Source organism: Mercenaria mercenaria, chromosome 11 (assembly GCF_021730395.1).
Source record: "Mercenaria mercenaria strain notata chromosome 11, MADL_Memer_1, whole genome shotgun sequence".
Taxonomy (NCBI): Eukaryota; Metazoa; Mollusca; class Bivalvia; order Venerida; family Veneridae; genus Mercenaria; species Mercenaria mercenaria.
Genome location: NC_069371.1, coordinates 68479231 through 68763663, shown reverse-complemented (window position 1 = coordinate 68763663; position 284433 = coordinate 68479231). Strand labels below are relative to the sequence as shown.

At 33.2% G+C, this 284433-nt stretch overlaps 5 protein-coding genes, 2 long non-coding RNA genes and 1 other non-coding gene across 8 annotated transcripts; 4 read left to right on the top strand and 4 right to left on the bottom strand.

Annotated features, from left to right (window-relative positions):
- Window positions 1–36101: 36101 nt before the first annotated feature.
- Window positions 36102–37376, bottom strand: LOC123531080 (neuronal acetylcholine receptor subunit beta-3-like). The gene has a single exon (XM_045311862.2). The coding sequence runs from the start codon at window positions 37374–37376 to the stop codon at window positions 36102–36104; it is 1275 nt and encodes a 424-aa protein (XP_045167797.2).
- A 4916-nt stretch (window positions 37377–42292) lies between these two features.
- On the bottom strand, window positions 42293–43606 carry LOC123531079 (neuronal acetylcholine receptor subunit alpha-6-like). Its single transcript, XM_045311861.2, has one exon. The coding sequence runs from the start codon at window positions 43604–43606 to the stop codon at window positions 42293–42295; it is 1314 nt and encodes a 437-aa protein (XP_045167796.2).
- Window positions 43607–80453: 36847 nt separating this feature from the next.
- Window positions 80454–90702, top strand: LOC123532190 (uncharacterized). Its single transcript, XM_045313557.2, has 3 exons — window positions 80454–80640; window positions 87594–87977; window positions 88321–90702. The coding sequence occupies exons 1-3, from the start codon at window positions 80478–80480 to the stop codon at window positions 89136–89138; spliced, it is 1365 nt and encodes a 454-aa protein (XP_045169492.2). The 5' UTR covers window positions 80454–80477; the 3' UTR covers window positions 89139–90702.
- Window positions 90703–97426: 6724 nt separating this feature from the next.
- On the bottom strand, window positions 97427–108428 carry LOC128546646 (uncharacterized). The gene is made up of 5 exons (XM_053517657.1): window positions 107848–108428; window positions 106188–106349; window positions 102535–102682; window positions 102038–102223; window positions 97427–98682 (listed from the first exon to the last, which is right to left on the bottom strand). Exons 1-5 carry the CDS (start codon window positions 108244–108246, stop codon window positions 98642–98644), a joined length of 936 nt encoding a protein of 311 aa, XP_053373632.1. The 5' UTR covers window positions 108247–108428; the 3' UTR covers window positions 97427–98641.
- A 30397-nt stretch (window positions 108429–138825) lies between these two features.
- LOC123531676 (uncharacterized) lies at window positions 138826–140368 on the top strand. The gene is made up of 2 exons (XR_006682467.2): window positions 138826–139181; window positions 140097–140368. It is a non-coding gene; the product is annotated as an uncharacterized LOC123531676 (long non-coding RNA).
- A 12250-nt stretch (window positions 140369–152618) lies between these two features.
- On the top strand, window positions 152619–155845 carry LOC123533025 (uncharacterized). Its single transcript, XR_006682797.2, has 2 exons — window positions 152619–152705; window positions 155225–155845. It is a non-coding gene; the product is annotated as an uncharacterized LOC123533025 (long non-coding RNA).
- A 26669-nt stretch (window positions 155846–182514) lies between these two features.
- LOC123532347 (uncharacterized) lies at window positions 182515–266639 on the bottom strand. Its single transcript, XM_045313758.2, has 9 exons — window positions 266152–266639; window positions 196963–197179; window positions 195195–195268; window positions 194763–194813; window positions 192867–192903; window positions 192199–192337; window positions 190814–190942; window positions 187340–187463; window positions 182515–184866 (listed from the first exon to the last, which is right to left on the bottom strand). Exons 1-9 carry the CDS (start codon window positions 266420–266422, stop codon window positions 184703–184705), a joined length of 1206 nt encoding a protein of 401 aa, XP_045169693.2. The 5' UTR covers window positions 266423–266639; the 3' UTR covers window positions 182515–184702.
- On the top strand, window positions 186981–187053 carry Trnat-agu (transfer RNA threonine (anticodon AGU)). The gene has a single exon. It is a non-coding gene; the product is annotated as a tRNA-Thr (tRNA).
- Window positions 266640–284433: the final 17794 nt, after the last annotated feature.

Genomic DNA, 284433 nt, shown 5'->3' with positions numbered 1-284433 from the left:
CCAAACATTAGGTTGTCTACTTTTTTCTGTTTTAGTAACAACAACGCTGAATACAATCTAATACTACTTTTTAGCTTGCTATATCTGGGCTAACTAAATTTATAAACCGGAAACCACCTTTTTAGATGATCCGAGCGGAAAACTATTTTTAGTAATTGTTAATTTGTGCTACGGTATCTAATTGGCTCTATTGTATCAGCAGTTACGAAAACAAACATTAAACGCCTTCAATCAATCCATCTGTCCACTTAGAAACAGGAATATTTGAAGGAAAACACAAATTTAATGTATAGTTTAACACCCCTTATAATACTCCAAAGATGAAGTTTACCTAATAGCTTAAGATATATTAAAGTGTGCACTATGCAAATAAATGCACTGCAGGGCTGGTATTAATCAAGTTCAAAGATTTGAATGGCAAATATTCACCTTGCAAATACTGTAATTTATAAAATCTGCTGAGCTAGCTATAGCTTTATAGCATACTCATGAAAATAAATTTGTCCGTAAACTGTAAACTTGGAATGTTGATAAATATGAGCTCAGGAGATGAAATAGCTGTATCTTATTTATATCGAAAGGTGACCCTGGTAAAGAAATTAGCATATTCTTATCCTTACACTTATTGAAGATGAATGCTTTGGTCTGTATTTATCAATATGCTGACTCACTGAGCATAGAGAGAGACACGAACTGAAGATAGAAGGCAGTTTAATAAAAAGAAATAGGTAAGGGTAGATTTCTCGGAAGCACAGAGCACCAAAAACACAGCCCCAGAGCCACACATGTAGGCCCACAACAAAAAGAAGCTGTAATGGAAAAATATTTTGGACGGGTTGCTTCAAACATCCAACAAGTACATACTAATTTAGCTAAATATTGATAAAAGGGAAGGAAATGGTCAGGGGCGAAATAGGGTCGGGGTGGGGGAGGAATCCGAAGGGGAAAGTTGAACAAGGACGAATATACAAGGGTATGCCATGTTTTTTAAAAACAGCCGCACTACAACGTAAACCACAATAGCACAGACACTCGTGTACCAAAGATAAACACAAAACGACGATCAACTGAATAACATAGAAAAACGAACAAGCAACACATAAGAAAACATTAGGGCACCGTTATAGACCCACAAGCATACAAACGCACCCACACAAGTAGGAAAAAACAATCAAGTACCGTCTTGGGATTCACCTGCCAAAACAAAGGGGAGCCACGAAAACTTACTTAAAGTAAAGGGGGAGTGCTGCAAAAAGTAGCGTAAATGCAAGGGAAAGGAGAGGTCAAAAGGGGAGTGGGGAGGGGTAAAAAAACGCTTACAACAAACAAGAAAACATACGCAACACACAATACAAGACAGACAAAACAACCATTTGAAAATAGGGGCACCGCCTTGGAACGGTCAGTAACCTAAATAAAGGAAACTGGGGGTTTAAACGCGTTTAGGGCATGCCAACCTCGCACTTACCCTATTTCAATAAGTTTAAACAACACAATGTAAATAAAATCCCCGCTGAAAAAGGCTCTAACATTTGTGCAAAAGTAACAGATAAATAAAGCAAACATAAAATTAAGGTAAATTTAAGGTACAATTACACCAATGTACTGAACAACTTGTCTGAAACATGATTTTAAAGCATGATTTATTTATATGTTAAGCTTTGAAGTGTGAGGGTTTACAAATCCCAAATAAGATACCTATGATGTATGACAGCCTTTGATCTTTTTGGAATGTTGTGAAAGAGTCCAAGCACTATAACAACTTTTAACTTTTGGTTTTGATGCTGTTTCGCCCTGCATCATAGAGATTATTTGGCGGTTTGACAAGTACAAGTTTAATGTAGTAAAATAGAAAATAAGTAAATTACATATCAACAGTTCGAATTATGTTTGTCCGTTACTACACGTTTAGTCTTCGTGATAAAGCTAGCAGTTTGTTTGATTGATTAACTTGGTGGTCATTAAGTATCTTTAACAGATGAAGAAATACATTATTTATTTAATCACATCTACGTTTTTGACATGCTAGAAATACTATACATGTATAGGGTCACGTTTCTCTGTAAATGGAATGTTCGATGTTCAGTAACAGCAAGAGGTTAATGGGAATTCTTGTTTTCTTGTTTTCAGTTTCTTTTTCAAAAGACAAATGTGATTTTATCAAACACTCAATCATGCAGTATCCTTCAAAATTTTGAATCTGTTTGCTCAAAACTGAATGTTTGTGTTATGGAGAAAAACATCGATAAATGATAATGAACTATCTTAGTGTATGTTTGTTTAATAGAATTAAGAAACAATCAAAACAACGAAGGGACATAAAAATCACACAAGACTTTCATTTGCTATATTGGAATACATTTGCTGAAATGCCGAGTTCTGGTAACGTATAAATAAACATGAATGACAATAAACTTGACTTATCAGCATGACTTGGTATTTCTATTCAGGAGACATAAGTGTGTATGAAATGTATTTGTATGACATTTATAATGCAGTGTCGCAGATATGTAGAAGAAACGCTTCAAGTAAAATTAATGTTTGTCCTGGGTGACGTATATAACAGGGACATAATACAGTCAAATATGCAATTTTATAGTACAAAACGTGAAGATAAATGTATTGAGTAATAAACATGAATAAATAACATTCCGAAGTAACCAATAAAGATAAGTACCGATAAGATATATTACACTTTTTCAATTTCCGCTGACTGATTTGATTATATTGCTATAAGACAGTTTGATAACATAAACCACGTTATAGGGCAACAAGGGATATTGGAAAAGATAATGCCATCTTTTTCATACGGACCGCTGCTTGTCGTCTATGACATAAACGTATGCTTTAAACTGTCATGCAAAAAACCATACCAATTTTCATAATTCTTCAATTATGTTACCATTATGTAGGTAACATTTTCACTTAAAATGTAGGTAACATATTAACTTAAAATGTAATGATAAAGACCTTAAGTCATCTCTGTTGAATGTTTTTGCATAAAACTTCATACATGTCAAATAATGCTAAATGAATCTACGTCTATACATTTGATTAAAAAATATTGTAAACGATTACTTGCATCCCTTATTCTTCAATTAACAACAGAAATGTGATTAAAATGCCTTGTTTTTGAGCAAAGATTATGAATGTACGCATTCATTAATTGCATACGAGAGTCATCTTACACCTCTGGGTATGATACGAGTTTTTCTAGGAAAACAAACAACAAAACAAAAAAAAAACGCAGGAAATTATGTTTGGCATGCAACAAGTTGTCAACATAAGTTAATCTACGATTTCCAAGTCGAAAATATCTCAGCCAGAGTGCACTGTTCGTAACTTTTAAAGTGTATGTTCTCCGCCATAGACCACCATGTCGCGATTTTATCGAAATTTGCGCTTCGGCTGATGGTAGACTGATTGAACTGGATGGATATTGTTGATGAAGGTAAATGTCTAGTACGAATCTGTGACGATATGTCATGATAAATGGTTGTAATTGTTATTTCCACTCCTAAAACCTGTATCAAAATAAAAAAGATTCATTTATATTATCAAAACGTACTTTTTGAAATCACTTATGCGGGTTACGATGGTTTAGATCGATCACCTGACTTTCACAGCTCAAAGTAGACGTGAAACAAGACCAAAGTACCAGTGGCCATGTTGCTCTAATGAATATGTATATTAAGCAGTCATGGTAAATGCTGCCATGTCATATTTTTTTGACATGACAAATCCAAAAAGTAAACCATTTTCATCGCGACAGTGCTTTTTAATATTATACCATGGCATTAACAAATTTTACCCATTTATCGAATGCAGTGAATAATTTATTCTGCATTTAAGACAAATAGATTGTGTCCAATTAAAAAATAAGCCCAAAGGTAGTTACTGTAGAGATTCATCAAATCAAACAGTATCGACAGAAAGACATTCAAGAATAAATGCTGTAAACAAATTCACTTACACACGATTTTAACAAAATTCCGGTTATAAAGAAATTTCATATGTCACGATTTTCCTCTTCTATATTCTACGTAAAATAAAATGGTTACAGTAAACACGCTTATATCGAATAATAGGGCGTTTTAATTGACCTGGCGGGGAGGAGTTTCGCGACGGTCCGCTGCATTATTGTGCAGGATATGTAGTTCTGATTTCTTATTCAGTTGACACCTACCTTACATTGTAACCAATGTAGCGTTGAATCTTAGTCGTTGGTTTGGTCTACCTATTTTGATCGTTTTTTTGAGATTACCATTATTTGCATAAGTCAGAGATTAACTCCGCCCCGCCAGGTCGAATAAAATGCACTATATCAGATACAAAGAACACATTTTCATTTCCCATATTCAGAAAATTGCATTACGATTTTACGTAACCGCTGTGTTTCTTATATATGTTTATTAATGTTCAATATTATTTGGTCGAATAATTTTTAATTATAACAATATCACGAGAAAATAGCACCATTGCATGAGAAAAATCACGTTTTCGGTGTAATTCATGTCGTTTCAAAGTGTGAACTGACAATTTTAAAATCCGCTATACCTCGTGTCAGAATAATTTGTATGTTTGATATATTGATAACGTAACACATTAAGCACAGATAGTGCTTGACTCCCTTTCAATGCTATCATTGCTATAATTATTGTTGAATTGATGTTTATAATAGAATTTGGGTCATTTGTGGCTGATTTGGGTTCATTATGTGGATGACTGGGTCCCACCTTCGCACATTATGTCATATACAAAAGTTAAAGGGAACCAGATATTTGATAGAGCAAGTACTCGTTGTAAAACGTTATGTTTAAATTTTGACCAATCGGAAACAAGTTCTAAAAATAGCACGTCTGCTGGGGTATAAATAGGTAGATGGATGACAGAGAGCTCATTCGGTATCCAACGGTCGAAGAAGACACATCGAGGATTCAAGTAATAATTTATCCCAGTACCTTGATAAGGAGACTATTGCAGTTACCCTGTCAGGGCGGATAAATTATTAAAAAGAAGACTTTGGAAGTTCGTAGACTAAAGAAGAGTTGCAGAATTTCAACCAGGTTTCGAGCTATAGGGCCAGCGCATAGGAGTTTTACCTTAAGGGTAGTTGAATGCTATACACGATAGCGTATATAGGCTGGGCATCTATGCGATAGAACTCGTATGTTGTTGATTCAAAGACAGTGTCTGACGGGAACTTCAACAAAAAGACCAGTCAAGTATAGAGTCTCCAGCCTATAGGAGTTTGAGCTAATCATTTTTAATTGAAGATTGTTAGTTTGAAACAGTGATTTGCCTGATCCCTGAAATTGTCTCGCTCATAATAGAAATCATTTACGAATCATTGGTACACGAATCATTTAGGCAAGGTAGCCAGAGAAAAATTCTATATATGAAATATTTGGTCTCACCAGCTCTACGTTTTAACAAAGGACATTCTACATCGTTTGTCAGCTAGTCTAAGACATAGTCACCTTAGCGATTGGACCCAAACCACTGTTCAAGATACTAAAGGCGTAGGCACTTCCCTGGGTCATATAACTCGTATCCTGACACCTAGAAAGTTCAGAATTAGCAGAAAAATAAATTGTGTTGATAAAATCTGCATTGCCTGTCTTTTCATAGCGAGAAAGTGTAAATCGTTTTCTTCTCTTAAAGGGTCGAAAAAGCGGTTGTGATTAAATTACAAAAAATGATTTATTGTTCACTATAATCAAGTCGTAGGTGAGTCAAGTAAATTCAGTCTGTCAGTACACTACTATTAGCAACAAGACGAATTTAAGTGTTCGTGTACAAGTATTATTTGTAAGAAACTCAGAATAAAACGAACATACTTTTCTGTTTCCGAGGAGTTCGCAATAACTAGAGATTACTGTACACGCAATAATTGTTGGTTTTGTATCCCACTACCAAACCTGTTCATGGCATGTGCTATGTTAAAAAGCATGGTCGCACTGATCGTGGCTTATTCTCATTATAGGTATTGTCAAAACAATGTATCGCAAATGATTCTTCATAGAGTTTATATTTAGACTTTCACATGATCAAATTTGTGAAAAGACAAGGCTGTTAGTGGCAATGCTTGCTACAACATGTGTATTTATTCTTGTCATTACTGTGAAAAGCAAATGGTCGACCTAGAACTATCATGACCCTTTTGTTTAAAGAAAAAGTTCTATAGCGCTCGACTTTTTATCTCTATCACAAGACACGTTGTTTCGAGCGGGACATCTTATATTTAGTGCAAGACACCTTATCTCGTTCTCCAGACATCTTATTTTGAGTTGACGACATCTTATCTCGAGCCTACGAAATATTATGTCGTGCGCTCGAGATAATTTAATGTCTCAAAAATTATTGCGTGTACTAAACGTACCACCAACCCGATTTACAATGCAGGAAAAATACAGCGAGTTTTTCAAGTAACTATTTAAATATTTAAAATAAAAAAGACATTATTTAAAAAAAATGTAACATCAATATATCTGCACGACCGGTTTGCCATGCTAATTCCCAAATGTTAAACGCCAGGGAGCTAAACCAACTGTTATTTACCAAATGCTTTTAAGTCTGATTTCCAGGGGAGGCATTGTTCTCATTGAATATCAATCAGCAATTGTCAAATGATAAATTGTTAATTGTAACATGTGAAACAATTAATGCAAAATGTTTATTGCTAAAACGAGCTGAATATAGAGTTCTATTACGGGAAGAATACATCCTTTAAATAGTCGTTAGCCTTCGTTATTACTTTGTTTTGTTAAAACTTTTTCATTTCCACCTGATCAATATAACATGGTATAGCTTTAAATCAGCCTGATAGAACATTATATTATCGACAAATTTAAATTTGTTCATCTGATTTCCAGGGGAGGCAATTCTGTCTGTGACAAATTTCATTTCTAGGGGATGATAAGTTTGACCTCCGGTGGAGGCAATACTCTCTGTGGGAAGTTTGACATCCAGCAAAGGCAATACTGTCTGTGAGAAGTTTGACCTCTAGGGGACACAATGCTCTCTGTGACAAGTTTGATCTCGAGGGGAGGAAATGTTCTTCATGACAAGTTTGACCTCAAGAGGAGACGATGAAAGTCTGATTTCCAGGGGAGGCATTGCTCTCAATGACAAGATTGATCTAGAGAGGAAGCATTGCTTTCTATGTGACAAGATTTAACTCCAGGGTAGCAATAATCTCTTAAAGAACTCGACAGTAAGGATTTACCATTTGACAATAAGCATTGGCTATTTGATATTTAGCATTTGGAATTGAAAATTAAATATATGGGAAATAGCATTTGATACGTAGTATAAGCATTAAGTATATTTGGCATTAAGCATTAAGTAACTGGTATTTAGTTTTAGATTTTCGTCATTTGGCATTTTGGTCCGAGAGCTCATGGACTTTTATTGCAACAATTGAGGCCAAAAGAAGTTTATACATTTTTGGAAACAATATTTCATATCCTCCATGAAAACCCATTTCTTAAGTGTCAAAGCCGTGCCTATCTATATTTTGTTCACTTATGTCTGTGATAGGGGAGGTAAAACTCACTTGTAAAAATTTAGGGGGTAGGGTAAAGTTAACGACTACTAGTTTTTTCACTGATTAATTACAGTAACTATCTGATTGTCAGCAAATGTATATATGTCAACCAACGTCAGCAAAAAGAAATTCATCAAAAAGGAATGAAGGGCAAACTTGATATTTAAGGTCAAGGGTCAAAATGTACAAATCACAAAAATTGGCATATTTGGAATTTATTTTTATTCTTAAAAAAAATTAGTTTGTTACCATAAGTCACTCAGTTTTACTTATGTAATGTGTAGATAACAGCCAAAGTCAGAAATACAAATCTTATTGCAAAACGTCAAAGTCAACCCTGATAATTGAAGGTCAAAGTTCATTTACTTGCAAAAATGTGAAAAATGTTACATTTACTTTTTCAATCTGTTTAATAAGTATTCACATTATTAGTTACTGAAGTTAATTTGTTTTAATGTCTGTATGCCAGGCAAAGTCAGCAGTGCAGATGTAACACCAAAACTGCCAAGGGTAAAGCTTATATCAAAGGTCAAAGGTCAAATTTGTTTGAAAAATTGCATGAACTGCTTCCTGTTTGACATATAACAGCTATTTCTAATCATTATTAGTAATTGCTCGTGATTTATTTTAATGTATATATGTCCCACAATGTCAGTAATAAAGATATCGTCTGAAATCAGACAAGTTCAAATGTGATATTAAGGGTCAAATGTCATTTTCAAGTAAAAGAATGAAAAAATAGCTCTTTAACTTTTCTTCTTGTTGATAATATTTCGTCGATATTAGTCAACGATATCAGTTCATTTTAATGTATAAATGTTAGACGTAGTCAAGTATGCACATATAATTTAAAAACATTCAAGATCAACCATACTATCAAAGGTCAAAGGTAAAAAAGTGAGTAAAATGTTGTAATAATATCACCTGTTTGTAATAATTTTTATTGTTTAAAAGTATTTGTTTTGTCATTTTAGTAACTGATTGTTGTTCATTTTACTGTATATATGTCAGACGATGTCATGGAAGAGAAAATAAGTCAAGGTCAAACCTGGTATTGGAGGTCAGGGGTCATTGTTTTTATAAAATTCACAGAATTTACCATACTTACTCATTACTTTGATCAAAAATAGCTTGTTGTTATAATTCACTGTTAGCAATTTACTTAATGTATATACGTCAAGCAAGGTCAGCAATGTAGGTCTTGTTCTTATAAGTCAAAGGCAAACCTATTATAAAAGGCCAAAGGTCAAATTTGGGTAAGAATTCGCAAAATAACAACAATTTTGCAATGATTTTTCTTTATTGTGTAGGTTATTTTTGTCACTACTAGTAAAACTGATCAGTATTCATTTTAAAGTATATACAACTGACAATATTACTGATGAAATAATAATGAAAAATAAGTCAAGGTCAAACCTGACATTAAAGGTAAAAAGTCATTTTCATGTAAAAATTCAAAATACAGCATTTTTAATTTCTTCTTCGTTACAAATTATCTTGTCTTTTTGTTCATTGAAAATAATTTTGTCTTATGTTTATTTGTAAATCAATGTCAGCAACGCAGATCTAATTTCAAAAACAGTGATTGGTAAAGGATATCAAAGGTAAAAGGTGAAATTTGCGTGAAAGATCGCAGAAAAAGCATTTTTGCATTACTTTTCATTGTTTAAAGGTATTTTGTCATTATTTATATCTTATGGTTATTCCTTGAAGTTTCATACATGTATATATATATGGGTCAATGTCAACAATGAAGATATCATAAATCATGAGTCTAGATCAGCCGTGATGTTAAAGTTTAAAATTCAGTTTTGGGTAATAAATTCAAAAGATAGCTCTGTTATTTTATTTCTTTATTCAAACATATCTTGTTATAACTTGATGTTAATTCATTTTAATGTTAGCCTTTACTCACTTACTTCCTTACTGCCTTCCATCTTCTTATGGCCGTTTTATATCTTATGATTAGATGCGGCAATGGACTGCACCGTATTCTGCAGGTCGCTGGCATCTCTCCACGGCTTGGTCTCAAATGGGATGTCTGTTGGCCAAACTTTCTGGCGTGCTTCTTCCAGACAGGAACAGCTTTGCAGAATGTGAAACGGTGTTTGTTCTTCTGATCCGCGCTAACATTTAGCTTTCTCTGCAACCCCCAGCTTCTTAATATGTTTTCTCAGGCCACAGTCTTCAGTGCGCAGACGGAAGACAGTTAATTGGCTGTTTAGTTTGTGTAGACGGTCCTGACGCAAAGCTGTTCTTTTATAGAGTCTGAGCTTCTCTGTATGAAGTTGGAGGTTGGGGCTGTATTTGCCTGGTTGCTGTCTTTGCAAGTTTGTGCGCAGCTTCATTTCTAGCTATGCCGACATATGCAGGAATCCATCGAAATGCTACATTGTTGCTCTCAGGCAGGAGATTGACGTTTTTCAACAGCTGTCTGATTAAGTTGTCTGATGGACCTGCTGAGAGAGCCTGAAAAGCTGACTTGGGGTCTGTTAGGAATATATTGTCCCTTTTCTCCTCGCTCATACAGTTTGAGTGTCGCCGATATGAGGGCTTCCATCTGGATCTGTTGTTGGAGCATCTCTTGCCGACTGGATAAGAGAGTATGAAGGAGGAGCTGTCTGAAAATTTGATGTAGACACCACTCCCAGCTTTCTGAACTGCCTTTTCCACTGATCCATCGGTATATGCTTGGATCCAAGAGTGTGCTGGATAGCGGTTATTGATCATTTCTAGTGTAAGAGATTATTGGTAAGCCTGATGTTGCTTTCCCTTTTCTTCTACTACTTGCACCTCCAATCTGATCTTGGGAGCGCATTGTCTGGGAACCCATTCATTGGGTTCGAGCGGCTCTGCCTCTGTGTCCAGTGCTGCTGCTTTCCCTTTTTGCGGTTCTTTGACGATATGGTTAAGACTCTGACTTTTCAGTCTGTTCTTGGTTCTGCTTTTTAGTTTTGAGTGGAGTGGTAGTCTCTTTGCCTTCTCTGCATGCGCAAAAGCTTTGTACTCTCGTCTTGTCTCTTACGGCTCAGGGTTGGCTGTCTTTTCCATTTATTTTATTGAAGTTGTCTCATTGCCCCGGGATTATCCTCAGACCTGAAATTTAACCTTGTCCAGTTTATCTTTACTGGTTTTGGAAGCAGTTACCCATGGGGTTGATGCCTACTCTGCTATGGACCGTACGTTGCCTGTGTAGACTTGCAGAGGATCTTTGCATTTACTCCCCAACTTGTTCCAGCCATTTTTTTTCATAATGGCGAATTTTTTCAAGGCCCTCTCCTTTGACCTTTAATGTCAGATTTGACCTTGACTAATTTTTCATTATTATTTCAAGAATGATATCATCTGTTATATATACTTTAAAATGAATAATAATTAGTTAATAGTTTTGAAATACCACCAAAAAATAATGAAAAATCATTGCAAAAATACTGTTTTGTTCTGGCTAATTTTCACGCAAATTTGACCTTTGACCTTTGATAATAGGTTTGGCTTTGCCTTATTTGGATAAGACCTACATTCTTGACATTCATTAAAATAAATTGCTAACAGAAAATTCTAACAAGCGCTATTATTTTTTAACAAAGTAATGAGTAAGTATGCTACAATTTGATCTTTTACACAAAAATGACCCCTGACCTTTAATACCAGGTTCGACCTTGACTTATTTTCTCTTTTATGGCATCGTCTGATATATATACAGTAAAATGAACAACGATCAGTTATTAAAATGACAAAAGAAATACATTCAAACAATAAAAATTATTACAAACGGGTGATATTATTGCAACATTTTACTCACTTTTTTGACCTTTGACCTTTGAAATTATGGTTGACCTTGAATGTTTTGAAATAATATGTGCATACCAGACATCGCCTACATTTTATACATTAAAATGAACTGATATTGTTGATTAATATCGACAAAATATCATTAACAAGAAGAAAAGTTAAAGAGCTATTTTTTTCATTCTTTTACTTGAAAATGACCTTTGACCCTTAATATCACATTTGAACTTGTCTGATTTTAGACGATATCTTTATTATTGACATTGTTGGACATATATACGTTAAAATAAATCACGAGCAATTACAAATAATGATTAGAAATAGCTGTTATATTTCAAACAGGAAACTATTCATGCAATTTTTCAAACAAATTTGACCTTTTACCTTTGATATAAACTTTACCCTTTGCAGTTTTGGGGTTACCTTTGCACTGCTGACTTTTCCTGACATACAAACATTAAAATGAATTAACTTCAGTGACTAGCAATGTGAATACATATTAAAAACGTTAGAAAAAGTAAATGTAATATTTTTCATATTTTTGCATGAAAATGAACTTTGACCTTCAATTATCAGGGTTGACTTTGACGTTTTGCAATAAGATTTGCATTTCTGACTTTGACTGATATATACACATTACATATATAAAGCTGAGTGACTTATGGTAACAAATTAATTTTTAAGAATAAAAATAAATTCCAAATATGTCAATTTTTGTGATTTGTACATAAATTTGACCTTTGACCTTAAATATCAAGTTTGCCCTTCATTCCTTTTTGTTGAATTTCGTTTTGCTGACATTGGTTGACATATATATATTTACTGACAATCATATAGCTACTTTAATTAAACAGTGAAAATACTAATAGACGTAAACTTTACCCTACCCCCTAAATTTTTACAAGTGAGTTTTACCTCCCCTATCACATACATAAGTGATCAAAATATAGATAGGCACGGCTTTGACACTTAAGAAATGGGTTTTCATGGAGGATATGAAATATTGTTTCCAAAAATGTATAAACTTCTTTTGGCCTCAATTGTTGCAATAAAAGTCCGTGAGCTCTCGGACCATTTGGCAATTAGCGTTGGGCACCGGCCTTGCAGATATTGCAAATGTATTGAAGGCCGGTGCGCTATGTTAATTGCCAAATATGCTAAATGACAAAAAGTTAGTGCAAAATGTTATTTGCCAAACGCCTAATGTTAAATAGATATACTGTCAAACGGCAATAATTATTGTCAAACGATAAACGGTAACTGTCAATTGCAAACTATGAATTAAAATATTTTAAATGCTTATTGCCAAGTACTTATTCAATATATCAGTGGAAAATGAATCCTTGGACTTCTTAACGTAACTTGTCCTGTTAAAAACATTTTCTTTTCAACATTTAAGAGTGTCTTATGTTACCATCACTTGTAGAATATGTTATTGCTTCAATTCAGACTGGTATAACAATATATGTTTTAAAATGATAAAAAATTGCGGAGAGATACAGGCCATTCACTCAAGTTGAAGAATTTGACGATCAGTAGCATTTATCATTAATAATAAGCATTAGCTATTTGACATTTACCATTTGACATTTAGCAATAAATATATGCCATGTTACATTTAGACTGTAGATTTTAGCGTTGTGTATTTGGCATTTATCAGAAGTAATAGACATTAAGCATAATATAATTGCCATTTAACGTTTGACAATTAGCATGCCGCACGATCTTTCATACCAATTAAGTAAAATTTGAACCATACCCTTATTTTTTTCTTTTAAGTTTGTTGTTTCCACAGCTAGCAGTGTAATCTGATCATTCGTCTTCTCTATCTGCACCTTTAGAATTTCTATCTGCTTCTCATGCAACGCCAAAGTTTTTTTCAAACCCTCTACCTCCGACAAAATACTTGATTCGGCTTTAAAATCTTGCTCTGTTGATCTATACTTGGCTACAGTAGCTGCTGAATAAAAGAATTGAAAATGATTTAAGAACAGCATGATTAGCGTCAACGTTGGTGAACTGCCATTAACCTTATCTGATTTATTCAGACTATCGTTTTATGGGGATAATTGAGTATCACATAAAATAGAATACCCTCTAATAGTGTACTTGAATTAATATCAAATTTACTAGTATAACTATTTAATGGAACGTTTGTAAACTTGTTTTGTTGCGCTGCAAATACAACTTACCTTCTGGTCTGAATATCAGAGTTAAGCTAAAGCTGCCTACAACACCCACACTGACAACAATAAGTAATACAAGCCTGATAATACTGGCAAGACTGTTATGTGATTGTGTCTGCTTTCTCTTCTCTTTTTGCGACATATCTGTCTCTGCCTGTCCCAACGAATGAATATAATAATGTAAGAAAAGTTTCTTTCCGCAGAAATATACCTACTGGCCGCTCTTTTTTTATTTTAGAGGTTATTATTATATTTTGTGAGCTCAATATATTTTGCTATTATCATATTTACTAACACAAAATTTGACATACCAGTGTACGGAATAAAACATGGATTTTTAGTGAATGGCAATTAGTGTCGGTGATATTTCTTTTTTTTTATTTCTATTTACGAACTCATTTTGAAAGGAATTCAAAGATACTTTTAAGACGATAAAGTTTTGAGAGTAAAACTGAACTTATTTCTATGTTTTTCTTAAAAGGCTTTGTGGTAAAGATTCCGTATATACATCTAAAATTTAATGATATAACTAAACAAATGTCTGGAAAATAGCTTTTGAATTTAATGTGTTGCAATGGAAAATTTGAGCAGATGTAAGATGTCGTGTTTTCGTATCACTTTCGCCTGTATTACTTTACAGACTTTCTAATATTTTACGTGTACTAGCGATTCAGTACAAATACAAATGTGATTCAGAGGTAATTCAATGATTGCATATCACTGTCCCTTACTTGCATAGTATCGTCGGTCTCAAACACATCCTCGGAACTGCCCTCTGAGAAACCTTGTTTGGAAGCAGAACTTGATGTTGACCAAAGTCGATTTTTCTTTTCCCGGTCTACATTCCATCTCTTAATTTGTTCCTTGCGTTTTTTGATTTGACCATCTTCAGTCTGAAAAAAAGAAAATCTTCATATTTTGTATATTTCGTGGGGATTTCGATGGTTATATTCAACTTTGATTGTTTCAGATATAAGCATCCGTATGTTTTGATTTTCCTTTGGAGTCAATTTTGGGTCATGACAAATGTCACAAGGAATTTAAACTGACCAATCAGGAAGCTGCATTTCAAGTACCTGCCCATTTCCAAGTTGGTAAAACGAAGCATATTTCAATGAACATGTAGCGTATAAATGTCACACTATTTTTTTTTGTTTTGAAAATACAAACCCTAGAATGTGCCTATACATACACAAATTCACGGTTTTATTTAAAAACATTAATTAAATACTTTGATATTTTACACAAGAGAAATAATGTATCATTCCACAATGTTTCGGAAGACTTTCGATCTATACCTTTACAAAATTATAGCGAAATGTATCTGTTAGAAAATATGTAAACAATAATAATAGCAACGTTTTAAGAACTTAACCACCTTTGAACGCAACCATAGTCAATACATACATATCGGTATGCACATAATTGACATGCGCAAAGAAATACATAGACAAATTAAAAATATTTAGACAACAAAGATAAAACAAAGGAAAAGAACAAAGTGGGGTATTGTCCGTAAGTATTGACCTGGCACTCATGAATATTCCGTATGTCTCCGTAAATTAATTTTTGGTGTCTGAACGTAAATAACGACATAACTATTGAAAAAAAAACACACAATAATATAGATTTCTTAATTAACATCCTCATGTCGCATATGCAAATATAGCTGTGCGTACAAAGCGTTCTGCTACCAAACTCGGGGTTGCGTGTTAGAGTCGTTTGTCTGGCCATAACATTGTCTTCTGTTTCATCTGTAAACTAAACAGTCGGGACAATTGTCACATGATCATGATTTATCGTTCATTTATTCAAAGAAATACCCTGTATACTATTCAACATTTTCTATGTACATGTCAGTAAACCGTTCTACAAAATGTCGACAAAAATCTTAAGGGCCGGACAAGTGTTCATTCATTAAACGAACGATACAAGGAATTAGCGTCAGTACATGAGGAAAATGATACGTTTCATAAAATAATGTAAGAATAAAAGTACTATCGATACAAATTAAAAAGCAAAATATAATGGTCTGAACTAAATTTTAAACCATGGTAATGTCCGTAGGAATCGGAGAGCTTACCACTATGCCACTGTGCCATTGATTTACTGTATAGGTTATTTTAATTAATGTAGATATTTCAGGATACAAAATATCGCGTAAAATAACGAAGACGCCCAAAAATATTGGCGAAGATTAATGAGTACCAGCTCAATACGAGTAGTTACGGACAATAATACCGGGTTAACTGGTTAACAGTGCACAAAATCGCACTCTTTATCGTAAGTTACAAGTCAGTGTAAAGTAATGCCGCCGTGTGAATCACTTGCATCAAAGTGCGATGCAAACGCGTTAACCACAGAAATTTCAAGTAGATAATCTATCAAACCCTATACTCACGTATCCGATGGGGGTAGACAAAAATGTAAACCTAATTATACAAAACAAATAACAGACCGTGCAAACAGGATGTAGGTAGATCTCCTCTAAGCAGTCTTTGTGCTTTACTGGAGAGCTGTGATTACACTTCGGAGGCATTAAATTTGTGTCGTTTTCGCAAATGGTTGAATATATATTTTCGACGGAATTTCCTTCCGTTTCACTCTGGTTTTCGTCGGTTTCTGCTGCTGTATTCATACTCGTTTCTTCGGGGTTTACTTGATCAGTGGAAGGTACGTTTTTTCTGTAGTGTACTGTTTTTCGTTTCTGCACACCAAGATCACGCGCGTTAGTCTCACAATTGTTTTGTTTTTTACGACCTCCATTCTGTGTTGTTCCGCACGAAACGCTAAGGTAAGTGGATGAGCCATCTTCGTTTCGCTTCTGTTTGCGTAGATCTGCCGGACTTGTCGACATAATTTTCAAATTCTATTTATATCACAAAGTCACATATTGCCTATAGTAGGAACAGACATTTGATACATACACAATTTTACTATAATTCCACTAATAAACACAAATGTTTGAAGAAAATCGCAAACCGAAAGTATAATATATATCTCATTGCAATGCGCCCAAAATAATGCTTATCTAACTTATGTTTGTTCAATATTAAAAAAAATATACATGGCAAATTATAGGGTTAAAGATATCTACAAGTGTGCACTATGTAAATAAACTGAACGGCCGGTTTTTATTTACTTTCTATTGAAGGCCAGTGAGCCATGATAATTGCCAAATATTAGATAACAAATACGTAATTATTACTAAATGCCGATTTCTTTAATGTTAAATGCTATGTAAAATGTTGTATGCCTTATGCTTAGTATAAAATAGCGAATGCTTATTGCCAAATGATAAATGTTTAACGTCAAAATTTAATGACCTTTATCTCTTAAACTAATGGATGTAGCTTTTACTTAATTCAAACTACCAGTCTGATTTCAAGCACTAACATGTGTCAATGATGGACCTAAACTCTTTACTTTAAAATGTTATTTTTTTAACAGAAACAATGTTAAGTTACGAACGCCAATAACTTTTAAAGGATGCATTCATCCACTGGTATATTTAGTTCTTTATTTGAACAAGAACTTAACAATAAGCATTTTGCACATATTGCTTCGCATTTCGCAATAAACTATTAGCATTTATCATTTGACAATTGCTGTTAGACAGTGACTATTAAATATTAAGCATTTGGCAAGTAGCATTTTACTCTAACTTCTTGGCATTTAGCATTTTGCAATTAGCATGACGCACTGGTCTTCAATAATTTTCTTCATCATGAATTTATACATTCAAATTAAATTTTGCTGAACTGGCTTGATCTATTACAGCGCACTTTTAGACTCAAAATGTAGATGAATATAGGTCCATTATGGAAGGCCGGTGCGCCGTACTAATTGCAAATGCTAAAAAAAGTGCAAAATGCGTTTTGCCAAATGCTTAATGTAAAATATTGACTTTATAACGGCAATTGTCAAATGATAAATGCTGACGTAAACCATTGACGTAAAACAGTCATAAATTAAGTCGGTTTTATTTATTTTACCGCATTTAATAACAGTTGTTACTATAAATAACTTATAGACCGCTTAAGAGGTCTATAATGATTACCAGACCTGTCCTACTTATATTGTTTACAAAACAATAGAAGCATGAGAAGTTCGTGCATATCATGTAAAAGCAATACCTAATGTAAATGTACACGCATGTGTGACTAGGTAAATAAGATCACCTGTTTACCAAAAGTCTGTTTTAAATATAAATTTTCGATAAGTTTTACATGAAAACATCTTGAAATTTGTTCTAAAACCGACTTTGCGGTAAAATTTAAACATTTAAATTAAATATTTAACAGATCCTGGAATTTATCTGAATGCTAAAAACAGGCCTACTTACTAACTTAGAATAACATTGAATTTCATGATATATCTTCAGATGCTTCGTGAGCGCAGGTCGTGCCTTAGAAATTCTCATTGCTAGATTTAAAAGTAATGGCGGCTTTCCGTATGATATTTATACAAATTTATACAATAACAGGCTCGGAGTATTTGTAATGCAATGTTAATGGATGTCGTAAATGACGATTTGGTCCTTTCGATTTGCAGTACTTCAGTTTTTTATTATTAATGTCCGGCCTGGCCCATAATAATTTGAAAATACAAACGAGAAAAATAAGTTTCATTACAAGAAAAGAAGCAGGACAGAAATCAAAGAGCAGAAAAGAAAGCATTTGTTGTCAGACATCAAGTGGAAAATTCCTTTCCTTTTACTACGAGCTAAGAATGGAACAGTTTAACAGTTATTTAAAGCGAGCAAAATCAGGAGTGTATGTATTGATTTAATATAGTGTGATTCATAAATATTCGTAAATATTCTGGATTTAACATTGTGCTGGATTTATACCAATGTCCTTATTGTAGTGCCTCGATACGGATGGGGGAGTTACAAGAACAGAACAGAACAGAACTGAACAGAATGCGCCAAAAAATAAATAGATTTGATGAGGTTTTTTTTTTTTCCATAAACGCTAAAACATGTGAATGTGCATTTCTCAAGCACATATTGATGGCTTACCACTATAATGTAAGCATGTTATATCACCTCCTGTTCTATCAGTACTACATACACTGTCTTGTTTGGTGCGGAATTTCCTTTTGCTGCATCTTGCAGCAACTTTCGTACTTGTTTATTCTTTGGTTGTCCCTGTTATTTCATACGGAGCTGCAGTTTGGGACATAAGTCTTTTTCTTGTATAAATGCAATACACAACAGAGCAATGAAATTTTATCTTGGCATAGGAAAATAAACATCTTCCGCTGCAGCTGCTGACGAAACGGGGTGGCAGCCAATCATGATAGAGCAATGTAAAAGTGTCTGCAACGACTGGAGCCGTTGTCAAAACCAGCCTAATTACAAACAAATGTTTCAATGGGCTTTCTCATGGATGTGCAGAAAGATAAATGGTCTGCTGACTTGAACCAAGTTGATGGTGTCAGCAGAGTAGGAAATAATAAGTTGAGATTGTACAGACAATTTAAAACAGAGTATATGGTAAAACCATATTGTAAAATTAGTAAGCCCAAGTCTCACAGATCTGCACTTTCAAAGTTTAGATATGGGGTTGCTCCAATAAGCATAGAAACAGGCAAATATGAAAATGTGTCCATAAAAGAAAGAATCTGTCCATTCGTAAAGATTGTGTGGGAAATGAGTTGCGTGTCTTAATTTATTGCCCTATTTACACAAATGTAGCAATGGAATTATTCAACCTAGCTCTACTAAAAATGTAGATGGAAAAGCTGAGATATAGCTTTTCTCAAATGAGAATCTTACAAGAACATTTGCCAAATCCTGAATACAGAAATAGCCTTTTATATAACAATGATAATAATAATAATGTAAATAATGTAGTGTTTAATCCTTTCACTTTTTATCTAAAGATAGTGAATATTTTATTCTATAATACTTCTCAAATTTAAACAATATATTTTAATTGGAGCTATATCTTTTAACTTCTACCATGACTTACTGGTTGGCGACCCAGAATTTCGGACGACCCAGGAAATCGGACAGTCGCGTAAACGCTTATTTGTGTGTTATTTTTTATCATTTGTTGACAAGTACAAAGACGCTTGCATTATGTGCAACATCATCTGCAGTTATAATTGCAAATCGTAAAACTTACAAAATTTGAATATTTACATTTGTTCACGAAATGTTGTGACAGCTCTCGCTGGGGGAACCTTCTTGTGCTTTCAGTGCGCATGCGCATACTTGTTTTGAGGCCCCATCATTATTCAAGGGGTACTCATCTACAATCTGCTAAATGCAGACGAGAAAACTGTGTGTTTTAAAACAAGTGTCAAGGTTTTCCCGATAATAACACGAGTTCAATGCGTTTAAACCAAATTGTTTTACCTTAAATTTTGTGTTGTATATAGGCCAGCTGGATTTTTTTTTTAACTTTTGACAGCCTTATATCAAACATTAATAGTTGAATGTAAACAAGGTAAACATGTTTTTTTTTATCATTAACACCGACCTAAACGTTATTCTGCGAGACAAAAATGATGATAATTAGCGTTTCCGATTTCTGGGTCCTGCAACACGCTAAAAGAGTTAGATTTACGTACCCTCTCGGGCCTCAGTGACGTGTTCAGATTATTTTTATATACAAACAAATTGGCGTTTTGCGTCACCGAAGAACTGAACTTGATTCAGGTAACATTTCATGGATCTTGCATTAAAAATGAAAATATGACAGCTGAAAAGGTTGTAAAATTGTCCGAATCTGGGTCGCCAACCAGTATTCCGACTGGCATTATTTTAGTACAAGATAATTGTACATCTGAATCTTGCATTTTGGTTTGCAACAAAAAAATAGTATGAAGACACACCACCACATTTCACAATACTTTATTTGAAATCAGTTATTATTTTATACTAATCGGCAAATTTTACAACACATAAAGGACACTGACTCAATGAACTAAGCTGTCCACTAAACTACGATGATATCACTTACGATGATATCACTTGGTAGTCAGTGTACCCCTCTCCTGTAATACCAAAACCAAAAAATATATAACATGATATTAAAAAGTGTCGTATGGCGGCCGTAAAATGTCTACATGTACATGGATTCAGTGTTGTTAAATGTTATAGTCCTTTGGTGTCATGGAGTCTATTCAATATCTATGTAATAGATTTCCGCTTAAGCCTGTGCTAGGGGGCGTGAGAGGTGTTGCGCTTGCCGTTATCTTTCATGAACAGACTCAATCACACCGAGTCTACTCTTTTTTTCGCTTTGTTGCATTTCAGGCTTCCAAAAGATCTTTTACAGAATCTATTAGTTTCTTCCACATAGGTCGGAAGAGACATAACCCTGACATTCGTTTTCATGGTAAAGTTCGTTCGAGTTATCTTGAATATTACATGCTCATTACAACAAACGTATTATATTTAGTAATTTTAATGTCTATTTTATGACTAAAATAAAAAAAGTGTCCATGCTTACAGTGAATCGCGGCTTGGTAGATCAGAAATCAGTTGTCTTTACAGGTCGTTTTAGTGTCCTATTGTTATAATACGTATTCAAATGTATATGGGAACATTTCAAGGACATGTTTTTCTGCATCGATCTTAAGTGTTTTAAGGTGGTGCTCCACTGTGTTCCAGTTTGTTTTGTCTTGGTAGTCTATATCTACCTTCATGTTTTTATTTTTTATTGGACATTTTCTATTGGATCTTTGTTTACACTATTATTGTATACACTGGTCAAAACTTCTAAGTGCACAAATAGTTAGAAACCGGCTGAAACTATCGAAACAAAATCGAAATGTAAATTTGGCAAGTATACGGTATGAAATCAATTAAGATAATACCAAATGAGTACGGTGTTACTGGGGTGCCCTTGGCGCATCAAATTACCAATTCCCTCGTGTATACTTCGGTAATGTACATACACGTACAAGTTGATTTAGAATGTGTAGGCGAACGAGGTACAAATAGGAAAACATAAAACATTGAACAAAAATGGCACGAATCACAATAGAAGAACGCGACCGAGCCACCGGAACGCTACTAGCCGGTGTAATGAAGTATTTCGACCCCCATAGAATAACAACCCCCCGGTCATTATTCTATAGAAAATGTGACTCCTTTCCTGTAAAATATTGACTCCCCTTATAAAAAACTGACTCCCTTTAAAACCTCTATAGAATAACGACCCCCCCGGTAAAATACTGACTCCCTAAAGATGACTCCCTTCGAATCTCATAGAATAACGACCCCGGTTATTATTCTATAGAAAAAGTGACTCCTTCCATGTAAAATACTCACTGCCGAAATTACTACATTCGAACTCTCATACAATATCGATTCCCGGACATTATTCTATTTAAAAAAGTTAATCGAATCTCATAGAATAACGACCCCGGTTATTATTCTATAGACAAAGTGACTCCTTCCATGTAAAATACTCACTGCCGAAATTACTACATTCGAACTCTCATACAATATAGATTCCCGGACATTATTCTATTTAAAAAAGTTACTCTTTCCGTGTAAAACACCGGCTCCTAAAAATACTTTCGACGATAATATCTATTAAAAAGTGATCCCCACCAAACCTAACGGACAATTTTATTAGATCTACAACTCTAATACCCTCCATTGCCAATAGTTAACATTTTGATTGTACTGGTGCCGCTACTTCTATTGCTATTACTACATGTACTTCTTCTTCTTCTACTACTACTACTACTACTACTTCTTCTACTACTACTACAACTGCTACTACTGATACTACTATATCTGCTTCCACTAATACGTCTTATACATCTACCTCTTCTTCTCCTGCTGATGTTGTTGCTGTCACTTATTCCTCTGCTGCTGCTGCTGCTGCTGCTGCTACTGCAACTGCCACTACCACTGCCACTACTACTACTACTTCTACTACTACTACTACTACTACTACTACTTTCTATTGTTGCCGCTACCGTACTTTACTGCCACTGCTAAGTATTGCAACTTCTATTAATACTAAGTTCTATGCTAGCAGTTTCTTGTGCAGTTTTCTTCTGAAGAATTACTTCATACCGAAGTTTGCAGGGATTATTGACACTGGTGTGTTTTGTGAACGTATTGTGAATTGTTATTTTCCTGAAAAAAAAAATATATACACCAAGATACAGCGTCTAGAAATAGAATCCCTTTTCCCGTTGCGGAATGCTCTGATTTCTGTGTCAAGTGATGGTATCTGGGGCTAATGGTCAAACGGAAGGACGGACGGACGGACGGACAAGGGCAAATCTATATGCCCCCCTCCCCCGAGTGGGGGCATAAAATGCAGCAATTAGGCCTTAGATACATGAGTTATCACTAAATTTGACCAAATGACCGGGGGTCGTTTTTTTATGGGAGTCAATATTCTTCGTGAGGTTCAGTTTACTTCACGTGGGGGAGTCATAGTACTATGATCTGGAGGTCATAATACTATGGCCGGGGGGTCACTTTTTCTATAGAATAATGACCGGGGGTCATTATTCTATGGGGGTCGAAATACTTCATTACACCGGCACTTCTTTTCACTAGGTTAGTTCATTTAGACATAGTTAAAGAAAAGTGAATTATTTCCGTAAGTTACAATAATATGAAACAAATTTGTGTCCTAAATATTTACAGAATATTGTAAGTTCGTTAAAATGAATGCCAATAAGGACGCCAGCCGTAAACAACAACAACAACAAAAAGCATTAATAAATTAAACGTTTTGCATTGTGAATTACGGCTTTCTTAGATAAAGCATCAGTGTGTGTGAAAACAAGTTTATTTGGGTTAAAAATTGCCACGATCCCAAACAGAACGATTACGTTTGGTGTATTTCTGATGAATTCATCCGAATAACTAAGGAAGTTTTAAAATAGTCCACATATTTCGAACACGATCGTTCACGTATTTTTTAAGGAATGATTATACTCAAACGCTATAAAATAATAATCCATCTAACCTTTTTCACTTTGAAAATAACACAAAAAGGCTGGCCGTGTACTTAGAAGTTTTGAGTAGTGTATATTAAATATGTCTAGCACCTCGATGCGTCAGGTACGCTACGCTTTGCTTGCCCTATATGGCATTTCGTTTTATTAACCAGGTTTTCAACGAAAACCTGAGTTATTAGATTGGGGTATGTCGTTGGATGGGCGGGCGGGCGGCGGCGTCAAACTGGTGTTTCCGGTCAATAACTTTTGTTTCGGTAAAGATATTTGAATAAAACTTGGTATGTATGTAGCTTATATCAAGACAAAGGCTGGGATTGATTTTGGGGTTTCTGGGGTCAAGGTCAAGGTCACTGTTACTTAAAATAGAAGAAGGGTTTCCGGTCAATAATTTAACTTAGGAATGAGCTATCATGATGAAACTTGGTGTATAGAAAACTTATATAAAGTTGTAGCTTGGGATTGATTTTGGGGTTTCTGGGATCAAGGTCAAGGTCATTGTTACTAAAAATAAGGTTAGGGTTAGGGTTAGGTTAGGGTTAGGGTTGTGCTTTAAAGTGGTGCACTGTGATTCAGTATTTTTTTTTATTCTTATGAAAAGTGTTGAAAACCTGGTTTCGTGGCATTGCCGCATTTCTTGTATATTATTTTAAATTTCTTTACCTCTAAGGTAGCGAAACTCACATTTAACCATTACCTGTTCCTTCCAAGATTCATATATAAATTCGTCTTAAAGGTAATTTGGGTTAACTAGTAATCAAAATTTTCGTGCTAAGCATTTATTTTAATCATTTAGTTTTGTATGACTTAAGTATAATTTGGTTGTCAAATCGTAATAATACGCTTTAGGTACAAAGAACAAAAACAAACAAAGAAATATCAACAAATTAATTTCTACGGTCGCCTAAACTGCTTTAAGGGTTAACAAATCAACTGAAAGCGTATAACGCAAACAAGTGAAACACAAATAGTAGCCTCGGTTTGATTGCGTCTGTCGTGAAGACAGGGAATACAGTGTGCAGCAATCACCAGCCTAGCATTTCATACAACGTAATGGGTAGCATTTTTTTTGCTATGTGAAATATCAGACTCATATTCGTCAAATTCTGTTACTGTTCTAAAACGACTTTCAAATAATTGAATTGTTTTATATTTAAGCCGAAGTGAGTAGTAACGCAAGGAAAAGGTACATTAAGTATTTCTTAGATATAAATTTCCACAATAAAATTCAAACATTTAAAATATCACTAGACTTAATTCAGCCCAATTTATACATGATGGCAGTATCTACTGTACCTATAAATGGAAGTAACGCTTTGTTCAAGTTTTGTAAGGATTAAATTAAATTTAAAAAAGCTTAACAACGCGACTGTTATGTCACTCTGATATATTTTATCAAAACTGTACAAAAAATTTGTTGTGCATTTTGAATAAGTTCTAACACGGAGGATTGCGTAATGGAGGACAGGTTAAGGAACACTAATTTAGCATAGTTTACATTAACGCTAGCGTTGGTTTAAATTATACCGTGGCTGTAGTTTTGACATTTTGGTAGGAATAAAATGGTGAAGTGTTATTTAGATCCCATTACCGCACTTTATGTGCTTTTGAAGTTTTGTGACAGGTAAAATCTCTCTTGAAAAAAGTCTCTCCCGTACTTATGTTATTACTGTATGTCAGTTTGAAGACAATCCATCAAAATGAGGTGAGGATTGGCCGGACAACGTGTGACGGCACTATGAACACCGCGCATTTTATATTAAATATAATTTGGGAGATAGATTTTAACGTAATATAACCATAAAATGCAAATAAAACACTGTAGATAACTCGTATTAAATATCAACAGGCACATTTAATGATATCTAATTTCTTTTCGCGACGAAATGCGTTCTGACACTTAAATGATGTCGTCATCCCTGCCCACATGTCATTTTATTCGTCATAATAATCACATCATTTAATAGATATAATTATCAGTATCCATGAATTGCAAGAGACCAGTTTTATAACTTTTAATGCGTGCATTTTTTTTATTCCAGGTTGACACAAGAGTTGTTTACTGGAATCAGAAAACGGGACGACTATTTATTTTCACGATAGAGAATATGCTGTGTCTACTAGTGTGATCAACAGATGCAGACAGACAGCCCGGATGAGCCAGTCGTTCTCAGTGACATTCGTAACAACAGATAAAAGCTTATACTTATTGAGATCAGGAAACTGAATATTTCCATGGGATTCATCATTTGTAACCTGCTTACATATCGTGTTCCATCACAGAACCAACATGCGTCTTTTTAAAGCGCTCGTTTTGAATACATCTTCGGACGTTAGAAGGGGTGTACTGCTCTTCTTAGCAGACGGCAAATCGAAAAGCCTATAAAGGTAATCAACATTCATGGGAATAACGAAAACATGTACAGACAGTAGTAAAATAAGTGATACTCAATTGATTTGTTGAGTCAACGGCGCAGAATTAAATGTGCGAATTGCTAGTTTTTCAATTAGAAATGAACATATGAGCCGTGCCATGAGATAACCAACATAGTGGGTTTGCGACCAGCATGGATCCAGACCAGCCTGCGCATCCGTGCAGTCTGGTCAGGATCTATGCTGTTCGCTTTCAAAGTCTATTGCAATTACAGAAACTTTTAGCGAACAGCATGAATCCTGATCAGACTGCGCGAATGCGCAGGCTGGTCTGGATCCATGCTGGTCGCAAACCCACTATGTTGGTTTTCTCATGGCGCGGCTCATATTAGGAAATGCTTGATGTTATTGATTACTCACATTTTAATTCTGCTTATTTCATTTGGACAAGAAATGAAAATGATTCATAATCGTTTGAAAAACTGATTTAAAAAGTATTTAAGTTGAATAAAATGTTAATTTAATCTGATATGTCTCCAATTAATAACAATATGATTTTTTTCTCATACCCTGTCTTTGTCTTGCTTTTTTCTAACATACCGTATTCTGCTGTAGGTATGACTGACATTCATTTTGTCATCTTTCAGTGTGTGCCCATATACGAAATCAGTTCACATAAAAGAAAAATACGGGATTTGTATACTACACATAGTGCATATACGGGAAAAGTCTGGTAAATGTATCTTTTAGAAATACTGGTCCGTGAATTCCCCGAATACGAAAACCAAATTCAGTCTAATTGTGACACAAATATGGAATCTGTATACTCTGCATATCTTGCATAAACGGGGAAAAACCTGGCCCGTATATCAAAAACTCCAGGTTCGTATATGCCCCGTATATCAGATGCAAATACATTCCGTATATGACACAAGTACGGGATCCGTATATTGCGTATACCATGCATATACGGGACTAGTCCGTAGCCCGTATAGTAAAAAATACAGTTTCGTATATTCCCCGTATATGACACAAGTACGGGATCCGTATATTGCGTATACCATGCATATACGGGACTAGTCCGTAGCCCGTATATCAAAAAGTACAGTTTCGTATATGCCCCGTATATGACAAAAGTACGGGATCCGTATACTTAGTATATCATGCGTATACGGAAAAATACGAAGCCCGTATATTAGAAAATACAAGTCCGTATATGCCCAGTATATTAGATGCCATCACAGTCCGTATATGACAAAAATACGGGATCCGTATACTACGTATTTTCGGAATATACAGGCTCGTATACTAAAATACGGAAAGTATACGGGAAAAAAGTCCCAAGACCCTTCGAATACATGAAAATGAGACTTATGTTAAAGCAGGACACGAATAAACACCATTTCTAGGGATTTTTTTTAAAAGTTCGTATATTGCATATATACGGGAAATATACATTTATGTATATTCGGCGTATACGGGATCCCGTATATGCATGACAAATATACGGACTTCCCGTATACTAGATGTTCCGAATACGGGATCGTATATTAGGTCCGTATATTTGTAATATACATCCCGTATACTCCCGTATTTTCGAAATATACGGGACCGTACACTCCCGTATGTTGACCCTTTTTTCGCAGTGGGAGTGTATGACGTACAAAATCCGAAAACGATAAAAATGATTGGTTTCTATTTTGCATTAGATGCGTCCTTTCATCAACAGAAAATGAGACATTTTTGCATTACTCATATTCGTCAAATTCTTTCACTTTTCTAAAACGACTTTCAGATAATTACATTGTTTACATTTTATATCTCAGAAAATTAATACTAAATTTACATTTTCCTTGCGTTACTTCTCACTGCGGCTAAAATGTATAAAACTTCATAATCGTATAGGTCCTACGAATAATTTAGATCTAATCTTACTCAAGTATCTCATATTTGCTGGGGTTTTAATTGTTAACATTTAAGAAATATTGTATGTTAACTGAAGAAGCCTTTTAAATCGAAACATATTTTGACACTACGATGTTTGTTTTTGAATTTCCATACTCATATCTTGGATATGTACATGCTCTCCTAATTGGCATCCAATTACTTTCCGTATCCATTTTGAGATTCTCATTTTTTCGTAATGTGTTCATACTAATAACACTCAGCAGCTATATGGTGCTGCTAATGTGTTGATAAACACTTTCTATAAGAAAACTTATTTGCAGTTATATTACAGTCCCTTCTTTTTACATCAAATATAACAAGTTAGCACTTAAGAGCTAATGACAGTTATTGACTGTCTGCAATAAGATGTTTCAGTCTATTAGAAGTGTAAGTAAAAACTCATTTACTGCGGAAAACTGTCAGTAATGTCCGAGTTCAAGGCGTCTGATGTTGGAATTAACGTTTAATTGGTTACATTCTTATACTGTATGACTCATAGTTTGAGTTTTGTCTTTCAACTAGCTAAGTCGGTCCCAGAAAATTGCTGATTAGTCGGATTGACTTGAAAATCAGGAATTTTGTCACTTATGCTAGAGGTTATCTTACCAGGAAATTGATAAGTAAACTGTCTCGTTTAAAACGTTTTTTGCTGATAATATGAATCAATCTGTCTGCTACTTCTTTTCAATGTAGGTTCTATATGTTGGTAGCCTGTTTTGCGCCGTGTGGCTCTGGCTTTGCTCTGCAGCGCTCAAATCTTGCAGGGACTATACTCGTCCTTTTTATTTTTGTGCTTAAATTGTCGCCTATCGCGAAATAGCATACTGACGCGTTGCGATTTTAGTATCTTGCACAATATAATAAAACAAAAGAATGAAGTACATGTTTCAAGTTGGAGGTGCATAACAGATTAGCCTTTCGGCTTGAAAAAGCACACGAACAAATTTCAAAATCTAACTTGCAACTCTGCATACTCTGGTGATAGTGGCGTGAGAGATGTTGTACATTTCATTATCGCCCATGGATGTACTAAATCTAATAAAATCTACTAAATATAACTTTGCCTGAAATCATTATCTGTTCCCAAGGACCTTCTTACATATTTTATTCGCATTAGACACAAGAGATGCCGTCCTTATTTTCAGTCCAATCACGTTTGATTAATCTATTTTCTATAAATATTATCACTTGTAGAGTTGTTAATATACCAGCAAACATTTCTTCTACGAAAATGGACCAGTCTTTCTACCTTTTAGTTTGCAAACCAGGTCACATTTTGCTACTGCATTAGTAAACATAAACAGTAGCCATATGAACTGGAGGTAACTATTGATTTCTGGAAGCTTCTAATAAATGTAAGTAAGAATTCATTTACTACTGGTGATAACCAGGCTATCGCCTACAGACGTTGGAACTAACGATCAATTTGTCCTGTAATGTCGACGTAATACCCATTTTAGAATAGCTAGAATAATACAAATTGATGCAATTAGCATTATTTTAACCGTTGTTATAGAATGAGAAGGAAAATTCTTTCTTGTTTGAGATATCACTTGCCCCACCGCCCACTTTACTCTTCGTAGGCTCAAATTTCTCATTTTAAAGAGGTCAATCATTTACATGAGGTTTGCTTAATTCATTTATGCGGTAAAATTGCTTTAGAGCAATAGATTTCGATACCTAATACTCAACAAAAGCGAAAAATATATTGAGCCATTTATTGCTACAATGACATGTAAAGAATAATTTAAGTGTTGATAATGTGCCCGATAACATTTATTGTAAGCGTCTTATTCTTGCCTACCAAGTAATACTAACAATACGTCTATGATCAGAAACAATTGACTTTTGGCAAGAAGCCAAATTCTGCACGTTGCTCAGAAGGGTAGATTTCCCGGAAGCACAGAGCGCCCCAAACATAGCCATGGAGAAAAAAATCATTTAAATGTTTGTGACATTTTACAAATGGGTAGAGATAGTAAAATAATTAAATGCTATCTTTGCACTGATCGATTCAATGGACAACAAGTAAAAGCCAGGGTTAAAAAGTGAGGTTTGCGAAAATGAAGATGTTTAACTGTCGTATTTTTGCCACCGATTGTAGCAGGCCGTTGCCTTGCTGTGTTTCTTTCTAATGTCTCAATTTTACATATATTATATTATTCCATTCATCGTTTAGGTTGGTATACCCGTATTAAATAGTCCATGTGCACTTGTGGAGTGCTAAATGAGTGACTACGTTCTTTACACGTGTTTCTTTTCTGTTGGACTTTTGTCATTGCTGTTTAACAGGACACACTAGGCATTATTATGTATTGGACCAAGATTCATGCATGAAGCATAGAGAATCTAAAGCCATTGTTTTCTATATTTGAATTTGTGTTTTTCTTGCATTCATGTTTTGTATAATAATAAGGTATAGAAATTGAATGTAATTACTATTCTTGCTTCTAAGCAGTACTCTTAATGAGTTTTTGCCTGTCTGCTTACCGCAATAGGGAGAGCGCAAATCTACGGATCGCGGGGTTATGATTTCTATCCCAGGGTTAGACACATGTTTTCCGTAACGATTTGATAAAAGATATTGTGTCGGAAATCATTCTTCCTCCACATCCGATTCATGCGGGGAAGTTGGCAGATACATGCGGAGAACAGGTTTGATCTGGTGCAGAATCCAGGAACACTGGTTAGATTAACTGCTCACCGTTACATTACTGAAATGCTGTTGAAAAAGGCGTTAAACCCAAAGCAAACAAAAGCAAACCAAATGAGTTTTGGTAATTGTCTCATTCAATTAAGATACAATATTTACTGACAATTATCCTTAAGTACAGGTTCAATTGGAAACAAAAATTGTCCATTATGATAACAGTGTCATCTAATGGCCTATTGTTGTCATGGACAAAAAGCCGTTTTTTAAATAATTAATGGTACAGGTCATAAAATAATATTAAGACTTTTTATCGTATTTGAAAATGCATTTTTGTCATGTTCGGTAGGTTTGTAAAGCATCTTTCTAGAACAGTGTCATTTCGTTAACGGTGTGTGCACAGATGTACTGACGTAAGCAAAAAAAAAAAAAGAATTATGTGACATATTGGAGACTTATGAACCTATGTTTCAGTTTTCGCTATATACATTTGTATTTTGAGCGGAAACCTTATCATTCAATATTGGTCGGTATGTGTTCACAATTTCCCTAGTTGTAAACCACTAAAATTAGATATACATGTCATTGAATAAAAGAACGATTGAAATAACCTCAATTCGTGGAGTTATTTTCTTTGTAGACAAATTGTTATTTTTAGCTTTGAATGGAATACAAAGTTTATCCGCTAGTATGTGTTTTGCGTGTTTTTATTCACTATATGTTATTAATAAACGGCTTATTCAGTATAATCAAGATGGTGTTTGCTTGTGAAAATAATCTGTGATTGAAGCTTGACATTTGGTAGACTTTTCCTTATCAGTATAAAAGTATATGCTGTGACGTTTAAGTGACGTCAATCACATTAAGGCAGCATTTCATGACATTATTCATTTTTTGTTATATTCTGTGAGATATTTATTTAATGAAAGAAATTATCAGCTGAAAAGAGTTTAATCCGTAATAGAAATTTATGTTTTATTGTTTTATTTTTATTTTGTTATTACTCCCCTTTAATATGAAAATATACTAAAAGCGGACTATTTCTTTTGACTTCAATATAACTTCTAGTTTTACATAAATATTGCATTTTGTAGATATTGGGATATTTCAATAATACAAACTAAAACGCACAGTAACTTCCAAATTCTTTTTGCTGCAGGCTATCCTGGTTGTGCAACCTAGATAGGTAAAGGGAGATAATAATACTTTGCAAACTTGAATGTCTAATGACTCTCGGCTAATTAAATATTTGTCAATGTAAAACTTAATAGTTTTTATATTCATATTAATCCTTAGTCAAAACGGTTGATTACATTTATACCAAGATTAAACAACCCAATCTTGGATTGGCAACCAGGACAGGTAAGACACCTTTTAAAAATCCCTCCAGTAAAAATCGAACATGTTTTGAACACTTAAAGAACACAAAAAGTAGTCATGTTCATTTGTTAGACTTTAAAAAAAATCCAATAATGGTTTACCGCCTTTATTTAATAGTTTTGACAATTGTCTGAAAAGCCATTTAATAATTGTATTGTTACTTGGCATCAAAGTAGCAACTTTGTGTTTGTGTTGAACTATAGACTGGTCAACAGCACAAACTATCGACTGCACAGATTAGGATATATGGAGTCATATAATAAATGTAAATGTCTGGCTACGTACTTATTACGCTGGATTTATATGCTAAAAGTAAGTTCAAATTCAACTTTAAAACACTTGAATGAATACATAATGCTTTAATTGCTGGTTAACACTTTCTTTAGAAATGTTAAGTATTGTCCTTACTATATACGAGCTTGTTAATTGTTTCGCCTTTATATGGCCCACTTATATCAAATGACTGACCTTATAATCGTCTGTAATACCTCTTTGAACTCCAGCCTATTTGTTTGAGTGAACAAAACAGGCCAGGTGAAGAAACTCGTATTCCCCTGAATATTTCTGTGCAGTGATAGAATATTTATGTTTTGATTAATGTTTTAATATTCCTATTAGCAGTGATAGAATATTTATTAAAGCATTTTATAGTTAAACACAGATTAATATTGGTTTAAGTTCATACGTGTATCATATTTAAAATACAATTAGAGTGGGCGATTGTCAATATCTTAAAACCGATAATTAATTTCAGTTTTCATAGTTAACCGATACATTAGTAGATGTCGATGATTCTAACTATTATAGCTTTCAACGAATCTCCAAACCGTTTACTAACCCAGCTAAATTTCTATAATGAACTTGTCCAGGTTTCAATTCGGACAGTACCATTAACTGTTTAAAGGGGTACTTACCAAAAAGATATTGACCGAATGGCGAACAGATGTGCAGGCTGATCGTGATCTACACTGGTCGCAAAGGCAGAATCAATCGTGTTCAGCATGGCAAGGGTTAAATGTCCCTTTGTTTGTTAAGCTGTAGTTATACTTAATTCTATTATCCATGTGGTATTGCTATTTCAATTGAAGAAATCAAAACATCAGCCGTTACATATTTGCTGACAAATACTTCATACGCATGTTAAGTTATTCTTTAAAATATTACAATAAAATCTATCTTAAAATGGACATTACTATAATAGTAGATAAAACACATTGTGCGACATGGTATAGAAATAAGAAGTTATAATGGCCAGTCATGACAAATGTTGTTCAAAATACTGATTTGGCTTTGTTATATTAGTATAGCATTTTTGTTATGATTAAAATCTGAATGGTATACTCATTTCATCATCTGTTTCTCAACTTGTTTTGTAATTGTAATTTGGTGCATGAGAACATGGAACATAACGATTGTGGAGTATACCCCAACAATTTCAGGAATATGATAACAAAATCAATTGTATTGATCTTTCCGTCTGTTTGGAGCATGTCCTTTTTAATTATTCATATGAATTATCTATTTTAAACGTTCGTAATACCTTTTTGAAATTTGTATAAAATAGCCTGTTCTCAATCTTTATCATGTTTGCGATTTGCATACTGTTTAAACACTTGCATGCCCTATTGTTACAGGGTGCATTGCATAAGAAAGAAATGTGCTAATCTTAACAGTTTACAAATCCGTACATTTAATCTTGACCATATACCTTAAGCTGCGTGAAACTGTGCGGTAACCATTATTAATTGACACAATAAGTCGAGTTTGACCTAAAGTCTAACTAACTATATATAATATTATGAAATATAAATATATAGGCTAATACCATAATAAGGTTAAAATTAAAATTAATTTAATACGAATTATTCGCCTTGATTCGTGTCATACACCATTTTTGACAATGCATTTGTCAAAATAAGTTCAATGTATTACATGTTTGAAACGTATATATTATATCATTTGTATATAATTATCTTTTTTTTTTTAAATGTTGTCTATGGTTAGAAAGAGATGTAAGTAAAACAGTGCGCGGAAAAATGCCATTTTTAATACATTACATGTAAAAAATCTTTATTGTGAAAACCGTGATTCTTTTGCTAGTAAAAATATAGCTTTGGCTGGTTTTGGTTATTAAACTAATGTGTTATGTAACCGTTAGTAACGAGTTTGACACACCATTAGATAGTTTAAACACCAAAGCGGCGTTTTTGTCAGTAAATATTTAAAGGTGTTGCCTACGGTATGTTCCTTATATCGTGGTCTGTTTTCTTCTGTGTCTATTTGTGTTAGTTTATCATCCATTACGTGTACAACAATACCGTTGCAGTGGAACTGCTTTTCGTGGATATTAGTATCTTTTCAATCTTTGTCCTGTGGTTTGGTTGTCGTAAATGAAACTTTTTATTGTAGCTTTTATGTAGCTTTTTTTCTCCCATTTAATTAATGCATTACAAAACACCCTCCCTTCATCAACATGGTTTATAAACTATATTTTGATTTTGAAAAGAGCTGTTTTTACACTGCAACAAACAGCAAAATACAACATAGTGCATTGAATTATTGATTTACTTAATGAAAAAGAATTGTGCACTTCTGTCTAGACATTCCTTGTGCAATAATTCTCGAAAATTTGCGCGTGATTACGTTTTCTCATTAAGAGATTCAGCATTCTTGAGTTGCGCAATTGGCTTTCCGTCAACACCAAAGAATGCCGAAACCGTATATTATGGAAACGATGATTATTGCTCATTGCAGAGTTGGAACGGTCTTCTGCGCATGTCCGGAAGTAATTATCAATTGGAGCGCACGGCAAAAACACGCAAATTATTGATAATATGTATAATATACTGAACAAAGGTTAGGGTTAATATAACCATGGTTACAAAATATATACATTAAAGATACGTTTCATTCAAATCCTTTGAATCCTGTATATTAACGGAGTCTGCAATTTATACAGCGCTTCATGTCTGTAGTTAGTCACAATCTTATGGAAATACGTAATTCGCCGATTGTCATTACGGATCCACCATCATATATAGAAAACAGTTTTTTTGTTACATAATTGCATTTTTATGCCCTTGAAAAAAGGGAATACCCAACTTACCATACATGTAGGGTCAACGCATTAATTTGAAGACTTAGCTCTAAAATCTGTGACACGGTACAAATGTACTTGCAAACAGGAATAATGTATAAATTGCAGTAAATTGATTGGTTGTCGGAAGTCATCCCTAGCTGTAAGCCCTAGTAAAAGATTGATAATTGGTAGGATACACCTTTTAAGATAAATGGATCAAATAAAAAGTCATTTCCAAGTCAAGTCAAATCAAAAACCTTTTATTTTACTCATTTCATGAAAACATGAATCAATGAGGTTATTTTTAACAATATATTCCAAAACTGCACAAGTTTAAATACTTGTTTTGGATATAATAAAAAGATATAAACCTTTAACGATTTTTGTGAAACTTTTATAAAGCGTTATACTTCACCTATATTTGGCACGTAAATTTCATGAACAGGTAGGTGGTTACAATTAGGAAATATGCAATCTATCGATTAGTGTTAAAAGACCCATTTTAACGGAATCAACAGAAAATGTACATGACAGTTGTAAGAGATGACCGCAACACATGCTGGCAGATTTACATTATGTGTTTCCAAAAGATATTCTTCTAGATGTATTGCAGAATGCACTTACGTAATATAACACACAATAATAAATGATTTCTAAAGTGTTCCAGTAGTAGAAACATGAAAGAATAATAGCAATAAACAACGTAACCAAAGAATTACAGTAACATACCCGAGCAAAATATTATAAATTGTTTCCCTAAAAATGAATAATTATTTTATAGTTCATACATTCATCACTTTCTTTAAAAAAAGAGAACTGTTACAATAAACGAATAAATCATCAACTGTTTTATATTAGTAACTTATAGGTGGAAACAGATATCATCTTCAAAAATAATCATTATGAAAATATTATCTATTCTTTAACAAATAAAATTGATATTGCTTTTGACATAAAATATTTAATAAGACATATGCATATTCCAATTTTCTTATAACTGTACTTTTTAAAATAAGTGTAAAATGCCATTTAAAATCACGAACTTGCTTATCCCAAAACTCCGGCTATTTCGAGAACAATTTCATGTTCCGTCCCGAAAACATGTGCTCAAAATGTCATTTTAAATCAAGTTTTGGTTATCTCAAATTAAAACACTCGATACCTTGGACACTGAGATACCGAGTTTCACATGTAGTACTCTTACGATTCTACAATATATTCGGACGCAGCAGCCGTGTATACCAGAATTATAATGGAAGGGACGAAGGTCACAATAACCATCGCATAGAACATTAATTTGTCTATCGCCTCACTTACTTCTTTCCATTCTATATCCTCATCTTCTTTTGCACCAGAACCTTCTAAGTCAGATACGAATATTTTTCTGCTTTTCATCATGTCCTTCGAATTAGAGATAGAGTTTTTTCGTTCATCAGTTTCATCTTGTACTTTACGTCGACACCAACTTCTCCTCGAAAATCTTACAATTGATTTATAGAAGTTTGCCATCGGGACCTTCTCAGTTCTATGGTAGATCATTAAATTCAAGATGACAAACAGAAGCGCACCGATACAGACAATCAAATTGAAGAGGATATACACAAATATGACTGGAATTGGTGCACCATTTTTCGGAAGGTCCTCAGAAGTTATGGTCATGAATACAGCCAGCGTCAACATAATTGTTATGGCATAGCCCACCCGTTCTCCGGACTCACTGGGCAATAAGAAAACCAAACAGGTTAGAGCTCCGACCCCAAAAATTGGCAGAATTACTGTCAGCACGTAGAATGACGAAAGTCTAGCAATTTTAAAGCTGTACACAACACGGGTCATGCCAAAAATACTGTTAAGTTTGTACTCGAATGAGTCTTCATCTAAAAACCATTCACCATTTTCTGTATAAATTCCTGTGTCAACCACAGTTCCGGGCACGGCAAAAGTCACTTTACTAGCAGGATATCCGTATGGAAAAAGATGTATGGAGCAAATATGCTTATCGAAAGGCCAAAACTTCATGTAGAAAGTACAAGAGAATTCAATTATGCCACCTACAGTGTATGACATCTTTCCATCGGCCATTATCATAACCTGCATCCATGAAGTATCGAGGAGAGTAAACGTTACAGGGTTTGCTACAGTCAGTGGTGGAGTCCATACATCTTCGCTTTTAATTGAGATACCCATAGTTCCGTTGTGGTCAGCAGGTGTCCATGTTAATCTTTCGTCGTACCATTCTTGTGTAACCATTATACCCATTGAAATAGCTCCGCGGACAGGGTCTACTTCCGGCATCTTAAATATGACCATAGTCAGATTTATGTTTAAAGAATCACTCTGATCGTCTAAAGGGAGTATGTCAGCGTCGTACGACGTCAGTAACGTTGTTCGGAGATTGAGAACGTCATCATAAGTCTGACATTGTGTGGTTCCCACTGTAATTCCAAAGATGAATATTCCTACCAACGTAAACATTTTAGTGCTTAGATTTGATTTTAAGCCTTCCTGTTTTTATCGTTATTTAAATGTTATATATTACTCTATCTCCAATTCCTGTCATTAGTTTAGTAACAAGATCAGTCTAATGCGATTTCAGTCTTTTTGATTGTTGTGTTAGATTTAATCATAAGCACTGAATATTTTATTGTCCATTTATCAATTTTTATACAATTTAACACAGGCTTAATAGCTTTTACGTCAAAACGTGTATCTCATTGCACTCCTTTAAAATCCAGTTAAAGTTGTTTATTGTTAATATGTTTTACTGAATATGTCTAGTTTAATAATTCATTTACCCAATAAAGCTGAGGATGTTAATATAGCTTTCAAAAAATCTTCAAAGCGTTTATTGAAAATCTATCCGCTCATTTGTCCAACAATGCCTTGTGTTATTATTATAATAACTGCATTTACCCTCAGTTCTATAATCCACGTATTGGGATTTCTATTGAGGGAACTAAGTCAAACGTTTACTACCATTATCGTTTTTTAAAATCAAATAAAAGGATTTGACCGCTAATTACTATGTGCGTGTTTTGTATTGAGGCCCGGTCTGACTGAAATCGAATCGCACAATTACACATAGACATCTATAAAATCAAAACGGGCCAGTATGTAAAATGCCAGGCTTACTATCCTCATCATATGAAATTACAAAATGTTAAATTAAATATAAGCATGACAAAACCATTAAAAAGCGCAATAAAATTTAAAAACGTAAAAGAAAAAAGAGTCTTATTTAAAACAGTCAAATTTACTTGCACGAAACTTAAGAGACCGTATAAAACTAACAACACGGTCAGAACAAGCAAATGTATTTATATTTATTGAGTTAAAACATGTTAGTAAATATTATGCTTATATTTCATTGTTTTGTTGTTTATCATGTTATTTGATTCGGTGCACGTGGACATGAAACATGTTTATTGTCACGTGACTTACGCTTCCTGTAATTTTCAGTAGGGCAATTTCGTCTTCTCAATTATAATGTTTCCCTCATTGCTTTACCTCCTGCGTATATTCAATTTGATCTTTAGGTTTGCATTTAATCTTCCGCCTAAGGTGGAGTGGTATAGATTTGGCGTTGTCCTTGCGGCTGTTCGCTGACCGTCCATGCGGGAATGCTTATAATTATAAAAAAAGTGTTTATCTAGAATCACCAAATCGCACATAATTATTATATAGATCTTTGTTGGCATACAGTAATTTCCCCTCTTGACCCAGTAAAACAGAGTTTTTCCTTGATTAGGTAGCAAAAACTTCAGGCTTTTAACTGTTTATAAGTAACCTGTTGATGGATTTTCATTAAACTGTATACAAATGTAGGGGGTGGTGTATTTGCATCTTTCATCAGGATCACTTCAGTAACTATAGATTTATTGATTAGTGATAGTTTTAAAATTCATGAATCCTCACAAACCAAAGTAACCAATTGGTGAGTCTTCATGACACTTTAAACAAATATAAATCCCTATACGGCAATTATGGTACATGCGCAACTTTTAACAGGATCGCTTCAGTAACTGCAGAGCTATTGCCCTTAAATTGTAATTTGTCTTTCAGAATATAGTCCCCTCAATTACAAAACAACCTATTCGGTGTGGGTTATAAATTCACTGAATTTGCTTGTTATCTTTCATTCTGAGGCAGGGAGTTCATTTAATGATATGTATTTCACATTTTCATAATTACAATTTAGAATCCAATCTGATCTCGATATAACCATTTTAGCAATTGCATATACAGTGTGTTTTGAGATGCCTCTACAGCAGGACTAATAAGATTAACCTTTCAAGTTCCAGGGCAGAAAAGAAAAAACCGGGTAATCCTAGAGTTTGAAAATCCGTACAATTTTTAAACGTATTCCTGTTTAATCTCCGTAAAGCATGTGATTTTGTACTTGGTTCTACTTCTGCTAATATTTGCGTATCTACAATGTCTAAATAAGGTAATATCCAGAGGTTATTATTTCTTAAAATACAAATGATTAAACTTGATTCGTACGGTATATCACTTTTGTAAATGAACTTCTCGAATAGCATTCGATCTTTTTATATAATTGAATTATGTACTCATCTCTGCTTTTTATTAAAAGAAATGACCACAGTTTCTATATCAGTTATTTTTAATTATGATTAAAATTCCCAACAAGCTTTTTGCGCTATCACGTTCTTGTCAAATATTCATGTTTTTTTTTTTCGTTTTTTTTTTCTAATTTCTGCTCAAACATTAAATTATTTATTATATTGTTCAACATAATCTCATTATGGGTTGGGTGTTTACTGGAAATGAATCTTACCGTGAATATTTTTTCCATATATGATATAACTATCATTATCGAATCGAAAGCTTTCAAAATAAAAAAAAAAAAGAAACAAATAAATAAAATGCCGGTAAGTGGCAATGTATATCCCCGGTAGAATATCATTTTAGGAAATAATTTGATTAATTAAAGAATCTCCTGGTTAAATAATGGAGTAGATCTAACAGTAATTATTTTTATTACATAGGAATTGCCTACACTATCTGTACTTTTTAATACTTAGTAATTCAAACCCATGATAAGGATGTACCGGTATATCAAATGGAAGGAGTGATAAAGTAGAAAAGGAAGTGTGACGGACGAACGGGCAGTTATGACAAAACATGCCTCCGGGTGTCATCGATACCGGGGCATAAAAGGGAGTTGGCCTACAATACAAAGTAAGGGTCTTAAACGAACTTGACTGATGAGGTCAAGGTGTCTCATCAATGATGAGCATCGAAGAATAATTGGTGTAAGTTCGATGTCAGTGTACTTTGTTATAAACGAACAAATAAAAGAACATTTATTTAAACCATTCTGCTTTCTATAGAATGCATTTTTATTTTCATATACAACATTATGTTATACTAGGAAAACAACAGCTATTCAACATTTTCATAACAGTGACAGTTTTTCCGTACAATAATTGTTTCAGATTTACGGCTAAAATCAAAATTACTTGCGTAGGTAACATAGAAATAACGCAAGTAACATAGAAATAAGACTTCGTCTGAAATCGTCTCGCCATTTTGCTCCTTACGTTTACCATTCCTATCCTGTCACGGAAAGGCTGCATGCTAAGCGAAAACTGATGGGAGCATCACCACTTCGATCACTTCTTAAATGCTTCAACAGAAAAAAGATTGAAATATACTAAATAGAAACAGCAAATATAGTTCATAAAACTAGTTGTACGAACATGTGTATAATAACCTATATTAAAATCACTCTTTAGTTTATTGTTTACAATTCATAAAGAATTCGATTTATAAACAGTTTAATGCTAAAATGATTATGTACACAATCCATTAAGGTACGACCAATAGATTAGTCTTGACAATATTTATCATTATCAATGAAACTAACGTGTTGGTAACTCCTTCTGTACTTAGCTCCTACTCGGACATTCAAATCACCTGTCAAACATATATGTTATTAAATGATTCGATCATACATACAAGATATCAAAAAATATCATTGCTACAATGAAAAGCCCGTGATCCGTCGACCCACATATAAACACTTGCAATGTATATATCCTCGGAATTACGAGTAAAAACTGTCCAGTTGTAATCTAATAACTGTGTCGAAAAGATTTTTATAATTAAAACACATCACACATTACGGTTTGTAATGAGTACCACAACAACGCCACTACAAAGCTTCGCTATGCGATATTGAAATTAATCTGCAATAAAACTTTTAACTTTTTAAAGTCTGGGTTTTTAGTACCCCCATGATTTAAACAAAAATATATGATACTCCTGTTTTGAAAGTTTATTTACGGAGTCACTGTCACTAATTAGGATTTGTTAAGACAATGAACATTCCGTTATAGAACAGACAGTCCAGGGTAATAGCATCGGACCCAAAAGGGCTGCTAGATGATCAGTCTGTAAGCTTGCCTTCATGTATTGGAGCTCTGTCAACTTAGAGGGTGTTGTAAGCTATCCACTACTTCCGGCGCTGCTTCTTAGCCTCTTTTTATTTAAAATGAGAGATCGCTATTTTGAGGCTGTCAGTAAAGTGATTAGCAACATTTGCCATTTAAGGTAGTTCTGTACGTTCTGATCAAATTTTTTTCTGCAACGAAGAACTTGAGTTAACCTTTATTTTCAAAACTTCAGAATATACTTAGAAAATTCGGCAATTAAAAAAAAATAACATTTTCGAGAACCTATTTTTGTTCTATAATGTAGATTATAATGAAACTTCTCACAGTCGTAAATAAACATAACATGTCCATGTCTTATTTTCGGGTTATTTGCCCATTTTTAGAAGTTGTCCGCACATTTCAAGCTAATTCTAATACATGTTTTTGGTATTATTTTATACGTGAGATGTTTTAATATCATATAATTACTTTAGAAAGATAGTAACGTTGCTGTTGCAATACATTTACTTACCGATTGTCATTAATTCATAAAAAAGATTTTCGTTTCCGTACGCCGAACCCAGCCTTTATCCTACGTTTTCCGGATAAATGACGTTACGCCGTTTATCAAACGTGCAGAACTACCTTAAGTTCAAACATATGAAGGCTTCATAAAAACAATATCGAAGATTATCTATAACTCATACTTGTTTGACATGTCACTTTATATAACCATTCTCATGCGAATAAGTATTTAACATAAATGAAATAAAATACTAGTAGTTCGCCGAGAAAACTGGTTTGCGAAAGATATATATTCATCTAAAAGTAAATACAACAATAATATCATCTTTGTCAGTCAAAGTAAAGTTAAACACATCTCTGATACTTTAATAGAACTATACAATTAGTCTAAAATCATTTTCCTTGCTAGATCCATTCATATATAGTGGCCAATATGCATTTCAAACGATTCGCTTGAAATAGGATAGTTCATTGAATAGTATGGCCAGTTACTACACTTATATAGATTAGTAACACAAGGGAAGGTATCTGTGTCAAGGGGAACATTGCATAAAATAGCAATTTGTCAATTGCCTTGCTGACATCCTCCCATCTCAAATTCTCTTCTGTGCCCAAAGCTTCATCGGAATTATCTAACTCCATATCTTGAGAGAACTTTTCCCTGACATTTATTTGTCCATTTGATTTAGAAATTGAATTAATCTCATTCTCGGAGTTGACCGGATCTACATGTGTGTGGATTTTCCCAGTAAGTACTTTTCTCCGGCAACACGTGCAACGAGAAAGTCTTACAAGTGATCTATAAAAGTTCGATATTGGGATATTTTCATTTCTATGGTATAATGCTAAGTTCAAGATCACCAGGATAACACCTAAGATACACATTAACATCTTGAAGAGTATATATACACACATTACTGGGATTGGTTCCGAATTCTTTGGCAGGTCGGCAGCGATAACAGACAGAAATACGGCCAACGACAACATGATTGTTATAGAGTAGCCCACTCGTTCTCCACACTCACTTGGAAGGAGAAATACTAAACTGATCAAAGCTCCAATGCCATTCATAGGAACAATTACTGTTACCATGTAAAATGCCGACTGTCTAGCAATTCTGAAACTGTATACGGCTCTTGATTCACCACCAGACATATCTGTTTCGTATTTGAACGAGGTTTTGTCCAAATGCCATTCACCATTCTTTTCATACATATCAGTATTAACCACGTTTCCTGATGCGGTCAAAATCACTTTAGTTCCAGGGTATCCATATGGAAAAAGGCCCAAAGAACACATGTGTTCATCAAAAGGCCAGAACTTCATATAGAATGCACAAGAAAACTCAATAATACCTCCGACCTCGTATGATGCCTTTCCGTCAGACGTAAACATAACCTGCATCCATGGTTGACCTAATAACGTAAACTTTACAGGATTCGCAACCGCCAAGGGAGGTGTCCATACTTCCTTGCTCTTAATGGAGATATTTTTTATTCCGTTGTGACTAGCAGGATTCCATGTTAATCTTTCATCATACCATCGAAGTTTCACCATTATAGCCATGGAAAGTGCACCATGTACTGGGTTGACTTCAGGCATCTTGATAATACTCGTCGTTATGTTTATGTTCAAGACGTCTGAGAAGTCGTTTAATGGCAGGACATCAGGATTGTAAGACGTCAGTAATGTTGTACGAAGATCTGTTACGTTTTTATACGACTGACTTCCAGTACTTTCCACCAGACTTCCGAATATGAGTATCCATACCAGTGAAATCATTTTCAGAAGCTATTATGTTTGAATCCTTCTCGCTCTATCTAATAAAACTAAGCAATTATTTATTTTCCATAGTTTTATTACACAGTATGCAGATGCACATAATTGATCTCTCTGGAATAATTCGTTGGATAAATTGTATTCTTCACAACAATTAAGCTTGAAAACGTAATTTAGGTAATAAGTAATTGTCTTTAATTATCATACAAACGTAATAGCTTTTAACTTATAAAACAAACGAACGTAATTTATTTGATAAGTAACTGTATTTAACTTATCAAATTTTGTATTTACTTAGCAGCAGACACGTGTCCTATCTTGTAGAGTTTAACGCATGCTATTGTCGGGTTATCGCATTTATTCAGAATATTCGGAAACCTTTGAACAATTCTAATGCTACTGATGAATAATACATTTGTTCAGATATTCAGGTAAGATCAATTTGATAAACGATTGCGCCTGTAGGTTAATAAATCGTAGCTGATGTTAACAATGATTGCTTTTAACATAGGATAATTGATAGTTAAAACAATGGAAGAGTTAGCGATTCTATAAATGATAGAATTTAATGATTTTAATCATTTGAATGTTCTTGATCGATTATTATTGTTATACATTGTTCACAAGTATGACATTGAATTAGATTTCATAATCCACTGAATTTTGATGGAAACTAACATTAATCTAATATTTGACATTTGAGGACGACGTCCTCTTGGGACAGTGTTTAATTGTCGATACTTCAGTGCAACAAAACGAGGAAATTGATTGCGTATCTTGGACGTTTTGAATACCCATATGGAATATAGATCTATATGGATGTTAAGATTAGTAGCAAAATATTATTGAGTTGCTTCGTTACGTGACCTAAATTAACATGTTTCACTGTAGGGGCTAAGATCTACTTAAGGTTTATACGATACGGCTAACTTTTGTGGATAACTGGTAATGAAGTTAAGTCAAACATTTAAAGCTGGGATTCTGTGAAGTCTCCCATTAAAACAGAAAAGGGGAAACTCCACAGGTCGTTCAACACGACAAAAAACGAAAATGTTGCAGGCTCGGTTTGATTGAGCTTGTTCATGGACGGTAGTGGAAATGCATGCTACCGTCCCCGCCCTCTAGCCCCGGGTTGAGCAGAACTGAACATTTACACATGCTAAAAGTACAAAAAGCAACTTAGAGACATCCGCAGATGTATTCATACGGCGGTGCACAAGGAAAATTCAATGATACACGTGTTGTGGCGTGTAATTGCATGAAAGTGGCATATGGTCCCCAGATAAAATAATGGGTTTGCCCCAAACGAGAAAACAATGGACAGAACTACACATACTGGAATTTAGAAGGGGGATCTGAGGTTATGCAGCCTGCATATCAAAGTGTGTTTATAAAGCCCTTTGTCGTATTATTAATATGTAATATATACCAATTTATACTTCTATTGGCAGTATGAGCGTTAGACTTTATAGACCACGAAAATTTATAAGGCCTGTTTGATCACAATATCTGTGGGAGAGAAGTTGAACTGTATTTTGGTTTCCTCTACCAAATTGTCACGTGGATGTAATGCAGTATGATTAAACTGAATTCCGATAAAACAATCAAAGCCCTGAAAAGACTGATAACCAGTGCTTATTAAGTGATATTTCAACCGATACACCTGAAGAATGAACATTTCATTGTGCATAGACCGAATGTTGGTAGAGGTCCACTAGATAATGCTACATGTTAAATATCTAAACTCTGTGCATTGTGGTTCAAGACAAGAATATTTTAAAGGTTTCCCTATACAACTCTATGTAAAACCCAGGGTGGGGCCAATTTCAACACCAAACCTTCTGAGCGCGAGAAGCGAAAATAAGCTGTTTTGAATTTCTTTTTTATGCTAAATTTTTGGCGAGAAGTTGAAACTTGACAATTTTCACGTCAAAAACTTTTCGACATTTCACGGTAAATACAGTACAACATGAAATTTAATGCTAAATTTTCAAGTTGTCGCTTGTCTATCTGGTGGAGAACAGTATTGACCTGCTCCTAAAATAAACAGACAAAAAATGAAATGGTTATTTTAGTTTTCTTGAACATTCTTGAGACGTGTATTCATGTATCAGTAAGTACAAATGAGAAACATTGACATACATAGAAAACCTTTGTGTAGAAGACAAGCATTTAACATTAATTGTTTCACATTTTGCAATTAATAGTTAGCGTTTATCTTTTGACATTTGTCATTTGATAGTCAATATTTGACATTAAACAGCAGTTGGAAAGAAACTTGCACTAACTAATTACCGTTTAGCATTTGGCAACCGGTCTTCCATGTGCGCACTATTAATTGCAAATTGCTTATTGCCAAATACAGAATGCCAAATGCCATTTGTCTAGTACGATAAATGCCAATTGTTAAATGCAAAATTCTGCACATGAATGGCAAATTCTTACTTCATGTATAATTAAAGAAAAGAACCATTGTGTCTGGTGATTTATTGAATCCGATGTAAAATTAAAATTAACTTCAGATTAGAGAATCTTACTAACAAAGATTTTTTCGACTTTTTTTTTGATTTACCGTCGCACCGACGCATGATATGTCATATGGCGATTTTCCAGCTTAATGACGAAGGAAGACCCCAGGTGCCCCTCCGTGCATTATTTCATCACGAGCGGACACCTGGGTAGAACCAACGACCTTCCGTAAGACAGCTGGATGGCTTCCTCACATAAAGATTTCAACGCCCCAAGTGAGGCTCGAACCGCCATCGACGAGGGGCAAGTGATTTGAAGTCAACGACCTTAACCACTCGGCCACGGAGGCCCCTAGTCAAATATTTCCTTAAATTGTGTTTCACACTTTATAGGTAATTTTCCATTTTTTCAGTAAGGCACATGATTATTTTTCGGTTAATTATAATGATTACGTATCGTATCAGGGGTTGGCTTACATTAACCCCGTACGTATTTACCTATATGTTTCCAGTTTTTATTGCTTCCTTAACATTCTTTCCAGAACTAAATAGTTTGAAAAAATAGTTCGCAGTTGTAAACTGATTAATAATGTTCTTTCTTCTATGTAGGACATGTAACACCCAATGTCAGACACTAAATGTTTCCTTTTATGCAACGATCATTGCGTACAAATTAAATTTTGAAACATTGGTGTCTGTAGGAGAGAAGCATGTATTAGAAATTTACGCGGTTTAAAATAACTTCACACTTGGCGCTGTCAATCTGTATTTAATTCTTACTTTAATAAAACTCTCGGTGTGTTAAGGCTGATACAGGAACATATTACAAAGATGAATCATTTAAGAAAACAAACCACAAAAAAAGAAAAACCCTAACAATGCGGTGTGACGGCCATAATAAGTCTTCCCGTACTTACACTGAGTGTTGTTATGCTTTTGATCCTTTAGGATCATAGAGTACATTTAGATAGACTTCTGCTCAAGTCAGTGCTGGGGGCGTGAGGAATTGCGAACATTCCGTTATGTCACATGAACACATTCAATCAAACTGAGTGTGCTATTCTGTTGTTTGGTTGCGTTCCTCGCTTCCAAAGGATCTTTTCACAGATTTTATTTCATAAAAATATCTTCATTGGATGAATAACAAGGACAAAAAAATGATGTTATAGTTACTTTTAGTCCTATCACTCTGTAAGTCAATTATACAATAAAGAAATAATCAGATAAGCTCTATTTTGATTTGATTAAACCTCTTATAAAAGGTAAATCATTTTTCTTCAGTACGATTTAGAACGGAGGCCATGCAATGTTATCACATGTTTGGCGTCGCGTGAGTGAAATAAAGGCCTTAAATAATTGTTGTGTTACACTAGAGCAATAAAGCTTTGACGTTGAGGAGAACTTTGGATGTTCCAGCAATTTAACATGTGACTAGAATATAACACTTGTGTCCACATACTTTCCACATTGAATGTATAAAACACGTCAGGTGTTTCTGTGCTTTAGACAGTAAACACATATAATAACATTTCCATGCTAATTAATAAACATTGTTACACATTAACGAGACAGACAATTTCACTAAGAGCACAAGAACGTTATATACCCAAGATAAAAAGGTGTTGTGCAGTACACGATCCTGTATATAGAGGATTGCAAAAGAATGCTGAATATACATGTGATAGTCCTCATTTCAAATGAATAAGACAAACCCTAAAATGCAGAATTCCGGTACATTAACTAAGGCTGCCACTTTGCACGGACCAACTATTATGCTTTAAATAGTTTCCGTATTTTCAAGACTTAATGACAACAAATTAGATATTATAGTTCGTTGAGCATGCATGATGGATGGCTTTCCTCCTGGTGACGAGGGAAAGTATTCATTATTTTGGTTATGAAAGAAACTGCAGACACTGGGCGTTACTAAATCAATTCTGCTTGCAATTCTTTAAGCGAATTAGAAACCGAAATCGAAGGTTGGCGTTGTAAAAAGACATCAAGTGAGATGAATTTTATTTATATGTTCTTGGCTTTGTTTCGAGAAAAATGCATGTGTTCTGTGCGACATTAGGAGCCCAATATTTTTCCGCTAACAAGCGAGTACATATTTCCCGACGCAAAGATAATAATCTTTTTATTACATACGTATTGACTGTACCAACTTAATTAAAAGAAATTGATGCAAAGACACGTTAAAAAATTTAAGATGTAAATATGCCCAGTCGTATATAGTGTGACACATTTACAACGAGTGTGAAAGAAAACAGAGGTACTTGAAGTTGTTCGCATTACACATTACACTAATACTTAATAGTGGTAAACAATGTGATTGTTGTTATTCAACCGAGAAAAAACTTGTAACAGAAAAAGTGGAAACCTCACAGGTCGCTCAAATCGACAAAAACGAAAATGTTTCAGAGTCGGTTTGATTGAGCCCTGTTCATGGACGGTAGTGGAAATGCATTCTACCGTCCACGCCCTCTAGCCCCGGGTTGAGCAGAACTCAACATTTACACATGTTACAAGTACACAAAGAAATTTAGAGACATCAGCGGTGCAGATGGAATCTTTAATGATACATTAGCCTGTAATTCCATAAAAAACAGTGTATTGTCCCCAGTTAAAATAATGAGGTTGCCTTATACGAAAAAACAATGGCCAGAACTAACCAAATTGGAATTTAGAAAGGGGAATTTAGAAAGGGAATCTGAGGTTCTAAGTCGATACACTTTCCTAAATTAAAACGTTTCTGTTGTATGATATTTGCCTTACCTTTACATTCAAGCAATTAAACAGGACACATTATATAGTTCTGTTATCACAGAATACTTCTAAGGTAATATACAAATATGTAGTGCATTAGTTTATATATCACTTAACGCTCAATTAAGTTAAGGTAGTGCTGCACGTTCGGATTTTTTTTTCTACAATGTAGAATTTTATAGAACCCTGACTTTTCATAATTTCAGAATATATGTAGACAATTCGGCAAATAAAAATGATAGGGTTATGTGCTTGAAATTTTACTAGACTGGTTTAAAAATTAGGACCTCACACGAGTGTTCATAATGGGCGATTTTGGGAAAATACCAATTTTGATAAAATGTTTGCGAATTCATTTCTATTCATTGTAGATTTTAATGAAATTTCTCACAGTCATAAATCAAGATATGGTCTATATGGTCTATGAAATGGTGACATGAAATTTATAGGTCCTTGTGCTTATTTTTTGTTTTCGATATTTGATCATTATTAAAGAGATTTGCACATTCAATGATAAATTTAACATACTTTTTGGAAATATTTAACGTAAGAAACTTTGAAATATCATATTTTGTCTTAAGAAAGATAGTAACGATGTCGTTTTAATAAATCTACTCACGGGTTGTCATTAATTTATACAACGAGTTTAAGTTCTGTATACCAAGTCCAGGATTTATTCTACGTTATCCGGATAAACGACGTTAAGCAATTACTTCCAGTATGTCAAACGTGTGCAGAACTACCTTAAATTAAATGCCAATAACTATATACATGTATATAGTTTTGGGCGGTTCATTATTATTATAATTATCATGATAATGCAGCAATTCATCAAAATGATCGCATATATACAGTAGCAATTCATAAGATTTATTCGCTCGTTATTTCAATACCCGATGAGTAAGCAGCTCCTAATTGCTATGAGCATTTTGCCTTTGTGCGTAACAATGGAACATAAAACACAGACAAGTCCATAACGATATATCTTTCTACATTGGAATGTATATGAGTACCATTTTCTCTGAATGTAAAGAAAAACTTGCACTGTCGAGAAAATGATAGTTTTATTTGTGGGCGGATAACTTTATAGTATGCCATTAGCTGTACACAGAAAACTTATTTTCTAACCCTTACCGTGCTAAATTTCTATAATGAACTTGTCCATCTTTCAGTTTAGATAGACATTAACTCTTAAAAGGGGTGAATACCAAAAAGATACTGACTGAATGGCGAATAGAGCAGATTATGACCAGACTGCACGGATGTGCAAGCTGATCGTGATCTACACTGTCCGCAAAGGCAGAATCAATCTCCCCAGAATGATAAGTCCTAAGAAAAAATTTTACAAAAATTTTTACACCTGACTATTTATAAATTGATTTTTTAAAAAAAATATGTATACAGTTTTATCTTGGGGCCTCTAGTTTTTTTATAGGAATGTTTTTTTAGTTTTACAGTTTTTTCAGTATTAAGTCCCCCCTTTTTGGGGTGAACAAACGTACTTCCTGTATATGAAAATTTTTGGGAGTCCTCATGTCAAATAAAGGTTTGGGTTTTTTTCATTTTTCAGCATACTTCATGTACGAGTCGATAATGGAACGAAAATTCTTTTACCTTTGAACAAAGGAACCCGAACTCATGAAATTTCGTCTACGTAAGAACTTTTTTGTCTTTTTTAAAATTTTGCAAATTTAGTCCTCTAGATTACGAGTCGACAAGGGAAAACGGGGCTTTCTGAAATAGGGTTTTCCAAGCCCTTCGGGTTGACCAGGGAAGGGGACTTTTGTTTAAAATAGATTTTGAGTCTTCACGTCGGCGATAGAACTTTAGTTTGTAAAAACAGTTTTTTTTTAAAAGTCCTTTTGTCGATTTCCCCGTATCTTGTTTCGAAGGCCCCTTTTTCTTTTTCAGTATCAATAATATTTCAAGTCCTTTTCTCGATAAAGGCACGTTCTCTCTGTAAAAAAATTTTAATTTTAAATGTCCTCTTATCAAAAATCCTTTTATCTCGATTTTTTTAAATTTAAATTTTCCTATTGGGGGGCCGATTCCAAAATTTAAAAAACACTTTATTTAAAGGAGATAAAAAATTAACAAAATTTGAAATTGGGGAGATTTTTGGTGAAAAAACAAGGGGAATAAAAAAAGGTAAATTTTAAACCCTTTCCCTTTTTGGGTTTTTTTTAAATGTTTTAAAAAAAAACTAACGGGTACAGTATTGGGGTTTTTTTTTAAATGAATTTGAAAAGGAAATTTTTTTAAAATTTCCGCAAAAACGATTTTCGTTTCTTTTTGTTTTTTAAAACCGGGAATTTTTTTAAGTCGTTTATATGCAGGGTCGTTTTTTTCGACCCCCCGGGCTGGGCGTTTGTAGGGACGATTTGATTAAAAAAAATTGTGCCTGAATCATTGTCCCCCAACCATGTTCATTTTGGGAACCCAGCATTTTATTACGGAGGAAAGGCCCAAATTTCTAAAAAATTTTAAGTAATATTTGGGCGAGTCTTTTAAAATTCCAAAAATGTTGTTTTTTTGGCCCTTTATCTCTTAAATAATGATTTTTTCATTTTTTTTTCTAAACCCGAAAAAGGGACTTTATAATAGATAAAAAACACAAAAAATTTAAATTTTTTACATAAACAAAGTATGGGAATAAAAACAATATTTTAAGCAAATACTTTCGTTCGTTTATGGGTTGCTTAAAAAACCTTATTTCCCTTAATCAATTTAATACTTTTAAACCCTATTTTAATTTGTTTTTAAGTTTTTTGTTTATATAGAAAAAATCAATTTAAAAGTAAAAATAATTTAAAGGGCAATAGAAAATACTTAACTAAGTGGTTATTTATTTTTTTTTTAGTAAAACGGGGCCGATTTGAAATATGGTACGGGAACCCAAAAAAACATTGGCGGGGATAACTACCCGGCAGTTTCTAACTGAAATACTTTTGAAAACGATTTAAATCAAAACCCAAACTAAAAAAAGGGTCTTTTTTTGTGAAAACAAACAAAAGTTTTATTTTGGGAAGAGAAAATTTTATTCTCATATACTTTTTTTTACATTGTTTTTTCCCTTTTTTAATTCTTTTGGTTTTAAATTTTTTATCTTTTTTTTTTATTGCGCCAAAGAAGTCATAAAACCGTGCATATTATATCCCCTTGCTTGATACCCCACTTCTCCCTTTTGGAAAACCTTGCACTTGCGGGGTCAAAGGGGCCCATTATGTCGCCCCAAATCACCTCACGTAAGGGGACATTTTTGTTGGTTTCGTGAAAACCAGGAAAATAAAAAAATGGACGGGGAAGGTGGGAAGAAGCGGAAAAAAAGGGAAAATCTTGGGGAAATTGATCAGAAGGTCGTGCAGATGTAAAGGGTAATATTTTTGCACCGGGAAAGAAACGAATGATACCTATTTTTTAAACTTAATTGTGTTTTGGGAAAAATTTCAAAAAAGAGTTTTATTTTGTTGAGAAAAAAGTAATGCAGTGTTGTTTAAAATTTTTTTAGATAAAGAAACTTTTTTTTACCCTATGTTTTTTGACAATGGACAGGTAATGCCCCGGTTTTTCAAGGGAAATTTCCCCATTTCCCAAGTCTGGAAATTAAAATTAAAAAAACTTTTTTTTAAATAAAAAAACCCTTGGGTAAAATAAAGTTTGCGAGGTGAAAGTTTTGGTGAAGCCCAAAAGTTTTTTTGTTGATTTATTCTTTGCTTGTTGGTTTGGTTAATGATTTCCAATTCTTTTTAATTTACATTTTTGCATAAAACTGTTTTTTTGGGTGTTTTCGGGGGGAGTTTTTTTTTGGGGTATAAAAAAAAAAAGATTCATGCACTCATGGCTGTTAACATACCTTTTTATATCTTTCCGGCTTTGGTGTAAATTTTTTAAAGGGTTTCACATAGCAAAAATTTTAAAAGGAAAACCAACTAAACACCCCTGTGAAATTTTTTTTGGCCATTTTATAATGTTGATGGAAACATTTTTTTTACAGTTTTAAATGCTAGAAATTTTAGCGCATGTACATTTCGTGTTATAACAGTACAGAATATTTTTTGGTATTCTGAAAATTGTTTTTAAAAACAAAAAAAAAAAAACATGACTTGGTGCACATGAATTTTTCATGATTAAGTAAAAATAAAGAACCCTATTTTAAAACCCCAAACTTTTTTCCCAGGGGGCAATAAAAAAAAAAAGATTTTGCAAAAACGTTAATATATGCGCCTCTTGAAAATTAAATAAAAAGGGAAACTGTAAATATAGTAAACTGTTTCATGGAATAAATGAAAAATAAAATTGTTTTGTTGACATTAAAGGGAAAAGCCCCATTCCCCCAAAGAAAACCGACGCCAATTTACACTCCCGCGCTTCGGGATTTTAAATTTTTTTTAAAAAGTAAAAAAATATTTAATTTTAAAACTGAAAAACAAACATCCCCCTGCATATTTGTGTTTTTGCAAATTGGGAACGTTTTGTCAGAAAAAATTAAAAAAAATGAAAGTTTTTTTAGTTATACTAAAACAAATATCCCTGTATAGGATGTATTTTTAAACGTTGCCAGAAAAATTAAAAATTTAAAAACCTATTATTAAAAACGGGATTTGACCCACCCTTTGGCCGAACTAAACCCTTTTCCCAAAGACATAAAGCTATTTTTTTAAAGCCCCCAAAAACATTTACTTGAAAAAAAGCCATACGGGGGTAATCTTTTTCGTAAAATAGTTTTTCTTCACAATTTCGGGAAATTGGAAATGGTGGAATGATTGGGTTAAGAACACTCTTCCAGACCCCAAAATAAATTTTTCAAAAATTTTTGCCCTAAACAACCAAAAAACCAAAATTTTGTGAGATTTTAAACAAAAGGTTCGAAAACGGGGGCAAGAACGTAAAACACTTAGTCAAACTTTTTTAGTATTAAGTTTTTATTATTAATTTTTGGGACATTACTTTGAGGGTATTTTTGTATGTATAAAAATAAATGCTTTTATCTGGACGAAGAATGCAATTATGGAAATACCCCGAAGGAAAAATTGCATATCGTTTTGTGACCCCACGCAACCCCAATTTGGGGAAAATTTAACGTCAACATTTTGAAAACCGGAAAATGCATTTTCATTCTCCGATGTACTTATACTATTTTGATAAAATTTTTTGTTCCTTCGGATTAGTCAATGATACTTTAGGTTTTTTTCTCGGCCATGTGCACATTCGACAATTGCTTATGGTAAACTTATATCTTTTTCACTTTCATGCATTTTTCCCCCCGAATCTTTTTCCCGATGAGGGGAAATAAAAATTTTTTTCCGGCCGGGTTTAATTTTGTGCCTTGTACGCATAATTTTGACAAAAAATTTTAACCCCAAAGTTTAAGACATGCAAGCCCCAACACTCCCCCTGTAATAATAAAGAATGCATCATAGAACTAAACCCAAAAATGGTTCAATAAAAATACCCCTTCATATCAGGGAAAATTAGAGTTCTTTGCTCGAAACATTCCCAAATTAGGGAAAAAAATACGAAAACAAACGTTTTTGGGCTATTTTCCCGGGTGCCCGGGCCCCCCCCGGTTTGATTTGTTTCAGGCGTTTTGAACCTTTCAATAAAACCCGAGCCTGCTATATTTTCTTTCATGTCTTGTTAGGCGCCCTTTTTTTTTTTGTTTTATTACCACAACAGTTTTTTATTTTGCCGTGTTTGGGCGGCCGTAAAAAGTCTCCCCGTACCTTCAATCAGAGCTAAAAAAATTTCGACCCTCTTCGACCCCTTCAGCATGACATTTATGCTGGGGTTATTGTACTTTTTTAATTTTTCAGCGGGGAATTTTTTTGGCCTGGGGGGTTCCCAATTTAACCCCCGTTTTAAAAGCTTTGGGGTTTTTTAAATTCCCCTTTTGGGATATGGTCCCTGCTTTTTAATATTGTCTTTTGAATTTTCTTTGATATGGGGCCCCGTAACCACATTTCCCCTCTTTAAATTAAAGTTTGTTTATTCTGTCCTTTGGGTTTTTAGGTTAAAACCCGCGAAGGGTTAAACCCTTTTTAAAACCCAATTTTCCCTGGAGACGCAAGAATATTAAAAAGGACAGTTTTCACCAAACTGTTCTATTTCCGCACTACTTTTCAAATGGGTTTTAACAATCTTTTTAAAATGCACTTTTTAAAAAAAAAATTTTTTTAAATGATATTTTTTTTAAAAATTTTAAAAATCGAAAAGTTTTCCCAAAACGGGTATATCTTTAAAAAATCGAAAAAAAAATATGACAAACTGGGTTTTTAAAATTTTAAAAAATTTTCTATGGTTTTTTAAACCTTTAAAGTAACGTTTATTTTTTTCTTTTAACTTTTAACTTTTTAAATAAGGGGAAACCCCTAAACTGATTTAAATTTAAAATATTTTCAGAAACCATGTGTAAATGAATAATAAATTTCAAAAGGAAAAAAATAAAAGAAAAACATTAAACCATCACCCAACCCATTATTTAAAGAACACAACACTTATGGCCCCGCAGAAGAAAAAGCAAAATTCGCCTGCGAAAAAAAATTTCTTTTTTAACCCTTCTTGTTTCCCTTTCTTGATTATTTTACACGCCCTGTATTTTTTCCCTAAGACAACATAAAATTTCAAAAAATTTCAGCTAAACTTTTCCGCAAAAAATAAGTGAAATTTCGTTTTACTTTTTTTTTAAATTTTTTGTTGTTGTAAAATTTTTGGTGGATGGGGGTTTTATTATACTATTAGACAGACTTATATGGTGATTTTTTTCCCCAAAACGGAATATTTCGGAAATAATATTTAATATGTTCTTCTTAAAAATGTGAAAAAAAGGGATCTTCTTGTACGTAAAATGTTAACCCTGCTAGATGTAGGGTATCCCCTCTTTAAATTTTGGGAAATAAAAAAGACAGGGGATTTAATATTGTTTTATCTGTATTTTCTTTGTGTTAGTTTTTTTTTTTAATAAAACGGGACATATATTTTCTTTGGTATCATTATGGTTTTTTTTGATTAACCGATGAAGGGGTTTCCCTTTTCCTAGCTCGGCAGTGAGTTTCAAGCACTTGATGGTTTTAGTCAGAGCAAAATTTTTTGGTTATAATGAAACCCTTGAGCAAATTGTTCGAATGTTATACGTTTCAGGGAAAAGTGACTTGAGGGGTTTATTTTCCACTTTAAAAATGTTCGTTTTAAAACCTTTTTTTTTTTGTTTTCAGCGCTTTAATTTTTCGATTGCGCACGGGCCTTAACTTAATCTGGGGACCATCCCGCCGCTTTTCATGGAATTGCACTCTGTGAAATCATTGAAGGTTCATGGAAACCACCGTATAAAATCTTCTGGGGGATGTCTCTAAAAAAACATTCGGGTTTCTTATAACAGGGTTGTAAATTTTTGAGTTCGGCTCAACTGGGGGGCAAAGGGGGTGCGGGGACGTTAGTTTTGCATTCAATTCGCCCCATAAAAGAGGCCAATAAAAAACGAGCCTGCAGCTTTTTTCAAATTTATTTCGTTTTGGGCGCCCTTTTGGGGTTTTCCATTTTTTTTATTTTTGAAATAAAACATTAAAAAAGAAAAATGTGTAAATCAAACCTGACGCATTGGTTTTTTGCAAAAGTCTTGAGGGAATGCAATTTTTTTCCGCTGGGGATTTTTTTTAAATCACCCTTTTTTAAAGTTGTTAAGGACTTTTTTAAACTTGGAGAACATTTATCTGTGCCTTAAGGGAAAAAGAAAAATATTTATTCCCTGTGATTTTTTTAAAAAGATTTCAAAAAGAGTGGGCACACCATAAATACACAAGTGGCAAATTATCTTTTTTTTTAAAAACTAAATAGATATTTTGATCACCTCTTTACGTTGCAAAAAAACAATGATTATTTTCAGTTTAAAGTGAAAAACTTGAAGAATTTTTCTTTTGTCCCTTTTTTTTGGGAAAAAGATATATTTTTACCCTGTGATTTCGGTCAAAACAAAGGGGATTTAGTCATCCATAAATACAAGTGGTGAATTATCATTTTTTTTCCATTCAAAAGATATTTTAAATACTTTTTTAATTTTACTAAAGAAAAGGGATTATTTCAGTTTAAATTTTTAAACCCTGAAGAAATTTTCTCGGGGCTTTAATTGGAAAGATATTTTTTATTACCTTTTTTTTCTGTCAAGATATCAAAGGGGAGTAGTCATGCCTTTAAATCCCAAGTGGTGAATTATTTTCTTTGATTTCTTTTCCAAGTATCTAGACATCAAAAATTATAATCCTGAAAGTTTTGGGAACTGAAAAAAAATTTTTACATATAAAAGTTGATGTAAGGCTATTTTTTGTAATAGTTAACACGGGGTTAAAGGTTTTTGTTTTTCTCTTTTAAACAAAAATTTTACAGTATATCTTCAAACTTCTAATTTAAAAAAAAAGGTAGATTTTTTGTAACAACATATTAAAGGGGTACAAAGAAAAATTCTAAGTTAGTATCTTTTTCTAGTCTTTTTTGTCACAAACTTGCTTTTTTGTTCAGCAAATATTAAATAAATTTTGATAAAAACTAAAAATTTAAAAAAAAAATTTATTTTCTTTAAAAATTTTTTTTCCTTTCCCCCCCAAACCCCTTTAAAGTGACATGGGACGCGGAAGGGGAAGCAAAGAAAATTTTCAGGAAAGGGTTTTTTTTTGTCATGAAGTTTATTTATTTTGGGGTTATAAACACTCAAGGGAAATCAAACAGCTTATACGTTATCTCAAAAAACACAAGTGGGTGGGTTTCCCTCTTGTAAGTAATTTTTTTTAAAACATTAATCGCGTAGCTGCTAAGAAAACCGGACGTAAAGTACTTAAAGAACCAAAAAGGAAGTTGTAAATTTTTAAGTTTTCCCAACAAAAAAAAAACAGGGGGGAAAAGAAGGGGAAAACATTTATACTACAATTGGCAAATTATACTGTTTATTTTGGGAAAGTATAGTTTTGTAAAAATTTTTCAACGTCAACCCAACAATAACTCAGTATTATAGCGTATAAATTGGAAACTTGAAATAAACAACTTTTGTCTAACATTCTTTTGTTATGATGTCTGCTCGTTTTCTCATTGTAATTTAGTTTTAAATTTTTAAAAAAAACATTATCTTCTATGCCAAAAAAAACAAATTAAAAATTCTTTTTAACTAAATTAGTAGTAATTTCTTAATTCGTACCTTTCCCAGTCCACACTTTAATAAAGTAGGTAATTTTACGTTTGGGGAAAAGGAGTGTAAAATGTACCCGGACTTTTACAGAATAATAAAGTTTTTTAAATGTCAAAATTTTTTACCCCGGATTACCATCTTAAAAAAAAATTTTACATTTTCCCGAGTCTTTTTTCCCCTAATATTGTGAAACATTGGTATTTTTTTGGCAATAAGAGCTTTCAAAAGAATTTAAAACCAAACAATTTTTTTCACAGTCTTGTCACAATTTCTGAGTCGGGGATGAATATTGTCACATCTAAATGACTCTGCCTAACTGAAAAACATTGAAGCGAGTTATGAACGACTGTTCTGGCGAAATACAGTGTGACCCAAAAAAAATCGTTTTTTTTTTCCGTCTCAAAAGCTTTAAAAAAAATACTTTCCCAATGAACACATTGAAAAGCGATTTTTGAACTAACCCGTTCCCGGGGAAATTTTCCTGTTGGGCCAAAGAAAACGTTTTTCCGTTTTCAAGGGCTAAGGGTACGCAAAAGTACTTGATTCTATAAAGTGACATATGCAGACGACTTAAACCCTTTCCCCGGCAAAAAAAAAATTTCACTTTTACATTATTTTAATTCAAAAAATTGAAACTGAGACTTTGAAAATGGGGGGGCCTCGCCCTTTAAATCTCCCCAAAAAGGGGAAAAAGAGTTTAGAGCCGGGAAAGGGTTTTTAACAAAATTTTATCTATTGAAGTTTACTTATATTACTTAAAAAAAGAATGTTGGATAAATTTTAGGGAAATCTGAATTAATATTAATATTAAGCACAGGTAAGGAAAACCATTTTAAATGTTAATTTCAGTGTGATTGTGTGGGAAATATTTTTTCAATAAAAAACTATAAATAATACACTTTATGGGAACCGCGGTTTGGGGTTTGGTTTGTATTGTCACAATTTTGTAAACCGGGAAAAATGTTTTTTGAAAAAATTAAAAATTTTTATATGATTTTACATTCGTTTGGGTATAATTTTTAAAATCGCACGTTTTCAACATTTTCATGATTTTGGGGAAAAATGTGTTTATTTTCATTAAATTTTTTCTTTAAAATCTCCAAAAGTGTAAAAAAATTTAATCTTTGATGACAGTTTTGGGTTTCCTTTAGACAAAAAAAAGGCCTTTTAGCAGATTTTGTCGAGTGGCCCTTGTTTGTGTCCGTCTTTGGAAAATGAATGCATGTGACTTCTTTATCTGTTGCAGAGAAAAATGGAGCTTTCTCAATAAAATATGGGAAAAATGGGGGGGAAATTTATTTTCGTTTTTTTAGATAACAATTTGGGCAAATTTTTTTTAAAAATTTTGTATTTCCTTTTTTTTTTTTCACTTGGGAGAAAATTTTTTCAATTGTTCACGTTAAAAATTAAAAAAACACTGTTTTAAAAAAAAAAAAGTTAAATAATGAAAAAGGAAAACAAAAAAAAAATTTTGTAATAGTCACATTTTTTTTGATTTTTTAGTCGACGCCAAAATTTTTAGGTCATATTTTGTTCCCCGCCCTTAAATTTTGTTGTAAGAACCCCTCTCACTTTGTGTTCAGGCAAGGGCCGGGTTTTGGGGAGAAAAGGAAACCGGGCCGTCAATCTTCCATAACCAAAAGTGAGGTTCGAACCCAAAATCGGCGAGAGGGGAAAAAGGGCCTTTTAATTAACTTTCTAAAAATTAACTCCTTTCTCCCATCATCATGTTCTATTTGGGTTTAGATCGATTTAAATGATGGATATAGAAATTTTTTTAAAAGAATGCCGAATTTAAGAGGGGCGTTCAAAAATGTTTAAAGTTTTATCCGAAATTTTTTGTAAAACCTTGTTTTTTTTTAGGGTGCGGTTTTTTGGCACTTTTTAGAGCAATTTAAAATTTGGGAAAACAATGAAAATATAAATTAAAAAAAAATTCGTAGTTTTCAAAGTAAAAAATAATTTATTTGGGGTGAGGTGTCCCCGGGTTTTTACTAGACAAATTTTTTTATTATTGAATTGTATAAAGTAATTCCCTTTATTATACTATTCAACAACTAAAATATTGTTAAATTTTTTAGTTTTTAAAAAAAGATAAAACAAATCAAAGATCTTTACAAAAACATTAAAGAAAAATAAAAAAAAGAAGTTTATAACAGTTTTAAATTTTGGTGGGGTATTTTTTTTTCTCGAAAAAAAAGATTTGGTTAGTAAATATGCCTGTGCAATTTTTTTTAGGCGCGATAATCAAACGTTTAAAAAATTCTTGTAAATTTTTAAATTTTATTAAATAGTTTCTTTAAATTTCCCATTGCGAAACTATTTTACAACTTTAATTAAACCCCTCTCAACACCCATTCCAGATGGAAACAAACCCCGAGTTTAGATTTTAGTTGTGTTGTAAAAAATTTTAAAAATGAAAAATTGGGTTTTTAAAAAAACGCAAACACATCCAAATTGCTTTTACCTCGTAGAAAAAAGATAGAAAATTTGTGATTTTTTAAAAATAATTTTATTTTCCTGAACTCTGGATGCCCGGACAAACCCAAATTTTTAAAAAAAAGGGCTAGAAACCGGGGTAAAACCTCACTTAAAATTATATTTTTTAAATTTGAAACCCGTCGATTTTTATAATTTAATATCTTTTGTTTTCAATGAATTTTTTCTCAAAAATGTGCCAAAACCCCATCTAAAAAACCCCCCGCGGTTACGGAACTACATACAAAAACATTACATTTTTGAACGCCCCCCCTAATGCCCATTTTTCCCCCAATTCAATTTTTGTTTGTTTTTTTTGTTTTGGGTTTAATGCCGTTTTTTTTAACAGTATTTCCCGCCATGTAACGGCGGGGAGTTAACCAAAACCCGTTTTTCCCGGGGTTCTGTTTCCAGTACAAAACCTGTTCTCCGCCCAAATAACTGGGCCCAAATATCCCCCCATGAATTTTCCAGAGGTGGAGGGGAAAGATTTAGAACACGATGCCCTTTTTCCAAATCGTTTACGGAGAACATCCCCCGCCCGGGGGGTCGGGAAATCGCGACCCTGCGAAACCATAGACCAACCCCTCTCCCCTTGAGATAAAAAGGGGTGGGTCCCCCAAATTAAACCCAAAAAGCAAAATTCCGGGACATTTAAAAAAGGTTTCCAAAAAGCATAGAAAGGATAATTTTCTAAACTTACTGTAATAAAATTTCCCTTTTTTTTTAAAACTTTGTTCAAAAAAGTTCCCAAAAGCATTCCATACGTTTTCAATTTAGAAATGTGGGTTTGTTTAGTAAAAAGCACGATTTTATGATTATGGGAACGAACGGGAAACCCAAAATACGAATTTGGGCAAATTTTAGTGTTTCCCCTGTTTTTTCCCCTCCAACCACAAAACACACCCACACGCCCACGCACACCCCAGGGCACACGCACACACACACAACTCCAAAAATTTAATATTTTTTTTAGGGCACAAGGGGTAATTTAGATTTACTGTAAAGGAAACAAAAAAACCCAAAATTTTAAATGTGAGAAACCAAAAAACCACCCAAAGCCTTTTCAATTATAAATGTGTTTTTTGTACACTAAATAATTGGTTTTTTAAAAGATGAGGTTTTATTGTTTGCAAAAATTTTCAAAAATAAAATTTTCCTTTTTTTTCTTGAATATCATATTAAAAGAAATTTTTTTGCAGTATGCATTTTAAAGTTGCAATTTTTAAACAAGGGGAAATGTATATCATTTCTAAATATACCTGCTCAAATTGACTGTCATTTCCCGTTAGGGTTATGTGTCACAGCTACTTTGGTGCTTGAAAAGTTGTACAATCGAGTCTAAATTTGGGTTTCTTTTAAACACTCAATGTCTTGCACTCTTTAAGTACATTTTTCAGGGGTGTCCCACTTTCCCCCTTTGATGCCAAAAATTTCAAAATGGTTTCAAAAAAAAACACAAATTAATGAGTTATTTAAACTAATTTCATGTTTTAAACTACGCTTTTAAATTTGCTTATACTTATATATTTTTGCTCCCAATTTTTTTACGAAAGCCTTTTTAAACTTTTTTGAAAACTCCCAATTTTGTTTCCTTGAAAAATTTTAGTATCAGGCCATATGAAAAGGGGTGGTAGTAAAAAACCCAAAGACCCCTGGTTTTATCGGCCCAAAACCTTAACCCCAAAATTTTACCGCTCCCCCTTTCCAGCTTTTTTTCCATAAAAAATTTTTTTTTTTTTTAACTTTCTTTCTAAAAACAAAATGACAAAGTCCGATGCTAAGTTAAAAATTATTTTCCAAACACGAAAATGACTTTTTGGGACTACTTTAAAAACAAAATTATCATGTCCCGTGTTTCCCTATTAAAAAAGACGAATCGTATATTTGTATCAATTAAGGTTTTTCGACAAATGATTGGGAAAATTTTGAAAGTAGCAAAAACAAAGAATTTTATTTAGTTTAAATATAAATTCATCTGATTAGGACTTTTAAATTTAAAGAAACTGTTTTATTGAAAAAAAACGTATTGGATACCTTTAAAACGTTTCCATTTGAAACAAAAATTAAAGGCACTAATTTTCCCCTTTTTTATTTTGTAGGAATTTTCATTTTCTGTTTGTGGTTTTTTCCCAAATTTTTTTAAAACCACAGTCACAAAATACGGGTTTGGGTAGCTAGTCTAGCCACGGGTAGATACGTAGTAATCCGTACCCAAACCGTACCTGAGTGTACGGACCCAGTACAGATTGATTTGGGTTTTCACTTTTTTGGTTTCGACTCAGGTACGGATCGATAAAGGATTACTACGTTTATCCGTGGCTAGACCCTAGCTATCCGCGCCGTATGTGTGACTGGGTATTTCTGTGGGGTATTTCAGGTTTTTTATGCAGTTTTGGGAATTTGAGTAAATAGTAATTTTTGGGGAAAAAAGCTCTTGCCTTCTTAAAGCCCTACATAATGTAAAAAGGAACTTTTGCAAACAAGGTGATACTAAGACCCTAGTGATACCCGGGAAATGGTGAAATTGGGGCAACTGATACAAACTAGTAATACAGTTGACAATTACCGGGCCAAAAAGCAAGTTTTTTAAAATTTTAACATTGGGTCGAACTATTTGAACAGAAATTAAAATAAATCAATTTTTTTTAGGCTAATTTTCTTTATTAGAAAAAAGATTTAAAATTTTTCCATTTCCAGAAAAAAAGGGTTAGTTTTTTTTAAAACCAAAAGGCGTTTTGTTGTTTAATTTTGATTTAAACCCCTTTTTTCCCAAAGTTTCATTTTAAATTTGAAATTAAAACCGTGATGGGGTTTTTTACCAGGACTTTGGGATCGGGTTGCACGACGGTCCTGTCTTCCATTGTTTAAAAAAACCTTTTTTTTTATAAAACAATTTACAGTAAACTTAGGGAAAAAATCGATGTGTATTCCCAAACGTAAGTAAAGTTTTTTTAAATTGTATGTCGCAAACATGTCATTTAATTTTGTAGAAAATTATCAAGGGAACCTCCAGTCATTTTTAAAAAATTTCCAAGATGGTAAAATTTTTCATGATTTTTTAAAGGAAAAAAAGGTTAATATAAAAGTAAAATTTCTTACAAATTGACAGTGGGCATATATTGGGCCCAAAAACAAAGTATTTTTAAAGTCAAAAAATTTTATTCAAAGAATGGAGCAGTATTTGAAAATATTAAAGACCTGCTCCGTCCCCACATTTTTTAAACCCTTTAAATTGGGCACTCAAAAAACATGAACATCCTGCAATGAAATCGAAAAAAAAGTGTTGCGCGTGGCCGTTTAAAATGTTAAACCCTTTTTAAAAGATAGGATTTCAACAACATTTGAATTTGAATTAAACCGCGGGGCAAGGGGTTTTTTTTGAGTTTGACGACACTTTTAAATTTTTTACTTTTTAGGGGTAGTTTTCCTTAAAGTTTTTTAAAAAAATCTGAAAAAAGATTGACTGAATATAATTGCAAAATGAAGTTTTCGACGAAATTGGGGAAAAACATTCGTTCAGGGTTTGGGGGTAAATTGTCCCAAACCCGACATCTTTAATAAAGCGTATTATCATTTTTAGCAAAAAGATTTTCACGAATTCATTGGGGGAGGAGAAAAGGTTTGGTTGCGGTGGTCACAGGTTTTATCTCTTAATTTTTTTCTTTTTTCAAAGGGCCCTTTTAAAAAAGATTCAAATTTTAAAAAATTTAAAATATAAAACAAAAACCCCCTACCCGCTGCAGTAGTATCTAAATGTCTTTGGAAAATCACCTGAAAAAATTTTTGATGAAGGGAAATTTTACAGATGTAGGCCCAAAACATAAAGTAAAAACACATGGGCCCTTTCCTTCAAATTTAAGTGTATACAAATTTGACCTTTTTTAAAAATCAAAAAAATTTAGTGATAAACATGGGAAAAAGGGAATAAACAAACCCGAACAAACGGGTTTTGTCAACCCCACAATGAAATCGAAAAAAAGTCTTACGAAAATTAAAAGGGGAAAAATTTTAACAACAATGTTCAACTAAAAGAGGCGTAAATTTTAAAAGTCCATTTTAAAATGAAAAAGGAATTGAATTTTTTGAAAAAAAAGTATTGATTCACAATATTTTATTAGGGGAAAAATTTAATTTTGTTTAAAATTATTGAGGGGGTTTTTAGCAAAATTTAAAAACCCGTCTTCAGAATAAAACCCTTTTAAACCCTTAAAATTAAATCCCAAAAATGGTTCTTTTGGGGTTTTGGGAAATTTTTTGCTCTTTAACCCTGGCATCCTTGATGAAAAAGGTAGTAAATTTCCTTAAATTTTTCATCCTTGGGGGAGTATTATAAACATTACCTTTTTATGTCCCTCCTAGATGGGATTTTAAATAAAAAAAAAACCCTTATTTTTATAAACTCTATGGGGTTTTTGTACAAATTATCCTTTATTTTCCTTGGGGTGGATAAATTTGTAAAATTTTTCTTTAAGGTCATCTTTGATGCGTTTTCGGTTTAAAATCTTCCGGGCATGTACTTTCCCTTTATGGAAAAAACGGGGGACATTTCCCCTTTTTCATGTCATCCTACAAATTTACTCTAACATGCCACCCTTGAAATTCTTAAAAGGAATTTCAAATATTTTCATTTTGGCATTTGGCGTAAATAGTTGGCCCCCTTTTTGCATCCTTTTTAATATGATACGAGGCCCTTAAAATTTTGAAAGTTTCCCATCCCAACTCGGGGCACAAAACTCTAATTTTTCCTAATTAAAATTTTATTACCCGGAGTGCTTTTGTTGAAAACTATTGTTTTTGTAGTTTTACACCCCAAATTCTGTGTAGTGGGGCAATATTTCCCTGGGTTCTGGGTTTAAATGTTTCCCTATTTTAAAGGGGAGGTTTTTTAAAAAAAGGTTTGGGCCCAAAAACCTGGGGGAAAAAAGGAAAAAGGCAAAAATTTTTTAATCTTGGGTCATGTTTGAAAACGTTCCCAAAAATTTTTTAAAAATTAAAGCGTGTGTGGGGTGTTTTATTCGCTAAAAATTGAAAACTTTGGGGACCAATTTATTTTATTTAGGGAAATATATAAAAATAAACAGTTTCCAAGGAATTTTTTAAAACCTAAAAAAGAAAAAAAAATTGGGGTTATGAAGCTTGTGACTTTAAATACAAATAGGTTACCAAAGGAACAAAGCTTTCCATCTAAGTGCGATTCATACTGCATTTTAAACACTATTCCTTGCTAAACGAAATCGTGTTTAACTTCCTGGTTAAGGGGAAAAATTTCTTTAAAGAAATCGGTTTTTAAATTTCCGTTTAACGGAGGGCGTGTTCAATGTCTTTTCAAAGCATTCTTAACAGTCTGACAAAAACACATAATTAAGTACATTTCGTCTAATCAGTTTGGCCCGACAAGTTAAAAATTTATATTTTCCCTTTACGAAAAAAACGATTTTAAAAAAAATTTAAAAGTGCTTGTAGTCAAAAAGACTGGGATAAAATGGAACGATATCACTTATTTCCTTATGCTTAAATAGTTAAAGTGCGGGATTACACTCAACATTCAGATAGCGGCCTCATAGATTTTGCTATTGTTAAACACTGCATAGAACAAAGGCACTGAAATTTATAAAATCAGTAATCTAAGATGTTATGGTTTAACAACCGAAACTAGTTCCAAACAAACACATCCATTACTGTAAACAGTTGAATTCATAATCAAGAATATGACTGATTGTGTTTTCTTCAACCGAGCAAACTAATATTGTCAATATATCAGGAAAGGGTTGTTCGTAATGAAACAATAAGCGTAAATGAAATGATAAACGGAAGTACAGTCACAGGAGGCAATTACTGTTTTGATTCCTGTCCAAATACCACAGTAGTTTTCCAACGGATAACCAATAAAGCCAAACAGCATTAATCATACGTACGTTTTGATGGTCAATGATTGGAATCATCAAAACCGACAGGCAGCTGCATGGAACAAATAGCACCTCATCATACCTTTCTAAATCTAATTATGCAATATCTTAAGCAAAATAGCTTCAGTGCACAGACGCAATCTAATTCATCAAAGTATGACAAGTGATAGACAGAAATATACTGAGATATTTGGAAATCAAATCATCTACCACAGTTACCACCAATATAGCGAGCTGTAACTATGATAAATTATCTTTTTCCTTCCTTATAAACATTTCATTCAGCTGCCAACATTTCCATTACGAACATGCCAAATCCGGAAGTAGTATATTACCGCATTTCTTCCATTCTGATGTTACAAGCAACATATATATTTGTAGCACTTAGCTGTCTAGACAAAAGAACTTTTTTTCTGACATGTCAAGGTTTCAACATAATGTTCCAAAATATAAAATAAGATAACTTTTATACGTTACTTTGCAGTTTCGCTTTCTGTTACATTGTGTAATGGTACGGTGTGGTGTTACGAAGCTTTTGTCATGATTGGCGGCTTCTTTCATTGAATATAGTTTTTTCCTGTCTTACTGTAATTCTGTTAAAGTAGGTGTATACCAGTCGAAAGAAAAAACCCAAAAATCATGTGTATGCGGGTGTCATATTCAGTTATTTCTTTATATTTATTCAGTTCACTTTCTGAACATTGCGCAGTATTCCAGGTCATTGTCCTTCCATCCTCTCCATTTAGTCGGTAACTATCTGTTGTGCTATTCAGTTTGAAAGATCTATCCGCTTATATCTCTAACTGCTTTTTATCAATTAGTTCTGTAGATTTTCTTTGTAAATAATGTAAGTAATAAAGAATATATACTGTTTTCTTTCCGACATTATCTGACAGAAAGTGATACTTATTAAGTAAGCAGGCTTTCTGCAAGTCTCAGTTTCAATAATATAATACCAGTAACGTAACTGCGTAAAAAAACATCAAGTTTTAGGTTTTGTGGCATTTTCAGTAACCGTCAATTTTGATTAAAGAGAATTGACACTGCTGAACATTTAACAAGTTTTCCTAGTTAGAGTATACCTTTGCCATATTTTATCGCTTTCTAGAAATCAACCCATTATCATTGTTAAATATATCCCAACTTTAATAACAAATGGGCAAAATTTAAGCTATGATTTAGCTTTACTTTGGGGAAAATATAATTAAAATCAAAATCTGTCGAAGTGTTTTTAATTTTTTTCTTTTTTTTTAAATTCCTGTAAAATTGTAATTAAATGTTTATTTTCTCTTTCAATCTGACCAAAACAGCTCATTTATACCAACATATATTCTGAGCTCTATTTTTGTCAATGTATTATCATAGGTAGGATGGGTAGCGTCTCTTTGTTTAACTCGATATCAAGTTGTTTTTGTTTAGAGGTAGGCGTTTTTTAACAATTTTCGTTGAAGCACCATAACGTGGCAAGTTCAAACAAGATATGTGAGTGGCCGAAATTATACAACACGGGTAACGCTTAAGAGCTCCGTCTTTAACGGCATTACACCCACGTTTTTAATTACGTTGATGTCACTTTAACGCATATTAAAGAAATTGTAAAGGAATAGCGCAGTCAAGCTTCATGTAACAAGGAAAACAAAATTCTTTGTCACCCTTATCTATTATGCATATAAAATGATAATATACATAATTTAAAAAACCCTGAAATATGTTTGCAATACATGTATATTAATGAAGCATTTTTTGAATTCCTTTAATATTACTTGGTACAAATGTTTCCCATGACGAGACGACGTGTCATGCGCTAAACCTGCACCCCTGGCTAAAACGTCAAGGTCACACTTGAAGGTGAAAGTACAACAAGGCATTTTTCCTGTCCGGTCCATAACTCTACCATCCATGAAGGGATTTTTATATTACTTAGCAGAAATGTTCCCCATGATGAATCGACGTGTCATGTGTGAAATTCGAACTCCTGGCTGAAAGGTCAAGGACACAATTGGAGGTCAAATGTCAATAGGGCTTTTTCCTGTTTGGTACAGAACTCTGTCATCGATCAAGAGGTTACAATATTATCTGGCAGAAATGTTCCCCTAGATAAGACGATGTGTTACGTGCAACACCCAGAATACTAGCTTAAAGGTCAAGGTCACACTTGGAGATCAATGATCAATAGAATTTTTTTTCCTGTCCAGTCTATAACTTTGTCATGAAAGACAGGATTTAAATATCAGTTGGCATAAATATTCCCCTGGATAAAACAACGTGTCATGTGCAAAACCCTGGCCATTAGGTGAAAGGTCAAGGTCACACATGGAAGTCAAAGGCCAATAGGGATTTTTTTCCTTTCCAGTCTATAACTCAACAATCCTTAAAGGGATTTTAATATTGCTTAGCACAAATATTCACCACCATGTGTCAGAGCGCGAGAACCAGGTCCCTAGGTCTCAGGTGAAGGTCACACTTAGAGGTCAAAGGTTAAATGTAAGAATTACTTTGTCCGGAGAATTTCTTCTTCATGCATGGAGGGATTTTGATGTAACTGGGCGCAAATGTTCAACACCATGAGGCAACCTTGTTTTTTCTTTGTTGTTACTATAAATAGCTTAACTTGTAACTTTTTTATTACTGGCCGTAGGGAAAGATCAAGACCACTTTTATGTGGTACAACATGCTTGTTACATCCAATATTAAGGTGTATTTTGACCTATCTCTGAGTTTTCTGTGGACATATTATATAGATTATTTTAGGATTAACTTTCCTTTGTTGTTACTTTAAATAACTTATATCATAACTTCTTTTATAATTGGCAAAAAATCCATATGAAAAATACAAGTGCTAGTGTAAAGAAATTTGCTATCAATGACAGGTATATTTTGTGGTATTCTGACCCTCTTGTTTATATTTATAGATGTTATGAAACAATCAACAACTGTAGGTTTTAGTACATGCACATTTTAATCCAAGTGATTTGTTATAACAAATTGTATATATAGTACAATATTATTTATACATCTTTGACAGATATCATTTCATTATGTTATTCTGTAATAGAGAAATTAGGTGCCTTCCAGTAGGGGACTTGACTTTGTATTGAATAGCAATACTTCATTCATTTTCGATCTAAGATAAATTAGATGAGGTTGAAAAAATAATGAAATTATCTACGAGATACAAGCATTTTATAAGTAAGGTGTTGAATAATACCATGTGCCAATACGACCCATTGAAAAATAACAAGGTCGATATGAAATCTTTTGAATTATAACATCATATTATTATTCAGCTATACAATACTTCGGTCAAGATATTAGATATATTATTCATATCATATGTAACAGACTGTGCAAATACAAAACAAAAAAAAACTGATCCGAACCAATATGACAAAAAATCCCCCCCCACAAAAAAAACATATAAAGAAAATACGGGATTCTGCCATTGTTACGACCAATACGAAGTTGATTAATAAGATTATCATTAATAACGTGACTTTAAATGTCCTCTGGCAGGCAGTCATGTTGGACCAATACGACCACACTCGGACAAATATGTAACTGTACACCGACACAATTATAAACCATTTGGTGATTTCGTAGTCCCAGTCAGTGACTCTAGTTACTACCTCTGACGTTCTGTCCACATAATCGCAATATCAGAATAAAAAGAAAAGATATCGTTCAATTAATGGGAGCTCCCCAAAGTTTGAGACGAAGACAATATGCGCATCTTCTATTGACAGTTAAGCTTTCTATGCTTTTTTCGCTGAATTCTAGCTAGAGAAATACACCGGACAAGGATGGTGCTATAGTTGAGTAGTGAAAAACATCGAACCGGAAAATATTAGGCGCATTTCCTAGCTCGTGGTATATCAGTGTTTTCGCATTATTTCTTTATTTCATTGTTTGTATTATAGCAGATAAAATTGACGAAGCAGTGTCTGTTATTGCAGTCAAGATAGCTTAGCATGCCTTGAAACTAGATTTATAGTTTTATTACATTGATATTTCTCAAAATTAATATATTTAATATCAGCTCGAGTGGTAGATAAGCAAATATGAACATGTGCAACATATGGAAAAATAACCAACCCTAAGTTGAAAAGCTTTGAAAGCAAATATTGACTTAATGTGCAGCTGGACTTTTGCAGATAAACAAACTGTTATGCCTAAAAATAGAAAATATGAAGTAGTTATAAAGAATGAGAACAAACCAGTTTGAAGGACAAAAGAAAAAAAACCCAAAAAACAATAATAAACAAAACAAAGCAAAAAAAAAAAAAAAAAAGACATTCATGACGTTTGTTAAAAATATTTAGACGGATATTGGCTGCATGCAATATGAGACTAAAATAAAATACACATTATAATATTTACAGACATCGAAATTCAACCGCAAATTAGAGGTTTTGGACGTGAAAGTGCTGCTTTGGCCAACTTAACCAAGAATGTAAATTCACGACAAAATATCTGTCCGAGCTCACCTTTAGGCATTCCCAAAGACGAGGATAAAGTTCCAACATCTAATAGTCCAAGCACAGGCTGTGGAATCCAGAATAACTGCTTCACTGTTTTCAAACGTGTGTTTTCAGCACTTCTCATCATTGGAGATGTTTTGATCGACTGGACATCATTGGCTGATGTCATTACGGGAACGGTGTCTGATGAAAGCACACTTACAAAGAATGAACAGTTCACGTTCTCCTTTCCAGCGATCGACGATGCTGCATTAAACAGCAGTTCAGCGGAAACAGATAGTAAGTAAATAGATAAGAATTTTATGACCTGAGATAATTACTTAAGTTTTGGATAATGCAAGTCATTATTTGGATAAACAAAAACAAAGTATTGCATCAAATGTCATTGTATGAATAATACCTGATAAACCATAATTACTATATGTACCATAAAGGCAATAGGCCTAAAAACGCACCTGGCCAATCTTAAAAGCGATTGCCTGTTACGTTATAAGACAGGTGCCTTTTTGAGGTTTTAAAACCGGACCGTGGATTTTTGGCGTATTTTGAAATAAATATACGTTTAACAACGTTAAAATGAATCCGAATACGTTATACTCGGTCGCAGCTGTTTCTTCAGCTCAAGAGCAGATTTTCATTATAATGACTTAATTTACCGTATAAAAGCGTATGAATAACCATATATACGTTTTCAACGATAGAGTACTCTTTAAATTAAGAACCAAATATACGTTCTTCAACGATACAGTGCTTTTGGGTATTGCAAAAAAAAAAACAACAAAACAACGGTTAACATAGAAACCACTTATGTATGCTACAGGCAATCCACGTATTTTTTATTATAATTATATAGGATAAATAAGGTAGGCAGTATTATAAAACATGTATGTGAACCATCGTATTGTGTATTCACGTTCAAACAAATATTGTCATTTGTGTTGTGTTTTAGTAACAATTTGAACGTCGATAAACGTAATAAATACGGTTGTGTACGTTATCAGATGAAAAGTTCTAACTTTTACCAACATGCCCACAACGTGCAAATACGTATTTTAAGAATAGTCAATAATGATCGATATTACCATTAAGATCGATTTTATTGATCACTTTTATAATCGAGATAATCCATATATGAGCCGCGCCATGAGAAAACCAACATAGTGGGTTTGTGACCAGCACGGATCCAGACCAGCCTGCGCATTTGTGCAGTCTGGTCAGGATCCATGCTGTTCGCTAACAGTTTCTCCAATTCCAATAGGCTTTGAAAGCGAACAGCATGGATCCTGGCCAGACTGCGCGGATGAGCAGGCTGGTCTGGATCCATGCTGGTCGCAAACCCACAATGTTGGTTTTCTCATGGCACGGCTCATATTGTCTCCAAATCTACATAAGTCTTATGTTTGTCTTATAAGGCTTTATTATACGTGACTGGAATTTAAATGGATCAGGGTTTTCTCAAGAATGCTTAAATTATGCAAATTTGACAGTTGATTGATTTATATCGATAAAAGTAGGTATTTTAAATAAAGACATTCCGAAAAAAATATTTATCATGAATTTAACAGGTAGAATATTAAGACAGTGAAAGAAAATTTTAAGTCCGCTTTTTGAGGCATAGAAATAATAAATGTTTCAATTTAAGGAATTAAAAATAAAAAATAAAAGTTTCAGGGTTCTTACGCTAAAAGGGATCAGGTTTTGAGGATAGAAACATTTGCCCCGTTTAAAAGCGTTATAGGCATTCACTGTAAAGATTGGCCCGTTTTTGAGGACTCCAAAAGTTTACCTGTTTCACTGCGTTACCGATGAACAAATAATATACGGTAAATTATGAAAAATATGAACATTTCTTAGTTTTATTGTGCAATGCAATCAGCATATTGTTCTCATGTGCTCATACGTAAATCAGAATGAATAAAAGTTATCTTCTTTTTCATTTCAGATTGTGGCTCCTCTACCTTTAAACTAACGATCTCGTACGGCAGTTTAGTCATTTTTGGCTCTGTCTTCGCGCTAGTGAAGTTGCTGAACATCGTTGGAGAAACCAGGCGTGAAATTTGCGAGAAAAACCAAAAGTACGATAAACGTGACAATAAATCGCAAAAGAATGAAAAGAAAAAACAAAAATCGTTTGGATTTCAATTGTTACACGGCTGGGTAGAAACATTCTTTGCCCTTTTGTTTGAAGACCTCCCACAAAACTTCTTGCTTCTCCTATACTCGATGTCCTGTAAGAGTAATGCCTTAAACAAAACAAAGACATTTGCCTCAATGATGGGTTCTTTTGTGAAAAATGTTGTGCGAAAATCAACATGTAAACAAAAAACTGGCTGCGTTTGCTGTCTATCTGCTTTCGAGATTGGTTGCATGAACTTCACTTGTTTATCTTGCGTTATTTGTTCCTGTTGTTCGTCCGCACAAAATTACTATCCAGATGGAAGTTTAGTTAAGGTCAAGGGGGTAAAACGGCGAATTGAAGATGTTGTAGACCGTTGTATGTATTGCGAATGTGTTGAGCTTGAATGGGGGTGTGAGGTAGATATTCCACCTGTTTGCTCGTGTGGGCGCTGCGTTTTAATCGAACAAATGGGGTGTTGTAATAACACATTTAAAAGTAAATGCTGTGAACTGGAGTGCTATAGGAACGGTTGTTGTGGTAAAAGGATCGATAAAGACCCAATATGGTTACAGAAATACATAACATTATGTTATCTGATCAACATTGCAATATTTGTCTTGCATGTTCTTGGTACAAGTTTGGCTGATATGTTTGGTCTATAGACAGCATAAGAGATTTATTTAAAGTGACTGCAGCTCTGCTTGTTTCAAAATTAAAAGAACTTTGAAATCACTGCGACCAGTTTCTTTATTTAGAATTTGTCGTTAGTAATAACACCATTCCAATAATTTTAGATATTTGTGAATTCAACTAAAGATTGTACTGTAGTTTTCATGTTTAGAACTTATTGTTGTATGACATGTTCCTTTCTTGTATACACGTACCATGCTTTGAATGATGCTATGCTTACATGTACGTATGTACATATGATGCTATGTTAAACATTATGCTTACAGGTATATATTTACATTCGTCATATATTTTCTACGGAAAGAGGTGTTTATTTTCCTATAAACAGCATTGGCTATAGAAAACATTATGCTTACTGGTATAAACATACTAAGCTATTTATGGAAAGCTGTCCTTCTGACGTTTTCCTTAAAAAATCTTTGTTTCCGGTAACATGCTAAAAAGATTAGTGTATGTAGGTCGGAAATTGTATTTTTTTTAATGTTTTGAAGTGAGACTTTTTGGAATTTTTTTTGTCAAAAATGAATACAAATAAAGCGGTTATGCCTTTTCTATTAACATCACTGACCGCGTTTAAAACATAGAAAGTAAAGTGTTGCAACCTTCAGGGTCGGGCCAAAACTTTAGTGTAGGATACCGGAAACAGACATTTTTTACGACTTTACTATTTTATACATATATGAAGTAAATGCAACCTAGCGTAAATCTTTACTGGATGTTATGCTTTTAACTCTATGTTGTGTATGCGGTGCTTTCGCCAGCGTATGATTTTTCTGTAATATGCCATTCGAATATCATATTCTGTTCTTGCAACATTATATGCAGTGCTCTTCCTTGATCAAACTATATTATGTTAGTTAAATAATTGTGAAAGTAGAAAAAGCACCACCTTAAACAACACACATAGGATTGTATGGCAGGATACTTTTCACACGGTTATATAGCAATAATAGACATTACTTATATCTTATTGAAATAAAAAGATGAAATAATCGCCCATATTATTTGTATAATGTATTCATTATTAAGAATGTTGTTGGGCTTAATAGTTCTTAACATTTGTATTCGAGAATAAGTTAGTGTACATACAATTACTTCCCTCCAAGTGAATTCCTAGCATATGTTACAGTAAGTACAGAAATATATTGTAAGCATAAAAGATATATTAATCAAACCCCGCGAAGCCACAAAAAGCATGTAAGCAATAACGTCGCGGAAGCCTTGGCTCTAGGAGAAACACCAGTAAAAGCAACGACGCAGGATAAGACAAATATCAAATCAGTCCATCCCTTAGTGGGATTTAAGAAGTTATAGCCATGGATTCTTCGACCTGTTCTGCCATCAAAGAGAACGTAGTGAGCAACTGGAAACTTGAAACTTTTTTATTTACTTAAATACCTACTTTTACATATAAAACATATTCAGAGGCGTTGTACAATAATAACTACGCAAAGAGTTGAACAAGTAAATGCACTTCATGCTAGCGTCTCGGAATAGCTACCCTCATATATAGTTATATATATTTCTATGCGCACTCATCAACGGAATAGAAATTAATTGATTTATTGGTTTGAGATAAAAGTGCATGACAAGGTTAAGATATAAGAATGAAATATCGCCACTATTCTTCCTCTGCATGCACACATCCCTAATATATCTGCATTTAGGCTGATCTTTTTTCGAATTAGTCAGAGACGGGTATGACCTATTTGACAGCGTGATAGTACAACTTCCTCACTATTTCTCTTGTCATGTTCCCATGGTTTAATGTCATGAAGTTTATTAATTTTTTTGTCCAGCATGACTTAAATTCCGATAAAATTTGATTTTCTTTTAAAAAGAACAAACACAGAAACCATGAAAATTATACTTTATTTTGGATAAAAGGTTTTCACATACTTTGACAGCAAAGAGATGAACAGTACTTATCTAAAGTGGCATATTTCTGCCACGAGATAGCTAGGTAGCTATCACGATAATTTGTAAACTTTACAGGAAATGTGTGCATTTTGTTCTGAAAACATTTAAGCAATAAATAATATTTTCTAGATATTTTCTATTCATTTTCTGAAAATGTTTTAGCGCAAAGTTTCGCGTTAATGCTTGGAACTGCCACGAGATGCTAGGTAACTATCACGCTAATCCTTTAAACTATCCAGCAAAGTTGTGCATTTTTCTGAAAGCACTATCGCAATAAATAATTTTTTCTCGATTTGCCTTTTATTTCCAGGACACTTTAGGCTATTACGATAAACTTTTCAGAAAAGTTTGAAATATCGAGATAATTTCTGAAAGTATCGAGAAAGGTAATATCTAATAAATGGCAGTTGTGGGCACTTACACAAAATGTACGGAGAAAATAATGTAAATTTAAAGCAATAATATTTCCAGGAAACCTTCCACTATTTAGATAGTCTTTTCAGAAAACTTCGTTTTATCAAGATAGTTTTTTGAAGCATCGCGATGGCTACCTAGCTATCTCGTAGCAGAAATATGCCACCATACTTATCTAAGCTGTGCAAACTCGAAATATGAGAGTGAACTGAGTAAGACTCAATTAATATGTACCATGTACATATATTATAAAGTTCGTGCAAAAAGGTACGGGCATAATATTAATGTTAAAGGGTTCATGTTCTTACAATAAGGTTCATCCATTAAGTATTACATCTGCATTTTGAAATTCATTATCTAGACCATCGGAGTTCTTCAAATATGAGGGCATGACAATATTATAATATGCATACCACATTTTTTTTCATGTGAAATTTAAAAGGTTAAATAACTATCTTGAAAGTAAAAACAATACCATACTGATTTATATATAATTCAATATCAGCAAGTCAGAACATCCACAAAACTGTAAAACCATTGAAGTAACTAAAACTCTCGCCTTATACATAATGTAATTGTAATGGTAACAAAATAGTCGGATAAAATCTTATCAAGCATTATTTATGCTATCATTTTGGTTAAACCAATACAAACAATATTCGATGGCAGATGAATAAGTAAAGGCCTTAAATTGCCAACCTGTAAATTTGTGATATTAGATCAAAATATATTATTGCAGTCATCTAAGCCTAGTTTTGCTGTAATTGAAACTAGATTAAATTTTATAATTTTATCCTACTGATATTTACAAACGGTTTTCTCAAATTTGACATAATAAATTACTTTGATTTAATATCAATTTAAACCGTAGACAAGCAAACATATGAAAAGCAAACCGCTGTTTAAAAACTTTGAAAGCGAAAGCTAGATTTCACACATAGAGACACTTAAAACTGGAGTAGTTTTGCATTGCGTTTGTAAGCGGTCTCCATACAAATGTATTGTTGTGGCAATTTTGCTCTAATTATGGAATTCCGCTTAAGCATTTTCTTTATCTCACATGAACATGCTCAATTAAACTAAGCTTTTACTTTACTTGGTTCAAATTGATTTTCTTTCAGATTTTATCAAACAAAAATAAGAAAATTAATAGAGGAATCAAATCATGTAAACTACAATATTTCGTTATTTTTTTTCAGAACATATATTATCAGCTGAGCACTATATGATACTATAAGAGGAATACAGTGTTATATATTTACAGCCATCAAGCGCATGTAACTGATCAGGACGTTATTCTGCCTAATTTGGTTTGTTTATTCGGCATCTTTAAGAAAAGGATACAACATTTTTTTCCAAATTAAGCTGATCTATTTCAAATTTTTCATGTAATAACTGATGACAAATCTTTTAAAAATAAGTGTACTTCTGAATTTTGCATTTGGTTTTCAACAAAAAATAGTAACGATGAAGAAACACAACGTTTAAGTTTACCTTTTTTTAAAAAAAATCATTAGTTCTTTTGTACTAACCGGTACATTTGACAGCACATTAAGGGAAATGTCTAACATTGATTACGCTGTCCAGTAAACTTGGATGATACTACTCAAAAGTCTGAGTGCAACATTCTCCTGTAGTATCCCCACATACAAGCATGCCAATAGAATGACCTCGAATAATACAATATTTGCTCTTCCATTATAAATTAAAGAATAGGAGAAAAAATTTCTGTACATGTCTGTTCAGCAAGGCTTAGTTTCAGCCACATAAGTCGAAAGGGACATAACCATTACATTCTTTGCATGGTAATGTTCGCTCGAGTTAAATATCCCACATCCATTACAAACATGTAAGGTTGTATCGCCTGTTGTAAGCTGATACATAATGCATATTTTATGTCAAAGTGTTCATGTTAACAGTGGACACGTTCCATTTATCAAGTCTTCGTAGGTCAGAAACCATGCGTCCTTTTATATCGTTTTAGTGTCTTTTTAAATATACTGTTATATAAAAAATACATTCCAAGGACATTTTAATCTGTATCAATTTAAAGTACCCAGTAGTGTGTTGTAAAGCAGTGCTCCACTGTGTTCCTATATATCTGTCTTGGTAGTCTAAATATAATTTTATGTATACTTTCACGATGTTTTCTTTAAACGTGATAGTTTTAATGGATTTTTGCTCATACTTTTATTGTATATATCAAATACACCAAGCGTCTGGTATACTATGGTTTCCACGCCCGAGGTGCAGATATTGTTTTATACAGTTTCAATTTTATTTCTTCTAAATAGCGGTAATCACATTCAGCTGTCAACTATTCGTGTAAAATCATGTTTTAATTTATTAATTAGGTAGATCTGCACATTCAGTTCAAACATTATTCTACTATGTAGAATTTAATGGAGTCTTTAAATGAGAGGAAATAAAATCTGCAGCACCCCCACTGCTTGATTCCACACAACGTAACTTATACTTATAACAGTTTGTAATACTTATGTCATTCTATGAACACTACAAATGTAAAAGTGTCGACAGAACACTTTCTGAAGGAAACTTTTTCAGTGAATAATGGGTAGTTAGGATATTACTTGACTGTGATAAAGTTATTACCAAACAAAGGGCACTTTCTTCTTCAACAACCTGCTTTCAGTTAACTGGAGATAGTATAATAGTTTTAGGTCAGTCTTTTCACTTAGCAAATTGAATATCTTTTTTTCGAGAATGCGAAAACAGGTTTTTTACAATCTCCAGTTTGAATAAACTGATATAATTTAGATTAAAGACATAATATTAATACATTTCTGCCTTTCGATAAAGTACACCAGATATGAACTGCATACATATAATATAATTTGATAAAATCTTTTTTTATTTGTACGTAAATACAGCTGTACTTTATTATAGCTTAATTTTATCTATTGTAGATTACCTTTCCGCAATTTTGGTGACGAATGTGCAAATATCTAAAAGATAAGCACCTTTCAGGAGGATATAAGATAATGGCCAAGTTTTAATTTATATTATACCATCTTCGAAATGTGCTGTGAACACGTTATCTAGGGGTTTAGAACTTTGATTTTGATTTGTTAATGTAGGTTTTACGGCGCCCCAACATAGTACATGTTATATGGCGCCAATACAGGAACAAACATTTTGATTTCATATCTTATTAACATCAAAATAAAGATACGAGAGTGGAATTCTTAAATCACAGAAAAACAAAGCTAGTATCCCTCATCTTACAATCATGCAAGAGTAAGGCTGTGATCTTTATTCGTCATCGATGTCATATGAACGCATTTGTAGATCGTTGCAAAAGATCAGCATTTGGTAAAAGCTGATCCTTCACTTGTACAGAGATTTCTAAGGGATGATGATTGTATGAAAGTATCTCTAATTTCAGCTTCATATTCATGTTTTCTTTCATTTTAATCAGCATTTCGTTGTAACAGGGACTTTTGATACATACTGCAACTCATACGTGATAAATACATTGTCTTCGTGTTATTGATATTTTGGTTGAAATGAATGCCCACAGTAAACATTCTACATTTGTAACAAATGATTTACAATATAAAACGTAAACATGTAACGAAAGACGAGATTTAAACCTCAGTTTGTGCTTAAAAATAACACTTTTCATTATGTAGCTTAAACTTCAGACAAATAAAGAACAAGCTATTACCGTCATTAGAAAGACAGGTTTCTGTGCCTTAGTAAGAACAACTGGTTGAAGGTACCAATTGAAATATGGCGGCAAATTTGAAACTCAAGATGGATATCATAATTATGGACGAAAACTGATACAAATGAAATCCTTGATGATACATAGGTTGTCAAAATAACCTAACTTTTCAAATATAGCAAAACAATCCACAGAATCAAGGGAAGTACACTGCAATTCCTCATTTTGTCAAGTACTACAGGGCCATCCTCCTGAACAATTATGAAATAACAAAGACCTGAAACCTTGCACCCAGAGTGTACATACATTGCTGTCACTTAAGAAATTGTCTGTTACTTATATTTTAGCTACAGTTGTGCTATGACATGAAAATACGTCATGTGACAACAAGACTAATGAAATAAAGCAACAAGCTGAAACTTTTCAGTTGTAGGTAAATATGGAAATTTTGTAACTAGTTCTTGTACAATATCCGTATTGGTACAGTTTATCTTTTCTTTTACTATTGACTCATTTATACTTTTTGCAGTGCAAGCCAAATCTGTAGAGCCTGTTCTGTAAATCGTAGCTACCAAATTAAAATTCAGAAAACCATGTTACACACCTTAAGACTGCAAGTGGTGTCGGATTATCACAGCTTGTTTCTAGTGTCGGCAAATGTATAACCCAGTATATAATCCATACAGCTGTTATCAGTTTTGAATAGATTTAAATAACTTATCATGTTTAAAGAATTTCATTTTATCGGGTTCGAAACACAGAAAGATAACTAAAAATGAATTCACGACAACCGATAACATCTATAAGCTCTGCCAACTTCCAGCAGAAAGGAACCGGAATTAATGTTAACAGAAACTATTCACGGGATAGTGGGTTAAATCTTAGTGCTCACCGTGGGGATGTCCGGATGAGTCGATTGGATGCGGCAGAACCTGAAGGTAGTATTTTAATCTTTTAACGTTGATAACTTACATAATTGTGTGTTTCTTTTCTAAATGGAATGAATTAGAAATTCTTTAGCCATATATTTCAAATATTTCATTTTATCAACTGGTGTGTAAATATTTAAATTTTCTAGTCTGATTCGAAATTCAACGCGTTTATTTACAAACATTAACTGTTGATACATGTTAAGGTAATTAATAAGTATAAAGTAGGAGCCGTTTTCTTAAAAAAATCACGTACTTTTCTGAAGTTTGGAAATGAAATCTATGTCAACTTGTTTTTTTTTGTAGCAATATAACACAAATATTGAGTCACCGAAAGTATATAAGCTTAAGTACTCTATCATTGACGACATTACGCCAACGTTTTTATTACATTGACCTCACTTTAATCCAAATCAAAGAAGATTTACATGAATAGCTGCAGTTAGGCTTCATGTATAAAAGAAAAAGAATCTTAAGAAACTTTGATGTCCTTATCTATTATGATAAACTACATGTTTGCAATGTATATATGAAGCATTTTAATTAATTTAGTACACAAGTACTTATTTGCTCATTTACTTTTTTCTAATAAGGTTGTTTTTTTGATAATAAAGTTATTGCCTCTTTTTGTTTGATTGAATTTAGAAAGATTTAAAAACTTTCATAAATAATCTTTATTAATAAATACCACTTCGTTTTTTTAATTTATATACTTTTATCGAATGACTTGAGACGGTATCAAATAAGCGCTTCATATAAAAAAACATTGTATCATTATTTATTCCAAGTTCAGTACATTTGATTGTTGGTAAAGATATTTGCTGGTTTTTGAGGAAAATATGCGAAGTTGAATCATAGACTTATCATTTATCATTAGGTTATTTGGCAGTCGTGTTTGCACAAAACGACCAACGTCCGTCGGACAAATAACAACAATACAATACACGGACAAATAACAACAATACAATACATTACAATACAATACAATACAATGCAATGCAATGCAATGCAACGCAACGCAACGCAACGCAACGCAACGCAACACAATACAATATAATATATTGAAATAAAGATTATATGCAATGTTTATATATAATATTTTGTTCGGTTTAACATTAAACCGACAATTTCATAAGTTATAAACTATCTCGACCTTTTGTCCCGGTCTGTGACTATTTGCCTCCTCCGACGGCCAGTCCATAATATCACAATATCATACTAAACCAAGAAAGTATCAGTGGAACTAAAAAAATGATCCCTGACTTATGATTTTTGCATATCAAAAGCATATAAGCGGAAAGTTGGACTTTGAAAGTGAAATCACTCGCAAAAATAATCGGACAGAAACATAAAGAAAATATTCGCATCTCTTCTTAAAGTAAAGCACCTGATGAATTTTCGCTGAATTCCAGCCAATGACTGCTGAGTAATACTCCCGACAAGGATGACACTATAGTTTATTAATGATGAATTATCAAGGGGCAATAACTCAGTAGTCAGTAGAACAATCAACGAACTGAAACATGAAGATGCTACCTGCATTCCAGTCAGTGTTTACTGAGAAATACTCCGGACAAAATGGCGCTATAGTTTACTTGTTGAATATTCAAAGGGCAATAACCCATTGCAAAATATTCCGCCCGAAACTTGACGACAATGTACAAATACCAGTTTAAGAGAAAAGTTTTCCATGACGTTTCATTGAATTCCAGAGAATTCCAGTGATGAAATATCAAAGGACAATAACTCAGGGTAAAATCATTAGACCGAACCTTGAAGATGATATACTCTAAATACTGCAATAAATTACTTTAAAACATATGTAAAAGCTCATAAATATGCATAGACCATTTTACACAAGCTATCAGTTACTAGGCCATGCGTTCTTTACGTGTGATAAAAGAACGCTCAACGATAAGAAAACCTACATATAATTTTCATTATTTTACGATTTCTTTTCCACTATAAAGATGATTTCAGTCCAGTAATTTATTATACAGTATGCTTTGATTGAAGACATGTATGTTATAAATCGTATCTTACCTGAGAAGCCTGCTTTATTCTTATTTTCGTCAGAAAAGAACAAGCATTTCTAGTCTATTCCAACACACCATACAAATATAAAACTTATTCCTTTCATTTAAAAATGTCACAATTTCTTTCATTTTATCTATTTTTACACAACTTCAAATTGCTGTGGTATATATTTTCCGACTTGAACGACATCTACATAACTTTTGGTTGCGGCAACATGTTACATGAAGTTGCTTTTATAAGTAAGATAGCGGAAATTATTACGTAACTATTATTCAAATGACATTATAAAACATTGGTCACCCAGGTCATCAAGACCCTACCTTTATTTCGAGAGTGTCCCCTAATTAGAGCTGATCATAAAAGTTACTGAAGCATGTAAGATTGTTATTCTATATGTCGTTATTCTTATTGTATTTTTGATATTGTTATTCAATGTCGTGTTATTAATAATCTAAGTATGACCATTGTTATTGTATAAGTCATTATTCTTATTGTATGTTCAATATTCTTATGGTAAAAATCATCATTGCTGTTCAATACCTGACGATTCTATTTACAAAACGTGTCATTCTTATTCTATGTTATGTGATTGTGTTGAATAAGAATATCAATGGTACAATAACAATGACGAAACAGAATAACAATAATGACTTTTACCATAAGAATATCGAACATACCACAAGAATATCGACATATACAATAACAATAGCACATTTTTGAATATGAATGACACGACATTGAATAATCAAAGCCTTGAGATGTCTGGTGGTTGTGGGTTTGCTAGAGTTATTTTAATTTTAAATGCCAATCTATAAATATACATGTATAAGAAACAAATACTAATGTGCTTCATATCTAAGATATACTCTGCCTGACCTTACATGAACAGCTGGAAGTCAGTGATGTAACCATGGGCTGGAATACCTAATCATTAACAGATCTTATATAATCTAAATGGCCATTGTGAATGGATAGAGGATGAATAAGAACTGCTTGATCATTGATAATTCATCCGCATTGTTCATGAATGGGACTACTTTGTGTAGCACATGAACAAATTCATTTGGATGTGATTTGGAATCAAATATAGATGCTACATGATTGTCAGAAATACACTTAACTTTGGTAGCGGGATAAACCTGCAACCAAAAATAACAAACATACAATAATAATAACATAAATATATAATTTAGCAAACGTTTAACATGCCATAAACTACAATTTAGGTTAAATGCATATACTGGTAATTAAGCTAAAGATTTGTTACCTTCTGTTTCTATGCATAATTTTATGTGTAAAAAATGTAACAAAATAATACATTTACAAAATCATTAGAAAAAAAACATGTATGATGTAAATTTTTTAACTGTATAAAATTATTTGAATACCAATTGTAAGATTCATAAGTTGTCTATCTGGTAATTCGTGGCATATTTGTATTCTGTATACGCTGTATTCTTGCATTTGTCAGTTAACGCAGCCAAGTTAGCTGAGCTGTCCTTAAAGATATATTTTTACTTTAATGAAAGACACAAAATGTGTTTCTCAAAATTGATATAATAACATATGCGAACATGCGATATCAGCTAAAGTGGTGAGTAAGCAATCATGCGAACAAACATCAACACAGGAAAAAAAACAACAAACAACACATCGTTTTAACTTTCAAAAACAAATATTAACTTTTTGTTGTATGGCTAAATTTTAAAGGACAAGGGGAATATTAAACACAGCATATACGAAGCAGTTATAATGAATGATAAGAAATCCATTTTAAAGCAAATGTACAACAAATAGGAAAAAACAACAACAAGTGAAAAACACACAAACAAACAAACACATAAACAAAACAACAACATCAACAAACAACAGCAACAACAATAACAAAGAATTAAAACCAAACAAGAAAAATAAAATAAAATAATAAATCAATTCTCAAAATGAAAAACAAAATCTCTTCTATATGATCACACCCTATTACCTGATGTCCACCACGCCGAGGGATGCGGCTGCCACAGAGGTCAGAAATCAATAACGATGAGTAGTGGTGTTAGTCTTTTAAGGTGTATTTTTTCATTTCGAATTTACATGAAAATATTCTGGTGCAAGCATACGTGTAAATGCCTTAACATACTATATATTTAATCCTGGTAACCAACATTGCAAAATAATCAGAATTCAGCTGTTTAAATTGGACGTTTTTTAAAATTGATGCGAAAGTCATATTCAACGGCCCCATTCGAAGTGTTTACAAAATATTTTGAATGAGTTTACCTCACACGTCAAACGACCAATCATCTGGGGATAATCCTGGCAAGTTTCAAGTCTGTCCGTACGCTTACACCGACGATCTGACCCTCCAAAGGGACCCGGGTTATAGTCACGCATGATAAACTTTACCGCAGAGGGCATTTTTAAATGATGCCCATCTCGCCGAGGAGTCAAAATACAGGATACCGTTAACGGCTGAGGAAAATTGGGTGTGAAAACGTATATTTTGGCTGTTTGTTTCGCTTTTAAGACTTGGGAGGTCATGGAATCATTTGCATATGCATTGTTTATACTTATGTTTAATAATGGGCGATTTTCAATGACGAACACGTCTGTAACACAGTGTTAATCAGTCTAGATTGAACTTTTATCTTTCTCCGACGTTTCATACTATCTGCTACATGTATAGATTGGTTCTGCTGCTGTAAATTTCATTTTGTAAATTCATTTTTGTTTCAGTTTCTTTTATGATGAAATATACCGAAATAATGATATCTTAAGTCCTGGTACTTGCGTTCTTGCAGGACTCAGTGTTGAAGTTACGGATAATATTAGATATTAAATCGTTTTGCATTTATTATGTATTATTATTGGAATGCTTGATATAGGACAAAAACATGTACTGACGTGATTCTGAACGAAGGTGAAATACTTATTTCTAGCGACCAGCGTGTGGGCATTTATCGAAGTTACAGGGCAAAATATCAAAACTGAATACATTTTTAAAGTTGTCAATAGAGATTGATCAGAATGAAGTCTTCATTTCAGATAGTAACAGGTAATAACAGGTGGTTTAGTTATTTCCATTGCAGTTTGATAGATCTCTCTTGACATGACAATTAACTAAATGGTCAATCACTCTAGTGTTAACTTTAAAATTATTGTTACAGTAATAACACATGTATGCCTTCATCTTTGGTTCTGAAATTGAATACAAGATAAATTGTTTAGAACATGCATGATTAATGAATAACGGCTTTATTTAAAACCGAGCAATTGACTTATGCCACTGACAACAAAATATAAATTTTCTAGCGTAACTGATCTTTTATGTAGAACTATGTTACTATCAGTAACCTCTCAGTATGAAAGCTTGATAATGCAAAATAATAAGATATTTGATATTAACTTATATTCAACACTGAATCCAGCAAAAACGCAAGTACCAGGACTCGGGATTTCATTGCTGGCAGCAAATGTCTGTATATTATGATAAAAAAAGAAACAAGAATGATTTTACAAAACGAAGACTTTCAGCGGCAAAACAACACTATACATGTACAGTATCAGACTGTATGCAATGTATGAGATATATATATTATATAAATATAATCTAGACTGATTGCAAAACGATTTATCATTTAATATAAACACTGAAACCAGCAAGAACGCAAGTACCGATACCAGCAGGACTTACACCATCATTTCTGTATCTTTCATGATAAAAGAAATTGAAACAAAATTAAGTTTACATCACGAAGACTTGTAGCAAAACAACGTTGGAGATAGAAGTTCAATCTAGACTGATTAACACTGTGTTACAGCGGTGTTCGCCATTGAAAATCGCCCATTATTAAACAAAGTATAAACAATGCATGCTGCAAATAATTCCGTGATGTCCCAGGTCTCAAAAGTAAAACAAACAGCCAAAATAGAAGTCTTTACACCAAATTTTCCTCTGTCGTAACGATATCCTATATTTTGACACCTCGGCGGGATGGGCATCATTTAAAAATGCCCTCGGTAAAGTTTATCATACGTGACTATACCAATGGTCACATTTTCGTAGTTAATTTTAAACGTAGTTTGTCGTACGTTGAAGTACGTGTAAGTACGAACAACTACGTTCAACTACGAGTAAATCGGGTAGGGTTAACTAGGGTATCACTACGTCTTACCACGAGTTACTACGTTACACTACGTATATACTACGATCGAAGTACGAACAACTGCGACAAATTACGATCAACTACGCTGAGCTACGGAAAAGCGTTTAGCCGTAGTGGAGCCCTAGTTTAGTTTAGCCGTAGTGGAGCCCTAGTTGATCGTAGTTGAACCGTACTGTCGATGCGTTTTTCTTGTACTACGATCAAAAACGATACACACTACTGTTAAGTACGATCAAGTACGTTTAACTACGATCAACTACGTTCAAACTACGGGCACAGTAGGGTCAAAACATCGTAGTTAATCGTAGTCAGATTTTGAACATGTCGAAAAAGTATTTGCTTACTAGGGACAAATCATAAGTTCGAACTACGATCATTACTACGTTTTACTACGATTATCTACGTGTAACTACGCTTAGTTCGATCAACTACGATCATTCCTTACTACGATTAACAACGTGTAGTGTGACCACGCCATTAACAGCTGAATTCTTCTTTATTTCGCAAAGTTGGCAACCAGGATTAATTTTATATAATATATATGCCTGCACCTGAATATCTTCATGGAAAGTCGAAATAAAAAAATACAGCTAAAAAACCTAACACCACTACTCACCGTTATTGATTTGCTACCTCTGTGGCAGCCGCATCCCTCGGCGTGGTGGACATCAGGTAATAGGGTGTGATGATGTTTGTTTATAAAATCATAGTCCTATTTCGGCTGTATCCTTCATCAGACTAAAATTAAGATATTGGTTTTTACAGCCATCGAATATCTACCGCAAAGCTCAGGTTTAGGACAAGGAAGTTTTGACTATACCAACTTATATTGCACTATTGATGCACAAGAAAATAGCTATTCTACCATTGATTTCGTCACTCCTCCAGACGGGGATGGGGTTCCAACATCTCATAGTTACAGAGCAGGGTGTGGCATCCGGAATGTCTATTTTACTATCTTTAAACGTGTGCTTTCGGCGCTTCTTATCATTGGAGATGTTTTGTTAGACTGGACGTTATTGTCTGATGAAATTACGGGAATACTATCTGACGAAATCACACTTTCACTTAATGAAAAGTTCACGTTCTCTTTTCCGACATTTGACGATGCTGTGCGAGTATTTGACGACAGTGCAATGGGAACGGATAGTGAGTAAATAAATATATATCTGTGACTGTGTAAATTTGTATATTACACGACCAGAGATAATTACATAAAATGATTTAGGCAAATAGATAAATAATTTTGAAGCAGGTTGGAAAAGTCAAGACATTATTTTCGTATACAAAAAATAATTATACCATTGGAATCATAACAATGGACATAAAAGTAAACGGTTATATACAAAATGTATACGGTAAATAATTATTTAAAAAAAAAACAAAACAATGAAAGTTTCACTGTGTTACTATGTAAAGTAATCAGAGTTTTGTTTTCTTTTGTTCATATATGTATTAGAAAGAGATGCTCATTTATTGTTTTTCTTTTCAGATTGTTTCTCTACACAAACAGCGATTTGGTACAGCGGTTTTGTACTTTTTGGCTCTGTCTTTGCCATAGTGAAGTTGTTGAATATCGTTGGAGAAACCAGGCGTGAAATCTGTGAGAAGAACCAGAAACACAATAAACATGATGAATCGCAAGAGAACGAAAAAAAGAAACATGAAACTTTCGGATTCCAGCTGTTACACGGCTGGGTAGAAACTATATTTGCTCTTTTGTTTGAAGACCTCCCACAAAATATGTTGCTCTATAAATACTCGTCCACCTGTAAGGGTAATTCCTTAAGTATAACAAAGACATCTGTCTCAATGATAGGTTCTCTTGTGAAAAATGTTTTTCGAAAATGTACATGTAAACAAAAACCTGGCTGTGCTTGCTGTCTAATTGCTTTCGATATTGGTTGCATGAACTTTTCGTGCTTATCTTGCGTGGTTTGTTCCTGTTGTTCCGCTGCAAACAATTACTATCCAGATGGAAGTTTAGTTAAGATGAATGGGGGAAAGCTGGCAATTGAAAATGTTGAAGATACTTGTTTGTGTTGCAAATGTGTTGAGCTTGAGTGGGGGTGTGAAGTGGGTATTCCACCTGTATGCTCTTGTGGAAGCTGCGTTTTCATCAAGCAAATGGGGTGCTGTGATAACACATTTAAAAGTAAATGCTGTGAGTCTAACTGCTATTGTAGTAAAGGCTGCTGTGGTAAAAGGATTGATAAAGACCCAATATGGTTAGACAAATACATCACCTTAGGCTATCTGGTCAACGTTGCTGTTTTTGCCTTTTATTTTTTATTTGTACACTTATCGTAAACTTTGTTTTGGGTTTTAACACCATATTTTCTGCTTTTTCTGAAGGATTCGGAAGCAAACATGGGAATAGTACGCTTTGAGTAGTTTCCTTATTTAGATTTTAGTACATTCAATTAAGGAATGTAGTTTTTCATGACTAAAAATTACAAATTAATGTTAAATGACATTCTGCTTACTTGTATATGCATATGGATAAGCATAGGCACACCATGTTCATTGGTATAACGTTATAATAGCTGGTGCATACATATTATGCTATGTACAATTTAATGCTTACTGGTATATACAAATCATGCTATACATAACGTTATATTTACCGAATTATAATTACATTCATTAAACGTTTTGTGTTTAAAGAACAAAGAATTTTTTTCATATAAAAAACGAGACTGCACGAGAAATCTGACAACATTCATAAAAAGATGATCAAAAATGCCTCAATGAAAATTTCTTTCGAAATTTGATGAAGGCTTTAAAACAAACATTTGATTTTACATGTAATTTGAACTAAAATTTCTGACAGTGAAGAGCAAAATTATATCGACACTACTATATGATTTTTTCACTGCATTTATAGTAGTTTTGCACGTTTGACAAACTGGAAATAATGGCGTAACATCATTTATACGGATAATGTAGAATAACTCGGTATACAGGAATCGTTTCATGAATAAATTGCAAGCTATATGTAAATTAATAAAAGTGGCAACATAACTTTAAGTACAAAATTTAAACGTTTGACATATTAGATAAGTCCAAGTATTTCTTAAAAGCAGCTGGTAATGTGTGGATCTAATTAATTATGGGCAAATATCTCAAAAACTCGCGCACAGACCTACATGTATGCATTTTATTTAGAACTGGCCTGATGATAACTGAACCGGGAACCTTATTTCTATTAGAAAGGGAGTTACAATAAAGAGCGATAAGTCTTCTGGCTTTCCTATCTTAATGTCGAAAATATCGATATTTTGGCATTTAGATTTTCTTATACTGATAGAAAACAACCCGCTTATATTGTAAATATAAGTACACAATTATTTCTGTGCGCATGAAAGGGTATAAACCACATTGGAACATCTTGAAAATCTTCCACTAGCGTGATTAATAGACTTACAATAAGTCTCTATATGGTTTATACTTTAAAAGCATAAAAAGCATTTAAATCCTAAATACATACCGTTTTTTACATAATGTTATACTTACTTGTATGTACTAACCATGTTATGCATTGTTTGCTGCTTACATGTATAAACATATCATTCAACTTAATGAAACCTATTTAAAATGTTTATCAGACGATACTATATTTTTATCTCCATAATAACTGGCCGGTGAAAATGCACCTTATGGAGGTTATCATTCTTTCACGTCTATTTCTGCTCTGCCTTGATATACATTCCTTTCAACATTTATTATTTGGTGTTAAAAATTGTATATTTGCCTTTGCTATTTTTCATACGGTTTCACGATAGATAGCAAAAATGGACATTGCACATATCTTGCTGAACTCTTTAAGAACAATATACTGCTGCTTCAAAATAAATAAAAGAAGAAGACATAAGAGCGAATATTGTTTGTTTAATGGTATCCGTGACTGAGAATATTTTTGCGCTTAACTGTTCTTAATGTTTGTATCCAACAAAAAGTCTAATGTATGGATATATGTTCGTAAACTCTATCCATACCTTAAAGAAAAGTCGATGTCCTTTAGAAAAGACTTTTGTTTTAACGTCCGCCAACATATAATGAAGTGTCTAAGCTCTGCAAGTTTTTAAAATTTATTCCATTTCCTTTTATAAGATCTGTACACGCGTATACCGATGTAAAGATGGACGAACAGTGTATTAGCGACAAATATGACAGATCTTTTCAAAGTGTTTCAGATACAATTTCGTAAGGTAACGTTTTCATTTCTATCAATGTTAGCTCACATTTGATCGCCCTGATTGTCCATCATCATCTTCATATTCAGTTATCTTGTCAAGACCCTATAAGTCACAATTTGTACTGTTTCTATAATGACACTTAACCATAGTGATTTCCTCAATAAAATTTCGTAAAAGGTTAATCGTTACTGAATAATTTGGCGTCAAAAACCAGGTCACTAGGCTGAATTGTTATAATAGAAAGCCTTGGCTACATGTTCAGAATGTATTTGTATCAAATCTAAGACAAATAGTTCAAAACTGGGTCATAGAATGTTTCTATTCACTCCTCTCCAAGTAATATCTTAGCATATGTAACATTAGCTACAGGAATTTACTGCATAGACAAAAGATATATTAATCAAAACTCGCAGACAGAGCCTTGAAAAGTATATAGCCAGTAACTTCGCAGAAGCCTTGGCAACAAGAGAACACCAGTAAAAGGCACGACCAACGAAACAGGATAGAAGACAGAACTTTATCAAAATAGCCCGGACATAAGTAGGTTTATGAGCTATCAACCACGGAGTCATCTGTCTGTCCCTTCACACAATCAAAGAGAATGAAGTGTCCAACTGTAAAAGAGTTAATAATTAACTGTATAACTAAAATGCAAGCGTCTTAGGACGACCATTTAATATATAGCTTCGCACTCATCAAAAGAATAGAATATTTTTAGCTCGACTATTCAAAGAATATATAGAGCTATTGGACTCACCCATGCGTCGGCGTCGGCATCCCAATTTGGTAAAAAAATTTGTATGTACGCTGGTATCTCAGTTCCCACTCACTACTGCATGCACATGCCATTAAAAGGATCATGATATTGGCCTAAGTTTTTTCGAACGTTTTATAAAAGAGTTTTAACAGGTCACTATTAAAATTTACCCATTACTTCTTACTATTTAATGGGATTTTCATGACCATAGTTTTAATGCCATACATTAAAAAGCCATGAAATAAATACATTAAAACCCTGGTAAAATATACCTTGTTAAAATGACTTTGATGGCCATGAAAAGCTGCTTAAAACAAACCATTAAAATAAGTTAACAGGCTCCTTAAAACACCATGAAATTTTTAAATGGCATGAAATTATTTTGCCATTGAAAAGTACCTCTTAATTCCACATTAATTAGTAAGAACTAGTAGGGCCATTAATTATTTTAATACTCTGTTAATGGACGTTAATTATTAAAAGAATGTTTAGTAGTCTCATTAAATATGCCAGATTCAATTTTAATGGGTTCGTAATATTTTAATGCTATATCAAATTAAGCGCCATGCAAATTTGCCATCATAATTAGACATCTTAAGATAATCAACTTCATATTGATATTTGCCGTATTGATTTAAACTACGTATAACTACACATGTAAAAGTATCTATACATATGTACTGTTTTGTAAAATGCTAGAAAATTATTTGTTTCTTCTTTTTTCTCTGATTATTTTGTAATGTAAACACATGTAACAGCCTCGTACATATTGTCATATTGTATCCTCATTCTGTCATATTTTCATATGAAATGAGAAAATAAATGGATCTTGTATTGTATCGTGTTGTACTGAGAAGGGTTTACAGGTACCGGTTTAATAGATCAAGTGATCATGTGGGTGGTTTTAACTATTCAACATTATAATATTGACAAACATTCTCACCAATTTTTTATTAGTACAGACATTAGGCATCAGGTGTATTAAAAAAAAACAACCGTTAATGACAATGTCAACGCACAATGGGCAATCACAATTTAGCTCTACTTCAGTACTTTGTGCTCAGGTGCATGCACTTAAACAGCTAAGAACAAATATTTGAGGGATTGCATCACAAGTAGCTTCCCCCTCCCCAATCAAGTGTGCCACACTCTTTGATTCATTAGAACAAAGAAGCGATTGATCTGCCCATGCCCCAAATGAATTTAAATCAGAGTGTAAATCTTCACAATCATGTGTACTGTTCACTTCTCTATAAAACTTAGTTTCTACTCAAGGATTGGAAAATTTAAAAATCTAACTGGTTTGAACACATTTTATAATGTAAATTCCTTACCCAGCCCATTTTCTTATACAAATGCTGATTATTTGGACAGGGAAAAAAATATAAAAAAAAACACAGAAAAAGTGGCATACATCAATACGTATTTACCACTACTACGTATATATCACTATTTTTTCCAAGCAATTAACTTTTTTAGCTACCAAACTGAATTTTAATGGCATGATTCATGGTCAAAAATTGGTGTTTTGATGGTATTTTAACATGAAACCCATTAATATTGTGAAAGAATTAATTGGGTTAATTAACGGTTTTTCATATTTTAATGGATATTCTACAGGGTTTTAAACCATGTTTAATGGTATGTGCATCCAGTTGTGACTTGTGGGAATGGATTGGAACTTCACACACTTATTTATTCATTGTGATTAACTGACTTACACTGCGTATGTTCCATAACTCTAATTTGCATTTTTACAAATTATGCCCCTTTTTCGACTAAGAAATTTTTGGTTAAGGTTTCACATGTAAGCTCGTATCTCAGTACCCATGGTTTAGAATGGATTGAAACTTCACACTGTGATGATCAAACATACATTGTACATGTTCCATAACTTTACTTTAGCATTTTTACAAAATTATGCCTCATTTTTGACTTAGCAATTGTTTGGTAATGTTTTTATATGTAAGTTTGTATGTAAGCTGGTATCTCAGCACCCACAAATGGGTATGGATGGAAACTGGACCATTGTAATGAGATGATATGCACTGTATAGGTTCCATAAGTCTGTTCTGTAACCGTACAAAATTATGTCTCTTTTTCGACTTTAATATTCCTTCAATTGACATGACTGTTGAATAGTCGAGCGTTGCTTTCCATCGACAGCTCTTGTTAATTCAAGGAATCTATTTTGTAGTCGTTAGACAAACATTCATGACTGCTGTAACTGTATCCACTTGCTACTAGAACTTGCGGATGACTTGTCAAGATCTAGCTATCAAAACCATAAACATGTGAATGAATGGGTTGGATTTTACGGCGAACCGATACAAAAATATAAAAAAGAACATAAAATATAAACGTACATTTACCTTTGAGGCATAATCTATTCAATTTACAGTATGAAAATAGGCCTGGAAAATTATAATTTTTGGATATATTATTATAAATCCTTAATTATGATATCATTATTAGTTAAGCAATAAATATTTGTGGCGTTATATAAATAAGGGCCTTGTATTGTCGGGTATAACATCAAAACAGCGGGCCAACGTTATCAATCTATCATCACAGCCATCTAAGCTATGCTTTGCCTTACTAAAACAAGATTCTGTAATCAATAAATCTATTATGTTGACACTTACACACGGTATTTTTCAAAGTAAACATAATAAATTACGACGAAATTTCATTAATACCAGTTAAAGTCGTGGGCCAGCAAAAACATGAAAAGCCCACCACTGTTGAAAATCACTTTAGTTATTTTGAAGTTATAAATTTTAACTACAGAGATTCTTAAATTTTGGATTAATTTAACATGGTGGCAAATAAAAGTCTCCCAGTACTATTTATTAATCCATTCTAACTTTTTGTGATCATGGAGTAAATTCAAATTAACTACGATTTTGCAGTTCCGCTTTAGCCATTTCATTTTCTTTCATAAGTACACTCAATTAAACTGAGTTTGCTATTACTTCTCTTGGTTGCGTTCTATGCTTAGAAAGGACGTTCTTTCCGTTTTGTTAGACAATAAAAATAAAATAATGTAAAGATTTCAAATCACGATTACGTTAACTTAATTCCATTTTTGCGTTGTTGATAGTAAATTTTAAAAATAAGACATCGGCTGCTCATTATTTTATACTAAAGATGAATACACCGGTAGTTGTTGCAGCAAACTGCCATTTACGGATCAGAAAGTGATATGACTTGGTTCAGTTGAAAACCTGTCCATTAGTTTTTCAAATGTTTGAATGTCGTTTATGTTCAGATTATGCATATATCAAATGTCTTTTCTAACTGTAGGCAATATATGAATTTGGGATATAAATAGAATTGACCAAGAGACGTGAAAAGTACATATTCTAGTAACAGTGACCAACACCTTACAGTGATATAGTGGCAGTAAAAACAATACCCCTCACATTAAGCTGCCTGCTAGTCGATACTAAGTTCCAGCGCAATATCTCATTCCTAACTAGAGATTTTGAGTGCAAGAGCGGATTTTTTAAATATCTTTTTTGTTTGTTTTAGTAACAGAAACACTAATACAATCTAAAGCTAGTTATGCTTTTAGGCTTGCTATTTCTGGGCTATCTAAACAACCTTTTTGATGATCCAAATGGAAGATATTTTTAATAACTATGAATTTGATACTACGGCATCTAAATGGCTCAGTTGTATCATCAGTAACGAAACAAACATTAAAGCTCGGACCTGGATTGGAACCAATACTCGTTAGCAGCCCTCCAACAGACCAAAGCCTTCGAAGTAGGAGTTTTCAAAGTATACCGGCTGATTCCAAACTTGACCCGACTGACCATGTGCAATCTCAAGCTTGCTTTGTCTATAAGCTACCTATATGGAAAGAAAAATTTCAGTCTTAAAAAAGATACTTTACTCTGTTTCATGAGTAGTGACCTCAGTGATCTCAAGTGCAAACCAAACATTGATTTACTGTTAGCTACCAACAAGCTATGTTTCAGTTCAATATCTTAAATAAAACAAAAATGAAAATTTTGACGCCTCTCATTCACCAATCTGCCCTTTAAACACAAATCACTTAAAACTGGAATATTAGAGGGAAAACACTTAATTTATAAATTAATGTATAGTTTATTATCCCGTTATAATATCCGGAATAGCCGTTTATCTAATAGGTGTTTCTTAAGCTCTGAAGATACATTCAAGCGTGCACTCTCTAAACAAACGTTCTGCAGGGCCTGTACTCGTCAAAGTTTAAAGATTCAGAAAAGAATGCAAATGGCAAATATTCACTTTGCAAACACTATAATAGATAGATAGATAGATAGATTGCTGCATACCAATATCACTATATTACATATTACTTATAAAAACATTACTATAAAATACTGACACTGGTCAAATATTGCACTATTAAGCACAGTTTAAGTTAAAATTATCACATTTCAAGTAATCACAGATACATCAATTCTGTCCTATTACATTTTTCCACAGATTTATGTTCAATTTTGTATGAATTGTTATGCAAAGGATAGCCCATAAAGTCATCAGATTTATTCCCAATGTGATAAAAATGCTGATCTGGCTGTAGCTATTATAGCATACGCATAAAAATGAAAATATGTCCGTAAAATTTAAACTTGGAATGTCGATGAATATGGGCACCATAAGCTGTATCTTATATTTGTCGAAAGGTGACACTTGTCAAGACAAGACATTAACATACTCTTATCTGTAAACTTACTGAAAATGAATGATCCGTATTTATCAATATGCTGAAACATTGAGTATAGAGAGAGACACGAACAGAAGTTAGAAGGCCGCTTAATAAACGTGATTCATTGATATGTTAAGCTTTGAAGTGTGGGGGTTTAAAATCCCAGATTAGATACCTATGATATACGACAGCTTGTGATCGTTTTGGAATGTTGTGAATGAGGCCAAGCACTGTCACAACTTTTACCTAACAAATTCTGGTTTTGATGCCGTTTCGCCCTGCATCATAGAGATTATTTTGCGGTTTGACAAGTACAAGTTTAATGTAGTCAAATAGAAATAAGTAAATTACATATCAACAGTTGGAATTATGTTTGTCCGTTACTAACCGTTTTGTACTCGTAATAAAACTATCAGTTTATTTGATTAACTTGGTGGTCATTAAGCATCTTTAATTAAGATGAAGAAATACATCTGAGCCTGCAACGGGAAAACTAACATAGTGGCTTTGCGACCAGCATGGATCCAGACCAGCCTGCGCATCCACGCAGTCTGGTCAGGATCCATGCTGTTCGCCAACAGTTTCTCTTATTGCAATAGGTTTTGAAAGCGAACAGCATTGATCCTGACCAGACAGCGCGGATGCGCAGGCTGGTCTGGATCCATGCTGGTCGCAAACCCACTATCACATCTACGTTTTGGGTATGCTAGAAATACTATACATGTATAGGGTCACGTTTATCCGTAAATCAAAGGTTCGATGTTCAGTAACAGCAAGAGGCCAATGGGAATTCTTGTTTTCATATTTTCTGTTTCAAAAGACAAATGTGATTTTATGAAACACTCAATCATGCAGTATCCTTCGAAAGTTTGAATCTGTTTGCTCAATACTGAATATTTGTGTTACGGAGAATAACATCGGTAAATGATAATGAACTATCTTAGTTTATGTTTGTTTAATAGAATTAAGAAACAATCAAAACAACGAAGGGACATAAAATTTACCAAGACTTTCATTTGCTATATTGGAATACATTTGCTGAAATGCTGAGTTCTGGTAACGTATAAATAAACATGAATGACAATAAACTTGACTTATCAGCATGACTTGGTATTTCTATTCAGGACACATAAGTGTGTATGAAATGCATTTGTATGACATTTATAATGCAGTGTACGCAGATATGTAGGAGAAACGCTTTCAAGTCAAATTAATGTTTGTCCAGGGTGACGTATATAACAGGGACATAATACAGTCAAATATGCAATTTTAAAGTAAAAAACGTGAAGATAAATGTATTGAGTAATAAACATGAATAAATAACATTCCGAAGTAACCAATAAAGATAAGTACCGATAAGATATATTACACTTTTTCAATTTCCGCTGACTGATTTGATTATATTGCTATAAGACAGTTTGATAACATAAACCACGTTATAGGGGAACAAGGGATATTAGAAAAGATAATGCCATTTTTTTCATACGGACTGCTGCTTGTCGTCTATGACATAAACGTATGCTGTAAACTGTCATGCAAAATCCATACCAATTTTCATAGTTCTTCAATTATCTTACCATTATGTAGGTAACATGTTCACTTAAAATGTAGGTAACATATTCACTTAAAATGTAATGATAAAGACCTTGAGAAATCTCTGTTGAATGTTTTTGCATAAAACTTCATACATGTCAAATAATACTAAATGAAACTGCGCCTATACATTTGATTAAAAAATATTGTAAACGATTACTTGCATCCCTTATTCTTCAATTAACAACAGAAATATGATTAAAATGCCTTTCTTTTGAGCAAAGATTATGAATGTACGCATTCATTAATTGCAATACGAGAGTCATCTTACAACCCTGGGTATGATACGAGTTTTTCTAGGAAAAATAAACAAAACAACAAAATCGCGGGAAATAATGTTTGGCATGCAACAAGTTGTCAACATAAGTTAATCTACGATTTCCAAGTCGTAAAAATCTCAGCCGGAGTGCACTGTTCGTAACGTTTAAAGTATATGTTCTCCGCCATAGACCACCATTTCGCGATTTTATCGAAATTTGCGCTTCGGCTGATAGTAGATTGATTGGACTGGATGGATATTGTTGATGAAGGTGAATGTCTAGTATGAATCTGTGACGATATGTCATGATAAATGGTTGTCATTGTTATCTCCACTGCTAAAACCTGTATCAAAATAAAAAAAAGATTCATTTATATTATTAAAACGTATTTTTTGAAAACACTTATGCGGGTTACGATGGTTTTGATGGATCACCTGACTTTCACAGCTCAAAGTAGACATGAAACAAGACCAAAGTACCAGTGGTCATATTGCTCTAATCAATATGTATATTAAGCAGTCATAGTAAATGCTGCCATGTCATTTTTTTTTTTGACATGACAAATCCAAAAAGTAAAACATTTTCATGCCGACAGTGCTTTTTAATATTACACCATTGAATTAACAAATTTTACCCATTTATCGAATGAAGTGAATAAATTATTCTGCATTTAAGACAAATAGATTGTGTCCAGTTAAAAAATAAGCCCAAAGGTAGTAGAGATTCATTAAACAGTATCAACAGAAAGACATTCAAGAATAAATGCTGTAAACAAACTTCACTTACACACGATTTTAACGAAATTCCGGTTATAAAGAAATTTCATATGTCACGATTTTCCTCTCCTATATTCTACGTAAAATAAAATGGTTACAGTAAACACGCTTATAGCGAATTATAGTGCGTTTTAATAACCTGGCGGGGCGGGGTTTCGCGACGGTCCGCTGCATTATTGTGCAGGATATGTAGTATATCCGGCAACCTGATTTCTTATTCAGTGGACATCAACCTTACATTGTAACCAATGTAGCGTTGAATCTTAGTCGTTGGTTCGGTCTACCTATTTTGATCGTTTTCTAGGGTACCATTATTTGCATAAGGCAGACATTCACTCCGCCCCGCCAGAGCGAAAAAAATGCACTCTGTCAGATACAAAGAACACATTTTCATTTTCCAATTCATTAAACTATCAACGCATATAACGAATATCAAAATTCATATTCAGAAAATTGTATTAAGATTTTACGTAACCGCTGTGTTTCTTATATATGTTTATTAATGTTCAATATTGTTTGGTCGAACAATTATAAATTATAACAATATCACGCGAAAATAGCACTTAGTCTATTGTATGAGAAAAATCAAGCTTTCGGTGTAATTCATGTCGTTTCAAAGTGTGAACTAAGAATTTTAAAATCCGCCATGCCTTGAAAGTTCAGAATTAGCAGAAAAATAAATTGTGTTGATAAAAAAAAATCTGCATTGCCTGTCTTTTCATAACGAGAAAGTGTAAATCGTTTTCTTCTCTTAAAGGGATGAAAAGCGGTTGTGATTAAATTGCAAAATGATTTAATGTTCACTATAATCAAGTCGTAGGTGAGTCAAGTAAACTCAGTCTATCAGTACACTACTATTAGCAACAAGACGAAATTCAAGTTTTCGTTGTACAAATATTATTTGTAAGAAACACCGGATAAAATGAACATACTTTCCTTTTTCCGGGGAGTTCGCAATAACTAGAGATTACTGTACACGCAATAATTGTTCTTTTTGTATCCCACCACCAAACCTGTTCATGGCATATGGTATGTTAAAAAGCATGGTCGCCCTGATCGTGGCTTATTGTCACTATATGTATTGTTAAAACAATGTATCGCAAATGATTCTTCATAGAGTTTATATTTAGACTTTTCACATGATCAAATTTGTGAAAAGACAAGGCCGTTAGTGGCAATGCTTGCTACAAGATATGTATTTATTCTTGTCATTACTGTGAAAAGCAGATGATCGACCTAGAACTATCATGACCCTTTTGTTTAAAGAAAAAGTTCTATAGCGCTCGACTTTTTATCTCTATCACAAGACACGTTGTTTCGAGCGGGACATCTTATCTTTCGTGCAAGACATCTTTTCTCGTTCTCCAGACACCTTGTTTTGAGTTGACGACATCTTATCTCGAGCCTACGAAATATTATGTTGTGCGCTCGAGATAATTTAATGTCTCAAACATTATTGCGTGTACTAAACGTACCACCATCCCGATTTACAATGCAGGAAAAATACAGCGAGTTTATCAAGTATTTAAAAATATAAAATAAAAAAAGACATTATTTAAAAAAAATGTAACATCAGTATATGTGCACGACCGGTTTGCCATGCTAATTCCCAAATGTTCAATACCAGGGAGCTAAACCAAATGTTATTTACCAAAGTAAATAATGCTTTTAAGTCTGATTTCCAGTGGAGGCATTGCTCCCATTGAATATCAATCAGCAATTGTCAAATGATAAATTCTAATTGTTAATTGTAACATGTGAAACAATTAATGCAAAATGTTTATTGCTAAAAAGAGCTGAATATAGATTTCTAGTACGGGAAGAACACATCCTTTAGATAGCATTACAGATTAAAACAAAAAATTACACGTCAAATAAGGGTGAGTTTGACGTTCAGATTCTTGACTGTCGTTTTTTTTTTACTTGTTTTGTCACATATTTCTCGACTTCATAGATGGACAAACGTTCTGCTCCAAACTCTCGGCGCGTGCACGTCGTGGAAGCATTGCTTTCTCTGTTGACCAGATTTTACTCCAGGGAGGCAATACTCTATTAAAGAATTCGACACTAAGGATTTACCATTTGACAATAAGCATTGGCTTTTTGGTATTTAGCATTTGGAATTAAAAAAAAAGTATATGGAAAATAGCATTTAATACGTAGCATTAGCATTAAGTATTAAGCATTAAGTAACTGGTTTTTAGTTTTAGATTTTCGTCATTTAGCATTTGGCAATTAGCGTGGCGCACCGGCCTTGCAGATATTGCAAATGTATTGAAAGCCGGTGCGCTATTTGCCAAATGCTAAACGACAAAAAGTTAGTGCAAAATGTTATTTGCCAAACACTTAATGTTTAATAGTTATACTGTCAAACGGCAGCTGTCAAACGATAAATGATAACTGTCAATTGCAAAATATGAATCAAAATATTTTAAATATGCTTACTGCCAAGTACTTATTCAAATTAACAGTGTAATATATCAGTGGAAAATGAATCCTTGGGCTTCTTAACATAACTTGTCTCTGTTAAAAAGCATTATTTCCCAACATTTAAGAGTGTCTTATGTTACCATCTCTTGTAGAATATGTTATTGCTTCAATGCAGACTGGTATAACAATATATGTTTTGAAATGATGAAAATATTGCGGAGAGATACAGGCCATTCACTCAAGTTGAAGAATTTGACGATCAGTAGCATTTATCATTAATGATAAGCATTAGCTATTTGACATTTACCATTTGACATTTAGCAATAAATATATGGCATGTAACATTTAGACTGTAGATTTAAGCGTTGAGTATTTGGCATTTACTAGTACCAGAAGTAATAGACATTAAGCATAAAATATTTGCCATTTATCGTTTGACAATTAACATGCCGCACGATCTTCCATACCAATTAAGTAGAATTAGAACCATACCCTCAATTTTTTCTTTTAAGTTTGCTGTTTCCATAGCTAGAAGTGTAACCTGATCATTCTTCTTCTCTATCAGCACCTTTAGATGTTCTATCTGCGTCTCATGCAACGCCAAAGTCTTTTTCAAACTCTCTACCTCCGACAAAACACTTGACTCGGCTTTAGTATCATGTTCTGCTACAGTAGCTGCTGAATAAAATAATTGAAAATGAACAGCATGATTAGTGTCAACGTTGGTGAACTACTATTAACACGATTTAGTAACGTCGTGTTTTCTCACAAATAAAGACGTCCACTTACCTTATCTGATTTATTCAGACTAACTTTTTAATGGGAATATTTGAAAACAGAGTACCACATATTATGGGATACCTTCTTCTAGTGTACTTGATTTAATATATAATAATATTAAATGTATAACTATTTCAACCAGTCGCTCTAAGTCTTTCGGGTAGAAAATGTTAGTACACTTGTTTTAATGCGCTGCAAATACAACTTACCTTCTGGTCTGAATATTAGAGTTAAACTGAAGCTGCCAACAACACCCACACTGACAACAAAAAGTGATAAAAGCCGGATAATACTGGCAAGACTGTTACGTGGTGGCGCGTGCTTTCTTCTATCTTTTTGCAACATATCTGTCTCTGCCTGTCCAAACGAATAAATATCGACCTTAGTGAATTAAATGTAAAAATATTTTAATCCGCAAAAATACATCGTCTGACCGCCGTTTTGGATTTGAGCTTATTATATTTAAAATATTTCATGCGGTATTATTACATCTATTAACACAAAATTTTACATACCCATGCACGAAAAAAAAAAACTGTAATATTTAGTTAAAGTGGCATTATGCGCATTTTACTGCAAATAGTGTGTTTTTGGTGAATGTTTTATAAAAGCAGTTATCGATTGTTGTGCATTTAAATGTGTTAAATCAACGATAGTGACGGATATATTTTTGAAGCTGATGTTTTAGAAATAGAGCAATCGGACTAATAAAATAATAGTTCTTTTCTTCAATCTTCTACGCAGTAATCTCCTTTACCTTCAGGTAGAGATTTATGAAGTTGAAGAGAAGCAACTCTTTCGTGCAGTTCGACTTTTCTTTAAAAGACTGCCTCAGTCAAAATAAGAAAAGTCATATTTTGAAACTTATTATTTCGTACTGGTAACAGAAAGAGAGGTATATTGGATTATAGCTATAATTTCCTCCACCCTTTTTGCACACACATCTATTTCGGCTGGATTACTACTTGAAAAATGCGCATAATTCCAATGACAATTATGTGGATGATAATTATTTTGTACTGAATTCAAAGATATTTTAAAGATGGCAAATTTTTGAGAATAAAAATTAACTTATTTCTGTTTTTATAAAAAGGCTTTATGCTACAGATCCTGTATAGAAACATCTGAATTTGATGATATAACTAAACACATCCCTAAAACAGTTTTTAAATTTAATATGTGTAGCAATGGAAAATTGGAGCATATGCAAGACTTCCAGTTTTTTTTTATCTCTTTTGCCTGTTTCACTCGACATACTATGTTTCTAATATTTGACGTGTACTAAAGATTCGATGGAGAAAGACCTTGATGGATGTCAGAGCATATGCTGACGTGGGATCAGACCACTCCTCGGTGATAGGGAAGCTGAAAGTGAAATTTCAAGCAGTGAAAAAAATTGGTTCTCAGCGACATCCAAGGTTCGACGTCTCTAAATTCAAGACACCTAAGTCCAGAAGGAGGAACTTGTCATCTCCCTCAAGAACAGATGCCTGGCACTGGCAAATCTGGAGAACAGCTCACGAGAGAAGAGATGGGAACGAGTCAGGAGCACCTTCGCAGAGACCTCCAAAGAGAAACTCGGCTTCAGAAAAAAAGAGTTCAAGAGTTGGCTGTCAGAGGATACTATCACCATGATAGAAGAGTGAAGGGCAATAAAGCAGAGACTTGCAAACTGGAAAATCAGAGCACAGAAGTAACAAATTCTACAAGAATACACTCTGAAGAACACGAAAATAAAAACGAGTGCAAGAAGATACAAGAGGAGATTGGTGGACGGCTTGCTGATGCAGCAGAGGAAGCAGCGGGAAAGATCGACATGAGAACACGCTACAACATCACCAAACAGCTGTCAGGAAGGAGGGCCAACACCAACCGACCAGTAAGGGGTGGGGAGATAGGGAGGTGTTCAGTTAGACCGGTGGAAGGAGCAATTTAGCGGCCTTCTGAACGGCATACCAGTGGCAAATCCATCCATCACTGAAGCATTGAAGAAGGACAAGATCTAGACGTCAACCTGGGTCCCATCAGCAAAGAAGAAATAGGAACGGCCATCAAGAAGATGAAAAATGGAAAAGCTCCAGGACTGGACAGCATTCCTCCAGAAGCTTTGCAGGCAGACCCAGACACCACGGCAGTCATCTTGGTCAACGTCTCACAGGAAGCCTGGGAGAATAAAGACATACCCGTAGAGTGGAGGACTTGCTACATTGTAAAGCTTCCAAAGAAAGGAGACCTCAGCGACTGCCAGAACTTGAAAGTGATACAGCTTCTTTCGTTAGCCAACAAAGTCTTTACCAGGATGATCCTGGAGAGGATCAGAACCGCCATTGACGCCACACTGAGGGATGTGCAAGCAGGACTTCGGGCCAGGAGTGGCAGTCACCGATGTGCGTCGACTTCAAGAAGGCGTTTATCATGGTGGATCGGGCAACAATCTGGCGAATCCTCAGACATTCTGGCATCCCCCAGAAGACCGTCAATGTCATCTAGGGCCTCTACAGGAACATCAGCTGCAGAGTCATCCACAACGCCGACCTGTCACCATCTTTTGAGGTCAACAAGGATGCCTGCTATCTCCACTTATCTTTTCGCTGGTTATTGACTGGGTAATGAAAACCAGCATGGACCAACCCAGAGGCATTAAGTGGACCCTCATGGGAAATTTGAAGACCTTGACTTTGCAGATAACATTGCCCTGCTGTCACACTGTCATGGACACATGCAAGTCAAGACGGAGAGACTGACCAACGTTGCCAGAAATCAACATAGGGAAAACAAAGAGTCTACGGGTCAACGCCACTCAGGAAGCACCTATCAACATCAATGGACAGCCATTAGGGGAGGTCGACCACTTCACCTACATTGGCAGCATTGTCAGCAAGACAGGAGAAGCTGACGAAGATGTCATGTCCAGGATCAGCAAGGCACGGCACGCTTTTGTCACCCTAAGACCGTTGTGGAGAAACGAGAACATCATTCTATACACCAAGCTAAGGCTGTTTAACACCAAATCCAAGTCTGTGTTGCTGTACGGTTCGTATACCTGGAAACGCACAAAGAGCTTGGACGGCAAGTTGCAAGTCTTCATTAACACCTGTCTCCGCCAGATCTTGCGCATCAGATGACCAGAGCTAATCACCAACGAGGAACTGATGCGCCGCACGAAGCAAGACCCAATCACCAAGACCATCCAGATCAGGAAGTGGAGTTGGGTCAGACATACCCTGCGCAGAGGACAGACCATAATTCCATGCCGCGCATTATGCCCATTGTTTTCTCGTTTGGGGCAAACCCATCATTTTATCTGGGGACCAAACGCCGCTCTCCATGGAATTACACGCCTCAACACGTGTATCATTGAAGGTTCCATGTTCACCGCCGTTTGATTACATCTGCGGATGTCTCTAAATTGCTTTTTGTACTTTTAGCATGTGTAAATGTTGAGTTCTGCTCAACCCGGGGCTAGAGGGCGTGGACGGTAGCATGCATTTCCACTATCGTCCATGAACAGGCTCAATCAAACCGAGCCTGCAACATTTTCGTTTTTGTCGTGTTGAGCGACCTGTGAAGTTTTCACTTTTCTCTATATTAAACTGGAACCCACCCGACAGGGAAATGGAAAAGGGGACGACCAGTCACCAAATGGACAAGAACTCTACAGGCGGACCTCAGGCTCACTAATATGACCTGGGGTGAAGCCAAGGGAGCAGCCCAAGACAGAGGGAGATGGAGAGGAGCAGTGCGGGCCCTATGTTCTAATCGGAGCGAAAATGAATAAGTCAGAAGTCAAGTGATTCAGTAGAAATACAAATGCTTTGGTCTTGCAGTGTGGGTTAAATGGTTGTATATCAATGTTCCTTACTTGCATAGTATCGTCGTTCTCAAACAAATCATCGGAATTGCGCTCTGAGAAACTTTGTATGGATGCAGTACTTGATGTTGACAAAAGTCGCTTCTTCTTTTCCCGGTCTACTTTCCATCTCTTAATGTTTTCCTTACGTTTTTCAATCTGACCATCTTCAGTCTGAAAATAAGAAAATCTTTATATTATATATATTTCTAGGGGATTTTGCTCCGATTGTTTCAGAAATAAGTCAATTTTGTGTTATGGCATAAGGAATTTAAACTGACCATTTAGGAAGCTGCATTTCAAGTACCTGCCTATTTCTACTTTGGTGAAACGAAGCGATTTTCAATGAACATAGAGCGTTTTTAGATATAAATGTTACACTATTTCAGACATCAATTTAAGTATTTTGTGATAATGCATATCCTAGAAAATGCCTATACATACAAAACTACAATGTTTCATTTAAATTCATTAATTAAATACTTTGTTTGATATTTTACACAAGAGAAATTATGTATCATTCGCAATGTTTCGGAAAACTATCGATCTATACCTTTACAAAATTGTGGCGAAATGTATCTGTTAGAAAATATGAAAACAAAGACAAAGATTTAATAGTAAAAGCAACGTTTTAAGAACTTAGCCACCTTTGAACGCAACCATAGTTAGTACATATATCGGTATGCACATTACTGACATGCGCACAGAAATACATAGACAAATTAAACATATTTAGACAACAAGGACAAAACAAAGGAAAGGAACAAAGTGGGATATTGTCCGTAAGTATTGACTTGTCACTCATGAATATTCCGTATATTTCCGTACATTACTTTTTGGCGTCTGAACCTAAATAACGGTATAACTATTGAAAAAAACAATAACATGTTATATATTTCTTAATTAACATCCTCATGTCGCATGTACAAATATAGGTATGCTACCAAACTCGGGGTTTTGGGTTTGTGTCGTATGTCTGACCGTACCATTGTTTTCTGCTTCATGTGTAAACTAAACAGTCGGGAAAATTGTCACATGATCATGATTTATCGTTCATTTATTCAAAGAAATACTCTACTGTTCAACAGTTTTCTTTGCACATGTCAGTAAACCGTTCTACAAAATGTCGACAAAATCTTAAGGACCGGACAAGTGTTCATTTATTAAACGAACGATACAAGGAATTAGCGTCAGTATATGAGAAAAATGATACGTTTCATAAAATAATGGAAGAAAGAAAGTAAATATCGATACAAATTAAAAAGAAAAATATGATGGCCTGAACTAAATTTTAAGCCATAGTAACGCTCGTAGGAATCTGAGAGCTTATCACTACGCCTCCGTGCCATTGATTTACTGTATGAGTTAATTTAATTAATGTAGATATTTTCAGGATACAAAATATATGGCGTATAATAACTAAAACGCTCAAAATATTGGCGAAGATTAATGGATACCAGCTCAATACAGTTAACAGTGTACAAAACCGCACTCTTTATCGTAAGTTACAAGTCAGTGTAAAGTAATATATGTACCGTCATGTGAATTACTTGCATAAAAGTGCGATGCAAACGCGTTAACCACAGAAATATTCCAAGTAGAGCCCTATACTCGCGTATTCGATTGGGGTAGACGAAAATGTAAACCTAATCATACAAAGCAAATAACAGACCGTGCAAATAGGATGTAGGTAGATCTCCTCTAAGCAGTCTTTGGACCTTACTGGAGTGCTGTGAATACACTTCGGAGGCGTTAAATTTGTGTCGTTTTCGCAAATGGTTGAATATATATTTTCGACGGAATTTTCTTCCGCATCACCCTGGTTTTCGTTGGTTTCTGTTTCTGTATTCATACCCGTTGCTTCGGGTTTAACTTGATCTGTGGAAGGTACGTTTCTTCTGTAGTGTACAGTTTTTCGTTTCTGGATACCAATATTACTTGCGTTAGTCTCACAATTGGTTTGTTTGTCACGTCCTCCATTCTGTGTTTTTCCGCACGAAACGATAAGATAAGCAGATGAGCTATCTTCATTTCGCTTCTTCTTGCGTAGATCTGTCGGACTTGTCGACATGATTTTTAAATTCTGTTTATATCACAAAGTCACATATTGCCTATAGTTGGAACAGACATTCGATACATACACAATTTTACTATAATTCCACTTATAAACACAAATGTTTGAAGAAAATCGCAAACCGGAAGTATAATTTATATCTCATTGCAGTACGCCCAAAATATTTCTTATCTAACTTATATTTGTTCAATATTAAAAGCAATTATGCATAGCAAATTATAGGGTTAAGATATGTTCAAGTGTGCATTATGTACATAAACTGCACGGCCCGTTTCTTTCTATTGAAAGCCGGTGAGCCATGACAATTGCCAAATATTAAATGACAAATACGTAATTACGAAATTCAGATTTCTTTAATAAAATTGTATGGCTTATGCTTAATGTAAAAAAGCCAATGGTTATTGTCAAATGATAAATGTTTAACGTCAGATTCATTAACTCTATGAGTTAATGACCTTTATCTCTTAAAGACGCTCGCTACAGTTTCGTATTTTTTTTTCTCAATAATAGATTTTGATGAAATGTTTTATATCAAAAGATCATGTTAAGATGTATTGAAAAATGAAATAAAAATACTAGGTCACCAGCTTTGTTTCAATTTAATTTGCCCCTAGATATGGTGCTATTTTAAACATTTTTCAAAATTTCTGTAATCCTAAAATATCTTTCAGTAAAGTACAATAATCAGCATAAATTTGATTATCTAAGCATTTTTATAACGGAAAACAATATATCTATTTGAAAAATGCTCAGAGAAATCAAAAGAACATGATTTTGTAAAGAAAGGAATACTTGACGTTCAGCAGACCCAAGGGCTATTTTTGCATATTTTTGTCAGTTTTAAGTTGGTACTTCTGCTATTTTATCGAGTTTCACATAATAGAATTTAATCAAACTCTGCACATACCTTTGGTTATGTCTACCTAATCTAAAACAAAAAGAAAATTGATAGGTCACCATATTAGATTTCGCTTAAATCAAATTACAACGAGGTGGGGTGCGGCGGGCATTTATACAACGCAGGTTGGTACAAAATACTCTTTCAGTGTTTGAGCAAATGACTTAGAAATATATATATAAAATTATCAAACGGCAGATTTCTTAATAAGCGGATTTTAAGGTGTTTCTGAAGCATTTTGATGGCATAGAACGATGAAAGTTTCCGCCCTTTTTTAACAAAACCTGTAGTTTACGAATGTACGGTACGGGTACGGGACGGGATTAGAAACAGCTGTGACTCAATGCAGAGTTTGAACGCTGGTAATAAATAACAGACTCCAGTATATGTCGGATTGAAGCAATTTGAACTAAAAGTACCTTAAATGTATATATTTTGTAACCATGGTTATACTTACCCTAACCTTTAGTCAGTATATTAAACATTTTGTACATTAAATGCATGCGAACATACAATAAGTTGCCGTACGCGACATTAGATAATCACTTCCGGGCATGCGCAGAAGACCGCACCAAGTCTGCAGTGAGCTACATCGAAACCAAATTGGCACGGTGTTGGGGTAAATATCGACCCGTCTGGAAAACCTGTAGCGAGTGCCTTTAAACTAATGGATGTAGCTTTTACTTAATTCAAACTACCAGTCTGAATTCAAGCACTAACATGTATCGATGATGGGGTTGCACAATTACGCATAGAAACTTTGAAAATATGTCCATTAAAAGATTGTTTGGGAAAAGAGTTGCATGTCTTAATTTATTGTCCTATTTTCACAAATATAAGAATGGAATTATTTAACATAACTCTACTAGAAAATTTAGATGGAAAAGCTGATAAAGCTTTTCTCAAATGAGAATCTTACAAAACCATTTGTCAGATCCTGATTCTAATATGTTTGTCTCTATTAAAACACGCTTACGATCGAATGACGTCACGTTAACGTGCGGTGACGTCAAAGTTTTTGTTGCGACCAAGAAAGAGCGCTTCTATATTGTATCTACTGTTTTAGATTAAAGGCATATTAGAATCGAAATAATTTATAGCAAAACCGTGTTTTACCACTATTTATACACTCGGGTGATAATACGTCGTACAAATAATTTCACTCGGGCTGGGCCTTCGTGAAATTATTATGCCCGACGTATAACCGCCCATCGTGCATAAATAAGTGCTAAAACACTCTTTTGCTGTAAAATATTTCTTAAATACAGAAATAACCTTTTATATGATAAGTAATAATGTAAATATAGTAGTGATTAATCCTTTCTATCTAAAGACAGTGAATATTCTATCACATCTCTCAAATTTAAGCAATATATTCTAATTGGAGCTATAACTTATTGTAACTTCTACCATGCCTTATTCCGACTGGCATTATTTTAGTGCATGATTATTGTACCTCGGAATCTTGCATTTGGTTTGCAACATAAAACAGTATGAAGAAACACCACATTGCACTATACTATATTTGAAATAATTTATTATTTAATACTGATCGGTACATTTTACAACATATAAAGGACAGTGACTCAATTAACTATGCTTTCCACTTAACTACGATGATATCACTTGGTAGTGTACAACTCTCCTGTAACACCCAAAATATATAACATGTAATTAAAATTGTGTCGAATATAACAACATGGGCGTCTCCACTATTAATTATAGAACAGTACCATTACCTATTAAAAGGGGTGCTTACCAAAAAGATACTGGCTTAATTGCGACCAGTGCAGATCATAATCAAACTGCACGGATGTGCAAGCTGATCATGATCTACACTGGTCGCAAAGGCAGAATTAATCGTGTCCAGCATGTTAAGGGTTAAGCCTGTGCTAGGGATTTGAGAGGTGTTGCACTTGCCATTACCATTCATGGACAAACTCAGTCAAACCGAGTCCAGTATTATTTTGCTTTGTTGCATTTCGTGCAAATTTTACAACATATAAAGGACAGTGACTCAATTAGCTATGCTTCCCACTTAACTACGATGATATCACTTGGTAGTTAGTGAACCCCTCTCCTGTAATACCCAAAATATATAACATGTAATTAAAACTGTGTCGAATATAATAACATGCGCGTCTCCACTATTAATTATAGAACAGTGCCGTTAACTGTTAAAATGGGTATTTACCAAAAAGATGCTGGCTGAATAGCGACCAGTGCAGATCATGATCAAACTGCACTGATGTGCAGGCTGATCATGATCTACACTGGTCGCCAAGGCAGAATCAATCGTGTCCAGCAGGTTAAGGGTTAAGCCTCTGCTAGGGATTTGAGAGGTGTTGCACTTGCCATTACCTCTCATGGACAAACTCAGTCAAACCGAGTCTACTATTATTTTGCTTTGTTGCATTTCGTGCTTCCAAAAGATCTTTTTACAGATTATATTAGTTTCTTCCGCATAGGTCGGAAGAGACATAACCCTAACATTCGTTTTCATGGTAAAGTTCGTTAGAGTTATCTTGAATATTACATACTCATTACAACAAACGTATTACATTTAGTAATTTTAATGCCTATTTTATGACTAAAATTAAAAAAGCTGTCCATGCTTTAGTTACAGGAAATACTTCCTGTTTATCGCGGCTTGGTAGATCAGAAATCATTTGCCTTTACAGGTCGTTAATTGTAGTGTTCTTTTGATATACTTATTCAAATGTACATGAAAGAAGGATAATTATGTTTATCTACATCGATTTATAGTCCCCAGCGGTGTGTTTTAAGGTGATGCTCCACTGTGTTCCAGTTTGTTTTGTCTTGGTAGTCTATATATTTTTGTCTCTACCTTCACGATATTATTTTCTATTGGATCTTTGTTTATAATATTATTGTATACACTGGTTAAAACTTCTAAGTGCTTAGATATTTAGAAAACGGCTGAAACTATCGAAATAAAATCGAAGTATAAAATTGGCAAGTATACGGTAGGAAATCAATTATTATAATAAAATAATACCAAATGAGTACGATGTTACTGGGGTGACCTTTGCGCATCAAATTCTTCGGTAATGTGCATACACGTGGAAGTTGATCTGGAATGTGTAGGCGATCGAGTAGAAACAGAAAAACATAAAACATTGAACAAAAATGGCACGCATGAAACTAGAAAAACGCGGCCGAGCCTTTGGAATGCTGCTAGCCGGCACTTCTTTTCACTATGGTTAGTGCATTTTCATATTCCTTTGACGCAATTAAAGAAATTTTTAAAGTTAATTATTTACATTAATATGAAACAGACTTGTGTCCTAAACATTTACAGATTATTGTAAGTTCGTAACAATGAACGCCGATAATGACGTCAGTTGTAAACAACAAAAAATATTAATAAATAAAACGTTTTGCATGATTGTAAATTACGTTTTTCTTAATTAAAGATGTGCGTGAAAACAAGCTTATTTCGGTTAAAATTGCCACGATTCCAAACTGAACGATTACGGATGAATGTTTATTTGAGTAGTGTATATTATATACGTCAAGCACCTTGATGTATCTGGTATGCTATGCATTGCATGCCCTATGTTGCATGTCGTTTTATATATTTTTTTAATTTTATTAACTCTCAGGTAGCGAAAATCATACTTACCCATTACAAGATTCATATATAAAATCGTCTTAAAAGTAATTTGGGTTAACTAGTAATCAAAAAAAATCGTGCTAAACATTTACTTTGATCCATCAAATAGAGTTTAGTTTTGTATTAATTAAGTATAAGTTAGTTGTCAAATCATAATAATACGTTTACACATCTTTAGGTGCAAAGAACAAAAATAAAGAAAGAAATATCAACAAATTAATTTCTACGGTCGCCAAAACTGCTTCAAAAGTTAACAAACCATCTGAAAGCGTATAACGCAAACAAGTTAAACACAAATGGTAGACTCGGTTTGATTGCGTCTGTCGTGAAGACACGGAATAAAGTGTCCAGCAATCACCAACCTAGCATTTCATACAACGTAACGGGTAGCAGTTTGTTGCAATGTGAAATATCAGACTCATAGTCGTCAAATTATGTCACTGTTCTAAAACGACTTTCAAATAATTGAATTGTTTACATTTTAGCCGCAGTGAATAGTAACGCAAGGAAAAGGTACATTTAGTATTTCTTTGATATAAATTTGTACAATAAAATTCAAACATTTAAAATATCACTAGACTTAATTCAGCCCAATTTATACATGATGGCAGTATCTACTGTACCTATAAATGGAAGTAACACTTTGTTCATGTTTTGTAAGGAGTGTATGACGTACAAAGTGTGTACTCATCCGAAAACGATAAAAAATGATTGGCTTCTGTTTTGCATTAGATGCGTCCTTTCATCAACAGAAAATGAGACATTGTTTGGTATTATTCATATCCGTCAAATTCTTTCACTGTTCTAAAACTACTTTTCAAATAAGTCCAATGTTTACATTTTATATCTCAGAAATACTAAATGTATCTTTTCCTTGCGTTACTACTCACTGCGGCTAAATGTATTTACGTGATCGTAGGTCTTACGATTCGGAATAATTTAGATCTAATCTTACTCAAGTATCTCGTACTTGCTGGGGTTTTAATTGTTTATATTTAAGAAATATTGTATGTTAACTGAAGAAGCCTTTTAAATCGAAACATATTTTGACAATACGATGTTGGTTTTTGAATTTCCATACTCATATCTTGGATATGTACATGCTCTCCTAATTGGCATCCAATTACTTTCCGTTTCCATTTTGAAATTCTCATGTTTTCGTAATGTGTTCATACTAATAACACTCATCAGCTATATAGTGCTGCTAATGTGTTGACAAACACTTTCTATAAGAAAACTTATTTGCAGTTATATTACAGTCCCTTCTTTTTACATCAGATATAACAAGTTAGCGCTTAAAAGCTAATGACAGTTATTGACTGTCTGCAATAAGAGGTTTCAGTCTATTAGAAGTGTAAGTAAACTTCATTTACTGCGGAAAACTGTCAGTAATGTCTGGGTTCAAGGCGTCTGATGTTGGAATTAACATTTAATTGGTCACATTATTATACCTTATGACTCATAGTTTTGTCTTTCAAGTAGCCGAGTCGGTTCCCAAAAAATTGCTGATCAGTCAGATTGACTTGAAAATCAGGATTTATTTTCACTTATGCTAGAGGTTATCTTAGCGAGAAATTGAGAAGTAAACTGTCTCGTTTAAAACGTATTTTGCTTATAATATGAATCAATCCGTCTTCTACTTCTTTTCAATATAGGTTCTATATGTTGGTAGCCTGCTTTGCGCCGTGTGGCTCTGGCTTTGCTCTGCAGCGCTCAAAGCTTGCAGGGACTATACCCGTACTTTTATTTTTTTTGGGCCTAAATTGTTGCCAAACGCGGAATAGCATACTGAAGCATAGCGTTTTAATATCTTGCACAATATAATAAAATAAAAGAATAAAAAGTACTTGTTTCGAGTTGGAGGAGCATAACAGCTTAGCCCTTCGGCTTACAAAAGGACACACACGAAGTGCAATTCCGTTTATGCCGGTGATAGGAGCGTGAGAGATGTTGTACTTTTCATTATCTTCCATAGATGTACTAGATCTAAGTAAAATCTACTGAATATAACTTTGCTTGAAATCATTCTCTGTTCCCGAGGATCTTCATACATATTTTATTCGCGTTAGACCCAAGAGATGCCGTCGTTATTTTCAGTCCCATCACGGTTAATTAATCTATTTTCTATAAATATCATTACTTGTAGTGTTGGTAATATACCAGCAAACTTTTCTTGTACGAAAACGGACTAATCTTCCTACCGTTTAGTTTGCAAACCAGGTCACATTTTGCTACTGCATTAGTAAACATAAACAATAGCCATATGAACTGGAGGTAACTATTGATTTCTGGAAGCTTCTAATAAATGTAAGTAAGAATTCATTTACTGCTGGTGATAACCAGGCTATCGCCTACAGACGTTGGAACTAACGATCAATTTGTCCTGTAATGTCGACGTAATACCCATTTTAGAATAGCTAGAATAATACAAATTGATGCAGTTAACATTATTTTAACCGTTGTTATAGAATGAGAAGGAAAAATCTTTCTTGTTTGAGATATCACCTGCCCCACCGCGCACTTTACTCTTTTGTAGGCTCAAATTTCTCATTTTAAAGAGGTCAATAATTTACATGAGGTTTGCTCAATTCATTTATGCGGTAAAATTGCTTTAGAGCAATAGATTTCGATACCTAATACTCAACAAAAGCGAAAAATATATTGAGCCATTGAATTGCTACAATGACATGTAAAGAATAATTTAAGTGTCGATAATGTGCCCGATAACATTTATTGTAAGCGTCTTATTCTTGCCTACCAAGTAATACTAACAATACGTCTATGATCAGAAACAATTGACTTTTGGCAAGAAGCCAAATTCTGCACGTTGCTCAGAAGGGTAGATTTCCCGGAAGCACAGAGCGCCCCAAACATAGCCATGGAGAAAAAAATCATTTAAATGTTTGTGACATTTTACAAAAATGGGTAGAGATACTAAAATAATTAAATGCTATCTTTGCACTGATCGATTCATTGGACAACAAGTAATAAAGCCAGGATTAAAAAGTGAGGTTTGCGAAAATGAAGATGTTTAACTGTCGTAGTTTTGCCACCGATTGTATCAGGCCGTTGCCTTGCTGTGTTTCTTGCTAATGTCTCAATTTTACATATATTATATTATTCCATTAATCGTTTAGGTTGGTATACCCGTATTAAATAGTCCATGTGCACTTGTGGAGTGCTATATGAGTGACTACGTTCTTTACACATGTTTCTTTTCTGTTGGACTTTTGTCATTGCTGTTTAACTTTGCTTGACACACAGGACACACTAGGCATTATTATGTATTGGACCAAGATTCATGCATGAAGCATAGAGAATCTAAAGCCATTGTTTTCTATATTTGAATTTGTGTTTTTCTTGCATTCATGTTTTGTATAATAATAAGGTATAGAAATTGAATGTAATTACTATTCTTGCTTCTAAGCAGTACTCTTAATGAGTTCTTGCCTGTCTGCTTACCGCAATAGGGAGAGCGCAGATCTACGGATCGCGGGGTTATGATTTCTATCCCAGGGTTGGACATATGTTTTCCGTAACGATTTGATAAAAGATATTGTGTCGGAAATCATTCGTCCTCCACATCCGATTCATGCGGGGAAGTTGGCAGATACATGCGGAGAACAGGTTTGATCTGGTGCAGAATCCAGGAACACTGGTTAGATTAACTGCTCACCGTTACATAACTGAAATGCTGTTGAAAAAGGCGTTAAACCCAAAGCAAACAAAAGAAAACCAAATGAGTTTTGGTAATTGTCTCATTCAATTAAGATACAACATTTACTGACAATTATCCTTAAGTACAGGTTTAATTGGAAACAAAAATTGTCCATTATGATAACAGTGTCATCTAATGGCCTATTGTTGTCATGGACAAAAAGCCGTTTTTGAAATAATTAATGGTACAGGTCATAAAATAATATTAAGACTTTTTATCGTATTTGAAAATGCATTTTTGTCATGTTCGGTAGGTTTGTAAAGCATCTTTCTAGAACAGTGTCATTTCGTTAACGATGTGTGCGCAGATGTACTGACGTAAGCAAAAAAAAAGAAGAATTATGTCACATATTGTAGACTTATGAACCTATGTTTCAGTTTTCGCTATATACATTTGTATTTTGAGCGGAAACCTTATCATTCAATATTAGTAGGTATATGTTTACAATTTCCCTAGTTGTAAACCACTAAAATTAGATATACATGTCATTGAATAAAAGAACGATTGAAATAACCTTAATTCGTGGAGTTATTTTCTTTGTAGACATATTGTTATTTTTAGCTTTGAATGGAATACAAAGGTTTATCCGCTAGTATATGTTTTGCGTGTTTTTATTAACTATCTGTTATTAATAAACGGCTTATTCAGTATTATCAATAGTTCTTTTAAGATGGCGTATGCTTGTGAAAATAATCTGTGACTGAAGCTTGACGTTTGGTAGATTTTTCCTTATCAGTATAAATGTATATGCTCTGACATTTATGTGCCGTCAATCACATTAAGGCAACATTTCATGACATTATTCATTTTTTGTTATACTCTGTGAGATATTTACTTAATGAAAGAAATTATCAATTGCAAAGAGTTTAATCCGTAATAGAAATTTATATTTTATTGTTTTATTTTTATTTTGTTATTACTCCCCTTTAATATGAAAATATACTAAAAGTGGACTATTTCTTTTGACTTCAATATAATATCTAGAAAAGAAAATTATCTTTTCTTGCATTTTGTAGATATTGGGATATTTTTAATAATACAAACTAAAACGCACAGTAACTTCCAAATTCTTTTTCCTCCAGTCTATCCTGGTTGTGCAACCTAGATAGGTAAAGGGAGATAATAATACTTTGCAAACTTGAATTTCTAATGACCTTCGGCTAATCAAACATTTGTCAATGTACAATTTTGACAAATATAACACAGTCAATAGTTTTTATATTCATGTCAATCCTTAGTCAAAACAGTTGACTACATTTATACCTATATTAAACAACCAAATCTTAGATTGGCAACCAGGACAAGTAAGACACCTTTTAAAAATCCCTCCAGTGAAAATCGAACATGTTTTGAACACTTAAAGAACACAAATGTAGTCATGTTCATTTGTTAGACTTTAAAAAAAATCCAATACTGATTTACCGCCTTTATTTAATAGTTTTGACAATTGTCTGAAAAGCCATTTAATAATGCTATTGTTACTTGGCATCAAAGTAGCAATTTTATGTTTGTGTTGAACTATAGACTGGTCAACAGCACAAACTATCGACTGAACAGATTAGGATATATGGAATCATATAATAAATGTAAATGTCTGGCTACGTACTTATTACGCTGGATTTATATGTTTACAGTAAGTTCAAATTCAACTTTAAAACACTTGAATGAAAACATATTCCTTTAATTGCTGGTTAACACTTTCTTTAGAAATGTTAAGTATTGTCCTTACTATATACGAGCTTGTTGATTGTTTCACCTTTATATGGCCTACTTATATTAAATGACTGACCTTATAATCGTCTGTAATACCTCTTTGATCTCTAGCCTATTTGTTTGAATGAACAAAACAGGCCAGGTGAAGAAACTCGTATTCCTCTGAATATTTCTTTATATCGATTTTCCTTTTTTACCGTGGTTAAATATTATTTTATTCAGTTTCAATGTTTTGATTAATGTTCTTATATTCCTGTTAGCAGTGATAGAATATTTATTAAAACCTTTTATAGTTAAACACAAACTAATATTGGTTTAAGTTCATACGTGTATCATATTCAAAATACAATTAGAATATCTTAAAACCGATAATTAATTTCAGTTTTAATAGTTAACCGATACAATAATAGATGTCGATGATTCTAACTATTATAGCTTTCAACGAATCTCCAAACCGTTTATTAACCCTTATCTAGCTAAATTTCTATAATGAATTTGTCCAGTTTTCAATTCGGACAGTACCATTAACTGTTTAAAGGGGTGCTTACTAAAAAGATATTGACCGAATGGCGTACATATGTGCAGGCTGATCATGATGTACACTGGTCGCAAAGGCAGAATCAATCGTGTTCAGCATGGCAAGGGTTAAATGTCCCTTTGTTTGTTAAGCTGTAGTAATACTTAATTCTATAATCCATGTGATATTGCTATTTCAATTGAAGAAATCAAAACATCAGCCGTTACATATTTGCTTACAAATACTTCATACGCATGTTAAGTCATTTTTCTAAATATTACAAAAAAATCTATCTTAAAAGGGAAAAAAACTATAAAAGATACTCCCCAATTTCGAATAGCCGCCGTTTCAGTGTTTTATCAAACACGTATCACTGACTATTCGTTTTTCTTCTCGTTAGTGGCAAATTTTGTAACCGCTTTTACATCCCTCCGCCAAAATCGCCACAGTTATGGGGGGTTTTTCCCTTTAAATTTTGTTTTAACAACACAAAATTTGTCAGTATAAAGTTTTATTGTTTAAAATTTTGATGATTTTACAGTTTAAGTCGATTCAGAATCAATTTCAATAAAAATTTTTTACAATCTGTGATGTTAAAATTACGTAAACTGTCCGATTATGTCGCATTATCTAAAAGTACTTATTTTTCTGTCACCGAAAAAAAATCTTTAATCCATTATAGCCAACAAAATGAAAATTTAAGTCAGGCAAAAGTTTATACATGTAAATTACCATGTTTTTTTAAACCCACTTGGTCAGAGAATCATAGCCCGATTGGCATCACTTTTCATGTCAAAAAGAAAAAATATTTAATTTAAACATAAACTCCCTGTTTAAATACGTTACCAAGCTATAAAGGTAAAAACTTTTCTGTGATTTGAGATTCTACAATATTGGTTAAATTGATGAAATGTAGCCGGGGGTACAGGGGAAAAAACCCTCTGAAGAACGTCAAAATTTCTCAAAAAAAGGAACTCGGTAGCAAGGCCGAACCCAGCCCTCCCCACCCACCCAATTGCCAAATCAGAGGTTCAGTTTTTCAAGTTAGCGACTAACCCTTGATGGGGGATGTCACATGAGGGAGAACTAAAATTCCCAAATTAAAATCCACGGGCACATTATTGCAAAAAGCAGAATCACATTATTTAGGGTGCGAGTTAGACTAACAGTTTATTTTTACAGCTTTTTTTTTTTTCCGTTTGACTAAAATGTCAGACTCACTACATTTTTTTTCTGTATCCCGTAAAATTTACGCATTTTATGAAAAATTATAATTTTGGATAGGGAAAGATTTTTTTAAAAGAAATTTCAATCGAGGGCAACCCTTTGTTTTAATATTTACCATCAAGCGTTATATACAGAACTTAGTGTCTCAAAAGTGGACTCTTTTGAGGAAAATATCGGTAAAGTATTTTATCTTTTCTTTTAAAAATGTGATAGTAGTTTAAATTTGTAAAGGCGATTTTTTTCACCTTTTAGTTGCCTGCACAAATACAAATTTTTAACGACCGTCCCATTTAACAAATGCATTAATAGAATACTTTTAAAAAAATTAACATAGTTTTCCCCTTCTACTTGTCCAACTTCGAAAAATTCGGGGGGGAAATTTTAAAAAATCGAAATACATGTGGTTTTAACCCCCAGCCCCAGACAACGCAAATTATACTGGTATGATCTACACTTGTTTTTACCTACATCGGTTCATCTCATCTTATTACTACTCGTTTCTATTCCCCACTATTTTTTAAAGTGCTTTACTAAAAACATATTGAGCCGCACCATGGAAAACCAAAATATGCGTTTGCGACCACAAAACCAGATCAACCTGCGCATGGGTGCACTCTGCTCTGTTTAAATGTTCGCTAATTTTACTCTAATTGAAATTTGGGCGTTAAAGGGAAAACAGATAGATCCTGCCAACTACAGACGCACTAAGTTGTTTTTCTCATGCCCGGGCCTCATATTTTTTTTTTAAAGTAAATGTTTCCTTTTGCGTTTAAACAATGGATTAATAATGTAGGTTCTTCAAAACTTTAATTTAAGGTTATTATATTTCAATATAAATTATCGGATATCAAAAGCTTTAAAATTAAAATTGATTACACGTCGTTGTTTCGGGGAGGACGATGAGCCCTTGGCTGGGTTTTCATAATTGTATATTCAACAGTCTTTTGATTTGCGGGGGCTTTTTGCGTTTTACGTTCCAAAACATGTATTAAAAAAGAACATAATATATTTTTCCAAAATCCTTTGCCAAATATAAATTTCCCTTTAAAATGGCCGTTCTACTTTAAAATTAATTGATTTGAAAAATTTTCATCAAACTAACAAATGAGACCTTGAGAAACATCAAGGGCCCCCAGGCCCTCCATCAACGTCACACTTTTTGAGAGTTGGCTCAGTCACTCCCCTTTTTAATACAAAGGGAACCTTTTTTTTAGTAAAGACTGCCGTTAGGAAATTTTTTTATGCCCAAATGAATGGGTTTGGATTTTGTATGTACCCTTTTGATAAGCCCAGTGGTGTTGAAAGATACCAAATAAAAATTACCTTGGGGCTATATGCAACCTTTTTAAAAATAAACGGTATCGTTGTAAAGAGGTCAACCACATTACAATTTATTAAATATTTTTAAAATTTAAAAAATGTTTGAAGTGATCGTTTACAAGAATTTTAAACAAATGATAAAATTGAGTTGGCCATAAAGGAGAGTTGGTCTTTCTAAAATTTTTGAACTTGAACTGTGTTTATTAATCATTTGGAATGAACATTGAAAATGTGACACATATTAGATTGAAAACCATAGTTAGTTGTTAACAGACGAAAATTTTTTACCCAAAATTTTTTTTTTAAGATATGTGACACTCATAGGAAATTTTTGAAAAGAATAGTTTTACGGTATAATTAAAATCAGATGTACCTCCCAAATCATCACCGTGTTTTGTTGTTACTTTCCAAATGTTTTGGTTTGAAAAAATCGAACTAAAAAAATTAAGTTTGTTGTATTTCGTTAGAGTACTCGATGTAACCTCAGACAGTTCAAATTTTTAATCTAAATTTTTTTTATGGTATGCTGCGGACGTTCATGCATATTATGTCGCTTTGCAGGATTATCTTAAATAAATTCCCCGCAATTTTTATTTTTTACCAAAAACCCTTTACATCTTTTTTTTTATACATTTTAACCACTGCGACAATAAAATACACTTTTGGGGGGAGCAAACTACACTTGACCCCTTCACTGAAAACTAAGGACCTACCATTTACTACATGCTTTTGAGTAAAGGGCCCCTTGGGCGAGTTTTCTGAAATTTGGGCAGTAAAACACTTGTCGAATGTTTAGAAAAAAAGAAGTTATAATCCCAGTCATGACAAATTTTGATCAAAATACTGATTTGGCTTTGTTTTTTTTATACATTTTTAAAATCTTAGGTATACTCATTTCTAATTTTTTTCTCACTTGTTTTTTAATTGTCTTTGGGTACATGAGAACATGGATATACCCCACCAATTTTAAAAATAGGTAATAAAGTTTTGACTCGACGTCGTTACATACGAAACGTTGGAAAAATTGCCCTTCTTTATATGTAAAAAAAGTGTTTTTTGATTTTTCGACGGGAAAAAGATAACTGTGATAAAAAAAAATTTTAATTTGTGACTTTCCAATTAAATTTAAAAAACTCTTTTGAATAAATTTGATAAAAGCGAGGCAGCCTCGCATTTTATCTTTTTATTAAACTCGTTTTAAAAAATTTAAATATGAAAACCCCGTAATACCCTATAAAATAAATTTTTGTCTTCCGTCTGTTTGGAGGATTTCCTTTTTTTAATAATTCATTTAATTTCTTTTTTTTAAAAGCAAAACCAAATTTGTTAAAAAAGCCTTTTCCCCAATTTTCCCTGTTCGTTTTGCATATTTTTTTAAAAACACTTGTTGCCCTATTGTTACGGGGTCAAGCAAAAAAAAAATGTGCTAATTTTAAACATTTTAAAAATCCGTACTTTAATTTTTGCCCATATCCTTAAGCGGCGTAAAAACGTGCGGAACCATTATTAATTTTGACACAAAAAGTCAGTTTGACCTAAAGTAAACAAACTTAATTTAAATATGATTTTAAATAAAATTATGCTAATACCCTAAAAAGGGTTTAAAATTTAAAAATTTAATTTTAATCGAATTTTTTCGCCTTGATTCGTGCATACACCCCTTTTTAACAATGCTTTGTAAAAAAAAAATTCAATGTTTTACATGAATGCATAATTATCTTTTGCTTTTTTAAAATTTGTCATGGTTAGAAGAGTGTAAAAAAAACTGGGGAAAAAACCCTTTTTAATACTTCATGTAAAAAATCTTTTGTGAAACCTGATTCTTTTGCAGTAAAAATATAGTTTTGGCTTTTGGTTTATTAAACAATTTTTTTTTAACCTTTAGAACGAGTTTGACACACCCATTAGATATTTTAAAACACCAAACGGCGTTTTTGTAGTAAATTTAAAAGGGGTTTTTCCACGGTATGTTCCTTAACGGGTCTTTTTTCTTCTGTGATTTGTTTAGTTTATCATCCATTACGGAAAAACAAAACCGTTGCAGTGGAACTGCTTTTCGGGATTTAGTATCTTTTCAATTTTTGTCCTGGGTTTGGTTTCGAAAATGAAATTTTTTTTGTAGCTTTTATGTAGCTTTTTTCTCCCATTAATTAATGCATTTAAAAACCACTCCCCATCACGGTTTTTAAAAACATTTTTAAATTTTTGAAAAAAGCTTTTTTTACCTGAAAAAAAAACGAAAAAATACAACATAGTGATCGAATTTTGTTTTAACTTAATGTACAAGAATTGTGCACTTCGCCCTAGACATTCCTTTCCCAAAAATTCTCGAAATTTGCGCGTGATTACGTTTTCTCTTAAGTTTTTCACTTTCCCTAGTTGGAAAATGGCTTTCCGTCAACCCAAAGAAGCGAAACGTATAAAAAGGAAAACGATGATTTTGCTCATTGCAAGTTGGAAGGGTTTTCTGCGAAATGCCCGGAAGTAATTACAATTGGAGCGCACGGCAAAAACACGCAAATTTATTGATAATTTAAAATAAAAGGAACAAAGGTTTGGGGTTATATACCATGGTTAAAAAATTTAAATACAAAAAGTCGTTTTCATTAAAACCCCTTTTGAACCCTGTATATTAAGGGAGTCGAATTTGTACAGCGCTTTTGTCTGGTTTTCCACAATCTTATGGAAAACGAAATTTCGCCGTTTTTCGTCCACCATCAAACAAAAACAGTTTCTTTTTGTTACTAATTGCATTTTTACCCTTTTGAAAAAAGGGAATCCCCAACTTACCAACATGTAGGGTCAACGCTTATTTGAAGACTTCTTTAAAATCTGTGAACAAAATTAATGTACTTGAAAACGGGGAAATAATTTTAAAAATTGGGACTAAATTTGACTGGTTGCTGAATTTTCCGCGCTGTAACCCCTAAAAAAGATTAAAATTTGGGTGGGATACACCTTTTAGTTTTTGGATCAAAAAAAAAATTCTTTTCCACCCAAATAAAATAAAAAACCTTTTATTTTTACCCATTCATGAAAACATGAATCAAGGGGGTTATTTTAACAAAAAATTCCAAAACTGTAAATTTAAAACTTCTTTTAATAAAAAAAAGATATAAACCTTTTAAAACGTTTTTTTGTAAAAATTTTTATAAAGCTTTATACTTCCCCCCATTTTGGCACAAAATTTTCATGAACGGTAGGGGGTTAAAATTTGGGAAATAGAAATCATCGATTGGGTTTTAAAAAGACCCATTTTAAGGGAATCAACAAAAGTCAAATTGAAGAGATACCGAAACCCCTCTTGCAGATTAAAACTTTTCCAAAAGATTTTTCAGATTATTGCAAATGCACTTACGTAAATACACACAAAAAAAATGTTTTTTTAAAAGTGTTCCGTCGTAAAAACGTGAAGAAAACCAATAACCCAACATCCCAAAGAATTACTAACATACCTGAGCAAAATATCAATTTTTCCCCTAAAATAAATTTTTTGTGTTCTACATTCCCTTTTTTTTAAAAAAAAGAAACTGTTACAATAAACGAATAAATCAAAACTTTTATTTGAAAGTTAAGGTGAAACAATATCATTTTAAAAATAATCATTAAGAAATATTTCTATTCTTAACAATAAATTGATTTTGCTTTGACTAAAATATTTATAAGACTATCATATTCCATTTCTTATAACTGTACTTTTTTAAATATGAAAAAATGCCATTTAAAACACAAATTTGCTTATCCCAAAACCCCGGCTATTTCGAAAAACAATTTCATGTTCCGCCCCAAAAACATGTGCCAAATGTCATTTTAAACAATTTTTGGTTATCTAAAATTAAAACACTCAAATCCCTTGGACATGAATCCGAGTTTCACAGTAGACTTTTACGATTCCAATATATTCGGACCAGCAGCCGTGTATACCAAAATAAGGAAAGGGACAAGTCCAATAACCACGCAAAAGAACTTTAATTTTCTATCGCCTCACTCACTTTTTTCCTTTCTATATCCTCATCTTCTTTGCCCCAAAACCCCTTCAAGCAATACAATATTTTTTCTGCTTTTATCTCCCCTTCGAATTAAGATAGAGTTTTTTCGTTCTCATTTCATCTTGATTTTACGTCGACCCCCAATTTCTTCAGAATTTTAAATTTGTTTTAATAGTATTGCCAGGGGCCCTTCTCATTTCTATGGTGATAAAAAATTCAAATGACAAACAAACGCACCTACAGAAAATCAAATTGAAGAGGTTTTACACAAATAGACGGGAAATTGGTGCACCTTTTTTGGAAGTTCAGAAGTTATGGCATGAATACGCCAGCGTCAACATATTGTTATGGCATAGCCCCCCTTTCCCCGGGACTCCTGGGCAATAAAAAACCCAAAACAGGTTAGGCTCCACACCAAAAAATTCAGATTACTGTCAGCACTAGAATGAAAAAAGTTACTTTTTTAAAGCTTTAACCAACAGGGGTCATGCCAAAAAAATTGTTAAGTTGTACTCGAATACTTCATCTAAAAACCATTACCTTTTTCTGTAAAAATTTCCCTGTGTCAACCACTTTTCCGGACGTAAAAGTCACTTTACAACAGGTATCCTATGGAAAAAAGATTATGGAGAAAAATATGCTTACAAAGGCCAAACTCATGAAAAGAAACAAGAAAATTCAATTATGCACCTCAGTGTAGACATCTTTCCATGGGCCCTTATCAAACCCCCCATGAAGTATCGAGGAGGTAAACGTTAAGGGTTTGCTACAGTCGGGGTGGAGTCCAAAAAACTCGCTTTTAATTGAGAACCCTAGTTCCGTTGTGGTCAGCGGGTGTCCAGTAATCGTCGCGTACATCTTTGAAACCATTATCCCCATGAAATGCCCCGCGGAAGGGTTACTTGGGGATCAAAAATATGACCAAAGCAGTTTTATGTTTAAAAATACTCTGATCGCTAAAGGGAGTATTCAGCGCTACGAGTCATAACGTTGTTCGAAATTGAAAACGTACTAATCGACTTGTGGGTTTTCCCCCTGTAATTCCAAAATAATATTCCCCTACCAACGAAACTTTTAGTGCTTAATTTGTTTTAAGCCTTCCTTTTTTTTACTTTTTTAAAATGTTATATATTATCTATCCCAATCCTTCATTAGTTTGTAACAAGATCGTCTAATGCGTTTCATCTTTTGATTGTTTGTTATTTTTAAACATAAGCACTAAATATTTTATTGTCCATTATTTTTTTAAAAATTAAAACACAGGTTTAAAGTTTTACTAAAAGCGTGTATTCATTGCACTCCTTTAAAATCCATTAAAAATTTTGTTTTTTGTTAATATTTTTTACTAAATAGTCTATTTTAAAATAACATTTACCCAAAAAAGCGAGATGTTAAATTTTTTAAAAAAAATTTTTAAAAGCGTTTTTTAAAAATCTGTCCCCATTTGTCCAACAATGCCTTGTTTATTATTATAAAAACTGCTTTACCCCGTTCTATATCCACGTAGGGGGATTTCTATAAGGGAACTAAGTCAAAGTTTACACCAAAACGTTTTTTAAAATCAAAAAAAAGGGATTTGCCCCTAATTTATATTTCGTGTTTTTTGGGGCCCGGCATAAAATCGAATCGCACAGGTTTAATTGCGTATCAATCATAGCAAAAACTTTTTTCGTCCACAAACAAATATTATTATATTAAACTTTTTATAAAATTACACAAACACATTTTAAAAAATCGAAAGGGGCCCGGTATGTAAAATCCCGGGGCTTACTATCCTCATCAAAAAATTTACAAAATGTTAAATTAAATAAAGCATGAAAAAACCCATTAAAAAGCGCAATAAAATTTAAAAAAACGTAAAAAAAAAAAGTCTTATTTAAAACGTCAAATTACTTCACAAAAACTAAGAACCGTAAAAAAAACAACCGGCCGAACAAGAAGTATTAATTTTTTGATTTAAAAATGAAGTAATTTTAGCTTATTTTCATTGTTTTTTTTTTTAAACATTTTTGATTGGGTGCACATAAAATATGTTTTATTCCGGGGAATTTTCCCTTTCCCTTTAAATTTTCAGTAGGGAAATTTTCTTTCCAATTTGTGTTTCCCTCATTGTTTTACCCCTGCAAAAATTCAATTTGATTTTTGGGTTTGCATTTAATTTTCCCCTAAGTAGAGTGGTAAGTTTTGGGTTGCCCCTGGGGCTGTTCGCGACGTCCATGAGGAATGTTTATAACTAAAAAACGTGTTTATCTAGAATCAAAACCGCCATAACTTTATAAAAATCTTGGGGGCAACATAATTTTCCCCTCTTGCCCGAGTAAAACGGTTTTTTCCTTGATGGGTAGCAAAAAATTAAAGGCTTTTTTACTGTAATAATAACTTTTTGGGGATTTACAAAAATGTACACAAATTGGGGGGTGGTGTCTTGCTCTTTCTCAGGACATTTTTTAAAAGATTTAATGAATATGTATTTAAAAAAATTTCATGAATCCCCCAAAAAAGTAACTTTGGGAGGGGTTTTCTGCACTTTAACAAATAAAAAATCCTAACGGCATTATTCGGCAAACTTTTAAAACAATGCTTCTAACCAACATTCCCTTAAATTTTAATCACTATATCACATACCTTTAAAACAATTTTTAAAAATCCTGTAAAAAATCTATTTAAATAGGAAATCTTTAAATTAACCAATTTAAATTTTGCATCCTTTATTTAACAGGTTTCAAAATTTTAAATACCATCAAACACACACTTTGGCCAAAATCCCCTTTAAAAAATTAGTTTGTAGCTAAAAATTTAATGGTTTTGAAAAATAGTGTGATTCTGTATTTTTAATTTTAACAGTTATTCAGGGCCCCTTAATGTGATTTTAATCCAAAAAATTTCAGGTTCCTACAATTCATTAAGAGTAAACCAAAATGGCCCTAAACAAATGTAAACCCATTAAATCCTACTTTCTTAAAATTTATTCTTATATTTTCTTTTTTTTTGGTATTTCTTCACTCCTTGAATGCTTAAAAAATTCCATCCCATATTGTCTAAAAGGACTTAAAATCCAAAAAAAACATACTCGTACACATCGCTATATATAACATGATTTTAAATTTTTAAATTTGCACAAAGTTATTTCCCCTTGATGCAGTTACGCCCCATTTTTTTAAAATTTTTGCCAAATGTTTTTACAAAAAATTTGGGTTTTTATTTCAAGAAAGTGGGAGGGAAAACTATAATTTATTTAAAACATAAATCTACATTATTTTGATGGGGAAAAATACGCATTGGCATGCGATTTTTTCTGTTTTGTTTTTTTTCCGTCCAAAAAACAATTTTTAAGAAAAGGGTGGGTAAAAAATTTTAAATAAATGGTTTGACCATTTATTTTTTTTTTTAAAATTTTCAACCCCTTGAGTAAAACTAATGTTTATATGAATAACAGTACACTATGTGAAGATTTCAGTCGTTTAAATTCATTTGGGGGCAGGGGAATCAATCGCTTTTTTCGTTCCAATGAAAAAAGATTTGGGGTGCATGATGGGGAGGGGAAGCTACTTGGATAAATCCCTCAACTTGCTCTAGCGGCATGACCTGAGCACAAAATACGAATGAGCTAAATTGTGATTCCCAAATTTTGCGCTGACATTGCATTTACATTTGCTTTTTGAATACCCTGATGCCAAATGCCTGTACTAAACGTGGTGAAAAATGTTTGCAATTTTTAAAATGTTGAATATTTAAAACCATCCCAGGTTTCTTGATCTGTTAACCTTACCTTTTAAACCCCTTTCTCAGTAAAATACAATAAAATAAAATTTTCCCCATTTTTTCCTTTTATGTAAACTTATGACAGAAAAAGGGATAAAATATACAATATGTACAAGCGTTTAAATGTTTTACAAACAAAAAATAAGAAAAAAGAAAAAAAAATATTTTTCTAGCTTTTGGGTATTTTCCCAGGTTTCAATATCGTCATATTCAGACTTTTAATGTAGACAATTAAAACTATAATCAGAAAACCCAAATTTAAATAAAAAAAGTAATGGAAATTTTTAATGATGCCCCGTTAAAACTTTTTAAAAAACTTTTGAAAAAAGTGGCCAACATCAAAGGGCTTTTGGCATGCAGTATTTAAATATTTTTTCAAATTGCCCCCTCAATTCCAAACAACCTACTTTTGGGGTTTTAAAAATTCATGAATTTGGGTTTGTTGTTTTTCATTTGAGGGGGGTGTTCTTTAATAAATGTATTTCAATTTTTCAAAATTACAATTTCGAATCCTACCGATCCTATATAACAATTAAGAAATTGAAAAATACAGTGTGTTGGGATGCCTAAGCGGGATTAAAAAGGGTTTAAACCCTTTTAAAGTTCTAGGGCAAAAAAGAAAAAACCGGGTAACCCTAGAGTTTGAAAACCCTAAAATTTTTTAAAACGTATTCCGTTAATCTTCCTTAAAGCATGTGATTTTGTACTTGGTTTACTTTGCTAATATTTGCGTATCTAAAATGTCAAAATAAGGTAATACCCAAAGGGTTTATTATTTCTTAAAATACAAATATTAAACTTGATTCTACGGTAATCACTTTTGTAAATGAACTTCTCAATACATTCGATTTTTTTATATAATTGAATTATTACTCATTTTTGCTTTTTTTTTAAAAAGAAAGCCACATTTTTTTAACAGTTAAATTTTTTTTTTTAAAAAATTAAAAATTCCCCAAAAAGCTTTTTTCGCAAAACCCTTTTTGTCAAATTTCAGTTTTTTTTTTTTTTTTTTTTTTTTTTCTCCCAAATTATTTTTTTTTTTCCCAAATAAATTTTTTTTTATTGGGAAAAACCTTAAATTTTTTTTTTTTAAAAATATAAATTAACAAATTTAAAAAAAAAAAAAAAAAAAAAAAAAAAAAAAAGGGGGGGAAAATTTTCCCCCCCAAAAACTTTTTAAAAAGAAAAAAACCCCCCCAAAAAACAACAAAAAACGGATTGCCCCCTTTTTCAAAATAACAACCCAAAAAATTTCCCCCACAAAAAAAGGTTTAAAAAAAGGGGGGGGCCCCGGGCAAAAAACAAAACATCCTCCCCAACCCCCCAAAGTTTTCCAATCAAAACTTTAAAACACAACCCTCAAAAACCAAAAAAAAATTCCGGAATTTTTCCCCCCCCCCCAAAAAAAAATTTTTTCCCGCCCTTTTTTTTTTTTTTCCCCCCCCCCCCCCAAACAAAAAAAAAAACCCCAAAAACCCCCCCCGGCACACACTTCCCCCCCCGGGAAAAATTTTTTTAAAAAATTTTAATTTTTAAAATTTTTTGAAAAAAAAAAACAAAAATTTTTTTTTTTTTTAAAAAAATTTTTTTTTTTAAATTTTTTTTTTAAAAAAAGGATTTTAAGAAAAATTTCGTATAAAAAAATTAAAGGATGGGCCCAAAAGGGGCAGTATTTTAAAACTTCCTAATTTTAGTTGGGGTTAAGGGGGGTTTTTAACACCCCTATTCCCCTTTTTTTTTGTCATTTAAAATGAAGACGTAGAATTAGAAAGGATTAGAACAGTAAAAGGACCATTTGACAATTTTTTTAAACAAAACTTGATTAATTTATTTTTAAAAATTAAATTTTTCTTTGAAACCAATTAAAAAAAAACATTCCAAAAAATTTTGTTCATAAAGAAATTAAAAAACTCAATAAAAAAAAATTACAAAAATTAAAATTTTTACCTTTCATTTAGTATTTCCTTTTTAAATTTTTTCCCCCCTTTTTTAAATTTTTTTAAAAAAAAAATCGGGTTTTTTAAATCATTAATTCTTTTAAAACAAAGTTTCGTTGCAAAACATTTTTTTTCCTTTGTATTAAATAAAAAATTTTTTTGTACCCCAAACCCCCCTTTAACCCAAAAAGGGGGGGGCGGGGAAAATTTTTTTCAATACCTTGTTTCAAAATTAACTTCAAAAAAAATTGAAAATTTCTTTAAACAACTTTTTTTCTTAAAAAATTCCAATAAAAATTTAAAAATAAATTTTTTATTGAGGGGAAAAACGGTTTCGAAAATATTTTACCAAAAATAAATAAAAATAAATTATCTTTTTCTGAAATTAAAAAAATTTTATTTAAAACATCAATTGTCTAAAAATTTTTTGAATATTATATAAGGGAAAAATTTTTTTAATTTTTCCCCCCCCTTGAATAATATTAGAAGTATTTATTTAAAAATTAATCCGTTACACCAAATTGTAAAAGAAAGTATCTGTGTCAAAAAATTTCATAAAAAATTTTCAAACTTTGAACCCCATTAAATTTTTTTGTTCCAAACTTTATATTTTACTCCCTTTAAAAATTTTTCCCAAAAATTTTTTTCCCTTTTATTTTAAAAAAAATTATTTTTCCCGGAACGGTCAAATTTTATTTTCCCCAAAAAAAATTTTTTTCCCCAAAAAATGCAACAAAATTTACATGATTTAAAGTTATTATTTTTTTTTTTTTTTTCAAATAGGAAAAACCCCAAACAAACATCTTGAAAGTATTATAAAATTATGGGATTTTTTTGAATTTTTGGGGGTCCCATAAAGAAGAAATACGGGAAAAATGAGAAAAAAACCCCTTTTCAACCCTTTTAAAAAAAAAATGATCCTCCTTCATTTGGAAAATTTTTTAAAAGGACTTCTAAATTTTTAAAAATTTTTGGTTTTATTACCCCAAAAAAACGTTTCGATTTGAAGGGTTTTTCCAAATCCCTTCCCTTTTTTCCCCAAATTTAAAAAGTTTCCCGGGGGGCAAAAAAATTTATTGGGATATTAAAAGGAAAAAAAGTTCAAAACCAAACCCTTTTAAAACACCAAAAAAACTAATAATTCCACCTCGATGTTCCTTTTTCCCCTCCTAACCCCCATTTCCCAACGAAAATTTAAGGATTGAAAGCCCAAGGGGGGTTCCAACTTTCCCTTTTTTAAAATTTTTACCCTTTTTAACAGGGTTCCCGTTAAAGTAAACCAGTTACCAAAAACCGAAATGAATGCTTGGGTTTTCCAGGCATCTTTTTTATGCGAGTTTTGCAAACCAAACTTTTTTTCAAATCAGGATTTAACGTTTTGTGTAAAAATTTAAATTTTTTTGGGTTCCAAAACTTTCCAAGCCAAATTTAAAAAAATTCCAAAAATTTAAATCATTTTCAACCCCAAAAATTTTTCCCCTTTTCCCACTAAAAAAAAACTTTTTCCCCCGGGTTTTATTTTCCCAATAAATTTTTTTCATTAAAGTTCTTAATAAATTTTTATAAAGTATTCTTAACAAATTAAAAATAAAGGTTATTTAATTTTAAAAAAAAATTTTTTTTTTCTTTTAAAAATTTTAAAAAAAAAAGAATTTATTGAGTAAAGTTTTAATTTAAAACAAACGAACGGTTTTTTTTAATAACGTATTTCTTATCAAAATTTTTTTTTTCAAAAAGGGGAAATTCCTATTTTTATTTTAAAACCTGCTTTTCTTAGCATTTTTTTAAAAATTTTAATTTTTAAAAATTTTAAGCATAAATGAACTTTTTAAATTTGGTAAATAATTTTTAAAAATTCGCTTTTTTAAAATTTTTTATTTTGTTTTTTAAAATAATAATTTAGTTAAAAAAAAATTAAACTTTTAAAAAAATTTTAAAATTTAAATTTTAAAGCTTACATTTTTTTTTAACAGCACAATTGCATTGAATTGATTCAAATTATGAAATTTTGGAAATAAAATTTAAAAAAATTGAGGGGAAGCCCTTTTACATGTTTAATTTTATATTTGAAAAAAGGGTGAATTTACTTGCGTTTTAACCCCGGATTTTAACATATTATTTTAAAAGTAAAAAAATTAGTTGCTTCTATACCAAAAATTAAAGTTTACTTAGGGGTTAAGATTATTTTGGTTTTAAAAGGGAATTTTTTAAATTTAATTAATAAACATTTAAAAGGGTTTTATGAAACCCCAAACAAAAAGGGGGGAATCCCCTTTAAGCAAACAAATGCCCGGGATGATTGTTTGGACGGTATGGGAAACATGTAAATCCCCCCCCCCCCGGGGTTAAAAAAAAAATTTTCCGCAAAAGTAAAAAAAAAAATTAAAAATTTTATTTAAGGGGTCAAAAGGAAAATTTTAAAAACTGGGGGTTTAATTTAAACATTTTCCCCAGGGTAAAATAAGGGCCCCAAAAAAAAAATGGAAACTCACACTAAAAGGGGATTGAGGTTTGAGCCTGATATAAAATGGTTTTAAACCCTTTTTTTTTTTAGTTTAAACCAAATTTTAACCATTCATTAAGTAAAAAAACAAAATTTTGGGGGTTTTATCCATACGGGGGAGAAATTGAACTTTTTGGGCCTAAAAAGTAAAATGGATTTTTTCAGAAAAAAAAATTTTCCAAAAACAATAAGCCCCAAAAGGGGAAAAATGTTTTAAAGGTTTTTAACAAAAAAAAACTTGTCATAAAATTTAAGGTATAATAATTAATTTAAAAAAACCTTGATTTTGCAAACAAGAAATTTTTAAAAATTTTAAAACTTAGAAAAAACCCCCGGGGGGTTTCACACCAAATTTCACGGGGAGCGAAAATAAAAATTTCACTAAAGTTTAAATTTTGGGACAAATTTTTTAAAAATTTTCAAAAAAAAAAAAAAGTAAAAAAAATTTAAGTAGTTTTTAAATTTTTTTTATTTAAACTATTGCCGCTCCAAAATAAAAAAAAAAGAAAATTTTTTTATTTTTTGAAACTTTGGGGTTTTTTAAAAAATTTAAAAAAAAAAAAATTTTGGGAAAAAAAAACCCCGGGGAAACAGTTAAAATTAAAGCCAAAATTTGCCCTTTAAAAAACTTTTTTCAAATTTTAAAATTTGAAAAAAAATTTGACTTAAAAACAGTTGGAAAAAATGCACAATTAAAAAAAATTTTTTTAAGGTTTCCTTGCCTTTTTTGAAAGTTATTCCAAAAACAATGCCAAATGCCAGAAATTTGTAAAGCCCAAAATTTTTTAAAAATTCCTCCCTAAAATTACCCCATGGCTAACCCAATGAAGGGAATATTTTTAAAACCCAAAAACCCCGGAAAAAAAAAGGCCCCAAAATTTTCCCCCAAAAAGGTTTTCCATTTAAATAAAATTTTTTTTTCATGGCATTTTTTTGAATTTATTATCATAAACATATTTTAAAAAGGGGGGCTTCAAACCCCCAAACCAAGTTTTGTTTTTTTTTTTTTTCCTTAACATTTTTCCCAAAAAAAGTTTTAAAAAAATTTTTATTTAAATTTAAAAAATTTTCCTTTTTTTTAGGCATGTAAAAGTAAATAAATTTTCCTTTTTTCAAAACATTTTACAAAAAATTTAAAAAATTTCGAAAAACATGTATTAAAAAATTTTGCTTTTTAAAAACTTCACCCTTTTTTAAAATTGTATTTAACATTTTAAAAAATTTTTTGTTAACTGAAACAAAAAAAAACAAAATGTCTTTAAGGAAAAAAACCCAAAAAAAAAAAAAAACAAGGGTTTTAGGATAAAAAATTTTAAAAAATTTCGCCTTTTAACCCTTTTAAATTTTTTGGGTTAAACGTAAATTTATTTATTTTTAACCACGGTTAAGTTTTCCCTTAAACACAACTAAGATTCTTTTTTAAAAAACAAAAAAACTTTTTTTAGGTTTTTTATTAAATTTTTTTTTTCTAAAATTTTTAAAAAATTTGGAAAAAACCCTCCCAAAAAAAAGTAATTTAAAATTTTTTTTTTCAAATATTTTTTTTTAAAAATAAAAACCAAAAAATTTAACTGATTTAAAAAATTTTGATTTTGTTAAATTTTTAATTACCCAATTTTAGGCAAGATTAACAATCTTTTTTTAAAAAAAAATTTTTTATTTGAATTTTTTTAAATAAATTTTTTTTAATTAGTTTCCCCAAATTTAAAACAAAATTTTGAAAAACAACTCGTTTTTCCCAAAAATAAAAATACCGGGGGGTTTATTTGGGGGAAATTTTATTTTAACCTTAAAAAATCTTTTTTTCGGAAAACCCAAAATTTTTTTATAAACAAAATTCTATAAAAACAAATTTTTTGAACCCAAACAACAATTTAATTAAAATAAATTTCCTTTTTTTTGGGGTAATATTTTTAAAAAAGGGGAAACCGGGCTCGAAGAAAATTTGGGGGGAATTATTTTATTTACATTTAAAAAAAGGGGGCTGAAACCGGGTTTTTTCCACCCACCCCCCCCCCCCCCCCCCAAAAAAGCCCGAAATGGTTACCCCCTCTTTTAAAAAGGTTCCCCCAAAAAAATTTTTTTCCCCCCCAAATTTATAAAATATAAAAATATTGTCTTTAAATTTGGGTTAACAACAAACCCCCCCAACCGTTTTTGGGGGGGAAATTTTTAATTTGGGTTTAAAAATTCCCGACATAAAAAATTTAACCCAAATTTTTTGTTAAGGGATAACCTTTTTTTACAATCCCCTTTTAAAAATTAATTTTTTTTTAAAATTTTCTTTTAAAAAAAAAAAAAAGGAAAAATTTCCCCCCAAAAAATAAACAAAAAAATCGTGAAAAATTTTTTTTAAAAATTACCCTTTTTTTTGAAAATTATTACGGCGTCACCCACCCCAAAAAAGTTAAAAAAACCCACGCCATTTTCCACTCAGATATTTAAAAAATGAACTAAAAGGTCGATTTCAAGTTTTTTTAAAAAAAATTTTCTTTAAAATTTAAAATTTTAAAAAAAAAACAAAGCCAAAAAATTAAAGAAACAATCCCAAACGGGGTCAGGGGGGGAAAAAAGGTTGGGACAGGAATAAAAATTTCCTATAATAAAAAACCCCATGCAAAAAAAAACCCAAGGAAAATTTTAGGGAGGAATAAAATTTTTTTTCCCCCGTTGATTTTAAACGTTTTAATATATAGAAAAATTTATATAAACCAATTTAAAAAAAAATTTTTTAATTTTTTTTATCTTTTTTATTTTTAATTTTGTTTTTTTTGTTTTTTTTGTTTTTTTTCTTTTTTAAATTTAATATAAACCTATGTTATAAAAAATTTTTTTTATTTTTTCTTTTTAAAAATTTTAAATTTGTTTTTGGTTGGGGGGCTAAAAAAAAATCTAATTTAAATAAATTATGGGAAAAAAAAAATTTTTTTTAAATTTTAAAATTTAAAAAAATTCATTCAAGTTAATTGCAAAAAAGAAGGGGGGGGGGAAATCCCAAAAACCAATAATTTTTTAAATTAAAAGGGTTTTATTCTTTTGATTTTAGCCCCAAGGGAATTTAAAACTTTTCCCCAATATGCGGGGCGTTTGAGTAAGAAACCCAAAAAATAAACTTTCTATTTGTTTTTGTTCTTCCTTGGTTAAAAAAACTTTTCCTTTAAAAAAAATTTTTTTTGGAAAAAAAAAAAGAAAAAAAATGTGGTTTTTGTCCCCAAACCTAATCAATTTCAAAAAGTTGTAACCTTTTTTTGGATTAAATTTTTAAAATAAAATATTTTTTCCCGAAAAAAGGGGAAAAGTTATAAATTTTTCCTTAAAAATAAGGAAATAAAGTTTTTTCCTAAAGGATTTAAATAAATTTTTAGGAAATTTATTTTTACAATTTAACAGTCTGAAAAAAAACATTGGTCCCCTCTTTAAAAAATTAAAAAAAAGTTGTTTCGGTTTTTAAATAACCTTAAAAATTTTTATTAAAAAAATTTTACAATTCCAAATTTTTTGGGCACAAAAAACAAAAAAAAAAAAAGGGGGTGGTAAAAAACCCCCGTTTATAGAAGAAAAAACTAATACATTTTAATTTAAAAAAAGAAAAAACAAAACAAAAGAAACCCCATTAAAAAGGTGTTTGCCGACCAACTTTATGTTAAAATTCCTTTTTAAAACTTAAAACAAAAAAAGAAATTTTTTGGAATACGAAAACTTTCCCCCATAGAGGAAAAATATGTTTTTTTTTCGAAAAAATTTTCCCCTTAGGGGGAAAAAAATTTTTCAAAAAGATAATTTTTTCCCCCCAAAAAAATTTTTTTTAAATTTTTAAAAAAAAAAATGATAAGAACGAAAAATTTAAAAGTAAATATGCCCAGTAATATTAAAATTTTCAAAGATGGGAAAAAAAAAGAGAATTTTATTCAAAAACCTAAATTTTAAATTTAATATTGGGTGTTATTTTAAAAAAATTTAAAAAAAGGGGGAAACCCCCAAAGGGGCTCAAATCGACAAAAACGAAAATGTTTCAGACTCGGTTTAACTGAGCCCTGTTCATGGACGGTAGTGGAAATGCATTCTACCGTCCACATCCTCTAGCCCCGGGTTGAGCAGAACTCAACATTTACACATGCTACAAGTACACAAAGAAATTTAGAGACATCAGCGGTGCAGATGGAATCTTTAATGATACACCAGCCTGTAATTCCATGAAAAGCAGTGTATTGTCCCCAGTTAAAGTAATGGGGTTGCCCTATACGAAAAAATAATTTGCAGAACTAAACAGAGTGGAATTTAGAAAGGGAATCTGAGGTTCTAAGTCGATACACTTTGCTAAAAATTAAAATTAAAACGTTTCTGTTGTATGATATTTACCTTACCTTTACATTCAAGCAATTAAACAGGACACTTTATATAGTTCTGTTATCACAGAATACTTCTAAGGTAATATACAAATATGGAGTGCATTAGTTTATATATCACTTAACGCTCAATTAAGTTAAGGTAGTGCTGCACGTTCGGATATTTTTTCTACAATGTAGAATTTTATATAACCCTGACTTAATAATAATTTCAGAATATATGTAGAAAATTCGGTAAATAAAAATGGTAGAGTCATGTGCTTGATATTTTACTAGTCTGGTTTGAAAAAATTAGGACCTCACACGAGTGTTCATAATGGGCGACTTTGGGAAAATCCTAATTCTGATAAAATGTTTGCGAATTAATTTCTATTCATTGTAGATTTTAATGAAATTTCTCACAGTCATAAATCAAGATATGGCCTATATGGTCTATAAAATGGTGACATGAAATTTATAGGTCCTTGTGCTTATTTTTTTATCGATATTTGATCATTATTAAAGAGATTTGCAAATCAAACGATAAATTTAACATACTTTTTTGGAATTATTTAACGTATGAAACTTTAAAATATCATATTTTGTCTTAAGAAAGATCGTCACGATGTCGTTTTAATAAATCTACTCACGGGTTGTCATTAATTTATACAACGAGTTTAAATTCTGTATACCAAGTCCAGGCTTTATTCTACGTTATCCGGATAAACGACGTTACGCAATTACTTCCAGTATGTCAAACGTGTGCAGAACTACCTTAAATTAAATGCCAATAACTATATACATGTATATAGTTTTTGGCAGTTCGTTATCATTATAGTTATTATTATTATTATTATTATTATACAAGATTTATATAGCGCCCTTTTCATGATTAACACGTTCACAGGCGCTTTGTCTACATATGAACGTTTTGTCTTATACAAGTACAAATTTAGTCCTCTAGTCGACCGACGAAGGAACGTGCTCTCTGCGTACGGTATAGTTCAAGTTCTCTTGTCGTCGAATGAACGGACTTTCTGTATACAATATAATTTGTGTCTTCACGTCGGCGAAAGAACGTACGTTTTGTATACAGTATAGTTTGAGTCCTCTTGTCGACTTCCGTATCTTGTTTACGAACCTCAAGGATCCTTTTTCTTTTCACGTATACAAAAATACTTTAAGTCCTCTTCTCGATGAAGGCACGTTCTCTCTGTAAATAAGTATAGTTTATGTCCTCTTATCAACATCCTTTTATCTCGAGTGCTTTTAATACATTCCGTAGTTACGCGGATAACCAAATTACAAACACATACTAAAGGGAGATATAAATAACGAGATTGCATTGTGAGATACTTGTGAAAGACATCTAACGGGATAATACATGTAAGTTTAACCTTGCATTTGTTATTTTTCAATGTGTATAAAACACTATACAGGTACACTATTTAAACAACGATTTTACTGAATTTAATAGACTACTTCTTTAAATCGCTATGATATCGTGTTCTTTTTTGAAGACGTGAAGTCTTTAACTCGACTAAATCGCAGGGTCGTGAGTTCGATCCCCGTGCGGGGCGTATGTTTTCCGTGACGATTTGATTAAAGATAATGTGCCTGATATCATTCGTCCTCCACCTATGATTCATGTTGGGAAGCCAGCAGTTACTTACGGAGGACAGGCCCAAATTTAATAAAAAAGTCTTAAGTAATAGTTTAGCAGAATCTTTTATTTCAAATGCTTGTTTTTGCCCTTTATTCGTCTTCAATGTTGACTTTTTCATCTATATCAGAACCGTAAATGACTTTATAATAGATCAAAACACAACAATTCTGAATTTTACATAGAACAAAGTATAGAAATAAGAACTATACTTAAGCAAATACTTTCGTTCGTTCTATCGTGCTTAAATAAAAATAATTTAGCTATAAGTACATTGTTATCATGGTAATATAGACAAAATCAATATTAAGTAACAATAACTTAAGCAATAGAACATACTTAACTAAGTGGTTATTTAAGTTTTTTTGTGAAACTGGGACCGAGTGTATACTGGTTCAGAATCCAGGAACATTGATTAGGATAACTGTCCGCAATTTCGTTACTGAAATACTGTTGGAAACGATGTTAAATCCAAACCAAACAAAACAGAAGTCTTTTTTAAGGGAACTTTTTTTGTGAAAACTATCTACTGATGTTCGAAGAGAAAAATGTTATTCTACGTATACTTTATTTTTATCATTGTTGTTCTTTTTTTTTACTTCGATTGTATAAACTTTTATCTTTTTATTTTATTGCAGTCAAAGAAGTCATGAAAACCGTGCATATTATATGTCTAGCGCTGATATCACTTCTGCTTTTGAGTAACCTTGCACTTGCGAGGTCAAATGGACCATTATGTCGACCTATCACCTCACGTAACGGACATGTTGTTGGTTGTCGAGATACAGGAAGAATAATAAATGGACGTGGAAGGTGTGGAAGAAGCGGAAGAAGAAAATCTTGCGGAATGATCAGAAGGTCGTGCAGATGTAAAGGTGTAATATTTTTGCATCCTGGAAGAAACGAATGATACCTATGATTCATCTTAATTGTGATTTGGAAAATCATCAAGAGTTTTATGTTGTTGAGAAATAAGTAATGCAGTGTTGCTTAATTTTTTTAGATAAAGTACGTTTTAGCCTATGTTTCTTGACAATGGACAGGTAATGCGCCAGATTTCAACGGATTAATCCATTTGCAAGTCTGAGTAATTCGAATAATAAAACTTTTTCTAAATAATTAATCCTTAGAGTAAAATAAAGATGCGAGGTGAAGTCTTGGTGAAGTCTATGTATTTTGTTGATTTATCTCTTTGCTTGATGGTTAGTTAATGACTTCCAATTTCGTTTAATTTACATTCTAGCTTAAAACTGTTGTTTTTGTCGTTTTCAGAGGGAGTCATAATAGGGTATTAACAAAACAAAAGATTCATGCGCTCATGCGCTGTTAACACACCCTTTTTTATATGCGTTTCCGTTGAATGGTGTAAACTTATTAAGGTCACATAGCAGATAATTAAAAAAGAAACAACACTGACATTCCTGTGCATTTTAGGGAGGGTCTTTTCACCCCATGACATCCCAAAACACCCAAAGACACCCCAAGACACCTAAAACAGTAATTATCCTATTGTTTTGTATCAAAATGTCAAAATAATAACATATTTTAATGTTTTAGGTGATAATTTTCTTTTTTTCTGAATCATAAAAAATGAAACTTTAGAACAAAATAATTCAAGGGAAACAATCCAAAAAGCTTATGGCCATTTTATAATGTTGATGGATAATACATTTTTACAGTTTTTATGCTAGAATAGTGTTAGCGCATGTACAGTTCGTGTTATAACAGCTACAGAATACTTTGGTATTCTGCAAATGATATAACACAAAAAAACAAAACATGACTTATCGGCACATGAATTTTTCATGAGTTAAGTAGAATACAGAATCTTATGTTAAACCAACTGTTTTCAGAAGTGGGCAATATAAAAAAGATGTGCATGATTTATTGCAAAAACGTTAATATATGCGCCTCATGATATTGAATATAAAGGAACTGTAAATATAGTAGAACTGTTTATGGAATAAATGAACAATAAAATTGTGTTTTGTTGACATGTAAATGGAATTGCCATTCACAAGCAACGACGCCAATTTACACTACAGCGCTTCTGGAGTTTAATTTTTAAAGTAAAAGATATTTCAATTTTATACTGTAAAACAAACATCCCCCTGCATATTTGATGCTTTGCAAAATTAGGACGTTTGTCAGAATAATTATAAAAAGTGAAAGTTATTTTAGCTTATACTAAAACAAATATCCCCTGTATAGGATGTATTATTAGAGCGTTTGCCAGAATAATTATAATTTCAACTATTATTGTAACAGGACATGAGCCAGCCCTAGGCCGAACTAAACCCTTTGTCAAAGACATAAAGCTATTATGTTTCAAGCATCCAAACAGTTTACTTGATAAAAGCCATACAGGGTAATCTTTTTCGTCAGTAGATTTCTTCACAATTCTCTGGTGAGCTTACGATAATTAAAACAAAAGTTGATTTTGTTTTGCAATGAACACAAATATACACAAAACAACTCAGTTTTGTATGGTAGAATGATTCGTATAAGAACTTACTCTTTCGAGACCCCAGATAAATGTTGCAGAAATATTGATTAGGTTATAGTCCTTATATCATTTGTAAACAAAAAAGATGCCATATTTAAATTTGTTACACAAAATCGTGTAAGTCGTCTGTTTTCATGGAAAGATAATCTATGACACTGCATGACTCAGTCTCTTCTTAGAATTTCTTTATAAAAAGAAATTAACTGCTTTGTGCGTTGTATCCATCAAAAAAGACACTCCCTGACAACCATAAACACATGTGTGAGACTTTACAAAAGGTTCGAAAACAGGGCAGAGAACGTATACACTTAGTCTACTTATTAGTATTAAGTTTTGTATTATTTAATATTGACATACACTTTGAGGGTATGTTTGTATGTATAAAAAATAAATGCTTTTATCTGGACGAAGATGTGCAATTATGGAACAGTATCGAAGGAAAAATTGCATATCGTTTTGTGACACACGCAAGCCAATATTGGCCAAATTAACGTCAACATTTTGACAAGTGAAAATGCATTTTCATTCTCCGATGTACATATATCTATATGATACAAGTTTTGTTCCATCGGATTAGTCAATGATACATTAGGTTTGTTCTCGGCCATGCTGCACATTCGATCAATTGACTTATGGTAAACTTATATCTCTTCACTTTCATGCATGTTTCCCCGAATCTTTACCGATGAGAGGAATAGAAATGGTTCATGGACCTGGTGAATGTGCTATCTTGTACGCCTGCATATTTGACAGAAATATTATCCAAAGTTTAAGACATGCGAGCACACACTCTCCCCTGTAATTATAAATAATGCAGCATAGAACTAAGCAAAATATGGTTGCAATAATATACGTCTCATATCATGGAAGTAGAGTTCATGCTCGGAACATTCCACTAATCTACGGAAAAAATACGACACTACGCTTTGTGGCTACGTGTCCGGTAACCGGACCCACACGGTTTGATTTGTCCAGGCGTCTTGAACAGCTCAGTCAAACTGAGCCTGCAATATTTTCATTTATGTCTTGTTGGGCGACCTGCTTTCATTTTATTACCACAGCAGCGTTATTTGTGCCGTGTGGCGGCCGTAAAATGTCTCCCCGTACATTCAATCAGAGCTGATATATTTCGATCTCTTCAGATCGTTCCGCATAACCTTTATGTTGTGTTAGTGTACTGTTTAATTTTTCAGCTTGATCATTTCGGCCTGGGTGGTTCCAATACTCCCGCTTTAAAAGCTTTGGGTATTGTTCAATCACCCCTTATGGTGCCTGCTTTTTAATTTTGTCTTTTGACAGTTTCTGTGATATGCAGGTTCCGTAACCACAGATCACCTCTCTAAATTCCAGTTTGTTTAGTTCTGTCCATTGTTTTTAGGTTGAAACCGCGAAGTGGTCCAACCTATTATAACCATATTCTGGAGACTGCAAGAATATTAACAACTGAACTGTTCTATTTCCGCACTACTTTTATTGATTACCGACCGTTTATCTCTCTACATAATTTCTATGTGAAAGTTCATGATCAGGTTTAACAGTCGTTTTAATACACATGATAAAAGAAAATATATTAAATGATACATTTTTGAAAAGCTTTAATCGCAAGCTTTTCAATGGTGTATATCTTTAAAAATCGAAAGAGAAACTATGACAAACTGGGATTTTAAATATAACATTTTCAATGGATTTTTAGCGTAAAGTAACGTCTATATCTTTCAAACTGTTAACTGTTAAATAAGGGGCATACCCTATAACTGAGTGCAATTAAATATCTTCAGAAACCATGTGTAAATGAATCAATGAATCAAAAGGAACAAATAAAAGAAAAGCATTGAACATCACCAAGCAGTGTACTTAAAGAACACAGCAGAAGCAAGCGAATTCGCTGCGAAAACCACGCTATTTGATCTTCTTGATTCTTCTTGATTATTTTACACGCACCTGTATTTATTCATAAGACAACATCATTTCACAAAATACAGCTAAACATTCCAACAACAATAAGTGAAATTTACGTTTTACTTTTTATTAGGTTGTTGTTGTTGTACAATTTTGGGTGGATAGGGATTTATTATAGACAGACTCTATATGGGTGATTATTCGCCCTAAACGGAATAGTTCGGTATATGTTCTTCTTAAAAATGTGATAAGATCTTCTTGTACGTATATGTTAATCTGCTAGATGTAGGGTATACCTATCTAATTTGAATAAAAAAGACATGGATATAATACTTGTATTATCTGTATTCTCTTTGTGATAGTTGTATTTTAATGAAACAGACACTATATTTCTCATTGGTATCATTATGGTAAATTTTGATTAAGCCGATGAAGAGTTGCCTTGTCTTGCTCGGCAGTGTGTTTCAACACACTTGATGGTTTTAGTCAGAGCAGAATTTATAGTATATAATGTAACATTGATGCAAATTGTTCGAATGTTATACTGTTTCATGGAAGTGACTTGAGTGGTTTATTGCACATCAAATGTTCGTTTCAACCTTTTTTTGCTTTCAGCGCTTTAATCTCGATTAGCGCACAGCCATAACTTAATCTGGGGACCATACGCCGCTTTTCATGGAATTGAACTCTGTGCATCATTGAAGGTTCCATGTGCACCACCGTATGAAATCATCTGCGGATGTCTCTAAATAACATTCTGGTACTTATAACATGTGTAAATGTTGAGTTCTGCTCAACTCGGGGCTAGAGTGCGTGGACGATAGCTTGCACTTCAACTACCGTCCATGAAGAGGCTCAATCAAAACGAGCCTGCAGCATTTTCGATTATGTCGTGTTGGGCGACCTGTGGTTTTCCACTTTTTTATTTTTGAAATCAAATTAAAAAAGACACATGTGTCATCAAACCTGTACGCATTGTAGTTTATTGCATAAGTCTTGGGGGAATGCCGTTTATTTTCGCTTTTTCGCCACGGATATTTTGATCATCTGATTTAGTTGATAAGGACATTTTTTAAAGTGTTTTACTTGGAGAACGTTTCTCTGTGCCTTAACTGGAAAGATATATTTATTACCTGTGATTTCTATCAAGATATCTAAAAGAGTAGGCACTACCATAAATACACAAGTGGCAAATTATCTTTTGTTTCAAACTCAATAGATATTTTGATCACCTCTTTACGTTGCTAAAGACAATGATTATGTTCAGTTTAAAGTGTTTAACTTGAAGAACTTTTCTCTGTGCCTTAATTGGAAAGATATATTTATTACCTGTGATTTCTGTCAAGATATCTAAGGGAGTAGTCACTGCCATAAATACACAAGTGGTGAATTATCTTTTGTTTCAAACTCAATAGATATTTTGATCGTCTCTTTACGTTGCTAAAGACAAGGATTTTGATCAGTTTAAAGTGTTTAACTTGAAGAACTTTTCTCTGTGCCTTAGTTAGAAAGATGTATTTATTACCTGTGATTTCTGTCAAAATATCTAAGATGGTAGTCACTGCCATAAATACACAAGCGGCAAATTATCTTTTGTTTCAAACTCAATAGATATTTTGATCGTCTCTTTACGTTGCTAAAGGCAAGGATTATGTTCAGTTTAAAGTGTTTAACTTGAAGAACTCTTCTCTGTACATTAATATGAAAGTTATATCTGATACCTGTGAGTTTTGTCAAGATATCTTGACATCTAAAATTATAATCACTGAAAGATATTGCACTGAACAAAATTACATATACATGTTGATGTAAGGCTATGTTTTGTAATAGTTAACACTTGTTGAGGCTTGTTTTTTCTCATTTAATCTCTATGTATAAAAAAACATATATACAGTATATCTTCAAATCTTCTAATTTAATAGAAACGTAGATATTTTGTAACATACATATTAAAGAGGATACAAAGAAAAATTCTAAGTCTAGTATCTAGTCTATCTAGTCATTTTGTCACAAACTTACTATTTGTTCAGCAAATCAGTTAAATAAATTTTGATATAAACTATATTTAAAAATAGAATATTTTCAATACAAATATTTTCTATTCCTTCCCAATCCATAGTGACATGGGACGCGGAAGGGGAAGCAAAGATATTTTCAGGCAAGCCTTTTTTTGTCATGAAGTATAGTTTATATTAGGTATAAACACTCAATGAAATCAAACAGCTACGTACGTTATCTCAAATATCACAAGTGACCTGGGCTTCCTCTTGTAAGTAGTGTTGTAAACATTAATCGACGTAGCTTTCTTGTGACGTATTTAAAGAACCAATAGAAGTAACTGTTGTATATTCATAAGTCTTCAACCAATAAAAACAGCGGGACTGGACAGAAGTGAATACATTTATACTATTAATTGGCTGAATATACTGTTTATATTGGAAGTAGTGTTGTAAAACATTTTCAACGTGAACTAACAATAACTCGGTATTATAGCGTATAAATTGAAGCTTGAAATAAACAACTTTTGTCAAACATTCATTTTGTTATGTCTGCTTGTACTCATTGTAATCATTCTATACGTTTTAATAAACAGTATCGTCTGAGGGCCAATAAAACAAACTTAGATTTGTTTTATCTAAATTAGTATGTAATTTCTTAATTTGTACATACGAGTCCACACTTTAACAAAGTAGGTAATTTCTACGTTTGCATTAGGAGTGTACACCTTAATAAAATATATATTGTCTGAGTTTGTACCCAGGACTGTACAGCATAATAAAGTATTTACTGTAAAGGTTTTTACTCAGAATTGCGCTCCTTAATAAAATTGTAACTTTCTAAGTCCTTCGTCGTAATAGTGGTATATATATATCGATTGGCTATTTTATTGGCACAAAATTTGTAATAGTCACATTCTTTGGATTTATAGTCACACCGAAGCAGTTGTAGATCATATAGTGTCCAGCATTTAATGGTGTTGTAAGAAACCATCTGCACTCCGTGTTCAGGCAAGGACTGGCACCTGGGTAGAACAATAGTCCATCAGTCTTCCATGAGCCAATGTGAGGTTCGAACCCACAGAGAGGAAAATGACCTTTAATCAGTTTCTAAAGTTATACTCCTTTCTCGATCAGTCATGTTCTATTTGGTTCAGATCGATTTAACTCGATGATATAGAAGATTGCAAATGCCGAATATAATGCGATGTTCCTCAATTCAAATGAATTAGACACACCCTAAATGCGGAATTCCGGTACATTAAAGAAGGTTGCCATTTTGCATAGACCGGATGATATACTTAAACTTACTGTAATAATTTCCGTATTTTTTAAGACTTAATGACATCAAATTAGATATTATAGTTCGTTGAGTACGTATGATTGATAGTTTTACTCCTAGTGATGAGGGCACGTATTCATTATTTTGGTTATAAAAGGAATTGCAGACACTGGGCGTTACTAAATCAATTTTGATTGCATTCCTTTAAGCGATTTAGAAACCAAATTGAAGGTTGGCGTTGTGAAAAGACATCAAAAGAGATAATAAATACAGAATCTTTAGTTATTCAGAATATCTGCGCAAATGCTCAAACAAACAAACGCACGTGTCAAACGTGCAAAGAGTAGTCTACGCATGACGTCTGAATTATATTTATAGGTTCTTACCTTTGTTTCGAGAAAAAATGCACGTTTTCTGTGCGACTTTAGGAGAGCAGTATTATTCCGCTAAAGAGCGAATGCATATTTCTCGACGCAGAGCTAATAATTGTTTTATTACATACGTATTGAGTGTACCAACTTAATTAAAAGACATTAATGGAACAACACACATTTTAAAAAACAACAACAAAAGATGTAAATATGCCTGGTTGTATGTAGTATTACACATTTACAACATAATTCGCAGTATGAATTAACACTGATACTTAAAAGTGTTAAATACTGTGATTGTTGTTATTCCACGAATGAAAGTAATGTAAGTCATTACACTTTCCTATATTAAAACGTTTCTTTTGTACAATATTTGTCTTACCTTTACATTCAAAGGGGCCTCCGTGGCCGAGTGGTTAAGGTCGCTGACTTTAAATCACTTGCCCCTCATCGATGTTGGTTCGAGCCTCACTCGGGGCGTTGAATTCTTCATGTGTGGAAGCCATCCAGCCGGCTTACGGAAGCTCGGTGGTTCTACTCATGTACCCGCTCGTGATGAAATAATACACGAAGGGGTACCTGGGGTCTTCGTCCACAATCAAAGATGCAAAGTCGTCATATGACCTATATTTGTGTCGGTACCACGTTAAACCCAACAAAATAAATAACTTTACATTTCCAGCAATTAAACAGGACACCTTATATAGTTCTGTTATAATACAGAATATTTTTCCATTTATGGATTGACTGATTAAAAAGTATGACTTTGTATACAGTATTAGTGTTGGCATATGGTGATGCATACTGTGGAGAATAATTTAATTTTCCGACGGAAGTTGAAATTGTATGTAGTCAGTTAGCTTGTTTTCGCCACATAAATTGAAATCAACACATTTCCTTATATATCCCAAAGATGAATTAATATGTTATATAGACTACTTTCATACCATGTAGTGATATTTTCATGTAACTTATCCTGTATGTTAATCAAATAATAATTTTAAAGATGTAGGAAATACACTTGATTCCAAAACTTACCAACAGAATGCATCATTTAATTTCTGTAAAATGTTTAGCTAAAATAAATAGGATAATTATTTATGTATATACAGCTTTTAGCATTTAGATATAGCACTGTCAGAATATATTAAAAAGATTCAAGTCAAACCTTGCGACTTTATATTACAGCGCACCTAACCCTAAAAAGACAAGGATGAAAGGATGAAATTTAAACAGGGGAAGTCACATTCAAAGAGTGCAGCCATTCAAACAACCTTCCAAACACTGTCTAGATCTACTTTTGATTCGAAAACTGTGTAACATACAAATAATAAATATAAGAAACCATGCAGCGCATATGGACTTCAAGAAAAAATACCACAAAGAAAATTTCTGATCATAAGATGTTTATTTTATTTGCTATACTTAATCAAATACTATTCCGTTTTCAATGAGTTTTTGATGGTTGTTCCAGTTGTAATACATCAAGGTTGAAAACGTTGGTACCTCTAATGACACAGTGTCTTTTGATCTTATGTCCCTATTGGGCCCATATCCTTCTATCATGTTGTAAATAATAAGGCAGAGAAATCATTATTAGAATCTTTCAGATTCGAGTGCGTATGTTTTACCGTGCTCTGCTTCACTACTAGCTAAATGGGGTTCCTTCATTACAGGGGCAATCTGACTATTATCGGACATCTTAGTTAAAATACAAGTTGCTGTGTTCTGTACATGTTGTAGTCTATGCAATATGGTGCATGAAACAACGCATTGCAATAGTCTAATGAGAGGGAAGGAGGAAATTCGTAAAGGTTTTGCTTGCATCACACGTTAGGTACGTTCTGATCTGACCTATTATGTGCAACTGTGAAAATACAGCCCTGCAAACAGAGTTGAACTGCTGTTACATGTTCATGTTTAAGTGTAAAACTGCCTGAGATTCCTCAGTTCCCCACGTACTTAGTGGCAGAGTAACTGGCCTTGATAGGTTAACACTGTACATGGAATTATACTTTGATATAAACATTTTGATTTCTGTTTTTTCAGCATTGAGTTTGAGAATGTTACAATATGGAGCAATACCTAACTATAGCTTTTATAGGCTTAAAAGGCAAATAAAACTAAGAGGCTTTGGTGTAGTAATATTATAATGAATCATTCCATAGCATCTTTTTTTTGTAACAACGGAAATTATATGGTTGACCCTCAGGTACACTGTATTTTGCCAACATAGGCGTCGATAGCTCACCATCAAGTCACATCATTTGATAGCGACTGCTTAGATCACTGCTGTCGCCTAACATATTTTTGACGTCTTGGAAAAGTCCTATGCAGAATGATAATCAATTCGAGCCTGATATTTTTATATGTTATTGTTGGTCATCACTTTTAGTTTACATCGGTTACGTTCAAACTTGTTTTTAGAAGTTTTGCCTCGTAAAAATGGTCCGTAATTAGATGCAATTAATAAGATATAGCTTATCCATATGAGGCTGTGCATGGCACATGCACATGATGTACAACATTAGAGGCTAGTTTTCAAAACGATCATATTCTGACTACTGGCTAGATAAATTTTTATTTTTCAATCATTCCTCTTTATATAATCTGATCGATCTTTTTTGGTTCTGATATCTAATGTTTTGAGAAGGAAAGTGAAATAACCTAAATTTAAATAGTTGGATAATAAACATATATTCTTTGTATTTGCATGGTACATGGATAATTATAATCAGTAAATTTGTAGGAATCAAATACAATGGAAACCCTCTAAACCGGATAAGCTTGGGACCAACCAACACAATGACACACATGTAGTTAAATATTTGTTACCTTAGTTTGTAATATTCTATGAATATTGCTCAACTGGCTGAAACTGCAAGGGTCTATTTGTAAGAGAAGGACCCGGGAAATCGTTACTTTCCGTTTACTGAAACATGTAAAGCGAATCTTTGAAATTTTATCGATCACTTAACATCCGCTATAAACAAAAATAAACCTATTTGGTAAATCTCTTGTAACTATTGTAAAAAACGCATCGCATGAATACGAACATGATACATCAGAAATAGTCGGGATAACGAAAAGTCCGAATTACTGCGCGCATATCTTATGAACAATTATGAGGGTGTTGAAAGCCTTACCATCTTACCTTACCACGTCAAATGATCCTATTGATCAGGTGGTTGACAACTTTACTCAGCTATTGTATGATAACACATTCGAAATATTTGGGAAAACGTGCAAGACAAATGGAGTTAAATTGTACTGATAAAGAATTGGACTTAAACTTTTTCTATGCTGAACTTCGCGGAGCAATGTTGTCTCTCTCTTAAAAAAATGCAAGGTATCGATAATTTGACCTCTGAAATCATCAAATCAACGTATGAAATCTCGCCATTTTTAACTTATTTTGTATAATAATATATTTGATTCAGGTGAATATCCGAGTTCGTGGGGTGAAGGGATAATATTTGCATCTATAATTTGATTGTTTGTGACTGTTTAAAACTAAACCGGTAAAATACCGTTAATCTATTCTTTCATAATCAGATCGGATAATAACCTTCGGTGATATTAATCAACGGCAAATTATCCTCGGCATAAATCGAACGCATCATTTACTTGCAATTTCACATTTGCTCATCTCTAACGCCGCATCGCCTGAAATGTAAACAATGCACATGCAGAGTGACACGGCTTCAAACACTCCTTGCTGTCACCGAAACTAGTTTGGCCCGAGGCCATGGAAATAAGGTTCGAATTTCAGAGATGAGAATACGTCGAAAATGACTAAATTTCTGCTAATGTTCGTCCGGTTTCCGGAATCCAGAAGAGACAGTTTTCTTATAAAACAGAAGGGGGAAATTCCGGCGGATTCCGGATTTAGGAAGATCCGGTTTTGGGAGTTTCCACTGTATGTATATATCTTGTTTAATATATTGTTCAACTTTGTTTATAAAATACATAAAATACTATGTTGTGTCTGTTGCTGTTAAACGGTTTTGTGTCTTTATAATCTTTTCCAAACAGATATGAAAAGATTTGCTTTTAATTATTACTCTATAGAATCCATTTTCATGATCAATATGTTCTTAATGTTCTGTATCATGATGGTTCGGTTCAGGAAGTAAATATCTACTTTATATTCATATTTTTGGCGGCCATCTTATTTTTGACGGCAATTTGGATAACACAATAACATCCAATAAATGTCAACACAAAAGTATGCAGCCCTAAATATCATACTGTGTAAATATTTAGAATTCTTGTCGTTTTTTTAGAAATATCTAGCATGATAACAGGTTATTGGGAGAAATAGTGGATTTTTGCAGCCATTTTGGATATTACAACTTCCTTTCATTTTCTTATAAAGATAATAGCAATTAACATTTGTACCAAGTTTGATGCTTTCCCTACAAATGATACGATTTTATGAAATTAAGTCACCATATGGCTGCACTATATAACTTGAGAAATGTTGTTGTTATAGGGGCGTACGTTTAGTATACTTTGTCACTGTAGTATAAGTCCTTTTGTCGATGAACGAACGTACACTGTATATGTAATGTTCGAGTCCTCATGTCGATGAAGGGTTGTATTTTCAGTATACAGCATAGTATCAGTCCTATTGTCGATAAAGGAACGAACATCATTCTGTACCTAGTGTACGAGGGAACGAACTTCCTACATTTCGTCTATGTATGAACGTTCTGTCTTATACAAGTACAAATTTAGTCCACTAGTCGAAGAAGGAACGTGCTTTCTGTTTTCGGTTTACGTGCTTTCTGCTTTCTGTTTACGGTATAGTTAAGTCCTCTGTCTACGAAGAAACGGACGTTTTGAATACAATAAAGTTTGAGTATTCACGTCGGAGAAAGAATGTACATTTTGTATACAGTATTGATCTAGTGTGAGTCCTCTTGTCGACTTCTATATCTTGTGTACGGAGGAACTTTCTTTCTTTACGCGTGTACAAGAATACTTTAGGTCCTCTTCTCAAAAAATGCACATTCTCTCTGTTTACAATGTATTTTCAGTTATCTTATCAACATTCTTTTATCTCGTGTGCTTTTAATACATTCCGTAGTTGCGTTGGTTGTCAAATTACAAGCACATAAGAAAGAGAAATATCAATAGCGAGTCAGCATTTGCGATACTTGTGAAAGACATTCAACAGGATAATACATGTAAGTTTAACCTTGCACTTGTTCTTTTTAATGTGTATAAAAAAACTATACAGGTACAGTGTTGTGACAATTAACGATTTTACTGATCTTGAAAAAGTAATTATTTTAACTCATTATGATGTCGTGTTTTTTTTTTAAATTTTATCATGTGAAGTCTTTAATTCGACTACAGCGCAGGGTCGTGAGTTCGATTCCCGGGCGGGGCGTATGTTTTCCGTGACAATTTGATAAAAGGCATTGTGCCTGATATCATTCGTCCTCTATCTCTGATTCATGTGGGGAAGTTAACAGTTATTTACGGAGGACAGGCCCTAATTTCAGGAAAATACTTAAGTAATTGCTTAGCTAAGTCTGTTATTTCAAATGCTTGTTTTTTGCCCTTTATGCGTCTTCAATGTTGATTTTTACATCTATATCAGAACCGTATATGACTATTTCATAGATTAAAACACAACAATTATAAATTTTACATAAAACAAAGTATAGCAATAAGAAATATACTTAATCAAATCCTTAAAGTCCTTATATCGTGCTTAAAATTAAATATAGATATCATATTTGCGTAACTGAAATAAGTACTGCAAGTAAATACTATTAATAGACATAGTACATAATGTACTAGAGATCAATCAGTGACACAAATATTAATCGTATGTGCACCTGTATGACACAGGTTAATAAGAATACTGAAGTAAATGTATGGATAAAAACTTAGTAATAAGTCACTTCATTGTAATGTCAATTTTCATGGTAAATACTGAAGAGTTTTTTTCTTGTTTTTATATATGATGTGTGATATGGTACAGATAACATTATGCCAGCTTAAATAATGGACCTGAGTTTATTTTATTTGTCTTAAAACATTTTCTGACGTCACATAATAATCATATTTTACAACATTTTTGCAATCAGATAAGTTCTTCTCGCAATAATCCAGGTATATTTTAGAATTAAATATTTATCTATGACTTGATAGGTAGGACTATCTGCAAGAGTTGCTACATGGAGATTAAATAAGAAGTAACAGAAAATTTTAAATAATATGCATCAAAATGATCAACTCAAAACTTAGGTATTATACTCAGTCTTAAATGATACATATTAGCAAACAGCATTAAATTTTAAATTGTTTTTGATAAACTAAAATTTTTGGTACTATTTTTACTACAGTATAATTGAGTTATAAATACACTGTTACAGAAAATAAATCAATATTAAATAACAATAACTTAAGCAATAACACAATTTTTAAATAACAGACTTAACTAAGTAATTATTTAGGGTTTTTTTCCGTGAAAATGGGGTAACGTTTGTACTGGTACAGAATCAAGGAACACTGGTTAGGTTAACTGTCCGCATACTGTTGAAAACGATGTTAAATCCAAACCAAAGCCCGCCCGCTTAGCTCAGTAGGTAAGACCGTTGGTCTACGGATCTCGGGGTCGCGAGTTCGATCCTCGGACGGGGCGTATGTTCTCCGTGACTATTTGATAAACGGCATTGTGTCTGAAATCATTAGTCCTCCACCTCTGATTTATGTGGGGAAGTTGGCAGTTATTTGCGGAGAACAGGTTTGTACTGGTACAGAATCCAGGAATACTGGTTAGGTTAACTGCCCGCCGTTACATGATTGAAATACTGTTGAAAAACAGCGTTAAACCCAAAATAAACAAAATCCAAACCAAACAACTCAAAAGGTTTTTTTTTAAGGAACAAAGATATATTTATATATAATAGGGAAAAAGGAAGAAAGAAGATCCACCTAGATTACATAACTCAACCGGTTTCACTGCTTGTGCAGATCTTCAGAAGTGATAATAACGTCTATAACGACGGAAAGAAACACCGTCAAAGTACGTCAAAATGAAGGGACGTTACTCTCAGCCAGTTATTTGTTTCAGTATAATTATGTCTTGAATTAAGCCCTGGTTTAGATATGTTAATTAGAAATTATTTTTTTTGTGTTTTTTTTTCTTAAAATCGCGTTTGCAGATTGTAATTTATATAATGGAAAAAAATCGTAAATGATGGTTATCTTTGTCCAGCACACGTGTCGATATGTTCAATTACGTATAGCATTCGTGTATTTTTGTCTCTTATCTGTTGTCGATGAACAAGTATTCGTTTGCGCAGAAAGTCCCCTGTCTCACCAATATATCCCGGCTGAGCTCTTCTATATTTGTTATTCGACAGAATCTGAATAAACCGCATATGTAATCTAGGTGGATCTCTTTCATTTTCTTCTTTTTTCCCTGTATATACCATACGGATCCTTAGCCTCCATTTTGAATCTCGAATAACGTTACAACAAATAGATTTAAATGTTGTGTTATACAAACTGGAATAAACACTATTTTTGTGAAAAGTATCTAAGACTGATGTTCGAACAACAATCTCCAAAGGGAAGTAATGAGTGTAAGCAGAGCAAAAATGCTATTCTACGTATACTTTATTTTTTATCATTGTTGTTCCTTTTTGTACTTCGTTTGCATTAACTTTTATCTGATCTGTTTTTAAAGTGCAGCCAAAGAAGTCATGAAAACCGAGCATATTATATGTCTGACGCTGATATCACTTCTGCTTTTGAATAACCTTCCGGTTGTGAGGTCAAATAGATCATTATGTCGACGTATCTTACGTTACGGACGAGTCGATTGTCGAGATACAGGAATAATAAAAAAAGGACGTGGAAGGTGTGGAAGAAGTGGAAGAAGTGGAAGAAGAGCTTATGGAAGAAGAACTAAATCTTGCGCAATGATTGGAAGGTCGTGTAGATGTAGTACAGGTGGCGCATCGGGATTTATCTAAATTGTGATCTGGAAAATCGTCAAGAATTTTATATTGTTGTAAGTAATACATTGTACATTTCATATTATAACAGCTACAGAATCCCTCGGCATTCTGCAAATGATATAACACAAAACACAAAACATGACTAATCTGCACATTAATTTCCCATGGGTTAAGTAGAATACAGAATCACATGTTAAACCAACTGTTTTAAGAAGTGGGCAATATAAAAAGTAAGATGTGCATGATTTATTGCAGAAACGTTAATATACGCGCCTCATGATAATGAATACAAAAGAAACTGTAATTCTAGCTGAACTGTTTTATGGAATAAAAGAACAATAAAATTGTGTTTTGTTGACATGTTAAATGGAATTGTCATTCACCAGCAACGACGCCATTTTACATTATAGTGCATCTGGAGTTTAATTTTTAAACTTAAGTAAAAGATATTTCAATTTTATTCTGAAAAACAAACATTCCCTTGCATTTGAAACTTTTGCAAAATTAGGACGTTTGCCAGAATAATCATAATAAGTGAAAGTTATTTTAGTTTAATACTAAAACAAATATTCCTTGTATAGGTTGTATCATAAGGACGTTTGTTAGAATATTTATAATTTCAACTATTATTATGACAGGACACGAGGTAGCCCTAGGCCGAAATAAGCCCTTTGTCAAAGACATAAAGCTATGTTTCAAGCATCCAAACATTTTACTAGATAAAATCCATGCAGGGTAATCTTTTTCGTTAGTAGATTTCTTTACAATTCCTGGGGAGTTTATGATAATTGAAACAAAAGTTGATTTTGTTTTGTAATGAACACAAAATATACACAAAACAACTCAATTTTGTATGGTGGAGTGATTCGTATATGAACGTACTCCTTCCAGACCCCAGATAAATGTTACAGAAATGTTGATTATGTTATAGTCCTTACATTATTTGTAAACACAAAAAGATGCCATATTTTACTTTGTTACACAAAATCGTGTAAGTCGTCTGTTTTCATGGAAGGATAATCTATGACACTACATGATTCAGTCTCTTCTTAGAATTTCTTTATATAAAGAAAGGTAACTGCTTTGTTCGTTGTATCCATAAAAAAAAAGACATTCCTGACAACCATAATAAACACATGTGTGAGACTTTACAAAAGGTTCGAAAACAGGGCAGAGAACGTATACACTTAGTCTACTTATTAGTATTAAGTTTTGTATTATTTGATATTGACATACACTTTTAGGGTATGTTAGTATGTATAAAAAATAAATGCTTTTATCTGGACGGAGATGTGCGATTATGTAACAATATTGAAGGAAAAATTGCAAATCGTTTTGTGACATACGCACGCCAATATTAGGTAAATTAACGTCAACATTTTGACAACTAAAATGCATTTTCATTCTCCGATGTACATATATCTATATGATACAAGTTTTGTTCCATCGGATCTTCTTTATTAGTCAATGATACATTTTTTTTTGTTCTCGGCCATGCTGCACATTCGATCAATTGACTTATGGTAAACTTATATCGCTTCACTTTCATGTGTGTTTTCCTGAATCTTTACCGAGGAATAGAAATGGTTCCTGGACCTGGTGAATGTACTGTCTTGTAGGCATGCATATTTGACAGAAATATTATCCAATATTTAAGACATGCGAGCACACACTCTCCCCTGTAATTATAAAGGATGCAGCATAGAACTATGCAAAATATGATTGCAATAATATACGTCTCGTATCATGGAAGTAGAGTTCATGCTCGGAACATTCCACTAATCGACGGAAAAAATACGACACTTCGTACTGCGGCTACGTGTCCGGTGACCGGATCCACCCGGTTTGATTTGTCCAGGCGTCTTGAACCGGCTCAATCAAACGGAGCCTGCAATATTTTCGTTAATGTCTTGTTGGGCGACCTGCTTTTATTTTATTACCACAGCAGCGTTATTTGTGCCGTGTGGCGGCCGTAAAATGTCTCCCCGTATCTTCAGTCAGAGCTGATATATTTCGATCTCTTCAGATCGTTTAGCATGACATTTATGTTGTGTTAGTGTACTGTTTAATTTTTCAGCTTCATCATTTCGGCCTGGGTGGTTCCAATACTCCCGCTTTAAAAGCTTTTGGTGTTGTTTAATCACCCCTTGGGTATGGTGCCTGCTTTTTAATTTTGTCTTTTGACAGTTTCTGTGATATGCAGGCACCGTAACCACATATCCCCTCTTTAAATTCCAGTTTGTTTAGTTCTGTCCATTGTTTTTAGGTTGAAACCGCGAAGTGGTTCAACCTATTATAACCATATTCTGGAGACTGCAAGAATATTAACAATGACAGTTTTCACTGAAATGTTCTAGTTCCGCACTACTTTTATTGATTACCGACCGTTTATCTCTCTACATAATTTCTATGTGAAAGTTCATAATCAGGTTTAACAATCGTTTTAATGCACATGATAAAAGAAAATATTTTAAATGATACATTTTTAAAAATCTTAAACGCAAGCTTTCCAATGGTGTATATCTTTAGAAAATCGAAAGAGGAACTATGACAAACTGGGATTTTAAATATAACATTTTCTATGAATTATTAGCATAAAGTAACGTTTATATCTTTCAAACTGTTAACTGTTAAATAAGAGGCATACCCTATAACTGAGTGCAATTAAATATCTTCAGAAACTATGTGTAAATGAATCAATGAATCAAAAGGAACAAATAAAAGAAAAACATCACCAAGCAGTGTACTTAAAGAACACAACACCTATGGCGCCGCAGAAGCAAGCGAATTCGCTGCGAAAACCATGCTATTTAACCTTCTTGATTCCTGTATTTATTCATAAGACAATATCATTTTACAAAATTTCAGCTAAACATTCCAGCAAAATAATAAGTGAAATTTACGTTTTACTTTTTATCAAGTTGTTGTTGTTGTACAATTTTGAGTGGATAGGGATTTATTATAGACAGACGCTATATAGGTGATTAATCGCCCAAAACGTAATAGTTCGGTATATTCTGTTCTTCTTGAAAATGTGATAAGATCTTCTTGTACGTATATTTTAATCTGCTAGATGTAGGGTATGCCTGTTTAATTTGAATAAAAAAGACATGGATCTAATACTTCTGTTATCTGTATTCGCTTTGTGATGTTGTGTTTTAATGAAACAGAGACTGTATTTCTCTTTGGTATCATTATGGTAAATTTTGATTAAGCCGATGAAGGGTTGCCTTGTCTTGCTCGGCAGTGTGTTTCAAGACACTTGATGGTTTTAGTCAGAGCAGAATTAATAGTATAAAATGTAACATTGATGCAAATGGTTTGAATGTTATACTGTTTCATGGAAGTGACTTGAGTGGTTTAATGCACATCAAATGTGGGTTTCAACCTTTCTTTGCTTTCAGCTTTCAGCACTTTAATCTCGATTAGCGCACAGCCATTATTTTATCTGGGGACCATACGCCGATTTTCATGATTTTGCACTCTGTCCCTCTTTAAAGGTTCTATATGCACCACCGTACGAAATTATCTGCGGATGTCTCTAAATAACATTCTGGTACTTATAACATGTGTAAATGTTGAATTCTGCTCAACCCGGGGACAGAGGGCGTGGACGATAGCTTGCACATCCACTACCGTCCATGAAGAGGCTCAAGCAAAACGAGCCTGCACCATTTTCGTTTATGTCGTGCTGGGCGACCTATGGCTTTCCATTTTTTTATTTTTGTAATCAAATTAAAGAAGACACATGTGTCATCAAACCTGTACGCATTGTAGTTTATTGCATAAGTCTTGGGGGAATGCCATTTATTTCCGCCACGGATTAAGTTGATAAGGACATTTTTAAAGTGTTTAGCTTGGAGAACGTTTCTCTGTGCCTTAATTGGAAAGATATATTTATTACCTGTGATTTATGTCAAGATATCTTAGAGAGTAGTCACTGCCATAAATATACAAGTGGCAAATTATCTTTTGCTTCAAACTCAATAGATATTTTTATCATATCTTTACGTTGCTAAAGACAAGGATTATGTTCAGTTTAAAGTGTTTAACTTGAACATGTTGAAGAACTCTGTAACTTAAGATGAAAGTTATATCTGATACTTGTGAGCTCTATCAAGATATCTAGACATCTAAAATTATAATCAATGAATGATATTGCACTGAACAAAATTACAAATACATGTTGATGTAAGGCTATGTTTTGTAATAGTTAACACTTATTGAGGCTTGTTTTACTCATTTAAACTCTAAGTGTAAGAAAAACATATATACAGTATATCTTCAAATCTTCTAATTTAATAGAAACGTAGCTATTTTGTAACATACATATTAAAGAGGATATAAAGAAAAATTCTAAGTCTAGTATCTAGTCTATCTTGTCATTTTGTCACAAACTTATTATTTGTTCAGCAAATCAGTTAAATAAATTTTGATATAAACTATATTTGAAAATATAATATTTTTAATAAAAATATTTTCCATTCCTTCCCAACCCTTAGTGACATGGGACGCGGAAGGGGAAGCAAAAATATTTTCAGGGAAGCCTTTTCCCTTTTTGTCATGAGGTATAGTTTATATTAGGTATTAACACTCAATGTAATCAAACAGCTTAGTATGTTATCTCAAATATCACAAGTGACCTGGGCTTCCTCTTGTAAGTAATGTTGTAAACATTAAGCTACGTAGCTGTCTAAGCCAACTTGTGACGTACTTAAAGAACCAATAGAAGTTGTAAATTTTGTAAGTCTTCAACCAATAAAAAATGCGGGACAGAAGTGAATACATTTATACTACTATACTGTTTATATTAGAAGTATAGTGTTGTAAAACATTTTTCAACGTCAACTAACAATAACTCAGTATTATAGCGTATAAATTGAAGCTTGAAATAAACAACTTTTGTCTAACATTCATTTTGTTATGATGTCTGCTCGTACTCATTGTAATCAGTCTATAATTTTTAATATACATTATCTTCTGAGGGCCAATAAAACAAACTTAGATTCTTTTGATCTAAATTAGTATGTAATTTCTTAATTTGTACATACGAGTCCACACCTTAATAAAGTAGGTAATTTCTACGTTGGGAATAGGAGTGTACATGTACCCAGGACTGTACAGAATAATAAAGTATTTACTGTCAAAGTTTATACCCAGGATTACGCATCTTAACAAATTGTACACTTTCTGAGTCGTTTGTCGTAATATTGTAAAATATTGGCTATTTTATTGGCGGTAAGAGCTTTCGACAGAATTGACAACCAAACATTATTACACAGTCTTGACCACAATTTCTGAGTCGGCATGAATATTGTCACATCTAAATGACTACTGCCTAACTGAACACATTGATAGCGAGTTATGAACGACTGTTCTGGCGAAATACAGTGTGACCAAAGAATCGTTTCTCCGTCTCAAGAGCTACGCACTGTACTTTGATTCTATATGTGACATCTGCAGACGACTTACCATTTCCACGGCAAAAAATTGCACTTATACATGTCTTATCATTCAATAAAGATTGAAACTGAGACTTTGAACTGGGGATGTCCTCGCCTTAAGTCTCCAGATAAGGAGAAAGAGAGTGAGAGCCGGCAAGGTTTTGAACAAAATTTATCTATTGAAGTTTACTGATATTACTTCAAAAACGAATGTTGGATAAATTCAGAAAGTCTGAATTAATATTAATATTAACTCACATGGAAAGGAACCATTTTACATGTTAATTTCAGTGTGATTGTGTCGAAGATATTTTTTTCAATAAAAAACTATAAATATATACACTTTATGGGAACCGCGGTTGGGTTCTGTTAGTATTGTCACAATTTTGTAAACGAAATGTGTTTGTGAACATTAAATATGATGATGATTTTACATTCGATGGCTATAATGTTAAAGTCAGAACGTTACAACATTATCATGATTGCGGGAAAAGTGTGTTCGTTTTCTGTCAAATATTTCTGTAAACTCTCCAAAGTGTAAACGAAGAATAAGTCTTTGATGACAGTTGGTCCATCAGACAAAAATGGCCTTTGAGCAGATTTTGTAGTAGTGGCCATTGTTTGGTGTCGTCTTTGGAAAATGACTGCATGTGATCTTCTTTATCTGTTGCAGAGAATTCATGGAGCTTCTCAGTAAAACTATGGAAAACTGGAAAATTGATTTTCGTTTTCTTAGATAACATTGGTCATTTATTAAACATTTTATATTTCATCTTTTTTGTCACTTGTAGAAAATATTTCAGTTGTTCACGTGTATATATATATATACACTGTTACAAAAAAAGAAAGTTAAATAATGATTGGAACAACACAAAATTTGTAATAGTCACATTCATTTGATTTATAGTCGACGCAGTTGTAGGTCATATAGTGTCCAGCATTTAATGGTGTTGTAAGAACCCATCTACACTTCGTGTTCAGGCAAGGGCCGGGTTTGGGGAGAACGACCGTCCGTCAATCTTCCATAAGCCAATGTGAGGTTCGAACCCACATCGGCGAGAGGGAAATGACCTTTAATCACTTTCTAAAGTTATACTCCTTTCTCGATCAGTCATGTTCTATTTGGTTCAGATCGATTTAACTCGATGATATAGAATTTTGCAAATGAATGCCTAATATAATGCGATGTTCCTCAATTCAATTTTTGTTTGTTTGTTTGTTTTGGGTTTAATGCCGTTTTTCAACAGTATTTCAGCCATGTAACGGCGGGCAGTTAACCTAACCAGTGTTCCTGGATTCTGTACCAGTACAAACCTGTTCTCCGCAAGTAACTGCCAACTATCCCACATGAATTACCAGAGGTGGAGGACGAATGATGTCAGACACGATGTCTTTTACCAAATCGTCACGGAGAATATACGCCCCGCCCGGGGATCGAACTCGCGACCCTGCGATCCATAGACCAACGCTCTCCCTACTGAGATAAGCGGGCGAGTCCCTCAATTCAAATGAATTAGACAAACCCTAAATGCAAAGTTACGGTACTTAAAGAAGGTTACCATTTTGCATAGACCGGATAATATACTTCAACTTACTGTAATAATTTCCGTATTTTTTAAGACTTAATGAAAACAGATAAGATATTATAGTTCGTTGAGTATGCATGATTGATGGTTTTACTCCTAGAGATGAGGGCGCGTATTCATTATTTTGGTTGTAAAAGGAATTGCAGACATTGGGCGTGACTGAATCAATTTTGATTGCATTCCTTTAAGCGATTTAGAAACCAAATTGAAGGTTGGCGAGAGGTAAGATAATAGTCACAACAGATCTTTAGTTATTCAGAATATCTGGGCGAATGTGTTGATATGCCTCTGTGTAAAGTTCAATAGAATTCTAGACGTTTAATTTAGAAATGTGTCCGTTTAGTAAATATACAGAGTTGATGAGTATGGAGGACGGACTGACCGACCGACTGGAGTACGGATAAATGCAAATTTTAGTGTTCCCATGTTCTCCCCCCCCCCCCCCACCCCCAACACAAATACACACCTCAAAATTAATATTTAAGGGCACAAGGAGTAATCAGATTTACTGTGAAGAAAACAAAGAAAACCTAACAAATTTCTAAATGTGAGAGCCAAAAACGACAATGCCTTTACAATTATAAATGTGATTTATTTGATGACACTAAGTAATTGGTTGTTAACGATGAGGTTTGATTGTTTGCAATTTTGCAGAATAAAATTTCCTTATGCATTTTCTTCGAATAGTCATATTAACAGAAAATTTCTTGCAGTATGCATTGAAACCTGTTGCTATTACTTAACACAAGGCAAATGTATATCATACTACATATACCTGCTCAACTTGACTCAGACTGTCAGTTCAGTTAGATTATGTGTCACAGCTACTTTTGGTGCTTGAAATGTTGTACAATCGAGTCTAAATTTCGTTGCTTTTAAACACTCAATGTCTTGCACTCTTTAAGTACATTTATCAGGTGTGTCTACTCACACTTTGATGCAACATGCAAAATGGTACAAAAAACACACAAGTTAATGAGTGATTGAACTAATTTCATGTTTTATCTACGTCTTTTAGTTTAGCTTATACTTATATATGTTAGCTCAATTGTTACGAAAGCTTCAAGCTTATTTGAAACACTCACAGGTCTGTTACCATGAAAAATCAGTATCAGTGCCATATGAAAAGGCGTGGTAGTAGAACCAACGACCCCTGGTTGATCGGCCGACACCTTAACCACTATATCACCGCTCCCCCTATCCACGTCTTTTCTCCATAAAATTGTTTTTTGGTTTTTATACTTTCTTTCTAAAAACAAAATGACGTGTCCGATGCATAAGTATATATTATATCCAAACACGAACAATGACTTTATGGTATCTACTTGAACACAAAATTATCATGTCAGTGTATTCATAATACAATGACGAACCGTATATTTGTATCACTTAAGGTTTTTTGACAAATGATTGGTAATTGTGAAAGTAGCAGAACAAAGAATTTTATTTAGTCAAGATATAAATTCATCTGATTAGGAGCTTTTAAATTTAAAGTAAACTGTTTTATTGAAAAAAGCGTATTGGATACCTTTAACGTTTCCATTTGAGCAAAAATAATAGGCACTAATTCCTCTTTTATATTTTGTAGAATATCATTTTCTGTTCGTGTTTTTCCAAGTAATTTATACCACAGTCACACATACGGCTCGGATAGCTACGTCTAGCCACGGATAGATACGTAGTAATCCGTACCGATCCGTACCTGAGCCGTACGGACTAGTACAGATTGATACGGATTACTACTTTAAGGTACGGCTCAGGTACGGATCGATACGGATTACTACGTTTCTATCCGTGGCTAGACGTAGTTATCCGCGCCGTATGTGTGACTGGGGTATTACTGTGGGGTATACAGGTATATATGCAGTTTTGCAATTTGAGTAAATAGTAATTTAGGAAATATAGCTCTTGCCTTTTTAAAGCATACATAATGTAATAAAGGAAGCTTATGCAAACATGGTGATACTAAGACATAGTGATACTGGGAAATGGTGAAATTGAGACATGCTGATACAAGAGCATAGTAATACAGTTGACAATACCGGACAAAATGCAAGTTTTTAATTTCAACATTGGGATCGAAATATTTGAATAGAAATTAAAATCAATTATTCTTCTAGACTCATTTACTTCATTAGAACAAGATTAGAATTTTCCATTTCCAGAAACTAGATTAGTTTTTAAAGCAAATGAGCGTGTGTTGTTTAATTATGATAGACGCTCTTTCCAAAATTTCATTAACTTTGAAATTAAAGCCGTGATGTTTTTGACTCATGACTTTGTATCGGTGTTGCATAACGGTATGTGCTTCCACTTGTTTAAAATACCATTTTGTTATAAAACAACTGACAGTAATCTTAGATTAAATCGATGTGTATTCTATTACGTAAGTAAAGTATTATTATATTGTATGTCGCAAACATGTCATTAATTTTGTAGTAAAATGTTTCAAGTAACCTCCAGTCATCTAAAAAAAATCCATGATGGTAATTATACATGATTTGCAAGGAAAAATGGAAAATATAAGTACCTGCTTACAAATTGACAGTGACATATATTAGGCCAAGACAATGTATTTAATGTCTAAACATTTTATTCAATGAATATAGCAGTATTTGATATATTAAAGACCTGCACCAGTCCTACATTTTAACCTTAAATTGTCACACAAAAAGCATGAAAAGCCTGACTATGAACTACGAAATAAAGTGCGGCGCGTGACCTTTAACTGTTATCTATTGTAATGATGGGTTGCATACACACAATAGAATTTGAATAGCCGCGGGGCAGGGCTTTAAGTTGAGTTTAGACTACATTTTTTTCTACAGTGTTAGATAGTTATTCATTTATGTTTTTAAAACAATCATGAAAAGAGATTGACTGAATATAATTGCTGATGAAGTTGCTGACGAAGTTGAGAAAACACATTCGTTTAGGTTGGGCCTAAATTGTCCACCTGACATCTTGTAATAAAGCTGTATTATACCAGTACTAGCAAAATGATTTTCACGAAGTTCATGTGGGAGGAGAAAAGTAGGTTGCGGTGGTCACAGTGTTTTACTCTCTTAACTTTTATCTTTATTCAGGCCTTTAAAATAAGATTCAAATTTTAAAATAAAGTATACACACCCGCTACTGCTGCAGTAGTATCTAAATGTCTTTGGAAAATCACCTGAAATATCTTGATGAAGAATTTGACAGATGTAGGCAACACATAAAGTAGAAACACATGGCTTACCTTCAGAATTAAGTGTATACAAATCGACCTTGAAACTCAAAATCTCAGTGATAAACATGCAAAAAAGAAGTAGCACCTGACACAAACGGTTATGTCAAGCCGACAATGACTCGAAACAAGTCTTACTGAATAATTAATGGACATATTGAACAACAATGCTTCATCTAACAGAGGCGTCATTTATAAAAGTCCATTTTAAAATGAAGAGAATTAGAATTATTGAAACAAAGTATTGATTCACAATATATCATGAGGAAAATTGATTTCGTTAATTGACTTGAGGGGATTTATAGCAAAATAATGCCAGTCTGTCGAGAATAAACCATTTGAAACGTTAGATTAAATCAAATATGGTTCTTCTGTGGGATATGGGAAATATTTGCTCTTACATGGCATCCTTGATGAAATGGTAGTAAAAATACCTTTATTTGTCATCCTTGGTGAGCTTTCAGTAACAATAGCCTTATATGTCATCCTAGATGGGATATTAGTGCAAAATACCCTTATATGTCATCGAATCTGATGGGCTTTTAGTACAAAATACCTTTATATTATCCCTGATGGGATTTTAAAACAAAATGTCCTTATATGTCATCCTTGATGAGATATTTGTATGATTTGCTCTTAATGTTATCTTTGATGCGATATCGGTTAAACTCTTCCTGACATGTACTCCTTGATGGGATATCGGTACATTCCCTTTGATATTATCATCCTACAAATCTACTCTAACATGCCATCCTTGAAATTCTTACAGGAACTTGTCAAATAATTATTGCATTCTGCATTTGGTGTAAATAGTTGCCGTATTGCATCCTTCTTAATATGATACGATGCTCAAATTTAGACGTTTCCCATGCCAATATCGTGCATGAGACTCTAATTTACCTAATTAGTTTGTATCTACCAGGAGTTCTTTTGTTAGAAATACTGTTGATATACATTTTTGTAGATAGTTTCACCTAAATTCTGTGTAGCGAAGCAATATTACCATGGGTTCTGTCGTTTACTGTTGCATATTTAACGGAGAGGTTTTGTATAAAATGTCGCAAAAAACTGAACAAATCTAGAGGCAAAATATTATCTTAATCATATTTGGATCGTTCCCCTAATGTGGTATATTACGCGTGTGAAATTTCATTCGCTGAAAACTTGAAAAGTTTGTGACAGTTTTATTTGATTTAGAAAATATATATGTCTAAACAGTAAGCAGGAATTTTTTAATCTCTAAACAGAAAAAAATTGGTTATGAAGCTTGCGACTTTCAATACAAATAGGTCACCAAAGGAACCCAGCTTCCCATCTAAGTGTAACTCGTACTGCATTTTAAACACTATTCCTTGCTAAACGAAATCGTGTTTAACTTCCTGGTTAAGGGAATCGTGTTAATGAAATCGTGTTTAAGTTCCTGTTTAACGGAGTCGTGTTCAATGCTCTTTACAAAGCAATTCTTAACCGTCTGACAAATCACATAATTAAGTACATACAGTCTAATCAGTTTGGCCAGACAAGTGTAACTTTTATATGTCTTCCTTGACGAAAAAGCGATTTCAGTATAAAATTACAGTGCTAGTAGTCAAACAGACTGGCATGAAATGGAACGGTATCACCTATTCCCTTATGCTTAAATAGTTAAAGTGCGGGACTTGTTACACTTAACATTCAGATAGCGACCTCATAGGTTTTGCAATTGTTAAACACTGCATAGGAACAAGTGTACTGGAATTTATAAAATCAGTAATCTAAGATGTTATGGTTTAACAACCGAAACTGTTTCCAAACAAACACATCCGTTACTGTAAACAGTTGCATTCATAAACAAGAATATGACTGATTGTGTTTTCTTCAACTGAGCAAACTAATATTGTCAGTATATCAGGAAAGGGTTATTCGTAATGAAACAATAAGCGTAAATGAAACGATAAACCGAAATACAGTCACAGGAGGCAATTACTGTTTTGATTCATGTCCAAATACCACAGTAGTTTTCCAACGGATAACCAATAAAGCCAAACAGCATTATTCACACATAAGGTTTGATGGTCAATGATTGGAATCATCAAAACCGACAGGCAGCTGCATGGAACAAATAGCACCTCATCATATCTTTCTAAATCTAATTATGCAATATCTTAAGCTAGATAGCTTCAGTGCACAGACGAAATCTAATTCATCAAAGTATGACAAGTGATAGACAGAAATATACTGGCATATTTGGAAATCAAATCATCTACCACAGTTACCACCAATATATCTTTATCCTTATAGATACAGATTTTCCTCAGTTTGGTAAAAGACGGAAAGTGCATCGATGAAGTCAGACATTTTACTTCTTTCTTCTTAGTAACAAATCTTAAAAAGCTTATTTAAGGTAGTTCTGCACGTTTGATAAACTCAAAGTGATGGCTAACACCATTTATCCGGAAAACGTAGAATAAAGCCCGGATTCGGCATGCGGAAATGAAAATCATTTTATAAATTGATTACCGGTGAGTAAATTTATTACAATGGCACTGTGACCATCCTTCTTAAGTAAAAATTTAATATTATAAGTATATTCACCTGTTGCGGGTAAAGATGGGAATCTCCGGCACGAGGGTAACTGTTTAGGCGGTAACTCGACTTCTTTACCCGCTGCCAGTGATTGATTCTTTTTCTTGCATGCCTTATTCTTCAATTTGTAGAAGATATAAAGAAAAACTTTAAGGCGCTATTTTGTTATAGCAGCGTATGACTTTACGCACTCATTCATAAATTATAGTACGTGAGTCATCTTACACCCTTGGGATGAGTGTAAGATGAGTTTTTCTAGCACCGGAAAAGCACGGGAAAACCCTGTCCGACATGCAAGAATATAACATCTGATATGTTAAATTATTCAAAATAATGTTTTACAATCAGCTTGAAATGTATAGTTCACTTTAATCATGGTCAAATATCTCAAAAATCAGCACATGGACCTATACATCTTATTTCACCACATTTCACCACATTATAGATCATAATTTTATGTATATTTACGACTGTGAAAAGTTTCATTGAAATCTACATTGTAGAAAGATTTCTATTGGCAAAAGCGTTATGAAAGTTGTTCCCATTATGAAAAAATGCATGATGTCTAAATCTTTTAAATCAGTCTACATATCAGTGTACATATGTAGTTAGATTTATGATACCTCATACGAAAACTGATAGTTTAACTGTATATGCATTTTTATATTTCTGATTTCCAATACCTTTGCTTTGATTATAAACATATTTACAATTGCTCAAAATTCTGATGCTCAGAATCAGACCAGGAGAGCGTTTACCAGAAACATTAAATATCCAAGCAACTGAACGATGATCTATCATAGTAAAGAGACAATACACCACATTTGTAGTTTATTTTTTATTCTAAAATGCACATTAAAACAAAGTGGCTATATACGGCTATTTGACGTCATAATCAACGTCACAATGTTATTCCACCGTTCCACGTGTCAACCTTTTGTTTATCGCAGAATATAAAATGCTTGACTTCCTTCTTTTTTAACGGCAAAAACTCGAGCCGTGTTTGAATATTGTATTTGATTTTTTTTAATAGGGATACATACAGATGTAACATTCCATTCAGTATTTGTTTTTTTTTACATGAAAATGTTCCAAAGTGGACTGTAACGATGATATATTATCTTTTTCCTGATAAAAAGTTTCATTCAGCTGCCAACATTTCCATTACGAACATGCCAAATCCGTTGTAGTACATTATCGCATTTCTTCCAATCTGATGTTACAAGCAAAATATATATTTGTAGCACTTACCTGTCTAGACAAAAGAACTTTTTTCTGACATGTCAAGGTTTCAACATAATGTTCCAAAATATAAAATAAGATAACTTTTATACGTTACTTTGCTGTTTCGCTTTCTGTTATTGGTACGGTGTGGTGTGATGAAGCTTTTTTCCTGATTGGCGGCTGCGTTCATTGAATATAGTTTTTCCTGTCTAACTGTTATTATATTCTGTTAAAGCAGGTGTATACCAGCCGGAAGGAAAACACCAAAAATCATGTTTTTATGTGGGTGTCATATTCAGTTATTTCTTTATATTTATTAAATAAAATTATTCTCGTTACGAAAATGACTGGGTTTACGGTATTGGTTTTAGTTCAGTAACTTGCTCGTGTATTTCATGCGTTTGTGTAGTGGGGTATATATACCGAGTGTAACTTGTTTTTCACCATCTAGAGAAGACTATTTGGCAGTACACATTTATTTCTCATGTAAGATTATGTCACGCGAAGAATACCCGCCTCAAGACGACCAAGACACTTCACAGCGAGAGCAAAGGGAGAGGCCTTTGAAAGACCAAGTCGTAGATGAATTGAAAGACTTTTTCGACACCAAATTGAGGGAGCTGAAACGAGACTTCCATGCGGACTCCGAGTGGGTGGCAGAATCTACACGCAAAAAAGTAAGATTTGACAATAATATTCATTTGAAGAACGTGGCTAATAGGAAGCAGTTTATGTTCAATAACGAAATTGCTGACGTAATTGATAACATTGAGAAGGCTGTCAGTCTGAGAGATAGTTCCAAGGCTAGAGAATTTATCGCTGAAGCTAGAGCTAAGATAAAGCACCGTAACAAAATTATACGCATTGCTGATAGTTCGCCGCCGGGTGGGCGACAATTCAAGAGTATGAAATGTATGACGTGGCCAGTGATTCTGACGACGACCGCCGAATCAGAAAGGCGGAGGAGAGGGCTAGAGCCAAGATTGAGAAATCAAATAAGGCTTCTGATAATAAGTACGATAACCCTTCTAGTGCTAGTTATTTTCAGCAGCAGCCCTTTCGTGCTTATAGACGCGGAACAGGACGACCTCCCATGGCGGGAAGATTCGAGTCTAAAAAACCCATCGTCTGCTACAAGTGTGGCATCGCTGGACACGTGGCTTCCGGATGTGCCTACGACTTCAACGGCAGCACGAGACACGTGGCAGGAGACACCGGAAGTACTCCAGCAACGGTCGGGAGTGGTACAGAGTCCAAAATGTCAGACCCTTCCTACAAACAACAATGAAGGTACTGTTTTTTCTAGCACTGACGTCAATTATCGACAATTTTTGAATGACAATTTCATCGATTTTCAATGCATTAACTCACAGATTAGATTTTGTGAATATTCAGAAAGTTTGGTGAATGTAACAGCTGGTTCGGTCAAAGGTAGACTAAAGAAAAATTTTGATTATTGGAAAAATGTTTTAGATCCAAGTCAAGAAGTACTTTCTGTTATAGAGCACGGCTATGTAATTCCTTTTGTAAATGAACCACCTATGTATTTGATGAAAAATAACAAATCGGCTTTAAGAGAAAAAGATTTTGTAGATAAAGCATTATCTGATTTGCTAGAAAAAAGATGCATTTATGAGGTACCTTTTGTGCCGCACAATGTGAGCCCATTATCTGTGGCTACAAATTCATCTGGTAAAAAACGTCTTATTTTAGATTTAAGTGTTTTAAACCTGTACGTTAAAAAGAAAGGGTTAAGTTTGAGGATTATAAGGTTGCGAAGGAGTTTCTCGTACCTCATGGGTATATGTATAAGTACGACTTGACCAGTGGTTATCACCACATCGATATAATAGCCAATCAGCATACTTATCTTGGATTCTCTTGGCCCGTTAACGGTAGAACACGTTATATGGTTTTTTCAGTGCTACCTTTTGGACTTTCCAGTGCCCCTAGATGTTTTTGTAAGACTTTGCGGCCTTAAGTGAAGTTCTGGCGTTCCCATGGTTTAAGAACACTCCTTTTTCTCGATGATGGTTTCGGGATTAATGCCTCTTTTGAATTAACGCTTAGAGACTCGAACTTTGTTCAGCAAACACTTGATAATGCAGGTTTTGTTATAAACATTGAAAAATCCATTTTCATACCTACCCAGATTCTAGAATGGCTAGGATACATTTGGAATCTGCAGTCCGGCTGTTTTATTATACCTGATAGGCGCAGGGATAGTGCTATAGACTGTTTAAAAGATATTTTTTCAAAATATCCTACAGTTACACCAAGGCATTTGGCTAAGTTTGCAGGAAAAGTTTTATCAATGGCTCCTGTTTTAGGCAATGTGTGTTTTCTTAAAACTAAGAGTTTTTATAGAATCATAGAATCGCGTTGTCACTGGGATTCTGCTTTGAACATTTCACAATGTTTACATTGCTTACATTTCTGGGATCGAGTACTCTCGGGTGTATTAAGCAAGCCACTTTTTACCGAGGTTTTACCGGCCAAGGCAGTGTATTCGGATGCTTCGGCTTCCGCAGGGGCAGGTTATATTGAATGCGACCATTCTATAGCACACAGACCCTGGAAAATTTTTTTGAACAAGCTCAGAGCTCGACTTTTAGGGAGATGTTAGCTATCAATTACTGTTTACTTAGCTTTTCGTCTAAATTAGCAGGTAGAAGAGTATTGTGGCATACAGATAGCAAAAACTGTGTTTCTATAATAGAAAAGGGTAGTATGAATAGTAATTTACATGATATGGCGGAAAACATATTTACTATTTGTGCAAGAAATTGTATTTCTCTAGAAATGAAATGGAATAGCAGAGATTTGAATTTAGAGGCTGACAGGTATAGTAGAATTGTTGATCTTGATGACTACGGGGTTAGCGCAGAATTTTTTGACTTTTTAGAAAGCATGTATGGACCGCACGATATAGATAGGTTTGCAAACGAATACAATTGCAAAGTTTCTCGTTATAATTCCTTATTTTGGACACCTAGTACAGAGGCTGTCGATGCCTTTACTCAAGATTGGGGAAATGATAACAATTGGTGTGTTCCCCCGGTCTCATTAGCCCCACGGGCTTTAAATCATATATTCTGTTGCAAGGGTACTGGGACGTTTGTGTTACCTTTTTGGCCGTCTAGTCCATTTTTTCCACTTATTTTTGGAGAAAATTCTATTTTGAAGCCTTATATACAGGACATTCTACTTTTTCACGAGCCTTCCAGAATTTATGTTCAGGGAAACAATAAGGAGTCTATATTCGGTTCCTCCAGCTTCAATAGTAAAGTCCTTGTTGTACGAATTGTATTTATGGAGAATCGTTTTGAATTTAATGTTTAAGAAACATTAATATACGAGCGAGGTGCTCAAGCGTAGAATGTTTTTTGTTACATGTATTTATTAATTATACCAAGCATAGTATATTGTTGTCACTGAATTTTGATGTCCGGGCATATTGAAGTATTAATATTTTTCTACGACATTTATATAATATTTATACATTAAGCAATGTGACATTAATTTAATTAAAGTTTTATCCATATCGCTTTATTTCGGCAACATAAAATAGCGATCTGATGAGTGGATAGAATTTTAACGGATTACAGTGCATTACTTGAGACTTCTACTTTATGTGATAAGTTTAAATCATTTAAATTTATTGTTTTCGACAGATATGTTTAGTACATCTAGATGGGTTGATCTGCGTCAACAATGTGTTTCCTTAAATAGACCAGAGCTCTTCTCAGAAGTGAAGAATGTTGTGTTGGCCAGCAAAGAGAAGTCTACATTAAATAACTATTCCAGATATTTCAAAAAGTTTACTGATTGGTGTTCAGTAAGTAAGACAAATCATTTACCAGCTAAACCTTCTACTGTAGCGCTTTATTTAGTTTCTAAGATTCAGTCTGATTCGAAATGTGGTAAATCCAAATTAAATCAGATATTTTATGCTATAAGCTGGGCGCATGACACTGCCAGTGTTTTTAATCCTTGCAAAGGCAATTGGCTTCATTTATGTTTGAACGGATGTATCAGAATTGTGGCAAAGCCGGTAGTTAAAAAAGAACCGATTACTTCGCATATTGTTCGGCAGTTAGTCCAACGTTTCGCTTCTGAGAACTGTCCTTTGGGCGATTTAAGAATTATAACTCTGTTCGTTCTAGCTTTCGCAGGATTCTTTAGGATTAATGAAGTATTAAATCTTAAAAGATCTGATTTTACATTCTTTGATGCTTACTGTTGCATCTTCCTTGAAAAATCCAAAACTGATGTCTTAAGGCAAGGCAACGAAGTTTTAATAGCTAGAACGGGTAAAGTTACATGTCCAGTTTGTCTTGTAGAAAGATATTTTCGTGTGGCAGATATTAGTGATGACTCCGATGAATACATTTTCAGGGCTGTGACTTTTAATAAGAGAACTGGTAAATATATGTTGAGAAATAATAATAAGCATTTATGTTACACCACAGTAAGTGATTTATTTAAGGAAAAATTGACAGTGTTGGGTCTTAATGCTAGTGCTTACGGACTTCATTCGTTCAGGTCAGGAGCAGCATCGATTAGTGCGAACAATAATACTTGTGAAAGACTGTGGCAGAAAGCTGGAAGATGGAGATCAGTTTCCGCTCGTGACGGTTATGTGCAAGACTCGCTAGAAGCCCGTTTGTCGGTGTCTTTGAATTTAGATTTGTAAAATTGAAGGACAGTAAAGACATTTGAAAAGGTGTTGAAATGTTTAAATGTACATCGTAATAGGAAGTTTGTTTAGTTAAGACAGGTATAGAATTTAAATTGATTAAATTGTTTATTGCATTAGCGATTTTTGTTTATATACAGATTCATGGTAGAGAAAAGAGCTGTTTGCAGAAAATAAGTTATGTTGAGTTTTCAGAATGTTTTTTCAGTACAGAAGTTAGCGGAGGAGTCAAAATTCTGTATTTAATATTGGAGTTTCCAGCATTTAGCTTGGATGCGGCATTCCAGACTTGGATAGCTTTCCAAAATATCATTTTCGCTATTTCGAATAAAGTAAGTTTATTTTAAACTATTTATTCGTTAAAATTGGTATTTATTTGTAATTAATGTTTTGTATTGGATCCACGATTCAGTGATCGTCAAGTTAAGAATAATGCTGATTGGTTTGCAGTAATTAGATTATGTTTAGTTTTCTTTCGCGTGACTTACAGCTCATTTATTTAAGAATTGTTTTATTTGAGATTTATTCAGATAATAGTTGTTACAAATATTGATACCATTTAAGTTTAGAAGTTTAATCATGAAATATGCGAGAGATATAAACTGTTGATCTTGTATGTTATTTGATGTTTGTTGAGATATCAGACAAGTGTCGTTAGACAGGTCTGTATGTGTCGAGATATCGGACAAGTGCCGTTTGGCAGGTCTGAATGTGTTGAGATATCAGACAAGTGCCGTTTGGCAAGTCTGGATGTGTTGAGATATCAGACAAGTGTCGTTTGACAGGTCTGAATGTGTTGAGATATCAGACAAGTGTCGTTTGGCAAGTCTGGATATGTTGAGATATCAGGAATGTGCCGTCCGGTAGAGATGTACACGTGTATTCGAAATCTAATTTAAATGTTTTGAGTTTCAGGCGATCGCGATGTATCCATGGATGATAGAATAACGGGGTTTGGTGCTCTCTCTAACATTAAGGGATAATAGATATGATGAAAACTGCTTGTTGTTGATAGGTATCAGCCGTTACTAAGTAAGTATCAGTATATATAATTATATATCTATTTTCTTGCTGAACTTAAACTATTTGGTCGATTGTGATTCTTTTGTATGTATATCATCGTACTAACGGAGTTCGTTCAGATTAGTTTTCATTTATAATTGAAGTAATGTTAATATTCGAGCGATATAAACTGTTAATTTTGTATGTTAATTGATGTTTGTTGAGATATTAGACATGTGCCCTTTGGCAAGTTTGTATGTGTTGAGATATCAGACAAGTGTCGTTTGACAAGTCTGGATGTGTTGAGATATCAGACAAGTGTCGTTTGACAAGTCTGGATGTGATGAGATATCAGACAAGTGCCGTTTGGCAAGTCTGAAAGTGTTGAGATATCAGACATGTGTCGTTTGACAAGTCTGGATGTGACGAGATATCAGACAAGTGCTGTTTGGCAAGTCTGAAAGTGTTGAGATATCAGACATGTGTCGTTTGACAAGTCTGGATGTGTTGAGATATCAGACAAGTGTCGTTTGACAAGTCTGAAAGTGTTGAGACATCAGACAAGCGCCGTTTGACAGTCTGAATGTGATGAGATATCAGACATGTGTCGTTTGACAAATCTGGATGTGTTGATATCAGGCAAGTGCCGTTTGACAACTCCGAATGTGTTGAGATATCGGGAATGTGCCGTCCGGTAGAGATGTGCACGTGTTTGAATTAAGGATTGTTGTAACTCATTTAAATGTTTCGAGTTTCAGGCGATCACGATGTATCCATAGACGATAGAATGACGGGGTTTAGTGTTCTCTCAAGCATCAAGGGATAATACATATGAAGAAAGCTGCTTGTTGTTTATAGGTATCAGCCGTTATTAAGACAGTAGAGTAGCCGATCTTTTCAGAAGTTCATTTCGAGGATTTTATGAGGAGTTCACGACTTGTTTGATTAGAATCAATCTACAGAGCTGCTGATTGAAGGTAAAATGTATCAAACAGGTTATATTTTCTCTCTCTTTGTTTTGTCTAGATATATACTGCCGAATATGATTCTCGTTCCTAAATGGTTTGTGTTTGTTGTCTTTTATCCAGTAATGAGAGTTTAGAGAATAATTGATTTACTCTCAACAGAAGGAGAGAGTAAATAAAATTATTCTCGTTACGAAAATGACTGGGTTTACGGTATTGGTTTTAGTTCAGTAACTTGCTCGTGTATTTCATGCGTTTGTGTAGTGGGGTATATATACGAGTGTAACTTGTTTTTCACCATCTAGAGAAGACTATTTGGCAGTACACATTTATTTCTCATGCCCACCCTTCCCTCCCTGGAATCGGTTTTTAAACTTTAAATTTCAATTGTGAAATAATTTTAAGTAGATATCTATACGCAGTCGAAGAAAATGGGACAGTATTTTAATATATATTTTTTAAGGAAGATGTTTGTATGAATGTGTATAATGTTTTATATATGATAATAGCTTACTTTTCTTTAGGTTTTCTCAAATCAAGGGAGTACTCTGAATAGAGCGCGATTCACAGTTTATAAATATGTTTGGAGTGAACTCCATTTAAATATAGTCTTTTTTGTAGATTCCTTGTCCTAGCGGATTGACAGAAATATTGTACGCAACACTTGATTAAATGTATAATCGAACATAGTTATTCAAGTCCTTTTAGCTTTTCAGATTTATCCATCGGATAAGATACAGACCAATACAGACCATACAAGTCAATACAGACAGTCAAGCAAGAGAAGAGGAGAGGTCTGGGCTCGATGTCCCGCTCAGTGAAATTTATTTGTATAGATATATACTGCCAAATATGATTCTCGTTCCTAAATGGTTTGTGTTTGTTGTCTTTTATCCAGTAATGAGAGTTTAGAGAATAATTGATTTACTCTCAATAGAAGGAGAGAGTAAGTTCACTTTCTGAAGATTGCGTAGTACAGGTCATTGTCCTCCCTCTCCATTTAGTTGGTAACAATCTGTTGTTCTATTCAGTTTGAAAGATCTATCCGCTTATATCTCTAACTGCTTTTTATCAATTATACATGGTTATGCAGGTTTTCTTTGTAAATAATGTAAGTAATAAAAGAAAATATACTTTTTTCTTTCCGCCATCATCTGACAGAATGTGCTACTAGATTACCCATTCTATAAGAAAAGCAGGCTTTCTGCAAGTCTCAGTTTCAATGATATAATACCAGTAACGCAATTGCGTGAAAAACATCCAGTTATAGGTTTTATGGCATTTTCAGTAACCGTCAATTTTCATTAAAGAGAATTGACACTACTGAACATTTAACAAGTTTTCCTAGTTGGAGTACACCTTTGTCATATTTTATCGCTTTTTGGAAACAACCCATTATCATTGTTAAATATATCCCAACTTTAATAACAAATGGGCAAAATTTAAGCTATGATTTAGCTTTACTTGGGGGAAATATAAATCTAAAACTGTCAAAATGTTTTTCTTTTTTTCTCTTTTTGTTTAATTCCTGTAAAATTGTAATGAAATGTTCATTTTCTCTTTCAATCTGACCAAAACAGCTCTTTATAAATACCAACACATGTTCTAAGCTCTACTTTTGTCAATGTATTATCATAGGTAAGATGGGTTGTAAAAATTTGCTAAATGTTTCTTGTAAAGTAAACATTCTGTAGAGAGTTGTCTCATATAGCCATACCTTATGATTATAAATGACCTTTAATCCACAAACTGTAAAGAAGGGATCATGTATCTCTTAAGGTAGTTCTGCACGTTTGGATCGAAATTTTTTCTACAATGTAGAATTTGATTAAACTCCGATTTTTTAAAACATTAGATTATACCTAGAAAATTTGGCAAATAAAAGTGATTGGGTCGTATGCTTGATTTTTTGCTAGACTGATTTGAAAAATTTGGACCTCACGCAATTTTTCATATCATTACTTTCATAACATTTTCGCAAATAGAATTTTTTCTGCAATGTAGATTTTGATGAAACTTATCGAAGTGGTAAATAAACACATAACCTATAATGTGGCGAAATAAAATGTATAGACCCATGTGCTTATTTTTGAGATATTTAACCATAATTAAAGTGCACCGACTATTCCACGCTAATTTTGAGACATTGTTTTGAATTTTTTAACGTGTAATATGTTTTCATATCATATTTTGACTTTAGAAATATAGTAGCAGTGTCATTTTAATAAATTTGCTCACAAATTGTCATTAATTCATAAAATGATTTCCATTTCCGTACGCCGAATCTAGGCTTTATTCTACGTTTTCCGGATAAATGACGTTACGCCTTCACTCCCGGTTTATCAAACGTGCAGAACTACCTTAAGATTAGAAGACACAGCAAGGGAAACTTGAACAGAAACATACAGAGTTGAAGTATATTCAAATATGCAATAACAATGTAAAATGATATGAGCTGCGCCAAGAGAAAACCAACATAGTGCGTTTGCCACCAGCATGGATGCAGACCAGCCTGCGCATCCGCGCAGTCTGATCAGGATCCATGCTGTTCGCTAATGGTTTCTCTAATTACAATAGGTTTTGAAAGCGAACAGCATGGATCCTGACCAGCCAGACTGCGCGGATTCTCATGAACAGAAACATGCAGAGTTGAAGTGTATTCAAATATGCAATAACAATGTAAAATGATATGAGCTGCGCCAAGAGAAAACCAACATAGTGCGTTTGCGACCAGCATGGATGCAGACCAGCCTGCGCATCCGCGCAGTCTGATCAGGATCCATGCTGTTTGCTAATGGTTTCTCTAATTGCAATAGGCTTTGAAAGCAAACAGCATGGATCCTGACCAGACTGCGCGGATTCTCATGCTGGTTTGGATCCATGCTGGTCGCAAAACCTCTATGTTAATTTTCTGATGGCGCGGCTCATATATAAATGTCGTCGAATGGGCAACATACAGTTTTACACATTCGTCTGCTTTATTTAATCTAAAGGACTGAGATTGCATATTCATGTTGCATGTAAAAATATAGCGTACTTACGTGAAGTTTAAAGAACGCTTAATATACATTTGGATTAATGTCTGAATGTCTGTTGTGGTCTGGGCTGGAACATCAACACGGACGGTTATAGAAGTTTTATTACACAGAGTTCATCTGCGATAAAAGAACATAGAGCAAATGTGACTGGTGCACGGTGGAAGATAAAGGTTTACCAATTGTTCAGTATTCATATGAGCCGTGCCATGAGAAAACCAACATAGTGGGTTTGCGACCAGCAAGGATCCAGACCAGCCTGCGCATCCGCGCAGTCTGGTCAGGATCCATGCTGTTCGCTTACAGTTTCTCCAATTCTAGAAGGCTTTAAAAGCGAACAGCATGGAGCCTGACCAGACTGCGCGGATGCGCAGGCTGGTCTGGATCCATGCTGGTCGCAAACCCACTATGTTGGTTTTCTCATGGCGCGGCTCATATTATCAATTTCCGCGTTTTAGGTGAGTAATGTGTGAATAAAACTGGTTAGTATAATTTCTCATTGGGTACCATTGTTCTCATAGTATGCATAGGGGAAGACTAAATCATGTACTATAGCATTGTCTCTTTCTGGTATAATGCCAGTGGGACTTAATGGCATGACTTGTTGCGACCTAAGCAATTATTCCTCATTTGTTCAAAGGTCTCCTGGCATTTGTGCCTTTGTATATGCCGATGCGTATATTATATTGAATTTCATGAATTTTAAGAGTACCATGGATAATACAACAAACATTAGAAGTAAATAAGATCCAAAAAGGTTTATTATTGTAAAAGCTAGCAAAGAATTTAAAGTGCAAAGGCAAAGCAAGGGATAATGATTTGATAAAAGCCGAATCCCACGATGCGTTCCATCAAATTTCATTCGTACCAAAGTTTTCACAATAGAATACTAAACCCTCTCATATATTCTGTCTTCCTGATTAATAATGTAAATCCTCAAAGGCAGCAAATACTTTTCTGGTGTTGTTTTATTAGGTTTAATGAGATTTGAGTTTATCTTACTAAGAGGTATACATTATCTTTATCTTTTTATATCGGTTAATTCATCTCTAGGGAGAGGTTTACGTGAAAAGATTATCACTTCATTTAGGTTGATGAAGAGGTTTGATGTGTCTTTGTGCTCATATAGTACCAATGTAAGAGCTTAGCTTATCATTGTGTTCCAGTTAATTCGCCGCTAGGGAGGGGAATATTTAAACTAATTTTACCTTTACGTCCTTAAATACAGAATTTTAGTGTAGAATTTATGCTGATGCTGTACAGTGATATAATGGAACGAAGCTCGAAAAAGTAAAATTACACACTAGAGATATTTAAAATTTAACAATCTTTGAAACAGAGTCCATAACATTCTGCTAATTCTGCAAAGTGATATTTAAACATTTAAACAGTATGTAATTCTAAATGATCCAAAAAAGAAGATAGGTAAGGGGTCCAATTTAAGAGACATCAAGAAGAACACGTAAAGTTATAACAATCCTTTCACGAAAACGACTATACCATTGCTTTGTATTAACTCGTGTTTAGTAACAGCATGCCTAAACATCTCAGCTCAGTATACAAGTCTTACTAAAGATATAACATTGTTTTGAAAACGTCAATTCCGCTTAAATGACATTTTTAAATATCAAGTTCACATTTCCTATTCAAAAACATGCACAATCACTGTCGTGAATACTCTACATGGGCAGTATTTTTTTCATCTTTTGTAAAACTCATTTAATGAACAATTTATGTATTTGAAATTAATATGTTATCATAAGCTATATTTCAGATCAAATTAGATTTAAGAGCTTTTGGTTCTAGCCTTTAGATAAATAAAGGGAACTTTTTGAAGCTGAATACGTTTCAAAACGAAGATCTATTCTGTCTTTTAATTTTAAAGTAGCTAATGGACCGTGCTTTTTTCTATTGTATTTCAATAAAAAAATATAGCTTTTCATGAAAAATCGTCAGTTTTCTTTCTCCCTGTAACCACTACATAAAATGCATACACTAAAGTAAATAACTCAGTATAAGACAACACAATGCCTCAGTATGAAATTTTGCGGTTTGTAGAAAATTGCCTTTTGATTACCCTTGTTTAAGATACTTAAATATGAGTTATGTTGTGAAAGGTATAATTTTCTGTCCTGAGATTATAGAGTCTATTAAATATCGGTGTAATAGAAGTCCAACATGCTGATGCAGGGGGCGTTACCTTTCATTAACAGACTCCATCAAACCGAGTCTGCTTTTGTTTTGCTTGTTTTATACTTCCAAAGGATCTTATTACAAATTTTATCAACTATCACAACAGCAATCTTTGAGTGCCATGTGGCGGCTGTAAAAATATTTAGCATGCCAAAAGATAATAGGTAAGGGTACATTTCTCGGAAGCACAGAACACCAAAAACACAGCCCTAGGGCCACGGATTTGCCAACAACAAAAAGAAGCTGGAATGGAAAAATATTTCAGACGGGTTTCTTCAAACACCCAACAAGTACATATTAATTCATGCTAAATATTGATGGAGGGGAAGGAAATAGTAAAGGGCGAAATGGGGTCGGTGGGGGGGGGGGGTGGGGGGAGGGGGGAGTTGAACAAGGACGAATATACAAGGGAATGCCAAGCCAAGAAATATCATTGATGTTATTCATTTTTATTTAATATCCCTTACATTCTTTTGATCCAAATATGACAACAAGAAGATTGTTTTAATTGACTTTGACTCGCCGAAGAAAGATACGGAAGAGGAGAGTAAAATATATTCGCTCCGTAACAAGGACAATTATAAAACTTAATTCCAATTTTCTGAGAAAATGAAAGCTACAAATATTATCTACCGTTTTATGTCAACAAACCACTAAAAAATATTGAATAAATTATAATTATATAGTCATTCTTAACGCCTTTGCAATATCTCTTTAAGAGCGATTATTTATTGTATGGATACCACAGGACAACGTTAGTCAGTCAAATGAATTTAGTGTGATCTACATGCTGTGTTATCATTTATGTTCAAGGCGGACTAAATTTCATTTATTATGTGGTTAAATCAATCCGCGGAATTAAATCCAGACTAATAAGCACAATTTCCATTTATTTTATCTCCATAGTTTGAGATCAATGAATTCGTATCCTTAAAAAATGCCGTTTATTCAAAAACCACGAATTTTGTGCCTACAAAATTAAATGATTTTACAGTACTCTATTTGGTATGGGTGTGCGATTATGTCAGCTTCGCCCGTGTGAGACTAAATCATTTTAAAGAAAACTCAACAAGACTAATTTAATATCAAGATTTAATTAATATGAAAAATACGAGAGTACATATAAGTTTTATATTACACAGCAGTATACAAAGTTAGGCAATGAATCAGTACAAATTCAAACAATAAAGTGAAATCTTTGAAAAACAACTTATTGCTCAGACAAGTTCTAATCATATTTGATGTCTTGAAAGCTTTTCTCTGACATTTTTGGAACGCAATGGAATTACTGGTAACAGTACAGCACTTTGATAGAGCTTAACAATAAAATGAAGATTTTGATGCATTGGAAACTAATTGCATTTTGCTGAAAGATCCCTCCAACGAAGGCAGTACAGCCGTAGAAGCAAAAGTTACATAGATACAGTGTATCCCAAGCATTTAAACATATTTACATCAATAACTAAAATACACATAACACTTCTAAAAATGTTATTAAATACATATCTATCGCTTCACTATACAATATACAAAAATATGTATTCTTACCCATTTACTGTTTATATAATTATATATTATTATATGCGTGAATATGAGTGATGTACAAAAGAAACACAACACTCAGCGACCTTAACATAAAGTCACACGGACATTGCCTTATAATTCAATCTGGGATACGTTGGTTCATTTCTCAAAATGAAAAGCACAGCAGCTGCTGCTGATAAATATGGCCATACCAATAGCATTTACGCTATCAACAAAAAAAAACCTTAAATGTCTCAAGTTCATCAACATTAGATCAACAGAAAATAATATAAACAGTATACACGTTTAGAAGTTTATCTTTTCAGTCGGATTCATTTCAATCTACCGACCTCCAGCACAGTTTTTTTTCAAACAATTACATGCCAGAATAGCAGACTTCAGCATAGTTTCAACTACATTTAAAATGTTATCCAATTAACAAACTTTTAAATAAATGTAAAGCTGTGTGTAATTTGCGTATCATTTTAAAATATCATATACACGGACCATTTCCATTTCAATACCACCACAGTTTTGTAGAAAATTTATATGTACTTGCTCAAAAGTAAAATGTAACTATTTAAGATGATACGTAAAATGAAAATAACCTATCGCAATACGTTCGGGATGAAAGCTGTTTGCTTTTTGAGTAGGTGTCTAAGATTGTTTTCTTTGCGTAAAAAGTATGTGTAAATTACTTTTCATTGAAATTTAAAACTAATTCTTTATCATCCTTGATCGTTCCGTAAGTATTGTATCTGTTTTTGCACCTGGACATCAATTACTTATGCGATGATTTCATTGTGCTAACAATGTAATTTTTAACAAGAGGGCTATAGAAACATAGATGAAATACCATTGCGATAGAAAACGGTTTAATAAACACAGACTGGATATGGTATTAAACAGGCCTTTATTTTCTTTATGTCTTCTGTAAATTATACAATGTGTGTCATTTTCTTCGTCGTTGACCAAAATAAGACCATAGACACATTTTTCATATGAAGCTGTCAGAACCATTTACTAACTGGTTGAAGCCACAGCTGTATAAAGTAATCGATTTGGTATATTAACACTCTAAAGCCACAGACTGTGTTACAGAAGACGATTATAAGGAAAACCATGCAGGATATATTTGTATTGCAAAGGTGACTTGTTATAGAAAAAGCACACAAGCGGTAATATAACATTTCCTACATGCATTGTAACACACAATTAATGCATATAGAGGTGGCAAAATTTTCAAAAATCAATCAATCAATCAATCATTCATTCATTCATTCATTCAACTAGTCAATAAGCATTCAATCGAGAAGGCAAACAAGAAGTCAATTTATCAAACAGTCAATAAATTACAAAATGTAAATACAGATTTGTGTAAAAATACAATATATACAATTTAACAAATTACCACATCATCGGAACACTTTTGATTAAGACGGAAATACAGAGAATTTTGAATTAGAATTCGATAACAAATCATGTTTCCGTCAGATGAATTATTTCTGTGGAAATATCGTTCGTCCAGTAGACATAAAATTTATTCGTACTGTTTAACATTTTGTTTTTAAATGACATAGTTTACGAAAATTTAATGCGAAACTTTGGTTCATGTAATTTTACATTAATTTATTATCATTATTCTATGAATTTACATAAAGGCAAGTCATTATATACTCTGGCACACCTACCAAACATCGATTTGAAAGGCCAGATTTAAAATATAATCAAATAAAAAGTGTCAATTTTGAATAAAATGACAGTAATGTACAAATACAAATACAAAAACAATATTCACTATAGGTATGAGTTTTTCTGAACCACTCGTGAGAATGTTCATTTTCCGAAACACTGAAATCTTCCTTGAAACAAGTGGTGTTACATAATGTTTCTCTAATTCCCCACCTGAAATAATAAATATCAACACAAAGTATTATTTTGACATTTGCGTATTCATTAAATGTGCGTGCTCTGCATGAAGTTATTATATATACAATATATATAAATCGCGACTCGGAGCGACCCCTTTCACTCGCCTCGTGTTCGTTTATTCGCCACTGCACCGAAACTCACTCCAGACTTCATGTGTCAGGAATAACTCTGCTGCGTCGAAAGAGACTGGTTCCATGTCATAAGAACTCCTTTTCCCACATTGATATAAATGAATAGATAGATTTTTTAATTCATGCTACAATTAAATTACCTCTTGCTTCGAATAATAAATGTGTTGTGTACGAAATACGTGTTCCGTTCACCATCCATCACATAGACCGAGTGAACATTGCATCCCTCCTGATTTTGATTCTGCTGTTTTGATTTTGCTTTATCTTATTTATGTTTAGTTTGTCTTGGCTTCGTTGTATCTTATTTGTTTAGTTTGTCTTAGCTGCATGCTTTAGCAAATGTCCTAGTTATTTTAGTTTTAGTTACTCTGCATGTGTGATATATGTATTCCTGTTTGTTTAAACAATACTATCATGTCTTAATTTCACCCTGAATGATAGCTGCTGATCGCTTAATCTAAATCTGTTTATGAGAATTTTATTTCGCAAGTCTGGACAATAATTTTTATAGGTGTAGTTTTAGACTCCTTTTATGACCAGCAGATACTACACAGGTCTTAGCTTTTGTTTAAAATTGTCTTCATTTTTTCAGTGTTATAAGTATCTTTTAGTAATGAATTTCTTAAGTAATTTTATGTTCTTACCTCTATCACTATGATGTAATATATGTCTTTCAATTCCATTTTTAGGTTTGATACTCAGGTTTTAATCTGGAGAACTTAATTTTTTAATTATGTCTTAATGATGCTTTTATTTACAGTTTGTTTCTTTGTTTGTTATAGGATAATATGTTTATGTCGGATACAAACTTCAAGCGTATGTTGTAATTTTTATCTATAACCGACGTTAAATAAATATTATCTTATCTTATCTTAACATATCTTGCAGGTATATAAGAGCATAAAAACTTTACCTGTTATCCTACAAAATATGTTCCCAGAGAAATAATTACAAGACCTTTCAGTTTACTTTTAACAAAATAATTAAATCGTAAAAATTAAAGGAAACAAATATTAATTTATGAGGAATTCGTTCTGAACTTTTAAACCATTTCCTTTTTTTTCAAAGGAAAGTTCGCAATTCACTACAATGCTTATTAAGGCTCAAATAAGATAAATCAATCGTACTTTTAAAGCATGCGTGATTAACGGTTTCTGTTTTCGGATTTTGGTGAATGTCTCCATTATTCTGGTTAAAAAAGCACGACAGACAAAATGCGGGGATTAAATCAATCTTTGCTTTCACTAAAAATATGATTTTGCAGAATAATGGCAGGTTTACGTTGGAAAATATCAAGTAAATTATTCAAGACATATTGTTACATGCTATTCTACCGTATGCTTTTTTGATAATCATGCAAGATTGTTTCATGGTTTTTGAAAATAGTCTGACACTTATCTTGGATGGATGTCATCATTATAACAGTCACTGTAACTATAGCTAAGTCATATGTAAAACATCTTTGACCATAGTGAGTGAGTTGGGTTTTACGGCGAATCGACACAAAATGGTCATATATCGCCGACTCTGACAATAAGTTAAACACACTAAATGAATGCGACAAAATATGTTTTAAAAGTACATTTGGTAATAAACAGGGCGTTTTTAAATCCCATACCGTCCTTCAGTACAAACATGCAACGTTCAAAAGACGCAAAACAATGATAACCATAATTATATGAAAATATTTTTACCTTTTCTATTGAGGTAATGTCAAATTACTGGCTCAAAAAATTCCCCGATTTTGCCTGAATTAAACTCGCGGCTTCTAATTAAGCAATCTGACTAAAGTACATTTCCTATTACGCTACGCTTAGGATCTGAAGACGAGCTACTGATAGCCTCGTTCTGACGACCCTTCCGCTAGCCAATCAAAGGCTCACTTACAACATTTTGCAAGCTTAGAAAAGTCTTGGTTTTTGATAATAACAATTCTTATGTCGTAAAATGTCAGATAGCCGGTTAGCTCAGTTGGTAGGGCACTCGCTTAGTAAGCGAGGGGTCCTGGGTTCGAGCCCTAGACTAACTGCACATTATTTTTACTCTTTGACATTCGAACAAGTCGTCTGATTGGTTCAAATAAAAATAGATTTGCGAAAATAAAAATAGCAATATTGGAAATCCAAAATATACAGAAGACGAATGTGAATGGGTCATCCTCAGATGTTCAAGTACTTCAGTCAAATTGCTAATTAAGAGAACAGCATTTTTTGGTTATAAATGCACGTAACATTTTGGATTAGAGCCTACATAAAACCTAATTACATGTATTTCGAACTTATATATATGCAATATTGAATTAAGAAAAGACATACTTGAAGATACAGGTCCATATGCATAAAGCTGGTACCAATCGTTGGACAGGTCTTGATGGACGCTCATTCTTACAGTCAATGGCCGTGACACGTGACAGTAGATATACCCGTCTTTAACCTGAAACTACACAAAGATCACAACGCTTAACAAGATCACATAAGGTCAATGACTGATAGGCGTTATCTTAGGGACAACATAGACACATCTATATTTAGAAATGCCAATGACGTAAATCACTATCTGTAGTCCTAAAAACTAAAACATGTACAATGCAAATTATGTATGTGAGATGTTTCTACAGTAGAAACAGTTGCCGGAAAAATCACATATAATTCGTTTTTGTCATATCAACGCTGTCGTAAACATGGGCAATTTTGACAATGTGTCTTTATTCTCACCTTTTGAATTTTACTTTCAAAAAGGTAGAAAGCTGATTATGCATCTGTTACAACTACGGAATGTATTACGTTTTCACTAAACTTTTTTAATGTTTCTTAACTCTTAGCCTGCTGGTGGCAAATGATTATGCCTTTGCGACCAGTGCAGACCAAGATCAGCCTGCACATCCGTGCAGTCTGATCATGGTCTGCACTGTTCGCTATTCAGTCAGTAAATTTTTAGTGAAAACCCCTTTGAATAATAAGTGGTACTGGCCAAATTGAAAGATGGACCAGTCCATTATAGAAATATAGCAGGGTAAGGGTTAACGGGAAGGCTTTAGCTCAGGGATTCTACCTTTAAGTGATGGTCTCAAATTCAAATAATTATACTGTATAACAAGAGTTGACCTTGACCTACTGTTTTGTTTTGAGTGTACTAGAATAAAAAGACTTACAAACAAACAAAACTAAAACACATTTTATGATAACACTTCAGAACAGTGTAAGTTAAAGAATAAATAAAACATCATTAAACATAACCAAGTTCAAACTTTAAGTTTCAGTTTCATTTGTGTTTATGACCAAAAAATCTGCAACTGTTAGAATAAAAATATATTCAAAATGACGTATAAAAGTATGAGGCTCTTTGGCTACATATCTGGAATTCAGATGATGTTACGAGCCCACGAGGACACGTTAAAAACATTATTTTCATTATTACAAATTACTTGGAACCGTAGGTTATCACCTCTCAAATAAAATCAGAATCATCGGAGTTACATTTTCGCAGTAAATTAAATTGCTTCATAAAAAGGACAGAAATAGTACGTGTAAATTGCTCATCTGCTGGAGAAAACAACTTTGTCTGGGAAATTTGGCACCATCTTGACAAAAAGATATTTCTTTCAAGAGGAATATAACTCGGCTAATTCCCGGCGGATAACGCACTATTACATACCTAAAGAACACGAACTTGAAACGGCTATATAGTTTATATTTATTCCTCTATTACAAAAATAAATCGCTTAATTGTTCTCTTTTTGTATATTATGCTGTTAAGAAATAATATGTATATACTGTATTTCGAGGAAATATAGTGTTGAGTACTATACCGAATTCTGTTGGACGAGTACACAGCAGTAAAAATCTAAATTTTGACGAGGCGAATTCATCCGCCGCTATCTTGATTCAGTTACACATACATGCTGACATATTACAACATAAACCTTGATCATCTGTAAGGTGCTGACTGAGCAACATCTACAAAACAAACAATTACACTTTGACAAGGCATAACGTTGCCTTTTTTAAATACAAATGTCCGCAGTCTCTACACTAAATACTCAATTTCCGCCACGAGTGAAAGTTCTTCAGCCGTGAATGGCTTAGATCCAATAACTACAACAAAATTCCACTTAAACAAAAACGCTATAAATGCATAAAATCAAGGCCGATTCACCCAGACGTTAAAAGCCGCCACTGTAATTGTTCCATTTTTGAAGTAAAATAAAATACTAGTACGTTTCCTTACTTTTACACAGCCTGTTTTCATAGTGACTGCAAAAAAGTTTGAACCGTTGCCAAATCTTCGGAACTCTTGACCCAGATTACAAAGCCTGCTGCATCTACTTGAAATTGTATTGATAAATCTGGGTGACCGTGTAAAGCTTAACTATGCACGGCCGCGTCAAACTTAAGGCGCGATTTAGGTACTAGTGGCTTTCTCGCTTAGCGCTAATGGCCGAGTGGTTCATGTCGTTGACTTCGAATCACTTGTCCTTCACCGTTTTTGGTTCGAAATCTCGCTTGGGTGTGTAGGATTCTTCATGAGAGGAAGCCTTCCAGCTGGCTTATGGAAGGTCTGTAGTTCTGAAAAGTACTCGCACGGGCACCTGGGACCTTTTCTCTAGAACAGTCGCCATATGACATAAATTATGCCGGTGTGACTCTAAATCCAAGAAAACAAAAGCAACCAAATATAAAAATTTCCCTAACCAGCATCTACGGAAAGTAAATTACAACTTCACAAGGGAAGTGTAGGAAAGGTCACTATGATATAGGCAAGAAATAAACAATTTAACACCGTAGTTGTATAACAAAGTAAAACCAAGTCCACAAAAACTGACTTTGCGTTCCGTTAATCCATAAAACATAAGTGCTACAAAACCATTTTTGAAAGAGAGAAAAAAAAAACCAATGAAAGATTCCACTTAAATAATGCGAAACAGATGAATACGGCATAAAACAACAGCCAGAATTTGAAACTTTATTACGACAAATAACTAGGAAATAAAGCAAGATTGAACTTGTGAGAAAAAAAAGATGAATCAGTAAAAGTCGAAAATTTACTAGATTAAAAGCAACAACAATAAAACACATACAAACGCATAAACTCATAAAACTGTCGACAACGGCTGACTTTCAAAGTTCAACGACATATCGGCTAAAGCAACTGGGAGAACAAAAACAACGACAATCACATTAGAGGCAAAATATACACCATCACGTCTAGGCAATGATTTATGGAGAAATAATTTGTAATTAGAAGCGGTGAAATGAAATCCATCATCAAAATGTTTAGCTAGGCACACGTTAAACCCTTATCATGTTTCACGTCGTACAATATACCCAAGTGGTTTTTCGGAATATTCTTTTCTGATAACTCTGCTAAAAGTTTTATTGAAATCAACATTGATTATATAGCAAGAAATAATAATAAAAGTGTATTAATAAGATTTTGTTAAAATATGTGATGTGATTTGGATGGCCTGTATATCCATCTTCTGGTTTATCATATTAACATGAACACCATAGTCCAATAATTGCAATATATACAAACAGTTCAGCAATAATGTTCGGCCAAGGTTAGCTTAAATCTATCACCATGCACGTGTTTGCAAATCCGGAGTCTGAATAAGTGTTTAAATTACTGACGCAGGAATCCTTATTACAGGTACTGACTTTATGAAAAGATTCATCTTGAAGATTTACTTACACACGTGCATAATTTCCTAGAGCAAAAATATTTGCTTAAATAATACGAACAGAAATACCCTTAAACACTCAACATAAATAACCATATAAAATACTCACTGACTTTAATGTGACAACATTATCTCCAGATATGACCTTTGGATCTTGGTGCGAGTATTGGTTTTTGTACGATCCTGATTCAACTGTGTCTTCTCTTGTTTTCCGGCAAGCAATGACCTCGTCTCCACCCTGTAAACACAAATACAATATAATCTCACAGCAACCCTACAGCGACCTTAATAGAAAAAGACCTCATTATCTTCGCCCTGCAATATATAAATAGAATATAATTTCACCACAACCTGCATAAGATAATACCTCGTCATTATTCCGTGGTGTTATAAATGGAATAAAAGTCATCAAAACCTATAAAAATTATCGTTCTTGCAGACATATATCTTTGACGCAATTATAGTGTGATATACATATTTGCTGCCTCCACGTTGAATTCAAAGTCAAGGGCATATGACGCTATTTGTTTCCTGTATCCAGTAAATTTTCTTTCAAAAATCATACAATATGTTCCAAACTGTTTTAAAGGGGATATTTATGTTTCAAACCAAAAATGTCTTTCAAAATGTCTTTTAAAAACAGAATATAGATTTATAACATTTTCAGATATATCAGACTTTGGCATATGATAACATCAGTAGTAATCCTTTGGCTTCAAGTAAATTTAGCAACAATGTATAGGTTCTTGTTGTAGGACCAGTGTGGTTAAGCCCCTTTGATGGAAAAATCAAAATGTTATAAACCTATCAAGACTGCTTTTTCGTCAGTAATTATAAATTATTTTCCAAAAGTAACAAACAACCTTTTTAGGAGCACAGCAGAATGTAGACTTTACAATGACTACCATTATGTCTGTATTGTGTTTATTTGTTCACGTTTTAAAACGATACAGTAAACTGTCTGTCAGCAAAGATGTCGTAAGAAAATCACCCTAGCAGAACCTACTCGATCATAATATTTATGATTTAAACAAAATTGCGACATGTCGTGAGGTAAGTAATTTTATATGTACATTAAAGGATGAACAATTCTTCTACACTCTCTATGCTAGTTTCTATTTATAAGGAAAAGGTACTGGTTGTTCATTTTACCGCCTCGGTAGCCTAGTAAGAGAGCGCCCGTTTCGAGTACAGAAGGTCGTGGGTTCGCTTTCTGGTCTTGTCATACCAAAGACGTTACAAAATAGTACTAGAACTTTCTTCACTTGGCGCTCAGCATTATGAGGATAATGCTAGGACTGTTCAACCCGGTGTTAGTATAAATATGTCTAGGTCAGTTATGATGTCACGTGTTTACTACGTAATTTTCTAGTGAGGCAACACTATAAAGTTGGGCATTATGCTCACTGCTACAAGTACACACCGTCGCTAATATTACTGAAAAATTGTTGAAAAAAATACGTTAAACCCGAACTCACATACACATACACTTACCATTTTAGTATCCGACGAAAAACCGACGGCAACCCAGCCATTAGTTTTCGCACTTAATTCTATATCAACAAGTTTGTCTGTTGTTTTGTATGACAGGAAGTATGTACAGTCAAAATGGTCACATCCTTCCTCCCCATTTCTGTAGGATAAAAGTAAGATATTAAAAGTGTGTAATCAGGTCCCTTACCTTTGTATGAAAATTTTATCAATTTTGCGAAGTACTCTGTGAAAGTCATATATTGGATTAGGCTATAAATTTGCAAGCAGTTAGCAGTTACATATCAAACTATACAGGCGAATACATGTAATACGCCAATACTGATGGGCAAGCCGAAAGGGCCACTTAATTTCAATTAAACTTTTGATATTGTTTAAGGGTATATTTTCTCATACTCTTTAAAGCTACTCGCACACGACGGTTTGGGTGAAATTGTTTGGCATAGAATGGATAAATGACACTGAAAAATGATACTGTGGGTGAAAACAGAAGTAAGATATTGGTAAAATACAAGAAGAAAGTAGATTTTCTGCATTATTTCAAAAGCGTTGCAACGGTTTACTACCTTCTGCACTATATTTAGTAGCTGCATTAGATAATTTCTAATGCAGCTATAATATTGATTATATCTGCCCATAGAAATAGCTAGCACTTCAATATGCATACATACCTAAAGCAATTTCTGGTGCTTCCACATTCACTTGCAGCTAGAAAAGCAAAATGTATCTGAATAGTCAATTGTTACATTGTCCAATTAATTGACATAGGAGGTGCATAATTCACGCCTAATTGTCAATTTCTTGTACTCTGTCTCCTTTCTTGTACTTCTAACTTAAACAAACTAAATATTCACGTCGTATAAAAGCAATAAATGGCACAGAGGATTCATTTTTACAGAACTAATAAATAGTGCAAGAAAGAGAGATCATCAAAAGAGAACTTTGAAACCTGAAAAGATTTTGGTGAAAAGGTCAGTCAACAACAGCTTTCGGAGAACAACAAAGAAAGACTATTCAACAGCCTTGACGCAGAAAAGTAAACAAATGAAAACAGGGGCAAACGGGTGCAAATGAGACAACACAATTTTTAAAAAAAAATACTCAAAATATATTCCCCTTGCGCTATAAGCTTAAACACAAAGACCACCAAAACTTGCTAAATTGAAATAAGGGAGATAACTATGTGAAAATGCAAAAAAGATTTATGTTACTTAGGCACCCAATGCAAGAAAACGGCGAAGAAGTGTGTGAAGTTTCGTTGTTACTGAGATGCCAGCTTACATCCAAAAAATAACCAAAAACCTTTATGAAAAGCAAACAAGAAATAGATCTTGTGAATGCATGTCATATCTCCATAGTGAACATATGTGTGACATTCAATATGTTTCCACGAAAGGCTATACTGCAAAACAAACGTACTTAAAAAAAAAAATAAGTATCCGAATGTTGCTTAATCGATGCAAAAATTTATGAAAAGCAAATTACAGTTATGGAAATACTGAATTGCCTGCCATATTATATAGTGAACAAGTATGTGAAGTTTCAATGCATTTCCAACAGCGGACACTAAAACCTTAGCTTACATACAAAAAACTTAACAAGTCGGAAGACGGATGCCTAAGGCAACCACGATTGAACACTGAGTTCAATAGCTCTACCTTGTGTTGGAAATATTTACCTGAAAATAAATTGAAAATTGATCAATATAGATATTCGAAGCTTACGTAAAATCAAAACTTTATGGATTCTTCTTAAAAGTATACATTACAGCGGAAGGATATTGACGTAAGAAACAATCCGAAAATTTCCGTTGTACGGACGATTTCCATTTGTTATTGTGTGATTTATGATGACAAAAGCCAATTTTGTAAATGTCACAGACGTTCCAGAGCGAGAACTGTCTCCAAAACAAGAACTTTCATTGAATTACAGAATCGTAACTTATCATATAATATTCTAGATCTTGCCATTGATTAGCAGGCCTCTCGATTACAACCAATGATTTGTACTTGTCATTTTACTGATGATCAATTAATCACCTCTTTGCCTTATTGATTTTCTGAATGTAATGCCACTAACTCACACTTACTCTTGCACAAGGAGGATCAATCAGTCAACTCCTTTGCCTTGTTGACTTTCTGTATATAATGCCACTAACTTACTTGATCAGCTGAGTAATATCTTATCAAAATCTTTTATGAAATCAATATTTCATTGTAGTAACATTTAATTTTCAATTGACTACCGCGTTGCATATTGTACGCTCCGCTAGCATTCATACTAATTACATGTAAAATAAGTATCTCTGTAAGTAAACAATGTATTATTATAGTGATATGTGCATAGCATAACATAATGACATTTCAAACATATCAAATAACACTTAACCCAGTATACATTTTAATCACCAATGAATGTCTAAATGTCGACATACCGTAGTAAATTTTATTATTTTAATATGTCTACGATGATAACTTTCATGCACAGAAAGAACAAGCCAAAGGAACCCAGTATCAGTCGAGCATAGAGTTATATTTCTTTTGTTAAAATATATCATAATAACTTACGTGTAATCTGTGCTGTTGTGACTGTACTTCTTTTTCTTCTTTTGTGTGTTTCTGTAAAACAAATAAATTGTGAAGAATCTTATAAACCTTTGCTACTTGCTACGTTTCATCATGTTTGGCGTCATCATGTCTGTTTTTGTTCTTGTTCCAGTGAACAAGTCTATAGTCAAGAATAGGTGTTTTATTAGTAGTACAAATTTAGGATATTACTGTGCTGCATGTATATACAGTATGCTGTATCATACATATTAGGAATATATTTAAACTTGCCTTCACTGTCAAAAATATTTCGAAATATTCAATAAATAATATAACACATTGCATGATGGAAGTACAAAGATATCCTCATGACAGAGACATATGCCAAAGTTACCAGTTAGTACTATTACCCTTCTATCGTATCATTAATAATTCTGTTTCAGACATACATACCTCCACTGTATTTATACTGCAGCACTCTATGATGTCCGTAGTAAATACCATTATTTTTGTGACTGTAGTAGGCCCTAAAATTTGAGAATATGATAATTAAACTAGCTGCTTGTTAAAAATGATATATTATACTTACTTCGAAACATGTTTCGTAAGTTTTTCTCTTCCTCCTTAATGGATTAACATGTTGATGCGCAAGCTAATGGTTGTATAAGGAAAACATAAGTAAGTTAAAATAAAATGCAACCCGTCCTACATAGTGTTGTTACATAATTTGGTCTACTTATACATCCGTATAACAGAGATCTGCTTACGCCGATGCTAGGTGAAGTGATCGGTGTTCTACATATTTTTTATCATCTCTCACAAGCAAACTCACTTACATAAAATACATCGAGTATACTTGCCATTTTCTTGGTTGCGTTCTTATCTTAAAGATTGTTTAACTACAACTATTATACTAATATGCTTATCTTATGGCGGCTATAAAAGTCTCCTCTATCTAAGAAGGTAGGAGCTCTCAATCAGGAAGAAATTTGCTTTAATTTCTGTTTTACATTTCGGACTTGTTTGATCTTTAATGTATATATTTTGTAACCACGGTAATCCGAATCCTAGACTTTAGCCAATATATTATACATATTATACACTAGACATGCGATAATTTGCGCATTTTGCCGTGCGCTCCGACTGATAATCACTTCCGGACATGCGCAGAAGACCTTCCAGGTCTGCAGTGAGCAACATCGATAAATTAACATTTCATTTTTAGCCGTTTCGGCGCTTTTTCCAGGATTAACTAGTTAAAGACTACATGTAAGTGTAGCCATTTTGGTTTTATAAGAGTTAAACTCGATTTGTTTGTAATTATTAGGTTTTAGATTTTTTTTCTCAATTTGTGGCACTCTAGCAAAGAGTCAGAATTGTCCCAAACTGCCTACCAAAATAAATGACAATGTCTCAACTTTCACAAACGATTTATTGTACAAACTTAAAACAAACAGAACAATCAGATTCAGACATAATATAGAAATAGTTCATTACAGCAAGATATATGACATCAGTTGTTGAGTTTGCAAAATAATTCTGGAAATGGTTTACAAACGTAAAAAGACAAATTTTTTTCTTCCTCAATATTGTAAATAAAGTATATTTTTTAGAACTTTGGAAACCCCTTTTATAAGTTAGTACACTATATAAAGCAAATAACTAATTAACTGAACTTATTCTCGTTTGTATTCAAAAATAGAATGCAAAATATGCAGAAAAAAAACACAAATAAGCGTTGTCGCGCCAAAGAGAAAGAATTTTGATTGAATAATAAGTGTTGCTTATATAATACTCTTAAATTCTATTTCAGTCAAATTTGTTTAAGATATTTCATGCCCAGCATCCTTCCCTTTATTCTATCTAGTGTTTATCTGCACATAAACCTTTTAAGTATCTTCATCGTTATCTAAAACAGTATTTCTAAAATGTCTGGCTGCGAATATATAAATCCACAATGTATATAAAGATTGCACAGACATAATTCAATTTAAACTACATTTAACGGATATACGTTTCAATATCGTTGAACAAGCTCAATACTAATCATACATTTCTTTCGGTCTTGAACATCAAAAGAATTAATACCGTTGATAAATAATTAATGGATATACGTTTCAATATCATTGGACAAGCTCAATACTAATCATACTTTTCTTTGGGTCTTGAACATCAAAAGAATTAATACCGTTGATAAATAATTAAGCATTTGAATATTTACCTGAAAACAAAAGGCACACTTTTTATCGCTGGAAGGGTCAGCAGTACATGAAATGTAACATCTTTATTATGCTTTCTGCGGTAGAATATCGTGTCATTCTTGTTGATACATGAGCGAGTTTGTACTCCTTTAACGGATATGACATCATCAATGTGAACGGAATTTTCGAATTGTAAGGCAAATCTTTTTACATCTTTGACCCAGCATACTAGCAGCACTGAAATGAGAAAGCCATTATAACAATACATGAAACAAATGCATTACAAAGTAAAATTAGAATTAAAATATTTATTACATTCCCTTTTCCACCTAAATGCTTCCAATTGATATAGATTCAATAACATAACGAGTCATTTTTCTGGTCTCAGCGATTTTTACACTGCTGTAATGAAATTTATATTGGATGCTTGCTCTTTTCTTCTAAAAGCCTTTAACATTAAATACCAGACACTAAATGTTTCCTTTTTAGGAAAGGTTATAGCATACACGATTGATTTTGAAATATTGTTGTCTGTGGAAATAGACATTTGATAGAAAACCCGCTGTTTAAAATAACTGCGATGGTGGTGCTGTCAAAAACTATTTCAGATACGACGTTTTGTTATGGTAAGTAGTACAATAGAACGCCCATTTTATTGAACGCACCATGTTCTCTGATTGGACGAAACTTTGGCACATGCAAACATTGGAAGTAAGAACTGATAAGCAACATGTCAAAAGTAAGACGTTAGAACTAAGATGTAAGAAAATAGAATTTCAAAATAAGAGGTCTCTCTTTGGCTTTCATGTTATATAGAGAGGGATTGAAACCTTATCTTTCCAGATTAACAGTTCAGCTCGGGTGTACACTTTTATCGTACTGAAACTAGTGAAGTGTACCACAATAACCTAACAACCTGAGATATTTAATGTCCTGATCATGTTCAAAATGGTCAATTTAAAGGGGATACCCGGTTTTTAGGAGTTCCGGTATGGAGGGGTTTTAGTGTAATATTTTTATTTTTTCATTTGCTACCTAGATAGATATAGTAGTTTAAATAATCAAGGGGCAAGTAAAACAGCTGAAATTCTAAAGGTACAGCAAAGAAATAGTTGCTGGAAGCAGTTTTCATTCATAAACTCACAGCAGTTAGTAACTATATTGTGCTTTGATAATGATATCAGACGGCAGCATTCGTTCAAACAGGACAATTACGCCCTCTTTCGTCTTCTATTTCTTCCACTCTTAGATTTGAGTGCTTATTCTACCAATGTTATACAATGCACAATAGTAACACCTCTACAACGATAAACAATTGTTAACCTTCAGATGAACATATTTCAACAAGTGAAAACAATTGCAAGGATCGGTAATAGTCATGACCAAATGCAAATTTAATATTTCCTACAGCTCAATATTACGCGCGCTGATTTTGTATGAATCAAGTGAAATCATTGGAACACTTTGTACAACGAAAGTAATGCAGAAATTAATGAGAAAGCGCATCTAACGTATCTGCAACTACAAGCACTTAGGAAGTGTAATGAATAAAACGTTGTTTAATTAATCGAAATTCATTTATAAACATATTCACTTTGTTAAACTCATAGCTGATACAGGACATGTCATTACGGAACCATTCAATGAAGCATTAATGAATGTATGCAGTCTTTCAGGTATTTAACATTTTTATTTGTATCCGGCAATATTTCACTGAAACCTGAAAAGCAGTACTTCTAACTTTATTTGTTCAGCATACACTGATCTGCTTTAGAGGGATAGAGCTTTGATATTTGATTCCATGTACACTATTTAATTAAGAGTCTTATGAATCTTTCGTCTTGACATAACTATTACGCTTCTGTTTGCATAACTAAAGATCGTGCTGACGTTTCAAAATCAGTAGCTATCCTGAGCATTTGAAATTGCTTGTCTTCCGTCACAGTCAAAAAGCCGCCTATGCAGAATTTCGTAGCGATAAATTGGTGGTTCACTTACAGTAAAATTACGATCAGAATAGCTCGTGTATACAGCGCATGTTCCATTTACAGACTATTACACTGATTTTACTAGATTATTCTAAGATGCACTATTTATCATGGCCCTTAGTCGCTTACTTAAGTTTGTTCGTTTGACTTTGACACTAAATCATTAACGGTAACACTTTTAATATTGTATTTTAAAACAGGTAGATTGTCCCAATTTGAACATATTGGAGGGGGAACCTTATAAGGACTATGTTTAATGAAGATTCGCAAAGCAATTGAAGGGAAATGCCATTTTAAGATACTTCAATTTTATTTCTAGTGGCCCCTAAAATGGGCTAAATGCCGCTTGAATTTCAAGAACAGTAACACATGATGTATGAGAATGCTTCAGACAAAATTCATGAAGCGCTTTATGAGAAGTTGTTTAGAAGTATGTCTACTTTTGATGTACTGATGTCAGATACCAAGTTAGTAGTTCTTCCAGAGTAGATGTTTAAGTAAAAATGTTGACATACCATCCGCCAGTCCTAATAGATTACCCTGAACAAAGTTCAGGTGATCTGAAAGAATAATAAATTTAAAAAAAAAACAGTTTTAATGCAAACGCAGAAAAAACAGTCTATTAAACTGTGATTTGAACTGTATTTCCATATGATCGCGAGTATAGAAGACAAGTGTAACATCTCTCTGAATCACCAAAACAATGACATTAATATCTGCAATATTTTGAGTAAGACAAGAAGTAATTTGACTTGAGCATACTGATTCCTCGTCTGCCATATGGTCTGCAATAGGTCATAATGTTACTCAGAGCACATGTTTAGTTCCAATAAAATTCTGTTACATCCTACAACCATAAAACTGTCAGACTTGGGAAGTGTTTAGGTCGTTGTGAATGTCATCGATATGATACATGTTACTATTAGGGTTGTTTGCGAAACCTTTTGGGAAGTTGTGGCCGTTTTAGTGTGAATTCTGTTTTCTCCTTCCTTCTAATTATTAATTTAGGCGCTTATGTGCTTATTCTATCATTCACTCATTTTAGTGCTATTGCTCTTTGAAAGCTTTACGTTTACTAACAACACGACAAATAAAAGAATATCTCAAAGCTGTGTTAAACCATTAACACAAAGAAAATTTGTATGTAACAAAAGCTTTCTAATAATTTCACATTCAGCGCTGTTCGCAAGCAGTTACACAATCAGGATCATCTGTTTTGTAACTAAGGAGACACCACAGTTTATATCAATGAAGTTGTGACACATTCCTCTTACATGGTGCAAAATGTCAGCATGAACAGGCACTAAAGCACAGGCATAGTATGTATAGGCTACAATGAAGATGCATTTAGTAAACAGATGTTGAAACAATTTCTCGTGTCAGATTAATTTTGTACTGAATAGTTAGGACTCAACGTTGTTATATTTTCTGGTCCCTTCGTATCATGGAATTTATCCCTTGTTATGAATAACAGAGTTCCGCTAAAGCCAGTGATAGGGGACATGTGGGGTGTTACACATTTCATAACCTTACCAAACCTTTGCCACTACTTGGCTTGTTCCAAGAGGACCTTCTCATACTAGTAGACTGCATTGATGAGTTCTACATACACAGTTAGAAATAGATAATCTAGCAAAAAGTAGGAGAAGCAATTGATATAATCCAATTATCTCTCCCCTACTCATTTGATCATGTCGAGTTGTAAATGGTTTGTGAGACTGACACATCTCCTATAATTTGATCATACCGGTATTAATTTGATATTCCGTCAATGTAACAAAGTCAATACAGGCGTAACAGCTAACTCGAAATACTTCTGTAATCGATAGAGAAGAGCATGCTTTGAAGTGCACCAGCACATCCTCTTAATTATAACTTCTCAAAGAAAGCGATTCAGTGAATTTGTTAAATTGATTGGAACAAATTATATTAATTACTAGTATATGAGAGAATCCTTCTGAAGCATAATACGAAGGAGAGAACTATTGTCTATCGTCCCAAGACTGATTATTTCTATTGTGTAGCAATATCTGTTAATTTGAACAATTTGATCACGTATTAAACATTGATTTTGTAGGAGCAGACTCATTAATTGTCTACTTATGTTTATTTCCCAAATCTATCCCACACATACCAAAGAAAATCATGTCTTAAAACTTACAAAAGAATATTCTTTAGACGGATATCAATTTAAAGCTAATATTGACTTTCTTTAAGAAAACTGACGTCGACTTAATTAATTAGCCTCTGCCGCTGGAGGCGTCTGCTACATAAATATCACAAAAGCGCAAACATGGACGTTTTATCATTTGCCTTTAAGTTTAAAATTTGTCCAGATAACTCCATAGCTATGTTGTGCCACGAGCGTTCCAAGTCGATGCCCGGCTGTGTTTATTTCTTTGTTTTGCCCTTGTTACTTGTTTCCATTTGTCTATGTATATGTGTGTGTGTGTGTGTGTAAATATAAATCAGAATATAAGAAAACAACAAGACAGGGTAAATATGATTACAAGAAAAATAGTGAACCTATAAATGCTAAATCTAACAATGCTATACTGTACAGCAACTGAAGACTTGAAAAAAGGCAGTTGCAATTTTGTCAGATATTTCAAAAAGTAAAATATTAAGTAAATAATCAAACTATTTTAACGAACAATACAATATTTACAAATTTAGAGTTAAATGCGTTGATAAATGTAAATGGAATAACGAAGGTATTTAAGCAATTAATTAAAAAACGTGTAGTCCAACTATTATTGCCAAATGAGCTTTCTGTTGTAGATGAGGAAACTTTGGTACCTATATTATCAGTGCTATTAATAGAGTGTTTGATATTGGTTATTTTGCACAAAGAAATGTCTGAATGGGTACATTGTTCAATACCGTTATTTCGCACATTTAGCAAGTCTAAGACAAAATCAAAATATTCAATAATATTCATACAACATCAAATATTCAACAGGCTGAATTATAGCAGATGCCGAATATAATGTTACTAGCCATAGTCAATTTTTCGCAGACATCAATATTTAAAAAAAAAATGTCTTGTAGGCTCTGTGGTTTCCTTAAAAAGAATAAATGAGTGTCTGGCGTTCAGATACAATATTTAGTATAGACAAAGGAATTTGTCGTAAGTCTACCTTTAACATGATAACGCGATACAGCTAATCAAAAGACCAGAAATAAAAATAATTTGTAAGACATCTGCGTTTCTTTTCTGGGTTACTCGAACTTCTTGCAGATATTCTTGTGACAGTATTGAAATAAAAAATGAATATCTGGAAAGTCAGAGCATATAGTTTTTGAGTCTGCTAAAGGCTGAAAGCCTTTTGACGAGTCCTTGCTATCCAACGATTCTCTAAATGGACCAAATAACACAGTGAAGGGATGTAGTTCCATTAGATTTCTCAAACTTCAAACAGTTCACTGCATGAATGAAGTTAAGTTGTGTCAATTCCCTTTGCTATGACCAATATACGATGTAATCTGTCGTATTTATGACTTGTAATTGTGCAATACTCGAATGTAACTCATTAAGCATAAATGTGCATTTTAAGAATTGCGCAGGCTTACAAAGCTTGGGTAACATCCAGCGAAAGACAAAAAATAGTTCCACAGGGCTCCAAATAAGATGCGTATTAGCGTAAATTACGTATAGAAATAATGCAAATACGCATGTCTAATAATTTCTAAGCGTATAAAAACGTATATAAAATTACAGAAACGCACACAATGCTTTTTTAAAAACAAAATCAGAATCGTCAGGTAACATAGCCGATCAGCCTTAATTCTCCCACATTGAACGTAAACACGCATCGTATGATTTCTATAAACTTTGCGTGGGTTGTATTTTGCAGTCAGTAAACGGATAAATTATCGGAGGAAGAAGCTCTTACTGGTTTGTTTAGTTACTACTGATATCAAAAATGATTTTAATTCTTATTTTTCGAGAAATAAACAAATCTGCGAAACACTAAATTGTATTTTCTTGTAGTTTTTGAAATCGAAAGTAGATCGTCTAAGTTTGGCTGCTTTCACGAAACGAAACAACTTTTTTATGAAAAGATTTAAATAAGAGGTAATTTAACTGTAAACTTCAATGTCAGATACTGCCAATTGCTGCTAAATGTCTTCGTATCATCACAATTTGTAAAATATAATGTTCAAACTGGAGAAAAGTGTAATCGTATCCGGATATAATATTTTGGGTAAATATCTGTGTTATGAAATTTGAAGAAAAAACTAAAAACAAACTGAAACTGGTAGACTATACTGTCAGTACATCAATCATTAGCCGACTCAGGCCATTCAGGCCTTTGATTTTTTGTTGTGAAATAAGCCTACAGCGCTTTTAAACGTTTATTTTATAGATGAAAAGATGAAAATAGTGGTAAAAATATCTGGTAAATAATTATAATAATTATTGTATTGAACTAAAATAATGTTTTTTTTTTTTTTCAGTTTTACTTTTTAACAAGAAATGGGCATTGGTAATTAAAGTTAGATTTTGCCAAACATTATATTTTTCAATACATTATCAATGTAAATAGAAAATTCATGCCTGTGTGTATGAACAACATTGTGTGTTAGGTAACTACCCACTGTGTGTGTTTGTACTACCACCAAAACTGTGGTAGCTTTTTACACATAGCCGTTTCTGCATATATTTTAATTATGCACAGTTATACTTTCATATTTAGCTAACTTGATGACATTCAACCATATATACCGATAATATCTGGAGATAAAATATTTTGATGAAAGAGGCACATAGTTTACATTTAAATGTTGAAATTAAGATACTCGTCATGTCCCTTTTAAACAGCAACGAAGATCTAAGAAACGAGAACCAGTGATAATTTTTGCATCATCATCAAAAACAGAATAAAATTGCATGAAACTGTCGAAAGAAAACAGCAAGTAACAAAAGAAAGCTAATCAATCATAATATAATTTTTGTCATTAATTGTGTTACTCTTTCCGGGGATAATCACGAATCATACAATTCTGATAAACATAACCAACTCAGTATATTAGCATAAAAGCAATAAAACCTTCGCAACAGCCTTCTCAAGTTATAACAGTGTTCAGACAATTTACAAAATAGTCTTTAACAATTACACGTTCTGTTAAAGCCCTCAAATTTACCATTCATTTTAGTCACTCGTTTGGCACACCAGGGAACTCGTTGTATGTAAACATTCTGTTTTTATGTTTATTTTACTTCTGTTATATAAACATGAATCTGAGTACTTGTTTCAAATATTGTCACATAGAAATACTACCAAACTATATAACACCTGGTATTCTGGCCTTTGCAACCACTATATTTCGTACAAAAATTTAAAGGTAGTCATAGGAAACCAAGGTGTCATTATATGACAAAGTACCATGTAAACGGCGTTATAAACAATCAAATTAAAATCACGTCATGTGAACGATGCTCATTTCCTGGATATTACCACATGTTTTGCATAAGCAATATATTCTTGGGATTTTCGAAGCTCTTTTTTAAACCTTGTTAAATACAATACGTCCGTTGGCTCTGTATAAACTGTGCACCTGTCATTTTTAATATCATACAAGGAAGTGATGTGATGATATGTGAACTTAAGTACACAGACTATGATACAATATTTGAACTGCAATCGTAATTCATCTACTTCTTTGTCGTAATTGAGTCGAGCCAAAAAGCAAATTTGTAAGTGAAAGGAGATTACATGAAACAGAGTTTGACGTTGACATAGCTCCCACACATCTTAAATTGATCTATCTCCTACAATTTAATTCCACTCTCATTGATTTCATATTAATCAATTTACAGTTAGAACTGAGAAATGTAAATTAACATGGAAAGAAATTCAAAATGGGAAAATACTTCTTTCAAATTGACAGAAAATGAATTTTCTGGTGTAAAAACGTGTACTAGTATTCTCAAATGAACATTTAAAGAAAGCTGAAAATTGATAGGGAAATGCTGTCAGCGAATCCCACTGAAAATCAGTTTTTAAGCGGTATTCGAATTTAAAATGAAAAAAAGTCCCTAGAGGACTGATTGCAAACTTTTATAGTTTTAGAGATGATAAATACTGACAATTTACATATAGTGTCTATTTTCTGACCATACCGTTTGAAATAGTAAGAATGGCCTTACTATTTTTATTTATTTGAGAGTTAAATGGCTGCAACTTTAGCGAGTTTATATCAGCTTTTTCCAGTATTCGATTAAGGTTACAGCTCAGACATTCATCGTATCAAGCGCATGAAAAAAAAGCCAACCGTATCAGTCATGGTCAAGAGAACACAAAATACAAAATAGATATATGTAGTTTTTGCGACTCTGAGATAATACAAGTACTACAGTCATGCTTGTTGCAAATTTAAATATTATTTGACATTGTTTTTTAGGTTTATTTGATGCTACATGTATTTCAGTTGCAAACAAGATAGGGATAGATAAGAAACAAGTACAGCAGAAGCTCAAGAGAGTTTTTGAACCGTCTAAAGTATAACATATAGTATATACTAAAACAATTGCATAAAAGCTGCTAATAATAATGAGATCAATAGTATGATTATAAACTTAAACTATCTTGTTAACAAATAGGAATATGCAGATAGAATAGTAATTAACTCTTTTTAAAAACTATGACAATTCCTATCTAAAATGTAATTTAAAGTGGGAAAGTAAAACAATAAAAAATTCTCAGATTTATTTAACCGATATGTTAAAACGTTTCAACTGATAACAAAGTTTAATGTGATTAATATGAAATCAATCTAAGTTCGAGAAATTGTAGATGAATCAGTTTCAGAAATGTAGGCGATTTGTCAAACTCAGTGTTAATCATCACTGCGCGATTTCATCTAATTTCGCTTTTCAACATAAACCTTTTATGTCTGAACCAAATAACGGCAGTCATATAAGTGGACGATTCCATAAATTCAATTTAGCTGGCTATATCACATTGTATATAGCTTTTATCTACTCATCGTTACACACTTACACGAACTGCACCGCCTTTACAGTATATGATTAATAAGATAATATTTGTGGGCCTTTATACAGGAAAATAACGTACTAATCAATATGTTTGCGATTATAACGGACAATGTATTCGTCACCTTTTTGCTCCTTGGACAGGCGTTTCCGGTGATTTTATCAACTCCAACAAAACCCAACTGGCACCCTCATGCCAGAAGACTCTGGTGTTATTAATGACGACTGTGCAATTAGACAAAATCAAATAGCTTTATATTTTGCTCTTTGTTCTTATAGTACATTTTGTATATGAATCTTAATTCAGATTCATTTTAACAAACATAATAACACATTCGCATCTTTGTTGTTGTACGGTTTTGAAACGTCATGACGTCATTTTTGATTGCGGAAGCCTTGTTTAATAACGCTTCCATAAAATGAGTGTTACAGAGAATGTATTTTATTTTGCTTTATTTATTCTATAATTAGGCAAAAGAAATCTACCACTTCTATTAGGTGTAGGTTTGATTATTCATCGTATGAATGACTGGTTTCAAACTGGCGGTAACACCGTGGCGACAGAACCTCGTTACCGCCGAAACAATTACCCTTAAACTGGACAAATTGTCATAATCCGGTAAGAACTGGTTTCATTTATCATTTTTGTAGACATCTTTAACATTATTAACCAGGTCAATTTCATAGCAGTTGAAATTGACATTCCTTTTCAAAAAGTTAAAACATTTGTTGATACATTTATTTAACACTGGCAGTTCATGATGAGATATAACGTATTCTTTTTTACCAAAGAGGTACGTAACTGTCGTGTCATATCATATCATATTTAGCATAATCACAGAACAATTGAAAGCAAACGAAATTTAAGAACATTAATATTAGTACATTGCTTTTACTCTAAAATATTCTAGTCTAAGACATCTGGTGTAATATTACAAAGAACATCAAAACTTTGTTTAACAAAAAGACGTCGTAGACATGTTTAAAAATCAGCTAAAATGAAAACAATTGAGCAACAAATAGTAAAAGCTGCTATGTAGTGTAACAAACTGCCTATGAAATATGGTCACCTGTTATATTCAATTCTTTATGATTTTAGAGATCTGCAGATTCATCGATGCATCATTATTTACAGAACACCGATTTTCACTTTACAATAATGATTAATGTTTTCACTGCTTCTAATGTCAAATATTTGCAACAATTTATGATTAATTGAATTGCAGTCTGCATAACTGATGGTGATGATGAATAATTACAGCATCATGCAAAATAAAGTACGCACATTAGGGATAAAAGCGAGGATAAAATGTAATTATAATCTGAAATAACAGCTGAGGGACACCATTGTGAAATAACACAGTGCATTTAAGCATTGTGAAATAACACAGGGCCTTTAAGCATTGTGAAATAACACAGGGCCTTTAAGCATTGTGAAATACCACAGGGCCTTTAAGCATTGTGAAATAACACAGGGCCTTTAAGCATGTTTGTCTCGTGTATCTGCTTTCCACAAAGGCACTGAGTACATGCACATTTTCTAATAAATATTTTTATACGAGCGTTTGTTAAGTGTTGAATGCAGCTTTTGCTATTAGCATTTTATCTTAAAGTTTTTTTTACATACTGTACCTTTTAGATACAATACACATGTAAAGGATTTTACTTGCGGGGATAACCTTTATTTACACTGTCATGTAACTTTGGAAATGGTAAGGATAAGAGTCAGGGTTTTGCTAACTATTAGCCGGTTAAAGCTCCACATTCAATTTGGTTATTTTTTCTACTGACCATTCCAAGGTGGTACCCAAATGACCATATACTCGTCATAATTTCAGAAAATAAATAAGATACAAGCGGAAACGTCTTTGTATTATACGGACATTATAATTATCTATTTCTTTTCATACGGTGGTTACAAATCTAGTGGTGGTCATTTTCCCCTAATCTAATGGCTTCTATATCAATAGTGCATATTGTATTATACATAGGTACTTGTAATCAAATTCCAAAAACAAGGAAACAAATGTTTCACCAAAACCTACCGCGGTAGAAAAAGTTGTCTAATAAATCTCCAACAGTTTTACATAATAAACAGAACAAAGCATAAAACAAATTGTGATGGATTCTGTATTATCATAAAATAATAAAACATAAAACACAGAAACATTCATTTATAAAGAAAACCCTCCGTAGTGATAAATCAACTGATAAAGTTGGTATAGACAACATTTAACCTTCCGAAATCAAGTTAAAACTAATTTAATGGCAAAAAAGACTGAGATAACTACTGTTAAATTCTTTCGAACATTTCGAGTCGTTTTAAGGCACTTAAATGACTGGTTAAAGTTTCATGTAACCAGAATAGTTACACTGTTATTGTTATTGCTATAGTGTTAAAAGATACCAAAATATATTTTACTTTGAAATGAATAGTCGTTTTATGCGACTTAATATAAATTAATATACATTATGGACGTACATCCACGTTTATAAAGGTATAGACACAATGAGGTTTATCTTTACGTAGTTACTATATCACTTCGTTCGGGTCATTATCATGGACTTCCTGGTACAAACGTTACAAAACACCATCTGCAAGGTAACTTTAAAGGAATTCAGAAGTTTAGTCGACAGGTGTTCTAAAACCTTACGCACACACACACACAAAAAAAATCGCGTTAATGTTGTAATTGTCAAGCCAAATATGTAAGTTACAGCCGTCGATACCGAAAGCATTGACCAGAGGTAAATTAAATTATTAAAACTGTGGATGCTTTTAACACCCAGCCATTCGAAGAAGCTTCCCAAGAAGATATTTAGTAATTACTACGCGTCTCTCCACATCCTTGCTCCTTCATTATATCTTGTAGAGTTCTCCACAGGGAGTGTTTGATTAGATTGTATGTCTAAGTTACATTGGATAAAACAATTATAGCCAGGGCAGCATCTCTGGTAGAAGATCAATTTCATGCTTCGGTATTCTTTGTAGGTATTTTTATAAAAAGTATAGAATAGAACATGTTGTGGCATTGAATTTCTTCAGGAAAGCAGACAAAAATGTATAAAATACGCGACCGTTCGTAGACTTTTTATGATATAACAATGTTATGTTTATTCAGTTACATGATTTGAATAATATCTGACATTTCTGCACAGTAGTAGTCCTAACGAATTCAAAAATGTTTTGACTATTGTTATTTTACCATCCCACTGACCCCGATAATTAATAAACGTACATCTTTTCTATAATTAGGAAAGTAACACGAAGGAATGTATGATTCTAGCAAACTTACCGGCTTATTTTTAATAAAGTTTTAAAAAGTATTAAGAGAAGACACAAAAAATATCAGTTAAATGTTTACATTGTGCAATCAAATGGTAGAAAATCTGGCTGAACCTGAATGTTATGTTGTTTCGATAAATTCATATCGTTGAAAAGACGTCAGTATTTAAAACAATATTTTTTAAAGTCCAATCACTAGTGGAGATATATTTCAATAATTTTCTTTACGGCTTAATAAAATGTTCTCAAACAGAAAATGCAAAATAAGAAAATGGTTATTACATGAAAACTGGCAAATGTTACCTAAATTGCTTTTATACTCGTTTTTACATTACATTATTATGCAAAACATGATTATTTGGATAGCTTGGAACGTTCATTATAAGCACTTGCTATGTTCTGCAAAAATCTTTAAGTAATGATTTTTTACGTGTGTTACTTTTAACTTTTGAAATTGAAATTTGAAGAATCATTTTTGATGGACAAAAGCACGGTTCGGGATGAGAGTATAAGAAACTACATAAAATACTTAATAAAAGTACAACTTATTTACAAAAATAAAGCCGACTAAATAAATAAGACAACTTGCAATGACTAAAATTATTGGGTGGTTAGAGAATTAAAATACATTGATATAAATATTTAAATTTGACAAACATATACATACGGTCTGTTTGTCCTTTTGGTCAAATATAAAGTTTTATGAGGTATAACTTTTAGAAAAAGGCGCGTGACGGTGAAACATAGAATAATAGCTATGAAAAATATTGGTAAAACAAGCTACAATGTTGGTCTATTCTTTTAGACTCGCACACAAAATCGAAATAGATTCAGTTTATTTGTATGTTTATATCTCCACTTATTAGGCAAGCTTCCAGTCATCCAGACATTTAAGGTTACATATATTTGTTGAATTTGCAACCCAACATTAGAAGAAATATTCTTGAGCATCTACAACCTCCAAGGTATTACGCTTCATACAATTGTCATACATGGTTTTGGTAATGCATTCATGTGTTTTTTTACAACTAAATATTTGAGGACAACCATCATTTCAAACTCACAAATGATCAGTTGAATACATTATTTTAGAAAACACAGCGATAGTACGTAAGCTGAAGGACGCGAGAAAGCGACAGTTCAACTGCCACGGGATAGTTATTGTTTGTTTCCTTATAAACAACATTGAAAACTACACATTTAGGAAAATAGTGAGACACCTCGAGGAGAGGTCAATGGCGAGAACTATTGGAAGTTCAAACCTCACTTTTCTCCCAACCTTATTCCACAGTAAAAGGACTGTGTAAATAAATTTATCCCTGCTTGTCGATTTCCATACACGCATACAGAAATACTCAAATAAAATATCGTCCTCACTCTACAGATATGTTTCTAATGCAGTTGATCTGCTTAAAATAATGTCAGATAAGTTTAACTTTGGCTTGTATATCTTATAGAGAATATAACACCTAACGCATATGGCAACCTATGCCTTAACCCTAATTTTCTCATCTTTAGTCAACAGTATTTCAAGTGCTGCGAATATCGTGTAGATAAATGTACTTTTTACTCAGTTTTGTAACTTTCCGTAGAAAGAGAAAGCCCAAGTAATAGTTTTCATTCAATAAAGTAACATGTCTTCAGACAAAGCTTTTATACATACGGCGAAGCTTCACTTGTTTAATCAACTTTTTCGAAAGGTACGGATTTTCCAAATATGCTCAATGTGACTTCCCTGTTCACTTATTTTGTACTTGCATTGCAAATAAATTATGAAATGTAGATCTATGTGACAACCCAACTTAATAATGAAGGTACTTGTAAAAAACATACATTCGCTCTTAGAAGATCTCTCAAACGTATAAAATGTTCTCCCTCATGGAGTAACTAATGTTATCCGAGATACGGTATTGTGTTATGTATTACCGCCACTCTCCAGTCGGACAATGTATGCACTATAAAACGATAAACAGGTTTTTTGTATTCTTGTTATCATACTATTGGTTCTAAACATCTTACACTGACCATTTGTGCCGTCCATAGACTACCGTATTGATTTTAGCTGTTGTTCTATTCCACGTTATTAAATTTACAAAATGAAGTAATTTTGTCTATACTAGACATCATTTCCAAAACAACTTTTTTCATGCATCATTCTGGTTATGATTTGTAGGAATGCAAGAATAGGATACCCTACATTGTACTAATGAATTAAAGATTTAACTGGAGCGAATTTGCTATGGTTTACTCTGATGAGTCTCACTCATAGAGTGGTTATTTCATTTAGCTCAATGTTCAACATCAGTCATATAAGCTGCTCGCAACTGTGGACAATTGTACGAGACAATACATTGTATATTGGGGGAACAGACTTATGCGTAAATCAGTCACTTTACCTCTCGGGCAGACAAGAAGACAAACTGTCTTCAAAGACAACCTGTTCAGTATTTAAACACTTCATAGGCTTTATCTCTGTCTCTAGTGTTGTATTTTGTATTTATTCTTGCATTTTTATCCATTTTTAATGGTAGATTGGACGTCTCAATGCAAACAGTACATGAGAACATCGACCACAGCATACGCAAACAGGACCTAACACCATCAAAGCAGGCCAGCCGCAAAAAGAAACTTTATAAGGGAAGGAATGTTTCAATTACCCATTAGCAAGCTAAATTTTAGCATATTAAAACTGTGAATAAGTGGGCAAGTTGGCGGAGGCGAATAACACCGACAACATACGAGACAGAAAACATAACATATATAAGAGAACGGACAAGTAGCAGGTCGAAATAAGGGACTGTCGGTTACTTTTATCAAGCGCACTTAAAACTCGTCCTTTGCGTCGAAATCTGATCCCTTACTCAAATTTTAGTTTGTTACACGAGATAAGTTGGTAAGTATATAAGCTTAAGACTTAGTCAATATGTTCCAACTCTGCTTAGGTTAAATCAAGCTAAAGCAAGTACTTTTAAAAGCTCTTCCATATTAATTTTATATTATTCAGAAGCATTTTTTCTATCCATTTCTTTTATCTCTATGTAACTTGTTATGTAACTATCCAACACTTAAAATAAACGCTTTTAACAAGTACAAGGAGATAAATATTATATTAAGCTAAAACGATTAACGTCAGAGGCTGAAACATCTCCTTCTATTAAATCTTACCCTCCGGGAATAAGCCAGCACTGCAATTTAATTTATTGACCCGGAGAATTGCGTGGACGCGTCTGTAAAGAATAAGGTTTGAAAGTATGGGCGAAAAAATATTTGAGCCGTGTCATGGGAAAATCAACATAGTGCGTTTGCGAACAGCATGGATCCAGACCAGCCTGCGCATCCGCGCAGACTGGTCAGGATCCATGCTGGTCGCAAAGCCACTATGCTGGTTTTCTCGTGGCACGGATTATTTTTAAACTTTGTCATGGACAGAGATTCGATAAATTTATTAGACCGATCGAGAAAATAATAACGCTGCCAATTTATTCTTAAACAAGCCAAATACTGTGTTTATTTTTCATATTTTCTTTCCGACTGATTGTACCAAGCCTTATATACTTGTTAAATGATACATGTTATTATTATGATTGATATGTTAGCATAAAAAGTTTATACTTTCAAAATATACCATGGTTATTCAGATGTGACAATCCTATTCTTGCAGATTTAATACTTATAGCTTCAATATACATTGTCGTCTGACAGTAGTATTAACATTTCGATGAAATATTGCATCTGAACTATGATGGCGCCCACAGAAATGCTATTCAAATGAAATATTTTGGGCCGGTGGTCTAGTGGTGACACATTTGACTGTCAATCCAGAGGTCGGGGTTCGAATCCCGGTCCAGGCACTGGAAATTTCTGAGATACTCTTGAGTGTCTCCCACCTCACTAAGACGCCTGTCCTGGTTCTTCCTGAGAATAAAGGCTTCGCGTGTATCGGTTCTATACATCGGGCACGTTAAAGAACCAGACTGTCCATTCGCAAAGAGCTAGGCTAAATTAGCCGGACAGGCCTGTGTTCTTGGGGCTTCATCTCACTCTGTCCCTCTAGTCAGATCGCTCTGTGTATGTACTAGGAAAGGACGAATTTAGCGCCCTGTGTGGCTGCGTTTGCTAATATGTAAATAACATCTGGAAAGTAGATCCCTCGGAAGCACCGAGAACAAGGCAAACAGTGAAAATTGCAGACTCGGTTTGATAGAGTCTGTTCATGAGCAGTAATGGAAAATGCAACACTGCCCACGCCCCCTAGCACCGGCTTAAGCAGTATTCAATCTTCAAATCTAAATGAGTTGAAATCAATGATATATAACAACACTGAGATGAAGTCGGGGCGACTTTTTACTGCCGCCACACAGCACTTAACACCCGCTGTTGTGAAGTAAATAAAATCTGGAAAGTAGATCCCTCGGAAGCACCGAGAACAAGGCAAACAGTGAAAATTGCAGACTCGGTTTGATTGAGTCTGTTCATGAGCAGTAATGGAAAATGCAACACTGCCCACGCCCCCTAATCTGGTATAATAATAATGATAATAATAATAATAATAGTTTCAGTTTTATTCTTTATTACGGTAAACTACCTTCAAACACCTCACAAACATTTTTTTGGTAATTTGGTAAAATTCAATTGATTCATACATTTTATACAGACATTCAAGACTAATGTCACGTCTTACATCAAATAAAATAAAGTATTTAAACTGATAATTTGATCTTCCTATGATATAAGAAAACGAAGTTTACACTGCATATAATATGAATAAAAAGACTTAACTTACAGACAGGTAGTTATTGTTTTAAATATTTATTACAAATATAACAGATAATCATTTCAGATCAGATGCAATACTATATTGTATCACACTTTATTCCACAGAAATGTTTACGAATGTGTTACAACAGAAAAACAATGTACTTTCAATGCTACCTTTTTTAAAGACTTTACGTAAATTGAGAGGTTTTACTCGTCTGTTAAAATTATAGAAAAAAGTGGAAAACTCCACAGCTCGCCCAAAACGACATAAATGAAAATGTTGTAGGCTCGGCCTGTTCATCGACGGTAGAGGAAACGCAACCTGAAGCTCCGGTTTGAGCAGAACTCTATATTTATACATGTTTCAAATACCTATACATGTATTTAGAAATTCAAATTACGTCTCAGTTGAATAATTTCTTTTCGATGTGTTAAATGTATGTTTCAATCACGCAGATATTCTAAATTTTACTTTTGTAATAAGTTTCTCCAGTCTGTCAAGTCTAGATCTTCCTAAACTGGCACTGCACTATACCGGTATATTAATATCTGTAAACACTTTATTTACATTCTTCTTGGAATAAAACACATTTTATCGATCTGTAGCCTGACTTGAACGTCGACATGGCGGCATTAATAAAACATCAGATGAAGCGTAGAGGCTAATCGGGACAGACACTTGAAGAGTTATAATTCTACCTATCGCCATTTTATTGTTTTATGTTGTCTTTTTCTGTTATTTATTATGTGAACATATGTTTTTTCAGACTTGGTAGGAATAACCTTTCCTCAGAGAAAGTGAAAATAACAGTGAAAAAAAAAATGAAACGAAATGCATTTGAGAATTATTTAAGTTCGTTTTTTCGTACAGCTGCATTAACTTATCAATATACGACTGTTATAATCTGAAATAAGATAATTTTACAGGAGCAATAACACCTCGCTGAGAAATAGAAAATTCTAATAATTGGCTTTTCAACAAAAATGATACAATGTAAAAGTATTTAAGACGTTTTTGCAATTATATGATGACTTTAAACAACATTTGGTTTTGATTACCTGAAATAAAACGAACATTCATTTTTACGCCCTTGTTTAGATGAGCCATGTTATAAATACATGACAAATGATGTTACTTGTATGCTTATATTCTTTAGTGTCTAAACTGTAAAAACTACAAATTTGTTTTATCAGTATTGTCATAATCATAGAAGAATGGTAGCTATTACAATCTGGCCACATTCATGTTTTATTAGAAATGTTGTTTCACACCTTCGCAGTTGTGTTGATTTTTAAGAACCAAATTCGATTTTGTTTGTTAAGTAGTCTAGCTCTCAGGACGTCAAAAGATGAAATTATCGGATTGGAAATTCATCTGCCAGCTCTTTAAGGTATTAGATCACTAATAGAGAACCTCCATTTTGAAGAGTATTCAATTCCTACCATAAACCTACTTTTACTGCAATTCTTAGGGGGGCGTAGGTTCAAGCCCTACTGGGATCAAATGTTTTTGCCTTATTTTCCTTTTTTCTAGTAAGGTTTTACTTTATTCAAAACTTATTATTGACTTTTTGTACAAAAATGGAAAAAGATGAATCCGATAAGCGATTACTTTGTGTTCAAAGTGAATTTACTACTTAAACAGAAGGGGTAGAGTTACACATCTTTAAAAATATTGAGTTACCCGCGGTGAAAATTCTCTGTTTTGCTTTCACTCTTAGATTATATATTTTGGAAGAAATTTAGGTAGGTTTTACGTCTTCCCTAAGGTTATTTTTAAATGGAGTAAGCAAAATTCAAAATAGAAATACAGTATTCGACCTTATTTTTTCAATGTTGAAGTATGAATTTTGTCTCATTAAATCCGTTTTCTTGAGGCACCATAGAAAAATGATATTGACATTTTTATTTTGTGTCTTATAATTGTTTACCAATAGTTTGATGGTTTTTTTATTATTAAAATTAATGGTAAAATGAGTTCTCTGCAAACGTTTTGGATAGTGGCTATCACTTTGAAATTTGTCTCTACTTGAGCCTTGAGCTTTAGGAGATACCAAAATTTATACATAAATTATACAAAACGGCACGGTAAAAGTTGTTTAAATATCGCAAAATAGTGCAAAACACGGTTACCTTTCAGAATATACCTAGCGAAGGCCCTTTTGTAAACATTACTATTAGTGATCTAATACCTTAAGCAGTTTTGTACAAACTTTTCACTTTTATAGAAATGCTTCATTTTAACCGTCTACTTTGTTCTGTTGTGATGTTGTCACTGGTAGAAAATGTCCATTTTGTGCAATTTATTAAGAAATATTTCGGGGGTGTATTAATTAGGTAACGAAGTTTTAACGCATTACCTTACTACACGAAACAGCTGTCGAGCAAAATAGAACGTTTCATTTCATTAATGAAATATGTTACCCGTGGTATGTACATCAAAACATATGTAGATATGATAATAGAAATATCATTATTTTCATAGCTAAAAAGTATCTGTTGGCCTACTATGTAAATGCGTGGCTCTGGGGCTGTGTTTTTTTGTGCTCTGTGCTTCCGAGAAATCTACACTTACCTATTATCTTTTATCAACATTCCGAAGTATAATTTTCCCTCCAACAGCGGATAACAATTCTTAATCTTACCCATACGAAAGCTCTTTTCTGCGAGTAGGAGCAAAGAAAAGAAATAATTTGAAATAAAAAGTAAGATCTAACAGAAACCGCATCACATCAAAACCATATAACAGTGTATATGTATGGATGTGTACATTGAGAAAATGTTTACAAACATACACATACTTTGACATAGATCTACAACCAGAAAGAATCAGACACAGACAAATGAAACACAGTGAGACACCTCCATAAAGCGGCCAGTAGGAGAAGTGGGAGAAAACACGACTGGGTAGTTTAAACCGCTTAATGGTGAACCAAACTTATTTTGATTGCATTCAAGGTGTAACGTTACAGTTCAAATTAAACCATATGAAAGTTTAATTTCTGAAAGATTTGTACACTGGACGTTTATACAACTTCGGTAACAAGGTCAGTTCAAAAGTTACCTAACCCGATATAGTTCGACGAATAGTAAGATATTCACAGAACTAAAAATCTAAACGTTCTATCAAAAGTATTGCTTCCGATACACCAACGGTATTTACACGTTACCAGATGCAGTGGCTTGATATGCAAAATATATATCACTGCTATTTATCATTCTACTCGCGATTTAATCAAATCAGCATTCAGCTGACAATTTTGAAATGAAATCAGATAGTCTATGATGAGATTTCAATAATTAAATTGATCGTTAGGACTTTACATTAATAAAGGAACTACATTTGAATATCAACAAAGATATTTTAGAAATAAGAACTCATATTCTAATGTTCATTATTTGACCAAACTTCAATTTTAAAGAAAGATCATTTTAAGCCGCAAAATCTGGGGGTCATTGTCTTTAAAGCTTAGCGTTGATAAAGTGCATATCTGTATTGCAATATGAAAGAATAATGAAAATAACACCGGCTTTTTTTATGTATCGAAATACTGTTAAGATATCGATTTACGGCATTGGAGCTTCTAATTTGCTAGAAAATGACATAACACGACAGTCGAAAAATGATGCTAAAAAATTTCGGTCCCGGTCTAGGCACTGTAAATTTCTGAGATGCTCTTGTGTGTCACCCACCTAGCTATAAGGCCTTTACAGGTTCTTCTCAGGAAGGACGGCTTTGCGTGTATCAGTGTTATACACCCACCGGGCACGTTAAAGAACCAGACAGTCTATTGAGAGGCCTGTGTCTAAAAAGGATTTCACTACCTGTTCTGGGAGCTCTGTCTGTCCCTCTGTGTCTGTACTAGTAAAGAATGAATTTCGCGCCGTGTGTGGCTGCGTTTGCTATATGTAAAGTGCCTTTGAACGGGGTTATCATGAAAAGGGCGCTATATAAATATTGTATAATGATAATAATAATAATGATGATGATAATAATAATATAATAACAAGAGCCATGTCAGACATGGCTAATCCCCCCACCGGGCATATCATAATTGAAGGATGTGGTCCGCATCAGGGGTTTTAAGATGTTGAAGAAAGAATACTTCAGTAGTGAGGTGGTTTACTGCTAAATTTTATTAATTTTCATGAAGAGTATAGCTATGATGTTTTTCTATATGGCTACTGTAAAAAGAAGGAATGGAAAGCTAACAAGGAACAAGAGTGCCAGAATGTCACAATATATGCCCGTCAAAGCAAATTTCTTTACTCTAGCAGCTGTATTTGCAAATGGAATGTTAATTTTGTGGTTGTTTAGTAATCTTTGTAAGTCGTTTGTTTTTTAAAGTCCACAAAAAAACTCCTTACTAGGTAGAGATACCTTATATATAATAAAATTAATAAAATACACCTAAACCTGGAGAGTAACATCTATGCTGTACCACAGAAAAGTGGTCTTGGTTTTTCCCTAGGGTCAATTATAAAAATGTTACAATATAAGTTATTTATAGTAACAACTAAGGGAAGTTAACCCAAAAAAAAAAAAAAAAAAAAAAAAAAAAAAAATTGCAAGTCCACACAAAACTCTTTATCAGGAAGAGACTGGTCAAAATGCACCTCAAAATTGGATTTAGCATGTTTGTTGTACTACAGAAAAGTGGTCTCGATTTTTCCCTACGACTAGTAATGAAAAAGTTACAATAAAAGCTATTTAAAGTAACAACAAAGGGAAGTAATTCTAAAGAAGGGAACTGCGCATGACACTTCGTCTCATGATGGTGTATAATTGTGCCAAGTTACATCAAAATCCCTCCATGCATGAAGAAGAAATGCTTCGGACAAAGTCATTCTTGTATCTGACCTTTGGCTTCTAAGTGTGACCTTGACCTTAGGCCTAGTGACCTGGATCTTGCGCGTGACACTCCGTCTCGTGGTGGTGAACATTTATGCCAAGTTATATCAAAATCCCTCAATGCATGAAGAAGAAATGCTCCGGACAAGGTTTTTATTCTTGTATCCTTTGACCTCTAAGTGTGACCTTGACCTTAGACCTAGGACCTGGTTTTTGTGTATGACACTCCGCCTCGTGGTGGTAAACATTTGTGCCAAGATATATCAAAATCCCTCCATGCATGAAGAAGATATGCTCCGGACAATTTTTTTTAAGAAAATATGATAAAGGGGAATAACTCAAAAAATAGGCAAGGTAGAGTTATTGTTCTTGCACACTACACTTCCTCCCAATGTGTTCTATCATTGTATGAAGTTTGAAGAAAATCCCTCCAGTACTTTTGGGGTTATGCTCCGGACAATTTTTTTAAGAAAATAAGATAAAGGGGAATAACTCAAAAACAGGCAAGGTAGAGTTATTGTTCTTGCACACTGCACTTCCTCCCAATGTGTTCTATCAGTGTATGAAGTTTGAAGAAAATCCCTCAAGTACTTTTGGAGTTATGATCCGGACAAAGATCGTTGCGGACGCACGGACGGACGCACGGACGGAGAGCATTTCTAAGATCCCCTTCACCTTTGGTGGGGGGATAAATAATAATAATGACAATAATGATAAATAAATAATTTAATAAATCAATTGGTTCAGTTAAGTGTGTGGTACTGCTAGCCAGTAACAAAACAAACAAACGTGATTATAAACTAAGCACTACTAAGCTGAACAATTAGAAAGGCTTGCTTGTACATTTATTAAACGTAATGCTTTCAAATGCCTTAACTGTGGCCATGATTTAATACTAGGAAATTCCATAATGATAGAACTGACTAGTTACTGGTCAAACAAAAAGGAAAAAAATGACAAAATATATTTCTAATAACTGTCAGAACTATTAGAAAAAAGACAATTATAGCAAAAACAAACAAACCCGTTTTATTCAACACATTAGGTATGTAAGATTAAGGCGACACAAGTGAAGAATAAACATGATAATGCCAACTTCGTCTCTTACCAGAATTTTGATTGGTTGAAACTGTTCATGTGACCCGAGTTTATAACAACACTAGTATCTATGACAAACTTTTATAAACGATTGTTAAGATAATAGTTTTGTTGAAATTTGATAAAATATCACATGTTAATTTCACTGTGAAAATGACGGCAAAAACCAAATTTGACGTCATACTTCTTGTGAATTACAAAGAGGTAAATTAAGAAAGTGGTAATAACTTCCTTGATTCTGGACAAACATATTTACCAGTCATAGGTTCGACTAAATAGAAGGAAAAACGTTTTTGAGCCGTCTAGTCAATCAAAACACAAACCTTGAGGAATTGAGCACTTGATATGAAATTTAAAGGAATAGTTAAGGTTCATCTTCCGTGTTTTGTGCAAGATATAGCATTCCCAAAATAACACTCAAATATCATAATGTTCCTCGCATTTTATTCAATTTTCATGCAAAATGTTTTATATGCTTAACACCAAGAAAAAAAAAAGAAAGAAATCAATCCTACAATAATGCCATTTGAATATTATCATGGCACAATTTTCAAATAATAGACAATTTGACTTCCTATCTTGCTTGTATCAGTTCCCCTATTGTATATTGTTACACCTCTTGGGTATCTGAACAAAGACAACATGGCGACCATATTGGATTAAGATTTCATAACAATTCAACTTTCTCGCCAATATCATTGAAACTTTAAATCTACTCCCAGAAATAATTGTTCCTGTATTCCAAAAGGCTGCCATTTTCAACCAGTTACAGACTGGTCTCTGTTCATAAAGGGATAAATACAATATCTGATTTACATTTGACAAATGATTTTTTGATCTACATAATGGAGTGTGATAAAAGTGTTTATGACGACCTCATTAATGTTGCAAATAACAATTATCAAGAATAAGTATATTTTACCAAATATTACGATGCTCGTCTTTTACGAAATATTTGATCATTTGATATTTATATAAATGCAGAAAGTCTTTATCAAATATTGGTAGCATAAAACAATGAATGTAAAAATAATACTGTGTTCTTAACAATTTCTCTTTTCCTAAGACTAACCGTTCTAACAGGCAGTTACTTTAGACCTCCAAATGCCTTTTTGCTCAACATGCCATCGTACCACTGAAATCCTCGCTGATGAGATAATATGATGTCACCAAAATATACAGGCTATTGAAGAAATGACATCATATTATCTCATCAGTGAGGATTTCAGTGGTACGAAATCCTCTCTGATGAGATAATATGATGTCACCAAATAAACAGGCTACTGAAGAAATGACATCATATTATCTCATCAGTGAGGATTTCAGTGGTACGATGGCATGTTGAGCAAAAAGGCATCAGTAGGTCTAAAGTAACTGCCGGTTAGTACGGTTAGTACACCAATGTAATAGATTTATGTTGATAGTGTTTCATCTGATAAGTGCAAAAATTAGTTTATATTGAGCAACGAGGTTTATTTTGGCAGTGCTTTAAGTCATAATGTCACTGAGGTAAAGAATTCATTTTGACAGCACTAATCTACGTGATGCAATGCAAGACAACTAAGGCGGTGATAGTTATTTTAACGGTGACTAATCTAATATTTGCAACATTTCTAGCGACAGCACAAATGTGCAAATCCCAATAACTAGGGAAATATCGAATTGGACAAAACCACGTATGTAGTAAACATGTTCTCTATTCATAATGTTTTAAACCAATGTTATCTTCTAACAACTGGAGTGTCATGCAGCCCAAGAAGCCATTCAGGAGTTTGATTGAATTTCTTTATAATAAAGCATCAAAGGCTCATAATGCCTTTGTTTAAAATGTGGCCGCCACATTTTTTGTTATTAACATAAAATATGTTAATTTCTCGTTAAATCCTATGTATGATAATTGTTTTCTTCAAGTTTTACAACTGTTTGAATATTGATGAATATAGTAGAAGGTTTTATTGAATCTATCTGTTGTCTTTGATTAACTCCCTTTGTGACTTTAACTCTATAGTCCCATGTGTAGTATTACAAGTAAAACCTTTCTAACCATAAAATGTTACATAACATCTATTTGGACAGCTGTTTTATCAGATTTTTTAACATAAAATTTAAAGCCTTATGGAACTTTAAAAGTAAAAAAAACAATTTTTTAGAAAAAATAAACGCTTACTTGTTAAACATCATGGTATCTTTCATTTTGCTTTATCATTTAAAAACTACAAATCGAATCAAGGTGCCATATTTACGTTCCTTTCCTTACCGCAATAATAGCTACATGTCTTATTTTTGTACAGTAAGGAAAAAATAATTCATGTTTTAAAATGTCATCGATTCCCTAAAGGTTTCTACTGGAAGAAATGTTTTATTGAAAATCAGACAGTAATGGAATTTGGACTTACCGTTTTCTGTATAATTAAAGAAAGACATGAACGGTGTTGGTTCTAACAACATTTTGTGTAAAGGAAAATGTAGAACTTATGAACATTATTGTATAATCATGACTGAACACACTGACGACGAGTGCAGCGCCAGTTACACGTATTCAGAATATTTAGGACGTTTTCTGTACAGAGTTTTGTGAAAGCGAAAACTTGTGGAAAGTTTGTCAGTGCATTTTTAAAGTACATTTTAATGTAAACACAGATTTTTTTTTTTGGTAAACAATTTCCTGTATAGCTCCTAGGTATCTCAAGTTCTCAAATGTTGTCATTAATTAAATAACTAACCATAAACAAGTATCTAGTATTTGGCAAGTATGTTTGTAAGCCAAATAAGGGCAGTTCGCTATTTCTATATTTATGCTTTACATGAAATTTAAGAAGTATATAATGATTCTATAATCACTCATTCTAAATGCAAGTAAGTACCTAGAAAACTTGTTTTCTATTTGTATGAATTTCTGAGAAAAAATGATTAACTTATTATACCAAGTGTCTACACCATCACAACGAATAATCTATCACACATGAGTCCATGACAGTAAGGAAATGTAGTGATACTGTTTTGTGGTATGCATAATTGATAAATGAAGATTCATGACCATCAGAAAAACAAAAGGGAATCCACACATAAGACGCCTTAACCTTTAGCTTGCTGGCGGCAAGTGATTCTATCTTTTCGGCTTGTGTACACCAAGATCAGCCTGCACGTCCGTGCAGGCAGATCATGGTATGCACTGTTCGCTATTCAGTCAGTACATTTTCAGTGAACACCCCCTTGGAATAATAAATGGTATTGCCCAAATTGAATGATGGACCAGTCAATTTTAGAAATGTATCAGGGTTAGTGTTAATCTAATCAATCAAGACTGCGATTTATAGCTTTGGTGTAGCCTATAATAAACATAAAACCTTCAAAAGGAATAAAAAATACTGAGGGCATTTTCAAATTTCCCCTTTGTTTTGGCAGCCGTATCCTAAGACGGTACTTGATTGTTTTTTCCTACTTGTGTGGGTGCGTTTATATGCTTGTGAGTCTATAAAGGTGCCCTACTGTTTTCTTCTGTGTTGTTTGTTCGTTTTTCTATGTTATTCAGTTGATCGTAGTTTTGTGTTTATCTTTTGTAAATGAGTGTCTGCGCTTTTGTGGTTTACGTTGTAGTGTGACTGTTTTCAAAGAGCATGACATTCTCTTTTATATTCGTCCTTGTTCAACTTTTTCCTTCGGGTTCCTCACCCCACCCCGCGATCCCATTTCGCCCCTTACCATTTCCTTCCCCTCCATCAATATTTAGCATAAATTAATATGTACTTGTTGGATGTTTGAAGCAACCCGTCTAATATATTTTTCCATTACAGCTTCTTTTTGTTGTGGGCCTACTATGCATTTGCGCGGCTCTGGGGCTGTGTTTTTGGTGCTCTGTGCTTCCGAGAAATCCACCTATTATCTTTTGCAAACAATGTCATATGATATATTCATCTTCAGGAACACATTTACATTTTTGCATTAACACTCAAAAAAATAGTTAGAACGAGAAATTAATGACTAATTTGTTCAAAATTCCATACAAACTAAAATATTTCTGTTTTATTTGTAGACTTTGTTTGTAGTCATCAGCTTAACAAACATGTCTGTTTATAATTGTTTAATCCACTCAAAATTGAATATTGAATATTGTTGATATGCTATAATCTTGCAATTTCGTCAACAAATATCTCAAATGGAAATGTTTTCGAGTAAATTTGTTTGGGTATTAATAGAAATAGAATGTTCAATGCTTCATTTATCAGGCCGCAGTGTATCACAACAGTTCTTCCTTTATAAATGCATTAAACACATTTTAAAAAACTCAAACAGACATCCTTTAACTTTTGCGTATCAATGGCGCATTTTATTACTAAATCTGTCAGAGGACAGAGCTCATTTATCATTCTTTATTCTCACTCAGGAAAGTGCGAATTGTCGCATGTAAATGTGTGAAGTTAAATTGTGCTATCACTCAAGTTTGTTTGAAAAAAAAAACGGTACTCGAAGGTATTCTAAAATCTTGTCTTAAGCAAGTATGAACGTTGTACTTTTGGTTCAGCGTAAGCAAAGGAAATCTGTCTGTGGAAGAGAGCAAATAAACATCATAAAGTAAATAGTCCATTGACTTGTAAAATGCAATAAAAAAGAAAAATACACCTTTCTTTAACTACCAATCACATGCATGACTCTAAATAAAATCTTTGCTTTAGAAGCAAAGAATGCAACCAAGAAGAAAAATAGCAGACTTGGTTTGATTAAGTCTGTTCATGAGAGGTAATGAAATATGCAACAACTCTCAAGCCAATTTGTTTAAAGTTTTACATTACACTCAGATGGATTGAGCTAAATCGTATAGTTTAAAATAAACAGCCTTTGAATAAATAGAACAACCCCGATGATTGACTTGTTTAAGTGACTGGAATTCTATATGAATCATTTCTATTTCAGAAAGAATCATACAGAAAAAAAACGAATACATGAATAAATATGTGTTTGTCTTTGTTAGGTTTTAAGCCGTATTGCCTATTAATAATATAAGAACGTCAATACAAAGTAACTGTCTGGTACAAATATCACTATTAGCCAAATACGATCATATATTTGTATTGACAGTGTTACATCTGATAATTGCCGCAATTCGTTCGTTATTTATTTTGACAGTGCTTCCTCTGGAAAGTTCATACTTTATTAGATAAATTTATCGAGGTAAAGAAATTTGTTTTGACAGCAGTTCATCTGGATGATGCAATATCAGCCCGTTAAGGCGGAAATATTTATTTCTAATATGTGCATCATTCAGTCCATCTTCTCCGGGAGTTTCATACTAAAATTATTCATGAAGAAAGTGCATCATTTAGGGGAATTGATAATAGTCAGCTTTGGTAAGGACGCAGGGACAAGACCATAATTCTATGTATACTATAAAAATATGGACAACAGTGGAAAAATATAATAGACCACTGTTCAGGCGCAATATTAGCATATTGCCGGTTACTTATTACATATCATGTTATCGTTCGTTTAACATTTTAAAATGACAAACTGAATCAAGATGGCATATTTACGTTCCTTTCGTACTGCAACAATAGCTTCAAGTCTGATTTTGGTACTGTAAGGACAGAAAATTCATGTTTCAAAATGTCACCAATTCCCCGAAGATTTCTACTGCAAGGAGAGTTTTACTGAAAATAAGAAACTAATGGAATTTGGTCTTACCATTTTCTGCATAATCAAAGAAAGACTTAAACGATGTTGATTTCAAAACCATATTTTAAAGCAAATGTAAGACTGATGCAATAAGTTACATGACTTTATCACATGTTTGACGTCGCGGGAGTGTAATAAAGCCATTAAATAAAAATGATAAAACACTAGTGTAATAAAGCTTTGACGTCGACCTCATTTATAGTATCGGAGACGTTGGTCAAATTGTCTTATTCATATAGTAAAAGAAAGTAGATTTTTTTTTATGTTTCGACAGGAAAGGCTATCATTAGATAAAAAGAATATTACATTTGTGACTTTCCACATTCAATTTATTAAACGAGTTGAATAAAATTGATAAAATGCTCGGCAGAGCCTCGCATTTCATTATTTTATTCAACTCGTTTAATAATTCAATATGAAAAGACACTCATGTAATATCCTCTAATATAATCAGGACTGTATAACACACTGGCGACTGGTGTAGTCCCATCGGAATATTATTGGGCGATTCATGAACAGAGGCATTTTTAAATGTAATATTCAATGTAAATATACAGTTTTTGTATTTCTATATCTGTGTTTTATATCATTGTACCAAAATTTAGAGGTTTATAATAATTCTATATAGTCACCCAATCCAATCTTTAGTAGCCTAAAGGACTTTTTTTATCAAAAAGAAATGATTACCTTATTATACCAAGTGTCTACACCATCTGGAACAAATAATCTATCACATATGAGTCTACGACAGTTAGGAAAATGTAGAGATACTGTTTATGTCATTACGTGTCAAAAAGCGTATTTGATAAATGATTTTCATGACCTTCAGAAAAACGAAATAGAATTCACACAAAACACGCCGTAATCAAATCATCGAGAAAACGTCTTATATCCTGCAATTTTGTCGACAAAACTCTCAAATGTAAATCTTTCGAGCACATTTATTTGCTATTTATTAAAATAGCAATGTTCAAGGATTTATATCAACAGAAGTTCTTCTCTTTTTCTAAATGCATTCTGCACATTTTATAGTTAAAAAGACATATTTTAACCATTGAATCTCAGTGATCTATTTCAGTGTTAGACAGGGTTTATTTATCATTTCTCATTCACACTCCTCCATTAAAAAGTATCATCTACTTAGAAAATTGCGAATTGTCATATGTAAATGTCAGAAGCTAAACTGTGCCATTACTCAAGCTTATCTAAATAACTTCACTCAAATGTTACTCTAAACTTTCGTCTTTTACAAGTGTTAACGTTGTACTTTTGGCTCCAGGACAGAAATGGAATTTTTTCCGTGAAAGAAAGCAAATCAACATTACACACTAAATGGTCCAACGATTTGTAAAATGCAATAAAACGGAAATTACACATCTCTGTTATTGCCAATCACATCCATGAATCTAAACACCGTAAAGGTATTGATTGACTGTGTAGGAGCTAGTCATTTGCCCAAACCTCCACCACTTTAATGTGATATTAGGAAATAATGATAGACAGTTTACTCCTGAAATTGGTTCACTTAAACTGTATCTTATATCTAGACATACATGAATAACAAAAAAGATAGTAAGTAAACCAAACTATGAACTGAGACGCATTACACAGAACAACTCATCTAAATGCTGCAAAGGCCTGGTGTCTTGATTAATAATTTCGACTGTATTAGGAAACTATCAGGCTGCCTCAGAACCATAAACTTCAAACCAACTACAACCAAATCTTGCAAATCTTGAGGAAAAACATGATGTTCGAAATGGTCAGCGCTGAAATATTCATTACATAAAACAGACTCAGCAATGACAATTGCAATATGCATTAACTAGACCGAGGAATTGTAGTATAAGCCAATGTGTTATGTACAAAGCAACTTATATATCATGGTCTTATTTTTTTTTAAATTTTGAATATTGTTAATAAAGTCTTAATATTAACATACTTATTTCAGTAACCAAATACAAATAATAAATAGAAAGATACCAAGATACGGAATACAATTGTTTTTAACTAACTGAATATCTTAAGTCGGAGGAACTTTATTAATGTCATAACATAATTCGATTTAAGTTAAGACTTATTATTTTATTAATATTAAATAATAATATTTATTTTGGCGCATCAAGCTTGGTGTGTATCCAAGGTTACCAAATTATATTTGGTATTTGGATACACTCGGCATTTTCCGTATCCAGTAATCATTAGCGCGTGACCACTGGTCAGTCAATAGTCGGCATGTGTACAACCAACAGAAAATGAAATGGTTTCAAAATATATCTGTCAACATCGTAATTTTGCTTCAAGTAAAATGCTTAGCTTGGTCGGGCATTGGTGCAAAATGCTGTCAATTATCGTAAAAATGGATATTGGCGGCGAAAGCCAGGATTTCAAAGGTAATTTTTCATCCTCGAAATTTTTGTTTGTTTGCTCTCGAGAAATCACAATTGAGGTTATGAAAATGGCATGGCATCTAGCATTAACATTGTTAAGAATATTGCAGCTGTAGTAAACATACATTTGAAGTAAAAGTTTGGTGCCACTTGTAACCTAGTAGAAATAATGAATGTTGTTTCGTATTTTTCTCGGGAACCATTTTCTCGGTGGTCGTATACTCGTAATAAAATTAATTACATTGGTGACACACGTCATTCATTAGAATAATTGTACTTGTAACCAACTACTGAGACAAAATGTATTCTCTTGAATGTAAATGTACATGTCCGAGGAAATGCGTTTAGTTGTCGTTTTAGTCGTGCTGTCCGATTATGTCTATCCGAAAATTTGCTAGTCAGATAAACACGCGAAGTCTCGTCGGTAAATGCCTGTTAGAAAAATATAGATTATTGTTCTTATGTGGGATAGGTATGGATTATATCATTAGATAGGCATGTTTTCCTATCAGGTCGGGCTATTGTCTGTTTAAATTAAATGTTGTATGGATTATAGGTTGTTTGTACTCCGCAATTGCTGTTTTTTACTACACAGGAAAGATAACTCTCGCTCACGTACGGTTTCACATACTCATGTTTAGGCCAGGATCGAAATATTAAAAAACTGTTTAATACATTTACGTAATAGGGTAATTGCCAGGAAAATATATGGATTTAATTTCATTTAAGTAATTGTTATTTTTATACTCATTGTAGAGTCTGAAAGAATGTTTGTATGGAAATACTGTACATTGTATAAAGAAACAAGACACTTGTGATCATTGATATTAATGCGGCCTATCACAGTACTCTGTCTATGGTCAGAATTAAGGCACAACGATCGGATGTAAATGTCATCATTGAAGTTTTTAATTTACCATTGGTTTACTGTCTTGCATTTTAATTTAGGCCCTTTAATTTAATAGACATCCAGCATGTCCTTACTAGTCTAAATAATGAGACCTCGGGTAGATCGATTTTACATTCTGATATTTTATGTTGTCTGCCTAGAGGAATATTTACCAGTCAAAAAAAAAGTATTTATATATATATATAACAATATTCAAGGCTTGAGTACAATTACTGGGACTAGCATGTCCTAGGCCTTTAGTAAAATTAGTGATAGAGAATTTGTGGGGAGAATTTAGCTGCTCAATATACAAATATAATTTCATATGGGAAAATTACAAAGACTATATCATATATAACAACATTATTATCAATTACACAATTTTGTTGTAAATGAGCATAGCATTCCGACATGATTATCCGCTACAATAATCTGGCAGATAAGTACTTTCCTTGAAAGTAATCCATGTAATTTATGGCTGAATAATTTAATTTTGTGTATGCAATTATTATAAATTGAATATATAGATAAATTTTATTTGAGGTCAGTATTTGTACACTTCAGTCGTTTCAGTCGGTCTTCATAGGATGTACACTTCAGTCGTTTCAATCGGTCTTTATAGGAGGAAGGGATTGTAATTTCGTACAGTCAGTAATTTTGTCGGCAGTAATTAAGCTAATTCTCTTAATTAATAAATATTTAGCATGATCACTTGGTTCTAGATAATGTTTCTTTTATAGATAATTTTTACATCTAGCATATAATATTATGTCTGCTAAATTGGATGGCATGGTTTAATCATGCAGTCACCCCGCCCAGTTTCTATATCTATAGATCATGTAGATAAAGCAGAAAGAAGCTGAAAATATTGCACAGCGGAGTTTGAAAAAAGCTTTCTTTTTGCTTTGTCATGTTCAAATTAGCTTTAGTATAACTGCACTTCTACACTCTATATAAGCAGGATAACTGAATAATAACAAATTTGCTTTATTAAGGAAATACACTCTGCATAACCGCATATTGTAAAAAAAAGTCTGTTCAATTTTTATTACAGTGCAAAAATGCTCAACTTCTAACTTATGTATTACAAAGTTCTGTATTTAACATGGTACCATCAAGTTTTATATTGCAAGACAATGGTACTATTACAGGCAAAATCAGTGTGTTTCATGTGCAAACTTTTAAGCCTGATTCACATTCAATGGGGACGATTGGGCAAAGAACTGGTCCCTGTGGTCTCCTGCTCGCAGCTTAAATAATATATAATGTTTTGAAACAGGTAAATTTAAGGGATATGGAGGAAAACGTAAATTCATTAGTCCAATGTTGCAACATATAAAATCCCAAAACAGATTATAGTTAAGCAATTAAAAACAATTTTAGCATTTAATATACATACATATTTCGGTCGACAATCACAAATAATCTAGAGTACTAAACAAAAGTATTATTCTAAGAGTAAGTTTGTTATGTGAATGTTTTAAGTGTGGCAATCTTGGGAATTTGCATGACAAACAGTCAGTCTGTTTTGATATTTTCAATTTGTCTTTTATGCTATGAGTCTATAATTTATAAATAACAACAACAAAAAGAAAACAATAACAACAACAAAAAAAAAAATTGTTGTAGTGACAGGTTGGACCTTGAATTCCACATTATGGTTTTACAATTGAAACAGAAACTGTTTCACCATTAATGGTAAATATATAAAATGGATGTGATTAAAGGGCTCTGATTAACAGAAATTATTGAATCATTGCTTTACTTTAATTTTAACGTTTGTATGAAAAATTTAACTGTATGGAAAAGAAACAATAACAAAATTTACATCAGAAATAGAGCGCACGAAATATCATTCAAGGCCTAATTTGTGTGTTAGACAATTTATATTTTGTCATTATGCCAGTTAGTACATCCATAAGTATCATTAATAATTATAATAAAAAAAAAAAATGTGTATCAGTATGAATACAGTTAGTGCAGGATCAAGTAATTGGGCAACATAGCTGACTTGCCCTGAAGGCAAGAACCTGATAAGGCAAGATAAAAAATGTTATAGTCATCATCATTAATTTTGAAATAAACAGAAGTTGTCAAAGGCTGCAAGTTTCTAAGACAACTTTGATTAGGTTTGTAGTAGTCAATTAGAATTTTGGGGGAATAAATTTTTCAAATTTATTGTGGCGGAAAATTCTATGACTGGGCGAGCAGGCAGGCGCATGCTCTTGTAGAATATAGGTCAGATTTAATGTTACAATCTTTCGGTGGTTGTATGTTGTTGTGATTTATTCTGCTAGGTCGGTTGACAGTATATCGAACCATTGGTTGCTTGTCTGTTGTTAAAGTGATACTAACAGCTAGCTCTGTTAACACTTTAGTGTGTTAACCGCTAGGTCAGTTAAATTGTGTTAACCGCTAGGTCGGTTAAAGTGTGTTAACCGCTAGGTCTGTTAAAGTGTGTTAACCGCTAGGTCGGTTTTAAGTGTGTTAACCGCTAGGTCGGTTAAAGTGTGTTAACCGCTAGGTCGGTTATAGTGTGTTAACAGCTGTGTCGATTTAAAGTGTGTTACCGCTAGGTCGGTTAACAGATACGTCAGTTTACAGTGTGAACTAGGTTTTGCCCATTACTACGTAGCGTAATTCCTAGTTTCACAAGTCCGCAGTCTGCAGTTGCTATTTTAGTCAATTTATTGATGAAAACATGCGCTTGCTTGCTCGTCAGTCAGTTGGCCTGATATCATGCGGCCTTTTCTGCCACTTATTAATATGACTGATATACAATTTTGTTCAATATCCTTTGATGTAACTTGTTTGCATGTTGAAGTGTTGACCTGGAATAAAGCACTATCGCTTATATAATGTTGCTAGTTATTTCCTTGAGAAGTCCTAAAATAAGACTTATTATTTTATTAATATTAAATAATAATATTTATTTTGGCGCATCAAGCTTGGTGTGTATCCAAGGTTACCAAATTATATTTGGTATTTGGATACACTCGGCATTTTCCGTATCCAGTAATCATTAGCGCGTGACCACTGGTCAGTCAATAGTCGGCATGTGTACAACCAACAGAAAATGAAATGGTTTCAAAATCCCACCCACCACTCCCATTTAGGTGCCATGCCATTTACTTGCCATATTGTTAATGGTACATGTCAGTGAATATCTAGTAGGTCACCATTTGTAACCTATAATATTATATATATATATATAAAAAAAAAATATGCAAAATTGATCGGTTTTAAATGGTTCGGGATTGCAGGTGTTTGGCAGGTACATGTCTCTGTATAGTATGGAGCATAGTTTAAGTTATTCGAGATCAGTTTAAACAAGTTTGTTTTTAGTAGAGTAGCTGGTACATGTATGGTGACATATTTTGTTATTTACAATGTTTAATATCCATGTATTCTGCAGTATTCTGCGGTGGAGTTTTTATATATTTCAGGCTGTTTTATGCAGTAATGGAAGGAAAGTTGTGAACAGACAGTAAATAAAAATGGACAATATACCAAGCATAAATGGTATACCAAGCACAAATGGAAGAAGTACAAACAATATCTGAAACCATTATGTGATGCCTGTTTAACATGGATATACATACAGTACAAGCTAAATTAACTAAGCTAGTCAAGTGGATTGTATAAATCAAATTTATCCAAAGCTTCGGGGAATATGGAACAGAAACTTGAAAGTAACAAGTTTAGAAACTAGAATGACTTTAATTAACAATAGCTATAAATGTCACTATAATTGTTTTAACATGAACTTTCCATTTGATCCATCACAAAGCAGGAAAATTCACAAATGCTGGAATCGTAAAACTTATATACAAATTAGGCACACCTTGTCTACTGGGACAGGCCTTGTCACAAACAAACAGTAATTGCCTGTAACAAAACTAGGAGACATACAAAAGGAATCGTTCGAAAAATATCAGCTGCAGAGGCACTTACCAGGACATTAGCTTAGTTTGTCATGACAGGACAGTGAGTAAGATGACAATATTACAATAGCAAGAGGAGAAATATAAATATACTCTCTTATAGTAATAGGTATTACTAAACACTAACATGTGTAACAGAAAACACTAATTTATGTAATACAAGTAATTAAGCCGAGACTGGAAAGACGTTTGTTCAAATGTAGTTTTATCAATAGACTTACGCAAATGGAAACCAAGAAGCGGTCAGCTCCTTAATATCGAAGAACAATTAATCAAGGGATGTCTCAACAATGGTCTTGACATAAACATAAATACTTTTTCAGCAGTGACAATATAATTCCATGCTTCATTTCAGGGATGTTCAGTTGCAATGATACTGTTATATTGTGTGAATTAGCCATATTTTGTTTTTACATGTTGAATGTTGCATAAATAGTGCAATGAACTTTGGGCAGTATGAACTTTGAGCAATCAATGTTACCTAAATTCAATTGATGTACTTTTAATGTTATATAAATTGTATAGTCAGCCAGGTCACGTAATCCAACGCTTTCCCGTACTTTTCTCTCAAAGAGTTTTTAGGGTTTTGGTGCGCGGATTACAAATAAAACTTGTACATGATTTTATTTTGCTTAATCTCTGTTCATTGCACTATTTACTGTTTATGCCACGAAGAACTAACTTGTTCATAATAAGTTATTCTGATTCATGTCATTCACATTACCGTCCATGTTACATATTTTGGATGGATTTTTACATTTTTATGTTAGAGGACCATGTTAGACTGACTGTAGCCAAATATGTTATTCTACTTTATAAAAAAAAAGTTACTGATTTGAATATGAAATCAATCTGATATTTATCATTTTCATGGAAAAATGTTTTAAGAAGTTTCAGTTCTATATATAATTGGAAGCATTATTTCTTATGATTCTGTTGTTACCTCTGAATGTATCGAGTAGAAAATGAAAAGATAAATGCAATGATTTAACTTTTAAGATTAAATAATCTATTATACATTAATTTAGGATTCTGTCGCACTGATAAGGATCTCCAACTGACATTGAGTAAGCATGTGTATTTATCATCACTTATCCAATTCAAGCCTAAATTCATCTCATTGATATGTTGAATCTTGTAGATTTAAGCTTACTATACTATGGGTGACTATGGTCGCAATGCTCCTTGTCCTTGGTAACTTGGGTGGCTGTGGTCACAATGCTCCTTAGGTAGTTTAAGTTTTTGCGTCTACATGCTTTTGCCAGGAGTTAGTTTACCTAAATCAGTTAAACATTTGAGTGGATAAGGCAGTTTTTTGCAGTGATAATTGAGATCTTGTAGATTTCAACTTGCTGTACTATGGGTGACTATGGTCACAGTGCTCCTTAGGTATTTTGGGTTGTCGTCTACACCCTTAAATTATCCTAGCTGCTTTTGCCTAAATCCGATTAACATTTTTGTTAATAATGTGTATGTTATTGTCATAATACAACTAAACGGGGATAATGTTACAACACGCGGATTAGTTTCCTAGCAGTAGTGATGTATACTACTATGACAGTTTTAAGTGTGACAACTTTTTCTACGGTTGTATGTTGTTGTGATGTATTCTGCTAGGTCGGTTGACAGTATATCGAACCATTGGTTGCTTGTCTGTTGTTAAAGTGATACTAACAGCTAGCTCTGTTAACACTTTAGTGTGTTAACCGCTAGGTCAGTTAAATTGTGTTAACCGCTAGGTCGGTTAAAGTGTGTTAACCGCTAGGTCTGTTAAAGTGTGTTAACCGCTAGGTCGGTTTTAAGTGTGTTAACCGCTAGGTCGGTTAAAGTGTGTTAACCGCTAGGTCGGTTATAGTGTGTTAACAGCTGTGTCGATTTAAAGTGTGTTACCGCTAGGTCGGTTAACAGATACGTCAGTTTACAGTGTGAACTAGGTTTTGCCCATTACTACGTAGCGTAATTCCTAGTTTCACAAGTCCGCAGTCTGCAGTTGCTATTTTAGTCAATTTATTGATGAAAACATACGCTTGCTTGCTCGTCAGTCAGTTGGCCTGATATCATGCGGCCTTTTCTGCCACTTATTAATATGACTGATATACAATTTTGTTCAATATCCTTTGATGTAACTTGTTTGCATGTTGAAGTGTTGACCTGGAATAAAGCACTATCGCTTATATAATGTTGCTAGTTATTTCCTTGAGAAGTCCTAAAATAATAAGGAATAGACAAATACAGTTAATAAAGACCTGTATTTTATATATTTGTTCATCTCAACGCAATACTTATAACGATTGGACAGAATGTACGCTATACATTTATTTTGTAAAACGTTTATGTACATTTAAGGTATCCAGTAATGGATAGTACATTTTATTTAATTCCTACAAAAAGTAATAATTTGAGCCTTTATATTTATAAAAGCATAATAAACCAATGTTATGTAAATATTATGTTGAAAATGATTTTAGATAACATTCAAGGAGTAATAATATTGTTGATATCGTCGAAATGCAACACCAATGACAAAATTAAGCAAAGTACAATTATACGTCTAAACAGGGAAAACCAGGAGTGTTGGTGAGCGTAAACCATGGGTTTTGATCAGGTTTAACCATAATACTCATTAGTCAGGTTTTAGCTCAATTTTAAAATCGGGAAATTTTAAAAGACTAAATATTAAGGAAGCAAAAACCGCGGCAAATACCGCCAAAGCCACACATCACAACGTACGCCCGCTACAAACAGAAACTCCTGTGGGAAGACAGATCAGACAGGTTGCTTCAAATATCCATCAAAACAATAACATTATAATTATAGGAATGATATAAAAATGGGGATGACGTTAAAGAAAGAGATTGTGTTGGCGGTGTTCATGTGGAGAAGAAGATAAACGAGGATAATACTGACAAGGAAAACCACGTTCGTTCCAAAAACGCAAATCCCCAAACCTGAGGATTACAAGCGTATAGACGTTTTCGGTAGTGAAGTTTAGCATTTTAGCTCTCTCAGATTTATTGTTATTGTGATGCATTGACGTTTATGATAATCATGATTCACATGGCCAACATTCCAATACATTGCCAGTAGTTTCGGCAAAAGTAGTCTCCCTTGAATATACACGGATCGCGGACCCGATAACGTTTATCGATAAACAGTTTTACTATAAGTTTGTATAGGAAAATATATTTCAAACATTAAAAACGTATTTTTATCGTTATTTAACAAAATTTTATAACCTCGTGAAGTAATCTTCATTTGTTGCCCTTTATTTCAATATATTTTTTATCGATGTGATACAAAAACTTATTGCTTCCATTTTTGTTTGAAGTTGATGACTATGGTTTCTATGTATTTGTATATAAAATTTTTGAAAAGATCGGTTATGTTGGGTTTTAAAAGGCTATAAAAACATTTTCTATCAAAATGACATTATTTTATAACCTCGTGAAATATTCTCCATTGTCTGAACATTGTCTGGGTATTTTTTTATTTTAAAATTGAGTAATGACAAATTGCTTCCATTTTAATTTGAAAATGAAGTAATCGCAATCTTGAGCACGCTTTTCACAAATATTTACTTGACGGTACGACGACACAAGGCAATGCTTATCAATGTGTTGCATATCTGTTTGAGCGATTTATTTATTTATTCATTTATTTATTATAACATATATAAATAACATGTACTTTATTTGGCATAAAATGACATTATAAAATGACATTAATTGGTATATCATGATTAAAGGTAAAATTTTTTGAATTGGCAAACTTTAAGTCATATCTTTAATTGGAATTTTTTTCTTAAAAAGTCCGCATTAAATTAATTTAAAAAGGCAATTAGAATTAATTCTATGTAACTGCTTGACAAACTGTGTGCCGGTATATTACTATAAACTGTTCTATAATTGAAACATTTCGCGAAAATTTTGATATATATGTGCCTAAAATATTACATACAACCATGGCTTCTTTAAATTCACTGATCACTGCGTGAACGTAAAAGTATAAATTACAAATTAAAGAATGATGGTCATGTTAACTGTGGTGATAAATTGAATTATTTACCCGTGCATGCATTTCAGTAGAAGATGAAAAAAGGTGCACTTTACGAAACTTATTATTCAAGTTGAAAAGAAAAACAAGTATATATTTATCAAATACAATAATCACTTTCACCGGTATATGACCTGTTTCATTATCATGATATTGGCAGATATTTTTTATGAAAACAAAGACATTTTTATAACTATATTATTTTTCAACATTTCATAAAGGAAAATTAATTCCTACTCCACAAATCTTCATGGTCCGATGGGGACCCCTGTTGTGCAAAATTGCCCATCAATTAGCTGCTATTACATAATCGCTGATAAGCAGCAGATAAGACGGGGGGTTTAGATTAGATTATCGTGGCGGACACCTCTTCGCAATTGTTTTATGGTCTTAGTGCGAATATTGTGAAACAGTGAAGTTTTATTGTAATACAATAATTTTTAATAGCAAATAGTTATTTTAGGTTAATTATAAAATGGAAGATAGTATTTTTTTAGACAATTATAAAATGTGTTTTTAACAAATGTATATATAATATAAATGTGCACAAAGATGACTGAAATGAAATGTTGAACTTATATAGTAGTGGATCTAGGCATTTAAAAACACACATTACACTAGAAATTGCCCAAATTTATATATGCGTTTAATTCAGTTTAGGTTGTGTTGTCCAGCTGTTCGAAACTATTCTGAAACAAACTGTTTAACTGTCACCTAAATTTCTTTTATAATTTTCTACATCCATCTAAAATTGTATGCAAAAAAAGTATAATAAGTAAAAAAAAGTACATCTGTGATCAATTTGCCGTTAGATAATTTAATAAATAAATATCTTGTTTTATCGTTTAAGCTATAAGAAGATATATATGACAGAACATCTCTTCTTTATGTCTCAGTTGATGGTTTTTATTACAGACATATTTTGGGGGTAATTAACGTAGCCTGGGGTGTTTAGCTTGTCTCCATCCGGTGTATTCGCAAAGGTCCATAAAACATCACGCGTAAAACATTTATAGTCAATATGCAGTAATTGTCAAAATCGAAATTTTCAGGGCGATAAATTTGAAAAAAAAATAAAAAAAAAAAAAAAAATAAAATAACACGAGAACATAATTTTACAACACTACGCTTAACAGCAAAAAGGGGAAAGCTTTCAAAAGGGAATTGAAAGAAAAGGAATTGTTTTGTGTGATGCTTTATCCTTTACCACTAAAAAGTGGCTTTTTTTATTTTTATATTTTCGGCCCATGCATTCAACGAAACTTAAAACTTCACCCAGCATATACATGGCAGAAAATACACATTACGTACGCATGACGAACAAGTATTTTTACCGTAAAATCATACATTTTACTTATTGTTTGATATATAATTATTTATAACTCATGGAACAATGTCGGTATCTAGCAAAGTCCATGAAATACAATTAATTACAGTAGCTTAAAGATGTGTTATATTCTGCTTTAATTTTCATACTTCAATACTTATCAAGCCCGCCCGCTTAGCTCAGTAGGTAGAGCGTCGGTCTACGGATCGCGGGGTCGTGAGTTCGATCCTCAGGCGGGGCGTATGTTCTCCGTGACTATTTGATAAAATACATTGTGTCTGAAATCATTAGTCCTCCACCTCTGATTCATGTGGGGAAGTTGGCAGTTACTTGCGGAGAACAGGTTTGTACTGGTACAGAATCCAGGAACACTGGTTAGGTTAACTGCCCGCCGTTACATGACTAAAATACTGTTGAAAAACGGCGTTAAACCCAAAACAAACAAACAAATCAATACTTATCATATCTAACCAAGACGCGTTGCTCAGAGCCGAGTTTACCAATATATGCCAAACAGCAGGTTTATCGATAATTTGGTGTAAAGGGAAACAACTACAACGGCGCACAAGGCAAAAAATCAATACCGACAGGAGTTGCGGTTCTCGTATATTTCACGCTCAAAGTTGGGGATGAAACCAAAAAGTAAGATGGCAGCTTTTCTATACTTTGCCACGGCCTTAAAGGCGTTTCCACGCTACAAAACCACTGATTATATGCAAAATTGTTCAAGTGTTTCTGTTTTTCTTTTTTTATATTGTTTGTGTTTTTTTCATTACGTGATAAATCGATTCACCTTGCGGAGACAACTTCTATTTTTATAAAGTCAGTTAACATAATCAAATGAAATTAATGTAATTATTCAAGTTAAGAAAGGTTTGTTTCATTTTCTGAAATGTCTCTTTTTCCCAAAGGAATTGTTTGGAACGCTAATTTTCTCTGATGATGTCACAATATCTAATAATAGACAATACTTTACGCGAGACTGTTCAAATCATGTAATCTGTTTTAAGAACCTCTACAGTAACTACCGATTCGAACAATATCGTGTTTTGCACACAAAACACCTTCATATCAACATATAAAGCGTTGATGATCACAAACTAGACATCATTTCGCAAATACCACATATTAAAATCAACATTTTAAATATCCACTTAACTTGCATATATGATAGTTTAAGCAAACATTACGTCACACAGTTTAACATCCGAGGTTTATCTCACTATAACAAGTGTTCGCATCAGCCCATCAGCAGTTTGTCATTATGAACCTCTGGCATTTTGGTAATCTATTGATAATGGTAGTATAATCATGTTTCCTCTGAATTATTGATAAATGACATTCCGTTTTTGAGGAGGACGCGCATATTGAAGACGATATAATTTAATCATCTGAATACTTTTGAAATGTAACAAAGTTATATTAGATACACTTTCGTTCTACAACAGTAAAATTAGACGCTATGCGCAGTTAATTTGTCAGTCAGCAAATCTTTGCAATAACCAGATTAAGGCAAAACAGTGGATACTTAAAAACCTAATATAGCTAAGAAAAATGTATAGAAAACCGTGATTGACGTTATTAATACAATAAGAACAAGAGATTATACGTCCGCGGAGTAATCATTCTGGCGACGTATAACCTCTTTTTTGAGTATATCAGTTTAAGTAAAACATGTTTTCGCTGTACATTATTTCGAATTGAATATACCCTTAATCTAAAATAGAAGATGAAATATAGTAGCGCTCGTTCTTGGATGCAACAAAAAACATTGACATCATCGTCCGTTAGTATGACATTATTTTACCCTTAATCTAAAATAGAAGATGAAATATAGTAGCGCTCGTTCTTGGATGCAACAAAAAACATTGACGTCATCGTCCGTTAGTATGATATTATTTTAACGTATTTTAACAGAAACAAGTATATTAGAATTATCATTATAGCACAGTGTGTACCTGCTGCTTTGAACGATTTTAATATCCATTTAATTTAAAGGGAAATATAATGTTGTTGAAACAATTTTGAAAATCGGTTAAAAAATGAGAAAGTTATCAGCATTTAAATATTTGATTAAAATGCCGGCCATTTGTTAAGGACAGAACTGACAAGTGGATCATTCTTGAAAGTGTCTATGAATAGCAACCAGGTCTGAATTTATAGGTTTCATTTAAGTTGACTTATTTGTTGAAAAGTTCAAAATATATGCATACATACGAACTGAGCTAAATCGTAATACACTTGAATAGGTGTGGATTTAAATTAAAGGATGTAGACGACTCAAACTAACTTTGATGTGTCGATGCGATATAACGATATGCTTGTCAGAAATACTGAAAGTTTGCCTCCGTTAACAACTTCTGGTATAAGTTAACGAAAAATATATATTTCCTTGAAACATTTCGGAGTAAGTGTACAGTGTGTACATACCACGTGGTTTGTGACGTCATTTTCGGGTATTACGGCAAGAAAATTTATAAACAAATCCGTCGATTCAGAACTTAAAATCTCCGTAAGTATATCATTTTTTCTCCGATTTGAATAATTCTTTTACGAGGCTCAAGCCAAAATAGTGGGCTATAAACGCAAGTCAATGTTTTTCTGAATTTCTAAGCAGTTTTTGCAAAGGTCCGTTCCAACCCTGAAATTCGGCAAATTCTTGGAGGGAGGGTAATACGGCAAGAAAAACCCGTGTTTTACAAAATAATGCAGGATTGTTTTCCTTTACATTGCTGTGTCTTTCACCGCTGTTTATTTCGGTTCCAAGAAGGCCTGCGAACCACTTTACTTGAAATAAAATGGTAGGTTTCTCTGTGAAAAATGTGTCTTCCAAAAATGCTAATACGGCAAGAATGATACGACAGCAAGCAGATTCATGAATACACATAGTGTTCCTTTACGGACAGTTTCGCGGATTGTTGAGTTTGAGACTCGTTTCCTTATGTATAATACCTGTTTGCAGATTTCTTCAGCTTTTAAGATTAATTTCGGTATGTTGTGATATGAAAGAACGGCTTTTTTTTTTCAATGCTTCTTAAAGATAGTTTAGTAGCTCTATTAAAATCGTTCTATTTCAAAATAGTACTTGTTATCTAATAATTTAGAGCGTTCAAGAGAAGTTTCCTAATTTCTACTTTATTTAAAGTCTAAAGAGGTATCTTAAAAATGACTCTTTATGTATCTATACTGTTGCATCCGCGAATGCTAACAACCATTTTAAAAGATTCAAACTGCCAAAATGTCTACAAAAAGTGTTTAAAATTGAAAATACAAGAATTAGTGAAAGTTGGGTCTCTGAACAATGTCTATCAATAATAGTAATTGATAATGTATCGAAACTTTATACAGGATTAAGTCTTTGAGATTTCGTGATTATGGTGTAGACCTACTAAACTTTTATAAAAAAAAGCTTGATGTTAGCAAAGACAAATACTCGGATGACGTATTTTAACTGTTTCAGAGTAATGATGAGAACAAAGACTAAACTTAAACTTGGGAAACGATCTAAGACGTAAGTGTTCAGACACAGAAACCAAGAAGCGAGTTCAAATGTAAAGTTTGTTACATCGTGGATACGTACAGAAGATAAAATTTTCAATAAAGTTACTTATTAACATAAAGTCAACACATTATGTTATAGTACATGTATATGCAGATAGTTACAAATTTTAGAAATTTATTAAACGTTTTGAAATGTAAAACATAACAGTGTATTATAAGTAAAATTGGAAATATTCATTCTGTCAGACCCAACAAAGCAGTGGCAATACAACAAATGCAAAATCAATAAAAGGTCACCAAGCTAGCTTTGTAACTCCATATACGCAACGACATATTATGCACATTGAAACTTAGTAACCAACGTTCATGAATGAAGACTGTGCAGCATTTTTCTGTGATAAATTTGTATTTCAAAATTATCTTTTACTCAAACAAAAATTGTACTATCGATGGGCAAACTGGCACATGTACATGATATAAAGTTATTGTAAGAGCTTGACTTTGCATTTGTCATGTCGTCCATTAATCACAGTTTAATCAATGTAAAGCATATATAAATAACAAAAATAAACATGTGTATGCAGTATTTCTTGTATGCCATACTAGAGTGTAAAATGCAGATTCACCTTAAAAAAAAAAACAACAATACATTTGTATACAAAACGTAATGTGTTAAAATATTTTCTCAAATATCTGGACACTTTCAACGCGTAAACCAACGACTAGAAGAATATAATAAATTTGAGTTTGAGTAAAATAGAAAAAGTGGAACTTCACAGGTCGCTCAACACGACAAAAACGAAAATGTTGTGGGCTCGGTTTGATTGGGCCTGTTCATGGACGGTAGTTGAAATGCATGCTACCGTCCACGCCCTCTAGCCCCGGGTTGAGCAGAACTCATAAATAACAAAAATATACATGTGTATCTCACAAAGACCACACCAAACGTGAGAGAAAGAATTATTGCATGTCCTTTGAATAAAGCGTTAGTGATTAGCCAAAGAGCACACATAAGTGCGATATTGAGCTGCTTTTGAGGCATACCTACCTATCTGTTGGTAAATAAAACATAGTTAACACAGGCGGAATCAAGGGCTTCCAAATACAGTTGATGTAATGAAACGGTTGTCTACCACTAAATTATGACCCTAGTTATGGTAAGGATCGCAGAGTCATTACTGAAAACTTGGGCTTATCATAAAACGTAAAAATCGTACATCCAACCATATAATGGTGAAACCAGAAAGTGCTAAAACATTATGCCCTAAAAAGGGGACATAAAAGTAAAAATATGAAAAGAAAAGAAGGTTTATCCTATTGCATGCATTCTTCAGACCCCTATACCTTTATTGTCATAGTATCAAATTGTTTTTGACAAACGATAAATATCTTTTATGAACAATCTTACAATCGTTAAAAATATCGTTTCAGAATCATGGTCGTAAAATGGAATGTAAGACTATGCCTATACAATCAGTTTACTTGCCAACATTATTAGCAAAAAGTATTTTCAAGTTGTGTTAAACAGGCAGACTATAAAAAGCTATGACAATCCTTTATGGCTCACATAGTACAACTGCTTGTACAGCAAAGCCCCCCCATCCTTCCCATGGACTGAAAGTGCATGGAAAGGTAACAATAATTTTGAAAACAGACCACTGAATTATTCTTTCTAATAAATTTTAGGCATACGGAAAAATGTTTTGTCAACACTCCAAAAATGAAGCAGGGCTTTACTGTTTATAAACGGTTCCGTTTAGTTTAGCATACCATGCACTAAGTAGGTAGGCCCTATTTACTTACCTGCTGACAGAAGTAAGTAGTTTTAAAGAACCAAGTCTCAGCTGCTGTTCAGAACAATATGTGTATTCATGAATCTGCTTGCCGTAAAATCATTCTTGCCGTATTAGCATTTCCCGAAGACATATGTTTTCACAGAGAAACCTACCATTCTATTTCCAGTAAAGTGATTCGCAGGCCTTCTTGGAACCGAAATAAACAGCGGTGAAAGACACAAAAAATGTAAAGGAAAGCAATCCTGCATTATTTTGTAAAACACGGGTTTTTCTTGCCGTATTACCCTCCAAGAATTTGCCGAATTTCAGGGTTGGAACGGACTTTTGCAAAAACTGCTTAGAATTTCAGAAAAACATTGACTTGTGTTTATAGCCCACTATTTTGGCTTGAGCCTCGTAAAAGAATTATTCAAATCGGTGAAAAAATGAAATACTTACGGTGTTTTTTGGTTCTGAATCGACGGATTTGTTTATTAATTTTCTTGCCGTAATACCCAAAAATGACGTCACAAACCACGTGGTATGTACACACTGGTGTAGGAGGAATCAACAGTCAGTCATGATAATAATCATTTTTCATTTCTTTCATATATGTTATTCTCTTTTTATCCTCTTAAATGAAGGATAAACGATATCAGCCAATGTGATTAAAGTCAGCAAAATAAACAAAATACGTAAGTATATCTTTACCAGATCATTATCAAATGCATTATCGAATTCGTTCAGGACTGTTTAAATCAATTAGGCAATGACCACACAAGGACTGAATCTATTTTGTGTGCAAAACCACACTGGGGCTTCTGGTAAGGCTTAAACAATTCTTTGTTTCCGGTAACATGCTAAAAAATATAGGGTAGGTAGGTCGGATTTTTTTTTTTTTTTGATTTTTTTTTTATTAAAGGAGACATTTTGGAAATTATTTTTGTGTCAAACAATGAATACAAATAAGGCGGTTATGCCTTTAGAGCATCGGTAAGTTGATTTCTAACATTACTGGCCATGTTTAAAGCACAAAAAATGCAGTTTTGCAACTTTTTGTCAAAATTTGAAAAACAATATTCTCCAAGGCCATAAAACATTTAGGGTCGGGCCAAAAAGTTAGGGTAGGTCGGGATACGTCAATGAATCTCGCTAGTGATTTTTGAATGATTTTTCGTAAGTCTGAACGTGTTTTAAATGAATGAAAAACTATATTCATTCATTTTACAGATACGAATTTTGTTGCATTAAATTTAGATAACCATGCAAAAATTTTGTGTTTATTGATTTTATAATAAATAGGTATAACAGCCAAAATGTTTTGTCAAGTTGATAAATAGGTAGGAATAGCAAAAAGGTTTTGTTAAGTTTTTATACTGACTGAAGTGAGATAATAAGATACAATCTGGGACACATTCATCGTATATTTTAAGATTTTAGATTTTCTTTATATTATGCTTGCTTTAGAGCAATTTTCAGAGAGCTGTTTTCAAACATTAAAGTTTTATATGTAAAGTAACACCTAAATAGTATTGCTTAATCTTGGCGAGACCTCATCTAAATAGTCTAAGGTACTGAAAATTATGTTTCAAAATACAGTTGTTTAATATAAGAAACAAAGAAAGAATTCAATTAACAGAACTTAACTTTCAACGTTCATCTAGTTAAAGGTATACAGAAAATATCGAAAGTATCAAACGAGAATTTCTATTAAGAACAGAGGTAACCGTTTCTCCTAAAATTCAGAGTATTATTCCCTTAGTAATTAGCGAATGTTCAAATGTTAATGTGAACTGATACAGTAATCACGGTTTATTCAATTTTACAGCTGTCATGGGTATACTAAAATCGTCTGCGGCAAATATGGTCTTAGAAAGGATAGAGCATTCCAAAATAAATGGCGCAACAGATAAACTAAATCGTCTAATGGAAGGTGCATTTATTTTCATTGATATTGGGTCGCCGAATGTTGTAACGGATACACATTTCACATAATATCATTCAGCAACAGTTACAGAATCTGGTCTTTATCTCGACACCTTAACATTTTGTGGTGACTTTAAATGAGTAGTTACCATATTTAGTGTTCAAACGGGTAATTGCGAAAGATTTTTTATTGCACTATCGTCCCAAAATTCATCATAATCTAAATATAACAGTCGGAACAATAGAAAATGATCAATTATCAAATGTCTTGATCGAATAAAAATTTAACACTGATCTATCATATGTCATTTAAAGTTGAATGAATGCCATGTTTTTATATTATCACACGACATTTTAAACATGAAGTTATTAGCATTGATTTTATTCAGTATAATAATTCACCGTTGACATGAAAAAGCGCCAATGAATATAATCTATGCTTTCAAGAAAATAATTTCCAGAAATTAATAAAGTTGAAGAAATTCTGTTATTGGGGAAAACATTCGCCCAAAATTCTAGCATACGTCCTTAAATCTTACAATTAACGATTTGATCATTTGATTTAAAGGTATATCTAAATGTTCACGTAATGAGCTATTGTATGTTAGTTCAATTTAGGTATATATAAAGGCATATAATCATGCCAAATGTAAAAGTAATACAAGTTGTTGTTCAATGAATTATGAAATAATTACATCTTCTTTTTACCTAAAGGCTAAAGGACAGCAAGGTCAATAAAGCCTGGATTTCAATTCAATTTCAACACGAACAGAATAACTACGCTGAACAAATCTTTTGGTTCTGTAATTCATTTAGCGGTATCACGTCAGAGAAAAATATCACAATTCCAGAGAAAATTTAAAACAGAAGATAGAATATTGTGCACAATTAAAACACTAGTTTTTATTCTTCATTTTCTTTGCCCTGGCTGTCAGTGTATCTGCTGCTCAATATGGATTATAATTAAAGAAATAATTCAAGTTTATGGAAAATAATTCATTTCCTGACATGTCTTCCAGTTCTCAAAGGAGTAATGCTGAATGGTAATTTTCATTAAGGATGTCACAAAATCTAATTGGTAATGTCGCAATAAGAAGTACTAGTTGTTTGCGGCGTATTGTCAACATCGGAATTGAAACTCTAATTCAGACAAAAGACGTCAAACTCTCCAACGCTAGGTGTCAATGACATTTACATGATGTAAAAAGGGTGAAAAAGTCATATAATTCAATGACTTCAATCGCCTTACATCGTTGTAGGTGTTCACTTAACAGATACGGATCGGAATGCGGATAACGTTCCGTTAGGAGACGCCATGTCGCAAAATATCACTCTGTATGCTTTGAGTTTGGGATACGACCGACACAGTTTCAGTCATATGGCAATTTATGCGGATTTTTGTGATGAAGGAAGACTCCAGGTACCCCTCCGGGCATTATTTCATAGCGGGCGGGTTTCTCACTAGACCAACCAACTTCCCGTAAGTCAGCTAGATGGCGTCCTCAAAATACATACAGAATTATACAACACAAGCGAGGTTTTGAACCCACATCGGTGAGGGAAAGTGATTCAATGTCAGCGACCTTTACCACTTAGCCACGGTAGCCCGAACTGTCTATACGTTTTCCTCATTTTAAAAATACACGAAAAAGTCCAGTGCATTGATGACCTCATTTCACGTTCGTAGAATAATCTAACTCCTATCATCTCCTATTCATTGTTTACTCTGCTCTCTTTTTGTCGGTGACAGATGTAGTTCGATTACATAGAGGATAATTGTTGGTTTCGGTGTAATATCACGTTATAATTTCACCGAGTGGGCACCAAAAGTGATATTTTCACGAGTGGCGCAGCCACGAGTGAAAATAACAACTTTTGGTGTTCACGAGTGAAATTACCGTGATATTATATCGATACCAACAATTTTTCTGTTTATTTTATGTCTAAAACTCTACTTCTGTTGTGTTTATTTCAATAAAATGTCGAAATTTGCGGGAAATTTTACCAGGAAGCATCGCAAAGATGACGTCATTTTAACGACGTCATCGTCATATTGTTTCCGGCTTTCATTACGCTCGGTAAACTTTTTGACGTTAATCCGGGTATCAGATTTGATAATTTTCACTGAGTGGCCAGTGAGTTTATCAGGATATAATTCACCGTTATATTTCGATAAACCACCGAAAAACATAAAATAAAGTGTCTTGAAAAGGGTAAAATATGTACTTTTTGCATCAACTCTTTATTTATATGATTTGCTGTTTTCTACTTGTTCGTGCGAAAATACTCGGTGAGCCGTGAGGTTAAAAAGGGGAATGGGAAACAGCTGCAGGCTACCATTGAAAAATGAAGAAAGCATTTCAATTCAACGTTTAATTCAGTATGAAGCAAAATGCATCTTTCCGGAGGAAATGTGTGCTGAAATTAACTTGGATTATTTTCTTAAGCACATTTTGCTTAAGAGTAACTAAGACTGTCAGTTTGCATTTCAAGTATGAAACAAATGCATTCCTAAACAATACTGCAGTTGTTCCACTCTGTGAATACAATCCCTAAACTGTAAGCTATATCTCACTTTGACAAGTGAATGTAAGAGCCCATACAGAATATCTGCTACAAACCTTTGACATTTAGTAAAGAAATTGATAACGTTCTTGTAATTATGTTCCGTCTCAATTACTTATAAATGACTTGGCACCTCGGAAGAAAGACAAACTAGCACATACCCTGAAGAACAAGTAAATAAGCAATTTTCCAGAGGTATTATTGATAAAACTATGAATTCTGTTATCAAACCATACTTGTATTAAAGTACACGGAATACACCACATAATTAGGAGCAAGTTAGCAAGTCTACCAATTCTGTTAAATGTTATTTCGAATTATCTATCAAAGCATTAACGTTCTACAGTACAGTTACACATAGAAAACAACCTTCTATGAATTACATTAGTAACTTGTTATTCTGGTATCGATATCTGAATCTACAAAGCAATTTTGCTATAATAGATAGCGTAATCAAACTGCTGTCTATAAGAATTTTACCCAAACTGTTTAAACAGAGAAAACGGGACTTCAACGGGTCGCCTAGTACGTCAAACATTAAGATGTTGCTGGCTAGGTTAGATTGAGTATGTTTATGGATGGTTACTAAAATGCATACTACCGTCCACGTGATATTGATTTCATGTGTAAACGAAGTTTATTTTTGTGACTTGACAACGAACAATTTACTTGCACTATTTTCAGTTCGAACATCTGGATTATAAGCGTCCATTTTACTTCAGTGCTATACTTGATAATAATGTTGTTTGTGTATGTCAAGGCATATCTTTCGCATTAATATTAATCCGCTTCACATTAAATAATTTATTTTGAAATAACCGAATTTACAACATAATTATGTACATGTATGTTGAATGACGCTTATTTGGCAACATTTTAGGCATGATAATTAGTGTTCGCATTAACAGACTCAATCAAACCGAGCATGTAACATTTCCGTTTCGTTTATGTCGTATTAGCTGACCCATGGTTATCCGCTGTTCTTATTTCAGTGAACTTTCAACTTTTATTTCAATACTTAGGCTCATACATAATGAACAGCAAAGCATCACAGTAAAGAAAAACATTTCAAACAATATCAATGGCGGTAACATATGTATGTTTAGTGTAGCGATATATTAGGAAACGGCAGCCTGATTTATTATACACTAAATAATTAATTGTTACATGGATCATAAATGTATGTATTGTTTCTGAAGACAATTTAGATTATTTACCGTCGAACGAACACACCGTCTGGAATGAACGGAACCACTTATTTCCAGTTGAGCCCACCGCAAGTGTCATATTTACCTCGCTAGCTAGTGTTGGCCGAGACTGTTTTTAAGTTTTCACCCAGTATTGAAAACTATTTGTAATATAAATTGCAATCGCGAATCAAAGGCGAGTCTCGAGCCTTTGGTTTCTACTAAGAGCTGAGCAACTGTCACCCAAACATTTTTGTCAACGACCTGTGAAATCCAGCACTAAATCGGATATTGCAAAACGGGAATATGCAACATATAATAACATAGGTTATATCAAACACGAAAAGTATGTATGAACATCTGTTAATAAACAGAATATATAACCATTTGAGTAAAATGAAAGAAAAAAGTTGGGGTCACCATTCATCTAAGAGATTTATTTAGAAAAAAAAATGTTTAAAAACTGGTGATTTTTTACATTTTCAGTTCTTTTTATTTTAATTTATATTTCCTGGAAAATGTAAAGTGCTATGTTGATTATATTTCAGTTGTAGCTTTTAATATATATATCATAAAATCTGTAAAAAGATCCTTTGGAAGCATAAAAATGAAACCAAGAAGAATAATAGCAGACTTGGTTTGATTGAGTCTGTTCATGAGGGGTACATGTAATGAAATACGCAACACCTCTCACGCCCCTCAGCACCGGCTTATGCGGAACTCTATTACACATATGTTGAATGGACCCCATGATCCCAAAGGACCAGAAAACATAACAACACTGAATCCAAGTGCGGGGAGATTTTTACAGCCGCCACTTAAAGATTGCTGTTGTGATAGTTAATAAAATCTGTAAAAAGATCCTTTGGAAGCAAAGCATGCAGTCAGAAAAATATCAGAACCAAACCATATCTACTTTCATAGATATTTGAATATGTGTTTCAAATGTTCCACAGTGTCATGTTTTAAACATAAACATGCATTAAATACCATATTTGCTAACACTGTAGAAGGAAAGACTGATGATGTTAGTATGCCCTAAAACGCTGCAATTTCATTCTTAAATAAACATACTCTACCGTATGCCCTTACGCCAATTAAAAAAAATGTCGTACTTATGTACTTTAAGTTACATGAAAATTAATCTTAAAGTTTAAAAGCTATTTTCAGTTTTGTGTTTAGTTCACACACTTCTGTTTTAAAACGTTACATCTTCAGGGAATTGAAAATTTTAAAATGTAAACGACAATAGTATTATTATGCCATCACTCCCAGATAATCCAATAAGTTGTCACTCGAGAGTGCTCTCATCAGATATCCTGTACTGTAATTATGTGCTTTAAGTTGATAATATTGCAAATAATTTCATTTTATACATTATGGATTTCAAACATAATGATATTACGTGGCCGTCGGCGGTTAACATAATCAAACTTAATTTAAGAAATTATTCAAGTTAAAAAGTTTTTTTTCCATATTCTAAAACGTTCCCAATTCCCAAATGAATTGTATTGAACACTTCTTGACAACGAAGATGTCACTAGATCAGCTAGAGAATACTTTAGTCGGGATTTATACATTAGTCTAAGAATAATTGTTGTATTGTCTTCGCAATAAATATACAGTTCTAAATAATTCTTTGTACTGCAAACAGTACATCACATGCGAAATGTTTTAATAACAAACTTAACTTGCGAACAGAACATATTGTTTTAGTTGCCACACTTTAATATCGTCATGTTAAAGGCACTGACCTCCAGATTATGGCAAAACATATTTTTCTTTCATATTGAAGTTTGGTCATATTATGAACATTAGAATATCAGTTTCTGTTTCTAAACCATTTTAAAAAAATGCCAAATCAAGAAAAAATGATAACCGCGTCGGGAATCGAACCCGGACCTCCTCGGCAATAAAGAAGGTTTTCGCTGTCGCTACCAATAGCGCTATGGAGGATTATATATATTATATATATTTTAGTCAAACGGTACGTTCTGAAAATTGACATACGCAGTTTATCTTGCCATTACAAGTGTCAGCTGCAGCCCTTAAGAGTGATTATCTATACAGGAACCTTAGCCACATAGGTAATATCTCATTTTTGTTCGTATCATTTTCTTTCCTCTGTATTAATGATAAAACATTCCGGTTCTGAAGAAGACACGTACTTTAAAACTAGATAAATTGATCATCTGAATACTTTTAAAATATTACAAAGTTTTTGTTCATTTAAGTCAATATAGCTCGTATTTTCTTTTGCCAGTCAGCGACAACCATTTCATAAAACTCGGATGAATATTTTTAGTTATTTAGTTCATTAAAAGGTAATGTTTTGAACTTGGCATATATCCGTGTTAACATTGGGACATCTTACGCGATTTATGGAATTGCAAGAAGTCTAGATGCGGTTTAAACTCGTCTAATTGCCAAAATGAAATACCACCCATATGTTTACATTTTCTGTAGCTTGCTATAAAATGGCTTGCTTTCAATTAAAATAAATGTCATGCTATCGATCTTTTCATAATCTAAATAAAACAGCCAAAAAGACCCGCCAAAGTTAAATTGATGTTAGCCTTTCGATAAAAATACAGGTCCTGATGTTTGTTGAATATCCTGAAATCCAGAAAAAAAGATTGTTCGTGTCTTTGAATTTTGATATTTATCTTCATAAAATAGTTCTATCTGTATTGTAATGTGTTTGTTTTTGAATTTTTTAAGACCTTTCCAAACGACGCCATTTTGTTGACATGCTTTTTGTGAATGACTTCAGATCCCGCTGAAAGGGGCACCTTGATATCATTGCACCAACGTTGTTTATCACAAAAATAAATGTATTGTTATTGGTTCAATACAAAATATAAAGTGAATATGAATATTATGCAGTTACTGACTTATGTTGAGATCAAAATGTGTTTTTACGGACCTGTAAAAATGATATTGACCTCGTAAAAACACATATTGACCGAAATATAAGTCTATAACTGTTATATTGTATGTCATTCTCAAATGCACTTATTTATGGTGGCTGATTTCTGCCAACTTCGTCTTTTCGCTTTGTCGCGCGCGAAAAAGCGAAAAGGCGAGATTTTTGGTATTGGCGCGTTGTCGCCTTTTCGCTTTGTCGCGGGCGCCAAAGCGAAAAGGCGAGAATGAGAACACGATAAGCGAAAAACCACAACGCAAAAGGGCGAAATAGCGAGACTTTTAACTTTAAAAATCTCGTCTTTTCGCCTTGTCGCTTTGTCGCTCGGAACAAAGCGAAAAGGCGACAACCCGCCAATACCAGAAATTTCGCCTTTTCGCTTTGTCGCCTTCCTGTAGCGCATGCTCTATATAAAATATATCTCATAACAATAGTGTGCGCATGTGCTACAGGAAGGCCAAAAAGCGAGATTTTTCTTTTGGCGGGTTGTCGCCTTTTCTTTTTGTCCCAGGCGACAAAGCGACAAGATGAAAAGACGAGATTTTTAAAAATCTCGCTATTTCGCTTTGTCGCCTTCCTGTAGCGCATGCGCTGTATAAAATATACATTCTGCAACATCTCATAATACTATTAGACTACTTAAAGTATCACACCTTAAGTTAACGAAACAGTGCCATATAATTTTCGTAATAATGACAACCTTGTGACTTCAGCACGCCGTACAGAAATAGTATCAAAATCTGTATACCATCATCAGATATGGAATGAATTAGAGCCTTCAGTTAGAGAATCATCCTCCTTAAACATATTTAAAGCAAAATTGAAAGAATTGTTTAAGCCTCCCATTGTACCAAAGAGAAAATGCAGTTTATCATGTTCGATTAAGAATTAAATGTAGCATTCTTAACTAAGATTGTTACAATAATCACTTACGAAATAACGCATTTTGTGAATGCGGAAACGGAGGAGAAAATTCAGAACATTATTTCTTTATTTGTAAAAAAACTTTGCGGAAAGACTTCGATTATTTTAATTAACAAGACAATTTCATACTTTAAAAACAAATATATTACTCTTTGGAAATGAAGAACAAACAGAAGGAAAAAATAGTAAAATATTTTTACCACTATGCAAGCTTCTATTCAACAATCAAATCGGTTTTTGTTTTGTCCTCATGTTTTGGCTTTGTGTGCGCGCGCGTGCGTGCGTCCGTGTGTGTGTGTATGTGTACGTGCGTGCGTGCGTGTGTGTGTGTGTGTTGTGCACGTTTGCGTGCTGTGGGTTTCGTTTTGGGGAGGCTGCGTTTTTGGTGCGTAGCATTCCCTGTTTGATACTTGTCTTTATTTTTTAAGTGGTACAATAAATTCAATAACCTTATAAATATATCTTTCTTTTTATTTCTATTTGTTAACTTTTATATACAGTTTGTTTTGAATGACATATTCTACGTATGTTCTTATTTGCTTGAACAAAGTATGACTTTATATAAGTTTATATATGTTTTAAATAAGTTCGTATAAGTTTCAATGTATGGGTTTCTTTAGGAACGGTCGGGATGAAGAGGCAGGTTAAAGAAACACTATAGTAGCTCCATTACAGAAATGTATTCTTTGTTATGCTTTTTTTTGTTTGTTTGTTGTTGTTGTTTTATTTCTCTCAAGTAACTTGCTCACATTAAATATGTTTAGTAGAGTATAACATGCTTTCTATGGGAAGGACTGTATGCTGATGTTGAAATAACTTGTTACCCGACCTTTTTTTTTGTTATGTGTTAAAAATGTATGTACTTTTGTGTATCTTTGAAACAGGAAGCAATAAAATATGATTAGACTAATTTAAAAGATCTCATAAAACAATGATGTGCGCATGCGCTACAGGAAGGCGACAAAGCGAAAAGGTGAGATTTTTCCTTTGGCGCATTGTCGCCTTTTTCGCTTTGTCGGAGGGACAAGGCGACAAAGCGAAATAGCGAGACTTTTTACGCGCCTTTTATGGCGCGTTAAAAATGTCGCTATTTCGCCTTGTCGCATTGTGTTTTTTTGCTTATCAAGTACTAAATCTCGTCTTTTCGCTCTGCCGCCCGCAACAGAGCGAAAATACGACAACGCGCCAAAACCAGAAATCTCGCCTTTTCGTCCTGGGACCCGCGACAAAGCGAAAAGGCAACAACGCGCCAATACCAAAAATCTTGTCTTTTCGCTTTTTCGCGGGCGACAAAGCGAAAAGGCGAAGTTGGCAGAAATCAGCCACCATACTTATTTGACTGGCTCATATTTCATACATATAAGATAAAGTGATATCACAAGAGTCATTATCACTTTTGCGGGTCAATGTCGCTTTTTGCGGACCTGCGCGTGCACCCCTTTCGACCAATCAAATGAGCGCATTTGAGAAGGGTATATAATATTCATTATCATACTTTGGTAAACACAAATCGGAATAATAGAAAGTCCAATAATTTGAAATAAAGCAAATTTTGAAGTCACAATAATCGAACAATCATTGTCATTTTAATAATTGTGCTAAGGTCCATCAGAAATTCCTATACAACGATATGCAAGTTAGAATATAACTACTTTCTAGTTGCTTGAGCAGGAAACAAATTGAAATTAGAATCAAAGATTTTACATAGATGTTCTAGAAAAATGACCAAACTCTTCGCAGTGAATAGGTGCTTAGTGCATACTTCAAACAATAATGACGGTGGTACACTACATGAAATATGTCTTTGTTTCGATTAGCCATAACAAATTATGTCACAAATATTAGGGGAAAGAGGGTGAATGTTTGCCTCTAAATCAGGAAAGTTGTATATATGGTGCTATTAACAATGAACGCACTCAAACAATCCATCTTTTTCAAAAATGTATTACACTTCCATTCAACAATAAAACATTTTTTCTGCCTGTTTCACTTAAAAGAAAATCACATTATACATAAAATGATCTAACACTTTAGATATATTGTTATATAATGTAAAACTCGAATCAGTTTGTGCAAAGTTTTCTATGCTTTGTATTACTGTATTTCTGTATAGACATGACAGTTCAGAATATATTGTAAAGTATATGTGACTTACTTCCAATCATTTCAATTGGCTCAATAAGTTTAAGATGGAACCGACAAATGAAGAATTACTTTATATCATTCACAGATAAGATGTTGTAGTATCATTCACATGACCGATTGACTTTTTGAATTTAAATGTAACCTAATTTATTAAAAATATGTCTATGACGGTTTTCTGTGATATGCAGGCTCTCTAACCTCATAACCCCTCTCAAAATTCAGGTTTGTCTAGTTAATCCCATTGTTTTTTAGTTTTTATTAGTTTTTGGTTTTTATTTTGGCAAATCCATTATTTTTACTGATAACCATACACCGCTTTTCAAGGCCTTGCACTCTCTGTATCATTGAAAGTTCCATGTACACCGCCATCTGCGACATTTTGGCACTTGTAACATAAGTAAAATGTATAGTTCTGCTGGACGGTACAACGTGGTTTTTCCATTTTTTTTTCAATTTTGAAGTAACACACAGTCAATAAAAACGAAAATGAAAAATGTGTTTCTTTCGAATTACGTCAATACTGTGAGGTACGTCTGGGTTAAAGTGTATTATCCTCTTAAAAACTGGCGAAATTGAAAATGTCAAATGTCAAAATTTAAATTACGCCATCACTCGCAGTTTACTCGATTTTACAGCGTACACTTAAAGCGTTTACAGCAAATGTGTCCTTAGCTTTTGAAACGACTAAAGTGAATCAAATACAAGATAGAGCAAATGATTTGATTGCAGGTTCATGTAAAAATATATTCACAAAAAAGAGTTACAAAGTTGAGAAGCGGACAAATTTACCAACACTGTAAGTTTGATGCAATTCGTTAAGATTGTACATACTATGAAAAATAAACAATAAAACGACCCCCCACACACCCAACAAAAATAAAAATAAATAGTAAAGAAAGACCCTTAGTATATTAGACTTGAAATCAAAAACAAGATTGCTACAGTTGTAACTTTGCAAATGTCACATATTCTTTGCGGTGCATTTACATGAGTATGTTTATTAGTAGTGTTTAAACATAATAATTTAATAACTGAAATCAAGAATTATACCTTTGTAATCAGATTCATTATTTCTAAATAATACAGCTGGTAAAAAGAAAATGATCGATTGGACATGTAATTGGTATAAAAGACTGATCGAATCAATGTATGATAATGCGTTAGACTGCCAATAACAATATTTGAAATACATCTAATACTGCAATTAGAGTAAGTAACTGTCTTGCATTATTCCTTACTCAGTGTATATTGTAACATTTATGTTATATGTACGCTTTTTATATAAAACATAAAACAAATATATGACAGATGCACGGACATTTGAAAACGTAATTTAATGTCTTGCATCATTCCTTACTCAGTGTGTACTGTAACATTTAAAATAATTTATAACATAATTAAGCTTTTATATAAAATATAAAGCAAATGTATGATACATGCACGGACATTTGTAAAGTTTAACGTAAGTTACTGTTTTGCTTATTCCTCATGCAGTGTGTACTGTAACATTTATAATATTATTACGTTTTTATATCAAATATAAATGAAATGTATTACAAATGCATGGATATTTGTAAACGTAAGTAACTGTCTTGCATTATTCCACACATAGTGTGTACTGTAACATTTATAATATACATGTAATAACGCTTTTATATCAAATATAAAGCAAATATATTAAAGACGCACGGACATTTTTAAATCTCACTAGAGTAATATTCTCCATAATTGTCTAATACTTCTCAATTGTTTTGGCAGAATAGCAGTTTATGATATTACCGGTGATATTCAAAGGAACATTTGAAGCGAAAAGAGCTGTTAGAAACAGTTGAAAGATTTTGATTTCATCAAAGCTTGTTTCGATTTAAATATTCAGCATTGGCTTATAATGGTTTTCTGTAAATACCACAAGCTACAAAGTAAATGGAAAAACAATATGAAACAATAAATCTTTTGTTGTAATATACTCAACTTCTATGGACACATTTTGAACTAGCATTCAACAAATGCAAAATGGATACACTTGACAACATACAAGATTACACACAACATGTCATAATTTATAGCAAAACCGTGTTTTAATACTATTTATACACGATGAGCTGTTATACCTCGAGTGTAAGAATTTCACGAGGTAGTGGCCAGAGTGAATTATTGAGCACGACGTATATCCGCCGTTTAGCTATAAATTATTTCTTAAACAATGCAAGAAGTATATTGATATTGTAACCTCAAATACAAAAAATTGCGTCAAATCTGGCTCTGTATACGTAACTTATAGAAAGGATATTTGGTATCATTTCAGAGACGAAAACTACAATTGCAATGACTTGGAAAAACAGTTGCAACAAAACAGAGATTTTCGTTCCTCCCATTTCCAGGAGGCATTTCCAGGAGGTTATAAAAAAGTAATTGTCTGTTATACCGAAGGATGTCAAAATATCACACTATGAGCATGCGTAGTCGCACGGAAATAGCCGACAGATATTACGGGTCTACTTCTTAAAGGAGACTAATTCATTTTACGAAATGTCTCAAGTTCCCAAAGGAATTATGTTGAATTTAAGATGTCACAATATCTCATTAGTCATGTAGCAGTAAAATTACAGGTTGTTAGCTTTATTGCTAACAAAGAACTGAAACTTTTTTTCAGACAAAATAAGTAGACTATAACTGTTAGAAGCTTTGTGGTATTGACGGCAAAATGTTACAAAATGTAGCATTAAAAGGTACTAGATTTTATCTAATTCAAACCAGGGGATGTTGATCTAACAATATGAATCGAAATGTAGTTTACTTTCCGTGGGAGAACAGATCTTATGCTTTGTCGCTTTATTGTGATACAAAAGAGAAACATCTTTTCAAACCGCTAACTTGATTTTCTTCAGACCCAAAAGATTAACAAACACCACCACTTTTTTCGGGTTACATTACAACACATTCGAAAATAATCAAGTCCCAAGAGCAACTATTGATCAGCATTTCAACTCGGCCGTCATTTTGTTAATGAAAAACGACGGATAAAAAAAATCTTTAATAACATTTGCATATCTGCATACTAACTAATGTGACAGCTTTCTCTTGTGCACAATGACATTCTCTTTTTCACTTTTTATTAAAATGATTTGCTGTTTCCTACTTGTTCGTGCCAAGGAAAACCATCTAGCTATAAGGTGAGACTTTGCTGGAGGCTACCTTTTGTCAGTGTAAGGAAAAAACGTTTCCGCACGAAGTTAGCTTAATTCAGTTTGGATTGTTTTCATTAGTTCACTCTGCAGCAAAGTATTTAAGACTGATAGTTTCTATCTCAAATACATGTATCTAAACAATATGAAATTACAGCAAATGTTTCATTCTGTACACTTCTGCAACTTTAACCTTTTTCACTTTAACAAGTGTCTGAAGGAATCAGTCCACAGTGTCTGCCGCAAACGAACCTATGACATTTAGGAAAGAAATTGAAAATGTTCTGGTAATTATGTTTCGTCTTCATCACTGATTAATGACTTCCCACCTCAGAAGAAAGACAAACTAGCACACACTCTCTAGATAAGGTAATTCAATCAAGTAAATACGTCTTTTGGTAAAGTGTTACGTATAAATGCATAAATAAACCATTTATCATATACCTACGAATGTGATGTCTAAAATACAGCATGTGCTTTAGAAGGAATCAAAAAACTTGTATTCAGCTCCGATCTGGTACGGTAAAATCTCAATGGACTTCTTTCTTCTGTTGTGACGTCAAATATAACGTCAAAAATGCCAAAATATCGACGTTCTACGCGTGTAAAAGTTTACTGTTTCAAACGTATTTTCAGTCTTATTTTCCTACAGTTTGGATAGATATAATACTAGAAAGAGGTAATTGTGTGAAATAAAAGGGTTATTACAGCAATATCTTGATATGCAATAATGCATTCGGCTCTCATGGATTTGACAGGCCGCCTCGTGGGACCCAGACCTGGCAAAATAAACACGAGCCGAATACAAAATTGCAGATCAATGTACCGTTAAAATAGCCCTCTTCAAGACGCACAACAGAATAATTGTATTCCTTTGAATTTCCATAATTGTAATTCCATAATTTTAATTATGCATGATTTGCTTGAAAAAAAGAAGAGAAATATAAGTACCTTGTTACAAACTGATAGCGAAACATATTAGGTCATGACAATGTGTTTAATGTCTAAACATTTAATTGAATGAATGGAGCAGTATACACAGTATTTGATGTATTACTATGTGTTTTGTTCACATTTTGCTTCAGTGTAAGATAGTTATTTAACTTTGTTTCCAAAACTAAACTGAAAAAAGATTGACTAATTGACTAAATAAGTTTTGCAGATGAAGTATTAAAAATACATTAATTCAGAGAGGGCCTAAAATGTCCACTTGCATTTTGCAGTCTAGCTGTATTACAGCAGTATTATCGAAATGATTTCCACAAAATTCACGGGGAAGGAAGAAGTAGGTCACTAGGTTGTGGTGGGTCTTTAAATACACCACGTAATTAAGAGCAAGATGGCAAGTCAACAGTTTTTTCTGTAACGTAGGCAAGTACTTTTTCAAAGTTCTATAGCTGCATGTTAAGACTAATGATTTTTATTCTTGAAGAGATCTCTCAAACTAAGTAGAAATGTTTAAAAAAAGTTTATAAGAGATACATTTTATAAAAAAATGGATGTTTTTTTTTTGGTCAATATATCTTTTATAGGCGTTGTTTGTTTTTTACCGAGGGTATTTCTGAGACAGAAGAAATATATAATTTGACAAATGAATGAGTACATAATACTCACTCAAAATTCTAATATTATTGAGGAATAGTTTGTATATTGGGAAGCGTATGACTTCTGAACTGAGTATTATTGTCGCAAGAAGGTTTCCGTTTTATACTTCAACAAAGTATTGCCCTGTGTCATGTCTTTTAAACAGTGAACATGAAACCTTGATATAACTGATGCAATGTGAAATACATGGTATTTTTTATTTTGGACAGTTTCACACGGTAAGCAGATATGCGTCAGTTTTACCTAAAATAATGGTTATGACTGCTCTGTTTATTATTACGGTCAAAAGGACTAAGGTATAGTGAAAACTCGATACTTTGGTTTTGGTGACAAGCAATACCGGGCAATATTACATGAAGAGGACATTCTTACTTTTAGCATTAATGTGCAGTGATAACTTTATTACTTTTACTCGAATATCTGGCGGGAAAATGTCCTACGTTTGCTTATTAAATGTCTACCATGATAAAGTAATGATGTCCTCCTTAATAGTCTTACGTCAAATAGCTGTTGCTACGTTTCACCTTAGCACACAATAAATCTTGTGCTTTGCGTATTTTAGACACTTGACAGACATTTAGCGCATCTTTGTTTACCCATTTACTGCAACGCATAGTTAGCTTATTTAGCAAAATAGCGCATTTACAGATATTTTGTTTGAAGAATGATGTTAATTTGATACGAAAACATTTTCTTATTCAATAAGGGTAGGCGACGAAAGTGCCCACCTGATATGGATGGAAATAACTTCAAGCCTAGTTCAGGTCTATGCCGATACTGCTTGGAAAAGAACTGTTTTAAGCAATCATTAAACAACTAGTCGAACCCAGTTCACAGGCACCGTGCTCTAACCAATTAACTTTTGCACCACAGTTAAATGACTGTCTTCTTGAATTTCTGTTCAACTAACATACAATTTTTGAAACCATTTATCACAAAAGAGAATGTTGAAAAAATAAAAGATAATAATGAAACAAGCAAAGGACTTCGGACACTATCATATGCTTCTAGCCTACATTTTGAATGCAAAATTCTCCATAAGTATTTAAACAATACCCAAATCGTTTCGAGCCAATGATAAACCAATGTGTTAGTTAACTTATTACAGCAGAAACTGTTTTTATCTGTTCCTATCAAGATGTTTTTCTTATTTTATCTTAGTCAGGATATATTTTCTTGAAAAAATAAAATGTTTAATTTCCGTAAAAATATAATGTCATCACTTTACGGATGTTTTAAATATATAAATTCCAGTCGTAAAAAGTGACAAAATCTGTTTATTTAAGGAAAAAATAACATTTTAAAATTAAAATCCTAAAAATAAATAAAAAAGCGAGCGATATTTTTGCAAACAACCTGTACTTGATTTATCTATACACTGTATACACTGTTCGTAATGTAAAGTTATTGATGCATTACATGTATGAATAGATATACATGTATAAGTGACCGGTCAGTTTTATTACAGTGGTTCAGGTAGTTATTTAAGTACATGTACATGTCTGTATAGCTGTGTTTTAAGTGATGGCAGGTATTTGTGTGCTGTATAACATTAATACTACGAAAAGGCAGTCATCTTATCAAGCAGTAGGGTGGGTTCTTGCTTGGAATAAGTACCAGTGGCACAGATAATATTTGTGCCGCGCCATGAGAAAACCAACATATTGCAATTGCGACCAGCATGTATCCAGACCAGCCTGTGCATCTGTGCAGTCTAGTCACGGATCTGTGCTGTCCGCTAACGGTTTCTCTAATTCCAATAGGCTTTGAAACCTAACAGCATGGATCCTGACCAGAGTGCGCAGATGCGCAGGCTGGTCTGGATCCATGCTGGTCGCAAAACACTATGTTGGTTTTCTCGTTTTCTCATGGCACGGCTCATTTGGCTTAAACATTTAATAAAAATGTATCCGAGATGACAGTTCTTTGTGGGGATTGCCTAAGGAAGCTGTATTGGAAAAAGTTAAATCGGGATAAGTCTGACAACAGCCCATTTAAAGATAATGTTGTCTAATCAGGGCAGAAGTTGTGAGCAAAACACATTCGAAATGTATCATTTGTAGGGCTAAAGTAGAAGCAGGTCGATGCATAAAAATTCCACCTTAAACTCGGCTGGACCTTTCAGTTCGTTTTCGCGTCTGACCGTATTTGTATATGTCATCTGCATGGAACGCGACTTGACACATCACTTTCGTGACATCACACTGAATGTGAAACCGTCACTGCCATGACCTGCCAAGAGGCTACTGTTCTGGACCTATGCATCACAGGCATATCAATAGCAAGCGTTATTTCTGTTTGATGGACTATAGTCAGGATCAGATTATCTGCTGTGCACATATTGACTCTTTTTTGTGGTGTTTAGTCCGTCGCAAAGGACAATACTCAATTCAGTTTTCACAGAAGGAAGAACATGAAGTAATGAATCCGTGTGACATTTAGTTCGTGTCTAAAAGAAATAAATATAAACGCACAGAAGAAGATGAAAAAAATTAAGAAATGAAAAATATATAAAAATACAAAAAATAATAAAAACAAAATGGAAAACAAATAACATCCTCATCGCTAATGGCTGGCGTGCGCGTCGCGAGGAGGGCATGCAGAAGATTAGCTGGTGTGTTGCTAGTATTTAACAGCACACATTTGCCAATCTACTGCAACAAACAACCAGGATAAGCCAATGAAAATTTAACCCAACGAATAATATTCACAGCAGTTGCTTCTCTCACTACTATACATGTATAAAATGCCTATGTGTACCCTCTCAAACATTTGCATAGTATTTGAGTTACAAACAGATGTAAAAATATGTGACAACCTAATTATTAAACATGAATGTAAAAAGTATTGGTTACTTTATATTTAGGAACACCCTGTAGTTATATTTTTTGTTTAAAAGTACTGTTCCACCCCTTGCATCAACACAATAATCACGGAAAATGTGTATAATTAATATCTACATGTGCTGGCCAAATATGGTTTTGATGCACGGGTGGGAACAATGTTGTATAAAACAAAATAGCTTTTATATGTATAATAACAGGGTACGTAATTCTATTTAGAGCAAAACTCACCGTTTTATGAAACAAATATTGAAAATTTGACTTTAAGAAATAATTTCAAATATGTATTTTGATGGTGTATGTAATTAAATACTTATTTCTTAGTGGTTTATTTTTCACTGTTGGAGTAGGCAAATTCAAATAGAAAGTGTCCGAAGTCCTTCAGTGATTTTATATTCCCCGCCAAATAAATTGTTTTATGAATGGGGGGACTATATTGTGAAAGATATTAGAAATCAAGGACAATAACTTGTTAATAAAGTGATCCTAAAGGAATTGCGTATGTATCAAAGCCTTATATAGTGATCTGCATATGCAGAAAGTTTCATGAAGATCCATTTATAGGTTAGTTAGATACAGTCACGACCAAATGTAGGGGAAAAATTCCGCTTTTACTGGGTCATAGGGGCTAATGATACATGTGAGCAAAGTCGTGTGCTAATGAATAACTATGCGAGGTTGGTGATTTTAGCTCAAATACTTGTTGACGGAAGGACGCACGAACGCACTGGTGTACGGGTGAACATATGAACAGCCGGACTGACAACGATAGGTCTGCATCCCTTCACCTTCGGCAAGTATCAAAATTAAGGCAACATCGACGTTATCACTCCGTAGTATGGAATGAAATCATTTGCAATATTATCAAATTAAAGCGCATAATTACAATAGATGAAATCTGAGAACAATCTTGAGCGCTAATTTATTGGATTAACGAATAATGACATTTTCATATTACGTCCAACATGAATACTTAATGTCACAGATTGGGATATTGATGGTCGTAATATAAATCTTAGATTTAATGTAAAAGCATATTCCTTGAATTTTAGTTCTACAATTCTAGATTTTGCCAATAATATGATATTCGACTATGTATATTAGAAATAATGATGAAGTTACTGCACTCTAAAATGCTACAGTTTTATGAAATTTATAGATAGCATTTATATAGCAAGGTATGTGTTTGTGGTGTTGTCAGATTTTCACATTTTTGCCAGTTTTGGTGTTTCAAGAAGCACTTTCTAAACAGAAATATTATTAAATGTTGCATATTCCCCCTTAGAATAAATGAATTCACTTAAACGCCGGGAAAAAGATCTTCCCATATTTGCTCTCCTAAATTGAACAATTTGGTAGAGATTACCCAAGGAACATTTCTATCAAAAGCAATTCATTTCAAAATCGAGCCAAAAGTTTCTGAGGAAAAGTTGTTCGTAGTTTTTAAGCCACATATTTTAGCTATGTAGATAGAAATAGGCGTAATATATAACAGCCATGCTTTTATAAAGAAAAAGAATGTGTGAAGAAATTTTGTAGATGGTAATTTAAGAAACATGTCTGTAAAATTATTATGAAAATGAGCCAGCGGTTTCAAAAGGCTTAGCTTTAGGATTTCCATAAAACCAAATGGGGAAACTAGCCCTGCACTATGGGCTGTTATACTTTCAACAAATAATAAAAACTTGAAGAAAATTAGTAGAGGATCAACAAAGAAATATTGCTGTTAAAATATTTTGAAAGCCAACCTGTGGTTTCAGATTGTTTTTTCAACAAAACAGAACGTTTTAAAGGATTTTGATAGGGGGAAGTACCTAACAAACGTTGCTATGAAATTATTTTCAAATTGGAACAACGGTTTCAGAGGATAAGAATACGTGTTTTTATACAGCTATATAAATGAAAACGAGCTCCTATTGATCTGGTGCTCAGGTTTTTAAAACAAAATGAAACAGAATATTGTAGTCTAAGAGCATCATCTTAGAAGTATTGCTTTGAAATTTATTTTGAATTAAAGCCACCGGTTTCAGAGGAAAATTTCAAATTTTTCAAAAAAGCCATGTAGAAAAAAAATTGCGGCTAGATTTTTGTTTCAAGTATTTTGGAAAGGTTAACATTGCTTTGAAATTATCTTGAATGCAGAGGAGAAGATTTTTAAAGCCAACATATTTGTAAAATTGTTTCTAAATCGGGTCTTCAATTTCTGAGAGGACACGTTTTAATATCTTCATTTTTGCTGCCACCAACAAGAATTCTTCTCAGATGACCTATTCTCAGTCAATTCCAAAAAAGGGAGCGGTGAGTGTACCTAAGAAATATCATGCTCAATTGGGTGAAAATGTAATCCACATCGTATGTCTTTACGTAAAAAAAAGACAGCTAATGCAATTTGAAATAAAACCTAGTTAAAAAAAGACAGTTTAACTAGTTCTTAGTTTATTTTTTTTATTTTTGTCTTCAGAGATTCGGGGGAGATTCCAATGACACAAGTATCATTGTGCCATCATTCTCAGTTAATCCAATAAATTGGCGCCCAACATTGTTCTCAGATTACATCTATTGCAATTATGCGCTTTAATTTGATACTATTGCAAATGATTTCTAGAATTTCCATATACCGGGCTTGCGTGCTTTAAAATATAACGCTAAAGGGCTAGGATAAATATGAGACTCCGATATGAACGAGATTAAAGTTTTAATGCTATAATTTTTTGTTAAGTAGGCTCTTTGAATTTCAGTTTTATTTGCAGTAATTGATAAAGTTACAAAACGAATTTAATTTATTGAATGTTATTGCATACAAGTGGGACAAAAACATGCCTTGATTAGCTGTACTGTAAGTTACCGTAGCAATTACTTTTTTGATGGAATGCAATTGCAGTGTGACAAGCAGACTATTTCATGAACTGATATAGACACAACATCAAACATTTTGAATTCCAAAATCAGAACGTTAGTGTTAAATAGCATTTTTACACATTTTACCTGTTTACAAATGAAGCAGAAAAAATGTTCACATGTCATTTTTACTGTATGGAAAAACACTTCCTGAAAATAGCTGACACACTTTTGTTCTTTATAAGCTTTGTACAAATTCCTAAACCTAAAGAAAAAGTTGACATACACGTATTTGCAGGTATGTTTGTAAACTTTCGTGATTTATGAATTTAAGGTTAAAAATTTATATTTTAGCAGCGTATTTATTTGATTAAAATACCGGTACCATTTAAAATTTGGAATGGCTGATGTGAATGCGTCTAGTTCCCGACTCCTGAAGAGTAGGTAAATCTTTAGGGATCAAATTTAATGTGTGTACCACGCAAAATTTCGATGTACTTAAATGTGTTCTGTAAGAATATTCTAGAAACTTACATTGCTGCCCGCAGCTGCTATTTCCAGATGTTACTCTATACACGCTGAATGGTGATGAAGAGGGCGGGCACTGCTTTACTCCAGTCTCTTGAACATGCTCGTATCTCAAACTATCTTCTAATCCATGTTTAAGTTTCCTACAAACCCTTGAAGACGCATCGGTGCAATTTATAAGGAACAAATTGATCGTGAGAACGTATTTAATTAGCGCCAACATAAACGATTTATTTTTAAACTGTGTACAAAATCCAATTCTGCAAACGTAAGGCATTCTTCTTTTGCACAGAAACTCCCCAAAATAGCTGTACTTTATACTGCGTAACTATGGAAATAGATCGCCAAAGAATTTCAAAGTCATTTATAGCACAGCTCTATAAAACGTGTAGCAACTAGAGAGATGGGAAGCTAGCGAATTGGCGGCGTAGTATTTGTTATCCAATACCTTACATTCCTCAGAATCTTGTCCTGCGGCATCCGGAGGACTCAGAAACATTGCCTAATTCTTTTTCCAATTACTCGCTTGTCAAAAATTGACATTCGGAGGACAAATGCATGAAGTACTTTATAGGAAAATGCCAATGTTTTAAATATCAGGCTACTGAATTTGGACGATGACTAAATATACAACAGTATTGAAATATAAACTCTAAAATACATCTAAAATAACTCTAGAGTACATTATTTATATTCTAAACAATCGTTTATCACATTTATGTAATTGCATTGACTTAACCCTTTTTCGGGAAGATAAGAAATGAGCCGCGCCATGAGAAAACCAACACAGTGGCTTTGCGACCAGCATGGATCCAGACCAGCCTGCGCATCCGCGCAGTCTGGTCAGGATCCATGCTGTTCGCTTTCAAACCTAATGGAATTAGAGAAACTAATAGCAAACAGCATGGATCCTGACCAGACTGCGCGGATGCGCAGGCTGGTCTGGATCCATGCTGGTCGCAAAGCCACTATGTTGGTTTTCCCATGGCACGGCTCAAATCGTAATACACGCAAAATTTATACTTGTACGGCATCTTACAATGAGTTCGAAAGTCCTATTTCACCCCGATTTGTATCAAATATGAAAATCTGAATTACAAACAGCAATACTGACCTTATATACCCTAGCATGGGGTTTGTATCATTACTAAACAAGTGTTAATGAAATCCTTTGCTGATGCAGCGCGAGTAATATGTTCATAACTGCGTGAATGTGTTATATTGTAATAGGTACTGTACCAAAACAAAACCATGATATACTTTATTATACAATATATTTATAATGTTATTAGTCTTGTTTACAATATTCCTTCAAATTAAAAAGACACTAACTTATAGGTACATATCAGATATATTTACTTAATATGTAGTACTTACGCGATTAATTTAATAGTAGTTCAAGCGCTTGTCGCCAAAACAGTGGACATATATCACGTGAAATTATTTCATTATTCAACACTCAGACGAAGTGAAGATATTGCTTCATCGCCAAGCATCAAACTGTTCACACAGCTTTAGTTTGTAGACGCAATTCTAGTATTACTTGACAAACAAGACGAACTGTTTATAAATCATTTGCAACATAAAAGAGTATGATGTCCTTAATGTGAAAGTAGAAATTCAAAGGCTAAATGTCGTTTTTTTTTTATTTTTGGATAAAGAGTTGCGCAGATAGAGATATATATTTAAAATGATTTTACTATGGAATCCCCAAGGCAGGTGAATGGCTTCCTCAAATAAATATTTCAACCCATCTTTAGATATTGATCAAGCCTGGGGTCTTAAGCATGATCTTGAAGACTTCTTTTTTTCTCTATCATCTGTAGAAGCAGTTAAAATGACACGATGGGAATTATTCTTCATACTCTAAAAGCAGAAACCCCCCAGAGGTACTTGTCCGATATATTTATTTCATGTCGTAATTACAGGATAAATTGATCGTTAATTCCAGCGCCTGTAGCTGGCGGGCCGGACATCTCCAACAGATAATGAATTCTTACTTACATTTCTTACAAATGGTCTAACTTCCAGAAATCAATAATTATCTCTAGTTCATGTGGCTTCTGATGTAGTTTTTTTAATTAAGCAGTAATATGGGACATTTTTAGCAAAATAAAAACATAGGAACACAGGCCAGTTTTCTTATGAAAATAGTTTACAAGCACATTGCAAACAACAGACAGTTTGGATGTAGTTTTGAGGCCATTACAGAAGTCCAATGGAATAAGTGTAATTGAACTGAATGTTTTTTTGTGGTCTGTTGTGGGATGAACGTCTTCATGTTATGCTCTGTGGCAGTTTGATGTTGATATAAACTCTTCACAGATATGTGAATAATTCAGAATAAAAATGCATTCTTTTCCCCCTGATAAATCAACTAGACGGCATGTGTTCCGCGCGACGATTTGATAAGGACATTGTGTCTAAAATCAAAGCCCCTCACCTCTAATTCATATGAAGAATTTTAATAAACAGTTACTTCAGGAGATTAAGTTGGGACTGATACAAAATCTAGGAACACTGGGTAGGTCAACAGCCTGCTATTACATAATGGCGCTCAATCAAGATAAAGAATCAAACAAATACAGCCGCATATTGTTTTTGGTACATGATTATACATTATTCTATCGAGGTCAGAATTGCAGTCTAATTTTCTAGTTTGACTGGGCTTGTTATTGTCAGAATAATTCTTTGTTGCTCTCTCATTGCGTCATAAAACGTATGTTGGCAATATATACCTTACAGTTTACATGTTTATTTAACCCCGCAGATACCATAAACAATAGAAACAGGATTATAAATCAGACTGGAGGATGTTGTAAAATACTGAGTTCGAGAAAAGACGTGTTGGTAAGTCTTTTTTTTTTATAAAATTAATGCCGTTTCGAAATTAGTGTTGAGTCCATTTGTGGCTCACTTATTGTAGTTATCATTAATATTAGTATCTTCGATGTAAAGATGTTGTTTGATTGTGGTTTTGTGATTAAGCTCATGTGCACTTTCAAACTGATAAACTGTTCACCATATGATACCTGCGTATACGTGATCATCTTTCTGACAAAGCGGTGCAAATTTAGATTTTGTTTTAATGAAGGAATATGTGTTGTCTATGTTTGATTTAGTCGAAACTAGTACATTATCCTGTTTAAGTATATAATTCATATAAAGTGAAAATATACTAAAAACCAGAAGGAAAGCAATAAAGTGCCAGTTTCCGAGGTAAATATAAATCAAAGTGAGCTAGGTGGCACAAAGTACATAAGCAAACGTTTATGCCTCATAACCTGAGAGTTATATTCATTTTCTGCATGAGTTTCGTGAATAATTTCTAAAATTTAATCACTGTTTAAAGCAGATATAAATTTTTAAAGGAACAAACTCCTTATATGTTGATTCGACTGACAAATTTAATAAATGACGACACACAAGTCCATTTTTCAGATTTAATAAAATGCACATGTGTAACCATGTTTGTATTGTTTTACTTCTAAAATGAATAAAAAGAAATATTTATAATAGATGTACTTAAGTTATGCGGGATTATACTTCTCATAAATGTAACATTTTGAAATAGAAACCTTGTCATAATTTTGGAAGTTTTATTTTTAAAATATAGAAATATTGCATTAAAATGTGTCCGTTTCAATAGGTCTTTCTTCTGTAGAAGACATGAATGAAAGCTTGTTGTAAAACTTAAAATCTTGGATGTTTTGGTAAAAATGTTACATGTATCAGCTATTTCGAATAGTTGTGATATATATACAGTAAATGAAAATAACGTAGCACTTATACCTTAAAAATAAAAAAAAGGAATTTCATATAAACAAACGTGTATAATACATTTAAGTTAGTTGTCGTATCTAACCGCTAGTTTATCGTTTTGGCAAAATGACTTTGTCGTATCGGTGAGCTAATTTGTTGTATAAGCATGTTGAAGTGTTGGCACGTTTGAAGGGGGTACCAACACGCCAGAAAGACAAATTAGTGCCAATATATTTGTCGTACTGGCGCGCTAATTTGTCGGTTTTGCGTGTTTACACTCTTCAAACGTACGAAATTGCAGAATTCAGTAACCAGATGAAATATTGTTAACATTTATGCATATTTAAGATGCTACTAACGGGTTAACACTTTATGTGTATTTCATTATGTACACAGTGTACTCCATAATTCTTCAATATTTCTTTCAGATAATCATGAGAGCTTTTTTCAGATTTAAAATTTCTACTTACAACTTTAAAGTAAGTGATTAACTAGTTATTCTAAATGTGCTTCAATTTGGTCAAATCAAAAGATGGGCCTCGAATAAGAAATAATATTTCAATATGACAACTTGGTCTAAGGTATAATAATAGGTTTAAAAAACGACATATGCGTACATAATTCAGAGAGTTATTTACAAAAGGGATACATATAGCTTCAAGCCATTCAGTATAAGCGACCTGATAAACGATAATTCCAACATTACTCACCCAGATATCCGGCAAGTTAGATTTTTTGTTCAACAGTAACTGAGCTTTTACTTATTTTCTGACAGGATGAAATATCTTGCCGCCTACAAGCAATAAATGTCCGTAATTCTTAAGACTGCCTTATTATTTTTAATGTACAAGAAAAGCGAAATATTTACACACGTAATGGATGACTAATACGTTTCTGTATAGAACTTGTTCTTAAAAACACATTACCAGCACTATAGCTAATGGTTTTTATTAGTAGGAACCCATTAAGATATCATAAGAGAATTTCAAAGGCGTCAGCATTATGAAAATGGAAGTAGTGACCTCCCAATTGGGAGTATTGTTACTTATTACAGCAAATATGTGATACATAACATTACTTGAACTGGAATTCAGAATTACCCAAGATAACAAAACGTTTTTAGTAAATGTTGCAGAAATTTAAGGAGCAGATTTACCAATACTTTTTAAGGTCCCATAACAGCAATAGTTCGGAACACACATTTTTCTTGCGTTCGCACCATTGAAATATAAATTGGAAAACCACAGGTCGCCCAACACGACATAAACGAAAATGTTGCAGAATCTAGTAAATATTTGTGGATGTGCTACTTTTTTATCAGATGCTATGATGTACAAATAATTTTAATTTCAACCTCAGTGTCCTAAAATGGACGTTAGTCACAACAAAAACATTATGCGTACACACACAGTTAAATATTTCATCATATATATTTCCACTTGAATAATGTCACTTCCCAATCATTTACCAAAAAATTAGTTACCAATATCGGACTGATATATCATCATCAGAATAGAAATGAAGCAAAAACACAAATTGATTTCATAACAGTAATCTACATTGAATCGTTTGGAGGAAGGGAGTCGTGATGTTTGCATTTTTCTTTGATTTTATGTGTGTGTTTATGCACAAGAAGGAGCCTAATGAATCCGTAATGTATGCGCAAATATATCTAACAAGACACAGGAGGGTCATGATGGCCCTGGATAGTTCACCTGAGTAATTTGAGCTGCATGGACACGTGTAAGAGATCAGGTAAGAAAGTCAGATATAAGTTAGCATTGAAATATTTTCCCAGTTGTGTGAACATGTTTCAAATGTCAAACTGATGCTGAAATATTTATTAGGAAAGTAGGTCAGTAGGTCACATTCATGGTCACTGAAAGCCAGTTTTATGATTGGTATGCAAAACTGTGTATGTCATACATGTGAAAGTGTAATTCAATTAACGTGAAAATAATGTGTAAGAATGTGTATGTGCCGAATATATGATTAAATAATTATATAAATTTGCAAACTGGTTTTATGATATAAAGTTGAATCTTACATTCGTGTTGAGGATTCCACAGTAGCTGCACAAGAAGAAAAAACTCTGGGTGCTTTATCTGTTTGCCTTAACGCTTCATACGGAAGTACTCTAGATACGAGTGCATGTGTCAAAGCACTATACAACTGAAAAACAAACCCTGGAGTCATCAACCTAAAACATGTACACACAGAATGAAAGTTTCTTCAAGAATCCTGTCGGAAAGGATGGGAAGGCATAGATTACGCAATGGTCAACGACAATTAGAATAGAGCCTAAGGTAGTTTTGACGAAAATATATATCCAGTTGAAACAAACATAATGCATGCGTCAGAAGTTAATAAACACACATTCAGTAAAACTCAAAGACTGATAGATGTGGTCAATTCACAACCTGTCGGCAAGGTTTGTTCTTTCTTTTTTATGTTTAGGTTAAAAGTTTCATCAAGTTTTGATGTCTGATGTAGACTACTTTTCTTGGTAATTAGTAATTAAACACACGATACTTCTTGGCGTACTTCTTATGTAGTACCCAGCAGTACACGATATAAAATATAACTAATGTATTATTTAAAGAAAAAAAACAAAGGTAATAAAAAATGTCAATTTCTATCAACAATATTTCAAATTCATCCAGAAAATGTATTTTGTTTTCTCTGCTGATCTACATTGCAATAACAACTAACGTATTTATGATATATTAGATAATGGAGATCAAATATTAACTGATGTATTATAACTGAAAACAGTATTTTTACTGCTATATGTGAAGTAAAAGGGAATAATTTGGAAACGTACACTACACATCCCACAGATATTTAAGAATTATGATTGTTTTAAAAATATAGCCGAATACTATTTGTGAGAAAAGAATTGATAGAACGAGAACATGAAATAGACGAGATCAATTGACAGGTACTATATGATAATGGTTTCTTATTAAGCGTAGGCAGTCGATGAAAGTCCAATGGCACATTTCATAACCAGACGCCAGTTGTCATATAAACTCCCTAGCTTTGAGTCTAAGTCGATACTGCTGGAAAGAGTACCAATTTATGTAAATCACCTAGGTCTGCACAGTAACCTACGTTATACGTAATTACCTCTCCTTGGATATATGGTATTCATTACTGTAGAGTCATTATTGAAAGTTCTTTCAAAAGAAAAATATGAACACTTTTTCTTCACACGTTTTGGACATTGATACCTTTATTATGTTTCTTATAATCATAAAATACCTAAGAAATTTTGAGGTGAATTTAAATTGAGGCAAATCTTTTGCCCAGAGTGCATAAATGCTTCGACGGTATGTTTAAGTAAATTAGCTTTTATTCACAATATATGTTATTGTTGTCTGTTAAATTTAACACCTTATTCTTAACATAAAATTTCAATTTATCTGTCACATAGCGTCAGCAGTTCAAGTTTCATCGTGCTTTTGCGATGTAACAGCATAGATCAGCGCTAAAATTTTGCATTTATGGATCTAAAGAGAAATACATTTCAAGTGAATTCCTCCCTAGTGAAGAATTAACAGATAAGAATAATAAAAATAATACATAGCTTTTAGCGAAATTAAATGGAATCATATTCAACCGAGAATACAGCTCTGGCCAAATATATCGTGTTCCTGTCAAGAGCTCTTGATTGTTTATAAACGTATTTAACAGCTTTGGTATATTTCGGAATTGTAATGAAATATACTATAAGCTACTAATCACTCTTTTACAAATTTCGTTTAAATTCATTGCCAGTTTGTTGTTTCTTCCTATATGTGTTGATCCAGTGCACCTATGATATACATACACTTACTATACACATGCATTGAGATTGACAGACATATATATAATATAAAGGTATGTTTAAAAGAAGTATTTTTAAACAAAGGAAGAGGTATTGCTCAGTCCGGACCTCAAAGATCAAAAACACTACTAGCATGTCTGCACATCACAAACAACGTTACATGCATAATTTGAAGTCCTCGGTCTTCACATATTTTATACTTCGATAAATCTGATAATTTAAACATCGATGTTTTAGAACCAATTGCGAAATTACTTCACGATAGTCTCTATGTGTTCATCTACATTATACAAGTTGAGTTGTCCATAGGGAGCATTTGATTATATTGTAGGTCTAAGTTACACGGGATAAAACAATAATGCTGAGGAAAATCTTTTCTTGTAGAACAAGATCAATTTCTCACTTGGTTATTCTGTGTTACTGTAGTTCTTTCCTTTAAGATTTGAGTTGTGGTTTTCAGACAATAACCGTAGGAGATAAATTATTAGCAATTTATTAGCAGAAATAATTCAGAACAAATCAAAGGATTCCTTTTTAAACGGAGCTCTTTAATTTAAATGAAATTATTTCTAGAAGTCTATTCTTAAGCACAAACCATGCAAAGCATTACAAATATATAAATAATGATAAGATAATTCCGTGTCGACTACGTACAAAATGAATACTGAAAAATGTATTTTATTCTACAACCTAGTTAAACAAAACTACGTACTCTTGTTACCGGGAGAAATATATGTTGATTAAAAGAAGAAAAATAAGAAATTGTATGATTTTGTCTATTCTGTGGACAACGGATTTTAAAATAAAATAGAAATAAATTATTTTAGGAGCTCCTTTGGAAACATTGATCGAAAACCCAGCAAATATAATGACAAACTAGTTTAGTTATTGAGATATAGTCAGGTAAGACACAATTACGCCTATGGTAATACGGGCATTGTATATATTGACCAATTAGCCCGCCCTTTGATGCACATTTATTTTAAGGAAAAAATCAGATTGTTTTGAGTCATTCCTGACATATCATATTAAATTTGGAATCGATGGTTTAAAATATTCTCATTATTGAATACTAAATTCAGTTATTTGCTTGATGGTCAACACAATTTCTTTAAATATTTTCACTTAGAAAGGTTCACAAAATAGAAATTGTAAAATTAAGAAGAAAGTTCAGTGGAACTTTAAGATCAATAGTTTCCATTTATTACGTTTAAACTTCACCGTTGAGGCCAGTCTTATATTAGCCATGGCGTCAAAAGAAATTACATGGCTATAACAAAATTGTGTCATTCTTCAGTTTTACTGCGTATGTAGTATTAAGACCATTTAAATGTTCTCCTGAAATCTGTATTCGTTCCGTTGCGTTCCGTAACCGCGCAATACTAGCAGTCTTCAACTTACAATTGAACAACTCGAAATCTAACTTTTTGAGAGAAACACAAGAGAATCTTAAAATTCTGATAATTTCAAAGCTATGTTTCTACTTCATTTTGTTTCCATTTGTTTGTTTTTTTTTGCACATACAATTTTGTACATACCATTTTAGTTGTTAAATATTTTAACAATCTTGACACGTTTGTTGGTGGTATGTGTTACTCATTTAGCTTTGCCGCCATGTTTTCCAACCATTCTCTTATCTAATTTTGTTTTTATATAATGGAACTTTATCTTATAAATGAACATTGTTAACAATATAAAGATAAATCGTACGAAGTGTTTAAACATTAAATAGCAAAGTCCACAAAGAAAAACATCGGTCTAATTTGCCTGCGGGCGTGATTACTTGGTTTATATACGAGACTCTGATCTGTCTCCCTCATTTATGTCTCGTACAATTGCCCACAGGGAGCAGTTAATTGGATTGATTTAGATAAAATAATTACTCCGATACCAAGACTCGTGTAAGGGTAAGATCAATCTTCCTCTGGAATTCTGCATTTCCTTTGGGGTTTGGTTTCTACATTCTTACATATAAATCTTAGCCAGGAAATTGTACAGATGACGTAACGTACGGACGATGTTACTTCGTCGAGCAGGTAAATGATGATGGCGAATAGAATAATTGTCAGAAGTCAATACGGTTCTTTGTGAACGGCACAAAAGTTCAGTGTAAGATATTTTGACATATGATAATTGATGTAAATACCTAAGTGCAATTTGCTAAATGATACAGATGGCCTACAGCTCATACTTATTTTTTAAGGTAGATCTTGATACACCTTTTATTAATCAGTTCTCTGAACGCCATTCCTGACATGGTAACGAATTAACGACAACATCATTCTACTGCACTCAATCGGGCGCTCTACCGCTAGCTCTCGGTGGGTTTAGTAGACTTTATAACCTTTTCTGTTAAAAACTTCAAATCTTAATGTATTATTTTGTTATTTTACCAACAAGATTGGGACTACTATTTAACTGTTTTTCCCCCACTAATTCTGAAATAGACATGTATGTCCAATAAAACAAAATACCACTCTTCTACACAGATTTAATCACTTACAACGTCCTTACTAATACAAAAATACAAAACCTATGTTATCATTTTATACACCATACATTGTAAATTGAGGTCACACAGTAATAAATAAATATGATGGGACATCTGTTAACGTCTGTGCAAAGATTTGCTGTTCCGGCCTTTTCATTCAGTGTTGTTTTATTTCGTGGTCCTTTTGGTATATTTGTATAATAGGATTTCACATAATCTAGTGCTAGCCAGGGGCAGTGAGGGGTGTTGCATGTTTCATTACCTCTCAAGAATATACTCAGTAAACCTGAGTCTGTTAGTTGTTTTCTTGGTTGCGTTCTGTGCATCCAAAGGATCGTTTTGCAATATGTGTTTGTAACCAGGTAAATGGTTCGTTCATATGATAATAAACGTGTTTATGCCTTTCTGATAAAATGCTATATATTTTCCTAAATGGTTAGTATTTTTATTACAATGTAGCTATTTTGAAATTCTTATGCCTTAAATTTTAAATTTCATTCACACTGTATGATCACATGCAATGTGCTGAATGTTGAAATTTATGTTATTGTCTTGGAATAACACCAAACATTGAAGCAATAGGATATTGGAGGGTATCAACGGTTACGTGTTTTTCAATCAAAGAAATGGTGCTGATGTAGCGATCTATCCGGAGCAATTATTCACATTAATTTGGTACATAAACAAAAGCGTTTAATTCATTTGTGATCATTAAATGTACATAGAATGTGTGCATCTGGAGGTAAAATTACATCTTGCTGATTTGCATTCTGTGAAATTCATAATGATGAATATTTACAGAATCATGCCCATTAGACTTTAAAGGTATGAGATAAAAACTTGTGTAAAATTTTATTGCTCAAATTGATTAAAAATTCTGATGAATTGGAATACTTTGGGTAAGTTCTAAACTATGTCCTTCTTTGAAATTGATAAAATAAAAGCAACCAAAGTAACTGTTTCAATCTATTTATACGAGAATTTTATACAATGCCATCTACTCCGTTTTTGTTTTTCGGAAAAAAAGCAGAGACTAATTATACTAAAAGAATATATACAGATAGTGCTAAACTTAGCCAAAAGAATATATACAGATAGTGCTTAACTTAGCCAAAAGTGGTCCTTCTGTAACAAGGTTTGGTAAACACAAAATACAATTCAGTTCTGTCAACAATAAGGTAACTGCATTTATCACATGTTTGACATCGTGGAGTGCAATATAGCCATTACATATATTTGATAATACATATATTAGTGTAATAAAGCTTTGACGTTGACGTCATTTATCTATAATTTACTTGGTCTGTAATAGGTACAGAATCAAGAAATTTTAATGCTTCAATAGAAAAATGTTACATGACATGATAAAAAAAATATTACGTTTGTGTCTTTCCACTAGGAATTTATTTAACGAATTGAATAAAATTGATAAAATAATCGGTACAGCCTCGTATTTTATTATATTATTCAACTCATTTAATAAATTCAATATAAAAAGGCACTCATGTAATATCCTCTATGTTTCAATTGTTTGAGAAAGTAAGATAAAATCATTAGATTTTATTATAGCTTTTAAATAACTATACTTTACTTGCATTCATATCTGCTTTCAGTATGTTGACGGGCAGTTAAAAAGGTTATCTGCGTGATTCTGACATCAGCTATTGCTAAAATATTTCAAATAATCTTATTGTATAAATACTGTTAAAATTTACGTTCCAGAACCATCACAAACAGAAATTGAAAACTAATGTATTTTCTAATCTTATGTCGTAAGCTGAATAAACATTCGTAATCTTTATATGTCTAGACAAAAGGAAGATTAAAGGTCCATAAGGCTTTAAATTTTATGTTAAAAGGGGATGAAACAGATGTCCAAATAGATGTTAGATATAATTACATGGTGAGAAAAATGCTAGTTTTTATACTGCACATGAATTTTAAAAGTTAGAGCTCCTAAGGGACGTAATTAAAAACCAATATATTCAATAAAAATTCAATACAATATCCATCTATATTTAGACCTTTGACAGATATCAGAGAGAACCATGATCGGCAATAGGAATTAACAAGAAATTAATATATTTTATGCTCATAACAGAAAATGTGGCAACCACATTATAAACAAAGGCATCATGAGCCTTTAACTGATTTGACGAGATATAAATGCAATTTGTTAAGAAACGGTGGACTATAATACTGCCGTTTACATTTTTCAGACAAATATGTTTGAATGGCAATGATTACTTTTTTCCCCCGGGAAATCCGTTTTCTTTTGTCACAGCTATTTTCACGATCCTGTGTTGTTTAAACGTTTTACCTTATTGTCTGTTTTAAATTTCAAATACAAAAGAGGGAAAGACAGCATTTTATTACATTTGTTTTTCAGCGAATTATCAAAATAGTTGTTGCTATAGTAAAAAGTAAGAAACTATAAAATGAGTAAATTTAATCAAAACATGAAATAAAAAGAACATTTGTTTGTTTTACATGTAAGATTAAAACATCTTTCACTCGTAAACAGCAAATCTTATATTTTCACTGATCGCTATACCACTTGTGAAAATATTGTATCTGGTGTTCCCTCATGAAAGATATTTCAATCTCACATTCTAACACAAAATTCCTGTTCTTGTCATTTTTCGGGGGTGTTTAACAGGACAGAAAACCTGTGTTAACAGGGAGATTATCGCAGTCACGTGCTGTTATAATTCAAAAGGAAATTCCTGCGTGTTTCATGGAAGTTTGATCACGTCGATGGATAGGCCTATATTATTCGTTTTTTACGCATTTTATGTTACTGAAACGCAAAGACTAACAATCAAATTCGAAACGTGCACCACATAAAGAATAATAACTTTAACCGTATTTATTCGAATGATTTCTTATGACATTGTCTTGTTCCTTTATTTGATTCCATCTGTCAGAATAATTTGTATAATTGATGTATTGCTAACGTTACACATAAGCACACATAGTGCTCGACTCTCTTTTCATGCTATCTTTGTTATAATTATTGTTGAATTGCTGTTAATAATAGACTTTGGGTCATTTGTCGCTGATTTGGGTTCATTATATAGATAGCTGGATCCCAGCATCACACAATATGTCATATACAAAAGTTAAAGGGAACCAGATATTTGATAGAGCAAGTACTCGTTGTAAAACGGTATCTTTAAATTTGGACCAATCAGAAACAAGTTCTAAAAATAGCACGCATGCTGGGGTATAAATAGGAAGATGGATGACAGAGAGCTCATTCGGTATCCAGCGGTTGAAGAAGACGCATCGAAGATTCAACTAATAATTTATCCCAGTACTTTGAGAAGGAGACTATTGCAGTTACCCTGTCAGGGCGGATAAATTATTAAAAAGAAGACTTTGGAAGTTCTTAGACTAAAGAAGAGTAGCAGAATTTCGATAAGGTTTCGAGCTATAGGGCCAGCGCATAGGAGTTTTACATTAAAGGTATATGAATGCTATAGAAGATAGCATATATAGGCTGAGCATCGGAAAGCTGAGACAGAGACAAAGAGTTTGGTAATCTACTGAGATAGTGGGAGAGTTCCAGCTTATAGACGGTTCAGCATTATTGGCGAAGTACAGCCAAGGCATCGGGGATAATACCTATATGGTAGTTGAATGCTACATATGATAGCATATAGGCGCTGAGCATCCAGGAGTCAGGGCGATCTTATAGAGTTTGAGAGGACAGAGGCCAAGCATCTATGCGATAGGACTCGTATGTTGTTGATTCAAAGATATTGTCTGAGGGGAACTTCAACAAAAAGACCAGTCAAGCATCCAGCCTATAGGAGTTTGAGCTAATCATTTTTAATTGAAGATTGATAGTTTGAAACATTTAGTGATTTGCCTGATCCCTGAAATTGTCTAGCTCATAATAGAAATCATTTACGAATCATTGGTACACGAATCATTTAGGCAAGGTAGCCAGAGGAAAATTCTATATATTAAATATTTGGTCTCACCAGTTCTACGTTTTAACAGAGGACATTCTACATCGTTTGTCAGCTAGTCTAAGACATAGTCACCTTAGCGATTGGACTCAAACCATTGTTCAAGATACTAAAGGCGTAGGCACTTCCCTGGGTCATATAACCTGTATCCTGACACCATCAGCTCTTTATATTTTTGGAAATGAGTCTCTCAGACGTCATGTCAGTTTGTTTTATCAATGATGTACCCAATTTAATCTCAAACGTTTACCAATTTGGCATCATGTTACTTTTATTTATCAATATAAATGATTCAGAAATACATATCAGCCAATTGCTGAATATACTTTGATGTAAATGCAAACCAAATATTATTGAATGTAAAATAAAAACAAAAACAAACAAAAAAAAACACGAAAATTCAGCAAAATAAAAACGCGATCAAGCTGTTTATATTATTCCCTAAAACAATGATTTAATGTTTAGAATAAGAGAGCCAAGACAAAGAAATGTAGACTGCAATATTGTAACCATACTTTATAGGCGAGACATATGAATCATCAAATAGTTGAAAAAAATCATAAAGCTTGCAGATCCCATGGAGGCATAAAATGTTACAAAGTAAATGATAATAACGGACTCTGAATAAGACTGTTTATGACGGATAATGAAACAGAAAACGAGAATCAGTTTTTCAAACCCTTTAACAACGGAATAAGTAGAAAAGCTGTCATACATAAATATTGCTTTGTGCTTTTGATGCTTTTGTTCTTTGTTTTGACAGTTTTTTTGTACCGAGTGTCTTCCTTAAATTGAATATAACAACCTTTAAGGAGTGACAAAATGAAAAAAATTTAGGACAAAACAATATTTACCAGATACAATAATTAACTGATAGAAATAAGATAATAACGTTCTTCGTTTGTTGAATGGAGTATCCCATACATTTTAGGCAAACATAATTTCTCTCAAAAATCCCATGTGAGTACTCCAAAACAGTGATTAGTAGTACAAACTACCGACATAAGAATTTTGCTAGTTATTCTTATTAATTACCAAAAAATATTGTGCAGAAGGTAATGAACCCTTGCAACGCTTTTGAAATAATGCAGACAATTTAGATTTTCTCCGATAGCTATCTTTTTTTTCACCCATTATTTTCAGTGTCATATATACATTCTATGCCAAACTTGGTGGAAATGAAGTTGAAGAATTTCACCCATATTTTGGGCTACCATTCAATTTCGCTTGATAATATGTTTGATAAAATATATCAGCACACGTTTTACATGGATGGTGTAACTGAAGTGGAGTTTCAATTTCAACTGCTACTTTTGTTAAAGAAATGAACCATGTTATGTATTTCAGATTGGTCTACTAATAGAAAATATAACTCAGATATAACTAAACTAATCAAAACTGTCTGTTTCAATTGCAGTAAACTGCTTACACGAAAATCCTTTGGATGCACAGAAGTCAACCAATCAAAGTGATAGCAGACTCAGTTTGGTTGAGTCAGTACATGAGTGGTAATGAATAGTGCAACAACCCACACGCCCTCTAGCACCGGCATAAGTGGAGTTCTTTTACAAGTAATATGAATTCATTCCATAAACACAAAGAAACAGAAAATATAACAACACTGAATACATAATTTGTCATCTTCCGACACTGTAAGATTCTTTTCGTAAGTATGATGTGTTACTGTTTATACTACTTATCATATAAATGGTATTAATGACATGATGTATGATATGTTAAATTAAGTACATATGAACTATACAGTATACATTTGGTAGTAGTTTTCATGAAATCCACTATAGTAACATTAACACTTCCCTAACAGAGACAAAAATGATTTATTTAAGCAATCCTAAAGAGATGAAACCAGTCAGAGATGATTTGCACCTGATAATGACATGTCCCTTCAATTAAGTCTCACTTGCATTGGATCCATATAGTCAAAATTAAACTTCGAAATGAGAAATGCAGATCAACCTAAAAAGAAATGCAGAATGAAGACGCCTTAGTAACGAGATATTTCTTTCTAAATTGATGATTAAACCATCATCTGAAGTGTATCCGCAAAATTGCATCAACGAGAAATAGTTTTAGCAAATCATGTTAAAAATACACTCAACATTGAAACCATCAGAAGTAGTTTCACAGGGTATCTAAACAGGAAAAATAACTCTTTTAAGGACTGGTTTAAGTTCTTATGTAGTATAAGCCCGAGACAAGAAATCTAGAATGCGTTCATGCAAAATCATCTGATAGGCTTTCTTGTGCCCACGTTCTCTAGACATCACAAAATGGATGCATGATTTCCAACTTTAATTTCATACCAATTTATGTCAGCTTTATTGCAAAACGGTTTAGACCTTATCAATTTCGAATCAGTTTCTTTGCAAAAGTGATCAGCCAGAGAACATTTGTTTATACTGCACATATTAATGCTATCGCAGTTGTTGAAGACTAAATTTATCAGGAAAATTGCAAATGTTTTATCCCGGTCTTGACAATTTATAAAGTGTGAATTAGTCTCTAGCATTGCAGGGAGAACATTTTATATTTGTATTTTACAATTATACTTTTCAATGCAAACTTGAACCATTTTATAAGCAATTGTCTAAATTAGTCTGTTTGTACTAGTCTGTTTATTTTTTCCTACTTTAGTATTAATAGTATTAAAATTTGTCCATAACTTCACCATTATTACGTCGTCTATGTTTTAACTGATGATAATCATTTTGTGAACAATTCATACCTACAAATGCATTACAGATCATTTATACATGGACAGTTTGATAACCGCATTCCTTGCAAGCTTAAACAAAATTCTAAATATTTATTTCTACTAACAAAAGAAAAACAACGTGATAAGTCGAAAAACATCTATAAGAAGGTCATTTGGAAACAAACAGTTTGCAAGCACATTAAAAATAATAGACATAATTTTAATATTATGTATTTTTGAGACCATTACAGAACTTCAATAGAATAAATATAATTGAACTGAATGTTTGTGTGGTCTGTTGTGGGAAGAACGTCTTCATGCTACGCTCTATGGCAGTTTGATAATGTTGACATAAACACTTCGCAAATATGTGAAGAATTCAGAATAAAAATGCATTCTTCCCCCCTGATAAATCAACTAGACAAACAGATTATCTGGTACAAAATAAAAGACAGTTAGGTACTACTTGTACTTTGTATAATATTATTTACATTCGCATATATCCGGCGACCACTGACCTACAGATCACGTGGTCGTGAGCTCAATTCCCAGGCGTGGCGCATCTTGCGTGCAAAGATTCGATAAAGACATTGTGTCTAAAATCAAACATCTCTCATCTCTGTTTCATGTAAAGAAATTAGCAGAATCCAGGAACACTGATTAGGTAAACAGCTTGCCGTTACATAACTGGAAACGGCTGAAAACATAAACAAACAAACAACTACAGCCGTATATTGTCTTAGGTACATTATTATATCATTATATAATTATTATATATATTATCATACAACTATATATTTATACATGTTTAATGTTTGTATGATTGTATATCATCCGCATTACAAACCAACACATTATTTGAAATCTGACTGCCCAGTCCATCAACTGCATATACGGACCAAATGGGCATGTATCATTCGGTATAGTGTACAGAATGAAGATACTTTTTTCTCGCTTATACATAGAATAATATTTCCTATAAGATATCGGGATGATGATGTTGAAATACGTGCCCCTATAAGTCAGTCGCCAGATCATAGAGAACGATTTGGGTGGGATGACTTCACATTAAATGAGGTATGATAATGAGATAATGAGGTATAAATTACATAAAATTTTCTTAAGACATCGTTAGTGCGTCTATCAGTACGCACGTTTGTAACGTCTGACCAGCTTTTTACATGGTCATTAACCACTAAGAATTCTTATACCCTGTAGTCTCTACTGTTATCTCAGAGTTGTTTTATTTGCCAAAATACATTTTCAGATATATTCTTTTGCTCGCAATCAATGTCAGTGCCATCTTTCAATAAACATAAGATGCAGCTATTATTTTGGTGTTTTATCCACTACAGTATAATTTGACATAGCGCACTTGAAAAAGATATTCGTTTTCGATGTCTGCTTGATATGCAATATAAGAGTCGAATTTAAATCTTACACTTAATTTGCATTTTTCTTAAAACATTCATACATGTACAAGTTGAATTCAATTAACCTGAAAAAAAATGTG

Bases quoted from the DNA above. Each gene is read 5' to 3' on its own strand.
- LOC123532347 (XM_045313758.2), bottom strand. From the start codon at position 266,422: ATGCCTTACGTTTGCAGAATTGGATTTTGTACACAGTTTAAAAATAAA. The intron at 195,269-196,962 runs GTAAATATTCAA...CTCAAATTTTAG, and splicing joins AGTGTGCCTTTTGTTTTCAG to GGCCTACTACAGTCACAAAA. The intron at 190,943-192,198 runs GTAAGTGTATGT...TTGTGTTTACAG, and splicing joins TTTCGTCGGATACTAAAATG to GGTGGAGACGAGGTCATTGC.
- LOC123532190 (XM_045313557.2), top strand. From the start codon at position 80,478: ATGAATTCACGACAACCGATAACATCTATAAGCTCTGCCAACTTCCAG. The intron at 80,641-87,593 runs GTAGTATTTTAA...TGGTTTTTACAG, and splicing joins GGATGCGGCAGAACCTGAAG to CCATCGAATATCTACCGCAA. The intron at 87,978-88,320 runs GTGAGTAAATAA...TTTTCTTTTCAG, and splicing joins CAGTGCAATGGGAACGGATA to ATTGTTTCTCTACACAAACA.
- LOC123531079 (XM_045311861.2), bottom strand. From the start codon at position 43,606: ATGATTTCACTGGTATGGATACTCATATTCGGAAGTCTGGTGGAAAGT.
- LOC123531080 (XM_045311862.2), bottom strand. From the start codon at position 37,376: ATGTTTACGTTGGTAGGAATATTCATCTTTGGAATTACAGTGGGAACC.
- LOC128546646 (XM_053517657.1), bottom strand. From the start codon at position 108,246: ATGTCGACAAGTCCGACAGATCTACGCAAGAAGAAGCGAAATGAAGAT. The intron at 106,350-107,847 runs GTCTGTTATTTG...TCTTATTTTCAG, and splicing joins ACCTACATCCTATTTGCACG to ACTGAAGATGGTCAGATTGA. The intron at 102,683-106,187 runs GTAAGGAACATT...TCGTTTGGACAG, and splicing joins AGAACGACGATACTATGCAA to GCAGAGACAGATATGTTGCA.